General features: G+C 32.2%; 6 protein-coding genes across 10 annotated transcripts in view; 1 reads left to right on the forward strand and 5 right to left on the reverse strand.

The window, feature by feature from the left end:
• Positions 1-347, forward strand: part of LOC139486697 (uncharacterized) — a 1,320-nt gene extending 973 nt beyond the window's left edge. The window contains exon 1 of the mRNA XM_071271619.1: positions 1-347. This exon is cut by the window's left edge and continues 973 nt beyond it. Coding sequence (XP_071127720.1) covers positions 1-347 — 347 coding nt within the window.
• A 41,459-nt stretch (positions 348-41,806) lies between these two features.
• LOC139484628 (glycine receptor subunit alpha-2-like) lies at positions 41,807-83,480 on the reverse strand. The gene is made up of 8 exons (XM_071268450.1): positions 82,604-83,480; positions 52,152-52,225; positions 47,589-47,656; positions 46,491-46,720; positions 45,691-45,773; positions 44,821-44,967; positions 43,714-44,114; positions 41,807-43,171 (listed from the first exon to the last, which is right to left on the reverse strand). Exons 1-8 carry the CDS (start codon positions 82,693-82,695, stop codon positions 42,992-42,994), a joined length of 1,275 nt encoding a protein of 424 aa, XP_071124551.1. The 5' UTR covers positions 82,696-83,480; the 3' UTR covers positions 41,807-42,991.
• Positions 83,481-93,116: 9,636 nt separating this feature from the next.
• Positions 93,117-120,628, reverse strand: LOC139484629 (sushi domain-containing protein 2-like). Its single transcript, XM_071268451.1, has 18 exons — positions 120,409-120,628; positions 112,264-112,400; positions 109,942-110,280; positions 108,815-108,913; positions 107,224-107,389; positions 105,938-106,201; positions 104,645-104,826; positions 103,918-104,081; positions 103,267-103,554; positions 102,433-102,704; positions 102,018-102,176; positions 100,781-100,972; positions 100,045-100,181; positions 99,613-99,751; positions 99,090-99,311; positions 97,333-97,521; positions 95,623-95,740; positions 93,117-94,123 (listed from the first exon to the last, which is right to left on the reverse strand). The coding sequence occupies exons 1-18, from the start codon at positions 120,470-120,472 to the stop codon at positions 93,994-93,996; spliced, it is 3,261 nt and encodes a 1,086-aa protein (XP_071124552.1). The 5' UTR covers positions 120,473-120,628; the 3' UTR covers positions 93,117-93,993.
• A 577-nt stretch (positions 120,629-121,205) lies between these two features.
• Positions 121,206-160,650, reverse strand: LOC139484631 (sushi domain-containing protein 2-like). Of its 5 annotated transcripts, XM_071268453.1 has the most exons (20): positions 160,523-160,603; positions 159,968-160,055; positions 151,915-151,996; positions 144,186-144,322; positions 142,943-143,284; positions 141,141-141,239; positions 140,149-140,314; positions 139,223-139,486; positions 138,055-138,236; positions 136,470-136,633; positions 135,641-135,928; positions 135,123-135,394; positions 133,843-134,001; positions 132,394-132,585; positions 131,096-131,235; positions 129,200-129,338; positions 128,698-128,919; positions 125,547-125,735; positions 124,671-124,785; positions 121,206-122,849 (listed from the first exon to the last, which is right to left on the reverse strand). In XM_071268453.1, the coding sequence occupies exons 2-20, from the start codon at positions 159,968-159,970 to the stop codon at positions 122,723-122,725; spliced, it is 3,282 nt and encodes a 1,093-aa protein (XP_071124554.1). In that variant the 5' UTR covers positions 159,971-160,055; positions 160,523-160,603; the 3' UTR covers positions 121,206-122,722. The 5 variants fall into 5 exon arrangements, with proteins under 5 accessions (XP_071124554.1, XP_071124553.1, XP_071124556.1 ...); XM_071268452.1 differs by lacking the exon at positions 159,968-160,055 and having other exon boundaries at positions 160,523-160,650; XM_071268455.1 differs by lacking the exons at positions 159,968-160,055; positions 160,523-160,603 and adding an exon at positions 160,206-160,255.
• Positions 160,651-199,102: 38,452 nt separating this feature from the next.
• Positions 199,103-219,327, reverse strand: LOC139484635 (protein unc-50 homolog). The gene is made up of 8 exons (XM_071268465.1): positions 219,191-219,327; positions 216,200-216,455; positions 215,545-215,570; positions 214,635-214,700; positions 214,269-214,389; positions 206,028-206,167; positions 203,723-203,824; positions 199,103-200,400 (listed from the first exon to the last, which is right to left on the reverse strand). Exons 2-8 carry the CDS (start codon positions 216,421-216,423, stop codon positions 200,264-200,266), a joined length of 816 nt encoding a protein of 271 aa, XP_071124566.1. The 5' UTR covers positions 216,424-216,455; positions 219,191-219,327; the 3' UTR covers positions 199,103-200,263.
• An 11,724-nt stretch (positions 219,328-231,051) lies between these two features.
• LOC139484639 (sodium- and chloride-dependent glycine transporter 1-like) lies at positions 231,052-260,830 on the reverse strand. The gene is made up of 14 exons (XM_071268467.1): positions 260,733-260,830; positions 256,691-256,846; positions 244,673-244,804; positions 243,715-244,027; positions 242,872-243,004; positions 241,258-241,392; positions 240,696-240,799; positions 239,685-239,809; positions 238,642-238,754; positions 237,939-238,067; positions 236,795-236,894; positions 235,007-235,107; positions 233,429-233,599; positions 231,052-232,784 (listed from the first exon to the last, which is right to left on the reverse strand). The coding sequence occupies exons 2-14, from the start codon at positions 256,839-256,841 to the stop codon at positions 232,641-232,643; spliced, it is 1,851 nt and encodes a 616-aa protein (XP_071124568.1). The 5' UTR covers positions 256,842-256,846; positions 260,733-260,830; the 3' UTR covers positions 231,052-232,640.
• Positions 260,831-288,358: the final 27,528 nt, after the last annotated feature.

Raw genomic sequence — 288,358 nt, forward strand, 5'->3', positions numbered from 1 at the left:
ATGACAAGTACGTGAAAGAAGGTATGAATGAGGAAGATGCAATTCAACGAAGCAATGAAAAAATAAGCCATATTGTTCAACGTCAATTTTTTAAACGCTATACTGAATTGTTGAAACTGATTGTTCCCCTAGATGAAAGCAAAGTACACTCTGACATTGTACAACAAATTCAGGATATTGCTGAAAACGATACAGATTACGAAACTCAAATTCGGCGTATTCTCATGAAAAAGCGACATCAATTTGATGAATTATTTGATGATGATTACTTTGAAATAAATACTGACACTGAGGATAATGACGATGGGGATGATGAAGAGGACACTGACGAACAAGAGGAAGACTAGTCCTTTATAACGTACTGTATAACACGCGTTTCATTATATCCATTTTGATATTTGTGTTGACAACATGTCTGCATGGGAGAAATATCTAAAGGAAATTTACTTCATTCCGTCAAATCCTGCCAGTTTTTCTGGACCAGACAAACTTTATAATTATGTACAAAAAGAAGGGAAGTACAAAATTAGTAAATATAAGATACGAAAATGGTTACAAAGCCAAGAACCATACAGTTTACAACGACCATTAAGGAGACCACAGAATAGAACGGAAATTGTTGTTGCTGGCATAGATGACCAATGGTCTGCTGACCTTATGGATATGGTGAAGTTTTCAAAATACAACAAAGAATATAAATACGTATTGGTAGTCATCGATGTGTTTTCAAAGTATTTATGGTTACGAAAACTTAAAGATAAAAAGGGCGAGTCCGTGGCAACTGCATTTCAAGACATATTTAAAACAGGAAGAGTTCCAAATAGAATAAGAACGGATATGGGACAGGAGTTCAAGGCAAAGAGAGTTCAGACAGTTTTTAAAAAGGAAGAGATTAATCATTTTTATGCGTTGAATGAGGTCAAAGCATCAGTGTCCGAGCGTGTTATAAAAACAATAAAAGCGAAAATATATCGCTACTTTTCGTACAATCAGTCTTACAGATACATAGACAAGCTTCAAAGCTTTGCAGATGGATACAACCACACTATTCATAGCACTATCGACATGGCACCCATAGAAGTAAAAAAAGAAAATGCTGAAACGGTCCGCTTATCGAAATATTTTTCAAGACCACATTCTGGAAAGTTAAAGAAAATTTACCACTTCAGGTTTAAACTTGGCGATCAGGTTAGACTTACATATTTGAGAAATATTTTTTCTCGGGAATATGACGAAAAATGGACGGGTGAGGTATTCACGATATCCGGACGATTCTGGAGAAGCATGACACCGTTATATCGCATCAAAGATTACCATGGAGATGAAATTTCTGGATCCTACTACCAATCTGAACTCCAACAAATAAACGTCAAAAACAATTCCTTGTGGAAAATTGAGAAAGTGTTAAAAACAAAAGGAAGAGGACCCTATAAACAATATTATATCAAATGGTTAAACTGGCCAACCAAGTTTAATTCATGGGTGAAAGCCAGTGATGTTAAAGACTTTTAATCTAATTGTTTTCTTTTATAATTGTATTACAAATAAAAGATACCAAATTCACAGTGTATATTATTTTTTTTTGTACCAAACTTTTTTTTTATTGATAGTATATGTATTTTCTCGAAAATATTAACTAATAATCATAAAACAGATAAATATACATGAAAATCTAAACATTTCTGATGCCCTTTACGAGAAACGTTCAGAAGATTTCACGCTGACTCCTAAAAGGGCGGAGTCTCCCCTCGATAAACGAGACCATGCATGTGTAGGATCGGATGAATAGTCAGACTCATAACAGTGGACAGGTCATGTCAAGCACCAAACATCCGCTATTGGCTAAATGACCTCAACTAGAGCCTCATTCACATACATGCACGTGGAAATCTACTCTAGATGTTCATGTATATTAACCTTGAAATATAATTATTACTTATTAAAATACGTATGTTCATTAATTAAGTTAAGAATTTAATAACCTTTAAGAATCACCCTTATATCAACAGAGGTGGCGTGTTGATATCTATTCCAAGGCAATTGCGAGCATAAAGGACCACACTCTCTGCCATTGGAACGGAGTTACTCTTTCTAGTTAAAGAAAATTAGTTTATCTCCATATATCAGAATATTTTACGGTGTTTAAATACTTACAACTATTTTCAGTTCGAAATGACGTGGTGGTTCCTTGGAACTTTAACTCAAGAGACATGAACTCACCTGAGTTTTGTCGTATTTATAGTGGTTCGTGGACCGGTTCACCAATAGGGAAAACAACTCTGATGTTCACAAATTAAAAACCCATTTAAATACGGAATTACATAACAAACAATATTAATTATGACATTTTATTACACTTATGTAGAAAACAATCACGAAAAAATCGTTTTAACACAGATCTTAATAAAAAATCAACATTCATATCCTCCTTAATCCCCCTTAAATTGGACTGATCCATTTTCCCCTAAATTTTACCTGTTCAGTTAAATATGTCCGCCATGTTGATAAGTCGTGTTTTTATTGCTGCTACCAGAAAATCACATTTTAACATGATTAAAATTGATGGATGTGCCCAAATTATCGGATAACGTTAAATATTTATTCATGGAATTAATTAGCGTTAATAATTATGATTTATTTCACATGGATTAATTTAAGTGACCAGTTATTATCGTAACGGGGGATCTCTCTGTAAAAACAACAACAAATCGTGTCGGTTTTGGTCAGGTCTACCGATTTCTTTTATACTTCTTTATAAATTACATTATACGGTGTTTTGTGTGTGTTTGTGTGTGTGTGTGTGTGTGTGTGTGAGGGTCTATTGTGTGTATTTTCTTTGTTTATTAAGTCTTAATTAAAAAAAAGATACATTGCGAGAATCGGTCTGAAATTTGTTTATCTATGTACGTATTGGTATAAACCGGTATAATCCAGTTATTGATAGCGTCAGTTTAACATGGTCAAAATGTAAACATGACAGACCCAAGTTATCACTTTTTGATTATATTCATTTGAAACAAATGTCTACAATTTACAACAATCGATATCACCCGACTTTCACAAACAAAACAAAAACAAACAAAAAAAACAAAAAATAAATAAACGTTCACTGTCAATAAAAATAACATTTACACAAACATCTATTTATACTCATGTAAACATTGAATCTACGGTTCACTTAGTAGGTCATATAAAATACGGCAAAGTTGAAGAAAATATTTTGGAATACGCTGTACATGTTTTGAAATACAAAGGATGACATACTGTTTATTCTTTAACTGGTCATCAACAACAAAAAAGAAAAGTTTTGTCTGGATTAATTAATTGTGTCAAACCCTATTTACCCGAGTAGAAATTAATCAATTTAATATGAATTAGACTTTGTCATCACGAAATATTTGATTAAAAATTAATCATTATACTTAATTACATTATTAATTGTCATAATTAATTATAAATTAAGACATAATTAATTATCAATTAAGAAAACACAACATTTCCCTAATTATATTACTAAATAAAAAAAAAATGACCACTTGACCCTTGTCGAAAATTCCCTCCTCCAAACAAAATGGCGGCTTTAACATTGGGTCTATGGGGGAAAAGTGGTCTAGTCTAACAGGGATGACTACTCTCTCCATAATAAAAATTCACCCTTTTTGGAATAGAGATAGTTTCAATCTTCCCATTGAAAACTTTGAATGTTTATGAAGAATCATTTCAGCAGCGCCTTCATTTACAGTATACATCTCATAAGATATCTAAATGAATTCTTGTCTATCATCATTTTCTTGATACAGTGTAAGTACTGCTTATAAAGTTAATCATCAATGTGTCCAAAAGTTGAAGTCATCCTTTCAACATTAAACGGACACCAAAATGAACCAACTCTATGGGCAATTGTGTTCGTGACAGTTGACAACAGATAGGGTCCACTGTTGCACGCACGTGCCCTTTATGTTTTCCATAGATTTCATTATCGAATTCAAATTATCACCGTATTTGTATTTACAATAAGCAATACAATGGTTGCACTAGTGGAGTTGGAACGGCTTATCATTACGGAATACCTCTCATGTAAGTTCATACAGAAAAATTGTTTAAAGTTTTTTTTTTTTGCTTTTGCCTAACATTGAAGTGATTTAATTTGTGTATCTTTCAATTTCTGTGTTGTTTCAATCGTTAACAGTCTTTCTTGTTAATCATTGGTTCCCAAAAAACTTTATTTCACTTCTGTTGAGCTTGAGGATTGGAGAATTTATATGACTGATGGGTAAAAGTTCAGTGATGTCTTTATGTTAAATCTGAGACATTATCTGTGCCACTGTTGTGTGATAGTAGTAATCAAATGAGAATCACCAATGTGTGTATAACAGGAGTAACATGTCTGTGCCACTGTTGTGTGATAGTAATAATCAAATGAGAATCACCAATGTGTGTATAACAGGAGTAACATGTCTGTGCCACTGTTGTGTGATAGTAATAATCAAATGAGAATCACCAATGTGTGTATAACAGGAGTAACATGTCTGTGCCACTGTTGTGTGATAGTAATAATCAAATGAGAATCACCAATGTGGTATAACAGGAGTAACATGTCTGTGCCACTGTTGTGTGATAGTAGTAATCAAATGAGAATCACCAATGTGTGTATAACAGGAGTAACATGTCTGTGCCACTGTTGTGTGATAGTAGTAATCAAATGAGAATCACCAATGTGTGTATAACAGGAGTAACATGTCTGTGCCACTGTTGTGTGATAGTAGTAATCAAATGAGAATCACCAATGTGTGTATAACAGGAGTAACATGTCTGTGCCACTGTTGTGTGATAGTAGTAATCAAATGAGAATCACCAATGTGTGTATAACAGGAGTAACATTATCTGTGCCACTGTTGTGTGATAGTAGTAATCAAATGAGAATCACCAATGTGTGTATAACAGGAGTAACATGTCTGTGCCACTGTTGTGTGATAGTAATAATCAAATGAGAATCACCAATGTGTGTATAACAGGAGTAACATGTCTGTGCCACTGTTGTGTGATAGTAGTAATCAAATGAGAATCACCAATGTGTGTATAACAGGAGTAACATGTCTGTGCCACTGTTGTGTGATAGTAGTAATCAAATGAGAATCACCAATGTGTGTATAACAGGAGTAATATGTCTGTGCCACTGTTGTGTGATAGTAATAATCAAATGAGAATCACCAATGTGTGTATAACAGGAGTAACATGTCTGTTGCCACCAGTCAAGTAGAATCGAGAGACACTTCCGGAACTTCACCTCCGGCTTTTGGTAAGTTTTGTGTTACCTTGTCGTTGTGGTTTTTTTAGTCGGAATTTGATGTAGTTATGGTCTGTTTTAATAGTATATGCCTTTTTGTGCGATCCAAACATCTGGAAAATTCCCATTGTCACTTTTTATTATTGTCAATAATATTGTCAACCTGGTAATGGTAAAATATGAGTCAGCCAATATATGATTGTAGTGTCTGTAAATTTGGACAAAATGCTTAAGAGTTCCCGTATATGAAAATGGCACCGTCAATTTTCCAGTTGCCACAGAGGAGTGGGGATGTACTTTCCGATGATATCAGTTGTCAATCTTGGAGACATAGCGAAAGTAATAATCACTACAAGGACAATTTCATCATCAATTCAATAGTGTTTCCGAATCATTGATAAGCAATTATAGTATCGTCAATCTATAAGAGGTCACGTTGTATATGATCATCAATTGTTATGGCTATTGTTTATTCTGAAGATGTCACAAGGAGGTGATCCCAATTTGTCTATATTATAGTCATTCATGTAGTGTTCCAGTAGGTTTGGTATAAAATAGCAAATATCATTAGATAAGAAGAGGTCTGTAGGTAACATTAAGTGTTTGTAAATGTAATATTCGCATTAAATAAACAGATACATGATAGTTAAAGGATAATCATAATTTATCAGTCGCAAAAGACAGAGCAAATCATTGCAAAGAACAAACCGCGACAAAAGAACAAACGTTTTGGTAAAAACTGTAGATTTCATCAAGAATATATTAAAGAGTCCCAATGGAGACTATCTTTATTTTGCAATTGTACATAAATCTTCCATATAAAGAGTTCATAGATCAGGTTTTTATTAAAGGCCAAGTAATCGCCACCCTAGAAATGTCAAATCGGATATGCCAATTACTTGACAATTGTATTATCAATTTTTGATAGGCTCAAGGGGATAAACATAACCGTCAATTTGGAATACAAATTAACAGGACAATTGTTGATGAAACTGTGTTTGTATAAATTAGTTCATAATCACACCAAAAAGAATGAAATCAACAATCTCGCAGTAGTACATGTAGCAAGGGATACGTGCCATTCTAAATCGCAGTAGTACATGTAGCAAGGGATACTTGCCATTCTAAATCGCAGTAGTACATGTAGCAATGGATACTTACCATTCTAAAATATCAGTAGTACATGTAGCAAGGGATACTTGCCATTCTAAATCGCAGTAGTACATGTAGCAAGGGATACTTGCCATTCTAAATCGCAGTAGTACATGTAGCAAGGGATACTTGCCATTCTAAAATCGCAGTAGTACATGTAGCAAGGGATACTTGCCATTCTAAATCTCAGTAGTACATGTAGCAAGGGATACTTGCCATTCTAAATCGCAGTAGTACATGTAGCAAGGGATACTTGCCATTCTCAATCGCAGTAGTACATGTTGCAAGGGATACTTACCATTCTAAATCGCAGTAGTACATGTAGCAAGGGATACTTGCCATTCTAAATCGCAGTAGTACATGTAGCAAGGGATACTTACCATTCTAAATCTCAGTAGTACATGTAGCAAGGGATACTTACCATTCTAAATCGCAGTAGTACATGTAGCAAGGGATACTTGCCATTCAAAAACGCAGTAGTACATGTAGCAAGGGATACTTGCCATTCTCAATCGCAGTAGTACATGTTGCAAGGGATACTTACCATTCTAAATCGCAGTAGTACATGTAGCAAGGGATACTTGCCATTCTAAATCTCAGTAGTACATGTAGCAAGGGATACTTGCCATTCTAAATCGCAGTAGTACATGTAGCAAGGGATACTTGCCATTCAAAAACGCAGTAGTACATGTAGCAAGGGATACTTGCCATTCTAAATCGCAGTAGTACATGTAGCAAGGGATACTTGCCATTCTAAATCTCAGTAGTACATGTAGCAAGGGATACTTGCCATTCTAAATCTCAGTAGTACATGTAGCAAGGGATACTTGCCATTCAAAAACGCAGTAGTACATGTAGCAAGGGATACTTGCCATTCTAAATCTCAGTAGTACATGTAGCAAGGGATACTTGCCATTCTAAATCGCAGTAGTACATGTAGCAAGGGATACTTGCCATTCTAAAATCGCAGTAGTACATGTAGCAAGGGATACTTGCCATTCTAAATCGCAGTAGTACATGTAGCAAGGGATACTTGCCATTCTAAATCGCAGTAGTACATGTAGCAATGGATACTTACCATTCTAAAATATCAGTAGTACATGTAGCAAGGGATACTTGCCATTCTAAATCGCAGTAGTACATGTAGCAAGGGATACTTGCCATTCTAAATCGCAGTAGTACATGTAGCAAGGGATACTTGCCATTCTAAAATCGCAGTAGTACATGTAGCAAGGGATACTTGCCATTCTAAATCTCAGTAGTACATGTAGCAAGGGATACTTGCCATTCTAAATCGCAGTAGTACATGTAGCAAGGGATACTTGCCATTCTCAATCGCAGTAGTACATGTTGCAAGGGATACTTACCATTCTAAATCGCAGTAGTACATGTAGCAAGGGATACTTGCCATTCTAAATCGCAGTAGTACATGTAGCAAGGGATACTTACCATTCTAAATCTCAGTAGTACATGTAGCAAGGGATACTTACCATTCTAAATCGCAGTAGTACATGTAGCAAGGGATACTTGCCATTCTAAAATTTCAGTTAATGCATGATTGTAACGACTAAATGTTCTCTGCTCTTGTTTTGAGTTATCTTCAAATTATTCATTATGTCACCGTTCAATACAAACAGTGTTACTGGTATGAGCAAGGTTTGGCAGCAAATGATTTATGAAATCTCTATAAAGAAATGAATGGGTGACTTTCTGTTTGATGTGGAGTACATTCAGACTTTATTTAATAACACAGAAACCATTGCACATAAACGAATCAAAGAGAACCAAGTGTATATAAGTTATAAATATCGAGATCCAATTAATGTGTACGCATTACTCTATGTAATTAAGCATACTAGGAATCTGGCCGTCTAGAGAATTGTTGCACAATCACCTTAAAAGTGTGATGTTTCTGTGAAGCCCTGCAAATCAATTAGTACCAATCATTAGTATGATCATGTGATTCCGAAAGGAATATTACGTTACTTATACTGACAACAGATCGTGAACCCGTCCAAACAACAAAGAAAACAAAAACATTGATCGGTGAAAGCTATTACATACGCTTCATTTAAAGCTATTGTGCATAAGATGAAAGAAGGCCGTGGTCAGACAAGGCTACAAATGCAACCTTTTAATTACTATAGGTGTGTTGAACGCGATGTCATCGGGAGAGATTTTTATGGATCAAAATTCATTGAGCATTCTATTGTAATTAGTATCGCCGTTTTGCAGGTGCTTTTCTCATTTCAGTGAAATATAATTCATCGATTGTATGTTTGCACGTGTGAAGCGATGAGATCAATGATTCTGCATGTTGGAGGTTATGAAGTATATTGTCATAAGATTCTCGTTAGTTATAAATAATGTGTATATAAATATCCAGAGGTAAACAAACGCATCTTTTTACAAGCATCTATGTATCAATAATTGAACCGTGAAGCATGATTGAAGAAGTATCTGCTAGAAAGATAATCATTCAATCATACTTATTTATAAAATATGGGCTAAACATTTTAAGTAAAAGGAAAAATTAAAATTACCAATTACCTATTTGATTCTAGTAATAACACAGCTCTTCGACGTTTGGGTATGGTTGCGGATTTTTCAAAATTAAAGCTTTGAACATCACTGATTGATTAATTGATTTGTTGGAGTTTAAAGACATTTATTGCACGTTTTCAGCATCACAAAAAAAATACATTGATGCGCATTTAGCCGTCGGTTTTCTCGTTTGAATTGTTTTACATTGTCATTTCGGGCCTTTTATAGCTGACTATGCGGTATGGGCTTCGCTCATTGTTGATGGCCGTACGGTGACCTATATTTGTTAATTTCTGTGTTATTTATGTTTCTTGTGGAGAGTTGTCTTATTGGCAATCATACAACATCTTCTTTTTTAAAAGTTATTGTTATTGAATTTAGCATACTTTGTCATTAATTGGAGCTTTCGTTTGTTGTTTCCTTAAGATTTTGAAGAACATTTAGATACTTCGTTTAGCAAAAGTCAATTCGGTACGTACCTGGTCTCTGCATATGACCCGAACTTCCATAAAATGTCTGATTAACGCGTTGTACCATATAGGTTATAGAGATTATAATCATGACGAATGACGCTCCAAATCATCGGTCACTTTTGTAATATCAATCAAATTTTGTGAAGAATAAAGATATAAAATAAATCTTTTGGTCAAGCGTCTTTACGTAAAGACTAATAATTAGTATAAACTCACTAATGAATCGAGTGAAATTTTAAACACAATAAGAAATAAAACACAAACAAAACATTAACCCTATAATGTCAAGGCCATCAAGTATATAAAATAAACTATCCATTCTATAAAAATTAAGGTAAAACCCTTCATGCTTGAGGTACATACTACTCCCGCATCGTTTCACATTCGCTCCTGCCGAACAACGTTATCCTTTGAATTCTACTCTCACATCAGGTTTTTTCTCATTATTTTCAATAGACAGTTCTGCAAATAACATTAATATCTATCAGTGATTTGTGAAGAATTGTGTTAATGATATAAGTAAATCTTGTCTACATATTCTTTAAGTCATCAGCTGATAATCTCCTACATGTCTTCGATACATGTTTTTTTACTGTAATTAGGAGGATAAAAATGTTTTATGTACTGGGTATAAGTTATAATATAAGTCTTATGTACTGGGTATAAGTTATACTATAAGTTTTATGTACTGGGTATAAGTTATAATATAAGTCTTATGTACTGGGTATAAGTTATAATATAAGTTTTATGTACTGGGTATCAGTTATAATATAAGTCTTATGTACTGGGTATAAGTTATAAGTTTTATGTACTGGGTATAACTTATAATATAAGTTTTATGTACTGGGTATAAGTTATAATATAAGTTTTATGTACTGAGTATAAGTTATACTATAAGCTTTATGTACTGGGTATAAGTTATAATATAAGTTTTATGTACTGGGTATAAGTTATAATATAAGTTTTTTGTACTGAGTATAAGTTATACTATAAGCTTTATGTACTGGGTATAAGTTATACTATAAGTCTTATGTACTGAGTTTAAGTTATACTATAAGTTTTATGTACTGGGTATAAGTTATACTATAAGTTTTATGTACTGGGTATAAGTTATAATATAAGTCTTATGTACTGGGTATAAGTTATACTATAAGTTTTATGTACTGGGTATAAGTTATACTATAAGTTTTATGTACTGGGTATAAGTTATAATATAAGTTTTATGTACTGGGTATACTGGGTATAAGTTATAATATAAGTTTTATGTACTGGATATAAGTTATACTATAAGTTTTATGTACTGGGTATAAGTTATAATATAAGTCTTATGTACTGGGTATAAGTTATAATATAAGTTTTATGTACTTGGTATAAGTTATAATATAAGTTTTATGTACTGGGTATAAGTTATACTATAAGTTTTATGTACTGGGTATAAGTTATGCTATAAGTTTTATGTACTGGGTATAAGTTATAATATAAGTCTTATGTACTGGGTATAAGTTATAATATAAGTTTTATGTACTGGGTATAAGTTATAATATAAGTCTTATGTACTGGGTATAAGTTATAAGTTTTATGTACTGGGTATAACTTATAATATAAGTTTTATGTACTGGGTATAAGTTATAATATAAGTTTTATGTACTGAGTATAAGTTATACTATAAGCTTTATGTACTGGGTATAAGTTATAATATAAGTTTTATGTACTGGGTATAAATTATAATATAAGTTTTTTGTACTGAGTATAAGTTATACTATAAGCTTTATGTACTGGGTATAAGTTATACTATAAGTCTTATGTACTGAGTTTAAGTTATACTATAAGTTTTATGTACTGGGTATAAGTTATACTATAAGTTTTATGTACTGTGTATAAATTATACTATAAGTCTTATGTACTGGGTATAAGTTATAATATAAGTCTTATGTACTGGGTATAAGTTAAACTATAAGTTTTATGTACCGGGTATAAGTTATACTATAAGTTTTATGTACTGGGTATAAGTTATAATATAAGTCTTATGTACTGGGTATAAGTTATACTATAAGTTTTATGTACTGGGTATAAGTTATAATATAAGTCTTATGCACTGGGTATAAGTTATAATATAAGTTTTATGTACTGGGTATAAGTTATACTATAAGTTTTATGTACTGGGTATAAGTTATAATATAAGTTTTATGTACTGGGTATACTGGGTATCAGTTATAATATAAGTTTTATGTACTGGATATAAGTTATACTATAAGTTTTATGTACTGGGTATAAGTTATAATATAAGTCTTATGTACTGGGTATAAGTTATAATATAAGTTTTATGTACTTGGTATAAGTTATAATATAAGTTTTATGTACTGGGTATAAGTTATACTATAAGTTTTATGTACTGGGTATAAGTTATGCTATAAGTTTTATGTACTTGGTATAAGTTATACTATAAGTTTTATGTACTGGGTATAAGTTATAATAGGAGTCTTATGTACTGGGTATAAGTTATTATATAAGTCTTATGTACTGGGTATAAGTTATAATATAAGTTTTATGTACTGGGTATAAGTTATAATATAAGTCTTATGTACTGGGTATAAGTTATAATATAAGTCTTATGTACTGGGTATAAGTTATAATATAAGTTTTATGTACTGGGTATAAGTTATAATATAAGTTTTATGTACTGGGTATACTGGGTATAAGTTATAATATAAGTTTTATGTACTGGGTATACTGGGTATAAGTCATAATATAAGTTTTATGTGCTGGGTATAAGTTATACTATAAGTTTTATGTACTGGGTATAAGTTATAATATAAGTCTTATGTACTGGGTATAAGTTATAATATAAGTTTTATGTACTGGGTATAAGTTATAAGTTTTATGTACTGGGTATAAGTTATAAGTCTTATGTACTGGGTATAAGTTATAATATAAGTTTTATGTACTGGGTATAAGTTATAATATAAGTTTTATGTACTGGGTATAAGTTATAATATAAGTCTTATGTACTGGGTATAAGTTGTAATATAATTTTTATGTACTTTGTATAAGTTATAATATAAGTCTTATGTACTGGGTATAAGTTATAATATAAGTTTTATGTACTGGGTATAAGTTATAATATAGTCTTATGTACTTGGTATAAGTTATAATATAAGATTTTATTCTGGGTATAAGTTATAATATAAGTCTTATGTATTTGGTATAAGTTATAATATAAGTTTTATGTACTGAGTATAAGTTATAATATAATTTTTATGTACTGGGTATAAGTTATAATATAAGTCTTATGTACTGGGTATAAGTTATAATATAATTCTGTCTTGTTTAGTGTTTTTCTTCAGTACCAACGTTTGGAAAATGTGTATTTCATTTGTATCCCAAAGCCTTTTGAGTGTTCGTGTGTATATGGGATTTCAAATTGTTCTTTAAACCTCTTGATTTTATACAATTTGTTACTCCCCTAGAATAAATTGATATAGAGTACCTATCAATTTATGACACAAAATCGCTACACTCACATAAGAAAAGAAAGACGACTGGTATATGCACTACATTGTTAAGAAAAGTGGTTATACGTTCTAAATGGTTAGGAAAACTGGTCTACGTTTATTGCTTTAGAATTGCACTGTATAATTTTTACATAGTTCAAAGAATAAAAAATAATAAAATAAGATATAGTCCAGACTATTATACCCAGACATGTACAGTTGCTGTCGCTTTGTGTTCTTTCCTCATTTTTTAGTGTTGGTTGACATTGTTGTGTTATTCCCATAATAAGACAAACTTGCTTAATAATTTGAGTCAACAATATCATTATTGTAACGTATTTTGATAAATCAACAGTTAGGAACAAGTTAAGTGAGAACATTCTTACTAAGGACGTGGGACGTCTATGAAAGTGTTTAGCTAATTGTTCAAGTCATACGGGGACCTAGATTTCCATAAATCTACGACATTTGAATTTTTATGGACAGTTTTCCCATTTACAATCATACCAAATATCCTTGTGTTTTTATTATATACTCCATCTTCTCGTAAATGTGTTGTTAGCCATGGGTGGATACATTTTATTTATTACAAGAGATAAAAAATTAATTCCAATTCGAATGGTAAGGTATGTATCAAAAGTGGTTACAGCGCATGCCCTTCTTTGGATTGAAATGTAGTCCTGAAACTCTTATCAAATGATAAAGACAAGTACATGTAAAACGTGCTTTAATTTTATGATAAGTGGAATGTCTACAAATTTAATCTCATAAACTATTTGAAAATTTCTCTTTACAATAGAGATATTATCGAGATAACATTTCATTCTTATCTGTGAACATATTTTCCTTGAAATGAGAAGGATGTTTCTTACTATATCTTATCAAGGAAGAATATATTGAGAGTCCACTGCTGACAGTAAATACTAACAGCTTTTAAATAAGAAGAAAACAGATAAATCAGGTATGTAAGACCGTTGTCCCTTCCGAATAACTTGTGGCTATAACAAATGTTGCATGCGAGATATTAATCTCACAACACAGAGTATATTTGAATTCATGAATAAATTGGATAAATATACCCCCAACAAACACACCAAAAACAAACAAAAACAAAACCACAACAAACACATCACTATTCATAGCTTCTGGAGTGCTTTACTATCGTCAACAGGAACGCTCAAATTCAAATATTTGAACACCAAAGTTGAGAAAGAAGAAGTATATGACCAAAAGGAACCTACACATAATATCCAAATCCATCTATCACCGATGGTTAACTTTGCCTGAGGAAGTTGGAAACTTAGTTTCGTAATGATTTCTAAATTTATGAACGGTTTCACATCGTTTCATCAGTCCGAAACCACTGGTTTCACTGGTTTATGAAAATAGTAAAATATCGATAGTTATAACTTTGAAACAGTCATTTTAAAAAGAAAAATGAAGCTAGGTCTAACACTTTGAAACAAATTTTATCTATATAACAATGACAATAAGCTAAAAACTTCATGTTCGACACTATGGCATTTCGCTTTTGGCAAAAACAAAAAATAGATATATAAGAAGGAAAGTGTTTTAAAGTGTATTTGCATACTAGGATGTTCAAAATGTGACATATAGTAAAAAAAAGAAAAAAAAAGTACATAAAAACCATGAGAATTCCATATTTATTTATTTTAACTAATATAAAAACAAAAATGCCATTAGTTTTGATTTGTTTTTACATTAAAGTGATTTACAGAATATTGATGAAGCATCACAAGCTACTGATTGATTAGTTTGTTGTTCTGAGTTTTTGTCTCTTCTAAATCTCATCAATACCCATTCTTTGGTTTTACAATACTAACACCTCTTTTGACAGAATTATATTTTTTCATATTGCAAATATTTATTATTGAAGACTGAAGACTATGTTTTTATTGCAATACATATATAAATTTCTTTCTTGGTTTTATAAGGCTGATTCAATATGTTTGAATCTATAATAATAATTCCATCTTCTTTACATTTTTGAAGAGTTAGCAAACAGTTATGGCCAAAAACAGATCAAATCATTAGAACAAGTTAAAAAAAAAGCGGCAATATTTGTTCATTACAACTACACAGACCTAACACCTGGCTGTGTGACACTATATGAAAGAACATATGAATCCCAACATACTATGTTTGCTATTTGAAAGCCAACATGGGCTAATAGATATCCCCGAGGAACCAGTAATGACGCACCTAACGTTGTGTTTGTCTCTGCATTTAATCAACCATTTAAAAGAATCAGAAAAACGGAAAGGAATAAAAGATTGATTACTTGTTAATATATTTCAATCATTAAACAGTTGATATGGGGACGAAGTCCCCAATAACAGTAGAAAATTCAATAAAAAAAAAAATTCGGGAAAATTTCCCGAATTTTTCATTGTACTAATGAACTCAAAATCGTTCAATTTTTTTTATGTCAGGTAGCACTCCACAGTTAGAAAATAAAATTAAAAATGAGCCCCAAAATGTTTTATCATCTCCTATTTCTGGATTTCTAATACATTAACCTAACTGTTTGTGTTGTACATGTGCATATGTATGTAATCAGTATCTTCCATAGATTCAATTTTCCAAAGTTAAAAGGGTGAAAATTAATTCCTTTTATGTGTATCCATGGCAACATTCAGCATTTATTTACCATAAAATATTGCAAAAAGGGGGGTGAACATGTCATATATCCCCCCAAAATTTGGATCAAACTAGAATTTCAATGCCTTTGAGTGATACCTTTTTAGAAACTGTTTTCTTAAATCTTCCTAATGATCAAATAAAAAATGGGTGTCTTTCGCCTCATTTTTTCGTAAAATCCAATCACAAAGTTCGTGCGATAAAAAGTTGGAAAAAAACATTACAATAATTGCCGGACCAATGTATGGTATGGACATGCAAATACGGACTGTCATACAGAAAACAGCCTATATTACATACATTACATAACCTTAATGTTCATATAAACCCAATACAAAGGCTATTTTAATACTCAGCTATCCAAAAATGAATTTTATTGCACACTAGCTCTTATATTTAAAAAATCCACAGGGGCCAAAATGCGAAACTACACACCTAACTGTGGAGTGCTACCTCATGTTTTGAAATACCGGACCTGCGCAGAAATGTACAATCTACTTCCTTTTTCCGGTCTCGTTTGTATGAAACTTTGAGTAAAATATATATTTATCAGTCTAGTATAAAATAGGAAGGAACGCGCAATACTTATTTCATTTTTAATAATTCCTTGATATGAAAAAACGTTACCTAATCAGTTGGAAAGCAGGTCACGGTTTGACCCCAAGTTTATCAGCAACAATAGAGTCACGTGACCGTGAAAATTCAGTAAAAAAACGGATGAGACAAACCTCATTTTAACTCTCTGAATACTATTGTCGTAATAAAAACTTATTGACCTAACTAATTTTGAGTATTCACAGTTTATTCTCGTCAAAGCTCACACATCAAATCAAAGTCCTTCATTCTTTATTTTATCTGCAAACTTGGAGTTTGGGTGAAAATTGTCAAGTCTCCTGAACGAAAAATCTAAATATTTACGAGGAAACTAAAAATGATGGGCTGAATTTAAATTTAATAAAGCATCTCATTAAGACAAAAACTCCATATGAATATCTCGGCAATAGAATGTTGGATACGCAAACGTCAAATTGATTTCAAACCGAAGCGGTGGTTTTTATGCCGATTTGTGCAAGTGGTTATCTCCCCTTAATATCACCAGTCAAAAATAAAAACCCAGCAAAATGCATAAAAATTAAACTAGAGGCTCTAAAGAGCCTGTGTCGCTCACCTTGGTCTATGTGAATATTAAAGGAAGCAGATGGATTCATGACAAAATTGTGTTTTGGTGATGGTGATGTGTTTGTACATCTTACTTTACTGAACATTCTTGCTGCTTAAAATTATCTCTATCTATAATGAACTTGGCCCATTAGTTTCAGTGGAAAATGTTAGTAAAAATTTACAAATTTTATGAAAATTGTTAAAAATTGACTATAAAGAACAATAACTCCTAAGGGGGTCAATTGACCATTTCGGTCATGTTGACTTATTTGTAAATCTTACTTTGCTGAACATTATTGTTGTTTACAGTTTATCTCTATCAATAATAATATTCAAGATAATGACCAAAAACAGCAAAATTTCCTTAAAACTAACAATCCAGGGTTAGCAACCCAACAACGGGTTGTCCGATTCATCTAAAAATTTCAGAGCAGATAAATGTTGACCTGATAAACAATTTTACTCCATGTCAGATTTGCTCTAAATGCTTTGGGTTTTGAGTTATAAGCCAAAAACTGCATTTTACCCCATGTTCTATTTTTAGCCATGGCGGCCATCTTGGTTGGATGGCCGGGTCACCGGACACATTTTTCAAACTACTAACCCAAAAGATGATTGTGGCCAAGTTTGGATTAATTTGGCCAAGTAGTTTCAGAGGAGAAGATTTTTGTAAAAGATTACTAAGATTTACGAAAAATGGTTAAAAATTGACTATAAAGGGCAATAACTCCTAAAGGGGTCAACTGACCATTTCAGTCATGTTGACTTATTTGTAAATCTTACTTTGGTGAACATTATTGCTGTTTATAGTTTATCTCTATCTATAATAATATTCAAGATAATAACCAAAAACAGCAAAATTTCCTTAAAATTACTAATTCAGGGCCAGCAACCCAACAACGGGTTGTCCGATTCATCTGAAAATTTCAGGGCAGATAGATCTTGAACTGATAAACAATTTTACCCCATGTCAGATTTGCTCTAAATGCTTTGGGTTTTGAGTTATAAGCCAAAAACTGCATTTTACCCCATGTTCTATTTTTAGCCATGGCGGCCATCTTGGTTTGATGGCCGGGTCACCGGACACATTTTTCAAACTACTAACCTAAAAGATGATTGTGGCCAAGTTTGGATTAATTTGGCCCAGTAGTTTCAGAGGAGAAGATTTTTGTAAAATATTACTAAGATTTACGAAAAATGGTTAAAAATTGACTATAAAGGGCAATAACTCCTAAAGGGGTCAACTGACCATTTCAGTCATGTTGACTTATTTGTAAATCTTACTTTGCTGAACATTATTGCTGTTTACTGTTTATCTCTATCTATAATAATATTCAAGATAATAACCAAAAACAGCAAAATTTCCTTAAAATTACTAATTCAGGGGCAGCAACCCAACAACGGGTTATCCGATTCATCTGAAAATTTCAGGGCAGATAGATCTTCACCTGTTTAACAATTCTACCCCATGTCAGATTTGCTCTACATGCTTTGGTTTTTGAGTTATAAGCCAAAAACTGCATTTTACCCCATTGTTCTATTTTTAGCCATGGCGGCCATCTTGGATGGTTGGCCGGGTCACGGGACACATTTTTTAAACTAGATACCCCAATGATGATTGTGGCCAAGTTTGGTTTAATTTGGCCCAGTAGTTTCAGAGGAGAAGATTTTTGTAAAAGTTAACGACGACGACGGATGACGGACGACGGACGACGACGGACGACGGACGACGACGGACGACGGACGACGACGGACGCCGGACGCCAAGTGATGAGAAAAGCTCACTTGGCCTTTTAGGCCAGGTGAGCTAAAAAGGAGTTTACTTTACAAAAATTAGAGAGAAAATAAACGAAACTCGATTTATAACTATGTTATGATAATATAAAGAAGAGATACTTCCCCCTATTTTTCAGAGAAGGACTAAATGTAAATATTAAAAGACAAAATATTACTGCAGTAAAAAAAACAACAATTCAGAAATGTGGATAATGACACCTACATGTAAAATTAAAAACCTAGCTATATTGAAAGAAATTAGATCTGGCGGATGAAATATACTACATGCAGAATTTTTTTATAAACACTTCTGATTATATTTAATGCAATAAAACATAGTTTATACAATTTCAATAATCTTTCTGAAAATTGATATAATTATTAAATAAATAGTACTGATCATATATATTTTATATTCTATAAAGTATGACCAAGAGTCTCAACAAATTTCTTCAAATTAAGAGAGCCTTTAAACTCAAGCCTATGTTTCTTAGTTGAACAGTAAAATACAAAAAAAGGGATTTATAAGTTTTATACCAAAAATATTGACAGAAATTCTGTAAAAAAAAGATATGCTTTAAATTATAAGTGAAAGTGACACAATTTTGAATTTCAGAATCATTATTATTGTAAAATTAAACTATTAGATTAGCTTGCACAGTAGCCCTTTGTCTTATTTCTCAGGGTATTTTATAGATTATGAAAGTAAACTTTTTGGAAAAAATGGGGCTTCTGCTCTTGAATAGGTTGCTGTATCAGCTTCTTTAAATAATTACATATTTATAAACAAAGTATTGTATATATTCTTTACCTACTAAATACTAGTAATAGGAAATGAAATGAAACTGGTGGGACAAATTTTGTGCATTTTACTTCAATAATGATCAAAGATGTTTAAATTTGACAAGAATTTGCCATTTGAATAAATTCAATTTTGTAAGAACACATCTCTATGAATAAACTTCTTGTTTGGCTGACTTGGCTTGATAAGCTAGTTTTTGCTCTTATTACTATAAAATTAAGAATGGAAATATAGCTTACTAAGTAAAGAGATAATAATATAAGCAAGATTTTATTAACTGACCTTCATTTTCTTTTTTCATATGTTTTTTTCCTACAGAATTTTCTTTGCAATGCATTTTCTATTGCTATTTTTGTGCTTTTGTCCATCCATACAGTAGGCTATCAATAGCTTGTCAGATCTGTCAGAATTTTCCAAGACGTTTAGCTTTAAACGCAATAAAGAAGATCTTTGTTTGTTGTTTCACTTTTCCAATGTGTAAATTTTTACTATGCACATGACCCTGACACATATTTTGTTATAAACGTTACATGACGTATGTTGAAAAAAGAAAACAATGTCACCGTCAATTTGTGTAGGGGATCAAAAGGGGTTTTAGTTACTTTAAAATACAAGTATCGTATGGAATTGTGAAAATTCACAACTTTTAATCAAAATTTCATTCATGTCTTTAATAAAATCAGTATTTTAGAGCACTTTGAAACAGGTACAATGAAAAGAAGCTAAACTTTACTGTTTTGAAGTAGAAACGTAGCTAAAACCAGATAAAAATTGACATGGCTGGTGGTCACTAAAATTGATGTATAAAAGTAAAAAATGATGGCTTCAAAACAGTGTATAAATTTGAAATAGGTTTCCCGGTTTAATTTAAGATTATAACCGTTCTTTTCTGTGTTTGGATACGCAAACGTCAAATTAGGAAAAATCGATTTTTTTTGGCGAACAAAAAAGATGGCTATTTTTTTTAGAACTGACAGGATAAAGGAATAGCAATAACAAGCTATTTTTTGTAATGTTTCTAAGTCGTAAAAAAATAATATTGGTCACAAAACCTACAAATTTTAAAATTTAATTATAATAAAAGCATGACAAGTTGCAAAAAGTACTTTAAACGTCAATCTTTTAGCCGATTGATTTGGCGGACTTTTTGACGTTACGGACGACTGTAGCGCCATCTAATTAATTCCCCCTGCTATTGTTGCTGATAGAGCTTGACGACAACGGCCGTATCGAAGGACTTGCTTTCCAACTGAATGATAGCGTTTCTTGTTTACATTGCATATGACGTCATAATTTAAATAACGTCACAACTAAAATCCCTAACAACAGAACCAAAATCGGAAACGTTACTGTATTTCCGTGTCTTTTTTTTGACAAATAATTGAGTTACAAAAAAATAATTCATACAGACTTCGTCCCCATTTACAGGTAATGCCTGCCTCATATTATTTGAAACAGTTATAGCAATAAAAGTCATGTTTGCTAACATTACAAACGGACTGTCAATTAATGATGGGTACCAGTAATGACGCACTGTAAACAAACCAGTAAAAACCATGTGCACGTACATGATAATCGGAAAATTGCTTCAATCCGGATTCTTTAACACTATCACTGTTCAACAAATAGACCACTTTTGAGTTCATCCGTCACCGAAAAAAACTCGTCAATTATACGCGCCTTTATGACGTCATTTACCAGATAGAGGGGGTCGCCTGTATCCCTGCACTATTTATTACGTTCATCAAGCGTCTTAGTGATCGTCATTGTGCAGGATAAACTAGAAATAATGGTTGTTTTGTAGGTACTTAATGACAATTCCCTAATAACAGCAATGCTGATTGTCAATTTTGAGAACTCAATTCGCCAAATAATTCGTACAATATAGAATAATAGTTTTCCAACCACTCGCTCAACATTGGAATGGAAGTGACGACGCCTCCAAACGCACAAATGACGTTCACTAAAACCAGAGTTTTTGACGGAAATGCATCGAACTCGAAAGTTGTCTATTCAATTTCATTAACTACCTTGACATTTTCATTCTTTTTAATGATTATGATGATAGTAACTCAAAATTTTTAATCAATTTAATGGCACCTATTTTTTTCAAATTTGAAATAAAATTGTTAAAAAATTATGAAAGAGATATATTTATTCCATTTATTTGAAAATAGTAATTGCATTCATAAAACAACATTGACAATAATACAATTTATCAGTACATGTGTAATACCACCATAATCATGGAACGTCACATCCGGTTACTTACGAAAGTAGGTCTAAAACAATTTTCCCTTAAATTTGACAAATGTAGAAAATTAACCCTGCATTGAAGAAGAAGAAGAAGAAGAAGAAGAAGAAGATTTGCATTGTTACGTTGTTTTATTGTACTCCTGTGACAGTAAGGGTATCGAGATATCGGGATGGTTTGCGCATCCATAAACATAACGTTTCACTAGACAAGTTTAATTCATCTTATTCTTAATGGGTCGGGTTGAGGTTTAGTGGACATGTTGAAGAGCTACACATTCAAACAAAATAATTAAAAAAAAAATTGAACCTTTAATCTTACCTTGACCCCAAAACAATGTCACTTCGAAAAGTGTTTTTTGCTTGTCTTTCATTTTTGCTAAGTGCTTTGTCTATATGCCGTTTTATGTTTCTTTGTTACATAGATGCCGTTGCTCTGTACTTAAACATCCCGTCATTGTGCTATTATTCTATGGTAAATTTGTGTATTCTTGTCTTTAATTTTAGTTAATATGCTTGGTCTATGTGCCATTTTGTGCTTCTTTGTTACATATCATATGTATTTTGTAATGATTTAGATTATAACACAATATTGACTACTGTATTTTTGACATTTTTATCTATTATGCCTGTTTGTTTTGTTCACGCATCGTTGTCAATATAATGGAATTTGATGCGACTGTCATACAAGTGAGAAATTTAGCTAGCTGTATAACCAGGGTTAATCCACCAATTTCTACCTAAGAACATGCCTGTACCAATTCATGAATATGTCAGTTGTTATCCATTCGTTTGATGTGTTTGAACTTTTGATTTTGTCATTTGATTGTTGACTTTCCGTTTTGAATTTTCCTCGGAGGTCAGTATTTTTGTGATTTTTTTTCTTTTTCAAAGCATTTTCTGTGATACATTCATTTGACTCCCGTTTCAGAAAAGATTGACTGTCTCCAAAGTTCACATGAGTATATGAGTGTATGAATTGGAAACACAACAATTGTTTAAATAACAGTTCATGTAAATGAGATCATATATATACCAAAGACGGAATATAGATTCATTTTCAGCGTTTGCGCTCTTTCAGTACAATGGTATGTGCTCTATGGTCGGGTTGTTGTCGCTTTGACACATTCCCCATTTCCTTTCTCAATTTTATTTCACTTTACAATCAATGAACGTTCGCTAATAAGTAACTCTGGTTTACAGATGGACTTTAATATCACCAAGATTAAAATTTGACTCATTATAGTTTCAAGTAGATTTTGATAGTTTGCTATGAACGTGACTGATCTTAGATGCGTTGTATTTCAACCTCATTGTATTTTGGATATTCAGGCACAATGTTCAATGTTTCTGTAACCAGTATTTCACGCTACTTAGTAAAGCCCTATAAAATTGACATATAAGTAAATGTCCAATCGATTGTTATTATCCAGAAGTATTTGTATAAATGTCAGGGTTTTTTTGCGGTTCTAAACGTTCTTTTTAGTATGACGTATACAACTGGGAGCGTAAGTCAGATGGGGTATATCAAATATACACATGGTATTATGGATGTTGCAAAATGGTAGTGTTCATTAACTTACAGGATTAATACAGGATATCCAATTACATATACTTAAATGAAAGAACGGTGTAAATGCATTTATTAGAAACGGTAACACGTGTAAGATACAAATAAAACATTATTGAATAAAGTATTGGGTCACAAATTTTCAAAACATATGTAGATAAAGTGTGTGTAAGTTTGTCTGGTATGTTTCTGTCTTAAATGTAATGATTGTATATATTCATAGTGATTTATAATTTGTTTGCTCGTCTACTTGTGCTCAGACTGAAGTGACAACGGATTGGTGATAATGACTTACCTCCCTGTCCTGCTTTCCATTCTATAGTCTTATGCCCCTATTCTACGTTGTGTTCATCTTTTGGACCCTGGTTTTTATTGTGTGGTGTTTATTGACGACAAATGGTGTGACTAGAGAATAGGAATGTGGTCACTATTTAGTTACAATAGCGAAGATGGTACTCAGAATATAATACTTTACGGCTTCTGATTGGTTGATACAGGATTGGAATTACATTTAATCGAAAGCTTATCCAATTAGGTTTAAAAATTGCGGAAAATCATAATTATTCACATTTTACGAAGTACAGAAAATATCTTCCATTTCTGCACGTCGGAGCCATTAAAAATATGCCTTTTTCATTAAGCGAAAAGAAAATAGACGATATTTTTCAACTGCATTTTAAGTCAATTTGAGCCGCATGACCCTATATATTTTTTGGTTGTAATACAACACTGGCATTTCTAGTAACAGGAACTGCTACCTGTTTTTTCCCTAGTTTGTGTAGTCTTCGAGAAAAAAAAATACGAAACACTAGTGGTACCTATGGAAAATGCATTACGAATAATTGCGCTCTTGTAACCATTTGTTTTCTATAGAGCTAAACTGTATCAAAGCTGTTGCCATGTTTGGCGTTATATATAATAGTTTGGTTATGTGAAATGTATAAATATCCGCGTCTGGTTAGAAATGGGGCGTTTAATCCTATGCCTCGTATAGATAGATATAGTTTGTGGCACGCTCTATCCTCGTTATAAATCAACGAAACAATGTGTTAAGGTGGTATGTAGTCTAAATTAGAAATGACGGAATTTGTTCATACTTTGCCAAAACGTAGTATCTATTGATATATGTTCAAAAATATCATAAAATTGATAGTTCACCATGCATTTCACCACAAACAGTTCACTTTACAATTATGCTGATGACAACACATTATCTTATGCAAATAGAGATATAGACACCGTTATCTCCACACTTGAAAAAGACAGTTTAGCTCTGATAGAATGGTTTTCTTCCAATCAAATGAAGGCAAACCCTGAAAAATTTCGAGCTTTGGCAATTGGCAAAAAAACAATGGGCAAAAACATTACATTTGATCTAGCAGGTAACAAAATAAAATGTGAAAAAGTGGTCAAACTATTAGACATCACCATTGACTTTGAACTAAATTTCAACACGCATATGTCAAACATCTGCAAAAAAGCATCCTGACAACTAAATGTTTTAAAAAGACTTGGCAAATACTTAAACAAACTTGGAAAACTAACAATATTTCACTCCTTTATCATGTCAAACTTTAATTTCTGCTCATTGTCCTGGCATTTCTGCAGCGAGGCCAACACTTCAAAAATTGATAAAGTACAAGAAAGAGCTATTCGCTTCATTTACAAGGATCACAATATCACATATGAAGACTTACTTTTAAAATAAAAAATGCCATCACTTAAAGTAAGACGCCTAAGAACCATGGCAATATAGGTCTTTAGAACAGTCAATCATGAAAATCCAGTGTACCTCCATGATCTTATAAATATTAAAAAAAAAATATTCTTTCAGATACCAAAATTTAGCTGAAATACCTGACGTAAGAACAACAAGGTATGGCTTGAAATCTTTCAGATATTCTGCTGCCAAACTATGAAATGAGTTGCGAAACCACTTTAGAACTGAAACATCTTTTACCCAATTCAAGAGTCTAATAAACTCATGGAATGGCAACTCATGCCATTGCAATGCATGTGCTTAGTTTTGTTTATTTTATGTTACAGCTTGAAATATAATAGTGCTGCTTTTTGTGAATGTTTGCTTAGCTTTTTATAATTTGTGAATGCTGTGCTTTAGTTTTTATGTTTGCTTTTAGTGCTTATTCTTATGCATGTATAGAATATAGTATTTAAATAGTGCAGCCTAAATGTGCATGAAATGTATGTTCTATGTCTTATATGTTTTAATATTTGTATTGACTTGTGTATGTTTGTTATCATGTAAATGTATGCATTTGTCGGTTATAAAAGCTCAGAGAGCTTATGTTTATTTGTTATGTAAATGCCGACTATAAATAAAGCTTTGAATTGAATTGAATTTTCTCAAGCTACAGGTCGTGACAAAATGACACATTGTGTATGGATTAAACAGGAACAAGAGGCTGTCACAACGACAGCAAACCGGATTTATTAACATTTATTTGTGTCCTGGCAATATCACAAGAACCATTACTGATAAATGGTGAAAGTGAAAATCGTCAATATCAAATTTGACCTCCATTTTGTCATCAGTATCAACATATTAAAATTTGAAAAGCTTAGATTGAATGGTTCATGAGTAAATGCAACAACCTGAATGGAAACGCCATTTTAGGATCTTTCAAGAACCATAACTCCTGAACAGTAAAAGTCAAAATCGTCATTATTGAACTTGACCTCCATTTTGTCCTCAGTAACAGCATATTAAAATTTCGGAAGCTTTGGTAGAACAGTTCATGCATAAATGCACGGACACGACTGGAAACTCCATTTTTCAATCTTTCAAGAACCATAACTCCTGAACGGTAAAAGTCAAATACGTCATTTTTGAACTTGACCTCCATTCTTTTATTAGTAACAACATCTTAAAATTTGTGAAGCTTTGGTAGAACAGTTCATGCGTAAATGCACGGACAACTCCATTTTTCAATCTTTCAAGAACCATAACTCCTGAACGGTAAAAGTCAAAATCGCCATTATTGAACTTGACCTTCGTATAGTTGTCAGGAATAACATATTAAAAGTTTAAAAGCTTTGGTTGAACGGTTCATGAGTTAATGCACGGACAACATTTGATTGCCGCCCGCCCGCCCGCCCGGCCACCCGCCGTACATCCCCAAATCAATAACCGACATTTTTGTCACAAAAATCCGGTTAAAAATCACCATTATGTGATTAGAAACTAAACTAAATGATAGAATTATAAAATAAAATACGAGAAGATAGCTTTTCTAAAATGCTTTGAGAATATCAAAAGAAAAGAAAGGGTCACCGTGCGTTTTTTCGGCTAAAATACAAAATAGCAAAATTCCATGTAGATTCCATCAGAAAATGCACTATAATTTCAGAGTTACATCCCCCTAAAATGCCAATTTTAAAATGTTAAAATTCAAGCAGAACTAAACAAAACGTGTAAAAATATTAATATTCATAAGTTATAATCTTATAAGTTTGTTCGTTTAAATGCAAATTCACTTTAGTTATATGCATTCCTGCATCAAATTTTGCTAACATGATTGAAAATCTGCACCTTAGATTCTCTGTTTTTTACAATCAAAGATGGCGAAAGACACCCATACCACCTTAAAGAGTCCATAAGTGTACTTGTCGCAAGTCAAACTGTCTGTCCTTATCCAATAAACACTCAAACTGTTTTAGATGAAGTCCAAATTTCTTGACCTTTTATCCAGGACGATCCATCTAATGGATATAACAATGAGGAGATGTGGGATTGCCAATGAGATAGATATTCACCAGAGTTTAAATGACGAAGTTAAAACAATTATACGTCACCCTACGGTTTCAACAATGACAGAATTATTGTTAATTTGTTCTCGTCCTGAACATGCATGAACAATTTGCATTTAGATGTTATGCAAACAACAATCACTCATCAATCTAGAAAGGAAAGGAGATAGTGTGAAGGTAAAACTAATCTCATTACAATGTATTATAATAACCTCTTGATAAATATTGTGTGTAGTTTTTCCTTGTTTGTACGTCTGTTTTTCGAGGAAAGCCAGTGTTGGTTGATGTTCTGGTCTGTTGGAATGACCTATATAAACATTTACTAAATTTTATCATCGGTATAAAGACATCATTCGTAAATATAGCTCAACATGCAGACTTCTAATACGTTCAGGTATTTCACATCCAATTTTTTATGGTAATATTCTTTATAAAGCACAAAGGTGTCAACATTCACCTCAGAAACTTACAAAACCTTTGAATAGACTTATTAAGAAGGGATATGATTACGATACTGTTGTCAAGTCATTAAAGATTGCATATTTTGGCGTTAATATTGAGTCACTGATAAGGTCTTTGCATCGGAACTAAACACATTTATTCTAAAAACAGTTGTTGGCATGACACGGGTTATGTTCTTCTCATATATGTTATGATGGTATGATACTAAACCCCTAACGGGAAGGATTGTGCCTGATGTTCATATGATGAAATCATAATCTTTCAGTCAGTTTAGTTGAAGTCTAGAGCTGGCATGTCAGTTAACTGCTAGTAGTCTATGGTTATTTATGTATTATTGTCATTTTGTTTATTTTCTTTGGTTACATCTTCTGACATCAGACTCGGATTTCTCTTGAACTGAATTTTAATGTGCGTATTGTTATGCGTTTGCTTTACTACATTGGTTAGAGGTATAGGGGGAGGGTTGAGATCTCACAAACATGTTTAACCCCGCCGCATTTTTGCGCCTGTCCCAAGTCAGGAGCCTCTGGCCTTTGTTAGTCTTGTATTATTTTAATTTTAGTTTCTTGTGTACAATTTGGAAATTAGTACCTGTTGGTGACCCTCTGCTGTTGTTTTTTATTTGGGCGGGTTGTTGTCTCTTTGACACATTCCCCATTTTCATTCTCAATTTTATTTTTTACAGAGTTTGTCTTTAGTGCCGTGTGGAGGCAGTAGAGTGCCTCTCCGTGCTTCAGGTTTATGCTCTTATAATATACTAGATTATGGAGTGTGTGTCCGAGCGAGAACTGCTCTAATTCATTACTTTAGGAATATTTATCAAAAAGAAGTATTTCAATATTCAGCCCCATTCTACTATTTAATACTGATAGCGTTTGACATTTTTAGCCGAACAAATATATCCATTTTATATACTTCAATTATTGTATGCTGGTTCATATTCTGGACGCCAATCTTTGCTCCTTTATTATATAATTCACTAACAAAACAATTATGAAGCTTAGAAATGGAAAATTACTAAATACTAAACTTGTTCAAAGGGTATCCACACGTCTCAATCTTCAAAATCGGTAATCTAAAAATACTACCATCGCTAACATTTTTAACAATAAAAATCGTGGTTACCCTTCTATCGATAAGTGTCATGCCAAAAAATGACTTACATGTCCCCGTCTTTCCACCAACAATACGGTAAGGTCCACGTTTAATGGTCGCACATTTTCTTTAAATTTTGAAACTGATATAACTTGAAAAACAAACAGTATTATTTATTTACTCACATGAAACAAACCGGGGTGTGGTATTCAGTACGTAGGAGAAACTGGACGATATTTATCTAAACGCACTCAAGAACATCTGTATTGTTTTAAAAGACCCAATAAATTCAAAAGTATCATTTACCAACACCTTAAGAAGCACAAACATCCTTTTAAATATTTAGCAGTTCAACCTTTAGAAGTAGTAAATAAGCAGCCTGGTGAATCGCATTCAAAGTTTGTACGATCACGGAAAATAATTGAATTAAATTGGATTAAAAAATTACAGACAGTTTACCCTCTCGGTCTAAATGATAATATCATGGGAATTGGTAATATATCTAGAACCAATTCCGTTAACATTTTGGATATAGTTTCTAAAACTGTTCGTAAAAAACGTATTCACGGTCGTAGAACAAATCGCAATCAAAGAAAATTTCGGGCCAATCATACCAATATTTCGGACCTAATTTCTATTTCAAAAAACAACGGCAGACATTATCTGTTAACAAAACTCTGTTCGTTACCGGTTAATAAGTTAAATAAAATTTTGGAGGATTGCAACACAATTTCATATAGCAGTCCTAAGTATGAAATTGTTCAAATTATTATGGCATATTGTTATTCTAAATTATTTCCCAAAATTGATCGCCCTGAAGATCATAAAAAACATTTTATTAAAATTAAGTATGTCAATAAAGGCTTTGATTTTGTAAATATTGCCGGTATATTTAACGACCATTCTGTTAAAGAACAAATTCTTGGATACTTTGACAATACTGAGCTACCTCTTATTTGTTATATTTACAAAAAATCTACCCGGAAATTTGTGTTTAATTATAGTCAATTGTGTAAAGATGTTAATATCAGTTAAAATACACCGACTTCATGTAATTGCAGTAATTCCGAATATATTTATGGACCCATTTCCCATGTTATAACAGGAGATCTTAACATCGTTCAAGACCGAGAGTTAAAATCATTCCTCAGTAAAGGACCTAGATATCGTCCCCCGTCAATTATTAATTGGAATGAGTGTCGTAATATCATCCACGACTCACTCCATACTTACTGTATGAAATGGATAAAACGGGAAAAAGCTGACAAAAAATCTTTGGACTCTTTTTTTAATTCAGTAATGAAGATAGTTGATATACGTATTCAACATTTTAAAGAACATTTTACTATAAACAATAACAACAATAAACCTATTTCTCGTATCAAACATAAACTAAAAGAACTAGCCAAGGAATTTGTTTTTGTCCCGGCAGATAAAGCTGCTAATAATATTATTATTGTTTGACGTAAATTTTACATTGAGGTTCTGAAAAAGGAAATCACCAATTCACCAACATTCCAACTGACTCCATTTTCAGAAAACGAAATTTGTAACAAACATAAACTTTTAGGCACCGCTTTACAAGCAGAGCCAAATACAATGAAAGTCCCAACTATGTATTGGCTTCCGAAGCTACACATAACCCCTTACAAATATAGATTTATTTCGTCTTCAAGCCATTGTTCAACTACTAAATTGTCTATTCTTCTTACCAGCACACTTGGTACAATTAAAAACCTGATAATAAATTGTTCAAATAAGGCCTTCGAAAATAGTGGAATAAATTACTTTTGGAGTGTCAAGAACTCGTTGGAAGTACTTGATAAATTGCATGCTTATATTGGTGATTTTGAATCTGTTCAAAGTTTTGATTTTTCTACCCTGTATACCACATTGCCTCACATTCTCATTAAGAAAAAATTCACACACCTAATTAAGTGGGCATTCAAAAAATCAGAATGTGAATATATATGTTCAAACTCTTTTAGGTAATTTTTTAGTAGCAATAAACAAAAAAAACTATGTTAATTGGACATGCTTTGATACTATATATGCCCTTGAATTTTTACAAGATAACATTTTTGTTCGCTTTGGGGATTCCGTATATCGTCAGATTATCGGAATTCCAATGGGGACTAACTGTGCACCACTTATTGCGGACCTGTTTTTGTATTGTTATGAGTTACAATTTATGACAAAAATAAGCAAAGACCCATCGAAACAACATCTGATAAACAAATTTAATAATACTTTTAGATATTTGGATGATATTTTGGCTCTCAATAATGACGACTTCAGTATGTATATTAATGAAATTTATCCTGTTGAACTTACTTTAAATAAAGCTAATACTAACAATGACCACTGCCCTTTTCTCGATCTTGATATCTATATCACTAATGGAAAGCTGAATACTAAAATTTATGATAAAAGGGATGATTTTTCATTTCCTATCGTTAATTATCCGTTTTTAGATGGTGACGTTCCCTTGTCACCATCTTACGGTGTTTATATATCTCAACTTGTACGATTCGCTCGTGTATGTAACAATGTTTTAGATTTTAACGAGAGAAATTTATGTATTACTGAAAAATTATTACACCAGGGTTTTCGATATCACAAACTAGTCAAAACATTTACTAAATTTTATCATCGGTATAAAGACATCATTCGTAAATATAGCTCAACATGCAGACTTCTAATACGTTCAGGTATTTCACATCCAATTTTTTATGGTAATATTCTTTATAAAGCACAAAGGTGTCAATATTCACCTCAGAAACTTACAAAACCTTCGAATAGACTTATTAAGAAGGGATATGATTACGATACTGTTGTCAAGTCATTAAAGATTGCATATTTTGGCGTTAATATTGAGTCACTGATAAGGTCTTTGCATCGGAACTAAACACATTTATTCTAAAAACAGTTGTTGGCATGACACGGGTTATGTTCTTCTCATATATGTTATGATGGTATGATACTAAACCCCTAACGGGAAGGATTGTGCCTGATGTTCATATGATGAAATCATAATCTTTCAGTCAGTTTAGTTGAAGTCTAGAGCTGGCATGTCAGTTAACTGCTAGTAGTCTATGGTTATTTATGTATTATTGTCATTTTGTTTATTTTCTTTGGTTACATCTTCTGACATCAGACTCGGATTTCTCTTGAACTGAATTTTAATGTGCGTATTGTTATGCGTTTGCTTTACTACATTGGTTAGAGGTATAGGGGGAGGGTTGAGATCTCACAAACATGTTTAACCCCGCCGCATTTTTGCGCCTGTCCCAAGTCAGGAGCCTCTGGCCTTTGTTAGTCTTGTATTATTTTAATTTTAGTTTCTTGTGTACAATTTGGAAATTAGTACCTGTTGGTGACCCTCTGCTGTTGTTTTTTATTTGGGCGGGTTGTTGTCTCTTTGACACATTCCCCATTTTCATTCTCAATTTTATTTTTTACAGAGTTTGTCTTTAGTGCCGTGTGGAGGCAGTAGAGTGCCTCTCCGTGCTTCAGGTTTATGCTCTTATAATATACTAGATTATGGAGTGTGTGTCCGAGCGAGAACTGCTCTAATTCATTACTTTAGGAATATTTATCAAAAAGAAGTATTTCAATATTCAGCCCCATTCTACTATTTAATACTGATAGCGTTTGACATTTTTAGCCGAACAAATATATCCATTTTATATACTTCAATTATTGTATGCTGGTTCATATTCTGGACGCCAATCTTTGCTCCTTTATTATATAATTCACTAACAAAACAATTATGAAGCTTAGAAATGGAAAATTACTAAATACTAAACTTGTTCAAAGGGTATCCACACGTCTCAATCTTCAAAATCGGTTATCTAAAAATACTACCATCGCTAACATTTTTAACAATAAAAATCGTGGTTACCCTTCTATCGATAAGTGTCATGCCAAAAAATGACTTACATGTCCCCGTCTTTCCACCAACAATACGGTAAGGTCCACGTTTAATGGTCGCACATTTTCTTTAAATTTTGAAACTGATATAACTTGAAAAACAAACAGTATTATTTATTTACTCACATGAAACAAACCGGGGTGTGGTATTCAGTACGTAGGAGAAACTGGACGATATTTATCTAAACGCACTCAAGAACATCTGTATTGTTTTAAAAGACCCAATAAATTCAAAAGTATCATTTACCAACACCTTAAGAAGCACAACCATCCTTTTAAATATTTAGCAGTTCAACCTTTAGAAGTAGTAAATAAGCAGCCTGGTGAATCGCATTCAAAGTTTGTACGATCACGGAAAATAATTGAATTAAATTGGATTAAAAAATTACAGACAGTTTACCCTCTCGGTCTAAATGATAATATCATGGGAATTGGTAATATATCTAGAACCAATTCCGTTAACATTTTGGATATAGTTTCTAAAACTGTTCGTAAAAAACGTATTCACGGTCGTAGAACAAATCGCAATCAAAGAAAATTTCGGGCCAATCATACCAATATTTCGGACCTAATTTCTATTTCAAAAAACAACGGCAGACATTATCTGTTAACAAAACTCTGTTCGTTACCGGTTAATAAGTTAAATAAAATTTTGGAGGATTGCAACACAATTTCATATAGCAGTCCTAAGTATGAAATTGTTCAAATTATTATGGCATATTGTTATTCTAAATTATTTCCCAAAATTGATCGCCCTGAAGATCATAAAAAACATTTTATTAAAATTAAGTATGTCAATAAAGGCTTTGATTTTGTAAATATTGCCGGTATATTTAACGACCATTCTGTTAAAGAACAAATTCTTGGATACTTTGACAATACTGAGCTACCTCTTATTTGTTATATTTACAAGAAGTCTACCCGGAAATTTGTGTTTAATTATAGTCAATTGTGTAAAGATGTTAATATCAGTGAAAATACACCTACTTCATGTAATTGCAGTAATTCCGAATATATTTATGGACCCATTTCCCGTGTTATAACAGGAGATCTTAACATCGTTCAAGACCGAGAGTTAAAATCATTCCTCAGTAAAGGACCTAGATATCGTCCCCCGTCAATTATTAATTGGAATGAGTGTCGTAATATCATCCACGACTCACTCCATACTTACTGTATGAAATGGATAAAACGGGAAAAAGCTGACAAAAAATCTTTGGACTCTTTTTTTAATTCAGTAATGAAGATAGTTGATATACGTATTCAACATTTTAAAGAACATTTTACTATAAACAATAACAACAATAAACCTATTTCTCGTATCAAACATAAACTAAAAGAACTAGCCAAGGAATTTGTTTTTGTCCCGGCAGATAAAGCTGCTAATAATATTATTATTGTTTGACGTAAATTTTACATTGAGGTTCTGAAAAAGGAAATCACCAATTCACCAACATTCCAACTGACTCCATTTTCAGAAAACGAAATCTGTAACAAACATAAACTTTTAGGCACCGCTTTACAAGCAGAGCCAAATACAATGAAAGTCCCAACTATGTATTGGCTTCCGAAGCTACACATAACCCCTTACAAATATAGATTTATTTCGTCTTCAAGCCATTGTTCAACTACTAAATTGTCTATTCTTCTTACCAGCACACTTGGTACAATTAAAAACCTGATAATAAATTGTTCAAATAAGGCCTTCGAAAATAGTGGAATAAATTACTTTTGGAGTGTCAAGAACTCGTTGGAAGTACTTGATAAATTGCATGCTTATATTGGTGATTTTGAATATGTTCAAAGTTTTGATTTTTCTACCCCGTATACCACATTGCCTCACATTCTCATTAAGAAAAAATTCACACACCTAATTAAGTGGGCATTCAAAAAATCAGAATGTGAATATATATGTTCAAACTCTTTTAGGTAATTTTTTAGTAGCAATAAACAAAAAAACTATGTTAATTGGACATGCTTTGATACTATATATGCCCTTGAATTTTTACAAGATAACATTTTTGTTCGCTTTGGGGATTCCGTATATCGTCAGATTATCGGAATTCCAATGGGGACTAACTGTGCACCACTTATTGCGGACCTGTTTTTGTATTGTTATGAGTTACAATTTATGACAAAAATAAGCAAAGACCCATCGAAACAACATCTGATAAACAAATTTAATAATACTTTTAGATATTTGGATGATATTTTGGCTCTCAATAATGACGACTTCAGTATGTATATTAATGAAATTTATCCTGTTGAACTTACTTTAAATAAAGCTAATACTAACAATGACCACTGCCCTTTTCTCGATCTTGATATCTATATCACTAATGGAAAGCTGAATACTAAAATTTATGATAAAAGGGATGATTTTTCATTTCCTATCGTTAATTATCCGTTTTTAGATGGTGACGTTCCCTTGTCACCATCTTACGGTGTTAATATATCTAAACTTGTACGATTCGCTCGTGTATGTAACAATGTTTTAGATTTTAACGAGAGAAATTTATGTATTACTGAAAAATTATTACACCAGGGTTTTCGATATCACAAACTAGTCAAAACATTTACTAAATTTTATCATCGGTATAAAGACATCATTCGTAAATATAGCTCAACATGCAGACTTCTAATACGTTCAGGTATTTCACATCCAATTTTTTATGGTAATATTCTTTATAAAGCACAAAGGTGTCAATATTCACCTCAGAAACTTACAAAACCTTTGAATAGACTTATTAAGAAGGGATATGATTACGATACTGTTGTCAAGTCATTAAAGATTGCATATTTTGGCGTTAATATTGAGTCACTGATAAGGTCTTTGCATCGGAACTAAACACATTTATTCTAAAAACAGTTGTTGGCATGACACGGGTTATGTTCTTCTCATATATGTTATGACGGTATGATACTAAACCCCTAACGGGAAGGATTGTGCCTGATGTTCATATGATGAAATCATAATCTTTCAGTCAGTTTAGTTGAAGTCTAGAGCTGGCATGTCAGTTAACTGCTAGTAGTCTATGGTTATTTATGTATTATTGTCATTTTGTTTATTTTCTTTGGTTACATCTTCTGACATCAGACTCGGATTTCTCTTGAACTGAATTTTAATGTGCGTATTGTTATGCGTTTGCTTTACTACATTGGTTAGAGGTATAGGGGGAGGGTTGAGATCTCACAAACATGTTTAACCCCGCCGCATTTTTGCGCCTGTCCCAAGTCAGGAGCCTCTGGCCTTTGTTAGTCTTGTATTATTTTAATTTTAGTTTCTTGTGTACAATTTGGAAATTAGTACCTGTTGGTGACCCTCTGCTGTTGTTTTTTATTTGGGCGGGTTGTTGTCTCTTTGACACATTCCCCATTTTCATTCTCAATTTTATTTTTTACAGAGTTTGTCTTTAGTGCCGTGTGGAGGCAGTAGAGTGCCTCTCCGTGCTTCAGGTTTATGCTCTTATAATATACTAGATTATGGAGTGTGTGTCCGAGCGAGAACTGCTCTAATTCATTACTTTAGGAATATTTATCAAAAAGAAGTATTTCAATATTCAGCCCCATTCTACTATTTAATACTGATAGCGTTTGACATTTTTAGCCGAACAAATATATCCATTTTATATACTTCAATTATTGTATGCTGGTTCATATTCTGGACGCCAATCTTTGCTCCTTTATTATATAATTCACTAACAAAACAATTATGAAGCTTAGAAATGGAAAATTACTAAATACTAAACTTGTTCAAAAGGTATCCACACGTCTCAATCTTCAAAATCGGTTATCTAAAAATACTACCATCGCTAACATTTTTAACAATAAAAATCGTGGTTACCCTTCTATCGATAAGTGTCATGCCAAAAAATGACTTACATGTCCCCGTCTTTCCACCAACAATACGGTAAGGTCCACGTTTAATGGTCGCACATTTTCTTTAAATTTTGAAACTGATATAACTTGAAAAACAAACAGTATTATTTATTTACTCACATGAAACAAACCGGGGTGTGGTATTCAGTACGTAGGAGAAACTGGACGATATTTATCTAAACGCACTCAAGAACATCTGTATTGTTTTAAAAGACCCAATAAATTCAAAAGTATCATTTACCAACACCTTAAGAAGCACAACCATCCTTTTAAATATTTAGCAGTTCAACCTTTAGAAGTAGTAAATAAGCAGCCTGGTGAATCGCATTCAAAGTTTGTACGATCACGGAAAATAATTGAATTAAATTGGATTAAAAAATTACAGACAGTTTACCCTCTCGGTCTAAATGATAATATCATGGGAATTGGTAATATATCTAGAACCAATTCCGTTAACATTTTGGATATAGTTTCTAAAACTGTTCGTAAAAAACGTATTCACGGTCGTAGAACAAATCGCAATCAAAGAAAATTTCGGGCCAATCATACCAATATTTCGGACCTAATTTCTATTTCAAAAAACAACGGCAGACATTATCTGTTAACAAAACTCTGTTCGTTACCGGTTAATAAGTTAAAATTTTGGAGGATTGCAACACAATTTCATATAGCAGTCCTAAGTATGAAATTGTTCAAATTATTATGGCATATTGTTATTCTAAATTATTTCCCAAAATTGATCGCCCTGAAGATCATAAAAAACATTTTATTAAAATTAAGTATGTCAATAAAGGCTTTGATTTTGTAAATATTGCCGGTATATTTAACGACCATTCTGTTAAAGAACAAATTCTTGGATACTTTGACAATACTGAGCTACCTCTTATTTGTTATATTTACAAGAAATCTACCCGGAAATTTGTGTTTAATTATAGTCAATTGTGTAAAGATGTTAATATCAGTGAAAATACACCTACTTCATGTAATTGCAGTAATTCCGAATATATTTATGGACCCATTTCCCGTGTTATAACAGGAGATCTTAACATCGTTCAAGACCGAGAGTTAAAATCATTCCTCAGTAAAGGACCTAGATATCGTCCCCCGTCAATTATTAATTGGAATGAGTGTCGTAATATCATCCACGACTCACTCCATACTTACTGTATGAAATGGATAAAACGGGAAAAAGCTGACAAAAAATCTTTGGACTCTTTTTTTAATTCAGTAATGAAGATAGTTGATATACGTATTCAACATTTTAAAGAACATTTTACTATAAACAATAACAACAATAAACCTATTTCTCGTATCAAACATAAACTAAAAGAACTAGCCAAGGAATTTGTTTTTGTACCGGCAGATAAAGCTGCTAATAATATTATTATTGTTTGACGTAAATTTTACATTGAGGTTCTGAAAAAGGAAATCACCAATTCACCAACATTCCAACTGACTCCATTTTCAGAAAACGAAATCTGTAACAAACATAAACTTTTAGGCACCGCTTTACAAGCAGAGCCAAATACAATGAAAGTCCCAACTATGTATTGGCTTCCGAAGCTACACATAACCCCTTACAAATATAGATTTATTTCGTCTTCAAGCCATTGTTCAACTACTAAATTGTCTATTCTTCTTACCAGCACACTTGGTACAATTAAAAACCTGATAATAAATTGTTCAAATAAGGCCTTCGAAAATAGTGGAATAAATTACTTTTGGAGTGTCAAGAACTCGTTGGAAGTACTTGATAAATTGCATGCTTATATTGGTGATTTTGAATCTGTTCAAAGTTTTGATTTTTCTACCCTGTATACCACATTGCCTCACATTCTCATTAAGAAAAAATTCACACACCTAATTAAGTGGGCATTCAAAAAATCAGAATGTGAATATATATGTTCAAACTCTTTTAGGTAATTTTTTAGTAGCAATAAACAAAAAAACTATGTTAATTGGACATGCTTTGATACTATATATGCCCTTGAATTTTTACAAGATAACATTTTTGTTCGCTTTGGGGATTCCGTATATCGTCAGATTATCGGAATTCCAATGGGGACTAACTGTGCACCACTTATTGCGGACCTGTTTTTGTATTGTTATGAGTTACAATTTATGACAAAAATAAGCAAAGACCCATCGAAACAACATCTGATAAACAAATTTAATAATACTTTTAGATATTTGGATGATATTTTGGCTCTCAATAATGACGACTTCAGTATGTATATTAATGAAATTTATCCTGTTGAACTTACTTTAAATAAAGCTAATACTAACAATGACCACTGCCCTTTTCTCGATCTTGATATCTATATCACTAATGGAAAGCTGAATACTAAAATTTATGATAAAAGGGATGATTTTTCATTTCCTATCGTTAATTATCCGTTTTTAGATGGTGACGTTCCCTTGTCACCATCTTACGGTGTTTATATATCTCAACTTGTACGATTCGCTCGTGTATGTAACAATGTTTTAGATTTTAACGAGAGAAATTTATGTATTACTGAAAAATTATTACACCAGGGTTTTCGATATCACAAACTAGTCAAAACATTTACTAAATTTTATCATCGGTATAAAGACATCATTCGTAAATATAGCTCAACATGCAGACTTCTAATACGTTCAGGTATTTCACATCCAATTTTTTATGGTAATATTCTTTATAAAGCACAAAGGTGTCAGTATTCACCTCAGAAACTTACAAAACCTTTGAATAGACTTATTAAGAAGGGATATAATTACGATACTGTTGTCAAGTCATTAAAGATTGCATATTTTGGCGTTAATATTGAGTCACTGATAAGGTCTTTGCATCGGAACTAAACACATTTATTCTAAAAACAGTTGTTGGCATGACACGGGTTATGTTCTTCTCATATATGTTATGATGGTATGATACTAAACCCCTAACGGGAAGGATTGTGCCTGATGTTCATATGATGAAATCATAATCTTTCAGTCAGTTTAGTTGAATTCTGGAGCTGGCATGTCAGTTAACTGCTAGTAGTCTGTTGTTATTTATCTATTATTGTCATTTTGTTTATTTTCTTTGGTTACATCTTCTGACATCAGACTCGGATTTCTCTTGAACTGAATTTTAATGTGCGTTTTGTTATGCGTTTGCTTTACTACATTGGTTAGAGGTATAGGGGGAGGGTTGAGATCTCACAAACATGTTTAACCCCGCCGCATTTTTGCGCCTGTCCCAAGTCAGGAGCCTCTGGCCTTTGTTAGTCTTGTATTATTTTAATTTTAGTTTCTTGTGTACAATTTGGAAATTAGTATGGCGTTCATTATCACTGGACTAGTATATATTTGTTTAGGGGCCAGCTGAAGGACGCCTCCGGGTGCGGGAATTTCTCGCTACATTGAAGACCTGTTGGTGACCCTCTGCTGTTGTTTTTTATTTGGGCGGGTTGTTGTCTCTTTGACACATTCCCCATTTCCATTCTCAATTTTATACTATATAGTATTCTTTAATAGCAGTAGGTATGTATTAGATGATGTAGAAATTTCTTCTGATATATATGCAACAAAATTTAACACAAAGCAACAACTTGACTGATGATTGATTTTATTGTTTTTAGAATGAAAATACAAAATAACCTGCAAATAGTTTCAATCATTTTTACAGAACAAAACTATAACCATAGAGAACATTGCATAGATGATGACAGAGTCAAAGAAGCATTGGTCACGGTAATTAGTTTTCACTTGAATGGTAGTCAGTTGCCCTGGACTACAATTGATGACCCTTTTTCGTTATTCTCTTCAATTGTAGTGTATTTTTTCTTTCCCTTACTCATTCGTAATACCAGAATTAAATGTTTGTACGCATAACAAAGATGAAGAGGTTTGATGATCCGAAAATCTGCAAAAGTTTGCTAAATACAGCCAACTAAAGGTTATCTAGTTATGGGGGTTGAAAATTCCAAGTAATCAAAATAGTTGAAAGTTTGAAAAAAACAGTTTTAGAAATGAATGAAGAAGTTGAAAATACATTTTTGATATTTTATGTTAAAGGAAATGTTCTATAGAAAAAGTGAATTGTGTCAGACGCAAAAAGGTAATATTTACAGTTTTTGAAACATCTTCTTCTGCAAAGGTAAAAAATTGTGAGTTTTAAAGGTGCTATTTTCTTGAATGAATGAAAGGTGGGATTTAATAGCAATGATCAAATGATGTATTGTGAGATGATAAAACCATAAATCTTAAAGATCTTTCCCCTCCCTTCCCCATGTTATCTCAATTCCTCAAAGATGACATAATGATAAAATGATTCTATTTAAGGCAAAATATATATCTATAGATTAAAAAGAAAGTACGAAAAACCTATGCATTTCCTATAAACATGAATCACCAATATTCAATTAAGTTTTCTTTGCGTTTTTAAATCCCATGGCATCTGATATACATGGAAACCAGGTTGTCTTTGCTTGAGGATGACCATATATTATTTCTTATTCTACAAATGTTGTTATAAATATAATTTATTAACATTATTGTGCATAAATTAAATAGAAGTGCAGTAACTACAATGTGAATAATATGTACAAAATCTAAATGATTAAATATAATAAAAATGAAAAAGTGGAATGTGACTACGTTATCTTGGATTCTTCTAGTCGTCTAAATATATTGAAATATACATTCAAATACGTACATTAACAAATTCTGTGATCATTTGTATATTCTACGATTCAACTTCTGAATATAATGTTTGTGTTTGGTTGTTACTTTCATGTAGCATAGTCTTGTAACGAATGTCATATTTTCTAATGTTTTCCTGTTTGAATCAAAATCAGAATTCATTTCCCCCCAAAATACTAAAATCCTGTATAAAAACATACTATTAAGTTTAATTAATCAGAAAGAAGCAGTAGGCGGATAAAATCTATTTTAATTTTGATTTAATTAAAATTATATCTCCAAACTCGCTAATGACCGAAAACGTTAATAAGTGCGGTAATCTAACTTTAATCAATTTGTTAAAGTTATGTATTTCTATAGAAATATATCCAAGGGAATATAAGTACACAATGTTTTTTTGTTTGTTTCATTTTTATGCCCCACCTACGATAGTAGAGGGGCATTATGTTTTCTGGTCTGTGCGTCCGTTCGTCCGTCCGTCTGTTCGTTCGTTCATTCGTCCGTTCGTCCGTCTGTCCCGCTTCAGGTTAAAGTTGTTGGTCAAGGTAGTTTTTGATGAAGTTGAAGTCCAATCGACTTCAAACTTAGTATACATGTTCCCTATGATATGATCTTTCTAATTTTAATGCCAAATTAGAGGGTTTACCCCAATTTCACGGTCCAATGAACATAGAAAATGATAGTGGGGCATTCGTGTACTGGGGACACATTCTTGTTTAGTTAATGTTTTACAGATTAAATAATTTATAAGTTATAATTGCTCAATATCGGATTGCGGGTGTCCTGAACACAAAGATAAAACTAATAAATTCAAAACTGTGTTCATTTTAAAGATTTTTGTTTTTTTTCATGTACTTCAATCATACAATCTCTTTTTCTAATCAGTAGATACCGTATTTTCCCTATCCTACATTTGTATGTACATATTCCGTTGTATATTTCACAGGAAAACAAACGCACTAAATGTAAAAGATATGATGATATATCTGCAAGATTACTAAAAGATACACATATACACGGAATAGACGACTCATTTTATATTTAGTCCTTTCACCATACATCCTCATATATCACAGTAAAAAAATTTAAATTACACATTAATAAATAAAAAAATTCAAACATACATCGTATAAGAAATGATATCTACTCAATTAATGTATTCTATATCTTCTTTCATATCAACCGTGGATAGAGAAATACCCCCAACTGAAAAGCGACCGTAAACGCACAGAAATAACATAAAAATGCCCATTATATTTGTTGGAATATATAATACATATTGAAAAAATCAGAGGGCAGTTTGTTAATACATGTATATAATTTCTACTTGGAATACATTTAGTATACCCTTTCGGGAAGGTCCTGCATGACTTGAATTAAGATCGTTACTTGTTAACATATACATTGCTTATAGCATTATTATCTGAAATCATCTTCAACAGACGCACACTTTTGACGAAAGAAAATTAAATTGAAAAACATTGAAAATTGATAGAAAAAAGGTTTAGGAGCATCAACACCTCAGATCTAACGAGGAAACACGAGGTTACCGTAGGATGTTAAAGTTCACGAGATCAACAACACGAGGTTACTGTTCAAATTTATCTAATCTTAAAATCAGAAAAATTAAGATATTTAAGAAGAAATTAAGAAATCAATCAATATTTCTAAAATAATCTTTCACGACATACATTCAATGCTGATTTATGAGGAAAATCTATCGTATTAGCTATTATGTAACAAATATTTAGGTTCATGTTTACCAAACGATACTGATTGGCATTGCATATTGAAATCTGTGCATATATACTACCACCAAAGACAAATAATACAAGTTGTCACGGTTTTCACTCTTAAATCCATCACTTTATCGTTTGTAAAGCTAGAAGCAAGCAACTTGTATTTCAACAACACCATGGCTGGAAAGCTCTTGTTTTATACGTCATCTCTGCACATAGAGCCCTGTATTTATATCATACAGTTCAGGAAGGATAAAGTTCATTGGCTACTTGTCTGCTGTCACAAATAATGTGTCCAGTAGAAGACATTAAACATTGCAAATAAGAATGGAAAAAAGAATCTGGAAGCTACGTCCAAATACATGGCTTGTATGTGACCTGGTGTTCTGTTCATGGACCTAGAGAGTGTTGGATCTGTAGCTGGGTTTAACTTCATCTCTCCGTTTTCACCAATAACTACCTACAATAAAGATTAAGATAAAACTGTAGATCTTGTTGATAAATGTTCCGTATCAGCCTCACAAATAATACACGATGGTCTTGAGGTATAAATTCTAGGTACTGACGTTATTTGTCATCATTATATTTTCAAAGTAGAAATTAGCAAAGCCAGGAACCTGTGATTAAGTGGTTTTCGTTTGTCGTTGTATTTCATATTTTGTATATAGATCGAGCCGTTAGTTTACTCGTTTATGTCATTTTATAGAAGACTAATAGATTTTTTTTATCCATTGTTGGAGGCCGTACGGTGACATATAGCTGTTAACTTCTGTGCCATTTGGTCTATTGTTGAGAGGTGTCTCATTTTAACCATACCACATCTTATATTTATAATGACTGATAATGATATTTAAATAATGTGCAGTAGTAAATATGCAGCAGCAGCAGCAGTATTTATGTTGAAGAACGCTTGTGACACTATGTCAATTTGACCGTCAACAAAACTCCTGATCATATGGTGATCAAAGGATTTAAAAAAAAAGGATGAAACATAAATCTTACCTCCGCTGATTTTGTTTTCTTTTTCTTTGTTGATATTCGAGGTAAAATTGGGATATCTTTTAATCTAAATCCTCTATTTAGGTCACGGCGACTCAACACATTAGCCACAGCGAATTCAATCAAGGCAGCAAATACAAAGAGTAAACACGTGGACATCCAAACATCAATGGCTTTAGTGTACGACACTCGTGGAAGCGAGGCGTTGACCCCTGAACTTTGTGTAACCATGGTGAGAACTGTCAATACACCTAACGATATTCTTCCTGGTACTGCTCCAACATTTAACCAGAAAGACATCCACGAAAGGAACACAACAAACATACTGGGAATGTACATTTGTACGATATAATACTTAATTCTCCGTTCTAAAATAATGTCTGCTATTAAACAACTGTGACCACCTGAAATAGCAAAATACTCAATCTTTAAAAATTTAATAGACGTCACATTCAAGTTTTAGATAGATTTGAACTAAATCTACTAGAACACAGTGCTATAGAAGTCTCACATTTAAAGCACAACCGATAAACTTTGCATATTTTACTATTAATAAATTAACTGTTCAGGTACCGGCTTTAGAAAATTAATGGCGGTTTAATTTTAGCACTTTCTGGTATACCAATAAAGTATATACCAGATTTATTTTTATATGTTAGCTGATATTCAAAGTTTGTGTTTCCCGTCAGTATTTCACTTCAAAGAATATGTGAGAAAAAAAAACATCTCTGACTGTCATAGACCCTGTAATGGCATGTCTTTATATATGTGTTAAAGGTGTATCTCAAAAAACATGCTTAACCACGCCGCGTTTTTGCGCCTGTCCCAAACCAGGAGCCTATGGCCTTTGTTATACTTGTATGATTTTTAGTATTAGTTCATTTATATGTTTTTAGAGTTAAGTATTACGTCCATTAGCACTGAACTAGTACATATTTTGTTTAGGAGCCAGCTGAAGCACGCCTCCGGTTGCGGGATTTTCTCGTTGTGTTGAAGACCCATTGGGGGCCTACGGTTGTTATACGCTCTCTAGTGGGATTGTTGTCTCTTTTACACATTCCCCATATCATTCTCAATTTTAGTATTTATATACTTTTCCTAAAAACTTACTTTTGTCTCTTCGAGTTCTCGACTCGTTTCTTATATTTACATTGGTAATAGTAAATTGTGGCAATTCAACGTCTTCATTTTTAACAACAGGTCTGTGTTCACCAGTGGCCATCCATCGCAGTTTCAAACTCTTTTCACTTAAACTGACTGTAATATTATCAATTTAAAATATACTAATTGTTTTGGAGTGAACATTATAACTTTGATTGAGGTAGTATACTTTGTTCAAAAACATATATTTTTTAAAACTTTAATATAAGGCAAACTTCCCAATTCATTATATTATACATATTCTGTAAACCCGATGAGTAACATTTTGCAATTTTTAAATTGAGTAACCCACATTTGTTTAAAAATGTATGTGCAAGATGTTTTCTGGTCGCCATAACAAAGTGAGAATTCATTACACAGGGAACATGAATACATTTACCAATCTACATGAAATTGGTATTCCGTTTTCCCGCCAGATTTGATTTATTACCAGACAGAAGAACACGTTATTGTCTGAGTGTGATAATGCTGTAGTATGCATGTAGGGTACCCCATTGGAGAACCTTGTAACTTGTTCTATCATTGTTGTTGCTTGCGGTTGAAACAAGTGCCGTTTTCATGATTAAGCAGTAAAAATAATGCAGTTACAAAGAAACATCAAAGGAGATAGGAAATGATAATTTAGTTTACTATGGATAAAGATAAATATTTTAAAAAATCCAAAAAAAAAAAATCTGAGAGAAAAGGGAAAAGAAGCATACACACAAGTCATTTTATTCGGTGGAGAAATATTCACTAGACAGTTCAATTATTTGGCAAACGCAATAAACTTAAAATAGCCAATTCATCCAATACATTGTAAACAAATTGTGTACTTACAACTTTCCATTTCAATAGAGCATGTCTGACGATCAAACGGATAATTCTTTAATTGCATTGGGCAATTAAGCTTCAGAGACACTCTGTAAAATAAAAGGCAACATTTGTTATTCTTGGTAGTGTACTGTAGAAATGTTACTACTAATAAACAGAGGATAATTAAGTAAATAAGTAAGAATAAAATTCAGAGATGGTGATGTAAAAAATGTCGCTACGACTTTGAAATAAGTAGTTGCGATATGATTACCCAAGAGAAGATTAACCATCCAAGAGACATGAATGTGGACGGCTGCTGATCAATGTAGGTTCTTATACAAACTAGATCGTTGTATTATACACTGCATCAGTCTAATGGAAGCCAGAGAAAAAAAATAAGAATTGATAGATTGACAGCGGACATAATATTACGGACCTGTAAAAATGGTAGCACATTATTTGAAATAAAGATCAGAATTAACAACTTTGGATTTACACCTATAGATCATACGTTAGCTCTTCATCATAGCATTTTAATTTGGATTAAATGATTTTTAGCTTTGAGCACCATCAATTGTCGGATGTGCACATATTACATTATCTTGCAGAGTAAAACGAATATTTCATCGTCTCTAAGCATATGTTACATTTCTTTTGTTAATTACCATTCATTATAGTATATGATACATAATCAAATTACCTTGCAATATATCACACATGTTAAATTACTTTGCAGTATATGACACATTTCAAATTACTTTGCAGTTTATGACACAGATTACGTTACATTGCAGTATATGACACAATGACACATATTAAATTACCTTGCAGTATATGACACATTTCCTCCTAAGTTGGCGCTTAACATTTTATTTGGTACAAAAACGGAATGGAGTCTGGCCTCTTTTTCATTTGGAAAATAAATATCTGGTAACCATAGCTTCTCCATACTCTTATGATCAAAGGAAACTTTGTGACTTGATGACTTCATAATCCACTGTATATATCTCTCGTCATGCCAGTACAAGTGGAGAAAAATACCAACCGTGAAATCCTGGAGGTATCAAGAATAAAAATAAACATGACTTTTTGTATCTATCGTCATACCAATTCAAGTGGAGAAAAATACCAACCGTGAAATCCTACAGGTATTAAGAATAAAAAAAAAAAACCACCTTCAATTTTATATCAATCTTTGTTAAAAAGAGAAAGAGATATAGGAAAAAAAGAATTTTATGAGTTTTTGAGTTGAAGATTCTTAACCTTTTTGTGCTGTACGATAAATTTTTTGGTACATTTTAGTCAAGGTCGTTCGACTTTTCCTAATAGTTAAGAATTTTAAAACAGTTAAATATCAAGGAGATATAATAGTTTAATGTACCAATGAGACGAGTAAATGCACGTTATTATCAAATACAAGTAGTCTGTATCCCCTTTTAAATACCTACAATACTTCGTTCCAATCAACATTTCTAAATTAGATTTTATCTTGACACCACACTTTTAAATGATTTCATTAGTCTAATTTATCGCAAGAAATAAACTGCATCCTCAACGTAAATTTCTAAACATCTTTGATACTGAAATCTAGTAAATCTGTATTAAACTTATCATCAAATTGAAAAAGATAAAGTTAACTGCAGCAACAATTTCAAATTTAATTCTTCTGACGTAAGTGTTTACATTGAAATGAATTGATGTACTATAAATTGTACAGGATCAACTTAAATCTGCACTGTATCATCGTTAAGAGATAAGAAGGGCGGGTTCGATTAGCTCAATAAGTGTTTTGTAGGAGTTTTTGGAACAGTTAGGTCTTATTCAACAGATTAAAAAGACGATAAATAAACGTATTATTATAATTAGATAGATATATCATAGTTATACAACATAGAATTAAGAGATAAAGAGATTAGACTTACCATATTGGCTTCATTTATTGAATCAAAACTGTCAATATTCAGCTCACAATCGACGATTATCGCACTTCCTAAAATCAGTTACATACAATATAAAATTACAACCATAGTAGGTTATTCGAACGTAACATTGTATCTTAGACTAGCTATTTCGCAAATTCAAACCAATTGACCTACTTATCTTAAATATCTTTGATATTTTTCAGTTTGTTATCTAGTGTGGAAACCTATGGTGGCCGGTTAAGGCCATTTCGCGTTTTCGCGTTTTCGCGTTTTCGCCCATCATATTATATAGGGCGAAAACGCGAAAACGCGAAATCGCGAAGTCGAAAACGCGAAAACGCGAAGTCGAAAACGCGAAAACGCGAAAACGCGAAGTCGAAAACGCGAAAACGCGAAGTCGAAAACGCGAAAACGCGAAATATTTTTTCTTTCCGATTTCGCGTTTTCGACTTCGCGTTTTCGCGTTTTCGACTTCGCGTTTTCGCGTTTTCGCGTTTTCGACTTCGCGATTTCGCGTTTTCGCCTTTTCGCGTTTTCGCGTTTTCGCGTTTTCGCGATTTCGCGTTTTCGCCTTTTCGCGATTTCGCCTTTTCGCGTTTTCGCGATTTCGCGATTTCGCCTTTTCGCGTTTTCGCGATTTCGCGTTTTCGCCTTTTCGCCTTAAATTATAGGTATATTGATCCAATATCCACCCGTTTATAGTATGGATCACATTTCCGACCTTACATTGATTACGTGCTACGTGTACAATGTTTCGAGTTCTTTCGGAATTATATTCCAGGTAACTCTCTTCAGAGGTCGTCCGTTTTATTTTTATTTTATATAGCTATATACCAACATATAAATAAAATTCTAAACATCTTTCCACACAAAAACAAAATATTATTTCATAAACGTATGAAGGATGATGGATATATTTTATTTCAAGGTACTACGGAAGAAGTTAAACTTCTTTTCGAAATAGCAAACACAAACCACAACCTACTGCAATTTACTTATGAAATTGACAGACAAAGTTTGAAATTTCTAGACTTAGAAACGTATAAAGGACAGAGATTTCAAAAAGAAAATATCTTAGATATTAGATGTTTCACAAAACCAACTGAAAAATTCCAATATCTACACCAAAATTCTAACCACGCTAAAAGTTGTTTTAAATCCTTTATTAAAGGTGAAGGAATACGAATTCTTAGAAATACCTCTGATCCTGACAATTTTAATGAAAGAATAAACTTATTTACAGAAAAATTAATACAAAGAGGTTACAAAATCGCTTTTGTAAATAAAATATTAAGAAATATTTCCCATACAGAAAGATTAAACAAATTAACAAACAAAGAAACAAGAATAAACAAAAACACAGATAGCTATAATATATCTTTCATAACACAATACCACGCTAATGCGGAAAATTTACAAACCATTATAAGAAAACATTGGCATTTAATTCAAGACAACCCACAGTTCAAAAATCTCTTTGATAAAAAACCCACAATAGCATTCAAAAGAAACAGGAACATTGGGGAAATCGTTAAGAAACACTTGAAATAAATCAATGTCTCCCAATAGAAATTAATTAGACAGTTATACTAAAACCAAAGGAAGGTGCGTTGACAATGAAAAATGCATATTGAAACGTATCTTAAACAATAACCAAAACCAGTTATCCATACGTTGATAAAACGAACAATAATAAATAAAAGGTACAATAATAAATAAAATGTACAAAATAATAAACAAACAAACATTTAAAAATAAAAATAAAAATAAAAATAAAAAATAAAAAATAAAAATAATAATAATAATAAAAATAAAAAATAAAAATAAAACGGACGACCTCTGAAGAGAGTTACCTGGAATATAATTCCGAAAGAACTCGAAACATTGTACACGTAGCACGTAATCAATGTAAGGTCGGAAATGTGATCCATACTATAAACGGGTGGATATTGGATCAATATACCTATAATTTAAGGCGAAAAGGCGAAAACGCGAAATCGCGAAAACGCGAAATCGCGAAATCGCGAAAACGCGAAAAGGCGAAATCGCGAAAAGGCGAAAACGCGAAATCGCGAAAACGCGAAAACGCGAAAACGCGAAATCGCGAAAACGCGAAAAGGCGAAAACGCGAAAAGGCGAAAACGCGAAATCGCGAAGTCGAAAACGCGAAAACGCGAAGTCGAAAACGCGAAAACGCGAAGTCGAAAACGCGAAATCGGAAAGAAAAAATATTTCGCGTTTTCGCGTTTTCGACTTCGCGTTTTCGCGTTTTCGACTTCGCGTTTTCGCGTTTTCGCGTTTTCGACTTCGCGTTTTCGCGTTTTCGACTTCGCGATTTCGCGTTTTCGCGTTTTCGCCCTATATAATATGATGGGCGAAAACGCGAAAACGCGAAAACGCGAAATGGCCTTAACCGGCCACCATAGAAACCAACACAAATTAAGAAAAAAACAAGAAAAAATTGGTGCGTTCGAAAATTAGTATTGCGACGTTTTGGTAAAAGTGGAAAAAAGTTTACATGATACCGAATCAATTGTACATACATAGTGTTTCCAAAATAACCTTCTTTAAGATCGACATATACTCTAGTTTCGGAAGCCTTAACATAAGACTTTTGTAATCGAAGAATATGTTTTTACTTGATCTATCTACAGGACTCCAATTAAAATTGTATGTTTTTTTTTGTGGTTATATTATTTATAAGATTTAACTAACTCAGTAGATTTATTAACAAATATTATATTGTTGTTTTTTAATTCTTACATCTGTTATTTTTCTTGGATCAGAATCAATTCGTCAGTTTTATAGTACGAGGTATGAAGAAAGTTTCTGTACAATTCAGAGCATTGTACAAAATGTATCCTCGAACTGTTTCTGACGTCCCCATATGAAAAAGTTAAAGCTCGCCACCAGGTCATATACCTGTCCTAAGCCAGAAACACCAGCAGTGGGTAAGTAAAAATGTCTTAATCCAATATTTATATAGTAGTAATCGAACATTTGTTGATTCGTCAATTCAAAATGGCGGGTCCCTCCTTTGTTACGCCTGGTCAACTGTGGATTGGACGGCAACTTTTAGCCAATGAAAACAATTGTTTCATCCAAATTGCATTAGAATCAACTTTGAACTCAGTCCAACCAGACGCGCGCCGCAATTGTAAACGTATTTTACATTAAATACGCAATTACCAACCTACAACCAACAAGAATTGCCACAGAAGCCAATCAAAAACCAACACCATAGAAAACAGAGATATATAAGAAGATGCGGTATGATTTCCAATAAGACCATTCACGAACAGAGTCCAAATGACAAAGACGTTAGCAACTGTAGGTACTGTAAGGAGACTGCCTTGATACAAATACGAAATGTCGTTAGGCAAAGAAAAAATCTAATCTTACTTTTGCGAAAGTTGAATTAAGATTCTGTTATAGTTGATACTGAATTCAACAGAATCACTTTACCACATTACAACATACATGCATGTACTGCAAACATTAAATATCATCAAAGACAGTAGATTATATATAGAGAGCTTTAATGAAAATATTTTACGGGATATCCCAGTGCTTCGAACGGTTATAAAGTGTTTTCATATAAATCTTTCGACAAAATCTCTTCTGTAACCACAATTAGTCAGTGTTATTAAATAAGCATTAATTACGGATGTCTATATTGGTGATACAAGCTCTGATCAATCCTATACATTGATGTACAGTAGACATATCATATTCAGATAACTAAGTATTATCGACAACGTTCCGTTAATAAATTCTGACAAAACCTATTGAAAAATCGTCCATCAAAGTTAATTTTCCAAGCAGGTCATCATACCAATCAAAGCTTCCTTTTATATTTATTTCCTAAATGTTTAAGACCAATCCTTGGCGGAAAAATTAACAAAAAGACCATTAAACTGATGCCTATGGTCTTTCAATTAATAATCATCGAGTGGAAACTAATGAATTCCGATGTAAGATATATTCTGACAGACTTTCCAAAAATAAGAGGCTTATTATTCGGTCATGTTTCGATAAAATAAATCTCCTCTGCATATTTTAAAATTACATTACTATTAAAATCAAATCTGGTTTGGTGACCGACTCGTTTATGAAAAACATGATATGGAAATATATCATATTTTATATCACGTATTGCAATGTTCCATGTGTCTTTGGAATGTAATGCACATCTTTCATCTTACTTTAAGATCTAAGAAAATAAGGAGACATAATGTATGGAGAGCAATAAGACATCATAACTTAAAGCAACACATACAACATTTTAACGGAGGAGGAAAGGACAAATAATCAAACAGTTAATGCATCACTACACAGAAATCTAACCACGTCGATTTAGACACACAAACTCCGCCAAGAACAGAGGGTGAAATGAAATGGCCCTGAAATGTCAGCAGTTCCCGTTAACAATATATTCATACATTTGAGTACAGAAGGTAGGTGCCGTCCTCGGAATATAATGCCTTACTTCAAACGATATATTATAATAAACGGCAGATAGGTTAAACTAACTGAAGTAATACTTTATTAATAGTAACATACCATTTTCTGGCGCTGGAGGAACTTTTCCAATTTCTTTGAGCACAAATGCGTGAACATCATGATTTAAAAACGTTCTGAAAATAGAATAAAATATTCATTATTAATATGACGCTTTATTGATATTACACAAAAGTCATTGCTGCTTCTTAAATATATACATGTCATTTCAAGTGCAGGTATTTTTTTAATCTTGCGTGTCATTATCGTTAACTCACTAGATGATATTCCCATGAAGTAATACAACTATTTGATTATGATTGTTGGCAAAACTTATTATTATTTCAGAAGAATGAATAACTGGCAGTGTATTATAGTAGCCAGTGAACAACACTGACATTATTCAAATGTTTCAATGCCACAAAAAAGTAAAATCTCCTAGGAAAATTCAAAACAGAAAGTCCCTTATCAACTGACACAATCAAAAGCTGTCATATACCTGACTTGGTACAAGCATTTTCCTAGATCACATTGTAATCAAAAGTGTATATATAAGATGGTTTTTTTTAAACCCATGTCAAATACAGTAACTTTCTAGATAAAGTTGTATCTATAAATAATATAAGTTAAATTGTCTCTGGATAATTATTTCTAAAAATGTCCATCTTAAATATTATTTCTATTTAAATAATCGACATATTTAAACAGTATTACTCATGTTCATGCTTCATTACAATAAGTTATCTACAATGAAACAAGAAAACGTAAATAAACGTAAACAAGATCTCCTGAGACAATACATATCTGATTTTTTTTAAATTACACGAAACCAAAATATCATATCATGATACAGCTGTTATTTTTAGCTCGATTTGTTTTTGAAATATCTTATTTGCTACAAAAAGTGTAGGATTTCTTGGCATGCACTTAGAATTAAACATAATTAACATTTCCAGGTTTCCCATTTTGGTGATACTTGTAGGTGTATGGAATTAATTTGTTGTGTAATTAATAAAACTACAGGGATTAATATTTGTCAATAAAATTAATTAACAAAATGATGAGGGACAAGATTGAATCGATCATCTTAAATTACCACTAAACAATTCTGTAATTCACTACCCTTTGTTAAAAATGTCATGTAAAATAGGAATAGTTGGGTTACGACATATATGTACAGATCCATATAACACATTAGAGCTTATTAATTGCTGTACAAGCATAATAGATAGAGATTTTATAGTATGACCATCCTCCAATATGTAGAACATCCTAGCCTGAATACAAAGGTTCTGAACAGCAACATAATTATGTATTATACACTGTGCAGTGGTAATTTCCAATGATTCTGCCAGTATGTTTTGATTCGTGAATAAGTCAACTGTTGCAGTATTTTTCTTGGGTAGGTTTTGATTAATAAAATTAAACGCTTAATCAAACGTCCGACTAGGAAAACAAACAGTTTCTCAGCTTTGTCTTAATATTGATACAATTTAAAAACATCTGAAACAGACTAACGAAACGAAACAAAAAACAAACGAACTCAAGATGTCGACCGCCACAGATGCCTGGGTTAATGGCAATATACACAGGGTCCTCAAAATCTGTTTCAGAACAACTACAATCATGCATATGTTGACATATGCCAATTAATGCCTGATTCCTTCTTTAATTTATTCTTAATTCATATGGATTTACATGTAGGATTTACAGCTTTACATATGTTATTGACACTTGGTAATCTTTTAAGACCATATAGCTTTGTTTATGTTTTTATATACATGAGCAGATGTTCTATGTTTTTCAATGATGCAACAATCCTCACCAAAGTTCAATATGTGTTTGGATGCAATTATATGTCAACTTATAATCTACATAACAAAGACAACCAAAACGTACGGAAATATCCCATCGATTTACTAGCTACTAACTTGGGTAACATATATACATCATGTGAGGGGTTACATTGTTCGTGGGCGCTCAACCCTTCCCCCAAACCAGAACAGTGATGTAACAGCACAACATTAGACAAAACTATATACATTTATTAGTTGAGTTGCAAACTACTAAACCCAAAAGACCGGTACTAAACACTTAAACAAGATTGACCAAGCCTACTATTTACTGTGATTTATAACACAAGAACATTCTGATATTTGAAGGGTACACTTGGTGCCCATTCGAATGCCTACAACTTATCGATGGGTGCCGTAGGAGGTCCATTGGAGTTTTGAGCGATGATTTCTACGCATATACAATTTTGATATAATTCGCTTTCATAACAATTATCTTTTCTTAAAGTACATTCTTTTAAAAGTAGTAAAAACGTTTATTTATGTGTATGTAATGATTTTACCCTGAACTAAAAGCAACATTTGTTCATCTCATTCATGGTCTTATAAACCACAAACAATTTATCCCTTTTATATTGTCTGCTTCTAAGATATGATTTGTTTTGTATTGTCTATTTTATTATATTTGTAGAACATGCACACATCAGTTAATTTATTTATACATAACTGCTGCAAAATGATATAAACGACCGATTTCTATGACTATCGATGTACCATGAGCCCAAATGAATTCATTTCTACACAAATTAAATATCAAAATAGAAAACAAGAAATTTGACATTACAAATGCATAAAATATCTTGTTATAGCGTGCTTCACGAACGATTTTATTGATAACTTTATGTTATCAAAAGGTTCAAACAATAATTTTTACTTTTTGTGTCGAATACAGTTATCATGCCTTTATAGATATTTTTTAATAACGTACTTTAATTAAATTAGATAGATTTCGTGAGATCGTTAAATCCGTCACTTCTTAATATGTATTAAAGGGAAAAGTTACTGAGATATATTCTTACAACATTTCAAAAAGTAAAAATCCTATTTCTTTGTGCTACAATATTGCGAGTTTATAAAAAAAAAACCAACATAAAACACTTATCAATATAGACGTACATACCAACTAAGACATGCAGTCTTAATATTCTTGTTGCCTGGAGTTAGGGTTGATATGATGAACCATATGAGATTCGAAAAATAATATGTTTTTGTTAAGATTATGCTACTGCATTTTACAATTTATTTTAGTTTACTATTATTTTTATTCTTGTCGTTCTGAAATTGCATGACATTCTTGCTACTGAACGTGAAACAAGAACCAACAAATTAATCAATTAATATTTTGTCCTAATATGTGTTTTGTCCCTATCTTCCCCTATTTTTATAAGGCTTATAGAATGAATAAATCATAACTAAAGTAGCAAGAATATTGATACATCATATGTATATAGAATGCACAAATCACGATGATTGAATTTTTATGTATGTGACCTGGTACGTCACTAAGTTTTGGCTTTTATTCAATGATTCTTTTATTTTTAATGCATGACTATACTAAAAAAAAATTTTTTTATCTGCTATATAATAAGAAGTTTTATACAGTTATTGTTCTTAGAAAACGAGATAAAACAGAATGATTTGTTATCTGAAATCTTCCCCAACCCTCCAACTGACAGATACGGAGAAACACTTATACTGTTTCTAGTACGATGAGCGCATCAATTTTAAACATATGATATTTTTAGTAACTCTGTTCAAAGCAAAATGTCAGAAGTACGTAATGATTTATAGCTGTTCTTAACCTTTCAATATTCTTTGTAACTGTGTAAGGTTTAAAACCAGCCAATTATTTATGCTGAAATTTTCAAAAGTAGAATGAAACGCTTCGAATATTTATTCTCACACACAAACTGTTATACTGTTGAAGAATTAGTAAAGACAGGTTTCTTTGATGCTTTGATGAGAACATGTGTCAGATATAAAACATTGGATTTCGTTCTGGTGCTGGGATTTGATTTATCCTTGCAATGGTAAGGAGTCAATCTTGCTTGCTTTCAAGTCCTAGTTTTTGTCCCTATTGATTTCGTTTTTTTTGGCTTTCAAGTTTTATGCTTTGCATTTCTTGATATTGTATATAGGCCTTTTGCAGACTTTCTATCTCTATCTGTTGACTTATTGGTTGCATTAGTGTGTGATTTAAAACCAAAATTGTTTATAAAGGAAACAGTAGTATACCGCTGTTCGAAATTCATAAACCGATTTAGAAAAAAGACAAATCCAGGTTACAAACTAAAACTGATGGAAACGCATCAAATATAATTGGAGAAATACGACACAACAGAAACACAGCATTAAAATGTAACACAAACAGAAACTAACTATAATATTCAAATGGGCATTTTCCTTGCTTGGTACGGGACATTTTAATAAAAAAAAATAGTGGGTTGAACCTGGTTTTGTGACATGCCAAACCTCCCGCTTTAATGGCAATGTTAAATATTACATTAAAATGACATTACATGATAGGACCACAATACAAATAAATGGGAGAACATATAGGACATAGAAACACACGAATAATAAATAACAAAAACAGCCAGGTTTAAAATTTAATACACCAGACGCGCGTTTCGTCCACACAAGACTAACCAGTGACGCTCTAATGAAAAAGTTCGAAAGCAAAAAAAAAATAGGTACAAAACTGAAGAGCATTGAGGACCAAAAGTTCCAAAAGGTTGTGCCCAATACGACTAGGGTTTACTGCCTGGGATAAGAACATCCTAATTATTTAGAATAATTCACACTTTTGCAAACAGTAAATATTTATAAAAAGACTGTACAATAGATATAAATGATAAACACCGGTGACTAACTACAAATAAAAACGGAAAGATAAATAAACTAAACCAGCATATAAAAATTTACAGCTGCGTTTATACAACTATAATGAAATAGCCATTGGATTTCACCTCTTGGTACCAAACATACTGTGTTGATGTTCAGTTCCAAGTTCTCCTGTCTACACTTTAACTTATTGATAGTAAACTTTGTATTTGCCGGGTTGCAATACATTAATTTTCACTTATCCAATGAATCTTGTATTCATCGAGTTTTCAAGTCCATGCATTTTCCGTTATTGATATCACATGTATTTTGTTTTTCGGAGTGTTCTGTCCCCACTTTTACATCTACTAATATTCAATGGACTTTGTTTTTTAGGCTTTAGATTCCTTACTTTTTCGCTAATTGATAGCAGTATTTATCTAATAGTTCGTTTCTTTGTTTTGTTGCATTGTAGTTTGTTTTTATTGCACTTCAGTGTTTCTGTTGTTTCATTGCTTTTCTTTCATAGTTGATGTGTTTTCCTCGCTTAAAGTTTGTAACCCGCATTTGTATTCTCTCAATCGATATAATGACTTATCAACAGCAGTATACTACTGTTGCCCAGGGTTTCCGCTGGCGGTCGCCATTTTCGCAATTTGCGAAAAAATAATAATTGTGGCGATAAAAATTCGTCATTTGCGAAAGAATTTGGCGAAAGAAATATAGAACGATTTATTTTCCTCCATCTTGTTTATTTACTTTTTTCGAGTTTCTCGGACTTTACCCGATCAGACAATACTCGACCTCATTAAGATTTGGACCTCATTAAGATTTGGACAAAAAATCAATAATCAGCTGATTGCATTTTATAGCTATCGACAACAAAGGACTAATTAATAAAGGTGTTGATTGAATTGTTTGACAAAATGATATGGTTAAATGGCTTCCGCTAAATGTCATATACAGAATTTATTTACGACTTTGCGACGCACGTGTTTGAAGCAAACTTTTGACGTCTCCTCTCCTTTTAAAGATAGTTTAGAAAAGAAAACTGTTGTTGTGACGAAAAATTTTCAAAAGCAAGAAGAATCTCCGATTCAAAACTTTAATTATCCTTTGACTTAAATATAGGTAAATGATTAGGGAGACTACTTTAAAGTCGTTTGAGTGACACGTGTGTTTCAAGCATAGCTTAAGTCTCAACTTTTTCATTTACGATGGTCAAGAAAAGAAAGTAAATGTTTAGTGTTTATTCATTAAATGTAAACTCTAAAATAAGTTTGACAGAATAATCATAGACACAATGGGACAAAATCACCTTATTTAAGGAAAGGGGGGGGGGGGGGGGGGGGGATAAGAAAAAAAATTAAATTTTAAACGAAAAATATAGTTATGTTACTTGACGAAAAAAATAATAAAGTGGCGAAAAATATATTGTTTTGGAGAAAGAGGTGGCGAAAAAAATAATTGACCCAGGGGAAACCCTGCTGTTGCCGTTATTGTTTTTTTTGTTGACTTTGATTTCTTGCCCTTTGTTAAAGAGAGTCGACATATAACATCAATATTTTCAAACTCAATAGTCGAACTGTTGATAAAGGGGGACACTGACTAACATAAGAAGTGCCCGCTCCAGTTATGCTTCAGTGATTCCCTCTTTAATCAACCAAATGTTCCCCACAGAAAGGGGATCCGCCTCTGTTTAGTATCGTTTATGTACTGATAAAAGGAAGGTGTTCTTTAGTGGGAAATATGACAGTAAATCACCAAGCTGCTTTAAATGTTTAATCATGAAACAAATTGTTAAATATGTTAGAGAGTATTCACCTTTAAAATATACTTTTAGATTTCATACAGTTGTTATTCTATTGTCCTATGACCGTACTATAGAATACTGTTTTTTTTAATTGAAATTGACTCTTTGTTACTTGAAACAGTGAAGTCTAGACAGTATGTCAGCAATGGAACAAATATGCAAATATTTACACTTTCTATTTTCAGATGATGAATTTATTGTTAGCATATGCAATAACCTTTTTTATTTTCTTTATTGACAATGTCAAAAGTTATGTAACTTTTATATACATTGTGTTAAAGTTTGTTTTCGTTATCTTTCAGAACACTCTCAGACAACTGGAAGATGAAGCAGAATTTAATATGATGTCATCGCTATAGAAATGCAATAAAAAGATTTGACTTTATGAAAAATTGAGTTATAAACATTTATAAGGAATCTTAATGTTTTAGCTATGCGTCTCCAAGATTGCCTTCCGGCATGTTATAATGTGATTTTGACGTCTATTCATTAAATTTTACAAAACTTATGGGTTTCTTTGGAAGTCCATACGTTCTAGCAATTTAATAGGGGACATTATGTCTAAGATACATGGAAATCAAACACCATTACTATGATTAATAGCTTCGATTTCAGCGTTCAGAATAATCGTACAAGACAAACCAAATTCATTATATTTTCTTAAATAGAAAGCATAAATAACGAACGTGTTAAAACATAACACTTATACTACGTCCACATATATAACAGTTAGAAAATAATTAACACTCAATCTAGTGCTCGTTTTATTTCAAAATTTATTCACCTACTGTCACATACTAGTTTGTACAATTTACTTTGACGTATATCTCTTTTTAAGTAATTTATCCACAATGAAGAACAGGTAATATGAGAAAAGACAGGTCAATGTTCACTAACAATGTCTTTTTCTCTGTAAAAAAGAGACGAAACATATGTTTTTTATCTTCTATACCCACTTGTTATATAAACAGGACTATGTGCCTCTGAATGCTTCATTCTTTAACTTTTATACCCATATATTTCATGTAGGCACCCATCGATGGTCTTATGGTAGACGATAGCCAAAGACTTGAAACCTTGTATTTGCTGCTTCCGTCTAAATATTAAACCCATATGGTATGAAGACAGCACTATGTGTAATCGGAGTGCTTCAGTTATTAGATGTAATATGCATATGTCGTGAAAGCACCACTATGTGTATTTGGAGACCCTCAGATTTTGTTATTAACCAAAGTTTTATGTAAGCAGCGCTATGTACAGTTGGTGTGCTTCAGCCTTTATTTGTCACGATTTCGTGATTTAATTTTTCAGTACATTTTATTGTATTATGCAGAATTTAATCGTCAAATCTCAATGAAACGTCTTAATGTAATCCATTCTGACGAACTAGCGAAGCGAATCAACCGAAAAGCTGATTGAACCGTTTTCTGAACGGTTGATATTTTACGATGGTATAACGCAAAACAACAAATAATCTGTTTTCTTTCGCATACAAATTAGACCATACATTTGTGACATCTATACGATACCGTCACGCAGTAGTTGTACTAGAAATACATAGCGAAAGATTATATTGGCGCCTGGAAGAACCACGAAACAAGGTTAACTCAGCGGTCTTTAATTTGGAATAAAGTGCATAAAATATACGATAGAGTAACTTTTATCTAATATTTTCTATCATGTTTATAGAAATACTAATGATCATTAATTGTACATTAATATTTATTTTCAACAAACAAGGTCCTTGAAATATATTAGAAACAGCCATTTACCAGCGCAAATATATCCTTTCTTCATGAAATTTAATCATTAGAAGCAAACATTCTATATTATAATTATTTGCTACACATATTGTTATTAATTTTGTTAATCTTTATAGAAGAAATGTAGAAAATTAAGAAAGATTGAGAATATTTCAAACTCTTTTATCAAAGAGATAAAAAAAAAAAAAGCAGAAAGAAAATCATACTAACGCGGCGTAACAATGTCTATATTTGACTGTTTATTCCTTGACAGTGGCGGCGATTTACACTCATATGGTTGACTGTTCATGTCAGCACGGTGGTGGAAGTTTACATACTTATGTTAGACTGTTTATTCCTTGACTGTGGTAGAAGTTTAAAATGCCTATTTGATAGTTAACTCCTGAACTGCGGCGGCAGCGGTTTACAAACACATGTTTGAGTGTTCAGTCTTTGCACTATGATAGCTACAATGTAGCTATAAAACCAGGTGCAATCCACCAGTTTATACATAAGAAAATGACTGTACTAATTCAGGAATATTAGTTGTTATCCATTTGTTTAATGTGTTTAATTTTTTCATTTTGCGCTTTGATTAGGGATTCCTTTTTTGAATTTTCGTCGGAGTTAAGTATTTTTGTGATTTTACTTTTTACACTCGTACTTTAGATAGTGGTTGCGGTTTACATACATACATTGTATGTGTGACTATTCCTGGACTGAGGCGGAGGTTTACATACATATGCTTGTCTGCTATGATAGCTTCGAAAAAGTTCCTGTTTCTTATTAACATTTTTTTAATTGTATTATGAGAAAACTGGAATCCAGCGATAACAGTGCTTAAATATAGTTAGCGATACAAATTGTTTTGCAACAGATGCGCATGTCGACAATAAATGTCTATATATATTCAATAAATTCGAAGCAATTTTTTTTCTTCAAATCCAATACTATAAAAGTTAGAGGTTGAACAATAAATAAAAGATATCAAATAATAGACTGCTGATCACATCTTGTTTTTCTGGTTTTCCAACAAACATCAAGATATGTTTAAGTTATCTAGCTTGTTAAAATTAGAATATAAAACAATAAACTTCAACAAACAACTGAATCAAGGTATAAAACCATTAATTTTACTGCCTTTTTCTTTTTCTGATATCTTAGTTAACATCTGCCACAGTCTCTACTACTCGTCTGTTTTCATCAAATTGACTTAAAGTGTACTACAATCAACCATTTATAACCAAGATATAAACATACTTTGTTTACAGATAATTCTGTTTGATTCAAAAGATTCTGTAGAAATTAATTGCTATGGCAGTTAAAATTGCGTAAGTCAATTTTCATTTTGGTTAACAATATATATACGATTTCAGACAACATTGATGTAGAATATAATTTTGAAAATGCGACAAGTATAACTAACAAAATTCCTGATTATATAAAACCGACGATTGAAATAAAAGACGAAAGAACATTAAAGATAACTGACTTGACTAAATAAGAGGCAAATATTGTTCACAAATGCTTAAATCTCATAAATACATTAAGCTAGGCTAAACAATAAATATAATAATCTAATCAAATTTTTAAAATCTACATACTGACTAAAGAATAAAATCACAAAAATACAGAACTCCGAAAAAAATTCAAAACGGAAAGTCCCTTATCAAATAGCAAAATCAAAAGCTCAAACACATCAAACGAATGGATAACAACTGTCATATTCTTGACTAGGTACAGGTTTTTTTTCTTACGTAGAAAATGGTAGATTAAACCTGGTTTAAATGCGATAAACCTCTCACTTGTATAACATTCGCTTCAAATTCCATTATACATTGTATTGACAACGATGTGTGAACTAAAGAAACACATTAGGTATAAAATAAAATACCATAACAAGACCTCTTTGGTAAGATTTCCCTATTTAATATAGTTCACTACCTGTTCATTGTTGTATACTATCTTTACCCAAGACGAAAAACATGTACTATAACAAAAAAAATATTTTCATACAAAAACATGTCTTTTCCCTTGAATAACAGTTTATATAAAAGACAAAAGAGAGTTATCTTGGTAAAACGAAGATGCCCTGTGTTATGTAAATGTCTAGTAAAATTAACACATGCAAACAATAATTTGGCGCTACAAAGAAATATCTTCACCAAGAATTATCGAGAATAAAAAGCTATCTTTACATGTTCAAAGAGATTTATATTGAAAAGATAAACCTGATAAACAGACGAGATATGCATTAGTTATATACAGTTTTAGTTTTGATATCTGAACAATAAGAACACATGACTTACATTGGTAATGACTTTTTCTTTAACTGTTTTGTTATCTACTCAAGGTCGATGCATTAGCAGCATATGTTTACCTTGTCATTGCTCGAGGTATTTATATATATCATGTCAATGCATGTGCTATTCTTAATGATTTTTATTTGCCTTAATATTGTAAAAGAAGAGGAGCGAAAGATACCAGAGGAACATCAAACGCATAGATCAAAAATAAACTGACAACGCCATGGCTAAAAAAGACAAACCGACATGTATTAGTACACACATTACAACATAAAAAAAATAAAGACAAAACAACACGAACCCCACCATAAAAACTGGGGGTGATCTCAGGTGCTCTGGAAGGGCAATCAGATTAAAAAAAGACTGAGTTATCTCATTGACAGTATTTTTGTTCACCACTGAATGTTGAATGCTACCTTTATATCTAAGTTATACTAGTGAAGATGTCACATATAACAAAATTAAATGATACTAAGAGACAACTACCAATACATGTGATTAAACTTCCAAAAAAGAAAAGACAACAAGAGGGAGGCTGACAGAAAAAAAACGACAAAAAATAGTGTTTTAACAATACACAGTCAACTAAATAGAAACACATATGTACACTCTTGTATCAAAGAAAATGACGGAAACGGATTCGTGTATGTAAGCGCATATAAAGATCTCTTTGAGGTTTAACAGATTAATACATTTTAAAAGGAACCGTTATTCCGGTACATGCATAAAGTGGAAATATATGACATTCCTAAAATAAAGCAACTTTAAAGCCAAACTATTATTTTGCAAAATAAACACACAAGTTCGCTCGTCCAAGTTTTTTACAAAAGTTTCAACGAGAGGCTGATGACCATATAATCCTGAATACTTGCATTTAACAGTTTGATTGATTGATAGTTCGATCATCGTACAGTGATATTAAAACTACGATTGAAACAAAACAAAATGCAATTTCAAGATAAGTGCACATAGAGGCTAAAAAATGTCCTTTGACAAAAATCTCTTAAATCTTTTATCATTTGATTTTTGTAACCGAATGGTATTTACATTTTTGAGTTAATGTGCACTTTTAAATCTTTTATCGTCTTTACAGAAGGTACATATCAATCAAATGTCATTTTTTAAACTAAGAAACTATTTGTATTTTGTAAATGAAGAAATAGAAAGAGAACACAATCGATTTACGAGATTAAAATACAGAAAAAAAGTTTATAGATTTGAAAATATAGTGGAAAGTTAACAAAATATAGTGAATCATTTAGAATGATGCATACAAAATGTATTTATATCTTGAATGTTGTTATGTCAGTCAGTAAGTAGTAAAAAGAAAGTCAAATAAATAACAAAGTCAAATAACAAAACTACTGAAATCCCAGGAAAATTCAAATCGGAAACTCACTGAAAAAATGGCAAATATAAAAGCATACTCATCAAACAAAAGTAAACAACTGAGACTTTCTAATCTTCGTAAGGCATTCCATTATGTAGAAAATGATAGATTAAACCCTATTGTATAGCTAGTTTTGTAAATACGAAACAACTATACTATACCGATGTTGAATAACAATCTTATATCCATTGTAATTTACAAACTAAATGTATATAACTGATCAAATCGCATGAATTCGAAAACGTCGTTTGGTCTGTAGAGTTCAGGATGTCGACTACTTATCCCATTTTCGAAAAAGGGCAAAGAAAAGCAAGCCAAACAACAACAACAAAAAACACAAAAAAAAAAAACGAACCGAAAAACGATTTATAAAAGTAAGCCCATGAATGTCTGTGATGTATGTTTTCCGGCGGAATATCAATTGTTTTTACATTAACCTATTACGTCTGTCACCCGATTTTGTCAATAAAACGTAACTATAAACAACTGTCAACCAAGAAGGAAGTTTAAATAGCTATAAAACTAGCTTTAACCCACCATTTTCTACTGAATATGCATGTACCAAATCAGAAATTTGACAGTTTGTATCCCCTCGTTCCGTTTGATGATACCGTTAGATTTTGTCAGCTTTTACTGAATCCCCCTATTTGAATGTAGTTCGGTATTTCTTTTACAGTGTTAAATTTATTATTTGATTTTAAACAAAATTATAAGTATTGAATATTAAACAATTGTTGATTTGACTTTAACCTTGAGAACTTTTAGACAGATGGTATACACTTTGTATTCTTCATTTACCATTGCTGTGCACAAACTCATTTTTCTGTGATAAAAACGAAGTATATGATTATACACAGACAGAGGATATAAAATCATACAAACGTCACATTATCAAAATGGCACGATCTGAGAAAGGAACGTATATATAGTTGCTTAAACCCTCATTATTTGGATATTTGTTGTCTCATTTTCAATCATACCGCATCTCCTGATTTGAAATAACTATATGGAAATAGATCAAGCAAGTTGAATGACGCAATTGTTTCAAACAAAATTCTATACGAATCCAATAAACTCCTATTTATCTATTTGATAGATTTGGTATGAAATGTAGCAATCATAACGAAATGTCAGTGATATATTGATACTCAACCGACTTTTTATTGTTTCACCTAATGTGGAACTATACAGTAAATTTAATGCGGTCAGCTGTAGTTGGAACAAATTTATACTTTCCAAAAATATCAGAGAAATATCTGATATATTTTGATTTGACTGTAAATTAAAACAACAGTAGTAACCACTAATGAAGTTAGACATGTTATGGTTAGTACTATACATTTTTAGTGCTTTTCAAGTTACATGCATGTCCTGATGTCTGTTGAAGACAACGTTCTAAAACGACAAAGAAAGTATCATGTATAGGTCACCGTACGACCTTTAACAGTGGACAAAACGCTTAGCATTTGTATTATATTTCAGTGCTTTATAAGTTTGTGTAATATTTTATTATTGTATAAGTTTCACTAAATCAGAAGTGTGTGAAGAGATGATATATCATTGCAAAGGTCATATTTTCAAATTAACAAATTAGATAACTGCATCAATAATGTTCATAAAAAAATGTTATACATTTTGAATTAATTTAAACAAATACTAAATTTAAACACCAGCAAAAACTAAAATCACAAAATTGTTGCACTCCGAGGAAAATTCAAATCGGAAAGTCCCTTGATGTCTAAAAGTGCAATAACTTTGATATATATACAAAAATATGCCATTTATATTTGTCGCAAACTTTATATTTCTCATTTCTATATCTGGTCTACGATTACACTATACAAATTACCCAATAAATTGTTTAGGTTATTAGGAATTATTGACAATATATAGATATTAACACTATGTAATGATTTTCTGTAAATGTCAAATCTATCAATTTCTATGGTGATCTATAAGTTGTTGTAATTACATAAACCGGAGACCCTGACACCGTTCTAGGACGAGGACGTTAAACTTGGATAGTACTACTCGTGTACGTGACGATTCACTACGAACATGTCGTTTGATGGTAATTGTCTAACCGATACAAAAAAAGAGGCGAAAAGATACTAAAGTGATAATTAAACGCGTTTGTCAAAAACGAAGCGACAATACCATTGCATAAATGAGGCAACAATAGCATATTGGTTTTCTAATGTTATAACTCCATACGAGATAAGCATATCTATAGATAAACAAAAAAAAATGGATAATCGCATGAAGTCAAAAACGGAGCGAGAAAAGGCGAATTGACAGGATGAGCGGATCCTGCAATAAGCATGTTTCATCTGTCATTCAAATTCACACCCAGTTAAACAAAATAAGAAATAAATAAAACAAAATTTGTAAATTTACAGATTAAACTACTTTTTCTATATATAAGTTTTACAGCTGCGAAACGTGTCCCTTTTGTGAGTTAAGACATATTGACATCTGATCGGTTAACAAAAAAATGATGTTGACCGAAAAAAAAGTGTCTTTAAAGCGGTTGATTTTAACTGCTACAATGAGTTTATATCAGTCCGTCAAAGATAGATCAGCGACACATCGGTTCAAATGTTTCGGAAATTGACAGCGAAGTTTGTTTTATTTATCGTTTTCCTTTTATATAATTTCATAGATTAAGAAAAGAAGAGTGTTTGCTGGAACATTAATAAAATGCAAAGATAAAACTGAAGTATAGATTTTAGGTACTGAATTTGTTTATCCTCTTAATTGCATGTTATAGCGTACTTTTATATGTCTCTGTAAATTAGTAACCTTTACTGTTTTGTCCATATCTGGTCATAAACCTTGGCCCAGTACTTATACATCCCGCCATGGTGTTACAACTATATGGTAATTCTTTGTATCCTTGTCATTCTTTTCTGAATCTGAGCCTTGTCTTTTTGTGATAAAGATTATAACACAATGTTGAATGATGTACCCCTATTTGTGACATTTTTACCAGGAATGTCTGTTTGGTTTGTTGACATACTGTTTTCAATATAATGGAATTTTATGCGACTGTCATACAAGTGCGAGTCGTAGGTGGCTATAAACCAGGTTTAATCTACCATTTTCTATAACAGCAAATGCATGTAACAAGCCAAGAATATGACAGTTGATGTCCATTTGTGTTATATGTTTGCGCTTTTGATTTTGCCATTTGATAATGGACTTTCAGTTTTGAGAATTTTCTTTTGGAGTTCGATATTTTTGTTGTTTCCTTTAAAAGGTAGAAAATTACAAAGGAAATGCCACATCGTAATCATGGTAATAGTTTCATATTGAAGCTTAAGCACCACTTAAGCTAGACTTTGACGAATATAAACCTTTTTGTGTCAAAATACATATTATTGACAAAAACCATGTACTAATGTGAAACTAAAGAGATCATTAATGCACTTTCCAGATACTGCTATATTTTTGTGTTATGTCTTTACTCGCAAATATACATGTATCAACAATATCATATGTTATGATTACAGTAATTAGTCGATAAAGACATTGAGAAAGACAATAAAAGTACATCATTGTACATAGAGTTATTTAGTCTCAATTTATTATATAATTGAATCATTTATCAAACTTTGATAAACCTAGGCTCTCTGGATTGGGAAGGTATTTATATAACTTTAAAGTTTCCTTCTTTCTATAAGTATATTAGTTAGGGTTCCAGAAGGAGAACTCTCTGCAATGGTTTGATGTTTTTAATATTTGTTTTGTTTCGATAAAAAAAATCAGTAAGAAAATCCATTAATGTCACAGACTGTACTTGCCCGTTTTGTATTTTTTTTCTGTTTATGCAATATCTTTTCAATAATGAGGTATCTCGTGTAGTTTTTCATTTTTTTAAGATCCCAAGATAAAACCATTTCGAAGTTTAGTGTCAGTTCAATATGTGCTTTTGTTTATACTACATCCATGTATTATGTTTATTCCTACGTCAAGAATATGCGTTTTGTGGCTTTCTTTTGAAGTCCATACAAAAGTACATTTGTTGCTTTCTACAACTTTAGATATTGCAAATTTGAAATAATGATAGAACTGTCATCTTCCTGCGTGGAGAATAATCGAACTTATAAGATCACCCGTGAAGGAGAAAAACCACCTGTTCTCTTTTATCACGTAATTTCTTCTGACAAAAATAAATATATACCAAACTATCAATTATGAACTATTTGATTTATTCTATCTATGCTTTTTAAGTTTTAAAGAAGACTTAAGACGTGTAAGAGGAACCAGTTAAACACATGCTATGTTAACAGAGGTAATGATATTATGATGATTAGAATGTCAAGTATGTTATGTTGTACAGGAAATCTAATGTAATAAGTACTCATCATCAAAATAATGTCAAATAAAAACTTGCTGATGTATTAATGGGAGCAATTCTTTTTGATTTATTTTTTACAGGTGTCACACTTTCACGAAAAAGAGTATTTCTGGTAGAAAATTCAAACGTTTGGTTTCGATACACAAGCCATTTTAGCTGCAAAGGTGGAAACTTTTGAGCTAATATGAAAAGAGAGACGAAAGATACCAAAGGGACATTCAATTTAAACTAATATTAGTCGACCACAAACTAACAAAGTCATGCCTTGTAACAATAATTATACAACTTCTATAATAAAATGACAATAATATCATAAACGTTTCTCAATAAACGACAACCTAGATATGTACGTTCTACTGTTTACACTTTTTGAATTGATAACCGAATTAGAAATGAAATATTCATACATTGTTTTAATTTAAGAACTCCACCAATATCCTGTATACAAGTACATGGAAAATAAATAGGCCAGGAGGATATTTCAATTAAAATGATTGTAAAAAGCACATGTCAGAGCTGATATAGATATTTAAAGGCGATGTTGTAATCGAATTAAGCTAATTGTTTTTCTTTAAAATACTACTCGAAAAATCAATTTCATAAAACAAAGTGATATACATCATCAAGTATTCTGTTAAGGAGCTTTTTTCCATCTTCCAATAAGATATAACACATTAGTTTTTGAGTTAAATATAAGAGTATGCTTAATTTCAGGATTTTATAAAATGGTAGCATACTATTTGAAATGAACAGTTCTCGACCAGAAACGACGTAACACAGTAATTACATATTAAATAAAGTATACCATTGGTGTAGCTTATTTACTAAAGAAACCATAATGAAAAAGGATTTAAATTTTTATCAACAAAATATTAAATATTACAACCACTATCATCATTATTGCAAGGCTATTAAGCACAGAAAAGGTAGTTACTGTACTGTACAGCCGTAATATATGTATTGGGAAAAAAGAGAAGCAAAAGAAACTAGAGTGATTATCAAACTCATAAGTCGAAAATAAACTTACAAGGCCATGGCTAAAAAAAGAAAAAGACAGTAAACAAAACACAAAGAATGCATGGAAAGTATGTATGTATATTTACAATGGACCTACTATTGAAAAAAAGGAGTTGTGCAGATGGAACGCATATCCATCAAATGAAAAAGATAAAAACCTCTTTAATTGTCTCCACTAAGTATTAGTAACATTTTTCAGGTTAAAGTAAGTAAATTGGCTATTTCGTAAAATTGTATAATTTTAAAGACAACTTTGTCTCACTTAACTATAACTAATAATCGAAAACACAATAATACATTTATGTCTTTTATTTTCTGTAATATTGATAATTGAAGTATTTGAAATAAAATCATAGAAAAACGTTCTTATGGTTGTTTTAAAATCATCAAATTTCCAAATACAAATCCAAAGATTTGGTTGATACATTAACTTCCGGTTTAATGTAATAATCAAATAGTCACCGACTTTGTTTATGGTGTATACACCAATATATATCACCTAGTTAGTAATAAAAAAACTTCAAAGTATTCCTAAACGTTTGTAACAGGTAAAAATGGGTGACGTCACGGTTTTTTTTTTAAATATTAAAGATACCAGGCTTATAATTTGATACGCCAAACGCGCGTTTTGTCTACATAAGATTAATAAGTGATGCTCAGATCAAAATATTCAGAAAGCCAAACAGGTACTAATTAAAAGAGCATTGATGACCCAAAATTACCAAAAATAAGTGCCAGATACGGCTAATGTAATATATGCCTGGGATAACAAAACGTAAAATTGCCATAACCCATTTACTGTAACTTGAGCTGAAGTCGATTTAATTTTCTCATAAGCACAAAATAAAGAATTATACAATATTTTATTAGTAGAGACTATTGCAATGACCGACGGCACTGTGTAACAATGCAATACAAAATTAGTAAATCATTAAACTGGCCAATGGTCAATTTTGTTGAAGTTAATGATAAATAGTATAAACGAATAATGGAAATGTTATTGAATTATACAAGAACATAACATTAATGTATGTAGTAATGAACTAAGGGCATTGTATATTACCGATGTTTAATAAAGGCAATAGTATTATACCGGTGCTCAAAAGTCATATATCGATTGAGAGAAAACAAATCCGGGTTACAAACTAAAGCTCAAGGAAACACATCAACTATAAGAGGAAAACAAAGGAACAGCAGGAAAACTGAAATGCACCGAAAACAAACGCCAACAAAAATAGAAACGAACTATTTGATAACAACTGTCATATTCCTGACTTGGTACAGTATATTGTAAGGACAAAATGATGGGTTGAACCTGGTTCAATAACTAGCCGAAGTCGTTAATCGTACAGCAATAGACAAATCAAAGTAACAAACAGAAACTTAAGGATTTGCATGAATTCTAAAAGGAGTTAGACCGGCTATGTCGACAGGGTAATAGTCTCCTCCTGCCATTCATGCTTCACTCGCCATGCGATTTCACACGCAGTGCATTTGCATGAATTATCATTGATATGGTTATATTAATAAATTAACTGTTTACAAATTTTTGAATTTTTGAAATGCTAAGGCTTTTCTACCTCAGGCATAGATTACCTAAGCTGGATTTGGCAACACTTTAAGGAATTTTGGTCCTCAATGCTCTTCAACTTCGTACTTTATTTTGTCTTTTTAACTTTTTTGGATTCGAGCGTCACTGATGAGTCTTTTGTAGACGAAACGCGCGTCTGGCGTATATACAATATTTAGTCCTGGTATCTATGATGAGTTTATTGCCACATTCCAGAATAGGACACAAACAGTAAAATTAAAGATCTGATGAAATCACTGATATCTTATGATTTAAGACCGAGAAAATCTGTAGATAGCAAGATAACGCTGACTGTGATTTATATGTGAAATAATGTCCCTGTCAAATAGTTTGAGACTGCAATATCACTTCCAATAGATCATTGAATAAATATCTCACTATCAATTGTGAACGACCCTAATGTTGAATGCTAGTATACTCAAGCTAAAATATGGACCAACAGCCATAAGCACCCAGTCATGATATGGAATATGACACAAACGGTACTTCTGCAAACGAGATAGCAAAAACGTATAGGCAACGGTAGTTTACTGCTGTTCAAAGGTAAAAAAAACGATTATGAGAAAACAAATCCGAGTCACGAACCCAAATCGTGGTTAAACACAGCAACTATAAGAGGAAAACAACGGAACAACTGAACTGCTACAAAAACAAACAATGACTTGGTACACAATTGGGGGTTGAACCTGGTTTTATGGCTAGCCAACCCTGCCTCTTATATGGGATTGTTAAGAAACGATATTGTTGATTATTTTGTTGTTAACAAAAGGGAGAAGTGTATTTGTATAAATCTTCTGCTAACTTTACTTAAGGTGGTACCTAACACTACAGGGAGATAACTCTGTAAAATCAGCAGAACGTTTTAATGACGTTGTGTTCATAAGGGAATATTAAGCTTCTCCATGATCAAAATAAGAGTTTGTCAAACTGCTATATAACCAATGTATTTTTTCTGATAAAACGGTTGGTTCAATTTTTTTGAAATTTTTATATTTTTGTAAAAGGGTCAAAGTAAATACTTTGTCAAAATGAAAAGAATATTAAACGAGCCAAATTAATTTTAGTTAAAGTGTTGGGTACCACCTTAATAAGCAAAACAGTAGGAATGAAAGGGCATTTCAAACTATCAAAAGTTAAATAGCCGTAAACATGACACCTCCTTGGAGTTATTTCAATTATCAGCGTATTCGTTATGTTGTTTTTAAATTTATACATTTAGATGCAAAAATAAGCCATTACAAGAATGTATCTGAAGCTTCAAAGCCATGTAATATAGTAAAAAAAGTAAGTTTATATAGCTCTTATGTCTTGTCGAACTGCATTTAACGAACGTAACAATTTGAATTTAAGATACACGTAGATTGTATAACGATGTGTGGGGCAAATTAAGGTAACTCATGAAACCACAGCTTTGAAGCTAACATGCTAACACCACCAAGTTACATTAATTAACATCAATAGAATGTTAAACATTTACTTATGAATCGAACCCAAAAATAAACAAGACACGAGGGAAATATAACAGTAAAGTTTTATTAGTTGTTAGTTAATAACGTCAGAACATTTTAAACATTTTTGTAGATAAATATAACTGAAATGTTTATACTCGTAACAATTTAGAGAAATAAATCATCGCTTTTTAAATCAATCGTTGTTTACAAACTAGAATAAATACACCATTGACATGAATCTGCGTTCTTAGTTTCTATCTATCTAATATAATTGATATGGACACGAACAACAAAGTATTGCACATTGGGGTCCCATTAAATAAAATCGTTTACCAGGCCCCCTTGTATATGATTTTGTTTGTTTTATATGCTGCTGTATTTGTTGACCTGTTGTTAAAGATTTTATTACTCAAGGGATTTGTTTTGAGTAGCTTTGAATTGTTTATGATAAAACGGGTGATGTAATACAATTATAGGATACAGTTTCCCTTGTGAATGGAGAAAAGAACAATCCAGAAACTCGGTCTGGTAAAAAATTAATACCATAAGTTTATAATAGCTCCAGAGGTTTGACCATTGTATATTACTACGTCGCAGTGTGGTACAAAATGCGTCAAAACGAAAATACGTCATAGGGATCTGAATATTTGTTTAGACAATTTTCTAAGAAAACGACAGCTGACATTCAATCGCTTTTTATCACGTAAATTGTTCATAAAAGAATATTTAACACATATTATTGGAAATGTTTCTGTTTACACTCGCATGACTGTTGCTCAGCAAAAAAAGGATAAAAAGTGTGTATATATTAGAAACATTTTGTCTGACACGAAAAACATCATCATGTCAGGACGGTGATCTTCCAGTATTATAAAACAAAGTGTTGTCGATTTCTAAATGAGTTAATATTTTTAAAGATTTTACCATCCCTCAATTTTACAGTTATTTTGTCTGCATTATATTCATTATGGAAGAATATAGAGCCATTAATTTAGATTTGTGAATATTATATGAAAAGCATCATTTTGATAGTGTATTTTAGCATCTTAGAAAGATTTTATATGTTTGACTTTCAAACTATATTTATCTGTATTGTTGTTTGTTCTTGTTCCACTTCAGTGCTTCTGTTGTTTCGTTGTTTTCCTCATATAGTTGATATGTTTCCCTCGGTTTTAGTTTGTAACCTGGATTTGTTTTCTCTCAATCGATTTATGACTTTCGAAGTACGATATTCTACTGTTGCCTTTATTTATATGTTGCGAAGGCCGTGTGGTTAATGTCATGTAAGTCTCTTAGTCTCACTTATAGCATCTGTTTTTATCAATGAATTTATAACAGCACATTGGGATATATTGTGTAGAAATTAAAAAAAATAACGAAACTTTTGACGTCATTCGTGTCAAGATTATGTAATACCCCAACCATAAACCTGTTATTGGGCATAATTTGGTACACTTACACGGAGTATCATATTGAAGTGCAAAAGCATAAGAATTTAAAATATAAATACATCGAGCAATAAAACAGCTGGTTTGTGGGTGAATCTCATCATAAATCATAGGGAAAATGTCGAGAACTAAAGATAACGGGAACGATTCAAAATTAGATATCACAAAAAATGAAGAATCTTGAAAAGAAGAACCAAATCATTTATGATGACCTTATAAAAATTATCTATTGAATGTTAAAATGTTACCTGGTAGAACTATGAATCAATCAAACCAAACATTTTGTCTTAGAATTATTAAATTAAAATTCCATCGCAGTGTCAAAAGTAAAATGACAAAAATACTGAAATACCAGTTCAAAACGGAAAGTACCTAATCAAATGACAAAATCAAAAGCTCAAACACATCAAACGAATGGATAACAATAAACAACTGTCATATTCCTGACTTGGTACATGCATTTTTTATGTAGAAAATGGTTGATTGAACCTGGCTTTATAGCTAGCTAAATCTCTCACTTGTTAAATTACACCGTTCTCTGGTTTACGTTCTTTGCCTATTTTTTCTTTTGTCATGATAAAATGTTAATTTAATATAAAACATAGGCATCAGAGAAGAGATACTTTCAAAATTACGATGTATATATTTTTATGTTTAGCTCGATTTTAGTTGTGTGCCTTATTTATATTGAAGATATTTTGTGACTCTATTGAAACTGCTTCGGTAGTGTCGTTGTGACGTTCTCGCGGCTTCAAACGCGGAAGGTTGTGGGTTCGATCCCCGGTAAATCAAACCACAGAACATGAATTTTGAAAAACCCTGCGTCCATATAACTATGTGCTTGTACAAAGTCAAGCAATTTTGACCATGTTTTGTTCAATGATATATTGTGTAGAAATAAAAATAAAATAAAACGACAGTCATTATGGTTTCTCTGCTCATACAAGATTTCAATAGAATACTAGTAGCCTGCTCTTTGCAACCATAAACACTCATTTAAATACATCAAAAAATTATAAAAATAGAAAATGACATGATCGTCATGTCTGGCAAATTTCCAACATACATTATCTAAAAACATTTTAGAAAAGATAAGGAAAAAAAAGCTTCATCAGCAACATTTTATATTGGCAAATTTCCAATGAAGTTATTTACATAAAGTTATTGGCAAATAAAAATAGAAAATGACATCATAGTCATGTCTGGCAAATTTCCAACATATATTATCTAAAAATATTTTAGATATGATAAGGAAAAAAAACTTCATCAGCAACATTTTATATTGGCAAATTTCCAATGAAGTTATTTACATAAAGTTATTGGCAAATAAAAATAGAAAATGACATCATAGTCATGTCTGGCAAATGTCCAACATACATTATCTAAAAACATTTTAGATAAGATAAGGAAAAAAAGCTTCATCAGCAACATTTTATATTGGCAAATTTCCAATGAAGTTATTTACACAAAGATATTGGCAAATAAAAATAGAAAATGACATCATAGTCATGTCTGGCAAATTTCCAACATATATTATCAACTACTATTCTATACAAAGAAAGATAACTCCAATTGAAAATTAATTGCTATTGCACAATATTGTGCAATTAGATATTTCTTGCTATTGTGCAATACTGTGCAATTGAAAATTTCTTGCTATTGCACAATACTTGATATGGAATCCTGATTTGGACCAACTTGAAAACTGGACCCATAATCAAAAATCAAAGTACATGTTTAGATAAAGCATATCAAATAAGCCCAAGAATTTAATTTTTGTTAAAATCAAACTTAGTTTAATTTTGGACCCTTTGGACCTTAATGTAGACCAATTTGAAAACTGGACCAAAAATTAAGAATCTACATACACAGTTAGATTTGGCATATCAAAGAACCCATTTATTCAATTTTTGATGAAATCAAACAAAGTTTATTTTGGACCCCCATTTGGACCAACTTGAAAACTAGGCCAATAATTAAAAATCTAAGTACATTTTTAAATTCAGCATATCAAAGAACCCCAAGGATTCAATTTTTGTTAAAATCAAACTAAGTTTAATTTTGGACTCTTTGGACCTTAATGTAGACCAATTTGAAAACGGGACCAAAAATTAAGAATCTACATACATAGTTAGATTCGGCATATCAAAGAACCCTAATTATTCAATTTTTGATGAAATCACACAAAGTTCAATTTTGGACCCTTTGGGCCCCTTATTCCTAAACTGTTGGGACCAAAACTCCCAAACTCAAACCCAACCTTCCTTTTATGGTCATAAACCTTGTGTTTAAATTTCATTGATTTCTATTTACTTATACTAAAGTCATTGTGCGAAAACCAAGAATAATGCTTATTTGGGTCCTTTTTTTGGCCCTTAATTCCTAAACTATTGGAACCAAAACTCCCAAAGACAATTCCAACCGTCCTTTTCTGGTCATAAACCTTGTGTCAAAATTTCATAGATTTCTATTCACTTAAACTAAAGTTATAGTGCGAAAACCAAGAATAATGCTTATTTGGGTCCTTTTTGGCCCCTAATTCCTAAAATGTTGGGACCAAAAGTCCCAAAATCAATCCAAACCTTCCTTTTGTGGTCATAAACCTTGTGTTAAAATTTCATTGATTTCTATTCACTTTTACTAAAGTTAGAGTGCGAAAACTAAAAGTATTCGGAGGACGACGACGACGACGCAAGACGACGCAGGACGACGACGACGCAAGACGACGCAGGACGACGACGACGACGCCAACGTGATAGCTACATGTATATACGACCAAAAAATTAAAATTTTTGCGGTCGTATAATCATTAAGGATAACAATTCATATGTTTATTTGATATTCAACGCATTGTTAATTAAAGAAAGTGTGTCTTCCAATGAATTCTCTAATTGTTTGTCTAGTAAAGAATTACATCTCAACAAAAGAAAGTCACGCGCGTCTTGAAGACGTTTTTGCATCGTCTTTATATATGTTGTAGATGTCTTTGGTTTTTTGTTTCATAGACATTAATCCCAAATATCCCCTCTTTTCATTTGTATATAAAAACTAACATTATTATAAGTAGTTCCATTGGGAAAACAGCGCGATATTACACTATCAGGCCAGTTATTAGTATTAGTAATAGTTTAGCCGTATATCTCTAATTCAAAGACAAGATAAACGGTCAGTTAAACGCCACCTAGACAGCTAACTAAGTACTTACAAACTATACTAAGATATTTTATTAGTAAGTCATAATTGAAAAATTAATGTAATCTAACTTGAACTTTCCAACAACCCGCAGAAAATAATAGAAATAAACTGACACGTTCAGACATAAGCAAAATCGTCAAAAATAGCTCATTAAGTATTTTTAAATTGATGAATGTAAAATAAATAGGTGTGTGTTTGCACTTTTCCAATGATAAAATACAACAGTTTTGAGATGTCATAATAAATTAGGATCTCAAACAGCATTAAAGCTCCCACTCAATATTGTAAGTTCAAAGTGTGAAATCATATTTCTGGTGTAAAATGTAAACACATGGTGTTTAGACAGTTATCAAAACATAATTATGGTTGGAAAAATATTTTGAGAAAATCCTAGCAATCCTAAGTCTTAAAGAGAACTAAAATAACAAAAACAAACACAACAGCGGTAAAGATTACGGACAGTTTAAACTTAAAATACACAAGGGAAGTAGCAACCTACCAAATATATATATATCACAAACATATGAATGTAATAAAACTTACTTCTTCGAAATGAGTCAGAATGTAAGCGACTAAAAAAGGAATTAAAGAGATATATAGGAAGATGTGGTGTGATTGCGAATAAGACAACTCTCCATCAAAGTCACAATTTATAAAAGTAAATCATAATAGGTCAAGGTACGGGCTTCAACACGAAGCCTTGGCTCACACTGAACAGCAAGCTCAAAAGGGGACCAAATAAATACTGGGGTAAAATCGTTCAAACGGGAAAACCAACGGTCTAATCTATAAAGAAAATATGAAACGAGAAACACTTATCAACCACATAAACAAACGAGAACTACTAAACTTCAGATTCCTGACTTAGTACAGGTGCAAACAATTGCAGCGGGATTAAACGTTTTAATGGTATAAAGGTTTATATTCCTATTATATTATATATAATAATGCAAATAGCAATATAACTTTTCCCAAAACAAGTTGCTAAAATCGCTTTATTAATACTATCACAAACAAATAGTTTTAATGCACTCATTATAGACACTAGCACTTTTTCTGCTCTTTTTATCACTCACCAATACTATAAATAAGATATGAATGTGGCAGAAACTCAACTGTAATTCTGTGAGAAATATATTTAAATTAGTCGTCATCGGGTTTTTCGCGACCAATGTTGCAAGTCCAAACCCCCAAATAAACAAACACAAGACGTCCCTAGCTTGGCAATTTATAAGTCTTATACAAGAAATCAATATTTAACAGGCTGTCAAAGATATACGAAGGAAAACAAACAAACGCATTTATTCTAAAACTTTTTTTTGAAAAGACAGTAAACACTAATCTCATAACACATCCTATAGAAATGAAGTAATTTTATGATCAATCAGTTTTAGCTGTATTTGTTTATAGAAGTTGTTTAAAATAACAAAACAGGCGTAACCGATTAAATGTACCCAAAATAACCTGTAGTTTGTAAATAACAGGTAAAAATCCTCTTTTCGTTATAAACTTAACACAATACTTAACACAATTAAAAAGAAAATCTTTATTAAACGGTTGCCAAGAAAAATATGACCCATTTAGATTTATCAGGCATTAAAGAAGCTTAGGCGTCATATAGTGTAAAACAGACTACGAAAGTAAGAGAGAATTAAACACATCTTCATATGCAAATATTGCTCACGCGATTTCACACGCATTTCACGTGAAATTCACGTGAGACTCACGTGAGACTCACGTGAGATTCAACTCAACACACTTATACATGAAACTCACATGAAATTTTCATGAGAATTACACGTGTTTTTTACGTGAATTTTACATAAACGTTTAAAGAATGTTTTTTTCAGGATTTTAATTAAATTTTAAATTTCTATGTTATTTCAATAACATCTTATTTTAGATTCACATGAATATCAAGTAAACAAAAATATTCAAAGGATTTTCACATGAAATTCGTGTGAGTTTGACATAAGTTTCACATGAAACCCACGCGAGGTTCATGTGTTTGCTCATTTGAGGTGAAAGTAATTGCTCATGCATTTATATTCAAGTAAAATTCATTCTAGTGAAATTAAACAGTGTGCTTACATTTAACCATTTATGTAACAAAAGCCATAATCCTTAAAGATATTTGAATATAGGTAATAAAGTTATATTTTACTCGAAAAAATTATTGCAATTAATCTCCTTGATTGTATATTTTTAAATGTATTCTTTAGCATTTTCAAATTATTATTCTTGAAAGATCCTAGTGAAAAGTAAAGTCACAAAAATACTGTACTCCGAAGAAAATTCAATCGGAAAGTCCCTAATCAAAAGACAAAAAACACATCAAACGAATGGACAACAACTGTCATATTCCTGACTTGGTATAGGCATTTTCAAATGTAGAAATGTAGAGTGAGATTTTTTACAGAAGATTCAGCGTGGTACATGTAACCTCGGAGTGTGCTATTCTTATTTATTTGACCGGGCTTAAAACCTCTTATGACTACTTTTGTACAGGGTATATTCCATTGTGTTTTTTGTATGAAGTCAATTTTGATAATTTCTGTTTAGCCTTTACATGTAGTCAATTTGTAATGTTTCTAGGGACCCCTCATTCAAGGATGAGTCGTAAGATTTTCGTTTTAGGGCAAGTTCTATGAAATCTGAAATAATAGACCTTTTCCAAGTCACACTTTTGTTATTCATATAGTACCTTTGTTTAGTAATTTCTAAGCCAATGCACATTAAAATGCTTTAATTGAGAGCTGAAGGCAGCTTAGATTACAAATCATGTAAATGTGTAAACTCATGTTTAGCAGTTTGTTTTCTTTAACGAAGGCAGAAAGATAAACACTATGTTCCTTGATCCTATTGATCTGGTTATGTCAAAAAGACCTTTGAAATGCATTTAATTTTGAACGCCTCATATATTGTGTTACTACAAATAACAAAACTGCAAGTTTTCATTTAGAAATAATTACATTTTACATACTTTTTGCCATTACTTAAATACTCTTCATTAGTGACTAGGTGCAGTTAGCTGGTAATGTTGGCAGCTACATGGAATTATATAGATTTAAATGGTATAAGAGGATACCAACAATGACATACTACCAATTGTTACAAAGGAACAACACGTGGTAAAGATATTTAAAAAGTAATAATATATAATTGGCTTCGTTTACAACATTCATTATTTCTAAAACGCACCCATTCAGCGCTCAGGTGAAACCCAGTGTTTGATAGCAGATTTGCAACACTTTTTTGCCAATGCAAACACATTCCCGCTATTAATTTCTAATTGTGTTGAATTTTTTGTCGGTTATGTTATGTCTTACAAAAGGAAAAAGCGCATGGAATCTATAATCGAAAGCTAATAAGGACACCATGACATCGTAAAGACATACTTAAGTATGCAGCTTGTCTCTGCAATGACATCCACAGGCATATAGGTTAATTTAACAAACAACTGTCTACATGTGTCTTATTTGTAGGGTGAATATACAATATAAGAATAAGATGCGGTATGATTGACAACGGGACAACTCACCACCACAGAAGTAAGATTTATAGGTCACCGTATGAACTTCAACAATTAGTAAAACCCATTCCGCATATTCAGCTATAAACGGCCAAGAATTGACAAATGTAAAACACTTTAAATTCGAAATAAATGGCCTGATAAACATCTAACGAAAACAAATTTGATATACGGCAACAAACGACATGCAACTATTGAATTACTGGCTCCTCACATACGGACATTCCGTGACAACTAGTTTGTTGGCGCCAAACCTTCCTCTAACCTTGGACAGTGGTGTAACAGCACAACATAAGAACAAAATATAACAATCAGTTGAAAAATATTTTTCAACATTTGCTCCCCTTAATTGCTTAATTGATCCTCGGTTGCAAGTCATTCGATGGTCGTAAATTTAAGATATAGACAAACGGTAAAATAGTGGTCGTAACCAAAACATATTGAACTCTACACAGTATACCCGATTTTTCGAATGTTCTGAATTTCTAAAGGTGCAGTAAACGTTTCCTATTTTTTTCAAATATCGTAAGCGATTTTACAAATATAACATAGATTGATGCATTATTGCTCAGAAATTTTTATTGCTTTGTAGAGTTATTGAATTTCCTGGTATATCATAACGTATTTAAAACTGTTGATGTTTACACATTAGTAGCCCTTTTATGACCATATCACTGGGTTTAAACTGAAATGAGATCTCGCACTGAGAGGATAATATAGCATTTGAGATAATTTTCATATGTTTTCAAATATTTTATGCAGTTGAATGTCAATCCTTTATACTATGTTATCTTAGTGTTCTTGTTGTCCTGTAACATCAGCCTTCGTTGGTTCATAACAAAACGCCGAATGCAAACGATATGAACGAGCTTTTGTAATAGGACTAAGTGTTCATGTGTTGTGAAATCGTACCCTTTTCATCAGTTTATATTTGATTATTATTTTTTTCGATTTGTACTTTCGTTAAATATTAATTGTGACAAATTCAAGCTGAAATTCAAGTTGCAAACTTTTATCATCATTTTCTTTCCTTTCCCGAATACGCATGGTTGAGGTAAACGTATAGTTACAATTTTATATTTTGAATAAATAATCTTAATAAAAATCTTTGACATCATATTAGAAGCATACACAGATATGATTAATACGTGTATATCACCAGATAGTATTAGATTCTGACGAAATGAACACTGTGTTACATTTGTAAACAGACAAAAAATGCACAGCTGTCTCCTTTCGAAGACAATTCGCACATGGCATCTTCAACATTAATATTCTTAAAGCTGATATATGATACATTTTTGGATTTGTATTTTTTTATTCAGCCGGTGGGCGTCTTTTTGTATTTAAATAAAACCCATGATAAACAACTCGTGCGAATAAACGAATCTCATTCAATGGGCATTTATGTGCTAGATTATACAATCAGAATTGATGGTCAGCAACACGAATTGTATACTTTAAAAGCCGAAATCTTTCTTTCATCTTCTAGAAATGTAGAATTTGAAATACATTGTAACTCATTTCGAGTAAACCACAAAAAAAAAATTAATTATTAATGGACTAAAAATTGTCTTTAAGTAATAATATTTACAAGCCGGACCAGACCTTGAGAGAAATTGAGTGACCATTGGTATTAATAACAGCAGTCTTTAAACCGATCGGCTTTGTCATATAAAATATTCGACTTTAAAGACCTAATTAAGCACTTGCAAAAAGAACATACAAGTTACTTGATATGTTAAAATATATGAAAACGTTTGAGATTTAATTGCTCTTTAATATGTATTTCCCTAACGATTGGCTGTGTACATATCACACATGCTTTGGTGTAATAAACGTAGGAAGTGTTATCAGATGAGAACAATATGAAAGGGAAATCATTTTAGTATCGTTTTCTAGAATAGATCATCTATGATTAAACGAACAAATAAAAGGTACCCTTATCACACCATTGAATAAAACAAAAGAAATAAAAGAAGGTAAAAACTTACTTGGCAATATTTTCCCCTTCTGTCTCGCTCGGGAAACATATAAAGGTGACAACAAGTCCAAGCACGAGAAATCTGTGGTTCTTTCGTGTCATTCTTATGTTAACTGGCGGAAGTTAGTAGAAACTTCCATGTTTAATTCAATGTAAGCATTTGATATTATCTTCAAGCAAATTCGCCTGCCAATTTATTCTCCAAAGAGTTAGTATAGAGATACTGATAAAATATCGAGCGATGTATACAGCAGACGAGAATCTCTCGGCAGACGATCATCCGTTATGTGATCAACACTACTATTATCACCCTAACATGTGTTTCAAAAATAATTAAATTCTAAAAGTTTCACTTTGCTTTGAAAGAAAACTTTTTCCCGACTTTTCACAAGAAGTCTCGAGTCGTTGTCACGTGATATTAAGCCTGATCCACCATTTTGAAATTGGAAGTGGACGTCATTACTACAGGTTACGTGAAATATCAATAAACTATTATTCGCATTCTGTAATTTTATCACTTATTACCCAATAGATTTAAAATTACAGAATTCATCATGTTAATTCAATGTGCCAAATCGACGTCTTCTTGATTCAATTGTAATTTTATATACGAATTAAGCGTAACGTCTTCTTGACACTAGAAGACTTTGATAAATTCACGGCTGTTCTGTTACTACTGAAGAGGTTATAAATTCAATCAGATGCAATGACCTCTATCAGTTTTGTTTAAACTAATCATAAGCGTGTTTCATCATTAGCTAATGTTTTCATGTGTAAAATCACAACTTCTTACAAAGTAGCGCTTGATTAAATCTAATACTTTCTCCTCCTTCGATAACGTAAAAACCAATCTTATTGTTTATCGCCATTGTGTTTTCTTGGCTTATAATGGAACCACTTTAGAACTTGAACAAATAAAAAGCATTGTGTTAAGAACAAACTTTTTACCGAATTAAACATTTAGACTCGGTTGGTTAGCTGTATTATTGGCAATCAAATCACATCTTCATATTTTTTACTTTGGCAAATATCATGAAATTGTGAAGTTTTGTTACAATAATGCATATGCTAATTAATAAAAAAAAATCGATATAAACACCTGAAAGTAATAACTTCTGTTTAAACATCTATAATCATTTGTATCCAGCAGCTAACACGCCACTTATATAACGCATGCAAACCTTATCCTTACGTGGTGTGGTTCCATTTAGTACTGCTGCTGGTGGATAGCTTATTTAATTGCTATTTATTTTAAAGTGCAGTGACAAATATTTCATTCGTTTTCTGGGCGAGAAAAAGTAGCAATAAATCCGCTAGGTAGAAATTTATACTAAAAAATAGAACCAAAAAAAATACTGAACTTCCAAGAAATGCGACTTTCATCTAAGTTTTACTGGCCTTAAACATAACGAAGAGTACAACTTGAGGTCATAACCAGTCGCTCTTTCTTAATTACCTATTTTTTTCTTGGGTAGTTGTATATCTGTTTGTCTTTAGGTTATGGTACTATTTGTTTTTCCGACTTATGATTGGGATCGCTCCCTTGTATCTACTCCGATGTTTTTGTCGATACCTTCCCTACGTCATTTTGAAAAGTTGGGTTGGAATTTGCTTGAAAATTTCAGAAGGTAAGACAGTAATGTAATTTTCTGTAATCAATTTAAACTCTGTGAAAAATACTCTGACATCATAGGTGAGGATACTAGACAATTTAAAAAGATTTTGATTTTAAGTTTCAGAAGGATTATTTTTTTAATCAAAATCAATGATTGTTTCTGACGGCCATGTTATCGTTCATGCAGATCCTGAACCAAAAAAAAAATAATTCCAAACATGTTAGCGATTCAAATTGATACGTTTGTTACATCGCAGATGACCTAAATGTATAATGGGGCGCATTACATTTGCGCCAATTTTTACAAAATCCAGTCTTTAATTTGCGCCACAAGGTTATATTTCATTAGCGCCAAAAAAAAAAACTTCATTTGCGTCATTTTACAGCTGCGGAGGAATTACAATAGTTTTCGTCGTTTCATATTTCAGGTGAGCTGAAATATAATAAATTTCTAAAAACTTTGCCATTTGAGGGATAAGCAAGATATAAAGATAACAATATTGTCATCAAACGTGAAACGTTGATTATAGAACGAAAACTTGCAGTTGGAAACATCAGCCAACAATCGTTTTTTTTTTATATTATTTATTTCTGTTCAGATCACCATAAAGTATATGTAATGTATAATACAGTTTTGTGTGCATTTTTCCTATTTTCATAGCATTTAGTATAATTTATCATTTTCATTCTAGATTAAGTACACAGGCGTACACCAGATTGAAGACGTAAACAATTACAGGTTAGATAAGTGGAACCACACTTATAAACAAATGCCTTCTCAAAGCTAGAAAACTAGAAAATGTAAAATGATAAGGCAATAAAATTGACATAAGATTGTTCCTTCATCAATAACTCTCATGAGTTAATGGCTCTATTATTTTTAAATAAAATGTCTTGAACGATATTATCGCTGACTACATAACTGTTTTTCTAATCATTCCGTACAAGATATAAGCCACATGGCTCGTCTTCGTACTAACTCAGTGTGACGTATTAGATGCACCAGTTAAGCTGAAAAGTTTGATTATAAGGAGAGATCCACGAAAATAGACTTTCATATTAGCAGAACTGACAGTTTTTATCTGATCAATAATTTGTAAAATAATGTTAAGATGACAAGTTATTGATATGTTAAATGAAGCTGTGGTACCGAAATGATGAGCAGATATGGACAGCTCTCATTCAGTTAAGTAATCTTCACAACAATGCGTCTACTTTTAACAAAATAAAATGTTTAGTGCTACCAAGATAGAACATAAATATTTCTGGAATAACAACTTTTTTGAAACTATTTGTTTTTAATTCAATGAATTGTATAACACGGTGTTTTGTTCTCAAGTACATTAGATACAAGGAGCAATTTTGAATAAAGATAATATTAAATCATCAGTGAGTGCATTAACACTTGAATATACATGTCTTGATACTGATTCTGTTCACAATGCGGTGCAAATGACATTTAATGCATAAACGAAGTTTAAGAACAAAAGTAAGGTACCAAACCCTTTTATTGTTGTTCCTTATCCAAATGTTACAGTGCAAAGAAAACAAAGTGTGTAATTAAATAAAGAATTTAAATTGGGAATGTGTCAAAGAGACAGCAACCCGACCAAAAAGCAAAAACAGCCGAAGACCACCCATGGGTCTTCAACTCAGCGAGAAAATCCCGCACCCGGAGTCGGACTTCAGCTGACCCCTTAGCAAAAACATGTACTAGTTCAGTGAAAATGGATGTCATTTGTATATAAGTTACACTGTTATACATGTTCAGTTTATTGTTCCACATTACAGCAATGTGTTATTGATTAAGTACGTTATCGAATGTTTTACGGCTATTTCATTGTTGATGTGAGACGCTGCAATCCAAATGAATCGTTCATAGTATAGTATACAGTTTAGGTTTTACTCATTGTTGAAGGCCGTTCGTTCACCTATAGTTGCTAAACTTCCACTTCGTTATGTCACTGGTGGAATGTAATATCATTGGCAATCATACCACATATCTTATGTTTGTATGTGTATGCCAACATACCGTCCTTAACAATTGCCCAATTTTACTAGTTAAATGTTAGGTGCTCAATGCTAAAAGGCATCGGTTTGAGAAAAATGTAAAAAAAAAATGAAAAGGACGTAAAAAGATCTGTTCCAACATCAGGTTTCCTAAATGATGAAAAAAGCTCCCAATAGATTGAAATGTACTGAATTCAGTCAACTATACTGACAAGGTTTTTGACTATTGACTTGCAGGTAAAAACTACAAGGCATGTATCATGCTTCCCCATTTTCTTCTAATATCTATCAATTGAAATAACCTAAGGTTGCATAGATGGATGTTTGATAACACTTAGTTAAGAAGAAAGCACCTTACAATGTTGATACCGATATCATGGATATAATTACATTAGATGTATGGGTCATTATAATACTTTATTCTGATTGGCTAACTGCACATCACGTGTTATTTCGTAAGCAGTTGCAATGCTCAATACAACTTTTCATTCATGATAACACGTGGTCCAACAATAAAGTGCACAGGTGAATTAAATAAAAAAATATATTAAATTCGTTTTTTCATGATCATAGCTAAAAAATGTAATTATAAGTATTTAATGCTTCTTTTTGTAACGTTATAGGGTTGTAAAAGCGTTGACCGTGCGCACATTTTTAGCGCTTCATACAAAATGTACTTCGGTCAACGCTTTTACACCCTAGTAAATTTACAAAAAGAAGCATTCAATTCTTAAATACAACTAAACCATCTATTAAACCAAGTAATAACATATCAAAGAACTCTCATATATTATTAAATCTAGCTCCAATTGAAGTTATTAAAAGATATTCAAATAAAACTAAACATAATGATATAATGAGTAAACCTGGTGATATAGACAACTCTAATCCCGACATTTATTTTCATAAATATAATGAAAAGAAAAGTAAAAAATATCTTGTACAATAGCAAAAATGTATTTGTTCTAAGTAGAAGTTGAACCATTCGTTATCAGGGCAAAAGTGTTAGAAATTTTGGCTGCCCAGGGCATTATATAAAATAAAGCATTTGTTTCTGTATACAACTACACGATGTAGTCTAGTCTACAGGTTACTGGTAATATCCTTTATAATCGTCGTGTCTGTTTTACTCATTTTGTTGTTTTTTCCTATTCTTCTTGTTTGAAGTTCCTGTTATTGCCGACCTGTAGATTTTTGTATCATTAAATAGAAATATTATTCTATTGAAAAAGATTATACTTTCTATTTACATTGAGAGATAAAAGGTATTGTATTAATAGCCCATGAAATATAAATACGATCTTTCCTTAGGTAGGTATTATTGATGGAGTTATTACATTTCAAGGTTCCAGTTTCATAGTTTTTATTTTTAACAAAAATCGCGTAAAATTTCGCAGGCTAAAACCCCACAAAAAACCTCGCAGTGACATACATAAAAATGTTTATGTTTTAACATATTCTGTTGCTGTGTTCCTTCAAAAGCATGCTGTTTGTGTATTTATGTATTTTACCATATTGTGACCTCTAGGTGTCTTTTGTTATCTCGTATCAGTGTCGCATATCCCACATTGGAGTAGCACACGACCACTGGTATTTTCATTTGTCGTAGCCACATTTTTTTTTTACTTGATTTATTAGTGGAATTTTAGATGTCATAACAGTCACAACTATTAAATGATTTTTGACTTCTCATTGCCTGTTGTTCCTTTTCCTTCTCTATAGTGTTTTTAAACACAGGCACCTGTCTCAGAAAAATTCTTGTATACCTTAATATATTATGTTATATTAAGGTATATATAAAAAAAAATTCTGAGACAAGTGCCTGTGTTTTTAAACATTTAAGCTATGAATACAGAATCTCCCTTTTAGATATAAGACGAATACAACTTTAGAAAACAACCTACATCTATAAGTTAATCACCGTGCTAAACATGAAGAAGATAATACCTGTACCCCGTCCACCGTGCTAAACATGAAGAGGATAATACCTGTACCCCGTCCACCGTGCTAAACATGAAGAGGATAATACCTGTACCCCGTCCACCGTGCTAAACATGAAGAGGATAATACCTGTACCCCGTCCACCGTGCTAAACATGAAGAGGATAATACCTGTACCCCGTCCACCGTGCTAAACATGAAGAGGATAATACCTGTACCCCGTCCACCGTGCTAAACATGAAGAGGATAATACCTGTACCCCGTCCACCGTGCTAAACATGAAGAGGATAATACCTGTACCCCGTCCACCGTGCTAAACATGAAGAGGATAATACCTGTACCCCGATAATACCTGTACCCCGTCCACCGTGCTAAACATGAAGAGGATAATACCTGTACCCCGTCCACCGTGCTAAACATGAAGAGGATAATACCTGTACCCCGTCCACCGTGCTAAACATGAAGAGGATAATACCTGTACCCCGTCCACCGTGCTAAACATGAAGAGGATAATACCTGTATCCCGTCCTCTAACAAATGAATGAGACTTGTTCTATTAGAAAAAAAAGGAACCTTAAAAACTGTTAGTTTCACGATGCCTATAAAACCCAACCTAAAGCAATTTTTCAATCATTTAGTACGAAAAGCAGTTTTGCAGCTGTAAACTGACATTTCGAACAACAAAGTAAAATTGACGCTCGCAAACTTTCAAATGCAATACCATTTCAATATTGTCTCTCCTTATCTTTGTTTACTCCTTGGTTTTGATTGTTTTTGTCTTCTTAGCAATATAAATACACTTTTATTACATATACACTAAACATTGCACATACAAGAGAAATAGTCGATAAATTGATGGCTTGAAACTTTTGGCGATATTCAATCAAAATAATCGTTAGAAGAAGTGTTGCATAATACTTAGAAACGTAGAGCGTATGGAGAAACAAATATTTAACGGTGTACATGAAGTTGAATGTTTCGATAGTTAAACAATGCGAAAGATTTTAGTAATTTGTGAAGTGCATCACAGTGATTGAAAATTGCAATCTTAGTATAAAAAACATCATCATCAACAAGTAATACTACATTATTCTAAGATCAAGATAAGGAGATGTTGTATGATTGCCAATGAGACAGCTATCCATATAAGTTCAAATGAGGTGGATGTTAGCAATAATGGAAAACCGTACAGCCTTCAATAATGAGAAGCACCAATACCATAAACGGCTAGGATCCCCCCATTTTATTGAGAAAACTAATGACATGATCTATAACGAAACAATTTACGAAAAAAAAATACTAGTATAGCAGACATGAATCAACGACAACCACTGGACCACAGGCTCCTGACTTGAGACAGGCACATATGGAATGAGGCGGGGTAAAACTAGTTTAAAGGTATCCATAGATATCGAAGATATCTGTATAATATTAGAAAGATTGAAAGAGCAGGGGGCTCTCACCATTGCCCTGTGCCCTTTGTCCTCAAATTTTGATAACTTTTAGCTTCTAATACAATCATTATATATTCAGAGTCTATGATTTAATTAAATTGTATGAACATTGAAAGACCAGGGAGTCTCACCCTTATTTAAGCGGTCTCAGGTAGGTTTTCACTATATATTTTGAATATCAAACTGGTACTTTGGGCGCTCCGTAAACATGAAAGAAATTAAGTGTACCCAAATTCCTTTTAGTCACGTTTGTATCTACCTATTGATTAAATGTCTGTATAATATTAGAAAGATTGAAAGATCAGGGGGCTCTCACCATCACCCTGTGCCCTTTGTCCTAAAATTTTGATAATATTTAACTGAAAAATGACAATATAAGCCCTCCATAGATATCGAAGATGACATTGTTCTGGGAAATCCTTCTAATACAATCGTTATATATACAGAGTCTATGATTCAATTAAATTTTATGAACAAGGAAAGACCAGGGGGTCTCACCCTCATTTAAGCGGTCTCAGGTAGGTTTTCACTATATATTTCTTTATTGGGCTGTTCATAAATATTTCTATTCATATGTTCCTAAATGTTTTCTAAAGTTATCGTTTTAAGAAATATCATGAATAAACGCACATCTTTGAAGTTTTTTTATTGACAACAATTTATAGTACATAAAGACAAATACAAATGTATGCAAGTTAGAAAAGGATTTATAATCGAGAACAACGAGAATTGACGACAGCTTGAAGAGGTCATGAACAATTTCCTAAGTATCTTATTAGTCCTCTAAACTATGAAAATCATGATTTTAATGTTATTAAGTATTTTATTTTTTTTATGATTTTCAACTCAATTCTGAATATCGAATATCGAATAACGAACCGGCTGCTAACCTCACACACATTATTTTTTTGTTTTTGTGGTCTATTGAAACTTTACATGTAATGGTTATTATTTTGTCTTGATGACAATAAACGTTTTAACATTCATTCATTTTAAACAACATAAGAGTTAAGTATTTGGCCTGTCAAACGATAGATTTAAGGATATATGAAGAGTTTGTAAAAACTACTCCAGAAAAATCATGTTTTCTCTACGACTATTTCATTCTTACAATAAAACAGAAGTAAGACTTGACCTTTCAGAAGAATAAATAAATAAGACTTGCTCTAGATTCCGTTATTTGTTTGAATTATGTCTATTCACTGTTATTAAAACAGGTGTGTGTGTGTGTGTGTAATGTTTTAGACAGGTTTCTTCAATTAGAATAAACTAGTAGTATTCTGCAAATTCACGCTCTGAAATATAGATGATGTCCTTTAATTGAATGATTCAAAATTTGAATATCTATATGTTGAACTGTCTCTACCGTTCGACATGAAACAAAAGATACAACAGAAAAAGGTAAATCTGCATCATTTTGTTTATTAAATCTAGACAAAGGAGATAACTTTATTTTCCCTATTAAACGTACCACCATTGCAGAATATAGGTACAAATTCAATTAGTTACGATATTGAAGGTTTTAAGTTTCCAGAAATCCTTGATATAAAATAACTTTTTGCCAGAAAGATTTTGGGAAAGGGTACAGAACTTCAATTTACAAGCGTGCTATTCGTACATTTCATCATAAAAAAAAGGAAACAATTCAATCGAGAAAACTTACAACCTAATGCATATTTTGTTTGATCAAATATCAGACCAAACCACTTCACAAAAGTAATGAAAAGAGAAATAACTCTATCTTGCGAAATGCGTAATATATAGATTGCAAACAACAATTGATATCACCATAGGCTACACAAGTAGCCGTTTTCGAGATACAGACTTTAGAAAGTTGATTTTTTAGAACGAAAACATGCTAGAAGTAAAGAAAAATTATTCCAACAATATTTTCTGGCCCTAAAATACATTGATTTTCTTAGCGCAATAGATACTCATCTCTCCAGTCTATCGATTCTGCACTTGAAAATTCGTGTCTCATTGCAGCTTAGAAAATACGTCAAATGTTTAGGACTTAGAGAAAAATATATCATTTTGCCTTTTGTATAAAGCAAAATGGACAAGGTATTTACTAATGAAATATATCAACTGCACACAACGACTAATCAGGATTAGCTATACTCTTTATTCTGAATACCATGATTTATTGTAACCTAAATACAGCAACTAATGCTGTTTCTAAAGTTGCAAATATGGTGATGCAGACTAGTTATGTGTGACATGACTCGGTAATTGTGATGAAGTTTGTGTTGTTACCATTCGGTAGTTTATTAAATATGAAACTTATTTGGAATACTGTCAATATATTTCCTAAAATGTGTGCTTAAAATCACATATCGCCCAAACATGTCCAAATTCTCCGAACAACAAGAACCCAACCAGAAGCAGACCCTGCTCCACATGTGGTTGCCTTAATTAATTTATTACATGATTGTGACGGGTGAAACGGCATCATATAACTATAAATATGGTTACACGAAATTGCACTTACATGATTGTTAAATATTATGGACTGAGTCGGGTGTGTTTATTCTGTGTTGGTCTTTGCATTATGTATTCGGGTTTTGTTTTCTGTAAGTAGTTAATACTTCAGTTTCATTATGTATATCCTTTATATTCATTTGATAAAATTTACTGTTTGCAATAGCATTAACTGTTCTAAATAATAAGGATGTTCTTATCCCAAGCATAAACACATAGCCGTATTTGACACAACCTTTTTCAACTTTTGATCTTCAGTGCTGTACAACTTTGTACTTTTTTTCACTTTCGATCTTTTATATCTGGGCGTCACTGGTGAGTCTTGTGTGGACGAGGCGCGTTATTGGCGTATTGAATTTTAAACCTGATGCTTTTTGTTATCTATTAATCATGTGTTTCTTTGTCTAATACGTTCTCCTATTTATTTGTATTGTAGTCCTGTAATATTATGTTGTCATTTCAATATTATATGTAACATTACCATTAAAGTGCGAGGTGTGGCATGCCACAAAACCAGGTTCAACCCACCATTTTTCCTTTAAAAATGTCCTGTACCAAGTCAGGAATATGGCCATTGTTATATTATTGTTCGTTTCTGTGTGTGTTACATTTTAACGTTGCGTCGTTTGTTTTCTCTTATTTTTGAGTGTAAATTCACATTGCGATAAGACGTGTCACGGTACTTGTCTATCCCAAATTCATGTATTTGGTTTTGATGTTATATTTGTTATTCTCGTGGGATTTTGTCTGATGCTTGGTCCGTTTCTGTGTGTGTTACATTTTAGTGTTGTGTCGTTGTTCTCCTCTTATATTTAATGCGTTTCCCTCGGTTTTAGTTTGTTACCCCGATTTTTTTTTGGCCCTGGATTTATGAGTTTTGAACAGCGGTATACTACTGTTGCCTTTATTAGAAGCTAAATTATAGAAAGCGATGTACATTACTACTGAAGTGTAGTTGTCATATTTAAGCAAGGCAATCTTGCATGGTTGCAAGAATGGTATACTAGTAACAAGAATGAACTACATTTTTATACATGATTTTAATTAATAATGAAATGAAATGCATGACCATCATGTATAGAGATAATGTTTATACAAATTTGTTGCTAATGCTGCCTTTCTCGATAACTCTAATAATTTGAAACCTATTTCGGATATATAAGATTATTAATTAAACGAAAATTTATTTTTGAAAAGCACTCGAATTTCTAAAGTTCTGTTCTAATGCAAATAAACATATGACATACTTGGCATATCTTCCAGTTCAAAGGCTCAGCAAAATAATTATAAAATATTTGCATATCTGATCATAAGTATAAAAAGGACGATGAAAATACAAATTACTATTTATAAGTTAAATGCGTGATTTGAAGAAAAAAAACCAACAATACACGAAATAAAATGTGAATTCAGGTAAGTTTACAGAATTCCGAACGAAAAAATAAAATCCTCAAAATGCTAGTTGTCATTTTTCTAATACAATTCAATGGTTCTTAAGAAAACAACCCTGTCATCCTTGATATGACGATTCAGAATGGATATACATTTACAATAATAATGTTATATAGTATATAATAATTGATAACGATAGTTGAATACATTGTTTCCCTGGGAATTCTGTTTCAATACATTCCAAAGTATCATTAGATATTTAATTCTTCACATGAAGACCTATTGTACACAAGCAGACACAATTTTTGCCTAAGAAAAATACAATATGTTTCACCTCAATTCTGAAAACTAACAATTTCCATCGACTCTCAGACACGCTTACATTTAAAGACATTCCTCTGCCATATATCTCTATATTTTAGTATCCAGTCAATAAACTTTAACCAATAGCACACCATTAGCATGATGATGAGTACAATGTTTATAAACTGTATTCCTGTCTAGCTTTTTACTTCTTTCCCTCATCAGTAGGTACACTTGTTGGTTTATGTGGTCGACTGTAACTCGCACTATATTCCACGTTTTCGTCTGTTACAGGGTTAGAAGGCGATCTGTATTGTCCTTTACCAGTATCATAACTAAAAAGAAATATTTTTTGAAATACGTTAAAAAGACCCACACATTATTTTCAAACTAAACATTCCATAGAACATAATATTTTACATGAAACAAGAAAGAAATTCATATATCTAGATTGGACGTGTATCCGCATTATTGTATCCAGGAACGCCAATTGGACGCCTCACTTAAGAGCTGTTTGGGGGGGGGGGATACCTAGCGATAACCATACTTCTAGACACCACTTAACTAAAGATTTAGAAGGGGGAAAGGGAATATAGAAAAATGGTTTTAGTAATATTCGAAATATTACTTGCATTAAACCTTGTACGGAATTATGTGTACTTTTAACCTATTGAGTTAATTGAGCGTCACTGATGACTCTTTCCTCGACAAAACGCAGTTCTGGCGTACACACATTTGATCTTGGCATCTATGATGAGTTTATTACTCTTACAACTGCTTTCTCAGGATGATTTTTAAAGGATTCGATAATTTAATGAACAACAACACTAATCCAGAAAGGAACAACTATTGTGCATCGAACTTTAAAAATGATTGTGTTAATCTACTATACAAATACAAACTATTTAACACAGTTTATGTCTGTTTTGTATTCCTTCTCAGCGTTTCTGGAAGCGAATAGTTTACAGCTCTATTTTTTAATATGAACTTAGTTAATGGCAGCAACGCATGCGTGTTGATAATGACTTAAATGCATTGAAGATACATAAAATATTCCAGTCTAATCGTGCATATAGAGTGTTGCATTATATTTTACGTATTTAAACATGCGTAAATCATTTTTTCATCCGTGCAGACGTATCTTTTGTGATATTTATTAGTATTTTATGTATATTACTCTCTCGCCAAACGGAGTCTAAAAATATATAGAAACATTTAATCATCAAATGCCCATTGAAGACGAATTATAAGGTGTCTTCTGGAAATATGATATAACACATACACGATCATCAACACATTTGGCACCCGAGAACAGACAGAAATAGCTACGACTGAAAATAAAAAGTAACGTCTGCAACTAAATCAACATATGAAAAAAAAGATTTGTATATGAATTATTTTAGGAAAAGAAAGACAAGGAAAGTGTCATGTTGCAACATGCAGTCTTCCATTGTCTTATTAACAATACCAAGCTCCAAATCGTCTCTACAAAATAAACGTTGTGAGTTGATAAAAAAAGAAAAATCAGTACTTAATTCTTTAAATCACAAAACGATATGACGAACGACAACTCAAGGTTTATGTCACATGAGTCTTGACAGACACATAAAACAATGTTGGAGTTCAATTATATTTTTTTTTTAAATATCACCACTTTTCAATCTTAGTTTTATAAACATTTTCTAAAATTCGTATGTCCTGTTTTCATAGGCAGATCATTTGATATTGCCATTTGATTAGGGACTGTTTGTTTTGAATTTCCTCGGAGTTCAGTATTTTGTGATTTTACTTTGTATCAACATACATTAATTCTTTGAGGTAACTGCATACTCACCTTCTAGACCTACGAAACGTTTTAATTAAAACAACAATAACTACAAAAACAACAACAGCAACAACAGCAGCAACAACTATTCCAATTATCATACCGGTATCGGCTTCGTCAACTGTTTCTGAAATGCAATTAAATACTGTCCATATATCATGTTTAAATTAAAGAAGGATGATCATTGAGCCCACAAGTCGGCCTGATAACTACCTAAAACTATTTTTATCATATTGCTGAATAATAATTTGTTCCACATTTTGTTAACTATCCTTTACACTGCACTAATTAATATCGCACACCCGTTTAAATCATGTACACATAGTAAATATATAATATTAGGTCAATGTCAGAAAAATATAAACTTTTTTGTATGAGGCCGAGAAACTGGTGAAGGGTAAAGCTGGGGTCATACATTCGCGATATTTACTGCCGTCCTTGTTAGGAGCATTCCCGACAATAATTTGTTAAAAGTCTGATCACGTTCTTGAAAATCGTGGCTGGAAATTTAAACTTGAAAGTTGTATAAAACATTTATTTAATATCGACAACAATCAGATATTGTTGAGGAAGCGTCCGAATTCAGCCGTTTCCATCCGAACTTGTCCCGATTATCCCGTTCACAACCAGTTTCTTATCCGATATTCATCTTTCCCGGGGTTAAACCGACCTAATCTATCCCGACATCGTCCCAATTATGCCGAATGCGATCCAACAGACATTAGATCAGTGATCAGACAATGCACCGACGCTGACGGAGGATATCCTTTAAAAAACTGTCGCCATATTTGGGATGATCAGGTATTTTCGGAACGCAATCCTATCACCGTCTGCTGCTCCGTGTTGCAAACGGCTTTGTCTAGACTCAGTCGTATCATGTTCTGTAATTGTCGGGATTCAGACGAATTTCGTTTTATAACAGGACTGTTCCAGATCGTTTCGTAAAAGACGGTTCGTATTCGGGATTCAATCTGGACTCAATCAGCAAAAAAAAACCCCAGCAATAACAAATCTCAAAATCTAAAGAACATTACATCAGAATCTGTCACGACATAATCCCGATTGTAACCCGACTAGACAAAATAGAATGAGTTTTCCCGAATGTTGTTAGACGCACCTAACTGTAGCAACATCCGAAGGAATCTGCTACAAAATATGCTGTGTTACTTTTTGTTTTTGTTTTTAAATAAACACAAAGAGTGCCAGTATAAAAAAAGGAACAGTTAAACTAGTACCTTTACTATCATTGTGTAGATATAGATATACAACAAATCTACTGGCTAACAAGATATTTCCACAACAAATGTTTGGCATTGCCTTTATTTTCATTAAACGTGTCTCTGACGGATTTTAAGCTGTTGAATAACTCTGTTGAACGCAGTTGGTAATTTTATCGTGACATAAAAACGATTATTCTAGATGAAAAAACTAATCCTTCGAAGCAAAATACAGCTCATATGACTCTCCATTTTAATATAAAATAATAATAATCCTGTTTAACACTTATGATTGTTGCGATTTTTTTTCGTGTGAGGAGTGTTGCAGCAGTAAGAACCGATTAATCACTTTTTTATATTCTTTTAAAAATAATATTCATAATAATACATTCTTTTGTCATATTTCGTTCCTTGCAATGATACCTTAATAAAAGAACTTACTATAACGATGCCTCAGATATGTTTGGTTTATACAATAGTACACTATTTTTTTAATAATTACCCGAACATTTGGCATCAACCGAAGGAGACCATGTCTGAGTATTTTCACCAGTCGGTGAACATCTGTACGTTTTGTCGTCGCCCTGTAAATGTCCCTGTCTACAACTTTCTATAGTAACGGTCTGTCCGAGTGAGTAATTCATGTTACTCTTAATACTTTTAGGAACATTTAGTAGTCCGCAGGTCCTAACTGCAATTTACAAATATTCTAAATTTAGCTAAACACTTTCAAAAAAAAATTAACTTTTTTATTTGACAACCATGTAATCAATCTTTTTTAACATAAATTTTACTCTTTTGGGCAAGGCCTGGTATTTTCATTAAGAGTTACAAACACTTAAAAAAGTTGATGAAAATAACTATTATACCAATTGTAAATGTATATATGAGCAGATTGTCTTTAAACATATACTAGTAATCAAATATATAAGTGGACCATGCACATACATTATACAATCGAACTGAAACATGCACATGGCGTTGTCAAGTTTATTTTCGATTTATGAGTTTGACTGTCCCTCTGGTATCTTTCGTCCCTCTTTTGATAGAATTAATTAAAAAAATAATGCACTATAACGATTAATTAAAAAGCAGAACTCTAGACAAACTGACAAAATCAAACACTTGGTACATGTACGTGCATTTCTAAAGGAAAACGGTGAGTTAAACCCAGTTTAATAGCTAGCTTAAACTTCCACTTGCATGACATATGTTTGTACTTTGTTTGTTATATTTACAAAAATGGACAAGCAACACAAACAGACATAAAAGGCTAACCCGACAATAATACCGAACCTTGGGACCTTCCAGCCACAAATGTGTAAGCATACATCGCAGCCATACGATTCAACCGACTAAAACAATTCAAACAATAAAGTTGAGAATGAAAATTGGGAATATTACAAAGAGACAACATAAATCTTACAAAGACGCAAACAACACAAATGGTGTGGCTAAAATCACTTTGAATGTTAATTCTAATGCAACAACGTTTGTAACGTTCATTTTGATTGAATAACGTCACTTTTTTACATGGCATCAATTGACAATTGATGCTATGGGATGTACGCGCAAGCGCAGACGGTATATGACAGATTTTAATTACATGTTTTAATGTTGTTTTCTGTCAGTTTCATTACAATGGAGAACGCGTCGCCAGTAAACTTAATTTGCGACCATCAAATCCCCAATTGATGTCGTCTGAGCTTAAAATACAATACAGTTATCTCCTAAATGTAGCATGCCAATACTTGCAATATCCTTTTCGTGAACATGAAAAAGGCGAATTGAAACAGATATTGTGTTTTAATATCGTCATTTTGCTAAAGCTTTATGTGTTTTATTTGTTTTCTCTCAATCAATTTGTGCCCGATTGTCAGCTAAAGGAAACAGTAGTTTACCGCTGTCCAAAAGTCATAAATCGTTTAAGAAAAAAAGCAAATCCGGGTTACAAACTAAAACCGAGGGAACCATATCAAATATAAGAGGAGAACAACGACACAACACAAACACAACACAAAAATGGAACACACACAGAATCGAACTATAATACAACAATGGCCATGGACTTGGTACAAAACATTTTAAGACAAAATGGTGGGTTGCACCTGATTTTGTGGCTAGCCAAAACTGCCGCTTTTATGGCAATGTTAAATATAACATTAACATGACAACATTACATGACAGCTCAAATTTTGCTTTTCAAACTTATAGCCAACTATTTTTTCTATATCTATAGATGAAAGAGTTTATATTTACCTGGAGCTAGGAAACGTCGTAGCTCATGGATTCTCATTGACATTGATTTAGTTTTCATTGCTATGTCCTTGTCACCAGTAGCTCTATAGTCAAACATACAAGGCTTATTGTTGTGACATTCTTGTAGTGGTTGTCTTTTGGGTTGTTCTATTGAACAAATTGGTGGATTGTAACTTGGATCGACGTACATTGGTAGAACACTTTCGTCTTTTTGTGCTGCCCCTATAAACGATTGTATATATGTATATATGAGCTAATATGCAATGATAAAGGTACGGAACAACATACATAATATTCACAATAGACAAATTTAATAAACAGGCCTCGTTTAGTTTAGAACTTCTTTAGCGCTTACTTTCCTTCGAATGTTATGATTTTAGTACTATCTTGAAATTGTTTTTATTGGTTACAGTTTTATATAAAGCCGCAAACAAACAAATGGAAGTGTTTAACGCACGGTCGGTATAAAGTCGCATATATGCAATTTAATTTTTAAGGACAAAATTACTCATCGTATACTTACATGGGTATTTGAACAGCTTATAAAGCGTTAAATCATCCAATGAGTGATTATCAATCTGTGTAGCAACGGTATGATTGACATTGAGTAGGTCGTCTGTAGCATTTCCATTAAAGTTTCCTAGAAGACCTTGTACTTTCCCCTGAAAATATATCACATTTGATATATAAAACATTAAAATGAACTGTTACTGTGAGATATATTCAGAGTTGTAGTCTGTGGTCTTTTATACACAAATATTTCATAACTTGGTTCGTGTTTGTATTCCCTAAATCATTTTATAAAAGCTTTACACGAAATCACAACATTTTCAATAATAACGACTTCCCAGATTCTGACCAATGTTATTTTTTAAATATAGTAGAAAGGAATATGTTCTATTCTTCTATTTACATTTTAAATGTAACGTTACTTTGACAAATATGTTTTATATACCTGAAGAGATGGAGGTGCTATAACTACAACACATAATGTCCGGTCACAATCAGCTACTTGTATAGCAAGTCCATTCTGTAGAATAACAGTGAAGTTTGATTCCATACCTGTCTCATCTGTATTCGCCACGATAAAAGCTTAAAAGGTAAACGATGATACAATTGCTAGAAGTTTAAATAATAACGACAAAAGACACATGTTTAGTAATTCATTTATTTATACAATGTAAGCATTTTAAGTTTAGGCTATATTCAATATGGCTAGGTTTGGGGTACCATTAAATACGGTACACAGACATTAAAAAACAACTTAAAAACATATATTTCAGTGTGATAGATTTAGTAACTGATTTAGTAGCTAATCTATCTACTGTCTGTTAGGAGGCCGCACCAGAGTTAATATTTGTGTTTACTACAAAATACAGCAGTCATTTGCATTCCTACTTAAATAGAACATGTTAACAACATACAATTATATACATAGCTATAAATAACGATATTGCAGGTATATAATGTCGAACAAACTTCATTTAAAAATAATCAGTGTTCAGGGTCCAACAAATAATAATACATTCAGGATTTTTTTTGCCATTGCATTTCAAAGATTTGACAGTGTCGTTAATGCATATAATGCTATGATGGTCTGCTCGCAAATTATTTTCAAATTTGATTCCTACACGGCCTTTTATATAATTTGACAGATGCAAAGATAAGGATATCACTAAACATATACTCACATTTAAAATCCTGCCAGTAGGATTGTTTATTATCGAAGAAATGATATTGCTGATTAACCAGGACGTCAACTTTACGTGCACTCCTATCTGCAGTTGGTAATTTTAGTCTTATTTCTACAGTCTCAGTAGAACCACCAAGAACAACACGAATTCCTACATTGGTTAACATGACAGACGTATTTCCTGTTTCACCTTCATAAAAAGTAACATATAATAGTTGTTAAAAAAAATATATTATTATTGAGATATTTTGATTTCTATGAAAATTAAAAAATAGAATAGATTACAATATTGCATTTCTCTCTAGCTATTTTTACAAAGAAATATCCTCTTTGAATAACTTTACGTTGATAAATGTGCCTATTATTGTTATTTTGCAGAAGTTATTCTTAGATGAGTAAGTCTAATTTCTTAAGGATTGTATAATATCTACAAAATGTAACTTTATGAAATCTTCTACATTGGACAATGTTACTGGACGATGACCACATGTGACATACAGTCAAAAGTTTCCCCTTCTAACAGATCAGCAACGGAATAATCAAAACTCATTAACGTTCACAAAGTAGTGTCAATAGGCAGTGTCAATTCTAACCTAACCTTTGTTATATATTTGTGGGGATTTTACTTTTTCCCCACATCCAAAACAATCATAACATAAACTAGATCTGGTATAAATGATCCTAATGTTCAAAAAACAAATTACTTAGTCCCCAAATGTGTATGATTTAAATACTTAGTGGAAATAATAAAGTAAACCCGTATACACATATATTGTACTTTTTCACTATAAAGGTAATGTGTTCATTGAAGGCTGTAAATATAGATTTGTAGAAGTTTTTATTGTGAATAATACTGATATGAAACTATCACAGATTTAAAGAAAACAACAACATTCGAAATTAAAAAAAGAGGCAGAAGAAAACCTAACGAACATCCAAACTCTTAAGTCGAAAATAAAATGACAACGCCATGGACAAAACCGAAACAGACTACAAGACTAATAACAGTATACAAAACACACCATGGAAAACAAAAGACTGAACAACACGAAACCAATAAAAAACCGGGATGATCAGAGATGCTCCAGAAGAGTATGCAAGGTTCTCCACTTAAAGTTGAAAGCTGAAACATTGATTGAAGATTTGCCATAGATTTTCCAATTGAATCTTTAATTGTAAAACTTGAAGGATCATTATATTGAGTTTGTTTGTATAATTAATAATTATATACTTACCAACAATTTTTGGGAAAACATTTTCGTAAAATCGACCTTGAACTGTGACAACACTAGTATCCGGTAACGTAGTCTTCATCAAAAGGAAGTCGCCATGACCACACATACGTTGATGCATCCCATCAAAAGTTTCAATATGACCTTGACCAAACAGCATCGCTGTAAATGAATAAAAAAAGATAAAGCTTATAAATTATTTCGATATTGTAAGGCATTCCATAAAAGAGGATAAAGGATCTTATTTAACCCGTTACAATCAGTTGGTGTAGCATCAATTGAGACATAGGAATAATCGACTATTTTAAATGACATATGTGAAAGTTTTTCAGTGTATAAATGGTAAAGACGAAACAGATTTGTATTGGCTTGAAAAAAACCAATCCATATGTGTAGCAATATGTTAACATGTTTTTACCCGGTGTTGGTGGATTGTATCCTTTACAGTCCCGGGTTGACCGCTGGTCCATGTAATAATCACATTTCCTGTAATCATTCCACAAACAACATTGATAGAACGTCACAACATCTTTAACCCAGTGGGACATGTCGGGAACAAGTCCGGTTTTACCATAAGGATAAGCACCCGCAGCATGGCTTCTATCTGGCGTACTGCCTTGAAAACTATCAGATGAATACCTGAGATTACCGCCGGCATCGTAACAACACTGGTTTCCAGCCCCAGTTTGTCTAATGAAATAACAAAATTAGTTTTAATGTGGTTATTATATATATCTAGAAAAGAGTTTAACAAAGAAAACGTTACAATTTCGTTAAAACAGTTTTACAATATGATGTCAGGATACAAAAGCTAATTGACGCGGACTACTTGTTTTATAAATGTTTTATCATGGGTTTCATTTTAAAATTTCTCAAAGTGCATACAAAAGTAAGGGCATCCTGTCAGATTTATTGCCGGATTTGTGCTTGAATGAGCAGCATGATGGATGCCATATCAAGTTGCAGAGCTGCTATCCCTTCCGGAGCACTGAAGGTTGAAAATTTAGTTGGGCTCCTGTAAGAAGTTTAGTTTTTAGTTTAAAGCTGTGTCATAGTTTGTTTCTTGTTATTTTCATTTTGGCAGTTGAGTTGTCTGTTTTCAATGATAATAACAGAATAAGGCAGCAACAATCCAATCTATCAAGAAATAAAGTATCACACATTGTTCATTCGTCATTTTCAGTTTTACTAATTCGGTAGAGAGTCTTTCATACGAAAATACCGTACTTTATCATATAAAATATATACATACGAAGGGTGAACAGATCGGACACAATGGACAGATCCCTCGTGAAATCTACATTTAGTGGTTCTATTATCATAAAGATAACATCCGAAATCAGCATGAAAATTTCCTACATCACTTAGAGCTTGTACCAGTGTGCATGGACATCTCACTACGTTGTTCAGCCAACTCATATCTTGTCTGTCCTGATCATACCAAGTCTTACATTTTTGGCTCGGCCAATTCTCACCCAGATTCATTACCATGGCGTTGTTTACAAAAAAGCCTAGGGTTATAACTTTACTGACTATGAATCTGAAAAATACAAAAAAGGTAATACAAGCATTTTAAAAATATCCAATAAGGTCTTGGTTGCAACTTTTATTGGTAGTCTAGCAAAATTCTTTGAGGTAAATAGAACGTATTGTTTTTTATTTCACAAAAAAAAAATGTGAGTCACAAAAATACAACTGCAAAACTAATTTCTCACTTGGTCACAGAGATAAATTCTGTTTGGCTGCCACAATTTCTGTGACGGTACAAATCATTCGACCATCGCGAAAGACATGTTTAATAGATTGTAACTCATTGAAGAATCCTTCAACACGTTCCATTTTGCCTTATTATTTCTAAAAAAAATTAAATGTTTGGAACAGTGTAAATTTAATAGCTTCATACCTGTAGAATTTTGCCTGTTTTATATCTTGTAGTTCAGCCATAACAATTCCAATTTCATACTCATCACACACAGAACCTATACAATTTATATCATTTGTCTGAAACGTAAATTGACCGGATGATGCTCGAACAGTTCCTATACTTCTTAGATTTGCCCACGTTATCTGAAATATAAGAAATTTAACATATATATATATATATAAACAATCGTATGGCATAATGTATTATCTTGCTCAGATAATAACCTCATTTTGCAGCGAATCCTCGAGTGAACAGATAAAACATCAACTTGAAGGTAAAAATCTAGCTGAAAGAGCAGGATGTCAAAGTCATAAACTGTATTCAGCATTCGAAGTGTAATGCCCTGTGCGGTCATTAACATGCCCAATAATATGAGTTGTACATCATTTACATCAATTTAAAGACCTAGAATATGATATCGGAACATAAGAAATATTTGGACTTTCCAAAAACATAACAGAGGAGTTAGAATGACCTATAAAACTCAGTTAGGTTTATGGAGATCCGATATCTTGTAAACAATGTAATCTCAATTAACAAAATCAAGGAATCGTCTGATTTATATTGTTATCTATATTGTCATATATAGGTTCCCTAAGTTAACAAAAAGGGACAAAAGATACCCGAGCGACATTCAAACTCATAAATTATAAGGAACATATCCGATATTGACAATATTCCCTCTACAATACCTATCATGACTCACCCCATTATTATCTTCCTTATAACCCATCAAAGAAATGTTGACATTTGCATATTCATTGTCTGTCAGCAAAGTACTGTTCCAATGCAATGACAACTGTGTTGTGGCAGTCTCGTTCCATCCCTGTCCCTTTCCCATGTATGGTAAATGTAATTTCTCACCCTTTGATACTCTGCCAGGATGAACTGTAAAACAAATATAGGTGACTAAAAACACCTACATATATTATATAATACACACCCGATGAATGGGTAAGCAGAAAATTAATGTGCTTCATTATGTTCCCAACACTATCCTTAATCAAAGAAACGTCCGTCAGGTTAAGAAAGGTGTCTTAGGACTGTGATTTGTCTGAATGTGGTTTCACATCAAGATTGGTCACTGTCTTTGTAAATGATTAACCATACATTCCTCATGTACTATCCGCAGATATCAGACTGGTGTCTTGTGGCGATCTAAATGAATATGTCAATAATTAGAAACCAAATTTCTGTACAAGTCAATAAAAATTCGTTGGTAAAACTACAAAAGTGTTTATTGTTAGGAAACAACCTGTTTGTTAGCTTAAACATCCAAAAGGCACAAAACTCCGAATCGTTATAGCTCTCAGATGAAACTCTCTCTAAAGTATGTAGTTTAAAGGGTATTGATAAACGTTCGGTGCGAAAACGTTAGGGCTTAAAAAAAGAAAACATAGACATTGACAAGCAGTCCTATTTTATTTGTAAACTTATTTATCAGTTATATTTATTTACTTAATGTTTTATATAAGGCAGCTCGGTTGAGCAACCTTTTATAATTCCATACGCCTTTCTATGATTGTAATTTTTAGATAACCTTTTGTGTGCCATTTCATTTTCTTACTTTCCATATCGGTGTGTTCTTTCGTTACATTTGTTAAGTGTTTGATTTAATCCCTTCATTTATAAAGTTGGTGAATATTGTGCGACTTTTATTTTATATTATAGTGGGGTGACTGTTTGGTTGTGTTTGTCTTTCTTTGTTATTGGAATCGAAAGTTCTCTAACCAAGGGTTTATGATTTAGTTGACTAATATGGACTATTTTGACACAGTGAGATCAAGGTACAAAAATGTATCTATCCTCTTGGATTCAATCACATTTCTGACTTCATTTTTGACGTCGATTTTGACATCATCGAAAAGGACTTATCATTGAATATACAATAGCAATAAGACATGACATGACAGGGGCCTACAGTAGAACAGTTTTTTAATAGTTTGTTTGTTTATTTATATAAATAATTAACGTTTTTTTTTTTACTAATTATACATACCTATCAGTATTTTAGTTTTGTGTGAATATGGTCTGTTGTTAACTGACATTTCTACAGATACCCATCCACGTACAGACATCCTCGGGACAGAGCATCGCGCTTTCATAGAATTTATCTTATAACCATATGTGACCAAACTGTTGTCTTCTCCAAATCTACACTTAACATTTGTGGTGAGATCGTTGAATTGCATACATCGACCAGATATATCCAGCATTTTACCACCTAGCATCCCGGCAAATGTTGGATAAATGTTAAGGACACCTTCAAATATAACATAATTTATATAAATATATTTATTAAAAAAAGGTGAAATTATATATATTGTTTAATTTGGAATTGGAGTCTTCATTTCCAAATTGAAACCCGTTTTGATTTATAACAAAAAGTATGTCGGGAAATGTTATGCATGAGCGAAAACAAAATATACCTTCAAGTCATGGTTTGATATTAAAAAGAAGAAGATGTGATATAATTGCCAATGAGACAATTCTCCAAAAGAGACCAAATGACAAAGAAATTAACACTTATAGGTCACCGTACGGCTTTTAACAACGAGCAAAAAACAATACCGCATAGTCGGCTATAAAAGGCCCCGAAATGACTTATGTAAAACAATTCAAACGAGAAAACTAACGGCATCATTTCTGTACAAAATATGAACGAGAATATATAATACATCAACAAACGACAACCATTGTATAACAGGCTCATGACTTGGGACAGGCACATACATACAGAATGTGGCAGCATTAAACATGATAGCGGGCTCCAAATCCTCTCCCTTAATTTGGAAAGTGGTTAACTGTGCAACGTAAGAACGTACTATAAAAATCAGTTGAAAATGCTTAACTCATCAGATGGATACAAATAGAAATACATCTAACAAAAACAGTTATTTCTTTGGTAAAAAAAAAGAACATATTCAATAAAAATGAAAAATAGAAAGCTAAATACCAACAGCTAAGCAGTTACTTATTGCAAACTGTATAGCTATTTAATAGACATAAAATTCTAAAATATTCTGTGACACCGTATTTACTTTGATTCAAATTGTGTTTTTGGAACCACTACCATAATTTAAAAATTCATGTTTGTTTAAAAATTAACTTCATTGCAGACGTTCTCCTTCTGGTGACTAGGGTTATATAGGGATGCTTACATAAGCTAGATCTGAACCCATGCTTCTGAGATATCGTGACAAACCCGCCTGATATGTGTCTAGAAAGTGGTTTAGGTCACCCTGTCAACTAGGCTATATATTTAAAACAAAATGAATACATTACCTCCCCGATTAACGTCAGAGCATCCCCCATGTTGTATGTGTTCTCCGTCTATTCTATAGATATACCTCCCCTTTGTATCACTTCCTTGATAACTCTTGGCATATTTCAATTGTACAGCATTTAAGGCGGTTGTGTATCCTCTTCCCTCGCCAGCATTAAAACCGGACTACAAAAGAAAATCAAAAGTGTGTTGTCTACTTCTATCATATGTCATTCTTTTTGTGTTAATTGTAACAGGTATTAATACTAAACCATATGAAAATCAGCACGTCTTTCGCTCCCTTACTACTACAGGATACATATAAGCAAAAAAAGTATATGAAAAAGAAAGAAAAACATAACAGTAATCAAAATACCCGAATCATAAAATGACCGACACATGTATTTGATGCAACTGATGTAAAGCATTTGTTTCTAATGAAAACGGTAAATATGCTAGATACTTACTGGAGTTGTGATGAGATGATTGAAGTTTTTTGAAGATTGAAGTTAATGTTCTCCTTGATAATTTCCATGTACGTATTGGAAACAACTTTATCGACAGATTGTAGGTATTCCAGTTGGCACTCATTGCGCGTGTTTATTTTACTGTTATGAATCACAGTTTATGACTAAAGTCAACTGAATTTAACTGATAATGTCAACAACACTTACCGTTATCTGATGATTATTTTTGTCAAACAAATCAAATGTAAACGCCGGGTAATTTCTGTGCTTTCCTCAATTGAGAAACTTTAGTTTTACACGGTAAACTCCACGCTTAAAATTAACGACAAAATGACGATTTTTCGTTCATTATTGTGAATTTCTTTTTTTTTATGGCGATGTTCGTTTGGCACTATCTTACGGTGTTTATATTTCACAAGTCGTTCTCTATGTCCATGTCAGCTATGAAGTTTAGAAATTGTAATGCACGTAATCGATGTATTATTGGTAAACTATTATGTCAGGGATTTCCTTTCCATAAATTCCTTAAAATCTTTCACATACTTCCTTCAGCCAGTGAGCAATGCCCATACCGCACATTCAGCTTTAACTGGTCCCGAAATGACAAACGTATAAAAATTCAAACGAGAAAACCGTAACAGTCTTATTTATGTACAAATAATGAACGAAAAACATATATATTACACAGAAACAAACGACAAACTGAAATTAAAGACTCCTAGTTTGGGACAGGCACATACAATTGAATGTTTCAGGGTTAAACTAGTTGGAGAGCTCCTACACTCACCAACCTGGGACAGTGGTGTTACAGTACAACATTTGAAAAAAAACTATACAAATCAGTTGACATAGGCTTAACTCATCATATCGATACAACTATAAATACATCTACCAAAACACATTGTGGACGCGGCAGGGTACGTATGCATCACAACAATAAAAAAAAACCACTTAGTACATATCTGAAAGAACTAGCAATTAATAACAGCTTGTTCAAATTCAAAAACAAATAATACAAAAGTCATGCATATAAGACCAAAATATCAATCAGTAGGCATCCAACAACCAATGGATTTGGTCTAAAGACATCATTAAGTCAATATATTTATATCTAGTCTATTAACGTAATGGTGTTATTTCTCACCTGAGTAAACCTGTCTGTTGTAATGTCCATCTTCACATAATTAAATATAACAAAACTGGAAGTACCATCCGTTAGCATTGCTAATTGAAATGTGTTATTCTGAAACAAAAATCATGCATTTACTTATCAACTACATCCTCTATAATATGAAATAAGGTACACTGCACAGTGAATTCAATGTACCAAGTCAGGAATATGACAGTTGTTATCCGTTGGTTGACTTTCCATTTGGATCGTTTTTTTTTTTAAATTCAATAAATTTATGATTTTTCTTTTCTCTCAAATTTCCAATGTCACAATGATTTTTTTTTTTATTATTATACAGTAAGAACCGATTGTTCCTTTGACCATAAAATAGAAACTCGTAGTTGGTCAATTGGATTTAAGATAAAAGTCAAATATCATATATATTTTATATAATTGAATGAAGTATCAAGAAACGAATAAGCTCTTTCAAAACACCGGCGTTGTTCATCTAAAAAATAAGATATTCGCTTCGATTTAATTATTAAAGATTGATTTTATTGCGTTATCTTTTTCTAAATCATTTTTGAAAATTAAAAACAAAAATATCAAAGGGTCTCAAAGCGAGATGAAAGACACGAAAGGGACATTTAAACTCATATGTCCCAAATACCTGGTATTCTGTCAACGCCATGGCGAAAACACAATGGATCAAAAGTAGAACAACAGTTTACAAAACACAACGATAACCACATGATCGAACTGATTTTGAGATTAAAACTTTTGTATAACGCATTCGCTTATAATTTTATACATGTTTGCAAAAGAAAACTCCTGGGTAGTAGGTCAATGCTTCTTTTTAATCAGAACCTACTGGTAAAAATTCATATCCATCTTTCTGCAACCTCATTTTTATCAATTTGTGTGATGCACTTAGTACTTAAGAAACAAAATTATTGTCATATCCTGAAAAATATAAACATCAGACTGAGTTTGATTTGCTGTGAGTTGACATGAAACAGTTTGTACTGCCTAAAAAATATGTCTTTTTGCAAAATATTTAAAGTCGGTCACTTTAAAAAGACAATTGTGTGACTCCGTGTTAATTTATGAGTATGACAAGTAGTACACATATTGGGTAAAGAGCAGAGTTAGTAACTTACCTTGCAGGGATTACAACTGTTCAGAACGGAGGTTTTAGATATGACTTCCTTCCACGTGACCACCAAAGCATAAGAAGCCTCGAACTGGTATTCTAATCCCACCATAGATTCCTGAATGACAGAGGAGTAGTTTGATAACTCCCCTGCAGGTATATCAGGTCCTTCTCTGTACAAAACCTGACCAGTGTACGGCTTCCCATTTATTTTTGAACCAATGTCTTGTGCAGGAAAATAATATGGTGCAACAAAAGCTGGGTCTGCTTGGGTAAGAGTGTCAGTAAATATTTCTGTTTGGTGAAGAGTCCCTGGTACAAATCCAACAAGACCATCTTTAGATACCTGCATTTAAATAGATTCATAAAAATATGAACAAAGTAATTTCAATGTTTATCCATTTTAAAGTATAAAGTATCGCTATATATTTTGTTTTGAATTCATGACTGGCTAAATTAGGAGATTTGGACGTATACATGTACCAAGATGAACCCAAACACGTTTGATTATGTACAAAATCAGGCTGTCTGGACTATTTGTTGTTCGTAATGGCGTTTGTTGGCTGTATTTGTACGTCCATTTTATTGTCATGTGTTCCAGGTTGATTTCCGTTCTACAGAAAATGTCCGATGATCTTTCTCACAGATTTCCTTTGAAGTTTCTCAGCGCAGAAGAGTAATATGAAAAATAATCGCTAGAAACTAAGGCCGCACGTGCCGTTATCAATGAAATTAACAACGTCGTCATAGGTAAAATAGCGATAAACAGATTATCATTGATCATCTCAACTCGATTGCTTTTCTCACGTTTGTCGTATTGGGTCAAGCGAGAAAATCAAGATTCAGTAACGTTTTAGCTTTTCTATTTTCCCATGTTACATTGTACATGTATCGAAAAAAAAGTAATGAAATTCCGAACTCAAAAATATGAATGGAAGGGTATATGACCTGTTCAAAACACCATGAAAACATTAAAAAACCTAATGCGTCCCAGTTGCACCTCTGAGCGCGTTTGTATCGAAAACGCCAAAAACCAAAACCCGAAAGCTGAATTCACAAAAACAGAGTCGCATCAAGGGCCATACAATCAAAATGAGGTCATCTAAAAAAGTAACTGTAAATCAAATATAATTATACAGATCTTCAGCACTACAAGAATATCCTCTATGATTTGTGAAGTAAACACTGTATATTATTTATTAGTCTCGGTACTTAACAATGATTTTTTTTCAAAAAAAAAGGACGAGACGTTCTTTGACAAAACCCTTGTTCATGGTTTTGTTACTGAAACAAAGCTCTTTCATTTCAAATTAGTTGAGAAATGTATAATCCTTATGCGAGGGAAATTGCTGCCTTTCTTTTAGAATGATTATAATTACAAAGTTTAAAAGTCTCATTTGTCATAGATTGTGTTATTAAGATGACAGCTGTGTTGAAATTCGAGGTATACATTTATTATGTCTAAAATGAGGTTACTGCAAGGTCAAGTTTTAGAGTATATTCAGTTATAAGCAATATTGTCTATACGAGCCCGGATTTATATATAGTGGTATCACATTCAAAAAAATTTGCAAAGAATTCCGCTTAAACTTGAGTGAGGTAATACTATTTTAATGATCCGTGTTGAAGGTCTCACTACTGTGCATGTATTGACTTTTTGTCATGGATGGATAACCCATTTTCTTTATTTTGCTGTTATATGGGCAAACAGGATAGGTTTTGCTCAGATATAGTAAGGATATAACCTAACCACAATTAGCAAAATGATTAGTGGCAGTACTAAATCAGTCTGTTCTGACCATCATGATGTTCGTTTTTGTTTTTCTTTGTCCGTCTTTTTTCTCGGAGAGGTATACAAAAAACAGAACATCCTGGTGTAACCCTGAAATTGCCTCTTTTCGGATGAAATCATGTTACATAGTCTTGTGTTGTATCAATATTATTAAGAATACTCCTAATGTGACAGAATAGGACATATATTTGCACCTGTCCTAAGTCAGGAATCTGATGTACAGTAGTTGTCGTTTGTTTATGTAATATACGTGTTTCTCGTTTCTCGTTTTGTTTATATAGATTAGACCGTTGGTTTTCCCGTTTGAATGGTTTTATACTAGTAATTTTGGGGCCCTTTATAGCTTGTTGTTCGGTGTGAGCCAAGGCTCCGTGTTGAAGGCCATACTTTAACCTATAATGGTTTACTTTTTTAAATTGTTATTTGGATGGAGAGTTGTCTCATTGGCACTCACACCACATCTGCCTTTATCTATATAAAGTATTTACCGTAACGGTACATGTATCTCCTTCTAAAAGGTATAGTAATGTTACATACATAGAGTTTTGTGTAAATAGTTCCCATGAACGTAAAGTTGACGTTAGACGGAATTATGACCTCGTGGTTTGTGTTGTCTTCATATCTAGTCACACGCTGGCCAGTTTGTGGAAATATGTCTTCATCGCCTTTTGAAACTGAAATAGAAGTAATATTATCATCAACACACACATTTATTTAACTGGTTATATACGTTTATCCGCGTATTGCAATTCTGATTAAAAGTGCATTGACAAAAGAGGTTAAATAAAATAATGAATCACCCTAACGACAGACCAAATAACGACTCAACGTATTATATGCAATAAATGTACTCAACATTATATTTTACCTGGTCGTAGAGCAGATATGGTCCAGTGAGACAAGTGACCAAATAACGAGGATATAAAATCTCAGGTCGCCATCAGCAATGAGCTGCAAACTCTAGACCGTTTGGTAAGCTGCAGTGTGCACCCTGTCATAAGACAGGAACCTCTTATTTAGTGGTTGTCGTTTGTTGATGTGGATCATTATTGTTTCTTTGTTTCACATTTTTCTTTATGTAGATTAGACCGTTGGTTTTTTCGTTTGAAATGTTTTAGTTAAAAGCTCCGTTTTGAAGGTCGTATTTTGACATATTAATTAGATATAGGAAGATGTGGTGTGAGTGCCAATGAGACAACTCTCCATACAAATAACAATTTAAAAAGTAAACCATTATAGGTTAAAGTACGGCCTTCAACACGGAGCCTTAGCTCACACCGAACAACAAGCTATAAAGGGCCCCAAAATTACTAGTGTAAAACCATTCAAACGGGAAAACCAACGGTCTAATCTATATAAACAAAACGAGAAACGAGAAACACGTATATATTACATAAACAAACGACAACTACTGTACATCAGATTCCTGACTTAGGACAGGTGCAAACATTTGCAGCGGGATTAAACGTTTTAATGGATCCAAACCTTCTCCCTTTTTCTGAAACAATAGCATAACATCACAACAAAGAAAAACATACTTACTTTTCTCTACTTTTGACATATTGTGATTTGGACGGAGTTGTCTCATTGGTACTCATACCACATCTTCTTATTTTTATTTAAGAAAACACGACATGCAAACGTGTGACGTAATGGAGAAAACCAACTGCCTGATTTATCATAAAAATAATAAATACAAAACAAGAATGACAACAAGATCAACGATAATCGCTGAAACACAAGTTTCTTACTTGGTACAGGCATATAAAGAAGGGAGGGGGGTCAAGATCAACGACAACCAATGACATAGAGGCTTCTTACTTGGTACAGGCATATAAAGAAGGGAGGGGGTCAAGATCAACGACAACCACTGAAATACAGGCTTCTTACTTGGTACAGGCATATAAAGAAGGGAGGGGGGTCAAGATCAACGACAACCACTGAAATACAGGCTTCTTACTTGGTACAGGCATATAAAGAAGGGGGTCAAGATCAAAGACAATCACTGACATAGAGGCTTCTTACTTGGTACAGGCATATAAAGATGGGAGGGGGTCAAGATCAACGACAACCACTGACATAGAGGCTTCTTACTTGGTACAGGCATATAAATAAGGGGGTCAAGATCAACGACAACCACTGACATAGAGGCTTCTTACTTGGTACAGGCATATAAAGAAGGAAGGGGGGTCAAGATCAACGACAACCACTGACATAGAGGCTTCCTACTTGATACAGGCATATAAAGAAGGGGGTCAAGATCATCGACAACCACTGACATAGAGGCTTCTTACTTGGTACAGGCATATAAAGAAGGGAGGGGGGTCAAGATCAAGGACAACCACTGGAGTGTAAGCTAAACCAATCAATCAATCTATACCATTTACTGTGTTTATTTGTCCTAAATGTGAATGAAATATTTGCCACTGGAGTGTAATCTAAACCAATCAATCCACCAATAAAATCAACTGTGTTTATTGGTTCTAAATTTGCATGAAATATTTGCCACTGGAGTATAAGCTTAATCAATCGATCATCCTATAACATTTACTGTGTTTATTTGTCCTAAATGTTTATGAAACATTTGCCACTGGAGTGTAATCTAAACCAATCAATCAACCAATAAAATTAACTGTGTTTATTGGTTCTAAATTTGAATGAAATATTTGCCACTGGAGTGTAAGCTAAATCAATTAATCAACCTATAACATTTACTGTGTGTATTCGTCCTAATGTGCATGAAATATTTGCCACTGGAGTATAAGCTTAATCAATCAATCAACCTATAACATTTACTGAGTTTATTTGTCCTAAATGTGCATGAAATATTTGCCACTGGAGTGTAATCTAAAAAAATCAATCAACCTATAATATTTACTGTGTTTATTTGTCCTAAATGTGCATGAAATATTTGTCACTGGTGTGTAAGCTAAACCAATCAATCAACCTATAACATTCACTGTGTTTTTATTCGTCCTTAATGTGCATGAAATATTTGCCACTGGAGGGTAAGTTAAAACTATCAATCAATTGAATATACCTATATTTTGACACGCAGTATATATATACAGAAAATTATCAGGAGATTACGATACTAGTGTATGAATGTTATTCGATCAATAAAAGATTATTGATTACTAACATTTTAATCAATCTTACTAAACAAACAATCATATTTATAGAAAACAGGGTCAAGGCCAGATCTCTAATAACTCCCCTATACGTGCTCATCTCAGGATACCAGTCTAAATTTAACCTAATAATCATTTAGAAAATGTGGTGAACTCGTCGGCTATTGACGCAATTGAAGATTAACAAAATGCAAATTATGAAAGATCATCACGATACTTCTATTTCATTCTTATTAATTATAAATATTCTGGTCAAGGTGCAAATTAAAAACGTGGTAATAATGACACTGACTAGACGTTATAACGTTAATGAACCTCACAAGGACAAAATGTAACAGTAATGAACATGATTAAAAACATAAAATTAAAGGAAAAGCATCAGCAATGAAGCCCATTAAGAATGTCTCAGGTGTGAATCAGATGACGCAGTTGGAAAGCAGGTCACGGTTTGACCCCAAGTTTATCCGCAACAATAGAGTCACGTGACCGTGAAAATTCAGTAAAAAACCGGATGAGACAAACCTCATTTTAACTCACTGAATACTATTGTCGTAATAAAAACTTATTAACCTAACTAATCTTGAGTATCCATAGTTTATTCTCGTCAAAGCTCACACATCAAATCAAAGTCCTTTATTCTTTATTTTATCTGCAAACTTGGAGTTTGGGTGAAAATTGTGAAGTCTCCTGAACGAAAAATCTAAATATTTACGAGGAAACTAAAAATGATGGGCTGAATTTAAATTTGATAAAGCATCTCATTAAGACAAACACTCGATATGAATATCTCGGCAATAGAATGTTGGATACGCAAACGTCAAATTGATTTCAAACCGAAGCGGTGGTTTTTATGCCGATTTGTGCAAGTGGTTATCTCCCCTTAATATCACCAGTCAAAAATAAAAACCCAGCAAAATGCATAAAAATTAAAAAAGGAGTTTACTTTACAAAAATTAGAAAGAAAATAAACGAAACTCGATTTATAACTATGTTATGATAATATAAAGAAGAGATACTTCCCCCTATTTTTCAGAGAAGGACTAAATGTAAATATTAAAAGACAAAATATTACTGCAGTAAAAAAAAAAACAATTCAGAAATGTGGATAATGACACCTACAAAATTAAAAACCTAGCTATATTGAAAGAAATTAGATCTGGCGGATGAAATATACTACATGTAATTTTTATATGTGGAATCATTCCTAGCAGAATTTTTTTTTAAACACTTCTGATTATATTTAATGCAATAAAACATAGTTTATACAATTTCAATAATCTTTCTGAAAATTGATATAATTATTAAATAAATAGTACTGATCATATATATTTTATATTCTATAAAGTGTGACCAAGAGTCACAACAAATTTCTTCAAATTAAGAGAGCCTTTAAACTCAAGGCTATGTTTCTTAGTTGAACAGTAAAATACAAAAAAGGGATTTATAAGTTTTATACCAAAAATATTGACAGAAGTTCTGTAAAAAAATATGCTTTAAATTATAAGTGAAAGTGACACAATTTTGAATTTCAGAATCATGATTATTGTAAAATTAAACTATTAGATTAGCTTGCACAGTAGCCCTTTGTCTTATTTCTCAGGGTATTTTATAGATTATGAAAGTAAACTTTTTGGAAAAAATGGGGCTTCTTCTCTTGAACAGGTTGCTGTATCAGCTTCTTTAAATAATTACATATTTATAAACAAAGTATTGTATATATACTTTACATGAATACTAGTAATAGGAAATGAAATGAAACTGGTGGGACAAATTTTGTGCATTTTACTTCAATAATGATCAAAGATGCTTAAATTTGACAAGAATTTGTCTTTTGAAAAAATTCAATTTTGTAAGAACACATCTCTATGAATAAACTTCTTGTTTGGCTGACTTGGCTTGATAAGCTAGTTTTTGGTCTTATTTCTATAAAATTGAGAATGGAAATATAGCTTACTAAGTAAAGAGATAATAATATAAGCAAGATTTTATTAACTGACCTTCATTTTCTTTTTTCATATGTTATTTTCCTACAGAATTTTCTTTGCAATGCATTTTCAATTGCTATTTTTGTGCTTTTGTCCATCCATACAGTAGGCTATCAATAATTTGTCAGATCTGTCAGAATTTTCCAAGACGTTTAGCTTTAAACGCAATAAAGAAGATCTTTGTTTGTTGTTTCACTCCAATGTGTAAATTTTTACTATGCACATGACCCTGACACATATTTTGTTATAAACGTTACATGACGTATGTTGAAAAAAGAAAACAATGTCACCGTCAATTTGTGTAGGGGATCAAAAGGGGTTTTAGTTACTTTAAAATACAAGTATCGTATGGAATTGTGAAAATCCACAACTTTTAATCAAAATTTCATTCATGTCTTTAATAAAATCAGTATTTTAGAGCACTTTGAAACAGGTACAATGAAAAGAAGCTAAACTTTACTGTTTTAAAGTAGAAACGTAGCTAAAACCAGATAAAAATTGACATGGCTGGTGGTCACTAAAATTGATGTATAAAAGTAAAAAATGATGGCTTCAAAACAGTGCATAAATTTGAAATAGATTTCCCGGTTTCATTTAAGATTATAACCGTTCTTTTCTGTATTTGGATACGCAAACGTCAAATTAGGAAAAATCGATTTTTTTTGGCGAACAAAAAAGATGGCTATTTTTTTTTAGAACGGACAGGATAAGGGAATAGCAATAACAAGCTATTTTTTGTAATGTTTGTATGTCGTAAAGAAATTATATTGGTCACAAAACCTACAAATTTTAAAATTTAATTGTAATAAAAGCATGACAAGTTGCAAAAAATACTTTAAACGTCAATCTTTTAGCCGATTGATTTGGCGGACTTTTTGACGTTACGGACGACCGTAGCGCCACCTAATTAATTCCCCCTGCTATTGTTGCTGATAAAGCTTGACGACAACGGACGTTTCCAAGGACTTGCTTTCCAACTGGACGTGATGTCGGTGACCAGCATTGCTAAACGTCATATCAACCGTTTATTGAAATGTACCTTATGCACTGTGTGTCGACCAGCACAAACTGTGAAAACATTAACAAGTACCAACTTTACTGCAACCCACAGATGCGCATTCGACAATGAATGTCTCTTTATTGCTGCTCGAGGCAAAACATTTGAAAATGTAAAAGCTTGTTTAAAAAGTTGTAAATCATAAACGACACAAAGTATGATCAAGTATAGCCAAAGCTGGACAGGAAAAATATTACATGAATGTTCAAGACGAAGGCAAATTAACAATAACACAATATCCTGTAACAGGAACCAATTCTGAATGAAGGTCGGGATATTTGTAATGCTACTGGACTTATGGACCGCTCATATAATTGGTGTAATGGTTCTTAACGCACAGAGAGCGTGGCGCTATCCATATACGAGGCACCGGATTTAATCTCCCCATTATAACCAGACGTGGCTGCATATTTATACATTCCACACAGTCAGATCGACGCTTACTCTGGCAAGGGTTGTATTGCCTGTCTTATAATCCTTTCTAGTTTATTTCTCGAATACAAATTCTGTTTTTGTTTGAACAGAAAGAATATCAAAACATCAAGGGTGACTTGGGTAAGGATATTTGGTGGCTTTCGGTCTTATTCCAAACGGAATTAAACTCTTTCCTAAACTGGACTTCCTTTTGGCCAAACGAGATGTAAAAATTCAGAGTCTGCTTAACCTTTTAGAACGGTGATATTTAATCCGATGCCTCGTTTCGAGATATTGCCACGCTCTCTGCTATTACAAACCCTTACAACAACTCTTTGAAGGGGCCGTAGGTGGCAACGTTTGTATTTTTGTCAATATCTTATTTTTCGGTCATAGTTAAAAAATTTCTGACGCTCACCCTGGAAGACTCTATTTATAGGACGAACCTAATGTTAAGGATGAACTTAGGTGAGCGTTTGTGAAATTAAAAAAAAATCAAGAATTTAAAATTGATACTATAAGTCAGAAGAGCATTAGTTAAGGAATAAAATAAGCTAAAAATATTGATAGGTCATAGAGCTCCTTTTCGAGAAATATCATTTTTAAATTATGGACGGAAAAAGCTGACTCCAACTTTTACCTTATATTGGCATTGGTTTTATTTGGGTCTCAAATCAAAAGAAAAGAAAATAAAAAATCTGCTTACATTTTGGCAAATGACCCTTTATGATCTATTAACATGATTAAGTCTTATATGAAAGGATAAATAAATGGGTGTTATGGGGCAAAATATTTTAAATTATATTGTATGGAAAAAAAACAAAGGAGTCAGAACATTTGACACAAATTCCATTACCTCACCTAAGTACATCCTTAAACGGTGATTGTGTTCATAACTGAAATATTTGCCGCTGAAGGTTAAGTAAACAGTAATCAATCACACAAAAAATCAGAAATACATGTAGTTTGAATAAATTTCATATTTGAATTTCTTCCGTTTGAATACCTTAATCAAAGTTTATCTGTAAAAAAAATATATAATGCTTATCTATAATTTGTCACAACTAACGTTGTTAAATAATATCAAGACCCGTTTTTCATAAAAACCATGCAGCCCCTAATAGGAGTCCAAAATATCCATCCAAAGATTTTAATTCACGCTATTTATAGAAGTATATCTGTATAGCAGTTTGTGAACTTCTTAGTTTTTAGGGATCCCACTAACATGGTTACCCCCGCCACATCATGTATGTATATGTGCCTGTCCCAAGCCAGGAGCCGGTAATTCAGTGGTTGTCATTTGTTATGTGGTACATATTTGTTTTGCATTCATTTTTTTTATATAAATAAGGCCGTTAGTTTTCTCGTTTGAATTGTTTTACATTGTCATGTTGAGGTCTTTTATAGCGGACTATGTGGTATGGGCTTTGCTCATTGTCGAAGGCCGTACGGTGACCAATAGTTGGTAATTTCGGTGTCATTTTGGTCTCTTGTGGACAGTTGTCTCATTGGCAATCATACCACATCTTCTTTATATTTGGTCTTCGTTTAGTATTTGTAATAATGTGTGAACTACTTAAACTTCGAATAATTTATTGCCAGTTTTGTATGGTCAATTATTGTTGGAAACCTACTAGTATTCATGATTGGTATAATTAAAACGAGGCGAGAATTCCAAACGGACAATCAATTTGAAAGTTGTATTCTATTTCAGCATTTAACCCTTTTAAATATGTTTCATATAACTTTTAGACTTTTTGCGACTTTTATGCGAAATGTTAATAACATTATGACCTGTGAAATAATTTTAATTGTACAATAATTATATTAAAGTATTTATTTGTTTCTGAATTATGCACTGCCAGTTGGAATGCATTATCTCTTTGCATTGGCAGTACATCCGGCTAACCATGTGCCTTTAAAACTCGAACACAACAAATTGCTGACAATAATTAATTATGTATGGTACACGGATTCATAGATTAGGATGAGTATGTTTACATACTATCTATGATATCATAGTTAAATATTTCTGTACCCTCTTCAAATATGACCTTCAAATGTGCAGAATGAGAAAATAAAACATATAACTTACTTGATAAAAATAAAACAAATGCAAAAACAATCCTAGGCAAATAAATTTGTATTTCCATGGCCATTTCCCAGTCAAACACTAGACCTCGTTGTCATCGTGGTGATAAAAGAATTAGATAGTGCTATCTGTTTAGCTAGTGATAACAGATCGGTCACTTCACTTGGAATGTGACAATTTGATTTTTAAGCGGGAAAGTGTATGAATGTTTTTTTTTTTTGTTTTTTTTTTTATCTTACGGACAAAAGTTACTTCAACACTGACTTATAAAAATATGTTAACAAATTTAATGTAGATTACTGCAAGTGAAAATATGAAAACTAGAATGATGTAAAATAATTTGTTATTTTGGATTTCATACATTGAGCTTAAATTTTTTAAGGATTTTATAATTTTTCAAATTCAATAATCAATCAATTTGAATTTAATTTATGATTCAAAATATTTTAAAATATAATCATGACCATATAAAATCTTTGAATTAAAATATAAAGATATCGAAGCTTATTAAAGGATTACCTTTCTACACTTTATCTTATCTGACTTTTAAAGGCTACGACATGCTGTTTATATGTTTACTTATTTCGTTGTATTCATTTGAATTTAATCCAGCCATGATGATGGGAGTGTTCTTACAGCCCTCACACGACCGGTCATCAAATAATACACCCAGAACTAATGTCGACTATCTTCTTCACATGGTCAATATACAGTAAATCAGATTTTCCAATTCAGTATTTGTAAATGTTTACTGGAGTGCAAATATTTTTTAAAGACAGATTTGAATAAAAGTGTAAGAATAGATTGGTAAATTTTTATTTCTTTCTTTATTTTTTCATAAGAATATTTTACACTGATGTATAAAAAAGATGTTCATTTAATAAAACAAAAACACACAATAGTCCCAAAGGGTGTAACGGGATTTAGTGTACATCATAATAAGCATGGTTATACAAGTTTGTACCTACATATAAAAAACAGATGACATGAATTTGATCTACGTGAAGTATAATGAAAGTGTAAATATGATACTAAGAAAACCAACTGTATCAGGTGGCTACATGATAGGGGCAAGTATTGTATGTTTAATTAAGTTTGATTAAATAGTAATAACATGAATAAGGAATGAATTATTTAATATAATATTTTTTTCTGATGAGGAAACAATATCGCAAATGTGGTGCACACTATATAACTCGCAAAATACCATATTATATCGAACAGTTATTCCATTTAATTGTAATAAAACTATTCTTAATTCCATTTTAAGGAGTACATCATGAATAAAAAACGTGGATCACGCAAATATGTCTATGAGCTGATAGACAAGAAACGTTCAGCCAATTAGAAAACGTGCTACATCGAAAATAAAATTTTTAATCAAATAGTTCCTTGATGAAATGATGTATAAAATTAAATGCTTTACTAACGTAGAAAATAATGTTTTTGATGCAAATTCGTCTCCAATGCTGCCTTTCTCGATAAAAGTATTAATTTGTAACCTTGTTCAGGTTTAAAATCTAAAATAATCATTGAGTCTTAAAAAAATGTGGCATCGAGGTAGAAATTACTTTTTTTCATCATGTGCACATGATAGCAAGAGAAGGCTCTGCACAATACTTCACCGTATGTTATACAAGTACCAAAACAACATACACAGATACACAAAAAGAAAATTAAATATGTGTCAACATTTATAAGGAAGTGTAGTGTGCACACAAAGATAAAATTCAATAAAGCAATATCAATATTAGTTACAGGTATAAATCATGTAATAAAAGATAAAGGAGGGAAAAAACCCTCAACATTAAAAAGGTATCGTTTACAATAATCATTCAAGTTTTCAAATACATCAAACGAAAAGATGATTTATTCCAAAGCTAGTAATAAACTTTATTGTAAATTCAAGCGTTTTCAAGTATCAATTCGACAACAATTGTTGATTTTATCAACATTCTTTTTGAAGATCCGTAAGTTGACATTTACAAGTATAATATATGATTTTAAATAAATACATAATGACCTTGTGCGGAGAAGAATTCAAGATATTTCGAAAATTGTATTTTCTATACTACCAAATAAATGATAAGTTTACCAAACAAAAGCTCACACAATGAGTTTAAGCATTCATCGACATTGTTTCATCACAATCCCGAAAACATTACATTTTTATCAACATTTAAGCAGTTTAACATTTAAAGACATGCATATGTCAAAGCTTTACATTCTTTCACCCATTTAATTATTCATGCATTCATCCATCCATTCATTCATTTAGCATAATGACAAAATATACAAAATGATTGCTAGTCTCCCTTTATAAGGTGTATTCTTGTTTTTTCTCTCCCTCGTCAGTTGGTTCTTTAGTTGGTTTTTGTGGTCGACTGTAACTTACAGTTTCCTCCTCCTTAGGAGCACCATACTGTCCCTTACTTGAATCATACCTAGGAATGGAAGATTAGTTTTTAAATATGTGAAAGGAAATGTACGCATCATTTCAAATTGAGCAATGCATTCTAATTAACATATATCTATGTTTTTACAAATGAATTCATTTGTTTATGTCTATTTGAATGATACGGGTTCTAGAACTATAAATTATTTTATTACAAATCTCATCAAGAGGACTTGTATAAATTCGTTCAGAATTAGCCATATTCTATAGATTTACAAATAATTAGGAATTCGGAAAGGAATTGTTAGGGGTGTAAAAAAAACCAAACGCATATAATTGTTCCCTTTATTCTATAATAAGATGGATGCCCCATTTATTTCTTTTATCACTTTTGTTTTCACATTATGGATTAAATATATATCTATAATTGGTTTCTCATGGCTTGCCGTATGGTAAAACTATAAGATCGTCAAAGAAACCAGCGATGTATGTGGGAAAGAATAAAATCATCAAAGATATCCTTTTATGAAACTAGTACTAAAGATGTGCGTTTTGTAAATAATTAAACTATGATCTATTTGATTTCTGTGCTTTCTTCCATTTTTGTTTTAACATATAGTGCAACGTTTATTTCGTTTATTTCGAAACCTGTATTTTTACTCTCATGTGATTCATCCTGTATTTTTCCCTTTTTAAGCAGAAATCAGTCTCATGCTACCAATAAGTCTAATAACCAGATAGGAAATCCCAAGCCCCGAGACGGGATTTGCTAATTAAAACAAAATCACAGTCTTTTTTTATTTCGCAGTTTGTTTGTTTGTTTGTTTGTTTGTTTGTATGTTTATCGTAACAGCAACCAAAGGCAAACAAACACATGTTTATTTGAATATTGTAGTCAGTTGTTTGTATGTCTGTGATGTTGGGTCGATCCCACTGCAGGTGGAGTTTAAATTCCCCGAGGGTATCACTAGCCCAGTAGTCAGCACTTCTGTGTTGACTTGGGTTATCATTGATATGTTCATAATTTTTTTGAATAATACTAAGGCTTTTCTATCTCAGGAATAGATTACCTTAGCTGTATTTGGTAACTTTTTAGGAATTTTTCTACTCAATGCTCTTCAAATTCGTACTTTATTTGGCTGTTTACACATTTCTGGTGTGTCTTTTGAAGACGAAACGCGCGTCTGGCCAAAATATAAAAATTCAATCCTGGTATCTATGGTGAGTTTATTTACACGGTTATGGCTGATCCCAATAATAGTCACAATAAACTATCATGTCTGTTTGAGTTTCCATTGTCAATACTGTGATGAAAGTGGTAGGATTAACCAACCGTTTTGTTTTCGGCAAATGCCTATACCAATTAAATTTCACAGTTGTTTTCCTTGATTGTGTCAGTATCTGTAGACTTCCTCTTTTTACTTTACCTCGGAGTTAGGTATTTATTTTTACCAATACCTATATTAAATCTCTGAAGCTTATCTCTGTTACAATTACATAATGATATTGGAAAGTAAAATAACAAAAATACCAAAATCCAAAGAAAATTCAAATCGGAAAGTCCTTCGATCATAAATAAGCAAAATCAAAACCTTAAACACATCTACAGAATGAAAAATAAATATCATATTCCTGACAAGGTAAAGCATTTCCTTATGTAGAAATCAGTGAATAAAAAAAGTTCTGATAGCTAGCTAAACCTTTTACTTGTTTGTCTTATTTTTGAAAAATAATATGCCAAACAACTTCTTTATTTCTGGATTTTTAACATACGAAATGGCTTATAGTAAAACATACTTTTTACAGTTGTAGTTGTATAATGATAAGAACATTAGTATTGTTTATTACATAAAGAAAATAATAGACTTACTCTCTGTTCTTACGCCTTCTGACAACAACAACAACAACAGCAAGGATAATAATAAAAATAAGAACAGCAACAACAATACCCACTATCATACCAGTGTCGGCCGTCTCAACGGTAGCTGTAATTAAATGATACAGTTCATTCATTTGAAGAAGAAACAAAGGCACGAAAGACTCAACCAAGGTAATACATGTATGTGAAAATTAAGAATCTAACAAATTAAACGAGTACATTATTATAGTTTAGTAATGCATCATCCTTTTTAAAAAGAACTACGTATTGCTGTTCTTATACAACCACACGTATTTGTCGGATGTTTTGCTTTTGACAAATCTTGCATCACATAACTGTTCATTGCAGGTAATATTTGGTCGATACATATTTAATAGAACCTAAATCGATCAAATTGATACTACCTTTCTAAATAAAAACACAACAGGCAAGAGTTCAATACCGTTTGATTTTCAAATATAGAATTTAATACATAACAACAACAAAAATACGGGCAAAACAAAACTTATGTAAATTAAAGCAAAGGTGTAATCAGTTTCCAAATATAGACTGTCATATTCTTTTTAATTGCAATTATTCGTAACTAAATTTCTACTTTAAATTTAGAATATTTTAGAATATGGAAACACAAGTAGTCTAACTAGATTTAATTGTACCCTTTTTGTTTGAGTCAATGAATGATGTCATGTGTATTGTATTTCCCTGATAAACCTTGATGGATTGACACGCACACTTGACTTACGCCTTTGCCTCATATTTACGAGTATCAGCATCTATCCTTTGAAAAAGTAAAAGTATTAATACTAAGAGTCTAAGAGTCTAAGGAAAAGTGTAAAATTATTGATAAAGTTTAAATATAGTATATACCTGAACATTTAGCAATGACCGACGGAGACCATGTCTGAGTAGTTTCACTGGTTGCTGAACATGTATATGTTGTGTCATCACCCTGTAGATGTCCCTGTCTACAACTCTGTATAGTAACTGTCTGGTCTAGCAAGTAATTCGTGTTACTCTTGACACTTCGTGGAACATTCAGTAGTCCACATGATCTAACTATCAATAATAAATAAGAATAATGAGGATAGATCTTTATAATACTATGAATGATAATTTATAAATGTAGAAATTCATATTCAAGCCACCCATAAGTAATATCCTTTACGTATATCCCATTTTGTTTACAGATATATTGGGTTTTTCATACGTTAAAATCTTAGATTTGCCCTAGGTGTATTTTGTCCTGTTCTTATTCATGGCATTAACGTTACTAATAACAATTGCAGACTAGGACAATGGTTGTTTGTCAACGTCAAGCAAACTAAAAGCGTATTCTTAAAGAAGTATAGCACATTTACATTAAAAGTAAATCTGACCCATACATCGTTTGTTTGGAAATTTGGAATAATTTCGTAATAATAAAATAGATCAATGGAGGAAATTATGTTATAGATAATGCATATTTTAAGGTTTTTCTTGTCGAAGAACACACCGAGGGGTGTCAGGATTGATCAAATGAAACCTTTTAACAATCCTGACACCCCGGGGTGTGTTCTACGACAAGAAAAACCTTAAAATATGCATTATCTGACTTATATACCGTCAAAAAATATTAATTTTATAAAGTTTTGTAAAATTTAGTATCCTATTTTACCGGCAACACTAAAGTGGGATATTCCTTTCTAATGCGTTCAGGTTTTAAATACGCCCTGCGGCTCATTTAGAATATGAAATAAAACTCACTAAATAATTTAGATATAAACCTTTTAAAAATTATTATCCATACACAATAAAAATATTACTGTAACTGCATGAAGTAAGACACAGATGTATTGTTACCATCCGATAACGGTGTATGACAAATACAAGACACATTGTAATTGTGAGTAATTTATTGTACCACATACAAATGTAGCTTATGGAAAAGGGGGAGGGGTATGGTTTTTTTCTATTTGTTATGTTATTTCTATCGCGGTAAAGTGGTTATTTTTTTAACAATTTTATTTGAATCGAATGAGATTGTCTTTTGAATAGCAATACATTTTATTAAAAGATAATCTGGATATAATTATATACCCTCCGCACCTGACCCTTTCGTGAGTTACGTTAATATTATTCAATAGAATATTCAATAGAATATAAGATTATCTTATTAGTTGATCATTTGATAGAGTAAAAGGTATACGTAAATTTTAAAAAGTTAAGAACTGACACGAAGACGAATATAAATACATGTAGGTCACAGTATGATTTCCTATTCAGTGTGTATCGTTCTGAACATGCATGAAATATTTGCCACTGGACGTTAAGCAAGCAACCAAAAATCAGTCAACCTTTTCAGTTTGACTCAATAAGATTTTCAAAATCTTACACACGAATATGTTAAATCTGGATTTATTTTATGAAAGTCTACATTAAAATTCATCTGACATAATATGATAATGTTTCTTTATTGTAGCGATAAATTTACAAAACTTCACGTTATTTGTTTCTAAAATTAAAATACGGGACTACAATGACGGTTTCTTTTACACCTTTCATCGATTAAACTTTAAAAAATAAATTTTCAAATAGGCAATAAAAAACTATTAGACGAATAAAGTTTTGAAGTAAATCATAGATTGCATGTTTATCAAGGAAAATAATGACCTCTCACAGGTCATTATTTTATGCCTTGGAGCATATATCATTGAAACATGGTATCGTGCGGGTTCATTCTGAAAAAGAATGACCTGTCTTTCTGAAAGAAAATAACTCCATATAGGTATATAAATCTTAGTAGTCGTCGTCATAGAGATTAATTATAATGTATAAGTACTTCACATGTAAGGGAAGATTTTACAATTTCTTACTTCATATGTATGTATCAATTAAGATATAGATAATTTCATATTTTTTAAAGAAAGTGGGAGTAGATACCAAACAGTTAATTGCATTAGTAGAACAAAAATAGACACATCTGCGGGAGTCAAAAGAATAACAACAAAAATATTAATATGTACTCTTAGCACTTCGCAAGACAGATTGTGACCATTGATTCTCATTCTCATGCCTAATCATCGTAGCGTTTTAAAAATCAAATTGAATGAACACGAAATAGACTTTATCACAATGAAAATAAGGAGAAAGAACATTCTAGTTGATCAAAACAATTGGATGCTGCGAAACTATTGACGTCTTACACTAATCGTTTGTGTTGTGTTATATAAGACATTTTCTCTTTTTATTTAAAAACTTAACGCTATCGTCTGTGATAAGGACTGCCATATTTTAAGAAACAAAGTAAAATCAAAAATACTGAACTATTAAATTAAATGTAAGTTCATTAAGATGAAAGCCTATAAAACAAAACTTGACATAATACACGTTAGACTGCCTTAACATACGGAATAAAAACCTGTTATATTCCCGAATTTGTCCAGGCATTTTCATTCTTGCTTATATTCCTCGAATGTTAGAGTTGAATAATTTGTTTTCTTCGTCCTGATTGTTGTCATTCACATAAATAAGTACCGAATCGTTTTAGTTTAGTTTATTTAAGTATTTATTGTTATCAGTTAGGTAACTAAGGACACTAACAAATAAAATAGAAAAGGAAATGAACTCCAAGAAAGATTCAAAACGGCAATTCCCTTATCAAATGACAAAGTCAAAGCTCAAACACACCAGGCACATTAAACGAATGGAAAACAACTATCATATTACTGACTTGGTATGGATGTTTTACCCCAAGATAGGTTCCGTAATGCTTTTAAACTTTCTACGTTATTTGACATTTTTTATTCGAACGTCACTGATGTGTTTTTTTGTAGAACGCACGTCCGGCATACACAATTAAATCCTGGTATTCATGATGAGTTGTTAGATTCATATTTTAATACAATTTGGTTAGAAAGCATTTCAGTATAATCTCACAAACACGAATATTCATTGTGTCCTTATTCTAAAAGTTGGAGAATTTGTAACTGGTTGTTATTAAACACAAACTATAACTACAACTAGACGATGTAGTCTTTACCTGGTGTAAGAAAATGTCGTAGTTCGTGGATTCTCATAGACATTGATTTAGTTCTCAATGCAATGTCCTTGCCACCAGTAGCAATATAGTCAAACAAACAATGCTCATTATTGTCACATTCCAAGAGAGGTCGTCTGGTAGGTTGATCTACGGAACAAATTGGCGGGTCATAACTTGGAGCGACATACATTGGTAAAACGCTTTCTTTCGCTGGTGTTGCCCCTGTAATACAATATGAACGAATTGAAATGTGAGGTAATACACGAATATTACACAATCTAACAAATAATTAATACAAAAATTAGAAATCAAAATTTATGTAACTTTTTGGGATGCAAATAAACATGTCATTTATTACTACTTGTTTTATTTTAATCTTGATGTTTATGAAGTAGGTTGAACTAAGATAGGGCTTTAACTCATGCGGAAACAATTCATCATGATAAATCAGGTAAAGCAAACCTTCTTGTTACAATTTTAAGATAAGTTTTTTAATACTTACATGGATATTTGAAATATTGATAAAGTGTTAAATTATCTAGTTTGTCTTGTTTCATCTGTTCAGTAATAGTATAATTTACATATAGCAAGTCATCTGTGGCATTCCCGTTAAAGTTCCCAAGCAAGCCTTGTACTTTTCCCTGTTAACACATTAAAGACAATATACAACATTGTTGATTCAAACTGAGGTTAGTAACGATACGAATGATTTTGGTGAATATTTATTCATTACTATACATTAACATTTACAATTGATCTGAATCGATATAACATTTACACCAACTTATTTTTCGCGGATACATTATTTCGCGTTTCGCCCTTTGTAACAAACTTCGCGGAAATAAAAGTTCACAATTCTCAATTATTTTGAAATAGTTGAATATGGATAGATCCGAGTTTAACATATTCTTGACGATCTACATTCGCCTTATTTTCTACTCGCGAAAGTCGATGCAAAACAATTGTAAATGTCAATTGGGAGTTTTTTAAATTCTGGCGCAAATACACAGTTTAAATCCGGGTATGTATGATCAGTTCCATACAAACCAGACATATTCTGAATTTTACATGTAAAAATGCATCCTTCGTTCAGAGTCTTAATGTTCATAAAACGTTCGGAGTGCTGCTATATATAACCGCTGGTTTTATCTAAAACTCAAATAAGTATACTATTGAACGAACTTATTTTCAATTGTTGATGCAAAGCTCAGGGCTCAAAATGGTCTTCATATATTTCTCTTTCAACAAAAGTCTCATTTCCGCAAATTAGATTTTTAGGTTAAGGGCATACGATACAGTTACAGGGTAGGTAATGACGTTGTTAACGTTAAATGTTATTTTCGCGACGTCAAACTATAACATATGGGAAAAATGTTTTTTTTATCATTCAAACTGATTTAATTTGAGTGCATGGATCCCTATTTTTAAAAACGACATTTTGTTTCGTTTTGCAGGGAGATTATGTGGACCAAAATTTATAAAACTGTAAATAGAGGAATTTCTTTAATTTGGATAAATATACAGCAACAAAATACGATTTTTTCTTAGTTCATGACCATTTGATAAATATGAGTTATTTCTGATTAAAAAATGCATAATTTTTTAGGATACTTATAGAAAACAAAACTTACAAATTATCTAACAAAAAACAAATTGTGTTTATCTTTTAAAACAAAAAAGTTATGGTTTTCTTTCGAAAGGGAAAATACTGCCACAAATCCGAATTTTGAGCAAATATACAAAATTTCGACCTCATTTAACTCAAAAAGTAGCACATGAAGGTATATTTTTTATTACATATTTGATTTAAGCAGGCAAAAACTAGCCTATATGGAAATTTTCATCAAACTGTATATACAGGATCAAAACTGTATCGTATGCCCTTTAGTAATCAATTATATGAAAAGCACTAATTTTTTCAGGGAAGGGCTACTGTTACAAAAATTTTAAATGATTATTTGCGTTATAAACAGCAGCAATAATATATGTCTGTTTTCACTCATGAAGATGAATAGCACTACAAAAAATAAGCTGTGCCAACTCTTGCAACGACCATGAATGTCTGGCGGTAGGAATACCTCAACAAAAAATGTTCTGGATCCAGACTATTTATTCCAATACTTTTTATGCAGAAATACTACTTCTCTTTTGAGAAAAAAGTCCCAAAATACTAAACAACGAGTAAAATTCAAAACGGAAAGTCCTTAATCAAATGACAAAATTAAATGATAAAACACATCAAACGAATGGACAACAACTCCTGAATATAATTTGTTTACGTTGTATAACTTACCAGACATTACACATTTTATAATAAGGTGACTTATTGTTTATTGAAGAAAAATTTATGGTTTAAACATAGTGTAGTCAAATCGATTTAATCAATCATATGAGTTACCTTAAATGAAGGAGGTGCCACAACTAAGACACATAATGTTTTGTCACAATCAGCAATCTGTACAGCAAGTCCATACTGCTTTAGAATAACAGTGAAGTTAGCTTCTTTTCCTGTCTCGTCCGTGTTTACAACCGTGAATGCTAATAAAACGAAGATAAATATATTTTGTTATAGTGTTTAATGTGTTTTGAATCAGTTTTTCATATGATTGGCTTATATTTCGAAAAAGTATATGTCTTGTCTGGTTAGTAATTACCTATTCATTACTCTCCTCAATTGTTAGGAACATTTTGTATATTTTCAGCCGTTGATTATGAAAAGAAACCACCTTAATATTTCAGGTCGACAAAGGCAAGCTACTGCATTTGAATAAAAATCAAGAATTGCCATACCCGATTCAATACGAACACCTCAAAATAAATAAATAAACACCAACTTAGAGAAGATGAATACTTCTGTTTTAGTTACCTACTATACCGTTAATAAAGATTAAAGAGCTATTCTCTTACATTATTTTATTGTATTTTTTATAATATGTTTTGCGTATGATAGAAATAAAAAGGGGGAGGGTTTTAATAGTTTCTATTCAAAAAAATATTCACTGCTTTCCAGACATTATGATACTTTGCATACACATCTCCCGAGTATAATCTATGTCTTTATAATCCCCCTCGTCGTGCTGAGAGGCATTTAACTTTATTTTCTAATATTTTTTTCATTTATTCACATAATTACTGAAGAGATGATATCAATCATTTTAGAACCAAAGCACTGTCTACTTAGCTGATTATACAGTCGGGCACTTATAAAACATCATCAACGCAGACAATGTTTTCGAAAAAGGAATAATCGAATAATATAAAGGTAGCTCGTTTTCAAACTGTCACCTGTTTTGTGTTGTGTATACTCTGAATTCGTTTCTTTCGACCTTTGGGATTGTGACCGTACTATTTCCTTAAGTGAATTATTATGACTATAATGTTCAAAAGTGGTTTCTCCTATGATCATGATTAGTAAGAAATAAATTATGAGAATTATAGTGTGACTTAAGCACATAATTTTTGAACTGTATATCTTGTTATAAGGCCTGAGGTTTTGCACACTCATGGAAACATGACTTGAAATTTACATAAATATAAGATAAAATGATACTTTTAAAATAAATAAACACATGGTATGTAAACAGCAACGAACCAGCTTACAACAGTACATATTTACAAAATACATATGTCAAAATGTCTTTTGTGATTGATCCATGCAATAAAACCTACATCATATACCAATAAACATATACTCACACTTAAAGTCCTGCCAGTAGGATTGCTTATTATCAAAGAAATGATATTGCTGATTGACAAGCACATCTAGATAACGTTCACTCCTGTCTGCTGTTGGTAGTTTTAGTCGGATTTCTACAGTTTCTGTAGTTCTACCACGAACAACACGAATTCCTACATTGGTTAACATGACAGAGGTATTTCCTCTTTCACCTGCATTTCAAGAAACAAACGGGTTAGATTGAAAGCGAAACCGGCTAAATTGGAAACAAATTGGTTAAATTGAAAATTAAACCGGTTATATTGGAAAAAACAAACTGGTTAATTATATAACATCAGACTCAATACTGTCTGTTTTCTCTAATTTCAAGAACATCATGAATAACGGCAACAGTAGTTTATCGTCGTTTAATGGTTATGCTATATGGATATTCGCACAACATTGTGTCATTTCTTTCCAATAATGACTAACAATAGGGAGTTATGTTAAGGCCCATCTGCGGTATCGTTTATAAAAAAATATGTAATTTCAAATGTAAAAGGGGCAGAACATGTTGCAAACAAATCAAAACTAAGACATACGATACAATGAAGATATTGACATGCTATTACGTTCATTTTAAAGATAAAAAGGGCATGTGCATTGCGAATCTTTAAAGTCCATTTCCATGCATTGTATAAGTTTGTTTAATACTGTATTGTTCAATGCATAACAGTGTGAAGTATTCTGTGATTCGGAGTCTGACTGACGACATGTCTTTTTGTATTTCTTTTGAAAATGAGATGTTTATGGTGGCTCTTTGAGTTTTATTTGTTGAATGTATTCCTATTCTGGACACTTTATAAACAGAATATATAGGAATACATGTACAAGTGTACTTTTTTTGTTTGTTAAAGAATATGTTTTTTTCTATTTGTTGGTGGCTTGATTGAGAGTAACCTGGGGTTAATGTCTTTTTGACAAACTGAACATGTTTATTTGTTCATATTTGCATAGAAGAAATAATAGAATAAAAGTGTTTAATGGGGGTTTAATACTTAAAAATTATGGAAAATATATTTAAAGTCATGTTTCGGTAATGATGGACTGTTGAGTATACTAGTAGAAAAAACAATTAAAAAAAAAGAAAATTATATAAGACATCATGAAATAGTTCAAATCTTCACATGTTGTGCCAAAGGTTAAAACTGTTTTCAAATAGTTCGATTCTATGTATGTTGGTGTTTGTTTTTTCTTTAACTTCAGTGATGTTTTCCTCTTATACTTGATGTGTTTCCCTTGGTTTTAGTTTGCAACCTGAATATGTTTTCCCTCAAACGGTTTATATCTTTTGAACACCGGTGTACTACTGTTGCTTTTATTTATGCCACATGCCCTATTGAACAATTCTAGCCAAAATCACATATATAAATGTATCATTATGTAAACTTTAATTTATGTTATTCGTGCGAATATGATACTAAGCTTACCAACAACTTCAGGGAAAACATTTTCGTAGAATCGACCTTGAACTGTTACAACACTACCATCCGGTAATGTAGTATTCATCAATAGGAAATCACCATGACCACACATACGTTGGTGCATCCCATCAAAAGTTTCAATATGACCTTGCCCAAAAATCATTGCTGTAAATAGAAAAAGTTAGTTAGTTAAAACACTAGCTTAAAGATTGCTAATGGATTATACTAACAACAATGCAGATTTGTTAAATACCCAAGAAAAGAGTACATTTTGATAGTATGAAGTCAAATTTTATTGTTGTTCCTCACTGATAATTTATGACGAAACTAATATTTGAGCAACATACTAACTAAACTAACTAAATTCCGGGTTGCACTTAAGTGCTACAAAAATTAATATGTTATCCTATATATAAGTCTGCAATTAGCGTAATATTGTATACTTATGACATCCATCTATAAAGCATACGCATTAGCCCAACGCTCATAGTGCATCTTTTATTTACTATGGTTGTTGTTTGTTGAAATGATAGGATATAAGTCGTGTATAAAAAATAAAATAACACTTTCCCAACTCTTTGCACCACCAACTTTAGAAAGAAGTGGGTATAAGCAAAAATTAGAAGTTAAGGTGGCTCGTGGGTACAAAAATTTTAGCAAAAAATTAAACCTTTATTTTTTTATTAAAATTTTTATTTATTACACTATTAGTTATTATTTTATCATATGGTACAAAAATTAGCCCAAAATATTGTTCCGGTTTGGCCCCAGATGAATTATCTCCCTTTGGTACAAACATGCCATTTTTTGGCATTAAATTTGAAATATCTTTTTTAACTCATCGGTGACCTATGTTTTTTATTATTGTTATCAAACAAGCTATACATAAACTAAATAATTGTAAAATTTAAGCGATTTCTGTAATTAGGTTATTTTTTCATTTCGATTTTACCTCTATTTCTCGTATTAGTTCAACAGAATAAAAGGACATTATGCTTCTTCCAGAGGCAGATTGTGAGCTTAAATGAACGGTGACCCCATTTTTTTTAATTTCATTTTTCTTTTAAGTATATGATAAAGTTCATCTATAAAAAAATGTAGCGAAATCCTATATAAGAAAAATAAATTGATTTATACCCAGGAGCCCCCTTAATTATGTGCACGTGTGCTATGATTGAAGACATTGACTTTTGTCAGTTTTCATGGACTTTCTTCTTTTTTAATTTGCATTGTAAATCATATTTTATGTAATTTTCTTTATTAGTATAATCTATTTGTTTATTTACCTGGCATAGGAGGACTATATCCTTTACAGTCAATAGTTGGTCGTCGGTCCATATAATAGTCACAGTCCTTGTAGTCAGTCCACATACAGCATTGAAAGAGTGAAGCAATATCTAATACCCAGTGAGACATGTCAGGTACAAGGTCAAGCCGACCAAAAGGAGCGGCACCCAAACCATGACTTTTATCGGGAGTACTTCCTCTAAAACTATCAGCGGCGTACCGTAGATTACCATTGGCATCATAGCAACACTGGTTACCGGCACCGGATTTTCTACAGATAAACAAAAGCAATATGTTCAAAATCTGATCATATATTCATATAAGTTTTATCATAATTTGTAGTAATAGTTTAACGTTTGTGTGAATGATTTTGATCACGATGCAAATCATATAAGAATTATTTCTGATTATTTTGATTTCAATTAAAAATTCAAAGAGGAAATGAACAGTCAAATACACTTCAGTTCAAACATGCATGAGGAATAGGAAATTTCTATAATTTGTTAATTATACTTACGTCGGTTGAACAGAACGCACACAATGGACAGATCCCTCGTGGTATCTACATTTACTGGTTCTGTTATCATACAGGTAACATCCAGCATCAGAGTAGAAACGGCCAATATCACTGAGAGCTTGGACTAGTGTACAGGGACAACTCTCTACATCGTTCAGCCAGCCCATATCCTGTTTATCCTTGTCATGCCACATCTTACATTTCTGACTCGGCCAATTCTCACCAAGTTTCATGACCATTGCGTTGTTTACAAAAAATCCTAGGGGTACTAATTTACTTATTATGAATCTGAAATATAGAAAAATTCAAAAATGTTACAATATTTATATATATATGTAGATCAAACACATTCGATGAATAGCTAAACGTTTATAGACACCGAGGACATAACCAATATAGCGTCTACCATACCAAACGATGACGAATAGCTGTATAGACATTTCTACTACACTGGTTACATAGAATTGTATACCTTAGATACTTGTAATACCACAACTCTCATAATAATTTGCACTGTTAAACATGTCTTATGTTTATCTTACATTAAAATCATAAAAGTGGACTAGAAACCAATATTCCTTTATATATGATGTACATAGATCCATAACAGACGATACTTAAGTAGCTGTTTAACAATTCCCGTAGACGAGTATTAAGACCTGTGTACTATAATGTTTGTAAAAACAACGTTAAATAATCAATTGGAACTGTATGTTGTGACTCCTTGTCTCCATATGTACACGATACAAAAGATGATTAATAAACGTTGTTTCCATTGAGTCATTCAAAATTGTCAAACAAAATAATAAAAGCCTAAATTGCCTTATACCTGTAGAACGTAGCCTGTTTTTGATCTTGAAGCTCAGCCATAACAACTCCGATTTCATACTCATCACAAATAGAACCTATACAAGTTATACTACTTGTTTGAAATGTAAACTGTCCGGCTGCTGCTCGAATACTTCCTATATTTCTGAGATTGTGCCAGGTTACCTAAGGAAAACAAAAGCGTACAGATACAGTCGTAATATTTTAACACAAAAGGTTAACAAACAAATAAATCGCTGGTCCTTAGTTAAATGTTTACAAAAAACTTTGCTAGTGAAGAAAGAAAAAACGATCATAAGGTAATTCATCCTTTCTAAAATAAAAAAAAAGATATATTAGATGTAATTCTTGGCTATACAAATTAACAATGCTATCAAGTCAATCAAATTCATTTAACAAGTGAGTATAAACAAATCCGGGTTACAAACTTAAACTGAGGGAAACTCATCAAACATAAGAGAAGAACTACGACACAACAAAAACACAACATTACAATGTACCACACACAGAAACGACCTATAATATAACAATGGTAATTTTCCTGACTTGGTTTAGGACATTTCATGAACATCTTTACTATTTAGAATAATTCATACTTTTGCAAACAGTAAATTTTATAAAATGACTATATAATAGATATACATGATAAAACTACAGCATAAAATCGGATACATTACATAAAACAACCTAATCCAGCACATAAAAATACACAGCCGAGTTAGCCAAAGCCATCAACGCACAAAGTGACGTCACATTTGAATTTCTAAAAAGATTTCCTAAAAATAAGATAGCATTAGTTAATAAAAAAATTTGGTGTATTTACTGTCTTCTGATTGGTTAAAAGTATTAGTTTTATTTTCAATGTTGTCAATTTTTATGGCGACACGCCCACTCTGACGTTGTGAATTCATACGCCAACATATGTGTACGTACGTTGTTATTGTTAATATAAGTAATATAAAAAGTTCTTTAAGCCTTATTTTTGATAGAAATTTTATTTATAATGAATGGCAATAATTTATTTTGAATTTATTGACCCATAAAATTAATTTTTGACTCTTCACATTTTACATAATCCGCTTCGCGGATTATTCAATGTGAAGAGTCAAAAATTAATTTTATGGATCAATAAATTCAAAATAAATAATAGCCATTCATTTATAATTATTAAAAAAATAATGAAAATTACCATACTAATAAATATCAAATTGTGGTAGTAATTAGAAAATTGATTGTCTTATCTAGCTTTGTAGGTTTTCGCCGTCCCCGCTCAAGCGAGAAAATCAATCTCGTTTAGATGATCAACGATAATCTATAAATATAACATAAAAACTAAACACATAAATTTGGAATAGAAATGTACCGTGACACGTCTTAAGCAATGCGAATTCACACTCAGTAAACAGTCACAAATAGGAATAACACACGTTCGGTAACTAAAAGATCAGACGACGTAATGACAAACCACAATATACACGTGGTAAAAATGTCCTTAGTTAGTTTGGACAAAGACACATCGTATAAAACTGTGATATGTCATAAGAATGAAGATTTGATTAGTGAAGAGTTACTGTATCATGACTCACTCCATTACTATTTTCCTTATATCCCATCAAAGAAATGTCGAGGTTTGCATTTCCATTATCTGTTAACAAAGAACTGTTCCATTTCAAAGTTAATTGGGTTGTGGCCGTCTCATTCCAACCTTGTCCTTGTCCCATGTATGGTAACTGTAGTCGCTCTGAGCCAGATATTTTGCCTGGATTAACTACAAAATAGCATGTGTTAATTTGAACGTGATGTCGATTGCAAGAGCAAAATGTCTGTTTAAAGTCAATCAGAGTGATAGTAGAATAAAGCCTACTTTATGAGTTACTGAAACTGGACAAAACTGTTTTATGATACTACTGTACTTAATCTAAATTATTCTCAGTGATGAACTCCTTATCATTGGAGGAGTTAAATATTGAATAAGAAAAATTCCCAAAGGCCATGAATCACGCTTCATTGTACGAATGAAGTGGCGTAAAACCAAATAGTCAACGAGTGCTGACAAAACAAATCAGAAAGTAAGAATTTACCCAATTTTCAGCAGCGTTCGTGACCTCTGGAGGTCATTTATTTTTAACTGATTCAGCTTTTATCACATTAGATTTTTTTTTAACTTAATAGAGCTACTTTATCTACACCACTACATGTAGATAGATGAAATAAATTTACATTACTTTTGAAAGAGAGGTGTGGTTACACCATGGACATTAAAACTCGTAAATCGATAACAAACTGAATTTCATGACAAAAGAACGGAAAACGACGAATAAACAAACAAAAATATAACATAAAGGCAACACGAATCCCAACAAAAAAAGGAAGGTGATCACAGGTTCTTCTTACCATTAGCTGATCCCACTCAATTATGAAGGTAATCGAAAAGTTTGGGTGTACACATTTTTTTCTCAATAACATGCCTCATATCACTGCGAATTTTTGGGATATTCAAATACATGTAGATGCTCAAATTATTTTAACAAATCAAATACTAATGTCAATACAATTTGAATTGTATCAAAATACAAACAATACATGAACACATTTGAACGCTTTAATGCCAATCAGACAACACCCCTACTACAAAAATATGCATTCATCTATAATACAATTCTTGTCTTAAACGACAGAAATGTTCTAAACAGTATTTCAAGCGCATGTATTGCAGTCATGTTTTCATGTCTTCTTGTGATCTGTTATACATACCAATTAGTATTTTTGTACTGTGTGAATATGGTCGCTGGTCGATCGACACTTCCACAGTTATCCATCCACGTATGGACATTCTTGGAACAGAACACCTTGCCTTCATCAAATTAACTTTATAGCCGTATGTGACTAAATCTTCCCTGCCTCCGAATCTACACTTAACTTGTGTTGGACTTGCATCACGTTGTATACATGGACCAGATATATCCAGCATTTTACCACCAAGCATTCCAGCGTATGCTGGATAAATATTTAAAACACCTATAAAGATAACATAACATGAATTTATTTCAAAGTTGTTTTTAAAGTCGTCTTATGATATCGTGTGATAAATATTTAGATACTGCCAAAATCGTTTGAGATATCTGTTTTTGGCCGTCGTATTCGTCAGACGTTTAACATATAGTTATCTGTTTATAAATTTCTCAGTAACATTGTTAGAACATTACATATATGAGTATATAGATACACGGTTTTAATTTGTTTAAGAAGAAATATATGCTATATTGTAAATTACAGTGTTTTTAACTTCGAAAATGGGATTAAACGATGACGTCTCACACATTATTAAATGTTAAGGCTTAACATTTTAAAGCTTATTTATACCATATTTCCTTTTGTTTCTAAATAAAAGATACACAAAGCAGTTTTCAAAATCAACAACAGCAATTGTACTGATGATTTAAAAAAAAAACATTTTAAAAACTTCTCATTATATATATAAAAAAAGAAGATGTGGTATGATTGCCAATGAGACAACTATCCACAAAAGATCAAAATGACACAGACATTAACAACTATAGGTCACCGTACGGCCTTCAACAATGAGCAAAGCCCATACTGCATATTCAGCTATAAAAGGCCCCGATAAGACAATTATGATTTATTTAAATGATTTTTTTATGTGTTGAGATATATGTTACCTCCACGATTAGCGGTAGAGCATCCCCCATGTTGGACTTGTTCTCCATCTATTCTGTAGATATACCTCCCCTTTGTATCACTTCCTTGATAACTCTTGGGATATTGCAATTGTCCGGAATTTAATGCAGTTGTGTATCCTCTTCCTTCACCAGCATTAAAACCAGACTACAAAAGAAGATCAAAGTTCTTCTCATTGTACATAGGTTTTGTTATACAAATAAGGAGATGTTGTATGCTTGCACAACTTGTAACCATGGAGCAACGGAATTGGTTAGAATAACTTATATGTCAACTCCACAATTCTTCACAATTGTTTCTCACGCAACTCCTCAATTGTATCTCACGAAACTCCACAATTGTATCTCACGCAACTCCACAATTGTATCTCACGTAACTCCACAATTGTATCTCACGAAACTCCACAATAGTATATCACGCAACTCCACAATTGTATCTCACGCAACTCCACAATCGTATCTCACGCAACACCACATTTGTATCTCACGCAACTCCACAATCGCATCTAAAGCAACTCCACAATTTGATCTAACGCAACTTTACAACTGTATCTCATGCAACTCCACAATTGTATCTCACACAACTCCACAATTGTATCTCACGCAACTCCACAATTGTATTTCAAGCAACTCCACACTGGTATCTAACGCAACACCACAATTGTATCTCACGCAACTCCACAATCGTATCTCACGCAACTCCACAATTGTATCTCACGCAACTCCACAATTGTATATCACGCAACTCCACAATCGTATCTCACGCAACTCCACAATCGTATCTCACTCAACACCACAATTGTATCTCACCAATACGATATCTCGTCCATTTTCGACAAATGAGAAGTGATATGAAAATGTTTGAGCAATTTGAGTCATTGATTCAAATCTCACTTGTTAAAGTACAAATGTAAGTAAGTATCTCTCTTCGATATAACTGGCTTTAAACTATTGAGACTAAAAGTAATTCTCACCTGTGTAAATTTGTCTGGTGTAATATTCATTCTAACGTAGTTAAATATAGCAAAACTTGCAGTACCATCTGTGAGCATTGCTAATTGGAATGTATTAGTCTGAAACAAAACATTATTCTTTGAGTATAAAGTACATCCCTGAAATTATGATATAATTTGCACTGTAATATGAAAAAAAGATGTGCTATCATTGCCAATGAAACAACAATCCACCAGAGTTAAAATAATTTTTTTTAATTACAGCGGATGACCGTGAGGACATTCCGGTGTAAAGCTATCGCCTATATTTTCATTACGTAACATTCGTTTTTGGTTTTTAACCGATCTATAAACATGATAAATACGCCTACATCATCAACTGCAAAATACACTCTGTATCGCTTGTTATAAATTCATTTTTTTTTTTCAATGATTACTAAACAAATACCTTTTTATAACATAAATCAATAATATTAAAATGTTTTGTTAAATATATACGTAAGTAAAAAATCATTAATATCTATGCACACGTTACAGAAAAATTTGCGTTAACACATGCGGAAGAATTTCTCAAGAACGAATGCAATTTTATATAAAGGAGGTGAAATAATATACAGACAGTTGTCGTTTGTTTATGTGTTACATATTTGTTTTTCGTTTATTTTTTTTTACATTTTTTAGTTTTCTCGTTTGAATTGTTTTACATTGTCTTATCAGGGCCTATTATAGCTGACTATGCGGTATGGGCTTTGCTCATTGTTGAAGGCCGTACGGTGACATATAGTTGTTAATGTCTGTGTCATTTTGGTCTTTTGTGGATAGTTGTCTCATTGGCAATCATACCACATCTTCTTTTTTATATTATCAGTCCTTGTTCTCTCGTTTTGAGGGAAAATATGAATACCAACTCAAATCCAATCCATAAGAAAAATAGAATTATTACAGAAGAGTGTCCACCATGCACTTGCACTGCACTATTATTAATTAGTAGAATATAATGATATACAAATGGATGAAAAATATACATACTTTAAATTGTAACATACAAATATTAATATATATTAACCAGAGTATAGTGATTTGTATCACTACAATATACATATAATATTTATTACGGTGATGTTGAATTCCCTTTCATTTATTTATTATCCACGAAAGAACTTGTCTCAGAATATTTTTTTTTACATCTGTACATTAAACCCATTTTCAGGTTTAAAGATGTGATTTTTTCCCCTGAGACAAGTGCTTGTGAGCATCCACAAGAACATGCGGTCATCTGATGTTTAGTACTTCAGTACTTTGATTTGATTTGATTTGATTTGAATGAAAGGAACAATGTCTGTTACTTTTTAAACAGTTGTGTGTTCAATTAACACTTTCAAATATAGTATCATGTGGGTAACAAGAACCAATGTCTTTTAAAAAAAAATGCCTTTCCCATGACCTAAGAGACTGAAACATAGAAATTGCTAGTTATTCTAAAAATCACATTTCATCAAACTACCGACTTTATTTTCTAGTTTAATATTTCTGACAGTTCCATTGTGTGTTCCCTGTCAATTAAAACTAGAACGTTTTATTATACCAAAGATTTCAAAAATCAAAAAACCTTCTTTTAACAACCCATTTTAAAGAATAGTTTATTTTTCATATGTTTATAAGTTGGGTCAACGCTGTTTGTCCAGCAAAAAATGTTTCTCTCTGATAAAAAACGCAGAATATAAAATAAAGTCGTTAACTTTAAAATGGACTATTGTTGTATTCTTGCGACTATTTGAATGAAAGTATACCAGAGGTAAACATAATATTAACAGCAAACGTACCATGCACGTGCTGCAACCTTTCAAGACATCTGTTTTAGATATGACGTCCTTCCACGTGACCACCAAAGCATAAGAAGCCTCGAACTGGTTTTCTAACCCAACCATAGATTCCTGGATGATAGATGAGTAGTTTGATAACTCCCCTGCAAGTATATCAGAATCTGTTGTTCTATACAACACGTTACCAGTGTATGGCTTGCCATTTAAGTTAGAACCAATGTCTTGTGCAGAAAAATAATATGGAGCAGCAAATGCCGGGTCTTCTTTGGTAAGAGTTTCAGTCAATATTTCGGTTTGATGTAGTGTTCCTGGAGCAAATCCAACAAGGCCATCTTTAGATACCTGAATATAAAAGTATAAATACGACAATAACAAATAATATGAACAAATTCGGTTCAATGCTAATTTATTTACAGAGTAATAGTATAAATTGCAACGAAATCGTCGTAATTTTATCAAAAATGTTTCCTGTAGACATTCAAAGTAAGAAAACAACCAATACATTGTATTCAATCTATAATAAGAACTATATAATACACATAGTTAAAATGAGGTACACTCATAAGATCAAACAATAGATATTTTGAAATTGTTTAAAGTGGATTATTTAAGAATTGACCATCATGTTTCAACGTTTTTATTAAATATCAAATATCATCACTGAAGAGACATTGTCGAAATGATCATTTTATTTTGCACCATTGTAACAGGTAATCTCGTGTTACTATGGGTATTTCGAATGAGGAAAATATTTCATGGAAAGAATTTTATCTTCCAAGTGAGCATACCTCGGAGAGAAAAACAGGTCTTCCGACTTTCATTTAACAACCTAAATATATTTCTAGTGCTGAACAGACACCTCTTTTTGGTCGACGTTTAGGGCAACATTATGTTGTTTTCTTGGTATACATTTGAATGTAGCATTTCTTAATTTTTAATTGAAAAAGAAATTTATGGGGAAATAAAAACGTTTTAATAGTTGACATTCACAAAACAACACGAATGTCAACTTAAGCTCATGAATATTTTTGTTATCAACAAATGAATTGTGGAGATCAACAATATGTTTGTGAACGTTTTGATGCATATTCAAGTACTCTTCTTTATGTGAACGTTTTGATGCATATTCAAGTACTCTTCTTTATGTGTACGTTTTGTGAAATGATATGATGTTACAGAATATAGGATATGGAATTAATTTTAGTAGAACTGTATCTTTAAATATTAATGTAATGAAACGTACATAGAGATTTTCATAGATGGTTCCCATGAACGGAAACTTGATTTTAGCCGGAAGTGTGACTTTGTGGCCTGTTTTGTCTTCACCTCTAGTCACAGGCTTGCCGCCAGTAAGTGGAAATATGTCATCGCCTTTCACAACTGAAATAGAAGCAATACAATCATGAGCAAATTAATATACATATAACACACAGGTTTGTCGCAAAATACTATTTTCGGGTTCTCTATCCATGGGAACGTCTAAACAATCATTCTTTCCAGGTTTTGACTAGTTTGATACATTCTGATAAGCCATTCATGTAACTACCCGGCATATTGAATAAAAATGTGTGACTTTATCGTAATAATAAGAGTTTTGTGTTAGAATCTAAATAAAAATACTATCGATAACGTACAAAGGGTAAAAATGAGGCAGATGAAGTCAAATAAAACAGTTTAGACTAAAATAACACCAATGTTTAACACAATTGACATAGTGATTACCGTCTCCAGGGGAGAATATTAAGAGTTGAGCAATGAACAATTTCGGGGATGAATGCTGTCTGGTACATGGCTGGAAGATTTTATTGACTCAGGTACGTTAAACTATTTCCGCAGGGTATCTAGATTGGAATCTATATTGTGTGTACTCTTAAGACAACACAACTTGACTTAATTAGCGCGATTTCATTATTCTTAGAATAATAAAATATGTGTTAGGAATACCATCATTGATATCAAATTGGAAATCTACGTTTTACTATTAAAAAATAATTGTCCGGTATTTTTCTTCAAATTCATCTGCAAGAATTTTCTATTTTTTAAGATAGAACTCATATTGTTAAATCATTGCCGCTTTAAACAAAAATGATTTCGTAGTGTCAAATGTGATAACATTATGTATTAGTTGAAAGCTTTTTAGGGTAACATGATCAATTTAAAAAAAGAAAATATTGGAAAACAATGGAGATTTCAGAACAAATCAATAACTTTTTTTTATTTCTTTAATTTGTTTTGAATTATAACTAAAATAGTTTTTTTCAACACAATAAATATTCTCATACTCATATACATCTATTCTTCAAGCTTGAATGGAGATTTTTGGCCATACGTTTTCTTGTGTGAATTTTTATACATTTGTTATTTCAACCCTTTTATAGCTGAATATGTTGTATGGGATGTGTTCATTGTTGAAGGCCGTCCGCTAACCTATAGTCGTCATTGTGTCTAAAAAAATATTAACCTGCGTGCGAATGTTCAACAATGCCTGTCGTAGTTTTTTGGAAAAGCTAATACTTAAGGTATTCAAGGTTGATTTAATTGTCATAATGAAAAATTAAGCCATGTTCGGTAGACATATGGATATTAAATTCTATCTCTCCTGATACAAAAAAAAAAAAAAAAAAAAAACTATATGTCCGTAATTGGCGTGTAACAACGTGTTAAAATGCAATCCTTTGTCTTTCGTTCAATCATCTGTCTTTCACTTACCAGTGGAAGGAAGTCAAAATTGTCCACCTAGTTAGACCTAGCTTTCTGACGGTTTCATATTTGATTTGACCTGAAGACGTATTGTATGTTTGCAATTGAACATAAAACAAACAACATCCAACAAACCAAACAATTATGAATGTATGATTGTACTAATAACTTTTATATAATAAATGATAACAGCTTTATTTCTTCGTGAAAATTTTAGACAAAACATATTTTTTTAGATCTACTGGCGTTTGGTTTTGCAATATTTCCTCCTGACATTTTATTTGTAAAACTATGTGATAAATACAACTGACGGACTAACCGTTTTGTTAACTGCAATGCCTTTAAGAAAACAAGAATGTATCATTTAAGTGTTTTGTGTCTATAGTTTATAATTATTTTAATAAAGCGAATAAAGTAAACTGTATCGTTCTTTTTTATAGTTTAATTATTCATGTTTAAATGCCTTTCAAAGAAAAAACATGTTTGAACCGTGAATAAAACTATATCAAGCACCTGTTATATGGGAATTTTGGATTGGCTAACGTATTTCTCTTACATGCATATTAAAATTGATTTTATGCTTGTGTGCTTTGTAATACTATGTTGTCAGGTATTATATGATAAATCAGGTTTTGATAAAATAAAATATTAATATTCGACATTATTTTTACTATCATGTCATCAGAAATGTACCAATACGTAGTACCTAACATTGTTTGCACGCAGTAGCCGACTATCAACAGATAACAATATCTCAATGATAACCACCCATAACGGATCATTGATTAATAACACTTTAATCCATCTGACTAAACAAACACTCATATTTATAGATAACTGGGATAAGCCATGATCTCTCATACTTGCTCACCTTAGGATATGAGTCTACTTTTAGCTAATTGATCATTCAGAAAAAAATTAAGAGAATTTGTAGGTTAATAATGCGATTTAAAGTTTAGAAGAAAAAAAAAAACTGATGAAGTTGCATTTATTCCTGTCAATATTCTGGTCATCCTGTCAATAAAAACACAGACGTCATGAAACTCGTTAGAAAATACATCGTTAATGAGACTACACCAGTACTAAATGTGCCGCCAATGAACCTAATTATAAAACATAAAATAGAAGGAACAGCATCAGAAATCAAGCTCATTAAGAATGTGACGGTAATAAATCAGATTACATCGTGTTTAGGAGCTTTGATGAACGTCCAGTGACGAATACTTCATGCATGAATTTGACGGGAAAAAAATAACCGTGTATTTAAATGAAACGTTCTGCACAGTTGATCGGCTAATGAATTGAAGAAAACAGATAAAAAGATGGTTACATAAATGTATCTATTTATAGGGACTTATATTTTAAACTGTGTGTGTGTGTGTGTGAGAGAATGAGGGGAAGAGAGAAGGTTAACAAGAATGAGGATCAACTTCTTCTGAATGAAAAAAAGTGGAGAGTTTATAAAATATCTAACAGGATTTCAAAATTTGTACTAATTTCAACTAAATGGAAAATGATGGAAGTTTTTTCAAATAAACCTATATATTGAGTATAAGATAATTTGTGCCTCAATGCTTTCAACTTCGTACTTTATTTTGCCTTCTTATGTCGAGCGTCACTGATGAGCCTTTTGTAGACGAAACGCGCGTCCGGCGCAAAGTATAAAATTACAATCATGGTATCTATGACGAGTTTAGTGACAGGTTTATACCATATTCCGTATATCTTAGCATTACACTAAGACATATGACCACAGTAGTGTTACAGACAGTAAACCGCTGCTCAGTCTAGCAAAAATGCAACTGTTCCAGGAAATTCTTAAATTAAACAGGAGTTTTGTATATATATAATTTTTCTTGTTATTTGATCAGCTGTCCGTACAAGAAATAATTTGAATATATTTTTCATAACAGTCTATGATGGTGATATCAAATAAGGATAAGAGGTATGATTCCCAATATGAGTGAATATATTACGGTTAAGTCATCTAAAATAGCCCCCCCCCCCCCAAAAAAAAAAAAAAGAGAAAAAAAAAACACACAATCAAAAAACAAACAAATCAAACAATTTGAAACAATTGAAACGAGAAAAACCAATGCATCAATGTTTGTAAACTGGTTCGAAACAGCATTTATTTGTATTATGAATGCATTGTTCTTTATATTGGCCGTACACAAACAATACACGACCATATACCGGTAGTACTGACATGCCGGTCTGTGATTTCATATAAAGTTTGAAGTCAAATCATCCTGCAGCACCTTATAATATGAAGTATACTTGTGATAGTCATACTTAACTTACTTGTTAAGAATAAAACAAAAGCAAAAGCAATCCTAGTCAAATAAATTTGAATTTCCGTGGCGGACGCCATTTTCCCGTCAAACCAAGACCGCGTCTTCTTCGTGGTGATAGAAGAATGATATAGTCATTTCTGTTTAGTTAGCGATAACAAATCGGTCACTTCACTTGGAATGTGATAAATTCAAATGTTGACTCAGACCTTTATATTTTTTAAGCGGGAAAGTGTATGAATGCTGACTTAATATTTTATTATTTAAGTGCGGATTGGTTTAGAGGAGGTGTGGAAAGTTGGTTTTTTTTATTACGTGAAAATGTTAGTTTAACAGTTCAAGACTGATAAAAAGTTGTTAAAAATAAAGACTGTTGATATTTTGAAGTCATTGTATGAAAATCAGAATGATGGACGGTTGTCCCTTTCTATTGGATATATACATCATCAACCGTTCGATGGTTGTATGATTTTGTCAAATAAAATAATGTTAACTTAATCAAAATTGTAGTTATAACCTTATTCAGTTTTAGATCTGCGAATCAATAAAGTTTAGAATTACCTCCCTTTCCTTTATCTTATCCGACTTTTAAAGGTGACGTGCGGTTATGTTTACTTAATTGGTTGTTTTTATTTGACTTTAATACACTCATAACTAATGCAGACTGACTAACACATAACGATTGATAAGAGCTAGGATGACGGGATATTACAAATATAGTATTTTGGTGAAAATCATGTTAATTTATTATGGATTGAATGAGATACATAAATACTAAAGTAAGTCTTCACAGAGGAAGGTATAGATGGGGTTTACAACTATGGACCGATTCTACAGAGATTGTGCCAACAAAATAAAGAATAGAAAAAAAAGACAAAAGTTTAAAGAATCGAGAATAAAGAGGTGTTAAAATATAAAATTGAAAAGACCATATCAAAGGGAACATGTGTAATAAATTTCAAGTTGAGTGGACTTCAACTTCATCAAAAACTACCTCGAAAAATAAACTTTAACCTGAAGCATGACAGACAGACGGACGGTTTGACGAACGAATGGACCAACAGTCCGAAAAACATAATGCCCCTAGTATTGCATACTAATATGAAAAGGGTTCCTAGTCTAGTCCCAGTTAGAGATAATCAGCTGCACTCACATTTTTATACGTCAGTGAAAGGATGTATTTTTCACACGATTTGAAAAACAATGGCGTTTTTGGCATTGTAATATAGTCTTTATGTTTTATATACTTCTGCTTTTCTTTTTTTTTTCTATTGTGTCATAATTTTGATATATAATAAGATATGTTTTCTATATATATATAATTATGTAATTGTAGTTTTACGAAAAATAACAGCCGGTCTTTCTTCAATAAAGGAGTCTAAGACTAGTTTGCCCCGCCTATTTAGAAATCATAATTAGTATATAGGGACAGACTTTTTGAACCTTTATAAATATTATGATATGCATGTTTCGAGTTTTTTTTTAAATGTTTGATTGATTTTCTTTGAAATAAATAATAAATAATTAGAAAATTTGGCACATACGTCTTAGATAATAAAAATGTATCATAACAGAACAGAAATTTTCTGAAGGAAAATCCAGCATTCGAACTGCAACCACAAATGGTGTTAAATACTGCTTAAAAAAACGTAATAATTTCAAAAATCTAAACACAGAAAAGAGATTTATTTGGCTTCATTCTTGTGATACATATGCACTGGTCTAAGAAAACAAATCCTATATACCTTAAAATAACACTGACATTAATCTCTCTGTTATACTTATTTACTATAAGAAAACAACTGCTATTATAGTTAATAAAATTGAGAATGGAAATGGGGAATGTGTCAAAATTACAACGACCCGACCATAGAACAAACAACAACAGAAGGTCACCAACAGGTCTTCAATGCAGCAAGAAAGAAATTCCCGCAACATCCATTTAAGAATTGATTTTTTACTTTTGGTATATCATTTGGGGTGTTAAAGCGATGACCGAAGTATATTTTTAAAAATGTACTCACGGTCAACGCTTTTAAAACCTTATTAAATTGCTAAAAGAAGCATTCAATACTTTACAGTTTTCGCTATGATCATGAAAACACGATTACTATCAAGTTTTTCTTTTATTTAACTGTGCACTTTATAGTGGAAACGTGTGTCAACATGTTTGTTTCAATTCATGAAATTCATTTTGAAATGAGGAATGACACGAGATTTCTGTTAGCCAATCAAAATCTGCAATTGACACAGCTGACGACGTCATCGAGTAACCGGTTCGATTTTTTGTAGCTGTGATTGAGATTTATCTCATTGGTTATTATACCACATCTTTTTACTTTCATATTACATAACAATATAATGACGTCATAGAAATAGATTTATTTGAAATAACTTGTTTGGAAGGAAAAATAAAAGTGATTGCACTTATCATATGTCAAATTCATTTAAAGTATATTACATAAATTGATCAATTATTTATACACATAGCTACTCTAAAATCAGAACAACAATGTTAAATCTACAAATTTGCGGAAAAAAACTTAATATGCTCTTCCCTCGCCAGGATTAGAACTCGTGCTTAGTGGGATCTCAAGACAACACCGCCTGCACTGTGGCAATCGGCCAGTTACATGTATACTATATATATGTGTTAGTCCATTTAAGGAGATAATATAAATCAGAGCTATACAACTCTCTTCTGTCTAATGTCTCTATCATCCGGGTATTACGTTGTTGATAGTAAACACATATTGTCACTTGAAGAAACCATGGCAACACATAGGGCACATATCTTGGCGTGAACACATGTTGTCACTTGAAGAAACCATGGCAATATTTATGGCACATATCTTGGCAGAAAACACATATTGTTTCATGAAGAAACCATGGCAATGGTACAGCTGCTCATCTATTACGTAATGGGAATGATACCCTTTTTGTAGACTTTCATTGACCAAAGAATCCTTCATACCTTCAACAATACGACTGTGGAATAACCTAAATGTGGTGACACGCAACAATGACTCTTTAGGTAAATTTAAAACCGAACTAATTTTTTTTTAATTGAAATCAAAAGCCCAAGTACCAAAACATTATGACTTGGTCAATTGTAAAATCAACATTATTTTGACACAACTTAGGTGCTAAGCTTCTTTTTTAAATTATGATCTTAACAGAGTCAACATTATTTCAGATCCGTCTTGTAGTTGTGATAAGTGCGAAGATTCACGTCACTTCTTTTTGTCCTAATTATGCGAATATAAGAACCAAATTATTTAATAATCTACATTGTTTACCAGAGAACTCTCCACTAAAATTGAACATCTTAACCTCTGGCGATACTTCTTTAACTAATGTTGAAAATTAAAGAATTGTAAAGAATGTGTATGAATTTATTAAAAAGTCTACGAGGTGTCTAATTGTTTAATATAGCACATTATAAAGTGCCAATACATGCATATTGTGTATAACCATTCACATCATCACACACCATCTTTTCACAGTTCCAATATTTTTATATATATACATGTGTATAATGTATAGTTTGTGTGCATGCTTTGTAAATATTCTATTGTTATAAATGGTTTTGGGAGAAGACTATCTTGTGTCTCATCCTTTTTGCACATTTAAGCAAATACAAAATGTTTAAACTAAACCATGGCAATATTTAGGGCACATATCATAATAGTAAACACATATTGAAATCATTAAAAACCATGGCAATAATTAGGGCACATATCTTGATAGTAAACATATATTGAAATCAGTAGAAACCATGGCAACATTCAGGGCACATATTTTGACAGTAAACACGTATTGTAATTTGATGAAACCATGGCAATATTAAGGGCACACACCTTGACAGTAAACACATGTTGTAACTTGAAGAAACCATGTCAATATTTAAGGCCCATACCTTGACAGTAAATACATATAGAAATCAGAGAAAACCATAGTAATATTTAGGGCACTTACCTTGACAGTAAACACATATTGTCATTAGAAGAAATAGTTTCATGTTTAGTATTTGTTGTCGCCTGGTAATCGATTTCCGATCCTGAAAAAATGATATCATGTTAAAATCAGGAATATATATATATTTATCTTGCCCTATACATTTCTAGGAATATGATTGGTTAAAAGCGTCCATGTGGAGACCGTGTATATTCAATGTTAGGTTAGTAGAGAGGCGGGGCTTTTATTAATAAACGGTTAGTGAAGTTACGACTTTGGCATTATTTGATTATTTGATTGTATTGAAAGTTCTGTTTAATATTGTTATATATCAAGGTTGGTGATATTGAATTGTTATTGTTGACATTAGGTTTTTTTTTGTGCAGACCATTGTAAGAAGGTTCTTAAATTTGAACACTTGAACACTTCAATGTAAAAATAAGAAGATGCGGTATGATTGCAAATGAGACAACTCTAGTCTAAATTCGACAAATAAAGTTTGTCGGTAAGATAAATTAGTTACATAGTGTAAACGTGACCTAATACGATATATACGGGGTCAGTAAATTGCATATTTGGTTCGATCTTTGCTCTCACCCCATATGGCATTAACTGACCCCGTATATATCTATTTGGTCACAAACACACTATGTAACGAATATTATTCTTAACACATGTATATTACGTTATTTTTTGTCAAAGAGTTCCATTTATTTTACCTTAAGCCATTACAGCAGATTTCATTCAGTATGTAGCTAATGGTAATATCTTTGGTTAGCTTGCTTGTTAGCTGAACCGTGAAGTCATTGTTAGGTAAGGTAAACTTCCCTCCTTTAATAGTAGACTAGCCCAACAGATAAAAAATATATCTCTCTGTAGGACTAATGTTTTTTAAGCTACTTTTAAAGGAGGGTAGTATACCTTACCTAACAATGACTTCACGGTTCAGCTAACAAGTAAACCATAATTAGCAGTCAAATTAATGTTTACTAATTTAAATGACACTCTAATATTTGATTTGTAACATACTAAAACGTATCTCCTAATTACCAAGAGTATAAAATAAATAATTACGACTGCATGGCCTTGATAATATGTATCAGCATTTTGTGTGTATATTTGTTTATACGTCATCCAATTAAGGGGTTATACCACTATTATTTTCCCTTTTTAGTCATTGTTAAAGACTTTTTCAAATTTAAGAAAAAATGTGTGTATTCCATATTTAGCATCATTTTTGTTTCACATAAAGAAATACTTGGCATTAGTAACGTTTTATCCTGTCCGGAACTCCAGACAAAATTTCACATAACATTTCATTTCATATAAGATAATAACAATCACTGGCAGTTAACCAATAATTTTTGACCCCTTTCTTTCTTGTTTACAAGTCACAGTAACCATGTAACCTCAAAAGCTCAAACACATCAAACGAATGGATAACATGTTATTATTGAAATAATAAACTATTGAAAGGAGAAAACTAACGGTTTAATTTCTAACATTTGTTTTCTCACGTATACGGTATGAGAAAAATAATAGACTTAGACCAACCACTAAATTACAGGTTAGTGACTTGAGACAGAAACATAAATAATGTGGTGGGATTAGACATGTTTGTGAGTACTGAACCTTTCTTCAAATCTTGTACAGTAGTGCAACTGCACTTCATAAGAGCAAACTAAAAAATCAGTTGCAATTGGCAACAACTCAAAAGATTGGTACAAGGCACAAAAAAACAACTTAAATTATAATAAAACCACGGTCTCGTGTAAGTCTGCTACTAGTATTGCAATAGTTGTAACAGAAAGAGAATTGTAAGAATGAATAGCAAAATATTAATCATTATGTGGTAACAAAACAAAATATGTGTTTTACGCGTTTAGAGTACTTCGGTTAACATGTTTGATATATGTCTAACATTTTAGGATAGTATGTAAATCGATCCATTTAGGAGTTGTGGTATGATTGACAATTAGGCAACTATTCAATTGATTCAAAACAAAGTGGATTAAAAACTATCGGTTATTGTTCAACATATTATTATAGGCCTCGATATGACAACATGTAAAACAATTCAAGCGACAACGGTCTCTAATTACTACAAAATAGTTAACGAAAACCAGATAAAAAGATAAGCAACCATAAAAAAAAAACACCCATTGAATTACACACTCCTGACTTGGAACAGAGACAAAAATGATATAGTGGGGTTAAATATGTTTCTGAACCTTACAAACAACTTGGAACAATGGTGTTTCAATAAACCATTAGAGCAAACAGTAAAACATCAGCTGGAAATGACTTGACTCGTATGATCGGCACAAAAGCAACTATTATTAAGACAAGGATAGATACATAGTACCGATCTAAGAACACTCAATTTACTGACAATTTATGGAAAGCAAATAACAAATAGTAAATAAATCACATTCTACCAGACTTTCACTTGTGGTAAAACAAATCAATTATGTATTTTGTCATAGAATTAGGTGCCGAATTAGACATCAATACATCTGGAAAGAATCGTGATGTTTGCTGAATGCCGTGATAACAAAAACGATGAATTATGACACAAACGACATTTCTTTATTTTATAAGCTACTCCTTTCATATTTGATGTGTTCCCTTAGTTTTAGTTTGTGATCCGGATTTGTTTTTTTTTTCTCAATCGATTTATGAATTTCGAACAGCGGTATACAACTGTTGCCTTCACACGTCTTATAAAAACGATGCCTTCATGTATGAGAGAGAACAAAAGCAAAACGATTTATTTCCAATTTGACATAATAGATTACTTTAATAACATCTGCTTTGCCCTTAAAGGGGCACTAGCGCTACGAGATATATAAAAAAAATCAAAACTTTGATTTTTTTTCTGTTCAATCAATAAGGAAAGTGAAATAGTTAAATAACAATTCGCTTTTTGCAGCAAAAAAGGTTCAATTTTGTCAAATTACGCTAAGAAACATTGATAATTATTTATTCACTTGCAAGTGAATGAGTCGACCTCTTTAAATCCGTATTCATGTGAACTTCAATTTAACCCCTTGCTACAGATTGACAACGCATGCATTGTACGTGTACTGGTTATTTAAAGAAAAAGAATGTCAACAATGAAAGTGAAACTACGGTAAATCTTTTGATTACTAATTCGATGCACATAAAATCATTTTTATACGGTTAAAAACAATGAGAAACATCTATTTTTAATGTATAAAATACAATCAAACAGACCTATAAAAATCCAATTGCACGTGTTGGTTTAATCTATTCATATCTTTATTTATGTTTACATCGCTAATATGGTCATCTGAGGTCAAATCGATAGTTAATTAAATGGCGTCTGGACAAAAATACACACAAAACGAACCTATATATTATCTACCCCTTGCTCTGTAAACTGTTTATTTTAGACTTTTGATAGTTTGGATAAATGTTTTACATGGTTATAAATCAAATATGAGAATTTGAGTCAAATCGGTGACCATGAATTTGACAGCTAGTGTCCCTTTAAATGTACTCAATTTTATATATGAAATTCCTGGTAAAAAATTAATGCACGCAATGTACTGTTACACAACTGTCACAGGTTAGGGATGGGGTAGGGCGCCCGCTAACATGTTTAACATCCGCCACATTCTGTATGTTCCTGTCCCAAATGAGGAGCCTGTAATGCTGAGGCCAACAACCTATTCTGAGGTATAAGAACAACATTATATATACAACTTAATAGTTATAAACCAGAATAAACCATACATCAGCTTTGTGTATATGTATCAGTCCAATGAAGTACGAGCATGCTCAAATATTTAATGATATCGATCTTATATTTAAGGGGCAACACACAGCCCTTTTCATATCGTTCTGAAAAAAACTATGTTATATCTAACGGATTTCATTAAATAAAATAAACAAAAAAACAAACAGACAAACACATATTTTATTACCAATCAAAGCGCCCACAAGGAGCAAAACAATCAAATTAACACATGTATATGCATTTTTCAACTGGAAACATCAACCCAAACACAAATTCTCAGGATATGCTAAGCTGATATTTCCTTTGTTATTTACCTTGAATAGAGCAACCAACCTCACATAACTGAAAAATTCTCCTTAGAAAACAACACGTTGTATTAACTTTACCCAGTGGCAAGCACAATAGGTCAATGATTCGATTCCTTAAATATAGCATCTTAGTTTTATTTTTCACAGTAAAACAACACAAACGTAAAGATTGGAGAGCTACATGGGATAATGAATTATAAGTTCTCCAATATACAACTTAAACTCCTGCAATCACAGACATAAAACAGAGCAATCAGATACCAAAGGGATGATAAATAATAAGAAGCCGAGGAAAAGCAGCACACACCAAACCAAACACAGGTAGTCAATGCAAGTGCCCAAAAATGGTAACTAGATCTTGCGAAACTGTTTTGTTGCTCTAAAACAAACACAATCATTGATGGCTTTTTAGGAAACAGCATAAACGCATTCGCATCTATCTATTGAATATTTAATCCTACATTAACCCACACTGATATATTTAGGTAACAGTTAAAAACAGTTTCTCAGGAAGAATACATACACGCATATATGACAACAATGCCGCTTATACTGGTTGTTCAAATGTAATTGTTAAAGACATTTTGTTTTAACTTAGCCATTATTTATTGAAATTATGTTTGATATTACAGTACATTTAAATTAAAATATTTGTAGCACTGAATTCATACACTAAGTAAAATGTACCCATAACTGGGGTTTCACCTTTGCATTTGTCTTCATAATCAAACTAATCTAATATATATATATCATCAAATATACCAGCCTTTCATGTATCGTTATGTGTAAGTCTAGACGCGCGTTTCGTCTACAATCACTGTGTCTAAACTACACCAACAAAAAAAGGTTTTTAATTCGGTACGGTGAAAGGCCTTTGATAGGGAAATTGTAGATTTCTATTTATTTTTTTTGTCATTTTTATGATATCGAAGAATGTCTGTACATATATAACTATTTTCTATTGTCAAATGAAATATTTTCTACAATCGTTTTTGATTAACGGAGAAATAAGTAAAAATGCATGTCAAAATGACAAATTTAGTGAACTCGAATATTTTTCATATCTAGTTAAATTTTTCACAAAATATGGAACGAAACATATTTACATGGTGATTAAAATGTATACATTTTTAGCACTTCAATTCTTGTATTTCTGTGTAAAACAACGACAGAAAAGGGTCATGTCAAAATGGAAGGGGTCAGTTTTGTCATTGATTTTTAATACACAATCAGCCCGTTTTTCTATGTATATGATGCGGTTTTGTTTTGTTTTGTTTTGAAATTACAAAGTTATTAAAAGCAAGTTTAATACAGATCTATACATTGTTTATTGAAATTCATCAACAATAAATACTACATATCATTTAGTCAAGAGTGTACGCAATTGAATTTATTTTGAATATCTGTAACATAGATAATTTAATAAAAATCATTTGGTCTGTTCTGTAGAGTTGTCTAATTGGCAATAATACCATATCTTCTTTTTGTATTTTGAACACGAAATGTTAATCTTAGTCATGGATATCAACTATTATCAGTGTGACAATCGCAGCTAATAATTGTGTTAGGGAATTGCTAAAATATGAAAACGAGGCCAAGGGTAATGGATATATAGCATATAGAAACATCGTAAGAAAAATGATTTGTGTGCGAGGTACACAAATGTATATTGCGATCAGGCCTTCTAACTTTTGACATATGAAGTTTCATACAAATAGTTCAAATCGACACAAACTTGCATTTCGACGATTCTGTAATATCAATTTTTAGACAGAGCATATTATTCTACTCACATCATTTAATTTCGCGGGTGTAAATGTTATCTTTTTTCTTATAAAATTTTAATTGAATAAACTATTCAGTTATGTAGCATAAGTGATGATTCCAGGCGGCTTATAAGTCACACGCCTACCCCTCGCAATACCATCCATACCTTTGATGGCCCCAAACAAATTACTCATGTTTTTTACGATTTTTTTATACTAAAAATCGTAAAAACAATAGTTATGAAATTGTTTGAATTACGCTCACTTTAAAAACAAATCATAAATACGTCAATATATATTGTCTATAATATATTGACCAACGTCAATGTACGATATTTATAACACAAGATACAACAAAACCTTTTTTTATAGAACTATTAATAAAATAATCACTTCTGCAATTTTTGAAGGTCTTCCACTTATATGCAAATGTGTACTTAATATTATCTTTCTCTCCCCATAATTATTTATTTCCTATGGTTATTCTGCAAGCATATACATTTTTCGTCTGAACATGGCTTATAATAAACACTTAGCCTGAAGAATATTTATTTCAAACGATATTAGGAAAGATTACATCCCTTGGTATATTGGATTACTTATAACGATAACCGCACTGACGTGCAAGAAAATCTCATATCAAACGTGCGTGTTTCAATTTTTAAGATCGTTAACTCTAATTTCAAAGTTTAACCACTTACATTTACATAATTCATATAAAATAACGTAAAGAGAACTCAATTTGCGTTATGACCTTCATTTCTATCTATCTCGCAATTAAAGTATTTTTTCTAATTCCAAAACAAAGTTACAATTATTTTTGTTGCAATAATGTAGGAATTCAAGGTATAACATATTCAAATAAATAATATGTTGTCCTCGGGAAGAAATCGTTTTTAAACGAGCCACCAGACTTCTTTTAAACACAAAAGATTAATTATGTTATTCGATTATTATTTTTTTATTCTCTGACAAAACCAGGTTCTGACTTCAGACATCTATGACAAATCGGCTCCTACCATTTTACGCATGACCCAGTTCCTTCGTTCCATACACAGAACTATTAAAAGAGGGACGAAAGATACCAAAGGGACAGTCAAACTCATAAATCTAAAACAAACTGACAACGCCATGGCTAAAAATGAAAAAGACAAACAGAAAAACAATAGTACACATGACACAACATAGAAAACTAAAGAAATAAACAACACGAACCCCCCCAAAAACTAGGGGTGATATTAAATGATATGGCCAAATGAGCCCCAATACGGATAGCTCAGCATGTGCAATACTAAAGACATTATCCTGTCGATATAAATAAAACGTTATGTTGCATTTCAGACAAGGCTAATATTGGGGCCAATACGTTCACTTCCGGTTTTAATTTTCTAACGCCATTACTAAACTTTAGGCGTATTATTATGCCAACAAACATCTATATATATATATTTTAACTTACACTCATAAATAAAACGATTAAATGATGTTCAGTGTTTTGAAATGTCTTGAAGTCTTGAAATTGAAATATTTCACAGCCTTTATAGTACAACTTTTAATATTTACACTGTTTCATTTCTGTTCATCATCAGTAAGCAGACGATCCAAGAAAAAGAAAATTTAAACTGTCTGAATTATTCTTCCAAGCTACTTTATATTTTGCCAGATAAAATGAATTTTAATAGCATTTATTTAATTTATAGACAAGAAATCAGAAATTACATTTGATAATGTTGACAAAAAATCCTTGGACGTGAATGTGAAAAGACAAGTTCAGATATGACATTCTATATCTTCTTCACTGTAAGTTGCTTATATTATTTTAATATAAATTAAAAGAATATACATCATTTAATAAATGTTTTATGAACTGGCTGTTTCTGTATTGGCCCTGCAGTATCGATCAGCTGTATTAGCACTTGACTCGAGTCTCGGGTCCTATATAATAATAAGGCAAATACAGAGACAGCGAGGTAGAAACACTATCATTCAAGTATTCATGTGCTCAAAGTGCACAGTTTGCCAATTCCATGTCAATATTTTTCTTGTGAACACTTACCGAGATATTGAACAAAATCGAGACAAGATTCACACAATTCGTCAGTTTGACGTGCATTTTTAGTTTTTTCTCCGTTAATCTAAAACATTTGTAGAAAATATTACATTTGACAATAGAAAATAGTTACATATGCATATATATTCTTCGATATCAAATAACAAATAAATTAACAAAAACCTACCATTTCTCTGACTAATAATGTTCCGTCACCGTACTGGTTAATATTTACCACCACACTAGACACAGTGACAATTGACTAATTAGTTGTGCTAAAAAAAGTTTGATTGGAATTCAAAATATTTAAATACCTAGCTAATGCTCATAAAAAAGTCAAAGAAGAATGCACCCTCGCACGTGAATGACTCTTACAGAATGGTTCTCACCTTATGCATGCATAAACATTCATAAAATTACTTTACCCGCTTCACACGTAGACGTTCATACCAATTATAGAATGATTAACCCTTGCGAGCATAACACTTAAATAATCATAATTCCCCCTTAAAACGAACATACCACTCATAAATTCATGATTCATCTTTTTGCGTCTAGAAGGAAGAGTTATAAACGATTCACCCACTAAGTCGTTTGATATTTAAACTTTGTTCTTTGATATCTAAACTAGTTATCTAAACTATATTCCTTGAAATTTAAACTAGTCATCTAAAATATATCTATTGATATCTAAACTAGTTAAACACAATTTGAAAAACAAATTTGAATGAAAGTTACTTACTCTTTTGTGCATTTTTCCTAAAATATATATTTAAATACGACAAATTTGTATAACAACAATTCTATTAAGCACCATACACCGGCCATATATAAATACAGCCTGCATATAGTGTTATTATAAAGTCATGTATACAATTACTAATTATTATAAAAGTTATAGTTTATCTGTAGTTTTAAAAATATCATCGAGTGGTGTTTATTTGGAGGTCATATACATTTGTGAAGGACGTTATTACCAAGTACAAAATAAGTGACATAAATGACATGTATTATGGATTCATTATATAATAGTGGCATTGACAAATATATGATAATTTCAGATAATTTTACAAACAATAAGTAAATTGTTATATATGTATTACATTTTGCATCAGTTAACTGCTTTCATAATTTACTCTACACAGTACTTTTAAGCTAAGTAAGAGTTCGTTGTTTGCCAAAACGAGGTTTTTGAAACCCAATGGAAATTCAAACTCTTTTCTTCAATAAAACTGATCATGTCATGGCAAAAACCCCCAAAAACGATCAAAAGACAAACAACATAATACAAAACAAAAGACGGAGCAATACGAACATAACAAATATCAAGGAATTACCTGTTAGTTATTACCTTCTTTCATTCCATCCTCTATCAGTAGAACTGGAGTTTATCCAGTAATATTTTTCTTTATATTTATAGTCTTTTCTCTATATTTATAGTCTTTTCTTTATATTTATAGTCTTTTCTCCTTATCTATAGTCTTTTCTCCATATTTATAGTCTTTTCTCTATATTTATAGTCGTTTCTCTATATTTATAGCATTTTCTCTGTATATATAGTCTAAGGTGTTGCTCATGTAATAATTAACTCGATAAAATTCCTCACCCCCAAAAAATTGACTAGTGTAAAACCATTAAACGGGAAAACTATCGGGTTGTATGTACATATAAAAAAGAAGATGTGGAATGATTGCCAATGAGACAAATGTCCACAAGAGACCAAAATGACACAGACATTAACAACTATAGGTCACCGTATGGCCTTCAACAATGAGCAAATCCCATACCACATAGTCAGCCATAAAAGGCCCCGATAAGACAATGTAAAACAATTCAAACGAGATAACTAACGGTCTTATTTATATAAAAAACATGAAAGAAAAACAAATATGTAACACATAAACAAACGACAACCACTGAATTACAGGCTCCTGACTTTAGACAGGCACATACATAAATAATGTGGCGGGGTTAAACATGTTAGCGGGATCCCAACTCTCCCCTAACCTGGGACAGTGGTATAACAGTACAGCATAAGAACGAACTATAAAAATCAGTTGAAAAAGGCTTAACGCATCAGATGGACACAAATACAAGTAGACGTGGCCGGGTACTTATACATCCCGACACAAAAAGACACAATGAACATATCTAAGAGTACTCGCAGTTATCTGACAGCTAGTTCAAAGCCACTAACAACTTATAAAAAATCATGCATCTAAGACTTGCATGTTTTACACGGTACTGATGTAAAAATACAAATTAATAAGTCCATTCCCACAAACCTAATCAACGATTTCATTGTATTTTGTCTCTTTTTACAGATTTAAATATGTGTCTGAGTGTTTCTAATTAAGTATACTTTTATTATGATTATTGTTTTGTAGCCTCGAAGTAACCTTTGGGTTCTAAATTAATTTATTGATTCAACATACCATCCGTATCTAAACCGTTTCCGTATTCCTGTCACGTAGTGTTGTCATTTTTACGGTATTTCAAATTTAGCCTTATAAGCTGGAGGCTTGACTAACCATACGGCTATTTTCTTCTCACAATGTCATGTACCAAGTCAAAAATATGGCCGTTGTAATGAATATTTTTTTCCCGATGGTGTAGTTCCCTTGGTTTTGGTTAATGACCAAGATATGTTTTCGCTTAATCGATTAAGCGGTATACTTATGTTTTCTTTATTCGTAAAAGATAACTTTCAGTCGTCAATTAAAATATGTAATGTTGTTGAATGATAAATGAAATATCTAATGAAATAAAAATACATTCAGATTTTTTTCAAATTGAAAAAGACAACGAAATTATATAAATTTGATCAAAATGAGTAGATAGATAAAGGCAGATGTGGTATGAGTGCCAATGAGACAACTCTCCATCATAATCTGTTTTCAGTGACACGAACATGCAAATACAATTGACTATATTAAAAGGAGAAACGCTAATCCTATATATATAATATTGCTCTCTAACATATATCTATGCTATAACCTATTCACCAGATATTCAAATTGACGTATTTTTCGTTATCTAATGATAACTAATATTTTAGTAAGGGTATAACATGTATAACTACTTTTATGTTCTTGTTTGTATACACAAACGAACATAAATCACGGCAACAGAATTATACCATATAAACGTATATGGCAAGGTACGGCTGTCAACACAGAGGGTCATCTCACTGATGAGTCTGCGCGTCTGGCTTAAAAATAAATGTCAATCCTGGTATCTATGTTGAGTTTAATTACACCGAACAGCAAGCTGTAACCAGTTTCAAAATGACAAGTGTAAAACAATTCCAACAGGACTCCAACGGTTTAATCCATAAATAAAAAAAGAACCGAGAACCAGTTGTAAACTAAAATAATAAACGACAACCGCTGAATAACAGGTTTGTCACTTAGGCCTATAGCAGGTGCATACACATTAAGCGGGTTTAAAAATCTTAACAGGTGCCAACCTTCACCGTAACCTGAAATAGTAGTGTAAAATGGAGGCATAGAAATAAATACTTTAAAATGTTAGTTGAAACGGATTAGCTGAATCAATCTGACACATTTATTGAAACAAATGTTCATTCATTGAACGAATATGTCTGTTGACTGTCATTTACAACAACGCAGTTCTTGATGACTCTTTCACCGTCCATATGAAATATTTTCTAACCTGTCTCCACACTGGTGGAATTATATGAATGAATGAATGATTTATTATAGGGCAACCTGTATATATACAATAGATACATATCAATACAATATTACATTACAGCCAGCCGAATAGGCTTACGATGCACTGACAAATTAAAGTTCAGAATTTTGAAAAATAGATAACACCTAGTTTTGGACGAATGTCTAAATTATTAGAAAATTCAACAGTTCAAGTAAAATAGTTAAATAATTTCTCTTCTGATACGATCACAGTCCAAGATAAAGTTCGCTATACTTTTGTTGTTGTTAGACAACAGTTCATTTAAGGCAGCATTTGGAGGAAGTTCATTTATGCGTAGAGGTTAAGCAGGATCTGGTGATATTGCAGTAAATAGTTTATTTCTCAAAACCGAGTAACGATCACAGTATAAGATGAAGTGTTGCTCATCTTCAATAGATCCAGAATTGCACATTTTACATACTCGTTGTTCGATTGGAATGTTTCTATAGCGTCCTCGCTCGACTTCTAGTGGGAAAGTACCACAGCGAATTCTAGCGATTGCAGATCTTTGTGTCCTTGTTAAATGCTTTTGTACGTATGGCTCGGCATAAAATTCGGTTTTTAAATGTTTATATGTCCTCAACTTTGGCTTATTGTTTATTTCGTTCAACCACTTGTCTTTAAAGTCAGCTACAAGTTTACTTTTTACAGAGTCTAGTATGAATCTTGTTGAGATAGCGGAGTCGTTTTCAGTTAGGTGTGAAAGATTGCATCTGTTCAGAAGCGTTTTTGCGCTGTTTAACCACGTGTTTCGGTAACGTCTCGACATGTCACGATCCCAAACAAACACTTTTCGACCAATTCTATGACCAGGCATGTTCATAAGACGACATTATAGGCGGACAACGTTACATTGGTTGTGAATGAAAACTGGATGCCATCCCATGTCTGCTAATATTGCTGGAATTGGTGTTGTTTTGGTGGAATTATATATTTACAGCTGTTGAATTATTCTTGTTACGTAAGAATTGCTGTTTACCTCGTCGTATTTTAAATGATTTCACGTGCACAAATATTATTGGCTATAGCCTCGGATCAAGATTAATTATTATAAAACAATACTCATCGCTCAAAATACCAGATGCAATGATTTCACAACGTCGGCATGGTCCCCTTTAGTTTCTCAATCAATTCCTTAATGCAACTAACCACTACCATTTAAACTGTTTCTATGACGAATAACTTTAAGTCGATATATTATATAAATATAAAGGTGTTTGATGATAAATGAAATATCTAATTAAACAAAAGGGGCTTTTATGACAGAAATGGACAACAACATTACTAGTATGTAAATTCTATTCAAATGAGCAAAATCTATTGAAGCGAAAGGAAGATTAAACTATAATTTGAAAAGATGAAGAACAGAAAAGGAGAATTTTTAATTTCTAATTATGTTCTCTTGCATCTTTCTACTGTATTATCTGTTCAATTAGCTGTTGATCTGTATATTTTTCGTCATCTTATAACAAATGATATATTAGTAAAGGCATTTGTTTTTGTATATCAAAGCGAATCTTACAATGCGAAAACAACTGATGATATACATAACATATCGTTACATAGAAACCTTCATCTGTTCCAGATCATATGAGTTTTAATATTTAAATTTAGAACATACGCTTTTATGTTTGTACGTGAAACGACATGAAATAGTGTTGTTCAATGCCCAAAGAGTATGTGGGTAAAACAATTGACCTCTTGTTTAACAGTTCAATTAGTTATTTCTTGAAGTTATTATCAAACTAACAAAAACAAACAAAAGAATATAAATATATCAAAGACTGAGCAACACGAACCCCACTAAAAAACAGGGGTGGTCTCAGGTTCGGAAAGGTGAGCAGATCCTACTCCACATGTTTAATCGGTTGTACTGCTCAAATATCGTAAAGGTAACTGTATTTTAGGAATAATGTAATTACCATTACCATATGACTTTAAAATCAAAACTTCTAAACATTGAAAGTTCACACGTTGCGTCATTTTCCTTCGGTATTTTAAGTTTTTTTTCCTTTTTACAGTAACAGTTACCTTTCAACATTCATCGTGTTTACATTTTCAGACACCATTTGCGTTATATATCGTATGGTAGATATAATAATTTTATAAGAGCATATGCTACAGTGAATTCGTATTATCGGGCAAATGTTACAGTGAATTCGTAATATCGGGTATATATTGCAGTGAATTCGTAATATCGGGAATTATGACTATGGGTAATATAAAATCCTCGAAATAATAGTATTTTTATCTTTACAAAATCCCTATTAGTTCAGATATTTAATGAAATGCCTGATTTTACAATTTTACTTTAAATAAAGGTAACAATAGTATCTAAGAGTTTGAATGTCCCTATGGCATCTTTTGCTCCACTTTTGGAGTATTAGATTAAAACGTGGAATTTTAATATACTTACATCTTTGTTTATATGGCCATTGTTATATCATAGTTCGTTTCTGTGTGTGTAATATTTTTACGTTGTGTTTCCGTTGTGTCGTTTGTTTTCTCCTATATTTGAGTGTGAATTCACATTACTATAAGACGTGTCACGGTACTTTACTATCCCATATTCATGTATTTGGTTTTGATGCTATATTGGATATTCTCATCGGATTTTGTCTAATGCTTTGTCCGTTGCTGTGTGTGTTACATTTTACTGTTGTGTCGTTGTTCTACTCTAATTTTTAATGCGTTTCTCACAGTTTTAGTTTGTTACCCCAATTTTGTTTTTTGTCCAAAGATTTATGAGTTTTGAACAGCGGTATACTACTGTTGCCTTTATTTATATGTTCTTTCATGACAGATTATTGACCGTGAGAAGGTCCGCATTTAATAGAAATATATTTATGTCTTAGATTATCAATAACTAAAATGTAAAGCTGATGAATAGTGCTATTTATTGTTTCTGACAATGATATATCTCGTTAATATAAAACCGTTTGTTGTTAGCTTCCTTTTGTGACAATACCAGTGTTCACAATCTTCTTTTTATCAGTGTTTCCCACGGATTAATTGAGTATAAAAGAGGGTAATATCTTATATATCTTCTCTATAATAATAAGACGTTAACATACATACATCTGTACTATAAAAGTAACGATGTCTTTTGTGTCCGTTGTTTCGTGTACGTACAAGTTCCAGACAATTTCTAATTAGTAATAGAATATGAAATTCCGGCTTCGTTGTAATACTATATCATATTGTTCAGTGTGTATACAATATGAAAGCGTGTGCTTCAACAATTCTCTTAAATATCACATTACACCTTATTCTAATATGACGTGCTTCTTTCGCTTTGTGATTAAACACATGCTATAAATCCAATAATATTTTTTGGCAAATGCGTGTATTGACTACTACATGTACTGCAGAATAATGAATTTATATCAAATTCACATGCATGTAGTTTGTTTCATTAATTTAAAACACTTCCAAACTCGTAAATGATGCACACGTTGTTACTCATTTATTTATTATGACTGTAATGAGTTGCAATTCGAAATTGACATATTTGACCTAGATACGACAACCGTTTATGCTGGGTGTTCAAAACTCCTCCCTCTGTAAAATCACATTGCCATTCGTTTGATTTTTCATAAACAAAAAAATGAGGTTCGTGGAAGGGTCTACACATACGCTTTACACTTAGACAGATCGGTATAGAAATTACCTTAATTTGTCCTAATCAGAATCGAAATAATTGATGCAAGCGATACTTTATTGCAGTTTTAACATGGGTAGGCATTATATTCGTGTTATTTTAGTAACAATATCGCTCAGGCAAAAATAATCACGAATATAATGCCTACCCTTTATTTCTTAATTGAAAGTCGGAGGTTTTATATTACAGAAAACAAGTACTTCTGAGTTGTGTAACGAGCACAGTATCATGAATATGTCCTCCTTTTTCAATTCCTAATTATCTATTGTATTTTAAATTCGAATTTCAATCAAAAAAGAAAAACAAATTCTACCGTTCCATTCCCGTTTATCATCTTAAATACGTCATATAGAGTTCTTGTATTTGTTTTGATGTATTTGTAACCTTTACTATTTTGTCCAATTTTGTTACTATCCTTTTGACTTGGCTTAGATTGTTTACATCCCATCTTTGTGTTATTGTACTAGAGTAATATATTTTTTATTCATGTATCTCGTTTTTGCTTTTGTGCTTTCTCTATTGAGTATGTCATTTTGTTTTCATAGGTGAGAAAGTGTTTGGTTTAATAGTGATTAGGATTATAACTAAATGTTGACTGTTGTACCGTTATGTTTTAACATGTTTATATAAAAAGGCAACAGTATATACCGCTGTTCGAAAGTCATAAATCGATGGAGACAGAAACAAACCAGGGTTACAAACTCCAACCGAAGGTAACACATCAATTATAAGAGGAAAACATCGAAACAACAGAAACACTGAGGTTAACAAAAAACAAACGACAATGCAACACACACAGAGACGAACTATACGATAACAACTGCCTTTTTTTTTACTTGGTACAGGACATTTGAACAAAAAATGGTGGGTTGAACCTGGGTTTATGGCTGACCGAAGCTTGCGCTTCATGGCAATGTCTAATAAACTGATAACATGACAACATTATATGACCGGTAAACAGTACAACTAAATGCAACAATACCCAAGACAGAGAAATACATAAATAGATAATATGAAAGTACATTTTGACATGTTTATAATTTATTATGCATGTTTGTTTTGCACATGCACTGATATCAACTATACGAGGTTAGGCTAGCTTTAAAACAAGGTTTACTCCACCACTTATTACATACGGAAATGCATGTTCCAAGTCAGACATAGGACGATTATTTTCCATTCATATGGTGCAATATATTTATTATATTTTGCCATTATTTGGAGGACTTTCCGTTTTCCTTGAAGCTCTATATTTTTTTTTTTTATTTTACTTTTTAATTTTTATTATATACTAGCGTCATAACAAACAACGTGATAATTCTTGTTCTGCAAAATGTTCCACAAACTCACTTTTGAAAACATTAACATTTAATTTATCGTCATTCAAGATCGAGCTTTAGTTTAAACATTATCAAACGAAAATACATAAAAACTGTTAGTGCTCGCCAGCTCATTCGCTGTTTAATTAGTCTCTCTTGGTGTTTCGGGGTAAACCATAAATCAACGTCAAAAACTGTTTAACAATTGGACAAACTACACCGCCAGTGTGGAGTAGTAGAAATATAATTATATACTGCGTCTTGTTTATCTTTGAGTGTTCTATGTATTGAAGTATTGTGAAGACATTTATGTTTTTTTCACGATTTTCTTTGTTTTGCTAGATATTCTAATCGGTTTGTCGTCAATTCTGGAATTGTTGCCGTATACTCTTTTACAGATCATTATCGCATAACAATAGGTCGAGCTATCTTATGTTTCTTTAATCATCAAACAACGACACTAGAGACCTCAGTTTGCTTTTGTCAGTAGAACTTGTCATAACTTTGTTCTCCGGTCAAAGAACTGTATTGTCATTGATTTCATTTGGCCTTGTAAAAGAAAGAAATTGACAGAAGAAAGATTCTATTTCTAGGTTTTTTTTTAAGGTTTCACGTATCTATTTTAATAAAAGAACGTATATAATTAAACATATGCAATATTTATTAAAAAATCAACAAGTTGACTTATGAGACGCTGAACAAATATATAACAAAGTTGTAAACATATATACTTATATACTTATTAGCATGTAAAACTCGCATTGAACTGTTTCGTGTTTTTTTTCTAAAAGTACTGGCGAAAGGTTTATAAAAAATATTGCAACTTATCTAACATGTCCTCAGGTATTTGTAGATTTTGTATATATAAATTGTTTGATTGATCCTCGTCTTTACTTTTATAAACAGTTCTAGTGGCGAATGTTTCGAATGTGTTTTACTGATGACCGTAAGAAGATCAAGTGACTATGCACAGAACCGATTTAATAGCGAAAACCCAGTATGGGAGTAAATACATATAATAAAGGTATCAAAATACAGTAACCCTGTGCTGTTGAACATTTCAATCCTATTTCCATAACTGCTACTTTACTGTAGTCTGCTTTACATAACCATGACATCCCTACAACCCTTACAGTGTTCGAAATAAGAAAACATCTACCATTCACCTGTCTTTCCAAGTACGACTTTAAGCAACAACAAAACAAGTTTTTTTTGTTTCTATAACACACAAGAGCAATGGTTTGTTTTCTGAAACTGAGTGTAAGATATCAATTTTACCCACACATTTCAATGTTTACAAATTATCATTAAAATTCGTCTTAAAAAAATATTGAAAACAACACGTTTAATAATTTCTTGCGTCCGAAGCGCTTTTTTGGATTTACCTTCATCAGGAACGCTCAAAGCTAAACATTTGAAATCCGAAGATGTATACGTACCGAAACCGTTGAAGAGCTCTATGTCAAAAATACCTAAAATAAACAGCCAATTTCATCTAAAGCCAACATTGCCTGAAGGAGTTGAAACCTTAGTTTCTTAATAATTTCAAAATTTATAAACGGACAATTTAAGTAAAGTTTGTTAAATCATGTAAGTACCGAAGTACTTACGACTAAGCTGTGTGAAACTTTATAAGGCAATGCTTTAGCACATTAAAACAGGCCATTAAATAAAATTAGAGATAGAAAATCCGGTTTCAGTTGGACATGGTTACTAGTATGACATGATGAATATTCATCTTACGATTCATTTTATTTTTAACCAAATACATATAGATATTATGAATACAAAATTACCATAAACTTGTTTTAATGTATTGGCAAGTAAAACACGTAAATTTCATCTTAACAAATAAAAAATATATATTATAATAATAACGTCTGTAACTTTCAATGAGCAATATAGACATAGACCATCGTACTTTTGCGAATAACAATCACATTTCGGAGAAGACCTTCGTACTTCAGCGTATTCTAATACTGATATTATCAAGATGCTTGATTTCTGTTTTGACAACTATTTGTTAAATTTGGTGCAACAAGACTGGTGTCTCTTAATCAGAAGGATCTGTTTGCCCTTACGGAGTACCTGAAATAGCGTCCGTTTTTTTTTATCTGGTTTATATTGCCTAATCGTTATTTTGATATGCTGTGTTTTGAATACCGTTGTTTGTTTGCTTTTCTGGTTGTTTTGGGTCAATCAATTGTCAGATTGTTTTCTACTTATGAGTTTGTAATTCCTTTCGGTATATTTCGCCTGGTATTTTTCTCGAAAAAAACAAACTGTAAATGCAATGGAAAATCCATCAAAAGAGAAAAAAAAAACTACATAGAAAATGCATAGAAAACTAAAGCACCAATTCCCGCTTAAACCTGGAGGTGATCTCAGGTGCTCCGGACGCGAAGGAAGATGCTGTTCCACATTTGACATCCGTCGAGTTACCAAATAGTTATTACACTGGTATCACTGAATGACAGTGATGTCCCTGTGAAAAAAAAACGATATTTTACATGCGAATTAAACACAGTTATTTCATTCGTCTGACGTCATACAACAATAGACGTTGTCAATGACGTCTCATCAAAGCAAATAGTGAATTCTTAAAAAACGATATAGTTATTTTTACATTTTCTGCTTTAATTTGATTCAAAAGTCCAATTTATGAGAGGAAAAAAAGATTTAAAATCTTAAAAATATTAAACTCGTGTCCGAACATCACAGATAATAAACTCATGCGCAACAGGCATTCGTGAATTAATGTGTTGTTCGGTCACTTCTTGAATATTTTTATTTCAATTCTTCGATGAGTAATTCGATGAACAACACATTGTTTAAGTTATATCAAGTGTTCAGGCAGCGAGCATTATTGTGTAAAGGAAGCTGTCTATTTTGTAACCATAAGGCATTTCAGTCAGATATAAGTTTACAAACCTTGACACTTGATTGATTGTAAAATTTAAAAAAAAAAAGACATTTATTATGACAAAGAATAGACATAAATGTTACCGTTATAAAAGACACAGACACCGAAATATAAAAATGCACAAAGAACTACATGTAAAACCAATTCAAGGGCAGCACAAACAATTAGTGATAGATGCTGTCGATGGGTAACCAGATCCTGATCCACATGTGACAACCGTCGTGTTCCTCATGTAAGTAAAAACATTGGAGATAATTTTAAGTCTAAAAGTTACATATCATTAAACGAGGACGTCAATGAATTAACTAATATTGAAATAAATTACTGAGCTTTTTATCAAATGTCAACACGCTGTCGAGGAAATCGTGATAGGAAACACACGCCTTGACAAATCGTATTAAATGACTGATATTTACTCCATATGCATGCACAGCTGAAATGATATTGCATAGAAATAAAAATTACAATGGCAAAATCCAAGTGAAATCTTTTGTCGTCAAATTATTCATAAAACAAAATAAGTATTTAATGTATAACTGCAAGTAAAATTGAGAAAGGAAATGGTGAATATGTCAAAGCGACAACCACCCGACCATATAGCAAACAACAGCCGAAGGCAACCAATGGGTCTATACATCTAACAACTGTTTCTGAGTAGTTATGCTTCTTGACGTAGCTAACATACATACTGAAATATCCAATGCTTTTAACTAGCTGAACTTAAAATAAAAGGTTTATGTCAGTATTATTTTTCTGTATAACGTTTGCCCCATAAGACAACGGAATGTCGCGCATTCTATTTTTGCTGTAAGTGTATTAAAATTGTAATGTTGACTGCCAAAAACTAAATCCATTAATTTGCAAAAAGAAGAAATAATTCCTTGATGTTGTATTCTTGATCTTGTAAAGGCCCATACCCAAGGTTTCGTGATATTCGATAAAGGTTTGGCAAATTTGTTGACATCTTGAAATCATTTTAAATGTTCACTTCAAAAACCTAAGTACATTTATTCGTAAATGATAGAAAAACTCAACCATAAATTACGTTTTAATTATAGCATTTCCCATTTATTTTTCTAATTCAATAAAGTTTTGATATTTTTTGTATGTCTTATAAGCTTTTCTAAGACCTTTAAATGTTTACTTTTACAAATTGTTACTTGAATAATTAGTTGTCTCATTGGCACACATACCACATCTTCTTATTTCTATGTGATATCAGACTATCTAAATATTTACCCTAAATCATAAAACTACAGTATAGGAAAAGATATGATATACTGGTACAAATGAAAAAAAATTAAAAAAATGTCGTGCATAAAAAGTAAATTCACAAAAATACTAAACTCAGAAGAAAATCAATTCGGAAAGTCCATAATCACATGGCAAAATCAAATAACAAAACGCATCAAAAACGAATGGAGAAGAACTGTCATACTCCTGACTTGGTACAGGCATTTTCAAATGTACAAAATGGTGGATTGAACCTGGTTTTATAGCTAGCTAAACCTCTCACTTGTATGACAGTCGTATCAAATTCCATTATATTGTCACCGATGCGTGAACAAAGCAAACAGACACAATAGGTAAAAATGTCAAAAATAGGGGTAAAGCAGTCAACATTGTGTTATCATCTTAATCACTATAAAAACAACAAATGTAACGAAGAAGCACAAAAAGGCATACATCAAATTAACATCCTCATTTTGATTATACTATACGATTTTATTTGTCTATGTAAAATGGACCCACCAAGAAAGGAGGGTTTTGAGTACTGGTGTAAAATTGCGCTTTTGAAATTCGCACAGGTAGACATGAAATAAATAAATAAATTATAAATATGACTCTATCAATTGAAATATTTGTCAAGTGTATCACGTGTTCTGAGTTAAATTTATCTGAATGTCAAAATACGAACAACTTCGTCAGTAAACTGGAAAGTACCTTGTTTGAGATTAACAATCATTAAATGAAATAGTGTTTGTCAAAATACGTTTTCTTCTACTGTAAGTCTTTTATATCATGTTTTGAATCAAGAGCCTTACAATATGTTCAACTCATTAAGAGTATAAACGTCGTTCTCCCATTGTCGTGCATAATCCTCGACTGAGTTCATCCATTAGTATTTTAAAGTTGTTCTAAAAATTTATTGATTTTAGTTGATGGAACTTGATTTGGTGGATTTGTAGATAAACAATGGTTTGTTTTTATATGATATCTTTTACATTCATAAGATTATGCACAAAGCTAAGAGAAAACTTTCATATCTATGGGTAAAATAATGATACCTTAAGTAAGCAAACCGTCTGCCGTTATCTTCTAGGAAATATGGAGGAAGACAAAAACACTATTATAACTAGATGTTGTTTTTAAGTTTATACATTTTAATCTTTTCTCTTCGTCATTCATGACTAGCTATTTATAACTTACTTATTGATTAATAATTTATAAGCCAAAATTCTTGATAATGCAATTTCAGTACAAAAAGTTCGATGATTCACGAATAAAATATATGTTAATGACGTTGTCAGTTTATATTCAACTTATGAGTTTGAATGTTCCTTTGGTATCTTTCACATCTTTTTAAAAAAAATATTGATCAAAAAGAGTTAAAAACTTTTCTGTAATTTTTGGTCAATTTTTTACCGCCTTTTTTATTAAGTTTCCTTATTGTGAACTTTCCATTTCTATGTTGCAACATTCCTGCAGCACTTGCATACGGAGTATATATCTCGCAAATGATACGATATTCCCAGGCTTGTGTTTCCTATCATGATATCTTTAATGAAGGGTTTGCTGCTCACAAGGAAGCTATAAACCGAGAGTTCCAAATGGTGAAGTTGAAATCATCCCTTCTTAAATTTTACGGACGCAATCACGAGTTGTTTGATCGTTATGGAATAACCGTTTCACATTTGATATAAGATATGTCGTAACTACAATCACCTTCCCTTTCCACGAATGTGACATACCGAATTTGTATTACATTAGCAACACGACGCGTGCCACATGTGAAGCAGGACCTGCTTACCCTTCCGGAGCACCCGAGATCACCTCTAGTTTTTTTTTATGGGAATCGTGATGTTTAGTCTTTAGTTTTCTATGTTGTGTCTTGAGTTCTATTATTTGTCGTTATTTTCGATCCATGAGGTTGACTGTTCCCTTAGTATCTTTCGCCCCTCTTTTATGTTATTATGTTAAAAAAAAATATTTTTTGCAAGTCTGTTACACTTTTAAGAAATAAATAAAGACGACTCTACCTTCTTTCAAATTCTAATTACTATGTTGGCGATTAGTACATTATGTTATATCGTTCTGTCCTGTTTTACCTACAAAAGATCACGATAAAATTTTAAATTGAATTCTTAGAAGATGGGAAAGGTCGTATTGCTCGAGAATATGCTATAGGATTATTTTACCTGATTATTATAGACAATACATATATACCAGTCAGTCTTACATTTAATGCTGCATGGTGCTGCTAACTACTGTTTTCAGTTCTCTGAACGACATTTATAGAGAAAGACGACAATCTTCACTGGTTAATTATATTTAATCGTTTTGAGAACTTGATGATTATTTAAAAGTTTGACAAATGAAATGTAAACATTTATTTTTTGGGCCCTCTAACTTTTTTAGCCAATTGTTATTATTCAGAGTTTGTGAAAGTCGTGTCAGCCTTTATCTATAAAACAAAAATGAAATTTTGAAATGCATATTTGCATGACTAGAATTTAGTATCTGCTAATGGCTACCTTTAGCAGTAAATACGTCCATACTGGTTGTATACATGTTTTCAGTTGATCACGCCGACAAGCCAATAAGAATAAGCAAATAAAGTTTTTAAAATAAAATGTTGGAATTACACAAACTGCCAAAAGATCGACAATGGATGTGTGTAATAAGTTATCATCTCTTGCTAGTCATTACTTTACAAACTCCACATCAAAATATTACAGTATGATATAAGACGAAAACGGTATATTTATAGATCAGACGTCTGTGCTGGTACACAAAGATATAAGACCGCGAAAACATATCACTTAGAGGTAGAACATGTGCAAACGCATCATTTCAGGCAATTATATGTTAAGATAATTCTCGAAAAAAACTGGGTTCGTCAAGTTTTTCAATTCTATCTAGAGCACATAACTGCTGTAAATGAGATTAGTATGATGTACGCCTGCACGGTACTACAGTTAAAGTTCAGATATGTTTACTCAAAACGTTGGGAAATAACGTATTGGAAGCACACCACTAATTCATGGTCCCATTACTTTCTATGTTAAATTCCTCCATTTCAAGCAGGCACACCTCTTTCATTTTAAGTATAAAGTGGCAATCATTGCATGTCAAAGCAACACTTAATGGTGTCGTGTACTAAAAAATCAGCATACCTTTAATGGCATATCAGAAAGAACTGGTTCCCGGACCTCCGGATGTACCAAAACAGGTACTTCAGATATGACAAACAGACAAAATGTACCCTCTTTTTAAAATTTGGTGCAGTTGTTTTAATATTTAAAATTTAAAGTCCAAAAGTGTTCTACAATGATCATCAGTCCTTCAGATTTCATTTGATGCCAAAAACATCTAAATATCCTACATATTTTAAATGTTACACTCATGCATAGGAACTATTTTGTGTTAAATATGTACTACTTTCTGGTATGTGCTTTCTGGCCGGGCCCCAATTAGTGGTATAACACCTATTAAACTGAACTGATAATTAAAAAGGCGAATTCACAATGTTTGTCATCAATCCAAATTTTTAAATCTTGAAGTTCACGTCAATATCAACAAATGAATAAGTAGACGATCTTGCAAAGAAGGATCAGAAATAGCATAGAAAATTGCAAAATTGCAAAACAGTTATAACTAGGATTCCAATATTTTAAGAAGATCTTTAGCATTTGTATGAATCCATAACAGGTTGTTCCTTTAACAGACAAACTTCAGATAGCTGTACTCAATAGACTCAATTTACATCCATCTGTATCTACCGTTTAATGTTTCTGTTCACTATTTGTCTTTGATGCGATCTGAAAATGTAGAAAAAAAAGAAAGATGTTTACTCGAAAATCAAGTTATGAATGTTATGATAACATATGCGTTATTCTTAATGGCCGAGTTATCAAGACGCAGATGACACTGTAACGGGAGAAACATATGTTTCGCATCTGTCTTACTGGTCCCATGTATGCGAAAGAAGTCATGTAACGTTTTGGTAAATATAAGAAAGTTCATGTGTGTTAAAACAACAAATCTAATACTTTTGTAAATCTGTTTCGTTTGAAGCAGAACAAAGACCTTGTCGAATTGCAACTCATTCCAAATGTGTTTGATATACGTTCACAATTAAAGGTTTGTGCCCATGAAGAACCAATACTTTGTACCACAGAAACAGATATTTACATTGTAGATCTTTTACTTAAAATTATTTCAGATAAAATCATTTTAAATACAAGGACTATACGCGCGTTTCTAATCTTCACATAAGATGATGTGATGTCACAACAGGAAGTAAATTAATAAATACATTATGTAAATAAAAGCACATGGCAAATAATTTATAGATATGAACATATTGGAGAAGCTAACCATTCAATCATCTACTGATACCAAACGTCCAGCAGTTTATCTCTGTCCACAAGAAAAATAATGTGGTTTTATCTAATTATATTGTAATCAAACTTTATTTTAATGATGGAGGCAAATTAGAATGAATTTAAAGAGACACAAACTATAGAGAGAATTAAATCCAAAGTGAAGGGGCTTTACATTTAATTATTTCTGTACAGCTGTTGGTGACTTCAAACTCGCGCCATATGTTTAATTAGTGTTGTTGAAGGATGGACATTGCTCAAATGATGCAAAATTTACAGTTAAAGTATATAAATTTAGCATGATTGGTAAAATCACTATCATCAAAACACTTGTTATACCTAATATAACATATATTGCATCACTAATAAATCTGTGCAAAGAAACTATATCTAAGTTTAAGAAGATGATATATAATTTTTATGGGAGGGTGGTAGTGAGAAAGTTAAACGCTCAGTGCTAAGAAAAAAATATTTAGAAGGGGGGTTAAAAATGACAGATCTAGATTCTTACATTGAAGCAATGAAAATAAATTGGGTTAAAAGACTTACAGATGAAACTTGGGCAAACTGGAAAATTATTCCAACCTACTATTTCAGTGAGTTTGGGAGTAAAAACCTCATATTTAAAATGAATCTGGGTTCTCATAAATCATTAGAAAACATAAAAAACCTGCCTACTTTTTACTTAGAAATCTTAAAATGCTGGATTGAAAATGATGGCGGGAAGACAAAAAACCCTGAGAACTTTTTAGATATCAGGAAACAAGTTATATGGGGAAATCAATATATTAAGAATCAAGGCAAAAGTTTGCATTTTAAACATTGGATAGAAGAAGATATAATTTTTATTAATGACATAATCAACGATAAAGGAGAAATTTCTCAATTTTTTTTTTTAGACAAACTTAAAAGGAAACAAAATTGGATAGCAGAAATATGTATGTTACGTAAAGCTATACCCAAATCTTGGAAAGAAAAATTAAAGAGTAAAACATCTACAAATACTAAAATTAATTTTCAACAAGATATAAAGATGAATAGCCATGGATTGTATTACAATCTGGACAAAATTTCATTCAAAGAAATATATAATATTTTAATTAAATCTAATAAAGAGCTCCCAGTAGGATTCTATGTATGGAAAAATCATTTCACTTTTGATAACGTTATTTATCTTATAAAAAAGAACCTTACTTTTACATTCTATTTTTTAAAAGATAATAGAACGAAAATGTTTAGATGGAAATTAATGCATAATATTACTGCAATTAATCATAATTTGTATCGTTGGAAAATATCTGATAATCCAAATTGTGTGATTTGTTCCAAATGTGATAACTATAATCATTTTTTCTTTGAATGTAAATGGTTAAAAAATTATTGGTCAATTAAACCAAACTTGGCCACAATCATCATTGGGGTATCTAGTTTAAAAAATGTGTGGCGTGACCCCGCCAACCAACCAAGATGGCCGCCATGGCTAAAAAAAGAACATAGGGGTAAAATACAGTTTTTGGCTTATAACTCAAAAACCAAAGCATTTAGAGCAAATCTGACATGGGGTAAAATTGTTTATCAGGTCAAGATCTATCTGCCCTGAAATTTTCAGACAAATCAGACAACCTGTTGTTGGGTTGCTGCCCCCAAATTAGTAATTTTAAGGAAATTTTGCAGATTTTGGTTATTATCTTGAATATTATTATAGATAGAGATAAACTGTAAACAGCAATAATGTTCAGCAAAGTAAGATTTACAAATAAGTCAACATGACCGAAATGGTCAATTGACCCCCTAAGGAGCTATTCTCCTTTATAGTCAATTTTCAACAATTTTTATAAGCAGCAAGGATGTTCAGTAAAGTAAGATGTACAAACACATCACCATCACCTAAATACAATTTTGTCATGAATCCATCTGCTTCCTTTGTTTAATAGTCACATAGACCAAGGTGAGCGACACAGGCTCTTTAGAGCCTCTAGTATTTATTTTTTATGAGAATTAGACCTTATATAAATACTACAGTATTTAAATAACAAAAAATCAATCAATAAATAATTTACAAATCAATCAAGATCAGGGGTCAATAGCTCCTTCTTTCATCTCTTCGATATACTTCATTCTTACTTACCTGAAATATTCGATTATTATAAGTTTAAAAATTTACACATTCGATAAGTGACTTGACGACTGTAATAAATTACTCACCATTTCATGAATGTTTTTGTCAAGCCATGAGGTCAACCATGCTTGATCATTCTTGATCATTCTACTTTCGGTTAAATTAGTTTTATATAATCGAAACAAATGACGGGCAAAAATCCGCGTTATCTGGTGTTCTTCTTTTTATTACTTTCTTATATGATTGTTTATATATAGGATCACTGAATAATATATATGTATTGTGTGCTCGTATGAATACTTTGTAAAATGCAACTAACACAAGATATAAATATGAGATATATTTTGCTAATCAAATCCCCTGGTTTCATTAGCAATTAACAACACAGGGAGGAACCTTAGCGTCATTGTTGTAGCGCTAAGGGACATTGTTCACAACCAGTAGTGAAATAAAATATTTAAAGTTGAAAAAAAAAAAGTTAAAGTATATAAAAACACAAACTGTGCGGTTCTTTTGATGACACAATGATGTCAGAACACTCATGACGTTTACCAGAGGAATGTCTATATTAATGTTGCATTTCTATGGTTTCAAAGGGGGTGATATTAAGTTTTTAGCTGAATTTTAAAACTATTTTTTATGGGAATTGTCTTACAAAAATGAAAATAGAATTTCTATGGGTACCCCATTTGGTTCGGATTTGATGTATGTGAGTAAATTGCGTATTTTCTACAAAAAACAGTGTCCTTGTTTTGGGATAATTTGTTTCTGATTAAATTTATACGTCTCTAAAGATGTAAGGTGAAATGATGTTTGGCGCTCAGCAGTTGAATTAACATAACTTCTAACTGGAGGCTTAAATAAAAAAAAATCTGCGACACGATTTTGTAGCTTGGACATGGTCAATCGAAGAGATAATTTTAACTACCATTTGAAATGAATGTGGCATTTTTATCCAAGTAGGGAGATCATTTTTTTTTCCAGTTCATGAGCTTTATGTTTTAATTGATCATGCCAAAAACAAGATAATTCTAAGATGAAGAAAGCATAATATTTCAGCTTTCAAATGAGTGAATGTTGGTTGGAGTCTGAAAAGTCTGACTGTAGTGCTACCTTATACAGGCAATAAAGTATGTTAAAAATAATCATTTTCTCTTTAAAATTCTTTGTTTAGATTTTTTTTTGACAGGGCAATGAATATATAACATCAATACAACCAACATCAAAACTGTTCCCGCTAACATGCTATGTAGTATTGTCTTTGTTCACTTTTTAGGGATTTACAGTTATCTCAAGTTGCTCTAAGGCAACCAAACCACATATTGTTTTTGTAGTTCAAAGTGTGGGTGTAAACGGTAGGCGTTAATCATCAAAACCATGGTAATAGACTTTTTCAACATCTTTACAGTTTACAGGTAAAATGGAAGGGTCGTCTCAAAATATAAAAAAAAATCCATCATGATTATAATAACGTATGCATATTCGATTTGGCGGTTTTATACTGTATTGACTATATAGCTACAGAAGATATATTACATATTACATAAATATATTGCACGATCATATAAAAGAGAGCCGAATTAATATGCTTATTACATGTATTTACACGACATTTCACCTTTAATTGATTAAAAAATCTCTGCAATCATTCCGTATTCTGATCAGCTTTCCTTTCAATTTATGAGTATGCGAGTCTTCCAAAGATTGTGCCGCATTACAATAACGATAATTTGTTATCTGTAAAATTTGTAGGGATCGAAAATTTAACTTCAGGGATAAGAGGGTCACGTTTAAAAAAAAAAAATTATAATCCCCAATTTGATGAAGAAAAATTCTGGTCCGGCAGATGACCAAAACAAATAAATATTTCTGAATGCAGATTTCTCCACTACCTTATATAGTCTTGAATTTTGAAAAAAAAAAATAATATGATAGATTGCGTTGATAAACTAAACAAATTTCACACAGTAGAAGTTTTAGTTAATGATGTGATATTTTGACATTATGCTCAACGTATAAAAAGATGAAATAAGATTTAAAGCCTATCCTTTTCTACATACTAAATTTAAAATAAAAACTACCTGTTATTAAGAATCTTTTGGAAAGTTGAAATATTGCCAATAAAATAAATTTCAAGCAATAAAATCAGTATGATTATTTTCAATTTTTACTTTTGAGACGACCTTTTACATTTTACCTGTCGTAGTTATTCTCAACTGTAGGTGTAGACAATTGTTGAAAAGGTCTATTAATCATCTTCGTATATATAAAGGTAAACTATATATAAACGTGGTTGAATAATTACTAACTGTTGATCATTAATGCGTTGAACTTACCAAATCAATGCTTTTAAACATTAAAAAGAAGTCACTAATTAAAATTAAAGAGAAAACCAAGCGTCACAGTTGCCGTGGATATTATGTGTTATTTTGATCACCGCTCGACTGTTTGAGATATGAGTATTACAGAATGATTTGTTTGTCTGTGAGTCATAGTGTACTCTGAGTATTACAGAATGATTTGTTTGTCTGTGAGTCATAGTGTACTCTGAGTATTACAGAATGATTTGTTTGTCTGTGAGTCATAGTGTACTCTGAGTATTACAGAATGATTTGTTTGTCTGTGAGTCATAGTGTACTCTGAGTATTACAGAATGATTTGTTTGTCTGTGAGTCATAGTGTACTCTGAGTATTACAGAATGATTAATTTGTCTGTGAGTCATAGTGTACTCTGAGTATTACAGAATGATTTGTTTGTCTGTGAGTCATAGTGTACTCAATGAGTATTACAGAATGATTTGTTTGTCTGTGAGTCATAGTGTACTCTGAGTATTACAGAATGATTTGTTTGTCTGTGAGTCATAGTGTACTCTGAGTATTACAGAATGATTTGTTTGTCTGTGAGTCATAGTGTACTCAATGAGTATTACAGAATGATTTGTTTGTCTGTGAGTCATAGTGTACTCTGAGTATTACTGAATGATTTGTTTGTCTGTGAGTCATAGTGTACTCTGAGTATTACAGAATGATTTGTTTGTCTGTGAGTCATAGTGTACTTTGTTTTATGTTGTTTGATTGAGTTGATTGAGTAGTTAAAAACTAACTTAAACTATTGGACAGTTGCACATACTTCAGCTGGGTAGTAGAAACAAATAAATAATTGAGTTTATAAATTTTAACTTTATCAATGAAAGAAAACAAGCTGTCATATTCCTGACCACATTCTGTTTTCAAGTGTCCCCTTTTCAACGGGTGATATGGTGTTAAAATAGTCACGATGTTTGTGTCGAACAAATTACCAATGTGTACCATTGCCAGCACAATTGGGTACCAATGAGTTGGAGAGAAAGAGAGCAACACATAAATTATAGTACATTTAAACAACTTCTCTCGATCGTTTTTGATCCCGCTTTTAAACATTCTTCCACACCCCCTCTATTATCAATATGAGGGTTAATCGGGATGTGAAAAAGATATTTCTGTTTATTCTAAGGCTTAATGCAGAACAAGTTCTCTTTCCTTCATGTTTATTTGACTAATGCTGCAATGCTAACATAAAACTAATTACTATTTGAAACAATAATAAGAGACCTGAAGCAACTAGGTTTCCAAAATACGAAAAACACAACATTGCAACTACTATCAACTGGAAAGGCTCTTATAAGATTTTAAAGTATATATCTAGCATCGCAATCACAGGTAGCACTCTACCTTGCTAGAATGGTTTCGTCATTTAACAATATTCATTTTTTATTTATCATGCATGTTCATGGCGAAAAATGGTAGCCAGCAATTAATAAGTTGTAGTTACTGTTAACATGGTTAATATTGATAGTTAAAACTATATATATGGTATTCAGAATAAACAACACATAACGCATGTTATACATATATTTATATACTACGTCCACCAGGTCGCTACAACTGCTAAAGACAGTTTGTACGAGTATAAAATGATAACTGTTAAACTGGGCATTCCAAATAGACATATATCAGACAAATAGGGCGGGCACAATTCCTCAAATTTTATTTGTACTGACCACCACTAGCAAAATGCTGTTTAATTCCTATAACAAGATTATAAGAAGTTAACTAATGTAAATTCAAGTGAACAGTTGAGAGTTTTTGGCATATACTCCAACCATAGATTTGTGATTTATTTTCCAAGCAGATAAAATAAACTATTGTTATATTTCAACAATAGATTCCACCTACATATTGACTTTTTATCCTGGAAACATAATGTTCTACATAAGAAAATGCATGTACAAAGTCAGGAATATGTGAGTTGTTATTCATTCGTTTGATGTGTTTGTGCTTTTGATTTTGTCATTTGATTAGGGACTTTCCGTTTTGAATTTTCTTTAGAGTTCAGTTTTTTTTTGATAATTTTACTTTTTTTGTTGTATTGATAGACTTTAACATTCTTAGATTCAACTTTCATGTTGACTATTTATTCCAATACGACAGAATCCTGTATCAATATGTTTCATTTACACAACACAATATCTCTGGGTCAATATCCCTAATGCGCCTCCATTTGAGGAACACAAAATGTGTGTGTAAACAACAAATCTCTGTGTAGGAATATTACACATGTTTACATTTTAAACAAGTTACTGAGCTTTACGATACGTGCTTATTTGGAAAGTAGAGAACCAAAGAATAAATGTATAAAGACTATGGAGTTATCAAATGTATTCAAAGTAAAAAAAACAACATTGTATGTCATTATCGTTTTAATCATTATACACGTTCTACAGAAATAGCTGATACTACACTTCGTATGAGTGTTATTTGACACATGTGTTTTAAACCACTATTTGACCATTAATTAACAGCTGGCCACTAAAGTTTTTTTTTAACAAACAAAAAGCAATATTATAGAAAAGCATGTTTTTAATTTTTTTTTTAATGGACAGCAACAAGTCAAAAGATAGTTTCTCTTCTGAGAGAACAAAGGGGAGGGTCAAACCTTTTCAAATATTCAACTATTAAGCTACTACTGATTGTTCTTCATTAAAAAGATTAAAATTAAGGATTGTGAATCCACAAGGGAGGGGGAATTTCCTTATTTGTGAAAACACTTTCAAGAGTTTGATTTTTTTCTCTCTCAATAGTTACCAGGATTATAATTCAGTACACCAGACGCGCGTTTCGTCTACATAAGACTCACCAGTGACGCTCAGATCAAAACAGTTATAAAACCAAACAAGTACAAAGTTGAAGAATATTGTTGACCCACAGTACAGTTTGTATTAAATGAAATGATAACACAACATGAGTAAATGTTTTGTCTATTTCAGTTTCAGACGTATCATTTCAATTTAACCTGAGAGGGCGAATGAGAAGTTTTAAAAAGTTCTGATTTACTGGTAAGCGTTTTATTCTATTAGGCAAGCTTTTAATTGTTTATTTTGGTATTTAGCTAATTGAAATTGCAATCAGAGTTTTGAAAATATGCTAATAAGTAAACTGTCGAAATGGTCTTGATATCATATAAAAATGCTTAGTTACTGATCTTTTCTACTTGAGTTTAACTCTGAAACAATTGTTCGTTATGATACCTAACACTGCAAACTGTACTAAGATTGTTTTACTCAGTCGTTATAATACGTCCGATGTCATTATGCTGACTTCAAAACTTATGTGCATTTTTTAGTGAAAAAGTGTTTCACTGACATTGACTGAAAAACATTTAACCTTAACTTTGTTTTTTTTTTAAATGGAGTTATGTTAAAGGACAAGTTTAGAAAATTTTGCCTTCATTGAGCTTTAATTATAGGATAAATATGCCATTCACAGTACTTTAGGGTGGTTTTTATAGTTGAAAATACCAAATTTCCACATTGGTAAAAATAATTAAGTATCTTGGTGTTTTTCTTTATGAAATTACATTTTTTCACAATTTATCAATCAAAATGTACTTTTAAATACATGAAAATGTTATTAAATTCTTAAACTGGGTCTGTTTATTATAACTGAAGGTCAAAATCAAATGTGGCTTTTGATGTACACTAGAGGAAATCAATAATACCTTCACATTGTATTCAGAATTAATAAAGATAAAAGGGTCATTGTCTTATAATGCTGAAACAACTTTTTTTCAGAAATGGACTAAAATACTTCCTACAGCATTTGTACGCCTGTCCCAAGTCAAGACCCTCTGGCCTTTGTTAGTCTTGTATGATAATTCGGAGTTTAGTATGACGTCCATTATCAGTGAACTAGTATAGATATTTGTTTAGGGGCCAGTTGAAGGACGCCTCCGGGTGCGGGAGTTTATCGTTGCATTGAAGACCTATTGTTGAACTTCTGATGTTGTCTGTTCTATTGTCTCTTTGTCAAATCCCCCATTTCCATTCTCAATTTTACATTTATTCAGAAAATCATACCGATGAAGATGACATAAGAATATTCGGAAAGATCAGAACTATGGAGTTCAATATGGGCCAATATCCCTAGTGCGCCTCCAATTGAGGAACACAAAAGTTGTGTGTAAACAAAATATCTCTGTGTAGTGGTATTGGACATGTTTATATTTTAGACAAGTTACTGACTTAATGATTTGTGTTGTAGAGGACCATAGAATAAATGTGTATAAACTATGAAGTTATCAGATGCATTTTAAGTATTAAAATTTCAAAGAACTTATTGTGTGAAGAAAGAGATTTTCAACCTTGAATAACCGCATTACGAAAGGAATTTTGAGGTATGCTAATGTACTGAAAAATGAATCACACTTCGTACCCCTAAAATTTAACCACATATGTGAAAATGTCTCGGCTTCGAAACACGCTATCCTACATATCCAGGTTTACGATACGGACTGAGATACAGCGAAAAATGTAACCGTTACCGCATATGGAGAAACAATAGCGCGTATTGCCTCATCTGATTGGCAATGATAGAACTAGACATCTGCTGGCATAGGGGCTCTTTTTTCCACAAGAACGATTTCTACGTAAATGAATTATAAATATGATTACTGAATAATTACTGTCGGCATTTTGAATATTTTCAATTAAACAAAAACTGTTTGACACCGAGGCGGTTGTTTCACAGAAGTTTTATTTCGATTGGACCGCTGTTACAATATGACTGTAAATCATTTAGACCGCTATTACAATGAATGGACCTCGATTTGGACCGCTGTTACAATGAATTTAAATCATTTGGACAGAGGTTTTGTAAAGTATTTGACAAACATCACAAAATAACAATGTTTTAAGGAGATATATGTAATTAGTGTTGCTAAAAGAGGGAAGGAAGAAAAATCCATCTTTGGTTACAATTTCAAAAGACAATTGAACTGGCGCATGTTTGTTAATGAGTTCGTCTTCAGCAATCCTTGATTATGTATAAGTTGTGAACCATAATCATGTGATCATGAAGTTTCATGTCATTTCCAAACATAAACGATATTGTTGGAAGATTTGTTTTAAGGATAACGTTATGTGAGTGCTCAAGAAATTGGGATCTTTGAATATAAACGATCGCAAGTGTTAATAGATTACTTAAGTTTCTTATATCATGTTTTGCATCAAATGCCTCACAACCCTTATTACTTAGAGAGTGTATAAACGTCTTATTTTTAACGTTTCTACCATTGTTTTTATAATCCTCGACTGAATTCATCCATTAATATTTTAGATTTGCTTTAAAAGTTCACCAATGTCGGCTTAGTTTATGGTATTTGGTTAGATGGCCTTTGTCCTAATCAATTATTATTTTTTTTTCGTCTGTTACTTTCAAAATACCAATATTATGTACACATATGAGAGAAAGCAGAAAATAATAATATCTGACGTCAGCAAAACTTTTAAGTAAATTTTTAGTTACATTTGTTGAATCCACTGGTTATTGAATCTACGTTGTTTGAATACCGTTAACGTTGTGCTTCAGCATTGATGTAAAATTATGTATAACTTAGATAAAACCTCATTTATTGCAAACAAATCAGTAAATATATCCAACCTAAAAAAATCAGCACACCAATGTTACATATTCATTTTTTTTTTGTTCTTCCCTTGTCGGATAACGAAAACTTGCTATTGGCATATCGAGAGAACACCAACAGTACTGTGTATATCGCTCTAGACCATTTGATCACCTAGGCTTAACTAATAGTTCGCCTTTCGGTGGCCTAGTTTTACCCTTTTCTCGTCATTAGAATCTAGAGTTGTAACACAGTACATGATATATAAGGCAAGACGATGGAATTTGCTTGCAAATTACTGTAAACCAACCAATTTTCGAGAGCGATTTACTTTTGCGACTTTCGCGAGTATAAAAATAACGATAAATCATCCCTAACATGTAAAACTATGGTATTTTCTTGGTTAACCACATCAAGTATATTTGAAAATCGCGAAGTTACATAGAAGGAACTGAACACGAAATAAAGTATCCGCGAAAATAAGTTGGTTTATAGTAGCTAAATATCTATTGTAAAGGATCGTATGATACAGTCACAGAAATAACTATATAGATAAGTACGTCTAAACAAGTGACACAAATATACATTTTTATTAGAATCAATTGTGTCTAAACATTTATACAGTTTAACAAAAAAGAACATTCAAACTTATTAGTCGGAAAATAAACTGACAACGTCATGGCAAAAACAACAAGACAAACAACGCCATGGCAAAAATAAAAAGACAAACAACGTCATGGAAAAAACAACAAGAAAACAACGCCATGGCAAAAATAACAAGACCAACAACGCCATAGCAAAAACAACAAAACAAACAACGCCATGGCAACAACACGAAACAAACAACATGCAGACTTCTTATACGTTCAGGTATTAAAGATTGCATATTTTGGCGTTAATATTGAGTCACTGATAAGGTCTTTGCGTCGGAACTAAACACATTTATTCTAAAAACAGTTGTTGGCATGACACGGGTTATGTTCTTCTCATATATGTTATGATGGTATGATACTAAACCCCTAACGGGAAGGATTGTGCCTGATGTACATATGATGAAATCATAATCTTTCAGTCAGTTTAATTGAAGTCTGGAGCTGGCATGTCAGTTAACTGCTAGTAGTCTGTTGTTATTTATGTATTATTGTCATTTTGTTTATTTTCTTTGGTTACATCTTCTGACATCAGACTCGGACTTCTCTTGAACTGAATTTTAATGTGCGTATTGTTATGCGTTTACTTTTCTACATTGGTTAGAGGTATAGGGGGAGGGTTGAGATCTCACAAACATGTTTAACCCCGTCGCATGTTTGCGCCTGTCCCAAGTCAGGAGCCTCTGGCGTTTGTTAGTCTTGTATTATTTTAATTTTAGTTTCTTGTGTACAATTTGGAAATTAGTATGGCGTTCATTATCACTGAACTAGTATATATATTTGTTTAGGGGCCAGCTGAAGGACGCCTCCGGGTGCGGGAATTTCTCGCTACATTGAAGACCTGTTGGTGACCTTCTGCTGTTGTTTTTTATTTGGTCGGGTTGTTGTCTCTTTGACACATTCCCCATTTCCATTCTCAATTTTATCTATTGTAGCTATATGTTGTCAGATAGAACTTTATAGGACGAACTGTACTCTATTGTAGCTATATGTTGTCAGTATACCAAATACTGGTAGTATATTTCTTCTACAAAACAAAACTAAAGAACTCACTTGTTTATTGATTTTTTGATAGATAGTTGCTGATAATTGATAATAAAAAATTCCGTGGTTTTATTTAGGAAATGTCATTTCAAGAAAAAATGGGGAAATTTTTCGATTTTGAACTTATTCGTGATTTAGTTGACAAACGTTCAAAATGCAGTGGCTTGAGTCCTGGATTACTGATTTAATGTGTTATACAAAACCAAATGAAACAAAAATAACAGATTGATATTACATAATTTTGTTCTGTCGAAGATTTACATTATTTCCGTTACTTAAAATATGTTTCAGAGACAAGCATAGTTGTTAATCAAAACTAGTGTTGTTAACGGTTAATCGGTTAACCGGTTAACCATCGAAAGGACCGAATAACGAATACCAAAATCTCAAACCGGTTAACCGGACCTTTTTTCTATGTTAATAGATTTGATATAAATGCGTATCGAAATGATTAATTAATTATTAAAATGATAGTCTTGCTAATTAATTTGACAGATCTACTGTCCAGAATATTGATTACAATATTGTTTACCTTGAAAACACGCAAATTTTACAAAATTAATTAACACACAGACAACTTTTAAATCAGCTCGGGGCACGATCTAATTTAAAAGTAAGTATTAATGGAACAAAGGTAACAAAAAAAAAAACAGGCTGGTAAACATAATTAGCGTACATGTATTGTGAGCAGCCGGTAGCTGATTAAATTTTACGATTTACTTCATTATTTTACTTTGATTTAATATCGCGTAGATAATGAGAATATGTCACTTCTATCTTTCAATGCTTTGTTATACTTTAAACGAAATGCGGACTCAAAAATGGTTAAATGCAAATTATGTGAATGGAATCAATGTATAATACTGTGTGGTACTAGTAACAAGCTTAATGAACTCAAATTGAAACACTCCACAGCATAATTTTTCTATGACACCAGTGAAAATGAAACAATTACCGGTTATATACATTGTTAATCCGATGATATTAGGACGATTGTCATCTTCACATTCTGAAGTTATTACAGATGCCATTGTAGATATAGTAGTATTGGATTATTAAAAATAAACTTTTATCAGACTGCTCAAAGCCTTATAATGTCAAACCATAAACTTCAATTCATCTTCTTATAAAACCGAAGACCTTTAAAACATCAATTCAACGATCGGTTAACCGGTTAATCGATCGAAAGATTGTCCGAGTAACCGGTTAATCAAAATTGTTCAATTTGACAACACTGACCAAACCAGTTACACTGTTCTATGTATACTGGCAATGATGTTTGTTGAGTGGAACATCCTTCTTAGTTGAGTGGAACATCCTTGTTTGTTGAGTGGAACATCCTTCTAAGTTCAGTGGAACATCCTTCTTAGTTGAGTGGAACATCCTTGTTTGTTGAGTGGAACATCCTTCTTAGTTCAGTGGAACATCCTTCTTAGTTGAGTGGAACATCCTTCTAAGTCGAGTGGAACATCCTTCTTAGTTGAGTGGAACATCCTTGTTTGTTGAGTGGAACATCCTTCTAAGTTGAGTGGAACATCCTTGCTTGTTGAGTGGAACATCCTTCTAAGCTGAGTGGAACATCCTTCTTTGTTGAGTAGAACATCCTTCTAAGTTGAGTGGAACATCCTTGTTTGTTGAGTGGAACATCCTTGTTTGTTGAGTGGAACATTCTTGTTTGTTGAGTGGAACATCCTTGTTTGTTGAGTAGACATCCTTATAAGTTGAGTGGAACATCCTTGTTTGTTGAGTGGAACACCCTTGTTTGTTGAGTAGAACATCCTTCTAAGTTGAGTGGAACACCCTTGTTTGTTGAGTGGAACATCCTTGTTTGTTGAGTAGAACATCCTTCTTAGTTGAGTGGAACATCCTTGTTTGTTAAGTGGAACATCCTTGTCTGTTGAATGGAACATCCTTATTTGTTCAGTGGAACATCCTTGTTTTGTTTGTTGAGTGGAACATCCTTGTCTGTTGAGTGGAACATCCTTGTTTGTTCAGTGGAACATCCTTGTTTTGTTTGTTGAGTGGAACATCCTTGTTTGTTGAGTGGAACATCCTTATTTGTTGAGTAGAACATCATTGTTTGTTAAAAGGAACATCCTTGTATGTTAAGGGGAACATCATTTTTTGTTTAGTGGTACATCCTTGTATGTTAAGGGGAACATCATTGTTTGTTAAGTGGAACATCCTTGTTTGTTCAGTGGAACATCCTTGTTTGTTGAGTAGAACATTATTGTTTGTTCAGTGGAACATCCTTGTTAGTTGAGTGGAATATCCTTGTTTGTTGAGTAGAACATCATTGTTTGTTAAGGGGAACATCCTTGTATGTAAAGGGGAACATCATTTTTTGTTCGGTGGAACATCTTTGTATGTTAAGGGGAACATCATTGTTTGTTAGGGGGAACATCCTTGTTTGTTCAGTGGAACATCCTTGTTTGTTGAGTGGAACATCCTTGTTTGTTGAGTGGAACATCCTTGTTTGTTGAGTGGAACATCCTTGTTTGTTGAGTGGAACATCCTTGTATGTTAAGGGGAACATCATTGTTTGTTAAGGGGAACATCCTTGTATGCTAAGGGGAACATCATTGTTTGTTAAGGGGAACATCCTTGTATCTTGAGTGGAACATCCTTGTTGTTGAGTGGAACATCATTGTTTGTTGAGTGGAACATCCTTGTTTGTTGAGTGGAACATCCTTGTATGTTAAGGGGAACATCATTGTTTGTTAAGGGGAACATCATTGTTTGTTAAGGGGAACATCATTTTTTGTTCAGTGGAACATCCTTGTTTGTTGAGTGGAACATCCTTGTTTGTTGAGTGGAACATCCTTGTATGTTAAGGGGAACGCCATTGTTTGTTAAGGGGAACATCATTGTTTTTTAAGGGGAGCATCATTGTTTGTTAAGTGGAACATCCTTGTTTGTTGCCATTTGTATGTATTTATGCTGGCAATGATGTTTATTGGCTGGAACATCCTTGTTTGTTGCCATTTGTATGTATTTATGCTGGCAATGATGTTTTTGGCTGGAACATCCTTGCTTGTTGCCATTTGTATGTATTTATGATGGCAAAGATGTATGTTGACTGGAGCATCCTTGTTTGTTGTCATTTGTATGATTGTGAGTGTTGATGTAAGTATCAGCAACTTGGTTACCTTTACAAAAATATTTTTTTTTGATTTGCCACATTTCTCTTTGAAATTGTTTGTTTAAAAATCCGTAAATAATGGGATTAATCAAACTATTTGACAACGCAAGGAATATAAAAACAATCCGGGCAACATCATAACCTTTTCCGCTAACTTCGTCTCCCGTGATTACCTCAATACTGTCATGAATTATGTCTAGAAGATAGAATGGTAACCAGCATATTAGGAATGATGTAACACAAACGACAGATGATCGAATTACCTTTCGTTTTCGTATGGTAGATGACGTGTTTAATATGGTTGGCGACCACAATGTTTTAATAATACGATAGTACATAATTACCATAGCTATCATAGGCAGCATGAAAAGCAACACAAAATCTAAAATTCTAAACCATAAATCTGACGACTCATCTTCTGTTAGGATATTACACACGTTGCTGGACTCATGGTTGCTTTCATTCGAACTGGTAATTTTATCGTTATTGTCATTGTTGACCGAATTGTTAATTTTATACTGGATAAATACATGTACACTATAAACCAAAGCTCCTATCGTTAACATGACTAAGATTACAACAGTCTTCTGTATGGTTGGTTTGTACGACATTGGATGTAGAATAGCCCGGTCTCTATCTACTGTCAATCCAACTAGATAAAATATTCCAGCAGAAAACGCAAAAAGTTCAAAAAATGGAGCAGTAATACACCAAGCCGTCGGTGTGCTGATTACATTAACTCCAAAAATTGTAGAAATAATGACGAATGTTCCTATAAGCAACTGGGAAAAAGACAAAGCAACAATATACAAATTTGGTATATTTCGGAGGCGTTTTCGTAAAAGTAATATACCAGCTACAGTGCCATTAGATATGACTATTCCCACCATCCATATTAACAAGAAAATAGTAATAACCAAGGCATTATCAAAGTCAGAATTCTTTTCAACTCCCATTCTTATTTTCTTGTGAATCTAAAATATATAATATAGAATGAAATTAATAATACAATGCTATCAGAACTTAAGCTAAACTGTATAAATATTTGAATAAGCTCTCGACGCAATATAGCCTTTTTATGTGTTCATGTGGCATAAAGTAAACACCAATCATCAATCAATCAGAACTACTGCCTCCATAATCATTTCCTTATTATTTGACTTCCGAAATAACTCAAAAAGCAACAGAAAATTTAGGTAAATATTTGAAAATCAAGTTTTTTTTTTATAATCCCTTATTTAACAGATATTCGGTATTCATATGGGATCTTCTTTTTCTTACATTAATTTCTCACCAGTAACATATATTCTTCTCATCGTATGGCTCTTGAATATCTCAGTTAATACATTACGGTAGTGAATGGTCAAGCTATATGAACTTCGTGTTGAAGTCCGTTCCTTGATCTATAATGATTTACTGTTTAAACATTGTGACTTGGATAGAAAGTTGTCTCATTCGCACTCAAATCATTTCTTCTAATATATATTCTTCACCAGGCTGTGTGACTCACACAATAATATAAAAACCGATATACTGCTGTTGCCTTTATTTTCTCCATTTTGTATGTAATTCATGCGATCCTCTGGAATCTTGTTTGATACCTTAATTAGTTTCAATTTCATGTGTTTCCAGAGTCGAACATAGTAAATTTAAATATATGTGCACAAACAATGATTATGTCAATTACAGAAGGCGTAGCTTATGACATTTAAGTTCTGTAGCAACATATATTGAAAAAAAGAAAGTTTAAATACGGCAGACAGTACTCACCATAAATTAGTCAAATTTGAGGCTTCCAGTGCAGTGATGAAAACACATATAACAATCATAAGACAGCGAGGAAATTTGACAAAATCATAACAAACTTCAATCACTTTTATGATATTTGAAAATGAATATATTTAAGGACCTTCAATCACTTGAATGACATTTTAAAATGAATATATTTGGGACCTTCAATCACTTGAATGACATTTGAAACTGACTATAATTTAGGACCTTCAATCACTTGAATGACATTTTAAAATGACTATATTTTAGGACCTACAATAACAACTGATCTGACTTCCAGCTGTACTCATTTCTAAACGTAGCTATAAAACGGCTACCTTTATTTTGAAAACAAAGCGGTGAAAAAGTGTGAAAAACTATATTTTCAACTTCGGTTTTTAAACATAACGGTCTGAATCGTTCGAACCCTATTTGTTATTATTAAAGAAAACTTATCTCGTTGATAAGTTAAAAGTGGTCACTGCTTAATATTACAATTTGGAAATTAGTATGGCGTTCATTATTACTGAACTAGTATATATTTGTTTAGGGGCCAGTTGAAGGACGCCTCCGGGCGCGGGAATTTCTCGCTACATTGAAGACCTGTTGGTGACCTTCTGCACATTCCCCATTTCCATTCTCAATTTTATTTTACACATATAAATAAATAGCAGAAAGATTCGATGATATATACCTTGACATTTGCTCGTGGGGAAATTTAAGATTCATATCTTTTTAACAGTTGTTCAGAAATGTAATTAACTGTTTGACTGGAAACAAACGTTTTCTAAAGAAGTCTTTATGAAAAGTTTTCAATCTAAAAAGTATATTTTATGGTCACATTAAACAACATTAAACAGTATATATCACGGTAGGAAAACACAGTCTGATATATGAAATTAGAGTGTCCTACCTGCAAAATATTACGATGCAAATGCTACCGTAGTCCTTGTTGTTCTGTGACTATCTGGAATTATGAATATGGCATAACACTCATGCTGTCGTCAGATATCCAGGTAGATCTTTTAGCAATTATTTATTCGATCATAAGGTTACTTGCTAATAAGAAACAAATGATAGGTTGACTATCTTATATAGTGCGGAGATTAAATACGTCAGTTGATTGACAGGTAAAACATCAAAGTCATTAAATAGTAGTCAAAGGTACCAGGATTATAATTTAGTACGCCAGACGCGCGTTTCGTCTACATAGGACTCATCAGTGACCCTCAAATCAAAATATTTATAAAGCCAAACAAGTACAAAGTTGAAGAGCATTGAGGAACCAAAATTCCAAAAAAGAAGTTGTGCCAAATACGGCTATGACTTAATTGTCTTCGGTCATAGATTGCAAGAGACGAGTCGAGAAGGGAGTATGAGTTACTGTAAGAAATGTTAGCCTTTATACATAAGAATATAAAATAACGATTAGGTAAACAGAAACACCTTTTGTTTACGCTTTGAATAAATTGAATAGTGAACGTTTTGTCACCGAGGTCAATAACAGCCAAGTAGTTTCGATGTGTTTCTATCCCAGGTGGGTCAAGATACGCAATCCATTTAGTATATGCGATATACGTATAGCCTTTTTTAACAATTCATCTACATATATCATAAACTTATAGAAGTATGATAGATTGTTTTGATGACATTTTAATATACGTGCGTAACTTTTATGGGTACGAAGTGGGATTCATTGTATATTGTTTTTTTGTAATTTGGAAAATTAGAAAAGCCGATTATGATGCTTCTTTTGGAGGAAATATTCGCTTGATATTCAGTTATCTGTATACATTTATTATCTTCATAGTATTCAAATCTTTAATATATTAACGTCATCTGCACTTCTGAGTCTTTTGTAGACGAAACACGCGTCTGGCGTAAAAAAACAAAATTAAATCCTGTTATCTATGATGAGTTTATTTACATTAACACAAAAGGTTCATCTCAATCAGATTATTGTCAGTTTTTTTTTTAATTGAAACATATTGAATACCACTGCTTTAAGATTGTTGTCAGTTGTTTAAAATTAATATATGATCAATACCATTGCCTCAAGATTGTTGTAAGTTGATTAAAATTAATACATGTTCAATACCACTTCCCATATATTGTTGTCAGTAGTTTAACATTGAAACATGTTCAATACCATTGCCCTAAGATTGTTGTCAGTAGTTATACATTGAAACATATTCAATACCACTGCCCTAAGATTGTTATCAGTTGATTATAATTGAAACATATTGAATACCACTGCCCTAAGATTTGTGTCAGTAGTTTAACATTGAAACATATTGAATATCAATGCCCTTAGATTGTTATCAGTTGTTTATTATTAAAACATGTTCAATACCATTGCCCTAATTTTGTTATCAGTTGTTTATTATTGAAACAGATTGAATACCACTGCCCTAAGATTGTTGACAGTTGTTTAACATTGAAACATGTTCATTACCACTGCCCATATATTGTTGTCAGTTGTTTATAATTGAAACGTTTTCAATACCACTGCCCTAAGATTGTTGTCAGTAGTTTAACATTGAAACATGTTCATTACCACTGCCCATATATTGTTATCAGTTGTTTATAATTGAAACGTGTTCAATACCATTGCCTTAATATTGTTTGTTATAAATACATTTGTTTGATAGATTTTAAGTATCTCCTTTGGACGCGCCTTTGGAGAAATTTACACAGGTATAGATTGTCTTAGTTGCATGTTCAGTGTATATTTCGAATTTTATTGGATATAGCATTACAGCTGTTAAGTAACATTTGAACATGGCTCCTAATATCAAACTGAGGTTATCCTTTCACAGTTGTAAGGAGTTCTCTCTCGTTCCGTTTACCGTTAATAAATATCTGCATACCTGTCAACCCCTCCGGTTTTGGGCGGGAGACTCCCGCTCAAATCGCGAACATACCCAACTATATCAGTCCTATTATATGTTGACCTGTCCGGAGCACTTTAAACCAGTATTTTAGTTTGTGATTGTGCTGTCCAATTTTCAGTTTTCTGTAATTATGTTTCCTCATGTTTCTGTTGGGCTATGGTGCTGTCTGGTATCATTTATACTGTCATTTTGTTTACCTTCTTATTATTTTTTCTTTCCTTTTGAAGAAAAAAGAAATAATTTGTAAAATACAATATTTTCATTTACATGTAATATTTATATTACAAACATTATTTATCCTGCAATCTGAATGACTTTGAAGAAAATGTGGTGTGATATTTAATGAAACAACTCTTCACCAAAGACTTAATGGTGTACGAGGTTAGTAACTATGAGTAGCCGTGCGGCCTTCAATAATAAACAAACCCAAAACCGCATAGAAACTTATTTAAAGCCCCAACATGACAAATGTAACACAGTGCATACAACGAACCATGTACAAAACAATCAAGAAAAACAAATATGATCATCATTAAACGTCAACCACTGACCTAGGACACACACAAACAGAATGCGACGGGTTTAAACTAGTTTTCTGGTACCAAACCCCTCACCCTATTGTAAGATTAAAACATAAGTACGAGCTATAAGAAACAGTACTAGTTGAAACGGGCTTAACTTGTCAGATTTACGAAAAGCACAAATAAAATAATAAAATACTGAAACTGCTTGCACCTAAGTAAAGCTTTTTTCAAGACATTAACAAGTTATTAAAAATGTGTATCTAAGACTAGAATAGCAATTAATACACACCCAAATTGCAACATCCAACAGATGATGTGAAGTCGTCATGAAATAGAACAACATCTATTTGACATTTTTGTTTATGTTTAAGAAAGGTAAATGAGTGAAATACCAAAGGGACATTCAGACTCATAAGTCGTTATCAAATAGACAATGTCATGAAAAATGAAGTCGTAACAAGCGACTAAAATCAGAACACAACATAGTAAACTGAAGATAGAGCAACACGAACCTCACTATCACTTATACTATATCAGTTTCGGTTGACATTCACAGTAGATACAATGAAATATACTGACTTGGTTTAAAATGTGCCTTCATGCCAACATTGGGATATTAATCCTTATAAATAAACTCATCATACATACCAGGATTGAAACTTTATATTTACACCATACGTAATAGGCTTTTTTCTAATAGTTTATGTGTATAATAAGTGTTTGATTTCATGGTTTTTACGACAATCGCTTTTAGTTGTTAAAATAATGTCAAAAGTTAAACAGTGTGCTCAATATGACAAAACATTGATTGATTTTTATGGAAAACGATACATTGTACCACTGAAGCATATTGATATCTCCCACGATACATTGTACCACTGAAGCATATTGATATCTCCCACGATACATTGTACCACTGAAGCATATTGATATCTCCCTAAAATCAATACCCAGTATACTTCTATTTTGCATATATATTCGCTGCAGTTGAAAAGACCTTCAGCATGTGAATAAAAAAAACCCGAAGCACTAGTGTCCGATTGATTCAGAATTTACTGAATCAACATAAATTTTATCGATTGTTAAGTGGAACTTTAAACGCCAAATGAACGTAGAACTAGTATTTTTATAATTGCATATAGTGCAATAAACCTGATTTTAGAAGGAAAAACAGCCAAAACAAGTATGTGTTCATAGTACACGGATGCCTCATCCGCACTATCATTTTCTATGTTCAATTGACCGTGAAAATGGGGTAAAATCTCTTGGCATTAAAATCAGAAAGATCGTATCATAAGGAACATCTGTACTAAGTTTCAAGTTGATTGGCCTTCATCAAAAACAACCTCGACCAAAAAATTTAACCTGAAGTGGGACGAACAAACCAGAAAACATAATGCCCATAAATGGGGCATAAAAATCACTTCTGTACTCGATTAATTTTGTAAGAAATGTTTACTTCCTTACAAAATTATCCTATCTCTAAAATTAATCTGTGTACGTTGTTTTATTAGATGTCATTTTGTCCCAGGTTAGAATAGTCTTTCGGACTGTTCCTACATCTCTTTTGTTTATTAAATACTATTGTATGTATATTTCTATACATCAAATGTATTTCTTCAGTGTGTCATTTATATTGTAATGTTACACTATGGTCTCGGGTTTGAGTGAATGTTGGCATTTGCTGAAACATGTAAACAGCTGACATTCATGCACCTGTCCTAAGTAAGGAGCCTCTGGATCAGTGGTTGTCGTTTGTTGATGTGGTTCATAAGTGTTTCTTTTTTCTCATTTTTGTATATATTAAAAGATTGGTTTTCCAGTTTGAATTATTTTACACTAGTTATGTAAGCTTGCTGATGGATGTGAGCCAATGATCTGTGTTGAATGACGTACTTTGATTGTAAACATTTTATACATTGTGACTTGGATTGTGAGTACCACATTTTCTTGTTTATATTCATATCAATCGTATTTTATATACTTAACTTTTGATAAAGCAAAAAGACAAAACAAGTGTTCACAGATTTTAATACAAAATCGTTTACAAGCAATGCATTAATATATTATTTATTTACAAATAGAATGCTATGTAAACATTACAATCCCTCTAAAATACACAAAAAAGGTGATATTAATTCGATAAACAAACAATTTAAACATGAGTTATATGGCCATTTTATTTTAAAGTAAATTAAAGTTTGAATTGAAACTATACATAACTAGAAGTTACAAGACTTGTCATGATAGCATACTTAGATTTGTAGTTCAAAATGTCAGCAAAAGGAGGTCAGAGTATTGACTGATTAAACAGCTCATGTTGCAAGTCAATAATGTACGTCAAACAGTAACACAAGATAATACCAGTGCCACCTCACTTTTTACTTTCAGAAAATCTGATGTGTACAAAGAATTCTATATCTCATAAATCTGATAATATTGTGTACAAATTATAAAAAAGAAGATGTGGTATGATTGCCAATGAGACACCTGTCCACAAAAGACCAAATGACACAGACATTAACAACTATAGGTCACCCTACATCCTTCAACAATGAGCAAAGCCTATACCGCATAGTCAGCTATAAAAGGCCCTGATAAGACATTGTAAAACAATTCAAACGAGAAAACTAACAGCCTTATTTATGTAACACATAAACAAATGACAAACACTGAATTACAGGCTCCTAATTTGGGACAAAGAATGCTATATCTCATATGACCTCACATTGCCTCTTTTATTAATATATTTTTGTACATCTCTGCCTTATGACAAGAACAGTATTCATGAGAAAAAATATGAAGGAATTCTATATATAGATATCAGACAGACTAACCATTGGCAAAAGTGTTCAAATCAATCAAGATTTCTGTTTATATATTACAAACTAGTAAATGTAGTATATTTTGTGGATTCAATATCATTTTCAGGTTTAAGTTTTTGTGGATTTCATGGGCAGGAACCCTGATTTTTAGAATTGAACTATATATTAATTTCCTATAGAATTTTCCACATGATTTGTCAAAACTATAACATGAAGTATCAACATAAAATGCAATCCCCCAATCCACAAAAATTCTTACCAACAAAAATCAATTGACAACAATTTTTCAATGCTACCACAATTCTGTGTCTCATGATTACATCACAACTTACTGTTTAACAATGTTTTGATCAGAAAACTCTGTATTCATAAAAGTCACATAACATTTTACTAAAATTCCACTTTAAAATAACAGACAGTATATAGAAAAACATAACCACTGTTGCTGGATATAATATGATTCTGGTATTCTTCAAAAACGGCAAAGCTGAAAGTATATAGGAGTCAATGATAACTTTGTGATAATATGAATTTTAAAATTGGTCCTTCTGCAACATTTGATCACAATACATAAATATTGCTAACAATCATAATTAGCTGGATATTTATCTTGAAAACCCATACAAAGGGAACTAAACTCAAAGAGCTGATAGCTCTGAAGCGGAAGGTGAATAAAAGGTAACTTGAATTACCATAAAAGCAGCCCCACTAACCCAGTCTGCTTTGTTCCATTATTGTTATGACATTTTTTTTTCTTCAAACAAGAATGTGTCATAAGTACATGGATTCCCTATAGCTATCTGTACAATCATTTTCTATATTCAGTGGACTGTGAATATTTGATGCTTGTTGAAATTTCCAATTTTAAATTATGCACAAAGATGGACCTTTAACAGGTTGGGAACAACACTCCAAATGAGGGGTAACCCTCATTGGAAGAATGTTACAACACTGTAAAAAATGAGCACCTTTATATTCATATTATTTGATGAAAATTTTCCCCAAGAACTATGCATTTATCAAGTATTAAATGGTCAAAACATGTCAAAAGAATTTTGTGATGTTTCTAAACTTATAACTTCTTTATTAATTTGACCCCTCATTTAGAAAAGTTGTTCCAAATATAATGAATTTTCCCACTTTTGAGTTAGAAATCTTTAAAATTTTCTTTCTTTTTTTTCAACAGTAAGATGACCCCTTGTTTTAGGGACGGTCCTTCATTTAAGGGACACCCCTCATAATGGGGGTGTCCCAACCGGTTTGTTGGTCTATGTGAAAATAGAATAGTACATTAATTGTTCTTTAAATGATTTAATTGAATACAAAAATAAAATATGTTACAACAAGTATTATGTCAAAAAATTAGTGAAAAAAATACTATTTATTGTCTTTATGGTAGTACTGCATCATTGAATTTGTCAATCAGCCATGCTTTTATCCTTAAGCTGTGTAAGAACATGCTTGCAGATGAAAATTCACATGCCATGTTCACGATTTAACAACTAGATGAAAACAACACAACTTCTAGCATGTTAGATTTGGCTTATAAATTTATCATGAGAAACACAGAATTTGATTGGCTGAACACAATTGTGTTACCTTTGGAACAAAATAAGGAACAGATGATTTTTACTAAATCGTGTTTAAGAGTTTTTTAATGATACCCTTAAAGGGGCACTAGCTACGATATATATAAAAAAATAAAGTATGATTTTTTTTAGATCAATCATTAATCAAATTGGAATAATGAAATAATAATTTGCTTTTAGCAATCAATTTCCTTTAATTTTGTTGAAATAAGCGATTAAACATAATTTTTGACTGATTCACTTGCAAGTGAAAACGTCATCATCATTCTAACCGGTATTCATGTGAACTTCAAGTTAACCCCTTGCTAGAGATTGACAACGCATGCATTGTACGTGTACTGGTTATTTAAAGAAAAAGAATGTCAACAATGAAAGTGAAACTACGGTAAATCATTTGATTACTAATTCGATGCACATAAAATCATTCTTTTATGGTTAAAAACAATGAGAAACATCTATTTTTAATCTATAAAATAAATTCAAACAGACCTATAAAAATGCAATTGCACGTGTTGGTTTAATCTATTCGTATCTTTATTTTTGTTTACATCGCTTATATGGTCATCTGAGGTCAAATCGATAGTTAATTAGATGGCGTCTGGACTAAAATACACACGAAACGAACCTATATATTATCTACCCCATGCTCTGTAAACTGTTTATTTTAGACTTTTGATAGTTTGGATAAATGTTTTACATTGTTATAAACCAAATATGAGAATTTGAGTCAAATCGGTTACAATGAATTTGACAGCTAGTGCCCCTTTAATATTAATATTTTTTAATAAATACAAGGACGCATTATAAAACGTGCTTGATAAGAGTAAAGAGAATGAACACAGTGTGAACGTACTATATGGGCGAAAGAACTCAGGACGAACAGACCAAGGGCAAACATGTATACAGGGCGAGTTGTCCCGATACCAAATTCATGCATGCGTACTACAAATATCTACAGTAAAAACATTCGGTTACAAGTAATCAAATAACCTTCATGTAGATGAGATGAAATCTAATAATTTACATAAATGGGTACATATTTTACGATAATCATAGTGATTGTTTTTCAATCCTAATTTACAAATTAAATGATTCAGATGCTTAATCATGGTTAAAAATCGGTGTCAGGAATCAGAAGTTGTTGTAATACACAGAAACCAATGGGGCATACGGAGGCTCAATGATTTTAAAGTCGGCACCATTTTCCACCAATAAAAAAAAATGTCTTTTTTGTTGCTGTGTCATTGCTGTTTTTATTAACTTATTCATCTTGATAACCCGTATATAAAAGTCATTGTCTTTTTTGTTCTAGTTTTGTTGATGTTTGAATAGATTCTGTAGCATTTTCAATTTAGTTACAAGTTTTCCGAATTTTGACATTTTGACCTATTATGTCTGTTTGATTTGTTCACACATTGTGTCAATTAAATGAAATTTTATGCAACTGTTACAAGGAAGCTATTAAACCAAGAGTTCCAAATGGTGAAGTTGAAATCATCCCTTCGTAAATTTTACGGACGCCATCACGAGTTGGTTGACCGCTATGGAATAACCGTTTCACAAACGATATCGGATATGTTTCTTACGTCGTAACTACAATCCCCTTCCCTTTCATGAATGTGACCTACCGAATTAGACTATTTACCGGATTTGTAATTACATAAGCAACACGACAGGTGCCACATGTGGATCAGGATCTGCTTACCCTTCCGGAGCACCTGAGATCACCCCTAGTTTTTGGTGGGGTTCGTGTTGTTTATTCTTTAGTTTTCTATGTTGTGTCATGTGTACTATTGTTTTTCTGTTTGTCTTTTTCATTTTTAGCCATGGCGTTGTCAGTTTGTTTTGGATTTATGAGTTGAGAGGTGAGAGGTTTAGCTAGCTACAAAACCACATTTAATCCTCCGCTTTCTACATTAGAAAATGCCTGTACTTAATCAGGAATATGACATTTGTTTTACACTCCTTTGTTGTTTCAGCTGTTGATTTTGCTATTTAATAAGGGACTTTCTGATTTGAATTTTTCTTAGAGTTAAATATTTTTGTTATTTTACTTTTTTCTAAACTTGGAATGATTTCGAGAAAATTTTGTATTAACATTAGTTGATCATGTTTGGTGTTTGTGCCTTATGTCGTTTGTACTCATTTGTTTGCACATAATATAAATATATCTTTCATTTACTGGTTTTAATTTGTAACAAACAAATTGATAATACATACCACTATATCCTAAAAATGTGTTGTAAATATAATACATGATTGCTATCAGCCATAACGTGTTACCAAACACTAGTCCCAGGAAATATCCTGCATTAATGAATGCTGAAATATAAAAATGGAATAATAAGTTTTATGATAGTGTGATACTAAACCCCTAACGGGAGGGATTGTGCCTGATATTCATATGATGAAGACATAATCTTTCAATCAGTTTAATTGAGGTCTGGAGCTGGCAAGTCAGTTAACTGCTAGTAGTCTGCTGTTATGTATTATTGTCATTTTATTCATTTTCTTTTGTTTCATCTTCTGACATCGGACTCAGACTCTTCTTGAACTGAATTTTAATGTGCGTATTGTTGTGCGTTTACTTTTCTACATTGGCTAGAGGAATAGGGGAGGGTTGAGATCTCATAAACATGTTTAACACCTACTCATATTTTGCACCTGTCCCAAGTCAGGAGCTTCTGGCCTTTGTTAGTCTAATGTATGATTTTTAATTTTAGTTTCTTGTGCATAGTTCGGAGTTTAGTATGACGTCAATTATCACTGTAATAGTATACATATTTTTTAAGGGGCCAGCTGAAGGACGCCTATGGGTACGGGAGTTTCTCGCTACATTGAAGACCCATTGGTGGCCTTCGGCTGTTGTTTGCTCTATGGCCAGGTTGTTGTTGCTTTGAAACATTCCCTATTTCTTTTCTCAATTTTATTGATGGCAAATACAAGTTCAAGATATATGTCTGGTATAAGACAAACCCTTTCCTTGTAAATTACAATGGTAGTTTAGAAATCACTTATTTACAGTACTGAGTAGACACATATGAATCAGGAAAATAAATAAATATCAATTTTAAATATGTTCTTGCTCATTACAATCATGACAAAGAGCATGATTGCTCTGAGGGATACGATTGCCATTGTTTTCATTGATTAGTATTAGTATAATTTTTTTAAATAATTCAACTGCACATGTAAAATGTAATTTACGTAATCTGAATAGTTATTTTAAAATTTTAAAAAATAGCCAATCATCGATACAAGTGTATGAATAATGTAATTATTGTATTTTATTTTTATACTATCAATTCCAAGTTTACTTTCCATAGCAGTCACTGAGAGTGAAAGAAGGTATTCACTTTGTACCTTATCGCCTATTTTCCTATGTGAATTCTAGGAGGAATCCCATTTCTAACTCTTTATTTAATTTCCTTTGGGTCAGTGGGCATGACGTCTTTCCGTACACATTTCTCTGTTTAAATTGTGATCACATTTAATATAATACAATGTATATCGAAAGAACGAGTTAATCTTTCTTTTCATATCGTCAAATTTTGATTCAGAACTGATTGAAGTATAAGGAAGACAACTCGAAGCAAAAATATCCAGAGCAATCATTCAATCTGATACCCCTTGAAGTCAAGAAAATTACAGGCATAATTACCTAAATAAACCATAGACTTGTGATTTGTGCAAGGATGTATATTCAATTTTAATCAAACGACCTAGATGGTTCTCCATTTCTTTAAGGAAGTACAATATCAAATATCTGTTTCATAATGGTGACATATAAAAAAAACTCCACTTCAGTTCTTATATTACAGAAATAGATTTATCTGAATTCAGAGAACTCTCATATTTTATCAAAACTGTGGAATTCCCTCTTACCTGTTTCTAAATTTATAAAAACACTAAATATAAACATGATAAATACTGCTTAATTCTGATTTTCCGTGTTGTTAAAAACATGCATATAAGTTAAGAGAAATATCGAAACATGAAGATTATGAGAAGAACATTATAAGACAGTTGTTTAAATTCAATCCTTTTGTTTGTTTTTACCTTTTAAAGCAAGTCAATCTTAAGAACCTGAGATGTATCTTAATCATGTTAATGTTTAGAATAAAACAATTGATGTGAGGGCATGGCCCTGAGTCAATGGTTAAGGTCTACAAATTGCTTGAAACCATTCGTATCCCCAAAATTGTTTAAATTGATTAGCCCCCATGATTTCGATTCCTCAAAACTTATAGATTGGTTCATCATGTTTATATAAGACTAATTCTAAAAAAAAATTAATGTCAAGATTTGTAAAATGTAACACTAATTGATGGCTTCAGTACATTCTAATGATGTTTTAAAATTCGCAAAATCAGTATTTAAAATAATTATTTAGACTGACTTCCTCCTCTATCATAGGTCACACCTGTCTAATATATCTTATTATCTCCAAGAAAATAAATTAAAAGTTGTGAAATTTTAACAAAATTTGCTGCAGTGTGAATAATTCTACAATTTAAATACTTACGTCCTAAAAACACCAGCTGGAATAGATGTAATATCATCAATAATGGGAAAAAGGCGTTCAAATGGACATCAAACGCATAGCCCCATTCAACGTCCTGTCCCCTAGGGGGAGCCATTATCATATACTTATTTGAAATCAACCTGGAAAAAGAATATCCATGTTAATAATTAAAACACTTACTAAGTTGATAAAAATATACGAATAAGGAAATGTGAACAGTATGAATGCCAATGAGATTACTCTCCACGAGAGACAAAATGACACAGAAATTGACACATCGTGACATGTGACAGTTATAGAAAAAGAAAAATTAATATATTGGAATGTACTAGAATACACCCACAATATTGCGGGTCTGTGACTGAATTAAAGTATATAATGATGTGTAAGCCTTATATTTAACCTGAACTTAAAGTACATGTACTGTTATTGTCATCTGATAAAGTCATGCTTATAATAAGATGCACAGTTTTCTCTGCTTTCAAAATCTTTCTGTTTGAACCTGTCGACCTGGAATTAACACTTATTGGTAATATTATTTATTTGGAAAACAAAAGGGCCTGGAACTGAGTCATTTTTAATCAACAGCTTTGTACTATATAAGTTATAAATAAAGTTTTTACGTCATGTTGGCTATGCCTTATTTTAAGTCTAGATTTTTAGTATTTGTATTGTCAATTTTATAAAGTCATGCTGTTTAAAATACCACAATTATAAGGAAACAATGTGACAATGATTGAACTAAGTAGTGACAACCCTGTGATTATGACACATGTATATTAGCAAATCCCAAATACCTGATTGTTTGGTGGTGCACCTGTCAGATGAGGAATGTACAGATAAGGTAATAGGTAACATTTGACATATAATGACATGGCTGAAAGGAAATTGCATCGGATAGTTCCGGAACTTATCAATTTGCCTGATTGCTTATTATTTGAAACAGTAATCGATGTAAAGGGTAAAACTTCCAGTGTACCCCATCAAGTATATATACCCTTATATAAGTTTTGACTTTAGCCTTCTTCGGTTATACATTTATCAGATGAACAAAAATGGTGTTTAGATTTAGAAGTATAGATAGACACCACTCTAACAAGTAAAAAACCCTACAGTACTATAGTGTAAAAACATAAGGACACATACACTACAGACATGACAGACACAGGGACAAATTCTACTGCATCCACAATTCCACACAGCAAGTCTTGTTATTTTCAAGTTATGTCCCCGAAATGGTTTGCAAACTGAGATGAACACAGTAATGATGATTTAAAGAATATATTGTTAGTTTAAACAATATTTATTCAGATAAATCAACATTAAACATATTATACAATGAAATAATTTTAAGGATTCAGAAACAAGCAATTTGCTTTTACAAATCTGTCTCCCTTTACAGACATAATACACTTATTAAAGAATATATTGTTGTTTATCAAATCCTTTGTAAATTGGTTAAAAATGTACTGGACAATGACCAGCGTTGACAATATGACTTGACCAATGTAGAAAATGATCTAGTCAATGAAAAGTAATAATTTTTTAGTTATTTAATGTTGACCATATCATGACCAGGAAAAATTATTTTAGGCATATATTTATATGAAATAGGATTTGATATTTATATGAAATAGGATTTGATATTTATATGAAATAGGATTTGGCTTTGGCAACTACCAAGAAATCCTGCACAAGACTCTAACATACAGTGTATTTCAAGAAGTGTTGTCAAATTGTGCACTTTTGCCTTAGGCCGGTTACTCGGATAATCTTTCAACCGATTAACCGGTTAACCGGTAGTTTAAGTTGGTGTTTGAAAGCCTTATCTATAGTACCCTACACATAGATATAAGATGTGGTATGAGTGTCAATTTGACAACCTTCCATCCAAATCATAAATTTACGCTTTTAGAATTAAAGCTAATCAAATACACCATAACAACTATAGCGTTTGTAACAACTTCAGATTGAAATATAAAAAAAAAAAATTCTTGATCTCGTAGAATTGAATATGTCTGAAACCAATTATTCTTTCCTTTTCTCTTGTTGTCTCCGAAAATAATGTGGAGTGTTTCAGTTTGAAATGATTAAGCATGTTACTCGTACTATCACATATACATTGAGTACATTCACATTGGTATGCATTCCACAGTTTTTGAGTTAGCATTTAGTTTAAAGTAAGACTAAGCATTGCAAGACGGAGGTTGCACATTAAATGTTGGTCTACATAATATTAGATCATGATGAAAAAAAAATAATGAAGTAAATCGTAATTAAAATTTAATCGTATTACTGATTCAAAGATAATGTTAAAAAAACATGTATACTAATTATGTTTCTTTAAGATCTTGCCCCGAGCTGAGAGACATATTCTAATTAGTTTTACGTTTTTAGGATTAACAAAAGCAATCAATATACTAGACAATTCATCTGTCAAATTAATTACCACGGCGACATAAATATTTAATGATTTCAATACAAATTTATATCAAATCTATCATAATTAAAAAAAAAAGTCCGGTTAACCGGTAGGCATTTTTCGTATTCGGTCGTTTGACCGGTCAACCGTTGACAACACTAATTTCAAGTTTTTAGGATTAACAATAGCAATCAATATACTGGACAATCATGACAATTGATCTGTCAAATTAATTACCATGGCGACAAATTTTAAATAAAACTATAACTATTCAATAATTTCAATACAAATTTATATCAAATCTATCATAATTAAAAGAAAAAGTCTGGTTAACCGGTTAGCGTTTTTGGTATTCGGTCGTTTGACAACACTAATTTCAAGTAATCTGCAAATATGTTAATTTATTTTTATGAAACTAACAAGATATCTTGCACAAGGCTTGGGTTTGCTTTTGCGAAAAATAATTATTTTCTTTTATAAAAATATTTTTCATAAATCAATATGCTGTTAATCACCACCTTTATTTGGTTTGTAATCACAAACTGACCCAAGACCACAATTAATGACCCCGCTTTTCGTTGTTCACGAATATACTTTCCTTTAAATATAGTGGGGTTTTTTTCTTTCCCTTTCTCATTCATTTCTTAGCTTTTCTGGGGTGGAAATGAAAGAAGAGAGCTGAAATAAACTTTAGGATGTTTTATTTTAACTGATTTTGATAAGGAAAGAGTGATTAGGCCAGGTGCAACCAGATGCACGGCGCAGCTTTATACGACCGCAGAGGTTGAACCCTGAAGGGTTGGGGCAAGTATGGACACAACATTCAAGCTGGATTCAGCTCTAAGGCAAAAAAATGTACGAGAACACTTACATTTAGACTTTTGAAACCCATGTATTAACATGATTAATTAATATCTGAAACTATCTGAAGATAACTCTACCGAAGTGGAATATAATTGTACGAATAAAGAAAAAAAAATGTTTTTAAATCTTTGCACATTTATGATTAATTATTGTTATCTATTGTTCATTTAATTATACTTAATTAGTACCTTAAATATGTCTACCGCTCGGCATTAAATCTTGGTGTGGTAGGAAGGGATTATTACATATAGATTATATTATTTGGATGAGGATTTGAGCTAGCCTATAAAAACACATTAATTAGTTAACATACATTCGAGACCAAAGGATATTAACTTTGCTAATTCAATTAACTTTTACTCACATATATTTCTCTCATAATTTGTGCGTGCTTGTTTCTATAGGACAGTGTATATATTGTCCCAAAATTAATCATAAAATCGTAACTAAAAATGTCTTGTTCGGAGGTTGATAGTAAAAAAAAAAAAGGTTGATAGTACTAACAGTGGTTCCAGTCCGGTCAAGAGAGGCAGATTTTGACGAGTATGGTCAATTTGGGTACGCACTAGAGCCAGAGTATACCGAAGAAGAGCTCCATAAAATGGAAGCTGCAGAAAGTTCCCGAAATCAAGATATCCTTATCGCTAGCAACCCTCGCCAGTTTAACACAGCCGGATTGGTGTTCGTGTACTAAATGCATAGTTATGTCGTTATTGACGGAATGTCTTTGTTGCCCCGAATTTACTCTCTTTGATGGTAGTATTGAATTGGGTGAATGCATTAGTGACAATATCGATTTCAGAACAGTTTGTCTGAACCCAGTTGTTCTTGAAACAAGCTGTATAAATTTTCTGAGGGAGAGCTCCAGACGTACTAACTCACAGCCATGTTCACATTTAGTTGAATTATACAATATACTTTTAATTTTGTTCACTGTTGAAGGCCATACCGTGACTTATATAGCTGCTTAAGTCCACTTCATTTGGGTAAGTGTCTCCCAAGTAAACAAACCACAACTTCTTATTTAATCAAATGACTTATTTTTTTGCGAAAGTTTGGTATGCAAAAGTGCAAAGTTATAAATGGGTGTCTTGCAATATCGAAGTGATAATCTATTTGTCAGATCTCTTATATCTTTTGACGAAATCAAACCATCATGGTATATTCTGCATTTGTATAGACCGAAGTGTACTAAATGATATTTATATTATACATGTTAAATGAATGAACAAATATTAAACCTATCTTTTTATTGTTTTCCACCCATGTCTGCTCATCGCCAGAAATAAAGTTTGTCGCACGAAAAAATGGTATTAATTCCAGAGTCAAAATTTAAATAACTTATTTTCCATGTTTTCTGGTATTGTACGAAAGAGAATTGACCTAACAAAAGAATTGCTATCTTAGGCTGTTAGTAACACATGTAGAGCAGTGGGACGTTGTTGGACCACATATAAATCTTAGAAAGTGTATCATCTGTTAAATTTGCAGGTCACTGAAAGGTGAAGTCCTATACGGACGTAGGTGTTGAGGATGATTTTTTTTTATCCAGTGACACATATTACATGCATATTCTTGAACGTTTGATACATCATTTACTCTCAAATTGCAAAAACGAAAACTTCCAATTGTATTTATAGTATTTGTATTTTTATCCATCTAATGAGTTAACTAAAGCCTTTTTCAACTGATTTGTATAGTTCGTTCTTCTTCTTCTTCTTTTGGTATACAATAGTCTATCGAATTCGTTGATTACTTACTGTTGGCATACGTGGACTAGTCTATTTATAAAACTTTTACCCCAATTTACACAAAATGTATGTTTCTTTCTTATGTTCAATGTATACATGTATATAATTTGAATTGCGCTATAGTTCCGTAACTTTCTATCCAGGCGTATAAACGAATCGTCGGCAAATGCGTACATTTTCTAAAATCAATATTTCTGGTATGTTCCAATCTGTCCTTTACTATTGACAACGAGTTTATATAACATTTTCCTAAATTAACCCTTGGAAAAAATATGTAAATAGATTTCTATTTCTTCAAATCTTTTTTTTAAGTATTATTTATATTTTTATAAATAATATTCTTTACACCAGAAATGTTATTTATAAACAAGCGTATGAGTTAAGTAATGACTAGTATATTATATCACTTTCGGACACGCAAGACAGAGATGTATATTATAAACCTGATAGTTCAAAATGGAAAGTTATAAGTTATCGGCCGTGTACATTGATCAATACCTACAGAAGTGAAACGATGCATGAACTTGCAAGCCCGACAGGAAATCGCTTGAATACCTGGACGTGTCACCTCACACACCTCACAATACCTTTGGGAGTAATACCTTAAGCCATGCTGGTGATCAGATGAGGGAAGATCCGAATTTATTTGAATAAAGTTTATTACTTTAAAGAATTATGAACGAATTACATTTTCGAAAACAATTTTCACGGAACACTTATTTATGATTTGAACTTTGACTTTTTAATTAATTCCAATATTAACAGTTTAAAAATAACAGACTATGGTTATTTAAAAAAAAATAAGAACATTTTCCGTATCAAGTTAGTTAGTCAGATAAAACAACCGTACGATTGACAAGATATCGACACGCAATTACGACTACATCGGTTACTGTAGTTTTGGTCCTTTGTGGTTTATAGACATATCGTGATTTTTGATCGTAGAAGATGACAAAATGGCGGAACGCAGAGAATTAATACTCAAAATTTAAAATCGATGGTGATCTCTTGTCTAGCGGAATAAAACTTTAATATCTATAAATTTGAGAATTTTTATACAGAATGGACATAATATCAATTTTTGATTTTTTTGCGAATTTTCCCTTTAACCTTTAATTTGCAAAGTTCACAATAGTTACAGAAAAAGTCAAGCTGTTTTTGTTAGTCATTTTTAGACTCCTTACCACATGTACCATGCTTACAATGAACATTCAGTCTTTGTAATATGTGAATTATTGTTATATTGTTTACTTATTTTGTATGTCACAAACTTATTGTTTAAATTTTATACGGCAATAAATATTTGAATTTGAATTTGAATTTGTAATGATTTTTATTTTTGTTTTTACTTCACAGTATGGGCATCAATTTAATATAAAAAATCATGTTAAATATGGAAATTATTTCATTTCAAAAACTCATTACACAACATCATTTTCTACACAGTTACATACACAATGTATATTTGCCCCCAATAACTGTTTTTTTTATAAACATAACTATAACCTGAATGTTCTTCTAAATTTGAAAACAAATTCAATATTAACACATTAATAAATATAGAGTAATTTTGCCTGATGTACAATAAAAATATTACATTGTGTGAATTCATGACATCTCTGCTAGATATGCTCATAAATATTTTTGTTTCATATAGATAGGACATTTGTAGGAAGATGTGATATGAGTGTCAATGAGTCAACTCTCCTTTGACCAAGTCACAATTAATAAAAGTAAACCATTATAGGTTAAGGTCTTCAACAATGAGCCATATACATATGACATGTATGATGATAAGAATTTTATATACACATTGTTTACATTCTTGTCCTTTGAATTTCATGGAGAGAATAATACCAAATCTCCATATTTTTATATAATATGTAAGTTTTTAAATGATTTGATTTGATATAAAGATATTATCATCATTTCTACAAAATTAAATTTGGATTGAATGAAATCTAAATAAAACTACAGCAATCCAAATGTGACTGTCTCAGACACCATTACAAATATTTGTCCAAGGGCAATAACTCCAAAATATTTGTTTATGGTTGCATTAAAGTTTTATTATTCATTCTACAAGAAATGTAGGCTTGAAATTGCTCTCAATGAAATTATCTATATCATTTCAAGGGCATTACAAACTTGTGCTGATTATAAAGATGTCTAAGACCATGCTGTAAGAAATATTTGGGATCAATTTCATAAAATTCTGACACAAACTGCAGATTTGTATATCATAGATTAGGCCGTTGGTTTTTTCCGTTTGAACAATGTTGAATGGTTTTGCCATAGGCCATCCTTAAAAAATTGTTTATTTCCCAACACCCCTACCGACATTTATTCTATTTGAGGAAGATTTTGTTTGGTATGTTTTATTAATTCATTGTAATTGTTGCTTAAAGTTTCTATGTCTGTATACAAGAGCAGATCATGTGTATGTATTGTTGTTAAACCCTAATTCATTTTTAATCAATGTGCTAAAAAGCCTGACTATGATGAATTTCAATTAAAGATTGTATTTAACAAATATATGTCACGTTTGTATAATTGCCCACATTGAATTGACTTGTGTATCAAACAAATAAAAAGACCTTCAATGGGTTTATTTTTTGGGGAGGGTTTACGTATACTTTCATGTACATGTAGGTTCATTGAAAAGGGGCAGTATAGTTGAATTCAATGGCCATTTATTCCATGGGAAATTTGAAGATAAGTTATTTTTGGGGCCCTTTAAAAGCTTGTTGTTTGGTGTGAGCCAATGCTCTGTGTTGAAGAGTGTTCTTTGACCTAAAATGGTTTACTTTTACAAATGGTGACTTGGATGGAGAGTTTTCTAATTGGTACTCATACCACATCTTCTTATATCTACTTGAGTGTAATTTCAATTCAATTCATATTTACAAGGAAAATTGCTCCTTTTCAAATAACACTATGTTTTTAACTGGTACATGACATTGCTGATATAAATCTTTTGGTATAAATTTCATACAAATCTGAAAATTATTTTACCAGACAAAGAAAGGTAAGAAAGGGATGGACACACAGACAGACAGTCACTGGTATTATCTATATTTCTTTTACTGCATTGCACAGCAGACAACTATCATGACTATAAAAAATATTATTTATATACGTGTATGACATGTTTAAAAACTAAAAAAACATTTAGTTTACACACTCAACAAGTTTTAAACTTACCAAAATGTTGTTGCAATCAGGAGTCCAACTCCGATATAGTCAACAAATACTGTCCATAACACAAGCTTTAAAAATCCAACAAAATGTATCTTCAACACTACACTAAATCCAATCGAGGATACTGAAAAATAACAAATTATATTTATTTTAAGTAGCAGCCCAAATTCCTCGACTTTTATCCAGCTGGTCAACTCACTTTAAAGAACCTTCTCAATTACCTCATTGTTTTGTCCTCTTAGAAATGCACGAGACATTTGTCTTTGGAAACATCAAGCAAAATGCTTAACATGTTTTTTAGGTATATATCATAGGAACACGAACGTATTGTCATACTTTATAAAATTATAAAAATGTAATTACACTTACTGAGAATGCATAAACCAACTAGTACAAGGAAAGCAGGATCATCTCTGGCCCACTGATCTTTTGTATCTGAAATAACAACAATCATTCAATCATTATCCTGTACATCAACATGGTATGCTTAGTCCCTAGGGTTTTCAGGGGGAGAAGCTATTAAAGCTTATATATAGCTTGTCAAAAATAAATATATGTTCAATGGCCATTTAAGATCAAATTAGTAATTTTAAAATAACTTGTCACATCTTACTGTGACATCTAAAAGAGATTTCAGCACAAAAATTAGTGATGTTTGATAGGTGTTTCTATTCATGATCGTTTGCCAAGTAACAAGTGATTAAATTAACCTAATTTTGAAAAGCTTTAATGTTCTTTTTCTTTGCCAACTCTGAATGAAATTTGTATTTGATGAATTCATATTCTCACATGGTCATCATGGTGGTATCTTGGAATTGATTTTAAAATTATGTATGTCAATTATTATACAACATCATTGCCTTAAGCCTAGAACAAGGACATCAATCATTAAAGCCAGGAATTGGTCTAGGGTTGGAGAAGTGAAAAGGAACATCTTTCACAAGGGATCAGAATTGCCTGCTGATTTGAATCTTACTTTATATAGACATGAGATTTAAGGAACTATCAAATATCTATAAATACATACCATCAAAAAATATTTATGATATTCAGATTGAAAATATTATCAAAAATGTACCATAGTTACATAACTCATTTTATTTATAGTGGAACATAAACCTTTAAGATAATCTACCCATGTGGTTAATAAATCCAGGAAGATTCTGTCTTTTAATGACATGTGAAAATTATTTAAAAAAAAATCATAATTCAACTACAGGTTTCTTGGGAATAACTTTCTGAAATTATTAATAACTAGAACAATAATTAATATACTTACATTTTCTATACTGAAAATTTCTATACCTGAAATAGAAATAGAATGTTTGAAAATTATTACAAATTCATGCCAGTGTACACATATTTTTCAGCCATGAACATGTCAAAAGATTATAATTTTTGTTAGCATGGATAGACAATAAAAGTTATATTTCTTTGAACATTTTGTTGAATCAATTTCCAACAAATCTATTTCTGCAGTACAACTTATACCTACATTTGTACATTGTACATGTATTTCATTTATTTGCAAACACAAAGATTCATTGATTATTTAACTAATTAAACATATTACATGTACATATTACCTCCAATATTACATGTACATTTATATTGTCTGGAAACTAGGAAAATGCTTGTTTTTTTGCTATTATTTGGCTGTTTTTTCCTGAATATTTTTGCCAATTACCCCCCAAACTCAATCCCAGCATTCCATTTGTGATATAGAATCTTGCAGTAAAATTTTATAGAGATCTATTCACTAACAAGTACTAAAGTTATTGTCTGGAATCCAAATGTGTCTTCACACGATGACATGATAGCTTTATATGGATGCAATTTTTTTTTCAGTCTTATAAAAACACTGTTACATGTACTTGTTCTTTGATTACCTGCTACAATAATCAAAATAAACAAAACTATAAAGTATTACTTACACTTTCTGTGGAGATATGAATAAATAGATCATTTGCCAAAAGGCATACTCAAAGTCCATCTGTCTGAATTTACAGAGTCTTTTGAGATATTTCTGTCTTTTTGCTGTAGCTGTAAGTCTGGCTTCATTCCTGCTATCATGTGTTCCATCAACAGAATTAAAGGACGATGAGTGGGTGGATGTTGTTGGTGAGGCTGGAGGTGACGATTTATTAAAACTGTACATACTGATCCTTGTTTGATCTACTCAATCCATAGCTGGAAAAAAAATCATTACCTTCATCATGTTTATTATATATATATAAATTTGTAACATTTGACAACTTCAATTCCTGTTTGATTAAATTGATTTCCTTACAAGTACAGTCAGAGCTCCGACATAAATAAGTCTGAATCTGCTTTTGACTCATAGAGGTCTAAATTTGTAAGTTTTAGGATTTGTCTCCCTTTAATGTGAGACAAAATAAGACTTAAATAAGTGGAATATTGTTAAGCAAGAAATAATTGTCCAGGATCCAAAAGTTGCAAATATTGACTCCTACAAGTCGATAAGTTATCAAAATTAATTAACTTCAAGACCCACGCATATTTATAACTAGAGGCTCTCAAGAGCCTGTTTCGCTCACCTTGGTCTTTGTGCATATTAAACAATGGACACAGATAAATTCATGACAAAATTGTGTTTTGGTGATGGTGGTGTGTTTGTACATCTTACTTTACTAAACAGTCTTGCTGCTTACAATTATGTCTATCTATAATGAACTTGGCCCAGTAGTTTCAGTAGAAAATGTTAATGGAAATTTACAAGTTTTATGAAAATTGTTAAAAATTGACTATAAAGGACAATAACTCCTTAAGGGGTCAATTGACCATTTCAGTCATGTTGACTTATTTGTAAATCTTACTTTGCTGAACATTATTGCTGTTTACATTTTATCTCTATCTATAATAATATTCAAGATAATAACCAAAAACAGCAAAAAAATCCTTAAAATTATCGATTCAGGGGCAGCAACCCAACAACAGGTTGTCCGATTCATCTGAAAATTTCGTACCGATGGACGACGGACGAAAAGTGATGGGAAAAGCTCACTTGGCCCTATGGGCCAGGTGAGCTAAAAAAACAGGTGGTTCGGAGGTATGTCCAAGACACGATGTTGATTTGATATCGATACACGACTTTTCGTATGTATGTTGTTATGTCCACATGGCCTGAATCCACTGTTTTGAATGTTGATATCCGCAAGCATTCTACATTGTATATCCCTGTTGTTGATATCGGGGATATTGAATCGATATTGATAACTTAAACAACAGCCTGAAACCTCTGTCTTTGTTGTCGATATCGACAAACATCCCATTACTTGAACAACGGCCTGAAACCTCTATCTTGGTTGTCGATATCGATGATATTGAATCGATATCAACAAACATTCCATAACTGGAACAACAGCCTGGAACCTGTCTTGGTTGTCGATATCGAATCTATATAGACAAACATCCTGTAACTTGAACAACGGCCTGAAACCTCTGTCTTGGTTGTCGATATGAATTGACAATTTGACACAATTGACATTTTGTCTATGATTTTGTTTTATGTAAATTTCTATGTTCATTATTAAGTAATTAATAAAACTACATCGTATAAGATATTTAACACTATGAAGCAGAGTTCACAAAATCTTTTTTTCCCTGGTGGTCCTTGAAGAAAATCTGCTGGTCCTCAATATCAACTCTATTGAAAAATACTAAAATTGTGTCAGTCCTATGCGATATTTTGGTGGTAAAATCCTGAGGACCACCACTTTTCGCGAACTCTGATGAAGATCTTCATTTGACAACCATGAGGGTAATTTGATTTTTGATTGTATCATTCAAAAGGGGGACTATGTGCATTTATATTTTTTTTTCCTCTGGTTAAAGTTAATCCGTATTTTTTTAATCCAGTTTACATACCATTTTTGTCTATACATGTATGTTGGCAATGTATTTAAGAGACCATGTAAAATATCTTAATTTGACATTCATCCATACATTGTACATAGATGTTAACGCATTAAAAAAATATATGGTATAGTCGCCCAAGTATTTCGGGGTCTGTGTTTTTCATTTGTTTTTAGTTTCAATGTCAAATGTTGTTGTTTGTCTTTGTATGTCTTATTTGTTACCAGGTTTGTCTTTTGTCCTCTGTTCTTCTTAAATAGTCCTGGGTTGTCAACACTTCTTTTAAAACTATGTTTTTTTCACCTTTAATGTATATCCCTATACCATATATCATCAGTAAGGTTTAAAATTTTCTATGTCAATATCGAATCGATATTGTATACATGTAGCTGTTGTCGATATCGACATCTTATTTGTTCATACATTTTTAATTCACAAATTTTAGATATTGATTTGATATCGTGTTGTTATTGTCAATATCGACGATATTGACAGTATGTAATTTCATGCTTTCTTCATTTGACGATATTGATTTGATATTGTACCGAAATTGTCGATATAGACAGCGAAATTGTCGATATAGACAGATAGTGTGTTTTCTAACGGTGTATTCGTTTGTCGATATGGATCTATATCGTGTCATCATTGTGGATATCGTCAATATCGACATCTTGTTTGGTCTTGGATATGAATGGTTTGTGTGGATAGTAAACCCGGGAATTGTAACAAACCCCTGTGCCTGCCTTGCTTTTACACCATGTACACAGGGCTAAGTTGTACAACCTACATGTATGATACTACATGCAGGTGAAGATGTTGCCATTTTGTCTAGCTTAGTGTACTGCGACGTTTGAGGGATTCACATTAACAAGAAAAGATTATTTGTCAATGTTTGTGAAAACAAGGCTTTTTACAAGGTAAATTATATAGTCCCAATTATATATTTGTGGATTGATCTTATATTTTTCTCTTTTCGTGTAGAAAAATAACATGTTACAAGTCTGATTCGAATAAATTGAGTTATGGTTTAAGAAATAAACTAGGGTTACCTGTAAATAATGGTAAAATTAACTTTTTCGTGGTGATTGTGATTTGGTGATTTGTGGAGTTTGACGTTTTCACGTAAGCGTCTTTAAGACAAAGACGCATTTGCAAGTCCGTAAAATGTTTTGTAGAAATAACCCATAAAACGAGTACGGAACAATAATTTCCGTACATTATAAATAAATGAGAAAACAAACTTTTGATATGAATATATCAGACACTGAAAAATTTACAGTAATTAATAATATGAGGAAGGCGATACCTTAAGTGCTAACTTACCAAGATTATGTCCTACATATTGATTGATTATAGGTTTGCGTTACGTCCAGAGGCAAATATTTCATGCGGCACTGTTCCCGGCAGTACGAATGTCCTACATGTATATAGTTTTTGTCTAAAATAAAATAATAAGTTCAGATGGAAAATGTTTAGGGGAAGTTCTTTCCACTTCAAAAGGCTGGAGGGGGTAGGGATTTTTTCCCATATAAAAATATTCTGCATGATTCCCAAAATTGATGAAAAAAATAACGGTCTGAATCCAGATTTCTCCCTTACCTTCTAGTGTTAAATTTTGACCAAATAATTTTGATAGATAGTGTTGAAGCCCATCGCGTGAAAAGAAAATCTGACTCAAACAATAAACTGAACCTCCCACGACTTGAAGCTAAATGGTTGCTCCCTTATGGCCCATATTGTTTTCTGCTGAAAATTAATTATAATGGTGATTTATATAATAAACTGAAAAAATAATGCACAACTGAAAATAACATGAATACAGGGGCGGATCCAGAAATTTTCATAAGTGGGGGCCCACTGACTGACCTAAGAGGGGGGCCGCTCCAGTCACGCTTCAGTGATTCCCTATATAAGTGTAACGAAAATCGGTAATAGTTTATTTATTTCGATGTGAAATACCAGTTGTCTTTTCCTGTTAATTGTGTTTCTATATGTATATAAGTTTCTCCATAGTTGGAGCACCATCTATTACTTAAAACACCCCTAAAATTGGTATAGTCTTGATTTTCACCCCTTCACGTATAATGGACCGTTCCATATGGTAGTATATAAGCCAGCTCAAGACAGAGAAACTTGGTCAGTTATATGTGGACCGTTGAAGTGTTAACATCAGGATTAAATATTCCAACTGGTAAGTAGAGTGAAATAAGTGATTCCAAAGGATATATAAATAGTGTTCGGATTTATATGTGGATGTTGCAATAGTGATTGTGATACAATGTATAAAGTGAATCTGATATATATAAGTGATTTGTATTAATGAGAATACAAGGTGTATACTTGCTGGTGTTGCAAGTTGTACTATGTGGAAGTGTGAATACTTCACAGATTTGTATTAGTGAGAATACAAGGTGTTTACTTGTTGGTGTTGCAAGTTGTAATATTGTGGAAGTGTATTCGTGAAAGTGCACTGTGTTAAACCTTACCAGTTGGATAATATTCATTGTGTGTGAACTCAAGGAGATAGTTAGTGCGTGAGTTCAGCTGTGTTTATATATATATTCCTTGTGAATTGAAGGATTTTTACAAGTGTAAATGTGTCATAGTGTTATTGTGGTTAGTTGCAGACTAACAAGGTGATACTACATATTGGTGGACGTTGTAAATAGAAGTTGTATAACTGTGATTTTGTGTTCATACGTTTTGTGTGATACTTGCTTGATGCATGTTGCAAAGTAATCTATTGGTGACATTGTGAAATAAAGGGCCGTATGCATGTTGCATAGTAATCCGTTGGTGACATTGTGTAATTAAGTGTCTGATGCATGTTGCATAGTGATATATTAGTGACATTGTGAATACTCAGGCTTAATACATGTTGCAAAGTGATTGCATAGTGACATTGTGTGTATATATTCTATAATAAGGCATTGTGTTTATACAAAGTGAATGAGGAACTTCACCTTGTAATTTAGTTTATGTGCATTGTGTAGCTTATATATTTGACATTGTGAATTCATTTAAGGGAGTGTTAATTGTTTTAAATAGGACAACTTGTTGTGGTGCAAATTTAGGTTGAACACTTGAAATCCTGATTTATTCAGATACGGATCCATTGATCGCCCGGTTACACGTTACAAATTTGGTGGCAAGCGCTGGGATTTCATGTGTTGATTTTCTTTCTGTAAATACTCATATGATTGAAAGTTGTTGTAATATTTCAAAACATATTTGTGTGTTGCGTTTGTAGTCAGAGTATAGTACATTTTTAAGTAAAAAGGAACATTAAGTCAGTTGATATTGAAATGGCAGATAATATGTTTGATTTGGAAATTGGTCTTTTTAAAAGTGAAATTGGAAAATTCGAATATTGCCTCAGACACAGTTTTATGCATTCCGCCTCTAATTCTTTGCAAAATGAAAATGATTCAGGAATTACAGATGGTTTTGAACTAATTAGAGATACTGTAGTGTTTGGAAGAAAGTAGTCATGAGCCTGAAAAGAGGAAGCATTTTTGGGTAAAGGATCACTGTATATGTGTATATAGATAGTTTTGTAGTGTATATAGTGTACATAGAGTTAAATGTGAGTCCGTCGGATGGGGACGTTAAATCCGAGGCCCCATGTACAGGAACATGTCACGCCCTGTGCATGTAAAAGACCCCTCCTGCAGATTTCGTTAAGAGTAGGCTCCTTGGGGCCGCTGCAGAGGCAAAATTTGTTAGGGACCTTCGTACTTTATTCTTTGTCAGTGACGCTCAAAATTACAGACGTTAATGAGGAAAAGGTTTATGTTGGAAACAGATATTTTGAAGTGGGAAGTTTTAAAAAGTTTTATTCGAACAAAAGGAGAAATATACTGTGAATAGTGTTTGTTCATAAGAAGAAAGTTCAAAATATGTTTGATATGGCTGAATGGAATTTGGACATATAGGTAGACTTTGTATCTACGGGTGGTGCCTTGTGATGTCATCAGTTTAGACCTGATGGACAAAATGGTAGCCTGACATTATTGTCGGATGTAATGGTGCCTGACGTTGTGGTCAGAAGATATGTTCAATGGAAATAGTGTCTGCACTATGGTAAGAGTTTGGGTATGAAAAATGACCACTATGATAGATGATTTATCAGCATGTCAGATGTATTTAAGGAGTCATGCGAGGACGCATGATTTTTGAGGCGTGGGTAGTGTAACGAAAATCGGTAATAGTTTATTTATTTCGATGTGAAATACCAGTTGTCTTTTCCTGTTAATTGTGTTTCTATATGTATATAAGTTTCTCCATAGTTGGAGCACCATCTATTACTTAAAACACCCCTAAAATTGGTATAGTCTTGATTTTCACCCCTTCACGTATAATGGACCGTTCCATATGGTAGTATATAAGCCAGCTCAAGACAGAGAAACTTGGTCAGTTATATGTGGACCGTTGAAGTGTTAACATCAGGATTAAATATTCCAACTGGTAAGTAGAGTGAAATAAGTGATTCCAAAGGATATATAAATAGTGTTCGGATTTATATGTGGATGTTGCAATAGTGATTGTGATACAATGTATAAAGTGAATCTGATATATATAAGTGATTTGTATTAATGAGAATACAAGGTGTATACTTGCTGGTGTTGCAAGTTGTACTATGTGGAAGTGTGAATACTTCACAGATTTGTATTAGTGAGAATACAAGGTGTTTACTTGTTGGTGTTGCAAGTTGTAATATTGTGGAAGTGTATTCGTGAAAGTGCACTGTGTTAAACCTTACCAGTTGGATAATATTCATTGTGTGTGAACTCAAGGAGATAGTTAGTGCGTGAGTTCAGCTGTGTTTATATATATATTCCTTGTGAATTGAAGGATTTTTACAAGTGTAAATGTGTCATAGTGTTATTGTGGTTAGTTGCAGACTAACAAGGTGATACTACATATTGGTGGACGTTGTAAATAGAAGTTGTATAACTGTGATTTTGTGTTCATACGTTTTGTGTGATACTTGCTTGATGCATGTTGCAAAGTAATCTATTGGTGACATTGTGAAATAAAGGGCCGTATGCATGTTGCATAGTAATCCGTTGGTGACATTGTGTAATTAAGTGTCTGATGCATGTTGCATAGTGATATATTAGTGACATTGTGAATACTCAGGCTTAATACATGTTGCAAAGTGATTGCATAGTGACATTGTGTGTATATATTCTATAATAAGGCATTGTGTTTATACAAAGTGAATGAGGAACTTCACCTTGTAATTTAGTTTATGTGCATTGTGTAGCTTATATATTTGACATTGTGAATTCATTTAAGGGAGTGTTAATTGTTTTAAATAGGACAACTTGTTGTGGTGCAAATTTAGGTTGAACACTTGAAATCCTGATTTATTCAGATACGGATCCATTGATCGCCCGGTTACACGTTACATAAGCAACAAAATTTTTTCCCAAAAAGGGGGGGCCCGGGCCCCCTGGGCCCCCTCCCTAAATCCGCCTCTGGAATAAAGCATAACAAATAAAACATGTAAAACATAAAGCACACATGCAAAAGTAAATGCAAACTGCAAACCGTTTATTTAGAGCTGTAACTAAAAAATCATGTGACATGAAAAGCTTATCTCAGTGACATGCAAAACATCAACATTCATATATGTGTACCACTGTCCAGGACCGTACAAGGTACTTGATTATTGAGAAAAAACGATTTTCAGTCCTGAAGTGTTCAGGTACCCTGCCGTTCCACAGAGTGTAGCGTTAACCAGATGCAGAAGGGACTAGAATTCCAAAGCTTGAATTCTAATAGAGCATTATAAGTAAGACAAACCTTATGGGAAAAGTTTTGTTTCCTTCAACTTGATCAAAATATCTATTACTTCAAAGAGAAATGCAAGAATTAGAAAATTATAAACAAACTCTTCGGAATGAATCTTAACGAAATAGTTTTAGACTGTTGCTGAAATGATGCTGTAAATATGTCAACTACAGAACTTACGGAAAGTGGCAGTCTAGTCAATTTGACACCTTGTAATATACCGTTGGTCCACAGACACTTGTCTCAGATTTTTTTTTATATATACTTGTACATATTAAGGTATATAGGATATTTTTTCTGAGACAAGTGCCTGGGCGTTGGTCTGATGAGTCAATTTATTGTGTACATAAACACAGGTGAAAGTTTTCATGTAAACAATTTGAAATATATAAAATGTAAATACGCTCAAGCTAACAAGGGAGATAACAAACTAACCCTTAATTCCAATATTGCCACATTCCTCCCCACTTAAAGATCAAATGTCATCAATTTATCTAACAAAAATAACGAAGAAGTCTGTAAACGTAATAGTACATGTATATAAAAAAATATATCAAAATGTTCAATAAATATGTATACAAAATTTCAATAAAAATGTATCAAAATATTAAAAAAATATTACACTACCAAAGTGTGACTTGTACTCGTTAAATGAGCGGAAGCATTGGGTTTTTTCCACATTCTTCTATATTACAATACGCCCCCACAGCTGGCCATAAATCTCTTAAGTGATCATTTTGAAAACTTTTATATTCATTATCACACACATGTAATTTTAACTCCATTCTTCTAACAATACCATTTATGATGGCGTGTGGGCCCTGTCACAACATCACAAACAGTAAATGAGTAATGTAGACAAGTACTAAAAGTAAATGAGCAAAACAATAAAACAAAAATACAGTGTTAATATTTTCCGTGGTTTAATAACACGACCAAAGCGAGATGTCACTGGTAGAGTTTGTACATTTTCGTGTGGTGTAACGATTTGCTTTTGTACAGTTGGAGTATGTGTAGCTTGGTATGGTTTCAAATGATCTACATGTACAACTAATTGTTTAGTACTTGTGTCTTTTTGTATTCTGTATGTCAAATCAGTAATTTTCTTAATAACTTTGTATGGACCAGTCCAGCCTAATCCAAGCTTCTTATTTGGTTCTGGAGGATACCATCTCCAAACAAATGAGTTTTCTTCAAAGCTTCTTATTTTCAAATTTTTATCATAATTTTCCTTTTGTTTATTTGCACTTAAACCAGATTGTGTATGTGCTTCTAAGAGCTTCTAAGAGCTTCTTGAACCCACTCAACATATGCAATTGGACAAGGTATACTTTTATATCCTTGAGGTAAGCCAAACATAACATCAATTGGACATCTTAATTCATGTCCAAACATCAAGAGATTTGGAGAACATTTTGTGCTTGCATGTTGAGTGGCTCTGTATGGGTCATTTTCAAAAAATGTGGATATTTCAGTTGTGAAATAACAATAAAAAAAAATATTCAATTTTCAACTTTAATATATGAAATTGAATAGTTTTACAACAATACAACCTGAAATAAAAATATGCAATCTTAAATGCTACTACAAAAATATTTTAAAAAATAACATAGAAACAAGTATGGGACATATGTCAACTACATAACGGATTTAGTTTCGGTCCCTAATTTTTTTTTATTAATATTTACATTTTGCTTTATATATATTTCCATAAAAATCATCACACTTTTTTCAAAACAGTTAACATGGTTAAAATAACACTTTTTAGAAACATATTTTAAAGTGAATTTAATTCAGCATTGTCAACTACATAACGCTTTTTGTCAACTACATAACGATTCACTGCGTTATGTAGTTGACCGTTATGTAGTTGACCTATTTGTGGTTTTTGGATGTTTTTCTTGACCCTAATACTACCAGATAAATGGTTTTTATTGAATTAGAGTCAGTATTATAGACTTTGAATGATTTATGTAAAAAAAAATATTTATGCCAAAATTTATCAATGTTTTTGCCGTTACAAAGTTGACATAGAATAAAATTACGGAGTAATTTGTACTCACCAAAACTAATTTATAATGAAATGAATCAATGATGTCATCCTGTAACTTAAAGCACGTCATCAGAGGATGAAGAGTAAGTAGAGAACACTTCCTTAGTTACAAGGGATATAACCAGTTGATTATTGGCAACATTATTTCATTTGTGTTATGTAGTTGACATTTTTTTAAGTACGAAATGAAAAGTAAAAAAAAATGCTAATAAAATCTAATAATTCCCTATATTTGTGTATACATACCTGCAGTGATACCTATATATTTATAATAACAAAAGAAAAATAATAATTTCCGCTGGGTATTAAAACCAGCATTTAAAAAAGACTAGTTTTTCAATTTCGTACAAGCAATTTTGGGGTTTTTGGACCCTTTGAAACCCACTGGAAGCAATTTCTGTAGCTAAATTTCATATTGAATTTGCTGGAACTTGTTACATCACCAAAAACTAAATGGTGTATCTAAAAATTGGATAAAAATATTTACACTTTTTTAGAAATATTGATTGTACAAGAAAATCCACATTTTTTGAAAAAGGCCCGTATGCCATATTAATGAATGGAATGTGATCGTCCCAATCATTTCTATGTTCATTAACAAATAAACGTAGAATTGATTGTAAAGTTTGATTGAAACGTTCAACCATTCCGTCAGACTGGGGTCTGTATGGACATGTTCGGGTTTTGTCAATTCCTAATTTGTCACATATGGCGGCAAATAGATCCAGATTCAAATTCTCAGCCTTGATCTGTATGAATTTGGAATGGACAGCCAAAGCTGCAAATGAATTCTGTAGCAAGTTTGTCAGCTACTGTAAGAGCTAGGTGATTTGGTATTGCATAAGATTCTGTCCATTTAGTGAAATAATCTTCCATTACCATTATGTATTCATTTCCACCCGTAGTAATGGGCAAAGGACCTATGATATCAATTGCTATTCTGTCCAAAGGATATGTAGAAACACTGGATTTCAAAGGTGATTTCCCTTTCCCTTGTCCAGGTTTCCCTTTGGCACAAATATCACAACTATTAATCCATAACTTTATAGAATCTGACATATTAAATATTTGGCCAATAAAATCTTTTCTTTATGAGATCTAAAGTTTTGTCTCTTCCAAAATGAGCTGAATATTTTGAACAATGTAACTGTTGAAAAATAAAATTTCTTATATGTTCCAGAACTACAAATTGATAAACAAGCCCCTGATTTTCTCTTTCAAAAAATTTATATAACAGGTTATTCTGAATGGTCAAGGATTCCAATAACCCATAAAGAATTTTTGTTTCTTTTGATTTGTTTTGAATTTCGGACTTTTTGGGTTTTTTCATCAGATTGTAACAAATTGTTCAATATAAAACTTATATTTTGGTCATTTTCTTGCATTTCTCTTAATTGCGAATTTGACCAATAACTGAGCCAGTTTGATGTTATGTCAAAACTAAGTTCTTCTGTATTGACATTGACCGGTCTGATAGCTAAATGGGTCGCAAGACAACCTCTGACGCTATCAGTGTCGCCGTCAGTTTCAGTGTCATTGATAACTGATTGAATACTTAAGCAGGAGGCATGGCCATCCTTGACGGTTTTCAGGTCATCAATACAATCCGTAGTTTTGACATTTTCTAAATATTCTATATCTGTTTTCATTTCGGTACATTCTGGACAATTGATTCGTGTACATTTCCGTTTTGGTGTGCGCGATAAACCATCTGCGTTTGTATGCAATGAACCCTTGCGGTCTTGAATATCCATGTCGTATGTGTCTATGATAGAAATCTATCTCGCGATCATACCTTCCGGGTTTTTGAAATTTTTGAGCCACTTGGGCGACGCATGATCTGTACTTTAAGTAAATTTTTGGCCATATAAATAATGTCTGAATTGGCACAAGAAAATAATGACCGCTGGCAGTTCACGTTTTGTGGTACAATACTGTTTTTGTGCCCTGTTTAAAGTTCGGCTGGAATATGCAATGACATGTTACTCTCCATTCTGGATTTGCGAAAGAACAGCTCCGAATCCTGTTTGAATAGCATCTAGTATGTAAGCGCCATCTTCACTTGGAAATGATAATGTTGGTGCAGTTGTTAAGCATTCTTTTAACGTCTCAAACGCGATTTTACATTTATCATCTCAAATAAATGATTTATTCTTTTGAGTTAACTGTGTCAGAGGATGAGCGATAGTTGCAAAATCTGGTATGAAACGGCGGTAATAACCCGCCAAGCCTAAAAAAACTTCGTAACTCTTTGACATTTGATGATGTTTGCAAATTCTGAACCGTTTGAATCTTTTCTGTATCGCATTTAATGCCTTCCTCAGAGACAACGTGTCCAAAAAAAAATTTGACTTCTGTTTGAAAAAAACGAGCTTTTACTCGGTTTCAGTTTAAGATTTGCTTTTCTAAAACACTGAAATACGGTTTTCAAATTATCAAAAGCTGTTTCAAAGTCTTTTCCATAAATTATGACGTCATCGAGATAGCAAAGACAACGATGCCATTGTAAACCATCCAAAACCTGATTCATGAGCCGGCTAAATGTAGCGGGAGAGTTGCATAAACCCATCGGCATTACAAGAAACTAATATAAGCCTTTATATGTCGAAAATGCAGTTTTGTGTTTGTCTTCTTCGGCAACAACTCTACCTGAAAATAACCACTGGCTAAATCAACGCATGAAAACCACTCAAGGTATCAAGAGTGACATCAATTCTCGGTAAAGGGTAGGCGTCTTTTACTGTTCTTTCATTTAATTTTCTAAAGTCCACACAGAATCGAATAGACCCATCCCTTTTCTTCACAAGGCACACTGGTGCTGCCCATGGACTACAACTGGGTTCAATTAAATTTTTGTCAATCAGTTTTTTCAATTCTTCTTCAAGAACATCCCTGTGTTTCAAAGCTACTCTTCGTGGGGATATCTTTACAGGTTTTGCAATACATATATCTATATAGTGTTTTACTCTATCAGTTCGCCCAAGAGAACCATCAGGACCAACGCATATATCTTTATACTCATGTATAAGTGAAGACAGTTTTTGCTTCCCTTCATCTTTTAAGTCTGATGATACTTAATCTAACATAGATTTTAAATGCTTGGGCAATTTAATATCTTTTAAAGTATCAACTTGTTCTGATATGTCATCAGATTTTGAATCTGTATGTGACCCAGCATTATCCGCATCAAAAACTTGTTCAATTGTCATCAAGTGGTGATCCAGTAGCAACAAGAAATTTAACATCAATTTCATCAATTTTGCAAAAAGCGAAAAAACAATTTTGATTCACTAAATTTATTTGAACTTTCTTAATTGGATCTGATATCAAACTTTCAATTTTGGTTTGTGGCCTTTCTAAATTTTTAACAGCTGAAGTATTGGCCTCTAAATCAGTTTTTAATCGTTTCCCTGATTGTTCAATGGACAATAGTACTGAATATGTCCTATCTCATTACATTTATAGCAGACTCTGTAAGTCGTGCTGTTTTGATTCCTATAATACCTTCCTCTGCCACTATTATTAAATCTAGGAGGCCTATTTTGGTCATATCCGTTCCTATTTTCGGTTTCTGTTTTAACATGTTTAAGTTGACTTAATTTTAATCAATTAGTTTAGCAACTTGATCAAGAGTTAATAACTCTGTACTTTCCTTTTTATTATCCTTAATTGCTTGAATGAGGACTTCATTGCTAGTTAGCATTGGCTTTCTCATATTATTTTTAGGATTAATAAATGCTTCATATTCAATTGCGTATGAAATTGCAGTATGCAACGTGTTTGCACGCTGAAACTGGACATGCTTTTGTAAATCCAAGTTATTTAATCCTCTAATGAATTTATTTATTAGCACTTTTTCCATCATTTCAGAATCTTGTTTTTCATTTGGAAAAGCCAAGTAACCTAACCTTCTTAAAGCTTGACCATACTCAGAAACAGTTTCGTCTTTAGAATGTCTTCTTGCTTCAAATTCGCAAACATATGCGGCTTCTCTTTCTCTAGGATTAAATCTATTATTTAAACTTTCTTTTATTTTATTATAATTTCCAAGGTTTTGTTTACTTAAAGTACTCAAAATTTTCTGAGCAGGACCTCTTAGACTCATAACAATTTGTTTAGCTCTTTCTAAATCATTCCATTCTGCAACTTGTTCAAAATGAACCAAATAGTCTTGCCAGTCAATAGTTTTGCCATCAAATGATTGAGGCCCTTTTTCTCTTCTTACTATACGTTTTTCATGCAAGGTAACATGTTTTGGCAAGTTATCAAGGGAAGATGTGTGCTTAACCCCTTCATGCCTATTTAAATCATAACTGGGGTATTTTGCAGTGGAATACCTATTTTCAGAGGACTATCAATCCTTAAATAGGTATCAACATATCTCTTGTTTGAGGGATAATCTGATCCTTGGTTCTTATTTAATCTATCCCTATCATCATACAATTCATAACTTGGTCTCCTACTAAAATGTGGTTCTTGATATCTTTTTGGAGTAAATTTTCTATCTACTTTATAATCTGGATGTGTCAATATAGATTTATCCGTTACAGAATCAGCATAGGTTTCAGATAAAGTGACAAATGATTTTAATGGAGTACTAAAATTGAAATCTTTTTCATGTCTATACTTAACTTCATCTTTATCTGAAAATCTATCAGAATACTCAATTTTTGTTTCATCATGCTGGCTTATACCGCTTGCATAATCCATTGAATATGCCATTTTACAAAATAACAAAAATGTTAAGGGCAATTTGTATGGTCACGGCATCAAAATGTGAACGGACTGATCTAACATTCAAGTAAAAGTAACGTTTTCTGGATACCTTTTTACTTAATGCTAGCGCAGCCACGAAATAACCAAATTAACCCAGGTTCTTTACATAAACTATGAAGACCAGTTCTGCCCTGGACACCTTGTCACACTAGGGGACATGTGTCTACAACAACCGACATAACGGACAATTCCCTAAGAGGACAAACTAATACTTGACCGGATAATGATTTGGACAAGTATAAGCCAGCATTCTAGGAAGGGCAGTCTTAAAGAAATAATACCTAAATTATCATATTTATTTCATACCAAAATACACAATAAATATTCTAATATTATAACAGTTAGTTGTACAACAATACAGGAGTTAAATAAAGTGGGGAAATGTCTGACTTTAAGTATGGCTTTTAAACTGTATCATTTAAACCATTTTATACCCAAGTCCTAGCGTTTGAACCCAAAATAATGGCATTACATTTAAGAGACGAATTGGTCCAGAACATTAATAGTAAACAGCATGGCTGTAATGAATACTGATAGTTACCTTGGAGGAAAGTATTAATTCTGGACAATGTATCAAATGTGAATTCAGTATGTAATTATTAACAAAATGACTTAACAAATGGTACTTTCTTGAAATAAGATTTGCAATTTAACCAATTTCAAACACCAACTTACCTTTAACTATGAATAACCGGTTTAAAAAAGGAGTCAATTTATTGTGTACATAAACACAGGTGAAAGTTTTCATGTAAACAATTTGTAATTATATAAAATGTAAATACGCTTAAGCTAACAAGGGAGCTAACAAACTAACTCTTAATTCCAATATTGCCACAATATATTATCTTTTTTATAAATGAGGCGTATAGTTTTTTTTTATATATCATATAAATATTATATGTTATTTTGAACTCAAGACTAGCGTTTCGTCACGCTCTAGTAACGCTCGAATAGAAACAGTTAAAAGATCATTCAAAGTACTAAGTTGAAGAGCATTCAAATCCGAAATTTTTAAAGGTTTTACCAAAAACAGACAACTTAGATAATCGTTTTCTGGGGTAGAACTCTTTAGTATTTCAAACAATTTAAAGTTTTATTACCAGTTCACTATGACCATATGACATATGATGTCAAAAAAGACATGTGGAATCAGGATTACTGAACTGACGATGCTCTCTTCACCAGAAGCATGATGCTTATACTTATATATATTTTATAGTAGAAGACAATATAGAAGCGTTTTCCTTTATTCTACACCTTTATAAAAAAAAATCTATATTTTGACAATATGAATAAATACAAGTTTATTCAAAATATACAACTAATACATACCTGTGTATACAAGGTCACCTAATGTTATAAACAGTCAGGGGCATTACAATATATATATATATATATATCTCATAACTTAATCAAGTAACACAAATGAATCTGCTTGAGTTATCACTCTTTATACTACCCATGTCAAAAAATAACATGTTCATTTTAGATTAAAAAAAATTGTAAGTAAAATAATTGAAACAAGTAGTCTTTTAAGCTGTAAATGAAATGATTAATACAAAAGTAGGTTCGTGTTGCTTTGTCTTTAGTTTTCTATGTTGTGTCTTGTGTACTATAATTATTTGTCTGTATGTCTTTTTATTTTTTGGCCATGGCGTTGTCATTTTATTTTCAATCTATGAGTTTGACTGTCCCTCTGTTATCTTCCGCCCCTCTTTTATTGAGGAAACACATTATCCATGTCCTTATATTTATATTACAAGGAAACACATTGTGATACATATACAATAGTGAAATAGACGTAATTATTAAATTGTGCATCTTTAAATCAGATTCATTATTATATATTAAGTTTTAATATCATATAATGTTCAAATGTTTGTCTCGCCCAGCAGGTTTAGTTTAATTTTCTCCAGTGCATTCATGTTATTCACGTTATTCTCCTTACATACAGCCTCGTATTCCTGATTAACTGGTTTCCATTGTGATGTCGGTTTCAAGGCATTTGCTATTTTCTGAAACAAATAAATAAAAAACTGTTCTGGTGATATCCGATAACAGGCGTGTCTGTCGTTATCCATTCGTTTGATGTGTTTGTGCTTTGGATTTTGCCATTTGGTTGGGGACATTCATTTTTGAATTTTCCTCGGAGTTCGGTAGTTTTATTATTTTACATTTTGTATATCATCGAGGAAAAGTTAGAATTTGTATTTAACATTGTTTAAATAGTCTTCATATAAATACCCATAGCCAATTAACAAGTATAAAACATCTTATTACTTGCGAATATTATGGTTTTTTTGGAGGGAAAAGGGTGTGATACGCCAATGGAGTTCTGCATGAAATTAGCCATTTCTACCTAATGACAAGTGTTAATAATTTAGACGAACGATCATTTATACCAACATGCTTTTATAAACACCACTAATTAAAACAATATCAATACTGAGTCAGTTATTCGGCTGATAATGTTTATGAAATATGCTTATTCCAAATGACAGTTCATCAATGAAGAAATAATTGGTTCAAACTCCTTCATACAAAGTTGACCTGAAATTAATTTGGCTATTATTCTGTTTAGGTACTTTTTTTTTTATCATATAGCTCCTAATGTTGTAGCGTAGTATTATCAACTACTGATTATATGTACATGCATTACTTTATAAACTGAGTCTCCCTCAGCCTGAATAATTGCAACCAATGCAAATATGACAATAGGTACTACAGGCAGGATAGACAGCATCATTCCAATGGCGGCAGCCACTTTAGGATACTTGTAACTACCGTATGTAGGTGGCTGGTATCCAATTAGCGTGGAAATAATCAGAACCTGTCAACACATTATTTATCAGTATCAAATGTATTATATGCATTGTCTAATTGTTAGATATAGTTTGTACTGCTGTACAATTGACATTTTATTAAGTAAATTGCTGTACACTTGACATTTTACTCACATAATCTTTCATTCATATTGAATTTCTTTTCGCTGGTGTATATTCAGGCCTAAATGACCTTTTATTCACACATCTGTCATTTGTATTGAAATTCACACATCTGTCATTTGTATTGAATTTCTTTTTGCTGGTGTATATTCAGGTCTAAATGACCTTTTATTCACACATCTGTCATTTGTGTTGAATTTCTTTTTGCGTGTTTATACTTAGGTCTAAATGACCTTTTATTCGAACATCTGTCATTTGTATTGCATTTCTTTTTGCTGGTTTATATTCAGGTCTAAATAAACTTTTATTCACACATCTGTCATTTGTATTGAATTTCTTTTCGATGGTATATATTCAGGTCTAAATGACCTTTTATTCACACATCTGTCATTTGTATTGAATTTCTTTTCGATGGTATATATTCAGGTCTAAATGACCTTTTATTCACACATCTGTCATTTGTATTGAATTTCTTTCTGCTGGTGTATATTCAGGTCTAAATGACCTTTTATTCACACATCTGTTATTTGTATTGAATAAGTGTTAACGTACACAACTAATAGTTAATTAATATTAAATATTTTCATAACAAAAGGAAACGGGAGATACCCGAGACGAAAGAGACAGACATAATCTTGGCAAAAACCAAGAAAACACGACTAGGCGACAAAGGAGATCTTAGGTCCACATGTTGCACCCGTCATGATATTCATGATGTGTACAACAATCAGTGTTTCATCATGAAGCATAAATTGTACTTTGGAACCGGTAAGTTTCGGTCTTTTTAAATTTAATAGTCTTTTGTTTACTAGTATTAGTTTTTAAAAAGTTGGTACATGTACATAGTTATATCTTTATATCTCAACAAACCAAATTACATTGGTATAGAAATACACACAATGAATATTACATAATATAGTTTGTACGGACATACACAAGTTATACGAAAGCAAAAGAGAGTCAAATATCACAAATTACAGTATATTATATTATTACATCAAATACATGAGTTACCCATGAGAGTCTACATGCATATTGACTAGTCTTATAAATTTGAACAAACTGTTAATATCAGAAAGATTTTTACTATTCATTAGTTCATTAAATGTTGATTTGTATATCATTTAATACAGAGCATATAAAAATATAATGAAATTCATCTCTGATGCCGCCAGAGTTACAAATTAAGCATTTTCTATTTTCTCTTGCAACATAATCCTCATTACATGTCGAACAAAACTATTGAAGATGATATACAATAACCTCATTGTTACACTAATTATTATACTTACAAACATTATTAGAGGTGTTACAAACATAATACAGACTCTAAAAAATATCGGAATTCCTCGTCCTAACATTAGGTTGACATCTTTTGAAAATCTTTCCATACCTGTAATGTTGTTTATAATTATCATGTCATGCAATAACACAATTTATTGCATAGCAATATAATATTTCCCACAGAAAGTAACCAAAAGTTAGCGTGCAATAAATTCTAATATTGCACTAGTGCAATAAATCTTCAAAAATTCATGACGTCATCAACGACAAAATCTTAGTTCAAACCAATTTTTACTTTCAAATATAATATTGCTATACAATAAAAGGGTTATTGCATGAATATTGGGGAAAATATCGTAGAACAAATACTCGCAAGCTCGTACAATATAAAATTCTACTCGGGACAATATTCCCAATATTCATGCAATAACCCTAAAGTCTACTTAAGGGTATTCTGTAAGTAATGACATCCACTATTGGATTTAAATCAATAGGCCTTATAAGAGTGCAATATTTTAACTCATACATCAGAGCGTTGTGATTGTTTAACAACGTCCATACAATAAATATTCAACCAAAGGTTGACGTTGTTTTCGTTTAAGGGGCATTAACAACGAAATAACTCGTAGTCCTTTAGATTCTGAACGACGAAATAGATTAGATACCGTCTATCTATTACGCTCTTTGATTGGTAAACTTTCTAATTTTAGGTGTCTAAATTTAACCAAAATAAGGGGGAAATTGTCAATGAACAAATTTGATAAGTGATTCTTATGTGTATCGATTTACCTTTAGGAACTTTTTGGGGAATTGAGAATGGATATGCGGAATGTGTCAAAAAGAGAACAACCCAACCAAAGAGCAAAACCAAACACCACAGAATGCCACCATTGGGTCTTCAAATTTCAATAAAGCTAGAAAATCCCGCAACAGTAGGTGTGCTTCAGCTGGCCCCTGTAACCTATTCCATGTCGAGAGAACTGTTGATTCATAAAATATTTAATACCACAAAGGTGTTAAAAGCAGACACTGATAGGTTCTGATAGTCTATAGGGCATTATTTACGAAATAATCTAACCATTACAACTTGACACATAGACAAGACCATTAGTTGCCATTCAAGACAATATTTTAATATTTTGTTGTCTACCGTTTGTTGTTTGTTATTTTTGTTGTTGCTCAATTTCCCCCTCAAGGCAAATAATCTACATCTTTTGTTATTCATAGTGTACATAATTGCCTTCACTTGAAGCAAATAATTAAACTTAACAAAGAACACAATGGAAATAAACTCGTCTGCAAAAGACTCATCAGTGACGCTCGAATCAGAAAATGTTAAAAATAAAATTGAGAATGGAAATGGGGAATGTGTCAAAGAGACAACAACCCGCCCAAATAAAAAACAACAGCAAAAAGTCCAAATATAGTCCAAATATAGTACGATGATGTTGGTGAGGATGGAGAACCAAAAATTCCTAAAAGTTTTGCCAAACACAGCCAAGTTAATTTTTTACCTGAGGTAGAAAAGCCTTAACATTTCAAAAATTCAAAGTTTTGTTAACAGTCAATGTATAATTATGAACATATCAATGATAACACAAGTCAACACAGAAGTGCTGACTTCTGGGCTGGTGACAACCCTTGTGCGCTTAAATATTAATTCAATACCAGATAACTGTGAATGAAAATCTAACGTGATAAAAAGTGATTTTTTTTTTTATAAAAAACAAAACGTAGTAATCGACGGAATATAAATTTCTGTTGCAATATGTCATTATACAATAAAATAAACTTACCATAAATCCAGCCTAATAGGATACATTCCAGGAAACTTATTATAGGTAGTGATAGGGCAGCAACATACCAGTCAATTAATTGAAATATGTATATTCCTCCCTGTAAATATATCACAAAGATATACTTCTTAACATTAAACACGTTATATGTGTACTGTAACAACACTATGTTTGACGCCACAAATTGTATGTGTATGTAATTCAGTGGTTTTTGTTTGTTGCCTTATTTCATATTTGTTTTTCGTTTATTGTTTGTACATAAATCAAGCCGTTAGTTTTTCCTTTGAGTTGTTTTACGTTTGTCATTTTGGGCCCCTTAAGTTTGTTTTACATCTTATAGCTCCTATCCGGTATAGATAGTTCATTGTCGAAGGCCATACAATGTCCTATAGTATTTAACTTCTTCATCACTTGGTCTCTGGTAGATGGTTGATTCATCAGCAATCATATCACATCTTCTCGGTTTGTTTACATTCACATAGAAACAGGAAATACCTCACGGATGAGATATGTTATGATAGTCAATGAGACAACAACCTACCAATGGACAGCTAGTGATAGACTTTGCCATTGGTTTTATGCAGCTATACGTCCAGTCAGAATGAAAACTTTGAATGAGTTATCCCGTGTTTAAAAAGAGCGACATGCTATCCGCACCTTATATGAACTATAATTGTAACAATTATGTGACGGGTTCGCAAGTTGATCTTTGCAAAACTTAATGTCTATCCCTATATTAATATACTGCCATTTTCCAGTGGACATTTATATTCACGTCGTAAATCCCTATCAAATTCTCAAGGAACTACTTATAGGTTTACTATTTTGTCTAATGCTAATGTTCGTTTCTCTGTGTGTAACATTTGAATGTTGTGTTACTATTGTGTCGTTGTTCTCCTCTTATATCTAATGCGTTTCCCTTCAGTTTTAGTTTGTAACCCGGATTTGGTTCTTTTTCTGTCGATTTATGAGTTTCGAACAGCGGTATACTACTGTTGCCTTTATTTATAGTATTTATTGATATCTATTGGTCATTGGTTCTCGTTCTTAGTGTGCATGATATATTTCAGTCTAACAACTATATGTAAATTAAACCGAATTTCTGTATTATTGAAAAATACAACTTCAAAGATTTACTATTCACCTGTGTACAAAATATTAATCCTAAAACAAAACTTCCTAGGCACCAGGCTACAGTGACGAGCTCACGTCTATTTCGTAGTCTATGGAAACCATCTGTAAAAACTCCAATAAGGGCTTCTACTGTTACAAACTAAATCAAAATATAAATCATTTTAATATATGTTTATTCTTCTGTAGACCCGTTTGGGTCATAACGTTTGTAAACATTTGCAATCCAGAATTACATGCACCCAAAGCGCTTTCATCAGGACTGCCCAAAGTCGAATACTCGAAAGCCAAGGATGTATAAATTCGAAAATGGTTCAGGAACAATAATAATGTTTAAATTGTATGGTTCTGAGTAAAGTTAATCTAGTAACGCTCTTCCAACGCACACCCTGTATTTTAATTTCATCTATACAATTTAGAATGTTATGATGTCAAAAAGGCCATATTTTTGTTCATTACTGGGTATATATAGGAAGATGTGGTATGAGTGTCAATGAGACAACTCTCCATCCAAGTAACAAGTTATAAAAGTAAACCATTATAGGTCAAGTTACGGCCGTCATATATCTTATTTTGTGTTTTTATTTTAATGATCATTTCCTCATCAATGCGCATCCTGTAACTTATGTTATAAACGATTTTAATTCTTTTGTTTGCCTAATCAGAAAAGGAAAGAAACGAGACACAAAATATATTTATACAGATTATATGCTCACATGGCTATCTAGACCAACACATAGAATCATAACAAAAAATATACAGGACCAAACATTTTCCCCAGGAAGTTTTGATAAAGCCTCGGGGTACACTATGAATGCCAGTCCTGGGCCTGAAATAAAAAAGAACATTAATAAAGTGTTCACATAATGAATTTCATTTCTTTTTTTTTTTTTTAATTTTTCCCTTACAATGACTGATTTGTTTTGATTTTTGGATATGCAAAACACGAAAAAACTACGAAAACCAGGTTGCATCGTTAAGTATTAATGTATATATAAATATACTACATAACTTAGGCCGTTAGTTTTCTCGTTTGAATTGTTTTACATTTGTCATTTTGGGGCCTTTTATAGCTGACTATGTGGTATGAGCTTCGCTCGTTGTTGAAAGCCGTGCGGTGACCTATAGGCGTTAATTGATGTGTCATCTGGTCTCTTGTGAAGAGTTGTGTCATTGGCAAATATAACCACGTCTTCTTTTTTTATAGTCAACGAAATAAACGATACATGGCAATGTATTGTCTACATATAATGAAATAGGATACACTGTACCAAGGTAACTAATTGCTATACGTGTATATACAACGTATGCTTTATATAATATGATTTCGGGATACTAATTCTAACGACATATATAACAAAAAAGTATACAGACGTTAAAATAGTTACGATATTCAAAATAGACAAATATCAATACAATATACCGAGCTTTGAAGCTTACCTTATGTGGTAGAGACTTTAAAAAACCAGTTATAACGTATATATGCAACAACCTGAGTTTAGGCAAGGTTAACCTTGTCCTGAAAAAAAGTCATCAATATAACCTGTTCATTGATGGCTATAAAACAAACGACTGGTTAAAAAGTGAAGAAAACTAGTTAAAAAACAAAATGCTGGCTATAATACATACTATTTTAATCGAATGGTGGTTTTTTTTTTATGTAGCTGTTATAAAAAAATAGTCCCTTTTAATCGCATGGCTAATGTCTTTAAATGTAGTTTATTTTATATTTTTCCTTCTATTGTGAAAACAAAATTACCTCCTTTCACAATTTTCTCCAAAGGAATTGACATCTCTCCGGCCATAAAGCCTAGGACTGTAAAAATAACAAGCCCCGAAAAAATACTGGTGAATTCACTGATCATCGAGAACATTATGGAGTCCCTGCAATAAAATAATCAAGGATTAAAAACTCGTTTCTAATAACAAACAACAAATGCATAATATTATTTAAGTCTACGTTTGTAGCATAAACAGACATTTCACTTATGGATACTATTGGGAAAAAAACATATTTGTCTAAAACGAAATATTTCAATAATAGCTTCGGGTCAATACCACTGATGGTGGCCTTCTAATACCCAAAGGTATAATTACCTTAAATTTCTTCTATATATTAATACAATAAAACATAATGGAATTAAGAACATCGACAGATTTTCATAAAAAAGAATAGCTGAATGTATCTCTTAGGTCAACATTTCCAGAGCGAGTTTTAGTTTCTATGAAATTGATTGTTTTTACATCAGGGAATTTTAGAATTTACAAATCAAGGCAACAGTATTCCGCTACTTCGATTAAGTGAAAATAAATTCAGTAACAAACTGAAAATCGAGGGAAACACATAAATTTTATGAAGAAAACAACGGAACAACAGTACATAAACACTGTATTGCTACAAAAGTAAATGTTATGAAACATAGAAACAGATTGTAGATAACAAATGCCACATTCCTGACTTTGTTCAGGACATTTTTAGAACAAAATGGTTTGTTGAACCTAGTGTTATAGCTAGCCAAACCCACCGCCTATATGACTATGTTTACTTAATAGTACCGTTAAAATGACAACATTACGTGACAGGAATACAGTATATTTAAACGAAGAACACCAGGACTGAGAAATGCATAAATAATGAAATATATATATATATATATATAATAGTACACTAAAACGTGTAAATCACATTATACCAACAGACACATTATAATCATGTCAGTTCTTAACCACTGACCTCTACAAACTAAGATATAAAATTCTTGCGTGATACCTGATTAAATTATTGTCAAACTTATTGAAGCTCGCTTGTGTTATAAGAATCCCACTGCCTGGTCCTAGCGAGTAACATACTTGTAGCGCGGCTTCAATCCAGATCTGAAGTATTCAATATTATGTGTTAATATTAAAAAAAAATCAGTCAAATGTAAATTTAAAAAAAATCCAATATAACTGTAATTTCCATTTTTATGATAAGAAACCCAAATATTAAACTTTGGTCGCTACAAATTCCTTTTTCTTGCAACTAAATTGGAATAAGAACACCCAATGTTAAGAACACCTCTTAAAGAACTATACACATAAATACCTGCGTGTATATATCAAATGAACAAGATTTCATATGTTTACCTTCACGTATATCAATATATATATCTAATAGAATAGAATACACGCGCATATCGCTCTCGTAACACCCCTGTACCTGCAACAACATCCACTAGTTTCCTTGTTAACATTTTAACTGAATGCAAGCGTTTACATGCTTTAAAATCTCTGATGGAGAATACACATATAGTATCGTATTTAAAAGCATAAATATCTGAATCTCAACATACCTGAGTTTTCAACAGCTTGCTAAAGTCTGGTCGTAGATACAGAATAACACCATTTATTGAACCGTCCAAAGTCAAACCTCTGATCAGTATGATTGTTAGTAGTATATAGGGCAGTGTAGCTGTGACGTAGACCACCTGTAAAACATGCAACCAATATAAGTTGTATTGTTCGCTACTGACCCCTACGTATCCATAGAGGATGAGTAAAACCGAAAGGGAGTGAGGCCGAAGCCGAATATTTGAAAGATTGAAAGCTAAGAATATAAGAACCGAAACCGTCGAAAAGCTATTATTAAAAGAAATAACTTATTGAGAGTTAGGTTATTTTTTTTTCTGTCCTTGCAATTGGAGTGTAAATCTGATTTAGTCTTGAAAATATGAATAAAGGATTTTATATCAGCATCCAGTAAAAGTTAATTGGTTATTTGGTACCTTTACAATTGGTACTGGACTTATTATACATTATAATTATGTTTTGTTTCTATAGCGGCCTTTACCGTTTCTTGAACAACTTGATTATGACTTTCGGATTCTCTTTACTCTCAAGGTCAGTTTACCTCTTTTTACGTTTAACAAGTTCTGTATTCATGGAAACCATATCAATCAATATCAGAATTCCGCAAATATATTTTACACATTCAAATTTCAACATATATGACAAGAGTTTAAATATTGCACTCGTTACGTTTTTCTTTTCTTTCTATGTTCATTGCAATGTCGTAAACATTAAAATTTTCACATACACATTTTATTAGCCCTAGTCATAGATAACCTTAGCTATAGTTGTCTTTGCTGTTTTGAATTGTTGGATTATTGAGTTTGGCTTTCCAGCTGTTGTGATTTGAACGCCACTGATGAATATGACGTAGATTTGAACACCACTGATGAATAGGACGTAGATTTGAATGCCACAGATGAATATGACGTAGATTTGAACGCCACTGATGAATATGACGTAGATTTGAACGCCACTGATGAATATGATGTAGATTTGAATGCCACTGATGAATATGACGTAGATTTGAACGCCACTGATGAATATGACGTAGATTTGAACGCCACTGATGAATATGACGAAGATTTGAACGCCACTGATGAATATGACGTAGATTTTGATTCATTTGATTTGTGGTGTTTAACACCACTTTTAATCACCACATTTAGGCTATTCCGTGGCGGCCAGTTTTTATTGGTGGAGGAAGCCGACGTGCCCAGAGAAAACTACCGACCTTCGATAGGAAAACTGACAATCCTAGTCAAATAAGATTGGAGTCGAGTGCACCTGCACGAGCGGGGTTCGAACTCCCAACCTCAGTGTTGTCTGGATAGTGATTACATTAGTAACTACTTAGAATACTCGGCTACCGGGGCCTCTAATATGACGTATATGAATCGCGCGTTTACTGCAACAAATTATAAGGCTGGTATTTTTCATAAATTGCACTATGCACATTTATTCCATAACATTCAAGTAATATATGATCTGTCTTTGTCTGTTTTTACTACAAATAACGTAAGAGACGCGTTTTTGTAAATGACGTCTTTTATCTATAGGTTGGATTATTACCTTTTGGTAACATGACGGATTTGAAGTAGGATGAAACTGGTACCAACCTTTCCAACAGATTTGACTCCCTTGAATATGCAAAGGCCGATCAGTACCCACCCACCTAACAAACAAAGTATCATTCGCCAGTTTAGGTGACCAATCTCATGTACACCAGTCGACATCTGTAGCACATTGATCCTGAAATGGCATTTATAATACTTAAATGAGACTTGAAGCCACTAAATTCAAGTTGACCAACACTATTTAAATGGTTTTACACAGGAACTTATGGATTCTGTTCTTTTGAAACGTCGTCTTCTTTAATACATATATAACCAGTGTTGATGCAATTTCTCTTAATATTGTCTAAAATGTGTTTAATTTCTTATAAACAACTTATAATTTCAGTCATTCGCCCAAGCCGACTAACCAAAAAGAAATATATATATGATCATATATGCAGGTCATATTCCATAGAATATAAAAGAAATTTCTAATCTAATCAAAAGTATAGTTTCTCGCTGCATTGAAGACCTATTGGTGACCTTTTGTTGTTGTCTGTTCTATGGTCGGGTTGTTGTCTTTTTGACACATTCCCCATTTCCATTCTCAATTTTTACCAAATTGGTTGACGGAAAAAGCGGATACACGTTTATAATTTACAAAGAGTTACTTCACAACAGTTCTGCAATTATTAAAAATATATAAACTTAAGATCTATAAATCTCTTAAGAAAATGACAAGGGCAATTGATTTTATCTTTAAAATTTTGTGGTCATATAATAATGTTATTTACCAGTGAACAGCACCATATTAGAATACATATGACATTAACCCCCTTCCTCTATGACAAATGATAAAACTTTTAGACTCGGTCAATACAAACCACAGAAATAAACAGATCTTACTGCCAAAATTCCTCTTGAGCTGTTATCCAAGAGACATTTTGATTGGTCAATGTCAGCGATGAAGTGATGTTGAGATGGCGAGTCGCATTATCTGTTCCATTTGTATCAAGGTAAGAAAATGTGTCCGGGTTTCCTAGACGGCCAATGAAACTACTGTCTAATGCACAGCTATGACTGTTCCATTCATTATCGCATGTTGTCCAAGGTAAAGGACTGATAAATGAGTTCCCGATATAGTACAAAGCCCATCCGAAAATTACCGTATAATATACATTCCACATCAAATTTGGTACCAGGAATCCAAACCCAAGACCTGACGAAACAAAATATAAGCATTGCACTTTACTTGGTGTACCTTAATACAAAATGCCTGATAAGCATAGTTTAATAATAACATTATCCGTACAACGAATACAATGTCTTGCCATGTGTTGAATCGTTCAACGTAAAACAGGAAAGTGAAAGATCGATATTGCAAACCAATGGGGTAATTATTAATTACTCTTATTCGAAATGCATACCCGTATTTTAAAAGCAATCTTTTACATGCATGGAAATCCTTTCCTTAATAAAATATTGTATTATAACACACCAAAGATACCAGGCTTACAATTTTGTACTTTCGATTAGCGTTTCGCCTGCAATCTACGGACAAATCAGTATAAAGCTCGAATCAAAACATTTAAATCTAAAAGGCCAAACAAATCATGAAGTTGAAAAGATTTTACGGGTATGAGTACATAAGGGAATACCTTTTTGTCAAACCTTTTAACATTAAATAAAACAAACATTTGTATGAATATGCATAATGTTGAAACCATCATGCTTACACACACATCATTAAACATTGGACAAATAGAACATTTCTTTAAAACTTTAACGTTATTGAACTTAATATCCTCTTATATGCATACGAATTTTCCAATATTTTACAATTTTTTAGTACAACCATACCAACCTTTGAACATTGGACAAATGTCCCATACTTGAAGCATTCCTTTGCCGCTGAATTGTCCCATTGCAGTCTCAATAAAAAATAGTGGTATGCCACAAAATATCAGGAAAAATAAAAATGGTATCAGAAACGCTCCTGAAATAAAATTCAAACGCAATAAATAAACTCATCATAGATACCAGGATTGAAATTTTCTATTTACGCCAGTCGCGCGTTTCTTCTACAAAAGACTCATCAGTTACGCTCGAATCAAAAATGTTTAAAAGGCCAAATAAAGTACGAAGTTGAAGAGCTTTTGAGGACCAAAAATTCCTAAATGTTGTACAAATACAGCTAAGGTAATCTATTCCTGAGGTAGAAAAGCTTTAGTATTTAAAAAAAGAATCAAAGTTTTGTTTACAGTTCAAGTAATTTATTATTATGAACATATGAATGATAATTTAATAAACAAAAGTGAATTGCAATAAGTAAATTTTTATTTTGAATTATTATTGAAAATGCATGTATTGTATTAAATTACTAAAAAATCTTAGATAAGTTTACTCACGATTTAACCTGCTTTATTTCGCAAAAAGATGTTATTACCATACATCCGAGTTACATTTCACAAGGTCAAAAGATAATTGACAAGCAAAAAATAAGATTGCAAATCTTCCATGTCTTATGAACTCCTGAGGAAACATCCACCCCTGGAAAACCTACAGTTAACAAACAGTACTCAAGATCGTTAATATCCCGTTTTATTTAAACTCAGGAGTTGCATTCACAAAAAACATCAGACTTAAATTAATCGTAAGCATACTGACTTTTTCTTAGCAGTCAATCGTAGTCGTAAGTATATTTATGAGTTTCAGAGTTTTACTACTGAAGAGGTTACCTAATCCTGTCATGGACAAACGGTTCTCTAGTTTGTCTAGTCTATGTGGATGCTTAGAGAATCGTTAAACACTGAGAATTATTGTGTTGTACTAATTAGAGACAAAGAAGTTTTTACATTCCGTAAATGCTAAAAAACATTGGCGGGGAAGGGATTTTTTCAAACAAAGATTGGTTTAATAAAGACTGTAAAAAGGTTAGACAAGAATTTAGAAAAAGCAGAAGACTTTATAAACACTATGGTTCTAATTTATTTAAAGAAAGACTTCGACAGTCAGAAAAACATTACAAAAAAGTCATGGATGAGAATATTAAACTATATAACGAAAACTTGCGCACTAAGATGAGAAATATGAGATTCAAAAACCCCAGGGAATTTTGGAAAATTTGGAATAAAGTTAAACATAAAAACAATTGTAATATCACCACTGAGTCATTGTTTACTTTTTTTAAAGATATAAACAAAAATAAGTATGAAGGAGATACTTATGATATTAACAATGATGTTAGTCAAGAATGTTCAAATTCTATGTTAAATGAAAGTATTACAGCTGAAGAAATATTAAAAGCTATAAAACATATAAAAAATAACAAATCGTCGGGTGACGATATGATTGTAAATGAATACATTTCCTCGTCTATTGATTGTATGATTGATATTTATGTGTATATATTTAATATTATTTTTGATTCGGGTATTTTACCCGAGGCATGGATTATAGGTAATGTCATACCAGTCTTTAAGAACAAAGGTAGCTCTGCCGAACCACAGAATTACCGTCCTATCACTCTTTTGTCATGTCTTGGTAAGATTTTTACTTCTATTTTAAACACTAGATTGTGTGATTATCTTGATGAGTACTCTATTTTACTAGAAAATCAAGCAGGTTTCAGACATGGATACTCAACTACTGATCATTTATTTTCAGTATATGCACTATTCGAGTTACTTAGATTAAGAAAGAAGAAACTTTACTGTGCCTTTGTCGATTTTGAAAAGGCTTTTGATTTTATACAAAGAAATTTTTTATTATTTAAACTTTTAGAGAATAATATAAATGGCAAATTTTTCCGTATTATACAAAATATGTACGAAAATGTAAAATCACGCATTATATTTAATGGTGAGAAATCAGAGTTATTTACTTGTGAAATGGGTGTAATAAGACAGGGAGAAAATCTTTCCCCTGCTCTGTTTGCAATATTTTTAAATGATTTACAACATTTTTTTGAAGGCAAAGATGTACTTGGTGTAAATTCTATTAGTGATGACCTCGAACACGAGTTAACAGTATTTTTAAAAATATTTATGTTATTATATGCGGATGACACTGTGATGTTTTCCGAGAGTAGTGAAGATTTACAAAACATGTTAAATGAATTTGATGATTACTGTGAAAAATGGCAACTCAAAATAAATGTTAACAAGACAAAAGTTCTTATATTCTCCAAAGGGATACAACCCAAAAATATTAGATTTGTTATACAGAATAGAGAATTAGAAATTGTAACTGAGTATAAATACCTCGGTATATTTTTTGCTAGAAGTGGTTCTTTTTTAAAGACCCGAAAATATATTTGTGAACAAGCTACAAAAGCAATGTATGGTATTTTAAAAAAGTGTAGACAAAACAGTTTGACTATAGAATGTCAGTTAGACATGTTTGATAAGATAGTTTTACCTATTCTTCTTTATAGTTCGGAAATTTGGGGATTTGAAAATTTTGATTTGATAGAACGTGTACATTTAAAATTTTGTAAGCTTGTTCTACATTTAAAACAGAGTACACCTAGCTGTATTGTCTATGCTGAACTGGGTAGATATCATGTAATTGTTAATGCCAAAGTTCGTATGGTTAGTTTCTTATGTAGATTACTATGTGGTAAAGAAAGTAAAATTTCATGTCTTTTATACAAACTATTGTATATTAATTTTCATAACTATGGTCTTAACTGTAAATGGATATCATTTGTAAAAACTGTTTTTGATACCTGTGGAATGTCAAATATCTGGTCGAATCAAATGTTAGATAAATGGGTAATCAAAAGTATTGAGTTGAAACTTAAAGACCAGTTTTTGCAGAATTGCCTAAGCGAAATTAACACTACTCCTAAATGCTTATGTTATAGAATTTTTAAAACTGATATTAAATTAGAAAGCTATTTTCCCAAATTGTCAATATATAATCAATTTTTATTGTGTAAATTTAGATGTGGAAGTCACCGATTACCTATCGAGACGGGAAGGTGGAATAACATATCAAGAAATGATAGGTTGTGCCATCTTTGCGAATCAAGTGACGTAGGTGATGAATATCATTATGTTATGTCATGTAATACTCTTACTCAAGAAAGAAAGAGGTTGTTACCATACTATTGTACTCTTCGTCCAAATATTTATAAATATCAACAATTAATGAGCTCTAATAATCATATTGTTCTTGAAAAACTTTGTAGATTTATAAAAATTATAAATGTGAGGGTCACTCCTCCTGGTTAGTTTGTAATTTAATGTTTATGTTTGTATTGTTCACATGTGCTTCAATATTTTATGTAATTGTTTATATATTCTCTGTAACTATGTAACTTGTAGTTTATGAGAAATAAAATTCATTCATTCAAATTCATTCAAGTGTGGTCATCACAACATAGCAACTAATAACATAATAATTAATTATGTAATAATTATGTCATAATGAAATTATCACAACTTGAAAGATTAATCTTTCTTCTTTCTTTTGTTACCTCCTTTATAAAATATAAAGAAGGATGAAATGAATTACATTAGTTTAAAGTTGTCTGATTGGGAGTGAAAAAATCTTTGTATTGTGCTACCTTAAAAGCGCCCTCGTGTATATTTCATATTAGGTTAGTAGGGAGGCGGGGCTTATCTCATACACGGTTAGTAGTGGTGTTACGTCCATTTATATTCCTTATAAGGTAGTAGGGAGGCGGGGCTTATTTCAAACACGGTTAGTAGTAGTGTTACGTCCCGTTATAAAAACAAAACGGCACTGAAAAAATCGTAAAGGTTTCAACGGACGAAGAAAGTGATGATTACGAAAGCCGAGAATGATCATTCAGAATTCAAAAAAATCAAAACTCGCAAATCAAGAAAGAAAATCCTGTTTTATTGCAGTTGCAATCCAAACACAACAAATATTGTCTTAATCTGATAAAATATACCATAGATTAATAATATAATTGTGCACAGACAAACATTATAACACTTTTCAAAGGATATGTGCCGACATTATGTCAGACAAGTGAAACATTTCTTGTTATCACTTTTACTCCGGGAGAGAGAGATATCGAGTGTCACTTCAATCCTTGTTCGATTGTTTTTTTCGTCTTATTTTCATGACTTGAGAATTTTTCATAATATCAAAATAAGAAGATATGGTATGATTGCCAATGAGACAACTCTCCACAAGAGACTAAAATGACTCAGAAATTAAAACAACTATAGGTCACCGTATGGCCTTCATCAATGAGGAAAACCCATACCACATAGTCAGCTATAAAAGGCCCCGAAATGACAAATGAAAAACAATTCAGACAAAAAACAAATTTGATATACAGCAAAAAACGACGACCACCGAATTACAGGCTCCTGACTTGGGACAGGTACATACAGAATGTGCACCATCCTCATTTATACAACAGACAAAATATGTCGTCCACTTTTCGGTGTAGTGAATGAGAATCATTGTCAGGTGTAAAATTAGAGAATAGGCAGGCTATGCATGGAGATCGTAGCGTGTTTTTTTTTTATCCACACAGGGAACACATTGAGAGTTTTATGCTGTAAGAAATTAAGCATTTCGCATTGTGTCCGAAAAGACAAATTTTCTTTCATTGTAGAGGATGCTTACATAGTTTTGACATACTATATTTGACTGTAATATAAAATTTCAACTGTTTTTTTCAAATGATTATTTATTAATTTATTTCTGTTATTTCTTTAACCCGAAACCGCCTTTGAAACTGGTGAAAATGTTTTGCAATGTTCCTGGATATCAATTTTACCCAGGGTTTTCGGATTTTTTCATTGCTGTCATTGGGAAATCTAGTGTCAAAATATTACCTTCTAAGTAAACACTGAAAACTTGATCTTTCAATGTTGCTTCTGTTTTAGCAAAGACACAATAAGTTACAAATTCACAATAAAACTTTCTGGAAGTAACAATAAAAAAGATTTGCACTAAAAAACAACATTTCAAAATAAAGTTATCATTTTCCTCCTAAAATAGCGATTAAACGACGAGTGCGAGATTAAACGGCTACAGAAATTCTGTGTATAATAAAGATAAAAAACAGAAGCTTTGTTTCAAATTAGGTGAAAATACTCCTATGCGAATAAATTCCTGGAGTACCAGCTTTAATTTATGTTTTTACCGGCTGTATACCTCTCTGGAACATGCTTATTATCCGCACATGTATCATATGTACATTTTGGTTCAGTGGTGCTGATGACATTTGAAGCAGTCCTCTTTTTCATATAATGACATCGGGGTTTTATATGATTTTCTATGTGGTATGGGGTTTTGCTTATTGTTGAAGTGGTAATAAGCATTATATTTAACTTTCATCACATTTTGTTGAGGCAAATTTATAAAGTTGGAGCGCGTAGACGACAAATTTAACATTTTTCCATTTACAAAAAAAAAAGTAAAATCACAAAAATTCTGAACTTAGAGGAAGATCAATTGGGAAAGTCCATAATCACATGGCAAAATCAAATAACAAAACGCATCAAAAACGAATGGAAAAGAACTGTCATATTCCTGACTTGGTACAGGCATTTTCAAATGTAGAAAATGGTGGATTAAACCTGCACTGTGCTTAAACGGCCGTGGGTAACTTAAGTTACCCACAGCCCAAGATGGAGCCGCCTGGCTTCGGTTAGGAAGTTTGCTCCTATATAATTATAATACCATGAATACAAAAGAAATGTTCAGTGATTAAAAAGTTATATGAATCTTTTAGGGAAACTCTGCAATGTAAAACGTGGTTTGTTACTACAAAATAAACGATTACAGCACGATTTGCCAAAACACTTATGATGTCCGTAACTTCAAAACAACTTGTCCGTAACTTTTTTCCTTATACCAATAGGGATGTCCGTAACTTTAGCCTGATGTCAGTAACTTTCAAAGAATCTTTATTCGTAGATGTAATTATTTTAAAAAAGAAATGATAAATAACAAAAATGCCTAACTTCTAGGAATATTCAAACGGGAAGTCCTTTATGGAATGGCAAAGCCAAAAGCTCAAGTTAACACACCAAACGAATGGAAAACAACGGTCATATTCCTGCCTTGGTACAGGCATTAAAAAGTAAAACTACAAAAATACTGAACTCTGAAGAAAATTCGAAAGGAAAGTCCCTTATCAAATGGAAAAACCCAAAGCTCAACCGAATGGATAACAACTGCCATTTTCCTGACTTGGTACAGGCATTTTCTTATGTAGAAAATTTTACGGCAAAATCAATGTATCTTACATTCTACTGGCTTTATAGATTGTTAACTGCTTTAGTTTTAGATGATAAATCATGACATGCAGGTTATAAATCTCACCATTTCCAACTGTAGAAATTACATTTATAGTGAACATATGGAAATCACCTTAGGAGAACAAGTTCGGAGGTCAATCCTTAGCACAAATACATAGATGAATCAGTCCAAACCTCTAAATATGATATGTATGATTTGATACCCGATCTTATTGAATCCCTGAGGTCAATGAAACTTTTAGAAGATTTTAAATCTACCTTTATTGCTATAGTAAACTGACACCTGTTCAACAATATAGCCTTCCATCTACTCCTAGATATTGGCATTTTTTTTTTCTAACAATCAACAACACATCACACTATTTAGTGGAGATACCATACTTTTTTGGCTAATAATTCAGAAATTATTTAAAGGAAAGAATATCATTTTTTTCCACGGCTACACAGGCCAGGAACTCATCAGTGAACAATCTATAAAGATAGAAGAATGTTAGATAAATTTCGCCTTACCGTCAGATCCCGTTTTATCCCGGGAATAATTTTTAAAAAATTAACGGAAAATCCGTGACACTCTGGTTTGCTTTTTTCTCTTGTTTAGTTTGAAGCATATCGTTATTGTATAAATCTATGTAATAATTAGGGGTTTGATAGTGTTTATTGTCCTTTAAGTGTTGAAATTGTTAATCTTACAATTTTGAAAAAAAAGTTACCCACATCCGAAAATAAAGTTACCGACAGTCTGATTATTTTTTACTTATAAGTTACGGACATCTTATGCATTTTTAAAAGTTGGCCTTGCGCTAAAGTGAAGTCAAAATTAACAAATTTGTAGTGATGGTAAGTGATTTCTTTATTCAAAAATCCTATCAATATTTACATAGACCATGATAAACGTTGCAAAAAGTAGATTTCGTATCAACTATCATCTCAAAGAGTTTAGAGTCCGCCATCTTGGGCTGTGGTTAAGTTACTTAAGTTACCCACGGCCGTTTAAGCACAGTGAACCTGGTTCTATAGCGCTAACCCTCTCACTTTAATGACAGTCTCATCAATTTCCGATATTTTTACATTGATGCGTTAAATAAACAGACACAATAAATATAATAGTCAAAATATGGGTACATCAGTCATCATCGTTTAACAATTTTAAAAGGAACAATTTAACAGAACACAAAAACATCTACTATCTACGAACACATTTATTGATTTGAGTGTCTGACGTCAGAAAATTTTATACGACACATAAATTTGTCGTTCAATGTACATACAAACAATTTTAAAATTTTCCTGGGAATGTTAGCATACAGGGTTAAAAAATCAAAAGTATGTAAGAATAAATTTAAGAAATAGACCGAGATTTAAACTAGTCCAAAAGTTATATATAGAATTTATAAGAATCCAAAACTGGTTAATTTCACTACGCGATTGAATGATTTTGACGTTTGTGGTTCAACGTATATTGTAATTCATAATATCATATTGACGGGATCTTTTAAAGTACAGAGTCACGTTATAAGAACAAAAGAAATACAAAAAGTCGCAAATACAAAACAAACCAGAAAAAAATAATGAAAGCCAATACAAACACATTGACGAGATGTATAAGTACCGAGCCACGTGAAACGGATATCACATGAAACCATTCAACAGTAAAAGTAATATTAATAATAGAACAAAGACAAATGAAAGAACTATAAAACACGTTGTTAAGATGATAAACAACATCAGTATGAAGAATCTATACATCAAGACCATCGTTTATTATTTGAGAAGTTGATACGGAATATTTATCAACAAGGTCTTGGTACCTTCCGATGAACTTTTTTAGAAAAAGAACGAGACGTTCTTTGACATACCCCTGTTTCATCAACTTTCTACTCAGACACTGATGACGTTTTACAAAGTCTGAGTAGGAGCTGCAAGCTCTTGAATATCTAATAAGTTGGGAAATATATATCCCATATGCAGGTGAAGTTGGTATATTGCTACTAAGGTGGGGGAAATTTATAATTTCAAAATTAAAATCGTCTCGTTTGTCATAGATTCTGGTACTGAGATAACTGTATAAGTCAAATTCGAGATATAAGTCTAAAAATGAGGCGGAGGAAGCCGTGTCTGTTGTTTCTTTAATCTCTAGTTCTGGGGGATATATTAATGGAACCCAATCAGAAAAGTTCGGATTGTTTATGGAAAGAACATCATCAATATATCTGAAATGGGCTTGAACGGTGAAAGAATAGGAATAAGAAGAATAAGAATTTTATTAGTCTAAAATCCAAACAATAGGATTGTTACTAAAATATATAAAACGATGAAGGTGATGCCAGCCTTTAAACTTGATCTCAGTTTGGTGGTAATTAGCATTGTATATAAGTTTCATAGCATTTGTTTGAGGCAAAATAAAGTTAAATTGCGGAAACTTCCAAGTTGTAAATTCCCACGAATACGTACGGAGGTACAAACGGACAAGCGTTAAAATTAATGCCCCCTCCGCTGTAGCTGAGATTATTCCGGCGGCACGTCTGTCTGTGTATACCTTCGTATAGAAATAGGCCATTTACAAGAATAGATAAGTTTGAAAAAAAGTTTGTGTGTGGAAAAGGGGGAGGCAAACGTCTGATAGTGACAAGAAAAAAAAACTATTTTCTATGTAGTGTACAGTAATAATCTAAAATTTAGTGATTGTTCTCTTTCATTTTCATTTTCATTTTTTAGTTTCAATTTTTGTCTTAATATGGGAGGGGGCATAGTTTTGTTCCTTTTTTGCCCCCTGGCTCCTATACGTACACTGTTATTATGACATATTTGTTGTAATAGCAATGAAACGAGTCTTTTCGAATACCGGTATGAAAATGAGACTGTTCTATGACGACTTTTATTTATTGAAGGCACCAAATTATAAAATACAAAATTATTTGCTCTTAGTTATGTTCAATAGCGTATTTGAATAAAATTTCAAAGAATTAAATTTACTACGTCAATACAAACAATTCTTAGCTCTATTTTTAGAACATGTGATTTAAACTTGTTGAAACGAAGTTAGTTTAAAATTTGTCAAAGTATAAGCTTTAAGAATTCCTTTTTTTAAATTTGTTTTAAATTTAGATTTATCATCCAGGTCTCTAAACAAAGTATGCGACGCGTAACAGTTTATAAGTCTTGGTGTTCTCATATATGCATTTGATACGGTGCACTTATTATGGATATATTTCAGACTCCATTTATGAAAGGAAATTTATAGAGCAGAGCATTTTGGTTTTTTTTTGTAGCTCAATTTTAGAACATGTAATTCAAACTTGTTGAAATGAAGTTAGTTTAAAAGTTGTCAAAGTAAGCTTTAAAAATTCCTTCTTTTAATTTAGATTTATTATGCATGTCTCTACATTGTATGCGATGCGTAACAGTTTATAAGTAGGCGTTCTCTTAATGTATTTGATACGTTGCATTTGTTATGGATATATTTCAGACTCCATTTATGAAAGGAAATCTAAAGAGCAGAGAATTTGATTTTTTTTTGTGTATCAATTTAAAATGTAGATACAAATATTTTTCACTTCAAACGATAAAGTAAAACTTCTTCAAAACTTATATGTAATGGTTAGTACGAATATAGTCCCTATTGTTGACAGTTGGTTACTTGCCATTTCTTTTTATACCCCTTCCAAATTTATTTCTCCATGTTTAATGCCTCAAATTGCAAGTAGGGGGTGAAATTACACTGTAAAAAAATTTGGGTCCAGAATTTTAAAGGAAAGTAGTGATTTGGTCCAGCTGAAAAAGGTTGAAAATTAGTTCTTCGGAAGCTGTCAAAAGATTTGAAGACGCCCTAAACATAAAATTGTCTATATTTTGAGTTAGAGGCGATGAAGTTTTCTATAATTTTGATATAATTTGTCCCAAAAGTAGTACAACACACTGTAAAAGTTTCTTTGAGAAAGCGCAGGTGGGAATTTTTTTATTTTCATTTATGTTCTAAAAGAAATGCACTACGAAATAAGTGTTTTCTCGGACCAGTTTATCTCTTCTTCACAAATGCGTATTTCATTGAATCTCGATATTTATCATGTTTATAATTTTTCTAACAATGACGTTCTACCTCCATAAGCCTAAAAATGTCATGGCGGGTCACATTTTTAATATATAAATATAGGTACCATATATTAGTTAATATATAAAAATGGGAACATTGTTTTAGACAAAGCACAGCCCTACCAAAAAAATCGAAGTTAACCCTTCCACCCAGATTAAAATTGTTAATTCCAAGATTAAAGTTGGAAATTGCAAGATTAAAGTTGATAATACCAAGATTAAAGTCGACAATTTGAAAAAAATAAATAAAAAAGGATGAGCCTAATACGCTTTCGTAATAAATTGAATTACATAAGTAAATGCCAAAAGTATCATCTTTCGTCAATCATAGACCGTAACTCCCAAATAACATAAAGAAAAATCGTCAAAAACGTAACACGAATTTTGTTGATATGACAACCTAAAATTATCAGAATTTGATAAACGATACACAAAATCTGTCTTTTGTATATACATATTTTAATAACTAGATTCTTCAGTTGGAAAACTAGGTTATTATAAGATATTTGTTGTTGTTTGCTTAACCTGTAGTGGTAAATATTTTATGCATATTTAAACTTTACGAAAAAGCGATGATTTCAATGTTTCCATTGTGAACGTTCCATTTCAGTGAAGCGACTTTACAGCTGTAGTAGTATAGGGCTCGGGTTTCCTTTCCTATTTTCTTGATAGAGGGTTGCTACTTGCAAGGACGCTGTGTTACCAAGGGTGTCAAATGATAAAGTTGGCTGTATCCCTATGAAGGTTTAACGGACCCTTTGCCTTGTTTCAATTGGTTCGTGTTCTTAACAAACTTTCTAAAATAGCTTTCAGTAGCATATTAAAGAGTTAAGTGCGATCTTTTTTGGCTTTCGTAAGCGCGGGCAATCATGATGGATTAATGTAGAATTTTTGATTTTAGAATTTAGAATTTAGAATTTAGAATTTTGAATTTTGAATTTTTGTGAATTTTGAATTTTGAATTTTGAATTTTGAATGATCATTTTCGGCTTTCGTAGATTAAGATTGAAATAAATTCATGAAACACATTTATACCTAACAAGTTGTTATTGTTGGTATCTGTTTTTGTAGGATCCATGGAAGTAGTTTCTTAATGCTAACAGTATTAACGACTTGCTCATTTTGATAGGTCACTATAGTCTAAATTTCACACGTTAAGATAAATTCGGTACATAGTGTGCTAGTGACCTGATACGGTATATATGGGGTCATACAATTTTATTAGAGTTATAAACGATAAAGTGTATTCTTTCAATTAACCTTCTCCTTCCTCTTTAATATTTTAAGGTCTTACATTAATAAACACTTCACTTGTTTAATATTCAAACCTATTTTTGTACTTCCATTGTATTGTTTATTTCCTTAACATATAATATTGTAAAATGTCTATGTTCTTTTGTGTTCCTTTGTTTTTAGTGAGGTTTATAAAACAAAGGATATATATAAAGTTCATACCTCTTCCATTTATCATACAGGTATAAGGAAAATGCAAGAGGTTACCGAATATTATTATGGACGACAGTTACTCTTGGTCTTACCTCCTCCATTTCTCATACAGATGTAAGGAAAACGCCAGAGGTTACCTAATCCAACCAAGAAACCAATAATCGACAAAGAATACTCTATTTTATTGTTCCATTTTCCCCTTTCATGAATTCTTCGCGTGCTGTCTGTGCCTTTATTTTTCATTCTCACTATAAGAAATAAGAAATACATTACAATACAAAAACACTTCTTCACATTTTCAATTATTTGCAATCTTAAAAGTTTTCAAATAAGTAGATATGTTCCTTTTTCAAATACTATTTGAGAAGACCTTTTCGAAATTATAAACTTTAATTACTTTTTTTAGCGGCACCTTCTGTCTGGATAGCCCTGAAATCTGACAACTAATATGGCATTGGAACCCTTCTTTTTAAGCTTTTTACATAAATTATCTTATCGTTTTGAAGAAAACTCCCTTAGAAAAACCTGGTGCCTGGTTTTCGAAAGTATCTTATAACTAAGTCATGTAAACAAGAAAACGACTTGCAATGTGATTTTTCAGAGGGGGGAGTTTTGAACAGCCTGCATGAACGGTTGTAGTATCTATGTCAACTATGTCAATTTCGAATTGCAACACACTACAGTCATAATAAATGAATTAGTAAAAACATGTGCATCATTTAAGAGTTTGGTAGAGTTTTAAGTTAATGAAATATATTAAAAGCATGCCAATTTTATGGAATTCATTATTCTGCAGTAGTCAATATACGCATGTGCAAACACATTTTATTGAATTTACAGCACAGAGCAAAGAATCACGTCCTATTAGAATCTTATTTATAACCTGATAATAGCAATAAAACGAACATAGTTATAGCAGAATATATGGTATATGGGTTCCACGTATCGTTCATGACCGATGACCTACCTAGACTTGTCACATAGCCAATCATACACAATTTACTACTTTTTATTGAATAATTCATAGTCAATAGTATCTTTAAAATGATTTATTGTAGATTATATTTTATACTAGATTTAACTTTATTCATTGAATTTATAAACGGAGCTATATTCCACTGACTGATATTTTAGAGTTACGCATGACAGACCTTCAAGGATGTTAGTTGCTCCTTTTATATAATGAAAGCTAGTTTTTGACTTTTTATAAATGAACATTTAATATTATTTGAACGTTTCTGATAGTAGACGATGTCATAAAGTAACGGAAAATGAACTAAAATAAATACAAATAAAGGGGAAAGTGTCGGAGTATCTTTCGATACTGCAAACTGTTATACTGGAAGAGCACATGGCCAAAAACAAGTGATTTGTCATCATTAAGTATGATTTAATCATAGAAATACAATCATTATCATACATAGTCATCTTATATAAAGGATGAAATGGTACTTAAACAAAGGTTTCATTTTATTCTGCTCATCACTGACTATAATGGAATGCTTATAATTATGATACACATAGTAAATAACTGCACAAGAGCTATAATACACAACACAAGTTGTAAGAATGCAGAACGACTATAACTTATGAGAAACTCAATTATAGAGCGAATGATGTTTTCATCTAGACGACAATTTTGGGTTCATTTTGAAATTTAGAACAATCCCAATTTTTGTTTAAATCTGCGTGTTCTCGGAGTTATAATAATAACATTTAATAATCTCAATTGCGATGGGTACCCTTTTTCATTCTGTTATAATATGACATCAATCAGTGACAAAATTTAAATATGCTGCTTATTTGGGTGAACACGTGAAATTGCTTTGGTTTTATGAACAAAAAAACCTACATAATCATCAGACTACTGTTAAGTTTGCATCATTCACTTTGTTTTTAATGACAAGGTTAAAATTTTATTGTAGAAATAGTTGCATTGTGATATTCTCATTCTTTTTTCGGTAAAATGTTTTGAAGAAATTTATAGATATAGGAGTTGAAGTAGTTGACATTGAGACAAAATCCAAATGACCGTATATTTGTATCCAGGTCTAACGTTGGAATGAATCTGATTTAAACAGTAGAAACCTAGTACTAGTTATATTATTACAAACTTCATTGTAACTATTGTGAAAACTAGAAGAAGAAAAAAAGTAATTTTTATAGCTTAATATTTGAAAGACACAGCACTTTATGAAATTCGTTTTATTTAAAAAAAAAAAAAAAAAAAAAAACTATATCAAAATTCAACTACAAACTTAAGCCGGCCTGGTCACAACGAACCCACGACATATCTATGCAGCGCCACGACATGAAATTTGGTCAAATCGCAGGTCATCTGTGATTGTCGTACGACAGTCCCACGATATTATGAGCATCGTTGCGCCGTCCTGTGTCGTGGAACGAAAATTCACGGAAAATGCACCTTTTTTGCTCTACGATTTTTTTGTCCTGTCACTGTCTTGTGGGTGTCGTGAGAGTGTCTTACCACAGTCGTGCGATTGTCGTGCGATAACACATTGTTCATGGATACCAACATAAACCATTTTAATTAAAAGAATCGTACCACTGTCGCACGACTGCCGTACGACAATATCACGACTGTGTCAAGCCACTCGTGCTACAGTCGCACGTTTGTCTCACGAATACCAAATTTCATACGATGCTCGCACAACATTGATTATCTGTCGTACGACAGTGGTATGTCGTGCAACATATTTTCGTTTTATTTACAAGAAAACAATTCGGCGGGAATGAAAGTTTGGAAAAACATACCGTCTGCCATTAAAGAGGATGGCTATTCCATAGGAATGAATACGCTTGGCCCTGCTGAATAGGCGCCTTGACGGACTCCAACAAAAGCAAACTATCATGGTCCTGTTAGCGTTGGTTCGAGCCCGTGAACAGTATAAAAACCAGCGACATTCTTGTTAAAATTCTCTGAACAATTATAATATAAACTCATACGAAAAACGTCGTTTACTCGGGCCGAACTTATAATGACACTGAATAATATTGAAGGGAAATGGAAAATGGCAAGCAATAAATCGGACTCTTTTTTTTATATACTAGTAGTTCGGAGTCAAACGCGCGAGTGACCTACAACTGTTGTGCGACAGTCGTACGACAGTGACACGACAGTAACACGCGCATCCCATGACATTAAAACCTGAAAAAAGCCCCCAAAAAAAATTCTGTCGTGTACCCATCGTGGAAATGTCGTAGCTGATGTGACCACTCGACATATGTTTTGACATTTTGCACGACAGTGCCACGACAACTATTTTATTAATCTCCCACAACACAAAATCGTACGATCTGTTGTGACCGGGGCTAACAACAACAAAAAACTGCTGCAACGAATTTTTCTTGATAAAACTTTTTTATATAACGGAGAAAAAATTCGTTATGGATATTGAAATACCATTGCTGTTTCATATTCATTGGCTAAAACAAACATTCACGCTTAATATATTAAGGAAAAACCTGTCTTGATATATACCATTTGAATTTCACTACGTAATAGACAAATTTCATCAAAAGTAAAAAAAACAAAAATACCGAACCCCGAGGAAAATTCAAGACGGAAAGTCCCTAATCAAATTTCAAAATCAAAAGGTCAAACACATCAAATGAATGACTTATTCCCCATGTACAGTCTCGGATAGAACAGGATGGATTGAACCTGGTTTCATAGCTAGCTAACAAACAGACATAATAAGTAAACATGTCAAAAATATCAAAAGATCCATTTTTGAAATATGTTTAGATCGATTCCAGAAGTCAAGCGGATTAACATAATTTCAGTTTTATACTTTGGTTAAAAGTATTTGCAACCTTAGACATAGACAACCTTAGACATAGACAACCTTAGACATAGACAACCTTAGACATAGACAACCTTAGACATAGACAACCTTAGACATAGACAACCTTAGACATAGACAACCTTAGACATAGACAACCTTAGACATAGACAACCTTAGACATAGACAACCTTAGACATAGACAACCTTAGACATAGACAACCTTAGACATAGACAACCTTAGACATAGACAACCTTAGACATAGACAAGCATATATATACTTAAAGTGAATTAAGGCAATGTTATAAAATATATAAAAAGACTTGCCTTCTAATAACTGAAACAGTAATATAAGACGGTATGAAACATTAATAGTTTTATGTTAAGAAACTGTTCATCCGTGTACCGTCAACTATTCGTACTAGATCACTAGTCACTTATTCGTATTATTATTCGAAAGTTTATAGAGTATAAAATACAGATTGGATAATTTTACGCTGAAATTGGATTTTTAATATAATTCATCATAACTTTTAATGTCTCTGAAAACCTTATTCAAAGTGTTTTGGTCGTATCATGTAAAACATCTTCATATTTTTATAACACAATTTAACCTATTTTACTGGTACAAACCTGTTTTAAGAGACCACTCAAGGGAGAGCAAAAAAGTAGTCTCTAAAGACAGGTGATCTGTTAATACAGGTTCAATTTTATATATGAAATGTACTTCAAAGGGATCTAAAACTAGTGGTCTTTTAACACAGGTTTTTACTTAATATATCTTAAATTAAAAATAAACATAATTCTTATAAACTAAATCAAACGTATAGTTATTTTCCATGAGAAAATGTATGCCTGGAATTGTGCTGTTTTAATCTATTGATTTAAGCCATTTGAATTTGACTGTACATTATGTGCCTTTCCTAAATTAGAAGCCTGTAATTTAGTGATTGTTGTTACTTTATTTGCATAAGATAGTCGTAAGAAGATAACTTTAATATATTTTCTTTCTGTGTATTGATCTATAATTAATGTTTTGACACAGTCCCGACACTAAAGGCTTATTGTACGACTTTGCCCTCCACAGAGCTATAGAAAAACAGTACATTAACGGGTGTTACACGGACTCTTTTTAGATGATACACGGACTCTTTTTAGTTGTTACACGGACACTTTTTATGAATAGAATCACTCGTGCATGACCAGTGAGGGCACTTTAACTTTCAATTAGATTTGAACATTTTGGTTCGTCGACTTATTTCCTGAATTTTCATTGAACAAAATATTTACGTTAGCATCAATATTTTTTTTCAAATATTTCCAGTAAAATACTATTCATATCAGTACACTAAGAAATTAGACATTTAATTTCAAAAGGGGGGGGGGGGGGGGAGGGGGGGTATGGTTTCTCCTCAAAAAGATATTTTTATCCCAAATTTTATGAGAAAAAAAATTATTATGGTCAAGCAGATGACAAATGTTTTGCATGATTCCTGATTTTCCGAATACCGTAAATAATGTTCATTTAAACAAAAACATTTGGGTGATGGCGTTGAAAAGTAAATAGTTGATATACTCAAAAAAGAAAATACCGCCCCCTTTATGAAGCAAAGTATTCGGTCAATAAATGTTTTCTTCAATATATGGACATGAATAGTATTTTGGACAATGCTGGAAGTTAAGAATGATGATACTGACGTGTATATTTCAATAAAAACAAGACGGGAAATAAGTAAATAAAAATCAATTCTAATCAAAAGATAAACTACCTATCAACTCACCAATGCACGATTGATCCTATAAACAAAAAGTGTGCATGTAATACACGTCCAAATAAGCAGCAAATCTAGAAGAAAATCATTCAACTTATGTCATCAATTTTGGGCGGTAAGCTGCGATTGGATCATAATGTAATACAGTTAGATATACTGACTGCACCATGGAAACAAACTTGCTACTAATTCCACTATTGAAAAGCTTATACCAAAGTATGCGACGGTCGACATTGTCAAAAGCCTTATACAAAAGTCCACGAATGCTGAATACAGTTTTTCTTTTTGCGACAAGGTTGTTGATATTATTTCATGAAGAATAAAAAAAGCGTCGACAGTTGATTTTTGGCGGCGAAATCCAAACTGGTTTGCTTAAAGAATCTCGTTAACTTCGGCCCAACAAAGTAAACAGTTATTCAAAATTGAGGTAAAGATCTTTGAAAATACACTAATCAATATAATTGGCCTATAGTTATTAGGGTTTGAAAGATCCCCTTTCTTTGGTACAGGTATAGCAATTCATTCTATCCAATTATCGGGGTATATACTAAATTCAAAAAGTTTATTAAAGTCATAAGAAACCTCAAATCAAAAAAATAATGCATATGTTTTTTTTATAACTCAATGAATAGTTTTCATTATAAAACTTATGTACATATACTTTTTTCTGAAGAAAATTCATGTAATTTATTCATATTTAGAAGAAGTTTACTTTATTTTAATTGCTTCCTTTCCCAGGAAGCAATTCCCCCGACATATTTTCCGTATGCAAAGTGACCCCAGTGTGACCCATCTCGTAAAAATCCGGGGATCACAATACGCATGGATATCCTTAAAATAAACTTTTATCTGAATTTACATGTTAAACACGTGCTCAATTTCCATGCTTTTTTGTTGATTTTTTGTCGATTGTTGACAAACAGGTCGGCCTAGCCACAATCAGATGTGCATTTTGTGTTTCACATGAAGTCAAAAATGAGTATCACCTCAGGGAAAAACTCGTTTGATATTTTGGTTCAAAAATGGTTTGAATTATGAAAAATTGCCATCGTTAGGCTAACACTGGAAGCATTTATATAATTACATGCAGTTTTTTGGAAGAAATATTTAATATTTTTATCAAATAAAATTAATGGTGTTTAAAAACTATGAATTTTCTTTAATGGTTGCCTTTAAGACATGGTCACCAGTGTCAGATTTTTGGTCAATGACAAAGACAACAAAATATGTTAAGAATTGTTGAATATCAAACATTTTAATTGAAAAAAAGAAATGACAAGAACATGTTTACTGACTCACAGTTATTTCAAACAGCAGTAGCTTTCTTTGATAATTAATCTTATCTGATAAAACTATATCTAAACTTATCTATAAATAACAAAACTTAAAAAAACCAACCTTTCTTTTGGTGTATGGAACATTAAAATAACTTGATGCATATTCTTACAATAAACAATCAAACTTAGCAATACAATTTTTATGTTATGTCTACGGACAAGACATTGTATTCATATATTTAATGAAATGCATTATTAAAACCTAATTTTGATATAGCTGAAAGTGTTCTCTTAAAGAAAAAAAAACATATATTTTATCAGGTTAATCTATCAAATGATGCTTAACTTCGAGGAAAATGGAAACAAATACATTTTGATAATGTCTACGAACAAGACATTTTATTGTTATTCAATTAAATGCTTTCAAAGATGATTGTTAAAGTTAAGATTAAAAGTTACTAATTAAGTTTTAAGCTGTGTTTTTTTAATTTTGGAAAATATAAAAATGTACCCATAATTCTTTACATATCTCAATGATTTATTGAAGACATATTCTTATAACTGAAATCCATATATCTGAATGTTTAAAACAATCAAACTATTATTAAAACTCAATTTTGACATAGTTGAATGTGTTAAAAACCATACATTTTACCTATCAAATTAGGCTGAACTCAAGGAAATTGAATACAAATATATTGTGGTAATGTCTACGGACAAGACAATTTCAGTTAAAAAAAAATCTGTTAGAATTAATTGTGACTATATTTATGTTGAAAATACTGAGTTTTAATTTGAATAGATAACTTTCATCACCTATAAATAAGATTTAAGTTCCATAGCAGACAAATAATTGAATTTAATACTTGTTATGCACAAGTGTCTTGTCCGTAGACACTTCCTCATCTGCTGTTAATACTGAAATGCAAAAGATAAAATTAGAGAGAGAGAAATACTTTTTCTTCGTTTGATTTAGTTAATCTTTTAAGGTATGCAGCAACTGGAATAAACAATATTGTAGTAAAATAAGGTATACTTTTTATGACTGATAATCTGACACTTTTTAAAATCCACTCCTGTAAAGTAATTTTACAAAAATTGAGAACACTTGCGCCATTAAATTTTAATGCTACACTTTTATTTATAACATCAGCTTACTCCAGACTAAGATTCTTATGTACAAGTTGTTTGATAACCGAAACAATGTTTTCTGCAATGGCTTTTTAGCTCACCGGGCCCGAAGGGCCAAGTGAGCTTTTCCCATCACTTGGTGTCCGTCGTCGTTAACTTTTACAAAAATCTTCTTCTCTGAAACTACTGAACCAATTCAAACCAAACTTCATCTGATTGATTCCTAAGGTATCTAGAATAAAGTTTGTGTTTTAATTCCCATTTCATAAAAAAACATGGCCGCCATGGCTAAAAATAGAACATAGGGGTAAAATGCAGTTTTTGGCTTATAACTCAAAAACCAAAGCATTTAGAGCAAATCTGACATGGGGTAAAATTGTTTATCAGGTCAAGATCTATCTGCTGTGAAATTTTCAGATGAATCAGACAAATTGGTAATTATAAGGAAATTTTACTGTTTTTGGTTATTATCTTGAATATTATTATAGATTTACAAATAAGTCAACATGACCAAAATGGTCAGTTGACCCCTTTAGGAGTTATTGCCCTTTACAGTAAATTTTAACCATTTTTCGTAAATCTTACTTAACTTTTACAAAAATCTTCTCCTCTGAAACTACTGGGCCAAATTTTACCAAACATAGCCAGAATCATTATTAGGCTATCTAGTTTTAACATTGTGTTTGTGACCGGGCAAACCAATCAAGATGGCTGCAAGGTATGGAACGCCACAGCTGTCTTATGTGGAACTCTGATATTACTTTATGATGTTTTATCATTACTTAATAATAGTTTGTCTTTATTTGATATGATTTTGATATTACGCAATGATGTTTTAATATAACTCAATATTGAATAGTCATTGCTTAATGATATTTCGATATTACACGATATGGTTTCGTATTGACTTGATATTGTTTTGTCATTACTCAATATGCTTTTGTCATTACTCAATGTAGTTTTGTCATAACTCGATGTGGTTTCACCATTATTTAATATGGTTGTGCCATTGGTCAATGTGGTTTTAACATTACTTGATGTGTATGTGACTTAACTTAATGTAGTTGTTTCATTACATGATGTGATTTTGTCATTTCGTAATGAAGTTTTGTCTTTTCTTTATATGGTTTTAACATTACGTAATGATGTTTCAAAATTTGACCATTTTACACTATTTGATGTTTTTGTTTCATTATTTTGATGTGGTCTTTTCATTCTTTGATGTGGTCCTGTCATTCTTTGATGTGATTATCCCATTACTTGATGAGGTAAAACCACGTGACCAATGCGGAAAAACCTGTTCTATTTTTAGATAGATTTCCATGTTGTTTGTGCCTCTATTAATGCGTTTGGCCATTCATCTAATTAGTGTTCAAATCAAAGTACGGGTTACTGTTTAAGTTAAACTTTGAGTTAGTTTCCGAATAAAAGTCATACTTATAATTAAAGTTCTACTAAGAAAATTATTTTCGAGTTGGACTTCGAGTTTGAGTCAACTTTAAAGGCAGAGTTCTAGTTACAACTTTGAATTTGAGTCACTTTTTGAGGTAGAGTTTGAGTTAGATTCAAATTCAAGTCGCATTTAGATTTATTAAGATTTCAAGTTGAAATTCGAGCTATTTTATATGTCTTTTTGAGTTCGTAATTATTTTTTTCTATCGCGGAACAAGGTATTTTGCTGGGGCTTCCGAAAAGAGAGATTCGGGATATGCGTAACAAATAAACAATGTTGCAGTATACAAAACGGAACATAGGAGTTGACATAAAGTTAGATGTGAATAGATTTCCATTGAGACAACTATCCACCAGAGTTTAAATGCAGGGGATGTAAGAAATCATATAGAGGCAACCGTACAGCCTTCAACACTGCGTATATATAGTCCGCGAATAAAGGCCACCATGCACTATGTAAAAAAAAAATCAAATGAAAAAACTAACGGTCTATTTTACAAAACAACAAATATCACACATTTGTAAACAACGACAACAATTGAACTTCGTGCTCCTGACTTGGGGCAGGTACATAAAGAAAGTGAACGTGGCGGAGTTTAACATGTATGTGAGAGAACATCGAACAGTTCAATGAAAAAAATCACCACAATTATTTGTACACTTTAATTTAAACTGTATTTGTACTGCTCCACGGGGCGTCTTGATTGACAAATAAAAATTGTTGTTGTTTTTGTCGTAACTGTAGCATAACAGCACAACACGAGAAAAAAATGTAAACTAGACAAATCGCACTCCACTCATTTAACCGATCATACCCCAAAAAGGAAACAGTTCAATTTTTCCCCAAAAAGAGGAAAAATAATAAAAAGAAAAAACCCTGACCACATGCGCACCATCAATACATGTACAAACAGCTAGCAGAGTGATAAACTCCTAGCATTCAAACTGTAGGAGGAGTTATCTGGAAACGCCGTACGTATGGAAGTAAATTCCCCCAAAATGACAAAGTTCAACTTTCTCCCAAAAGAACACATATTTATAAAAATTAAACCCTGACGACATGCAGCACACCTATGAACAAACATACAGTAAAGAGATAACTTTCTAGGATTCATACTGTTGAAGGAGTTATGCAGAAAACTATATATCAATAATGGGACGGAAAGACGAACGGACGGACAGATGTTACACACTATGCACCCAACTTTCAGTTGCTGTAAAGTTGCGGTGGCAAAAAAAACCAGTTTCAATTGGCTGGCTCAATAGATCGGTATGACTGGGTAATGTAAATACATCGGGGTGATCTCGGATTCCCCAAAAAGATAAGGAGATTCTGCTCAACGTGTGGCACCCGTCGTGTTATTCGCGAAATTACAAACCGAGTGATTTGGTCTGATTTGGAAGTTTACATTCGAGTAAAAGAGGAAGGTATTATGGTTACGACAACTGGAACATGTTCGTCGTCACATTTGAAACAGATCTTCATCATATATTATTTTTCAATTAGTGCGAGGTAGATCTGAGAATTCAATTGATTAAAAGTAAAAGATTGATATTCGTATATATGTTCAAATGATCATTAATTTTTTTTTTAGAGAATTATTATTTTATAGTATTGATGCTTTGTCGCTTAGTCCGACCCCCCTCCTCCCATTTTCCTGTGAATTAAGTGCGAGTTGATTTGAAGTGACTCATTTTTTAACAAAAAATATTAGTCTGTTGCTTTGTGTCGAGCCTGCGACATAAATGTAGCGGCAGGTAGACACAACAACGTCATCGAAAGTGGCGTCATTTCGGGACATTTTATAGCTTACTATGGGGTATGGGTGTTGTTCATTGTTGAAAAGTATACAGTTTTGTTTCAGTTAAATAAAACCGAATTAAACTGTTTTGACATGATAAATTTAATTTATTACCTCCATGAAGTGTTTTAAAATTTGTATTTGGGTTTTTCCTCAATATCAAGAAAAAGCATCTACAGAAAAACTTCTTTTTATGTTTTTTGACCGATGAATGTACAGCCGATCAACAATACGCTTTTACACTGAGAGCAGCAATATCAGGCGAGACACATTTTTCCGTGGACTTTTTTTACAAATTTATTATAATACTGCTTCTATTTGAAAACTTCGGATCAAATAACAGGACCAAGTGGTTTTGGGATATCCCAGTTATGTCCGAAATACTGTAACCTTTTTAGGATTTTTATCTTTTTTATTATTGTCTGCCATTCCCCTTTTTCATACCAAATAACTCTGAACAACCACTCGAACTTTATAATTTGATTTTCCACTTTGGCGATACCCATCCAAAGCACATTAGACAAACGACATATTGAAATCTGTTTTTTCACACACAGTGCATGGTGGCCTTTTGTAGCTGACTATAGTCTTAGTTGTTGGTGGCTTTGAACTAGCTGTCGGATAACTGCGAGTACACTCAGATCTGTTTATTGTGTCTTTTTGTGTCGGGATGTATAAGTACCAGGCCACGTTCACTTGTATTTTTGTCCATCTGATGAGTTAAGCCTTTTCAACTGATGTTTATAGTTCGTTCTTTTGTTGTACTGTTATATCACTGTCCAAGGTTAGGGGAGGGTTGGGATCCCGCTAACATGTTTAATCCCGCCACATTATTTATGTATGTGCCTGTCCTAAGTCATGAGCCTGTTATTCAGTGGTTGTCGTTTGTTTATGTGTTACTTATTTGTTCTTTGTTCATTTTTTGCATAAATAAGGTCGTTAGTTTTCTCGTTTGAATTGTTTTACATTGTCTTATCGGGGCCTTTTATAGCCGACTATGCGGTATGGGCTTTGCTCATTGTTGAAGGCCGTACGTTGACCTAAAGTTGTTAATTTCTGTGTCATTTTGGTCTTTTGTGCATAGTTGTCACATTGGCAATCACACCACATATTTCTTTATTTCAACTCATATGTTCCGTTTTGTATACTGCAACAATGTTATTTGGTACGCATATCCCGGATCCCTCTTTTCGGAAGCCCGAGCAAAAGCCCTTGTTCCACGATAGAAAAACCTAATTACGAACTCAAAAAGACATATTAATAACTCGAATTTCACCTGGAAATCTTAATAAATCTAAATTCGACTTGAACTCGAATCTAACTCAAACTCTACCTCAAGAAGTGACTCAAATTCAAAGTTGTAACTCAAACTCTGCCTTTAAACGTGACTTAAACGCAGTGACAAAGTTTAACTTAAACAGAAACACGTACTTTAATTTGAACACTAATTAGATAAATGGTCAAACGCATTAATAGAGGCACATACAACATGGAAATCTATCTAAAAATAGAACAGGTTTTTCCGAATTGGTCACGTGGTTTTACATCATCAAGTAATTGGATAACCACATCAAAGAATGACAGGACCACATTAAAGAATGAAACAAAATCATCAAGTAGTGTAAAATGGTCAAATTTTGAAACATCATTACGCAATGTTAAAATCATATAAAGAATAGACAAAACCTCATTACGAAATAACAAAATCACATCATGGAATGAAACAACTACATTACGTAATGTCACATGCACATCACGGATATCACGTAATGTTAAAACCACATTGACTAATGACATAACCATATTAAATAATGGTGAAACCACATCGAGTAAGGACAAAACCATATTGAGTAATGACAAAAGCATATTGAGTAATGACAAAACTATATCAAGTCAATACGAAACCATGTCGTGTTATATCGAAATATCATTAAGTAATGACTATTCCATATTGAGTTATATTAAAACATCATTGCGTAATATCAAAATCATATCAAATAAAGACAAACTATTATTAAGTAATGATAATTAAAACATCATAAAGTAATATCAGAGTTCCACATAAGACAGCTGTGGCGTTCCATAGCAAGGGCTAAAAATAGAATTAGGGGTAAAATGCAGTTTTTGGCTTATAACTAAAAAACCAAAGCATTTAGAGCAAATCTGACAAGGTGTAAAATTGTTTATCGGGTCAATATCTATCTGCTCTGAAATTTTAGATGAATCTGACAACTCGTTGTTAGGTTGCTACCCCTAAATTGGTAATTTTAAGGAAATTTTGCTGTGTTGGGTTATTATCTAGAATATTATTATAGATAGAGATAAACTGTAGACAGCAATAATATACAGCAATTTAAGACTCAAAAATAAGTAAAAATGACCAAAATGGTCAATTGACCCCCTAGAAGTTATTGTCCTTTATAATCAATTTTTAACAATTTTCATAAAATTTGTAAATTTTTACTAACATTTTCCACTGAAACTACACGGACAAGTTCATTTAAGCAGCAAGAATGTTCAGTAAAGTAAGATGTACAAAAACATCACAATCACCTAAACATAATGTTGTCATGAACTGTCTGCTTCCTTTGTTTAATTCACAATAACAAGGTGAGCGACACAGGCTCATTAGAGCCTCTAGTTCAGTATTATGAACACTTAAAAATAGAATTGCCACTTTACCAGAAGTAGCAGTTCGCAAAAACAACATCTGTTCGTTTACAGAGGCATCACAGGACCCGAAATTGGTACGTTTAGTTTTACAGACTCTAGAATTAGTTTAGGCAAACACCGGCGAGGATACAAGAATGATACGATTAGCGTTGAGTTTCAGATGATTCGGACTGTAATCCGATAAAAAAACAAAAAGGGGTGGGGTGATGGAGGTTAAGGTGACATATTAACTCTAAAGGGCTGCCTTTTTGTTGTTTGTGTAGCGGAGATAGCGACACAAGAGGCGAGATATGAGATTCATCGAAAGAAACCTTGGATTCTTGTATAGACCTAAATTTGAACTGAAGAGCATTGGGTATTGGTTCTCTTGGCATTTTCTGTGAATTTGTCTTTGCAATGTTTTCACTTCCCTTAGCGACTAAGGCGTCCAGTTCCTTGAAAATAACGAACCATTGGTGGCCTTCGGTTGTTGTCTTCTCTATGGTCGGGTTGTTGTCGCTTTGACATATTCCCCATTTCTTTTCTCAATTTTATTATAGTTTTAAAAGTGTTACATTTGAAATGAAAACATTCCACATTCTAGGGTTAAGTTAAGATTTTCAGTATTTTATGACCGACTTCTCTTTCACATGCAAAGATGGTACCCCATCCACGTCCCGATGTCGTGTGTAAGCCATAGAATAGCCATTGGACTGTTGAACGATATAATAAAGTGCTGTAAAATGTCGTAAATTCTTTCAAGTTGCCTTGGTAGGCCTGACAGGGGATTTGTTATTGCTGAGGGTGGTTCACATACACTGGAGATCATGTGGTGAACTATTGCTAACATTTTAATGCCATCGTTCTCTTATTATCTAAATTATTGTTATAATTGTTTATAATTCAACTCTTCATGGTTTTTTCTTTTTTTGTATAAGCTGGATTTTCTTTATGCATTACATGTGCTAATTTGTTTGCGATTTGTTAATAATAATACCTGTTCTTATCAAACCAATTAGGTAAATACCTCTACAATTTGATGATACTACTATACTAGTTATGTTGAGGAATTCCATGTGTTTAAATATATTTTTATATTTATACCGTATTTCCGTTTCCCTTCCCTTTCCGCATTGGCAATTATTCGTGGGATTCTTTTTCTATTCTTTGCCTTGCCTTTTTAACTAGGTCATAAAGCTATAGCACCCTAAGAGCTGGTGACAGCTGATGAATATTTTCCTTGATGTCTGCTATAATATCACCGAAAGATCCATTGTCTGTGGTGTATGTACACCCTTGTAATCAGGACAAGTTCTGTACTCTCGAAACGGATGCTCCGTCGGAGAGATGAGGCTGCAAACACAAACAGAGACCAAATGTAGCAAGCACAATTACTATAACAATACAACTGTGTACATATCATTCAGACGGACGAACAATTTTAATGACACTTTTGCACATTAAACACTAAAAATATTAACCCAAATGAAAACTGTGTTTAAAAGCCATTCGAATCTATATGTTTGTAGGTTCACTAAATATAATATTAACATGTCAAATTAAAGACCCCCCCCCCCCCAGCAAACTATAACTTATTCGATATGAACTGGAATAAAAGTATCCATACATTATGCATACCCGACAGTCAAGTCTCTCTATTTCCTGGATATTTGTGTTCTTATTTCTTGATATCCGCTTTTCTGTCTTTACGGTCGATGCCAATGCTGGTGGATATTTATTTCCTCGAGGGTATCACCAACCCAGTAGTCAGCACTTTTGTTTTGACCTGGGTTATCATCAATATATGTTCATAAATAAAGTGTTTACAAAAAATTGAATTTTTGAAAAACTAAGGCTTTCCTACTTCAGGAATAGTTAAAACCTTTAGGAATTTGGTCCTCTTTGCTTTTCAACTTCGTTCTTTATTTGGCCTTTTAAACGATTTTTGAATCGAACGTCACTGGTGAGTCTTATGTAGACGAAACGCTCGTCTGGCGCAAATATAAAAAAATTAATCCTGGTATCTATGATGAGTTTATTTGCAACCACTCGGTCATTGACACTGCTTGTGGAGATTCCCCGAGGGTATCACCAGCCCAGTAGTCAGCAATTCTGTGTTGACTTGAGTTATCATCGATATGTTCATAATTATAAATTACCTGTTTACAAAAATTAGAAATTTTGAAAAATTAAGGCTTTTCTACTTCAGGAATAGATATGGGGCCAGCTGAAGGACGCCTCCGGTGCGGGAATTTCTCGCTACATTGGAGGCCTGTTGGTGACCTTCTGCTCTTGTTTTTTTATATGGTCGGGTTGTTGTCTCTTTGACACATTCCCCATTTTCATTCTCAATGAAATTTACCTTAGCTGTATTTGGTAAAACTTTTAGGAATTTTGGTCCTCAATGCTCTTTAACTACGTTCTTTATTTGGCCTTTTAAACATTTTTGATTCGAACGTCACTGATGAGTCTTATGTAGAAGAAACACGCGTCTGGCGTAAATATAAAATCTTAATCCTGGTATCTATGATGAGTTTATTTGCAACAACTGGGTTTATGCCACTGCTGGTGGAGATTTATTACCCCAAGGGTATCACCGTCCCAGTGGTCAGCACTTCTGTGTTGACCTGAGTTATCATAGATATGTTCATAATTATAAATTAACTGTTTATCAAACATTTGAATTATTGAAAAACTAAGGCTTTTCTACTTCAGGAATAGATTATCTTAGCTGTATTTGGTAAAACTTTTAGGAATTTTCGTCCTCAATGCTCATTAACTTCGTTCTTTGTTTGGCCTTTTAAACATTTTTGATTCGAACGTCACTGATGAGTCTTATGTAGACGAAACGCGCGTCTGGCCATCATATACAATTTTAATGCTGGTATCTATGATGAGTTTTTTTTTTACAAGCGATCGTATACACATAACACGCAGATTCTTTCTTTTTCTTTATAAAATGGCTTCTCTAATTTTTGTAATATTATCACATTTCCAGATCGGTGTGAGAAAAATATTTCTTCTCACTGCTGAAAAATCTGTTCTCGTCAAATGATTGGTTGAAATTTAATTTGGACGTTAAATTTCCAAGTTTTCTTTTGAATTTTCTTATTGTGAAGTCATTAAAAAAGAAGAGAAAGCCTGATGACGTCACATCAAAAGTACACAACTTTCCTGAAATCTTTGAAAAGGAAGGATAAAAATCAAAAGAGAAACAGATTCCACAACTGTAACTCGCGTATTACGATATTTCTCAACTCTCAAAAGTTAAATTTGAATTATTAAAAAAAAATTTTTTTTGAAATACTAAGGCTTTTCTACCTCAGGCATAGATTACCTTAGCTGTATTTAGCAGAACTTTTAGGAATTTTGGTTCTCAATGCTCTTCAACTTCGTCCTTATTTTGACCTTTTTTAACTTTTTTTGGATTCGAGCGACACTGATAAGTCTTTAGTAGACAAAATGCGCGTCTGGTGTATATACAAAATTTAGGCCTGGTATCTATGATGATATAAAAAAGAAGATGTGGTATGATTGCCAATGAGAAAACTATCCACAAAAGACCAAAATATCACAAACATTAACAACTATGAGTTTATTTGCATTTTAATTTTTTTTCACGTGGCAAACCCAAGTAGGAACTTTTCCATAATTTTTGCCTTAACAGAGGAATTCCCATCACCAATAATTTCCATATAGCAGATCCAACTGCATTAAAAATGTGCTTATGAGAACGCTTACTCCACCCACCGTCATAAATGACAAATCTGTAAACCAAAATAGTTTGGATTACTTACCATTTTTATAATGTTAAGAAAACGAAAACATACTGTATCTGAATACAAACTACAACAATGTAATTTATTGTTCAACAGATTATACAGCTTTGATTATTTTTGGAAACTGAAATAATGAAATATACAGCAATAAAATAGCATCTTCACACTGTTGGGCTAACCATGGCCAAAAATGATAAGTTCCTGGACTTGCCATCAAAATATCTTAGTGAGAACCCTTAGTTTGTGGTTTGGTAAAATTACCTTTTTATGCTTACATTTGTAACCTGCTTTCAATTTCTTATTCATGCTCTCTTTTTATATTGAGGCTGATCTAATTTGCCGTCATATCATGTCCGAATAGTGACGTGTGTAGTGTAGGTTTAAACAATATTTTATTATGAATTTTACAGGTACATTTTATAAACACATTCATAATTATGATTCAGAAACAAGCAACAAGCGCTTATGTTAATCTGTTGCCTAGTGTTGAGGAAGTTCCACACGCACTCTTCGTGATTAAAACATTTCTTTACTATTCCGAGGCTAGCTATTTGGACTGTTTTTAGCCTCACATGACAGTTGCTATGGTAAAATGTATGTTCCTATCAATTACAATATTGTTTTTCCAGCAAATTCAATCTAAATTTAACATTCTTTAAACGTGTAACAACATGTACCTTTTGTACCATTGTTTACATAACCTTCTTTAGAAAATATATATATGCATAAAATATTCGGGAAGGTAGATGGTTCTATTTGCGCACTCAGACTTTCCATGAATAAAAGCTACCATAAAAGTCACAGCTAAGTGTGGTGAATTTTTTTCTCCAATAACCAACAAAAAATGTTTAATAAAGTAACAAGTATAATTATGATTAAACTTTTAAGACTTGAAATGGACATCCCTGATGGAGATAAATCTTGGCGATCACGTTTTCATTTTGATTTAGAACACTATGAGGTGAAATGTTAATGTTATTATAATTATGGTACTAATAGTTGTAGTTTGTGATGATACATGATCTATGTAGGTATAGTGTGTCTGGCTTGTAGACGTTTTCGGGATGTATGTATCTACATGTAAAATGAACATACTATTTCATATAAAGTTATTTAGTTTTGCGCTGATCTCATTTTTGGTTTTTGGGTCCCATACTGTTCATGCATATTCCAAGGCAGATCTTTCCATGGATACATATGCAGCTGCTTTTGCAGTTTTATAAAGCCTTTGAATTTTCTGTGTATAAACTCTAAAGTTAGGTTGCTAATGGTTATTCACAGATATTTGATAGCTTCAACTGTGTATCTCCAAAATGACGAACAATCTATTTTTGTGTTTTTTCGGCAACAGACCGGAAGTTAAAATTTTACAATGAACCATAACTGTTGCCATGTCCAACATAGATATAGGAAGATGTGGTGTGAGTGCCAATGAGACAACTCTCCATCCAAATAACAATTTAAAAATTAAACCATTATAGGTTAAAGTACGGCCTTCAACACGGAGCCTTGGCTCACACCGAACAACAAGCTATAAAGGGCCCCAAAATTACTAGTGTAAAACCATTCAAACGGGAAAACCAACGGTCTAATCTATATAAACAAAACGAGAAACACGTATATATTACATAAACAAACGACAACTACTGTACATCAGATTCCTGACTTAGGACAGGTGCAAACATATGCAGCGGGATTAAACGTTTTAATGGGCCCAAACCTTCTCCCTTTTTCTGAAACAATAGCATAACATCACAACATAGAAATACTTTATTTCGTCAAAAATCGATACACCACGTTTATACCTCAATGGTGTATGGTTTTAACAATAATGTTTCTTAAAAGTTGATTTTTTTTTACCATTTCCACTGCCAATCCTAGTAAATCAAGATTATGGTAGAATGCACCAGCCAACTATAATGAAGGGGTTCTAAAGAAGGTCACACGAATAAGGATTAATAAGGTCAAAAATATTTACCTGCAACACGGGTGCCACATGTGGAGCAAGATCTGCTCACCCTTCCGGAGCACCTGAAATCACCACTAGTTTATGGTGCGTAGTCCATTTTGGTACATGGTGTTGTCAGTTTGTTTTCGATCAATGAGTTTAACTGTCCCTCTGGTATATTTCGTCCCTTTCTTGCAAGTAAATAAATCCTTAAAGATGTTTTTGGCGTACATTTGTACATGTGGTAGATTGATTTCCTATGTTCAGGAATAACGCCAACGAGGATGAAGGGTTCTGATGTTTATGTACCAGCAGTTATATATATATATATATATAGATATATATTAAAGCAAATCACATGAGTTATTTATCCCACCCAATATTTATAATCAGTTGTTGCAGTCTAATTTTCTGTGGAAGTTTTATTTTTCAGCGTATGTTCCTTGCTGATGTTACTGTGGATATACGAATTTACAATATATTTCACCAATTAAAGAACGTTGGAGCAGCATAGTGAATAACCGATAATTTCGTAATGGTGTAGATGTCAGATTTATCGTTGCCTTATTGTTATAGACGTGCGATCAAAGTGTTGTTGATGAATGGTGCTGAACATTGATTGAATTAACTTTAACGTCTATTATTGTTTTTTCATATGAAATTGTAATAATTCGCCAAAATTAAATGTTGTATTTTAATTCGTTTTAATTCTTATTGAGCATTTATTTATAGTATTACTTTGCATCCAGTCGTCTCATATGATTTATATATCTGCGTCTATTTACTTCGAAAGAGCAAATTTGTTTGGCTTGATAAATATTTTGATATGAGCGTAACTGACGAGTCTTATGTGCATAGTCGAAACGCGCGTCTGGCGTACTAAATAATAATCCAGGTACCTTTGATACTTATAATTGGCACATCTAACAATCGTGTGTTCTACAAAAGAAGTTCATGTGATCAAATGTCTCTCGTGTTTGTATTCCATGAAATATAAAATTACCGTTAAGTCACAAGGGGAACAAGCAATGATTGTCAAACGTAAAATGTCAAAAATATTGAACTCAGAGGAAATATCTTCACGAAAAGCCTGTCAGCAAATGGCAAAACCATAAACTCAAACACATCAAACGAATGGATAACAACTGTCATATTCCTATTTTGGTAGATACATTTTCTGTAAAAGTCCCAACAGACATATACCATCATGGGTCCAATTTGCAGGGTTGGTAAGTCCATGTCGTCAAATGACTTGATAATCCCTGAGTGTGTATTCCATGAAATAAAATGTTTAATTTAAATTACAAATAGTAAATAGAACTTCCCTTTTCCAAGGAATAAACAACATGTAAGGTTAATATAATTTCAACCTTTTTACATTAGATGTAAACCATGTACAACATTTTCTTGCCCAATGATATGAACTCGTCCGTTCCGGAAGAATGGTGATGTAATAGAGGTATGAATAACCCATTTTGATCTTTTGAAATAACCTTTGTTTACAAACGCAGTTTAAAGAAAACACTCGTCGTTGTCAGTTTATTATACATTCACAGAAAACTAAGATGGAAAATCGGTTTTCTGTATTCTTTGGAATAATAGCACTAGTTTTTTTGTGTTCTGGGGCCTTCTCTCCCGGATGGTTTGTCATTGACACTGCTGAATTATCTGGAGATAAGGGCCGTAGTACTTCAGACGGCATTGTAATACATATAGGATTATTTTATGTTGTTGCTGTAGGGAAAGATTTTAGAATAGTTGTGGGCTATGGAGATTTTAATTCACCCATCATGTTAAGTATGTACTGTAAATTCAGATATTATTGCCTGCATTTATTATTGCGATTTTGTCATTTTAGACTTCAATGCGATTTAAATTATTACGATTTTGGGAAATAATCCTGCTAAAATCATATAAAATAACTTAAAATGCGAGTTTTAATTATTGCGTTTTGAACTCGGTCGCAATTTTCGCAATAATAAAAACCTCGCAATAATTTCTTGTATGTATAATTTTTAATATTGGTTGGATAAATGCACTCATGACCATATTTATTTGAAAGAAAAGAGATGAACGGTGAATAAAAATGAGACAGGAACTAAATAAGCAAATCAAAAGAATCATTATCATTTATAGGTCACTATTTGGCCTTTACTGTGACAAACGTGTTCCTCGTTTTACGCTAAAGGTGTTTAATACATTTGAGGCAAATCACATATAATAGGTAAAAAATGTCACTTTTGGGATGTTTTTTGTCAAAAATAAAAGTGGCCGCATCCGTGTTCATTCTCAACCTCTATATATATGTTATGTATTATCATCAAACTCGCATTAAATTTCAATATTAAAAATGAACACACATTCGGCCACTTTTATTTAAGACGGAAACCGTCCAAAATTTAAGCAACATGCTAAAATTGTCGAGATTCCAATAATTTAGCATGCCTTTATGATGCTAGTACCCGATAAATGTGCACTATAATGTCAAAACAACATAAATTCATGTATCAGCAGCATTCTACTTTCTAATAATTACTAAAAGTTTACATTTTAACAATTTTGTAAAACTGCATTATTTTGGGGATAAAAGGTGTCTTACTGGACCTATTCCAAAAAAAATTATAGTATGAAATCCTTCTTAAGTCCTTACAATACTATGCCTAGTAGTGTGACTATGGTATGGCAGATCACCAAACCATTACCGTCTAAATATATAAACAATAAGCTGAACGATGCAAAAAACAATTTAGAAATCATTCAAAATAAGAATTTTTACCGACAGCAACTATAAATATTATTATTAGGTAGACGATATGAAATCTTTTATAAACAAGTTCCAGTTGGATTTTTAAATTTTATATGATGTGTCAAACAAACACCGGGAAATATTTTAGTAAATATTGTTTTTTTTTCTCCTTTTAAACTGTAAGCAGGAAGTGCTCCCTGTGTAGAGGAGCGTAACCTGTTTCAATATAATTCAGTATTATGTTTTTTCGCGTTCTTTTTAAAAACATCCTTTTAAAGAGGACAAAGCTAACTGTCATTGATCTGTTCCTTCCTCCTTGACGAAATTTTCCATATCTCTATTGACAGTTTTTACAGATTTCTTGTTTATTAAAAATAATATTGCAGTTTAAGATTCACGTGCATGTACTTCATTTTAAAAAGTCTGATGCCTTAAATAAAGGACCAATTTTGTTAAACTATACATTCTATTTTACAGCAGAGAAAAATTAAAATATATATGTCCTTGGTAATTCTTACTCTGTTTAATTCCGGTTCTTCCTCGTATTTCAGAATGTGCATATTTTTAGTTTACCGTGGCCCACAGGGCCCCATTTGAGCTTATGCCATCACTTGGCGTCTGTCGTCGTAAACGATTTAAAAAATCTTGTTCTGAAACTCCTGGACTAAATACCTTCAAACATAAAGTAAATGTTCCTTAGGGTATCTTGTTTTTAAATTGTATCTGAAGTTTTGATCCATCGACAAACATGGCCATCATGGATAAAAAGAGAACGTAGAAATGCATATTTTTAGCTTATATCTCAAACTAACGGATTTTAGAGCAAATCTGACAAGTGCTTAAATTGTTCAATTGGTCTAGATCTATCAGCCCTGAAATTTTCAGACGAAACGAACAACCCATTATTGGGTTGCTGCCACTAAATTGGTAGTTTTAAGAACATTTTGCAGTTTTTTGTTATCTTGAATATTATTATAAATAGTTATAAACTGTAAACAGCAAAAATGTTCAGCAAAGTAAGAACTAAAAAAGTAAATAAGACCATAATTGTCAATTGATCCTTTAATAGCACTGTAAAGACAATTTTACACAATTTGTTCATCAAGTTTGATAACACTTAGAAATCTTCTCCTCTGAAACTACTTGGCAAATTACCTTCAAACTTTCACTAAATGTTCCGTAGAAGTATCTTGTTATTTTAAAATTGTATCCGAAGTTTTGATCCATTTACAAATATGGCCGTCATGGCTGAAAATAGAACATAGATTTCAAATGCAGTTTTTGGCTTACATCTTAAAAACTAAAACTTTTGGAGCAAATCTGACACGGGGTAAAATTGTTCAATTGGTCACGATCTATCGGCAATGAAATAAACAAACAATAACAACGATTTGCACAGATATTTGGGGTCTACGTTTATATACATTTTTATTATTATTTATTTACGCCTATTTGTCACATTATTTTAAAAGTGGAAACGAAATCAGTTGAAAAGGGGAAAACAGTGATGAGTACAAATAAATGAAGGTGTACAATTCTGTCTAAGGAAGTTGTAAATTGCTATATTTTAGATCAAGGCATCCGTTGATAAGAGATAAACGTCATTAAATCGTGAAAAAATACTGACAAATACCTGATAAACAAAATTGCGTTTATGATCCTTAATGATGACACTCTCGTGAATTCTTTGTTTTTTATTTTAAGTTTATCTTGTACAACCCGAATTTGAAGGCTACAGACTTCTCAGACGATTAAAACAATAAATGCATCGCTTATTTAAAGAGATTGGGTAAAACGATTATTGTGCATGGTGAATTTCTTTCATCAACTACGAGAAGTTTGACCGCAAGCCTTTTGTTTCTATTCAAATTGAGCCTATAAATAAAATATATTTTGTTTGTCTCAAAACAAGTGATACCAATTTGCATTTGGCCATGAATGGCTCGAGGTTCTGGCTCTGAAGATTGATGTCGATGACTCTAAAGCGATCGGTTAACTGTCCTCGTTTATAAGGATAAGAACAAACTTGTATGTACCTACCCGAATTTTAGCATCAATAGATCAGAGATGATGTAACTGCGCCAATGCAAAACCCACTCCCGAAATAATTATCATGGATCAGATTAGGTTTATCTAGTGACCTTAGATACTACTTTAGGCAGCGAATAGCTCTGACTGGAACGATGAAACTCCAAAGCCCGAAAGGCCAAAATCGACTAGTATTTCATGGTAGTTGATATAATGTTTGAATGACGATTCTCTCTAGAAGAACTTTTACAATTTATCAGAGGTAAAACCAAAGTTTAAGGAAAATTTAGGACACAACCATTTTTCAAATGTCAATGCCAAAAACCGTCAAAATGGAACTTTGTATTTCAAATTAGTGCATGTCATCAATTGTGTGGTTTCTAAAATATCATTTGAATGTATACTTGCAGTTAAACAAAATTTCTTTTATTTCAGGAATATCTACAACTTTAGCAGTCTTACGTTGGCTTTACGGCGTTATTTTAACTTCAGACATACCAATGATCGTCCCATACTCGTTAATTTTGAATGTTTTTGGCGCCATCTTTTGTGGGATCACCATGATATGTGTAAGTAGCATGACCTGCCAGCACAACGCTGCTAGACTAGCCCAAGGGGGTCAGGTGTATTCTGGTGTTGCAATGACCGATTATCCACAAACACAACCGTTAACGGAAGGACCGCCGCCATATGAACAACCACAGGGGAAACATACCTATGTATAGAATTGTCGTAATGTCGGCGGTACATCTCATAAAGCGTAATAATAAAAATGATATCCGCGTCAATTAATCATAAAAGTTGTATGCGAAGATATAAAAGGACGATATATATGTTAACCAATACAAATATACCCAAGAAACTGTAATATTGTTATATTATCAAAGTAAATGTACATTTTACACTACGTATATGATATTCAAACGCATACATTCCATCATTTTATAAACTTTCAAGAATAAAAACTTGTTTGACAAAATTCTTCCGTTGATTTGTTTCAGTAATTGCAGAAGTTGAATACGGTTTCAATGTGTAGGTAAACATGTGTGTTGGTCTATATTTTAGTCATGTAATGAAAGCCAATATAAAAATAAAGTAGTGAACGCCTTTGTTTATATCGTGGCTGTCAGGTTGTAGTGGAAGAAGCCGGGGAAAACCACAGATATATAAGGTATTAAATTAAAAGTGACAAGCCATGTCAATTTAGATTGGATTCCAATATACCTGCTTAGTGTGGTGTTCGAACCTACCACATCAGGTGTTGATAGTAGACGAACCACTAAAACTACTCGGATAATGAGGTACCACAGAGTAGCCACGATGGGTCGACTAACATGAAATCAATAATTTGATGATTGTCCACGACAAGACAAACTGCCATGATTAGATGAACACATTCAGAGGTCGGTGTCCGATACAATGTCTTCCGTTTTTTTTAAAAAAACCTTTCTGTGCAATTGGTCGTACTATGAACAAACATATTTCTTACATTGTTTTCTCTTCTGTTTGACTATCAATAACAATAATGTCAATCATGTATACGACGTTGATATATGAATAAATATATACAAAAGGTATATTCTTGAAATAATGCCAATTGTGTTCATAAGGCAAGGATTTTGATTATTTCCTTTTGAGTATATAAACATGTTACCTGAAATATGCTTAATACAAACACTTTAGACTTGTTGCAAAAGTATTTTTCACGAAGAAAAATAAAATGCCACCTTCACTACTCCGTCTTGTTTCTACATTCATTGAAATTAAAAGGGTATGTTGAAACGGCGAAATATCATAGGAATGAGCACTGAAAATAGCAATCTTCTGAATTTACTTTGAATATAACTGCTAGCGGTCGTTAGCTCATACGGGGCTCTTCATAACTTGTTATGCAATATGTGTTTTGCTCATTGTTGAATGTCGTACGGTGACCTATTGTTGATAACTGTTCTGGCCATTTGGTCCCAGGTAAAGAGTTGTCTCATTTGCAATCATACCACATTTTCCTTATTTATATTAAAATTATTACAATTTTATAAGGTAGAAATATACACTCGACATAGTTTTGCTAGCAATATGCACATGTTGTGTTTTGTGTATTATTGTTTGTCTGCTGGTCTTTTATATTAAGTCTCAAAACGTTGTCAGATAAATTTCTTGTTAAGTTGAAATTTACCTCTGGTATCTTTCGCCTCTCTTTCATTTCGTTATAAGAATGTTTGCAGTTTTGTGTTTTAATGTAGAATTCATCGTTTTGGCTGAATAGAGAAATTATTTCGTTTCAAGGTGCTGATTATTTAATAATGCTAACTAGTTGTTTATGACAAAAAATAATAACAAAACAGAACATAGAAAACTTAAAAAACTGAGAATACGAACCTCACGAACAAATGGTGTGTTCTGAGGTTCTCCGTAAAGGTAAACATATCCTGGTCCACCCTACGTGTTGTAGTGCAAGCCCGGAGATAAATATAATTCGGTAGGTCACATTCGGGAAAAAAGAAGGACGGTAACCACGATAGGAACATACATATGCATGCGTCTCCTTATATGAAACAGATATTTAATAATGGTCCACCTACTTTTGATTTACAATTTACTTGTAATTTAGTTATGTTTTGTTTTATGAAAGTACAGATAAAATAAAAGTAGAACTGTAAGGTAGAATGGCAAAATATAAAACTCAAACATATCTGCAATAGTGGTTGGAGTACCTTCGGTGTTGCAATCAATTATAGATCACATTTTTTTTTCGTGAAATGTGAAAAGTGGCATACTAGTTCCAATATGATTACCTTGCAAACATAAGATCATTAACTGATTAATTTGCGGCTTTTTAACGCAAATTTCAACATTATAGGCTATTTCTCTGAGGTCATGAGAAAAAAATAGAAGTGCCTGGTACGAACCAACGATTGGAGTAAAATGCACCAGCTATCTCTGACAGAGGTGTTAACAAAGGACACATCAATAAGAATTCAATAAGGTAACAAATATTCACTTGGAAGTGAACAAATCCTCAGCGAAGTTTTCTGACGTACATTTTGAGTACATAGGTTTCTTATGTTAAGGAATAAAACTAACGAGGATAAAGGGTTGTGGTATTTATTTACAAGTAGTTTAAAACAAATCACTTGTGAAGTGAGTTTTACTGGTAAGGTTAACGGTGTAACCGTGTTCACAAACGCAGTTTAAAGCATACACTTTAAACGTTGTCAGTTTATTATAAATCACAGAAAACTGAAATGGAAAAACGGTGTCCTGCATACTTAGGAATAATTTCATTAGTTTTATTGTGTGCTGGTGCCTTCTCTCCCGGCTGGTTTGTTTTTGACACTGCTAAATTTAGTGGATTTAGACGCCGTGATCCTCCATACGGTTTTAAAATACATATGGGATTATTTTATGTTGTTGCTGTAGCGAACGATTTCAGAAAAGTTGAGAGATATGGAGAGTTTAATGAATCCAGCATATTAAGTATGTACTTGTTTGTATAATTTTTAATATTGAATGGTCAAAAGCATGTTTGACTATATTTATTTTAATGACAGAATATGTACGGTAAATGCAAATGAGACATGAAATTATCAAAATAATCCTAGGCATCATAGGAAACCGTAGGTCACCATTTGGCCTCCAACAGTAACAAACATAGAGCAATAGTAGTTACTCGTTTTATCCTAAAAATGTTTAATATAATTTAGCCAAACTTGTTATGAATGAAGCGGAACCACATCAGCACCCTCTTCATAAGTGTAACAGTTAGAATTTCCAGTCTGTTTGTCTATTTATAATGTCTTTTTTTAGAGGATACAAAAGAGGGACGAAAGATACCAAAGAGACAGTCAAACTCATAAATCGAAAATAAACTGACAACGCCATAGCTAAAAATGAAAAGGTCAATCAGACAAACAATAGTACACAGAAAACTAAAGAATAAACAACACGAACCCTACCAATAACTAGGGGTGGTCTCAGGTGCTCCGGAAGGGTTAGCAAATCCTGCTCCACATGTGGCACCCGTCATGTTGCTTATGAGATAACAAATCCGGTAAATGGTCTAATTCGGTAGGTCACATTTATGAAAGGGAAGGGGATTGTAGGTATGACGTAAGGAACATATCCGATATCATTGGTGAAAATGACATACAGCATATCCAAAGTAAATGGTGTTTGATTTCCTGCCTGGTGAACTTGAAAAATGATATCTAGCACTAAATCATAATTTTCTTGCATATAAAAATAAAATTGAGGAAAAAAAATATTGCAAGCAATGCGTCCGCAAATATTTCTTAACTGCATCTTATATCTTCTGTATTCCCTTCAGATCCGATTATGAACGATAAAATGTCTAATCGTGTCCTGGTGTAAAATGAAGAATTCAAAGATGACATTTTAAACTACAGCAAAATCACAGATTGTAATAATTGGTATAAAAATCAATCATTTCGATTCATTGGTCAATATATTCTATCAAAAGTACATTCCATGGAAACAAACGTTTAAATGTTTGCACATATTCAAATAATTTAAAATCGACTTATATAATAAGTAATAGACACTTTAAAGGTGCTGATCGAAGAGAGTTAAACACTTCTGACGACTTCATGTCTAATAGTATCCGAGTATGTTAACAGAGAAATTCCTATATTTTTTTTGCGTAGAAACTGATCTACGTAAAAACTTTTGAAGCATATGAAAGACATCATTATGTTTTAGTTTTATAACTCGTATACATAATTCATGACCTGTGCACATATTCCTGTTGCCTCATAACTCAAGAAGGGATAATAAATAAGTTGATTTACAATGACATGCGAGTTGGCCCTTTTCAACAACAAGGGACCAAGAAGACGTTGGAATTCATTCGACAGAACGGTCAGCTTCAAGCGGTCTTGGTACTGTATCCCAAAAATTGGTCTTTTGATGAGAACAGTTATCAAAGGTACCAGGATTTTAATTTAATACGCCAGACGCGCGTTTCGTCTACATAAGACTCATCAGTGACGCTCAGATCAAAACAGTTAAAAAGCCAAACAAATACAAAGTTGAAGAGCATTGAAGACCCAAGATTCCAAAAAGTTGTGCCAAATACGGCTAAGGTAATCTACTCCTGGGCGTAAGAAAACCCTTAGTTTTTGAAAAATCAAAGTTTTGTAAACAGAAAATTTATAAAAATGACCATATAATTGATATTCATGTCAACACCGAAGTGCTGACTACTGGGCTGGTGATACCCTCGGGGACGAAACGTCCACCAGCAGTGGCATCGACCCAGTGGTGTAAACAGTTATCAAAGGTACCAGGATTTTAATTTAATACGCCAGACGCGCGTTTCGTCTACATAAGACTCATCAGTGACGCTCAGATCAAAACAGTTAAAAAGCCAAACAAATACAAAGTTGAAGAGCATTGAAGACCCAAAATTCCAAAAAGGTGAGAAGTGTGGCTTTTTTTAGTTGTCAACATTGATTTAAGATCAAAGTATTTAAATGATTTTATAAATGAAAGTAACGTAACATAATCGAATTACTCTGTCTGTTACAAAACATGCATTCCCAATATATATTTATTTACAACATAAGTTCCTAATATTATTTGTAGAAATTACTCTGCTTGAATACCTGATGGAGATTATCCTTGGAATTGTCTTATGTTTAATATCAGTAATACTGACTTTTACATACAAGAAAGACAGAACAAATGGTGTTTTAGTTGGTGTTATCATCATGTACATCATAGCAGGTCAGTATTAGAATGTTATGTCACAAAAGGGGGGGGGGGGGTCGAATGAATTGTAAGTATTTATTAAAAGACAGCAAAATTAGGTCGGTTTAAAAAAAAAACCATATTAAACGCCGAACGGAAGGGTCGCATCAATTTCTTAAATATATTCATGATATTGTAACACACGTCCTCCTATCCTGTTTTACTGTATTTGGTCAAGTCAATACCATGAGTTATATGGATTTATTATGCTACCATCATTGTCTTATATTTAACATCAAATTTGATTTTGCTTTCAAATTGACAAATCCCAAGGTATAAAGTGATACGATGTAGGGCCAATTTTCCATGAATTTATATCAGATAAGGGCCTTTTTCAAAATGTCTTTCCATTTTTACCGAATTTTATAGTATTACATCCCAATGAGTGTAGTATTAAGTCTTAACAATATTACGGGTTATGGTATGACAGATCACCAAATTATAACCGTCTAAATATAGCCTCAAACAATTACTTGACAGATTTTAGTCAAATTTAGAGTACTCTTATGAAGAAAAGAATACAGACATTGTTAAGCAAACACAAATTTTGCTGGAAGAAAAGCTCTTAATCTGTCGAATACAAATCTATCATTTGATAAGCGCTGTTCGATGCAAAATTTGCAAACATGGATTAACTGCCAACAGAAATAAAATTTTTAGTAGACGATATAAATTCTTTTAAATTCAAATCTTGATTGGATTTAACAGTTTTTAAATTTGAAATTGTGAATGAAATGTATTATTGAAAAGTGATTTTAATGCAGGAAGTAAGTGCATAACCTGTGCAAAGGAGCGTCATTTGTGGGTCAATACAATTCTGTATTATATTTTTCTCGTTACTTTAAAAAGAGGATAATGCTAACTGTCTTTGATCTGTTTTTTAACTACTTCCTTCTGTGTGCAATTTTCCCACATACCTTTTGACGTTTTTAACAATCAAAAACCATTAACGTTCATGTACTTCACTTTTTAAAGGTCTGATGAGATTATTTTTTTATTATTGTAATTTTGTGAATCTTACTCCTTTTGATTTCGTTTTCCTTTTGTATTTCGTATTGGGCACACTATGAAGTTTTATTTAGGATTTTGCTCCCCTTAAACCTTGATTTAGACATTTCAATAAACGTTCGTTTTACACCTATTCATCTCATGATTTTATGAAGTCGAAACTAAATCGGTTGAAAGAGAATAAAAAAAAAACCAATGATGAGTAAAAATCAATTGAGTTGAAATAAATTTTAAATTGCTTAATCATAAATCAACCCACTGTTCTACCAAGTTAGGAATAAGGAAGTTGTTATCTGTCCGCTTGATGTTTTTGAGCGTTTGATTTTGACATTTTGAGTAGGGACTTTCCGTTTTGAATTTTCCTCGGAGTTCAATACTTTTGTGATTTCACTTTCAATGAGCGAGAAATGATGGTAAAAACTTAATATTTTTATTGATGTAACGTTTAGCTAAAAAAAATATTAAAAGGTACAAATTAAAATTTTCAGACAGTTAAAACAATAAATGCATCACTCAGTTAAAGAGATGGGGTTATACGATTATTGTGCATGGTGGAAATATAGGTTCCAGAACAGCACCATGTGTGTTA

Source organism: Mytilus edulis, chromosome 8 (genome assembly GCF_963676685.1).
Source record: "Mytilus edulis chromosome 8, xbMytEdul2.2, whole genome shotgun sequence".
NCBI classification, from domain to species: Eukaryota; Metazoa; Mollusca; class Bivalvia; order Mytilida; family Mytilidae; genus Mytilus; species Mytilus edulis.

Excerpts from the sequence above, each read along its gene's own strand:
- LOC139484628 (XM_071268450.1), bottom strand. The coding sequence starts at position 82,695 with ATGACACGAAAGAACCACAGATTTCTCGTGCTTGGACTTGTTGTCACC. Across the intron at positions 47,657-52,151 it reads TCCTCCAGCGCCAGAAAATG|GAAGTGCGATAATCGTCGAT; the intron begins GTATGTTACTAT and ends AACTGATTTTAG. Across the intron at positions 46,721-47,588 it reads CAATAAATGAAGCCAATATG|GATTTCACGGTTGGTATTTT; the intron begins GTAAGTCTAATC and ends TGATACCTCCAG.
- LOC139484629 (XM_071268451.1), bottom strand. The coding sequence starts at position 120,472 with ATGGCCATGGAAATACAAATTTATTTGCCTAGGATTGTTTTTGCATTT. Across the intron at positions 107,390-108,814 it reads CAACAGACAGGTTTACTCAG|TCCGGTTTTAATGCTGGCGA; the intron begins GTGAGAAATAAC and ends TTTCTTTTGTAG. Across the intron at positions 100,973-102,017 it reads TGTTTTCCCAAAAATTGTTG|GTGAAACAGGAAATACGTCT; the intron begins GTAAGTATATAA and ends CTTTTTATGAAG.
- LOC139484631 (XM_071268452.1), bottom strand. Across the intron at positions 128,920-129,199 it reads TCAATATTTCAAATATCCAT|GGGCAACACCAGCGAAAGAA; the intron begins GTAAGTATTAAA and ends ATTGTATTACAG. Across the intron at positions 124,786-125,546 it reads GGTCATTGCTAAATGTTCAG|CTACCGTTGAGACGGCCGAC; the intron begins GTATATACTATA and ends ATTTAATTACAG.
- LOC139484635 (XM_071268465.1), bottom strand. The coding sequence starts at position 216,423 with ATGTACAGTTTTAATAAATCGTCACCTCCAGCCTCACCAACAACATCC. Across the intron at positions 215,571-216,199 it reads TTCATATCTCCACAGAAAGT|GTATAGAAATTTTCAGTATA; the intron begins GTAAGTAATACT and ends TTTCTATTTCAG. Across the intron at positions 203,825-206,027 it reads CCAGCTGGTGTTTTTAGGAC|CATTCATTAATGCAGGATAT; the intron begins GTAAGTATTTAA and ends TTTATATTTCAG.
- LOC139484639 (XM_071268467.1), bottom strand. The coding sequence starts at position 256,841 with ATGAAAAATAAAGGCACAGACAGCACGCGAAGAATTCATGAAAGGGGA. Across the intron at positions 244,028-244,672 it reads CATTTGTCCAATGTTCAAAG|GTCTTGGGTTTGGATTCCTG; the intron begins GTTGGTATGGTT and ends TTGTTTCGTCAG. Across the intron at positions 243,005-243,714 it reads GCTCAAGAGGAATTTTGGCA|GATCAATGTGCTACAGATGT; the intron begins GTAAGATCTGTT and ends ATGCCATTTCAG.